This window comes from Mesoplodon bidens (assembly GCF_964165515.1).
Source record: "Mesoplodon bidens genome assembly, chromosome: 12".
Lineage (NCBI taxonomy): Eukaryota > Metazoa > Chordata > Mammalia > Artiodactyla > Ziphiidae > Mesoplodon > Mesoplodon bidens.
The window spans coordinates 85,022,769-85,304,636 of NC_138168.1; the positions used below are offsets into that span (position 1 = coordinate 85,022,769).

At 44.5% G+C, this 281,868-nt stretch overlaps 1 protein-coding gene across 3 annotated transcripts; it reads left to right on the forward strand.

Moving 5' to 3' along the window:
• Nucleotides 1-2,483: 2,483 nt before the first annotated feature.
• TULP4 (TUB like protein 4) lies at nucleotides 2,484-239,567 on the forward strand. 3 transcript variants are annotated; one of them, XM_081251478.1, is made up of 15 exons: nucleotides 2,484-2,795; nucleotides 75,038-77,266; nucleotides 164,186-164,314; nucleotides 172,507-172,668; nucleotides 198,407-198,587; nucleotides 200,919-201,053; nucleotides 204,485-204,651; nucleotides 214,046-214,270; nucleotides 215,400-215,634; nucleotides 222,439-222,583; nucleotides 225,228-225,372; nucleotides 227,406-227,499; nucleotides 230,518-230,661; nucleotides 233,120-235,629; nucleotides 237,319-239,567. In XM_081251478.1, exons 2-15 carry the CDS (start codon nucleotides 77,015-77,017, stop codon nucleotides 237,433-237,435), a joined length of 4,641 nt encoding a protein of 1,546 aa, XP_081107604.1. In that variant the 5' UTR covers nucleotides 2,484-2,795; nucleotides 75,038-77,014; the 3' UTR covers nucleotides 237,436-239,567. The 3 variants fall into 3 exon arrangements, with proteins under 3 accessions (XP_081107604.1, XP_081107605.1, XP_081107606.1); XM_081251479.1 differs by lacking the exon at nucleotides 2,484-2,795 and adding an exon at nucleotides 55,020-55,187; XM_081251480.1 differs by lacking the exons at nucleotides 2,484-2,795; nucleotides 75,038-77,266 and adding an exon at nucleotides 161,333-161,459.
• Nucleotides 239,568-281,868: the final 42,301 nt, after the last annotated feature.

Genomic DNA, 281,868 nt, shown 5'->3' on the forward strand with positions numbered 1-281,868 from the left:
TGCCCCTGGCCAGCCCCAGGTGAGGCCACGATTCCATCTTCTCTGCGCTCTTGGCACCTTCACCTCCGAGGCCTCCGGGCCGTGGCTGGCCTGTCATGGCCCTGACACGGAGCCTGGAAGAAGCTGGGGGTGGGGGTGGGGCGCTGCTCTCCACTCACTCCTCCTCCTTCAAGAGTGAGGCAGTTTTAGGACCTCGCCAAAAAAAAAAAAAAAAAAAAGTTTGCCCAAGACAACGATGTACTTTAAACACAACAAAATTAGAATTGTTGGACCAGGGGGGTTTCAAGGGCCAGTGGTAGGGTCCGCATTGCCAAATCTCCTTCTTAATGGCCCCCAGTTGCCTCAGATTTCTAAATTATAGGCAATTTTTATTTCATAATTTGAAAGGTTTTTTTTTAAGCTTAAAATGCTGATTCACAACTGATTCAATAGATTTCTGTAAATGAGCCTTCAAGTTAAAATGTCTGAAGGAAACCATTTTCATCCTGAAAAGGCAGAGAGAAGGGAATAGGGAAGGGGTTGGTGGAGGTACGGCAGGGGATGAAGGGCACCCACCCTGAGTAACAGGGAACAGAAAGAACAGTAAAAATAAGAACCAGCAAGGCACAGCATTTGGCTCGTGGCAAGCATTTAATACACCGGAGCTCTTATTTTTGGTTGAGTACCTGTTACGTATCAGGCACTATACTCAGTGCTTTACATAAATTATTTCATTTCATTCTTTCAGCAGCCCTGTGAGGTAGATATTGTTATTTGAATGTACTGTTAAAGAAGTGGTGTTAGGTATGTTGTTCTTGTTATCACTTGTTCCTAAGTGGTAGAAGCAGGACTTCAATGAAGATACTTGCTTCGGAGACCATTCACACCACCGCTCACGCTGTGGGAAACTGCAGAGGTGGAAGACAGGCCTGAGAGCCTTCGCAGTTTTGCTGAGAGTTGGCTGCATTTGTGCCAAACAGTGCTTGAATAAAAAAGAGTTTGCACGTGTGAGCCATAAGGAAAACTATGGTATTAGGAGAAGAGTGGTTTCAAGGTTAATATTTTTTCATTTTGCAGAAGAAAGAACACCCACGTTGTTCAGTCTTAATGGTATTTGTTAAATCATTTTTAGGCTGTTATATCCATTGCCTTTGTTAGGTCAAGAAAAGTTCTTCAACTGCATATTTTCATCTTTCATCAGTTTACTAACTCTTTAAGGTCTAACAGTCAGGTCAGATTTTTCAAAATTTGCTCCAGGTCCTGATTGCTGACCCCAGTTAATGCAGTTGAAGCAAAATACTCATTACATTGAAATGAGGGTTATCTTTTATGTTTAAAGTACTCTAAGACTTGAATGTAGTTTTACTTCTGAAAGGTGTCAAAATTAATTTTAGAGATGTTATAAAATGCGATTCAATAACGCTCATATTAATACTTCTCTTGAACACATTATACTTATGTGCATACGTTAATGAGGCAAATATTATCGTTTAAAAACTTTTTAAAAATTAAAACAATCTAGGCAGTACTTGCCAACATTTGTGAAATTGTAGGTATGTAATTTCAGGATTTAAAAGACTCTAGTCCATCTCTTTTATTTTCTTTCTGACAACCAGAAATTCACGGAAGCCAGAATTCTTAACTCTGAAGCCGAAGCTAGCTGATGTGAAAATTTTGGCAAATAGGCAAAACAAAAAAGTGCAGAACACCTGCAAAGATTAGCTGCTATACTTAAATATATAGGGCGTGTTATGCCTCAAATCAAGAAAGGGTGCTGCTCTTGTCTATTTAAAAAAAATACACATACGTAAACAGTCACACAATCAGCAGTGTCATTTCTGGGTACGTGATGGAAAATGAAGGACGGATGCATAAAGTTTCTGTTCCTAGAAGGACATCAATTTAATGGGGGGGGGAAGGCTGTGAATTCTTTTTCCTCTGTGTGAGTTAAAAAGACGCTATCCAGTCCTTTCCCCATAAGACCAACTGAAAAAGATACGATATATCTGAGATCAGATCATCACCATCAAAGACACTTCAGTGACTGTCTTCATGGAGACATACGGTGGTTCACACTACAAGCAACGTGCGCTTTCTAGAGACTTTCAAGTTCAGAGTGTGATATCCACTTCCGGCTCAAATTAAGTTCGGACCGCACACTAATCATTACTTTACCGGGTACGAAGGATTCCTCAAGGGAGCGGGGTTCAGACCGGACTAGTTACTGTTTTCACTGTTGTCCAGGCTGTGTAGTTGCCCCGAGGGACGAAGACTGCGGGGTGCGCGTGTGTGACACGTGAGTGTGTGTGACACGTGCGTGAGAACGGGTGGGCGCGCGAGTGGGTGTTCGGCGGTTGTGTGTGCGCGTTGAGGGAGTGCTCGCGAGTGTGCAGTGGCTGGAGGGTCTGTTGAGTTGGGGGTTTCGCGCGTGGCAGCAGGCAGGTGACGAGCGCGGCAGCAGCTCGGGCCGCGGCAGAGCGCGAGGCGAGGGTGGCGGGGGCCGCGACCCCAGTCCGGAGCCAGCGGGCGTCAACGGCCGGGGCGCGGGTCCCCGGGGGCGCGAGGGCGCGAGGCTGGCTGGGGAGGCGCCTGCCAGCCGCGCCGGGTCACGTGGCGCGGTCACGTGGCGCACAGCCGGGCCCAGCGGCAGCGGCGGCGGCGGCGGCGGCGGCGGTGGCGGCGGCCGAGGGAGGCGGAGACTCCGCGGAGACACTGGGGGAGGCGGCGGCGGCGGCGGCGGCGGCGGCGCGGGGCTGCTGGAGGCGGAGGCAGGGAGGCGCGGAGGAGCGCGGGGCCGCCGCCACCGGCGCCCGGAGGTGAGGCGGGAGCCGGGCTCTTGTCACCGCCGTCCCGGCCCCGGCGCTGCCGCCCTCCCGTGGAGGAGGTGGCGGGCCCGACCGCCGGCCGGAGCGCCCTCCGGAGCCGGGCCGGGCGCCTGTCCCCTCGGGGCGGGCGCTCGGGCCCCCAGCCCCGGCCAGGCCCCTCTGCCGGGCGCGGGCGGGGGTGCGTCGGGCGGCCCCCGGCCGGGGCTCGGGCGGGGGGCGGCGGGCGGGCCCCCTCGGGTGGGCTTTCCTGAGGGCGCGGTGAGGAGACGGTGGCCGACACCCGGCTCCAGGCGGCGCTTGCTGCCGTTTAGCGGTTTTAGTCTTTTGTTTCAGTGTCTAAGAAAATGGGGCGACAGAGGAGCTTGGTGTGCGCGCGCGCGCGTGAGTGTATGTGTGTCTGTGTGTAAATCAGGAGGCGTTTGGCTTGGAGCCATTTTTTCCCCTTAATTGTGGAGACAGAAAACCCCTTAATTGTGGAGACAGAAAAAAACGGTTTCCCGGGGGAAACTGTGCTCCTCCTCTTCCTCCCCGGCGTCTGGATGGAGTGGATTTCCCTCCCGGCCTCTGCCCACCTTCTTGTCCTCCAGGCTGTCCCCCTCCCGCCTGGCCTTCCTGCCGCCCCACCTCCGTGAAACCCCCGAGCGAGCGGGGTGTCTGCAAAGCGGCCCGGTCACCTGTCGTGGCAGCTGCATGGAAATGCTGGCGCTTCTGCTGTTTGGTCTGTGCTGTTTCCTCTGGCAAATCACGGGGATTCCGCTCAGAATGCCAACCCTTCCTCTTTTCTCTCTGCTTAAAAACAAAGTGCATGATGCTGCGTCTGAAGTTTGACCGGCTCGGGCAATTAGTAGGGAGAGGTGTCTACTTTTTCTTGTCACACCACTTGAAGGTTGGAAAGATGAGGTTCATCTAGCTTTGTGGGAGGAAATAAGGGTGACACAGTTCTGTCGGGGATGGATGTGACTTATCTGCTAAATTGCCATGGTGATCAGAAAGTCTTCTAACACTTCTCCCCTGGTGGACAGTCAGCTCCCCTTACAGGGAGCTCTGCCCTGGATTTCTCTATTTGGGGATTGTCCTCCTCTTTGTATTTTGCAGTAGTTTAGCAGCACCTTAAGGATACCCAGTAGGCAGGTTCTTAAAAAAGCACAGGGAAAATAATTTATTTCTAAAGTTTTGAAGAATGTAAAAACCCATTTGGGAGACCCTTTCTTTGTGCCTCTCTGTCTGTGTCTCAGGTTTGCATTTCTTGGAGTTTAGTTCTTGCAGGCAAGGCCACCGGGAATGGTGCTGTGGTCCTGGAGGATGCTCATCCCCAGGCCCTGCAGCACTGATTGCTGGGATTTGGGGTTGTGATGGATGGAAAGTGACAGGGCTCCTTGCACATAGCCACGCTGCAAACCAGAGGCAACTGCCTGGACTCCTGGTGATCTGGTGGGGCAGTTTGGAAGCTGATCTCAACATTGTACAATGATAGCCACACTCAGATTGGGACTCAGCCGTCCCTTTCTATTTCTTGGTAGTTTACTGTTGTGGAAATGAGTATATGAATAAATTGTGAATAGCTAAATCTAGCGTTTAAGCATAGTACTTAATTTGTGTGAGAGAGTTGCTAGAGGGTGTGAATTTCTTTGGAGAATTTTAAGTGCTCTATTTTAGTAAGGGCTGTGAAAGTAGCAGTGTCTTCCTGTGATGGGGGAGGTGTTGACCTCTAGAGTTGGAAGTATGTAGTACTGAGTTAGAGGGATCATATAGGGAAAATTTTTTTTTAACATAGTGAAGCTTTATGACATGGGAGAAGAATAGAAAGCCCGAGTTAACTTCCTGTGCCCGAGAAATAGTAATGTATTTACTACTCTTTATTTTAAAACCAACTTTTCATTTAGAAAAGATGTGTGTATCATATTGAACTTTCTAGTTTTCATATGGAGCTATATGAGTAGTAGTTTGATTATTTACATTTTCCCCACCAAAACCCTGCATGGAAAAAAACTTCTTTAAGCCATAAAAGGATATGTGGTTCATGAAACCTGTTTTATATTGAACCATCCGACACTGATGCTGAGATCCCCAGTGAAGAAAGAACAATAAAGAGACAGCGGCCTTCCTTCAGGCTGCAGGTCAGCCCTCTCACTGGGTAGTGTGGAGCACAGAATGCAAAGCCCAAGTTATCTTTTGGTTTCATTGCAGGTTCACTGAGTACCTGAATTTCCGGAATGTTTGTTGAGTGCTTTTCATGTGCAGGGCTAAGCTAGGACATTGTTCTTCATCTGTTCCACTGCATTTACAGTATCATTTATCTGTTTCCTGTTCTGTCCTGTGGATGGAGAAAGATTGAAGATAGATAGAGTGACCCAACTATGCATGTGATTCATCAAATGCATTAAAAAATTGAGTAAGGGCTTCCCTGGTGGCACAGTGGTTGAGAGTCCGCCTGCCGATGCAGGGGACGCCGGTTCGTGCCCCGGTCCGGGAAGATCCCACATGCCGCGGAGTGGCTGGGCCCGTGAGCCGTGGCCGCTGAGCCTGAGCGTCCGGAGCCTGTGCTCCGCAACGGGAGAGGCCACAACAGTGAGAGGCCCGCGTACCGAAAAAAAAAAAAAAAAGAGTAAAACTTCTGTTATGAAATGTCTTGATTTAGTTATTGCATTGGTTTCTATTGGTTCCTACCCTGTGAAGTATTTTCAGTATTACCAAAAGCTTTTCCCAAATTGTACATTTGTCCTTAGTGAGACTGCAGGGAATATGTAATTGAAATGTCGCATTTCTTTTAATTTGGTCGGGATAATGTTAATTTAGTCAACTAAATTTTAACATATTAAAATACTAAGTTTTTATGATAAAATATACATAACGTAAAATTTACCATGTTAACCATTTTTAAGTGTACAGTTCAGTGACGTTAAGTACATTCACATTGTTATGCAACCGTCACCACCATCCGTCACCGCCATCCGTCTCCAGAAGCGTTTCATGTTCCTGAATTGAAACTTTGTATCCATTAAACAATAACTTCCCATTCTGTCCTCCTCCCCCCCACACACACTCCTGACCACCACCTTTCTACTTCTATCTCCATGAATTTGACTACTTTAGGTTCCTCATATAAGTGGGATCATACAGTATTTGTCCTTTTGTGACTGGCTTATTTCACTTCGCATGTTTCCAAGGTTCATCCATGTTGTAGCATGTTTCAGAATTTGCTTCCTTTTTAAGGCTGAATAATATTCCATTGTATGTATATATTACATTTTGTTTATAAAGGTTCTAAATTTTAACATACTAAGTGTTAACAACTGAGGTAATCTCATGATGATCAAGAGCTCTCACTGGAAATTATTTAATTATGATTTGTTTAATTAAAACAGAAAATCAAATTAGTTATTTTTAATTTTTTTTTAATTTTATTTTTTAATGCACAGTACCTTTTAAAAAATTTTATTTATTTATTTTTTATACAGCAGGTTCTTATTAGTTATCTATTTTATACATATCAGTGTATATATGTCAACCCCAGTCTCCCAATTCATCCCTTGCCCCCCCCGCCCCAACTTTCCCCCCTTGGTGTCCATACATTTGTTCTCTACATCTCTGTCTCTATTTCTACCTTGCAAACTGGTTCATCTGTACCATTTTTCTAGGTTCCCATGTATGTCTTAATATACAATATTTGTTTTTCTCTTTCTGACTTACTTCACTCTGTATGACAGTCTCTAGGTCCATCCATGTTGCTACAAATGACCCAGTTTCGTTCCTTTTTATGGCTGAGTAATATTCCATTGTATATATGTACCACATCTTCTTTATGCATTCGTCTGTCAGTGGACACTTAGGTTTCTTCCATGACCTGGCTATTGTAAATAGTGCTGCAGTGAACATTGGGGTGCATGTGTCTTTCTGAATTAAGGTTTTTTCTGGGTATATGCCCGGTAGTGGGATTGCTGGGTCATATGGTAATTCTATTTTTAGTTTTTTAAGGAACCTCCATACTGTTCTCCATAGTGGCTGTATCAATTTACACTCCCACCAACAGAATGCACAGTACCTTTTAAAAATATGGGAACCATGGGGGATGAAACTAATATGTATGTTATATCCTTTCTGGGTCCTTTAACTTCCCTTCCACGTGGATAGTGACATATGGTACATCTTTCTGAAATTTGCAGCTGATGCAGACGATGTTTTTTTTTTCTCAGCTAATGTTATAATGGTGGTATATTTTGCTGTATGGAAGAGCATGAAGGACTCACCCTGAGGTATACATTGTATAGGAATGTTTGATTATGTCCCTTTATTTGCCACTCTCCAAAATCATGAGTTGGTTCCCTACCATCTTCCAATGGTAATGGAGCTAGGGTCTTTTCTTTCTTTTTTTTTTTTTTTTTCTTTTTGAGGATCTTTATGAACTCTTCTGTTTTAGCATATATGATGTGTTTCAGTCCATTTCAATTATTGTCCTTTTGATGCTCAAATTGGCATATCTTTGGGCAGATAGACTTATTTAGTTTGGCTCTGAGTCCTTATGACACAGCTCTAGTAGCCTATAGTAGCTTCCTTGCTTTCTGGTGTGACAAGATGTTCCAGGCTCATCCTATAGCCTTCCTGTTCCAGGTTTGGAATCAGAACAGACCATTTTTAAAAGAAAAATAAAAGGGAAAGTAAATGACCAATAAATATATTAAAATATTCAATTTTACTAGTAATTGAAGAAATGAACTTAAAAGCAAAAGTAAGATACCATTTGTTATGAACCAAATGTCTCTCCCCCAAATTCTTATGTTGAAGCCCTATCCCCCAATGTGATGGTATTTGGAGATGGGGCCTTACGGAGGTAATTAGGGGTAGGGTGGAGCCTTCATGATGGGATTAGTACCCTCATCAGAAGAGACAGACACCAGAGAGCTCACCGACCCCTTCCAAAACACTTCCCTCCCCGCCCCTCACCATGCACAAAGAAGGGGTCATGTGAGCACATAGCTAGATGGCAACCACTTACAAGCCAAGATGAGAGGTCACAAAAGAAATCTGCCTTGTTGGCATCTTAATCTTGGAGTTTTCAGCCTCCAGAATGGTGAGAAATAAATTTCTGTTGTTTAAGCCACCCCAGACTGTGGTATTTTTTAATGGCAGCCTGAGCCAACTAAGACACCATATTTCAATGATTATATTGGCAATGTAATTTAAACTCAATTTAGACCTTACTAGATGTGAAACAATTTGGTAAAGCTTGATATAAAGTATTATGTTATTATGATTACTTCGGGTATCCCTTCTCTTGGTAGTCTTAATATTTGGGCATTTCCCAGTTTGGAGTGGGAATAAGGATGATAGTAATTCCCAGTGCTGGTGAAGATGAAGGGACGTGTATACTCTTTGGTCTCAGTAGAGGTGTAAATTGATGCACTTATTCTAATTTTTTTTTTTTTTTTTTTGGCTGTGTTGGGTCTTCGTTGCTGCATGTGGGCTCTCTAGTTGCGGTGAGCAGGGACCACTCTTCGTTGAGCCGTGCGGGACTCTCATTATGGTGGCCCCTCTTGCTGTGGAGCACGGGCTCCAGGTGCACGGGTCTCAGTAGTTGTGGCACGCGGGCCCTAGAGCGTGCAGGCTTCAGTAGTTGTGGCTTGCGGGCTCTAGAGCACAGGCTTAGTAGTTGTGGCTCGCGGGCTTAGTTGCTCCATGGCATGTGGGATCTTCCCGGAGCAGGGATGGAACCCGTGTCCCCTGCATTGGCAGGCAGATTCCTAACCACTACGCCACCAGGGAAGTCCAATGCACTTATTCTAAATAGCTACTGTTATGTGTCAAAACGTAAGATTTGCATAGCCTTTAACCCAGCAAGCCCACATTTAGGAACTTATCCTAAAAAATAGTAGGAAAAGTTAGCAAAGATATATGTATACAGTAAAGAACTATTTACTATATACAGTTATTTAGTAAATAACCTTAAGTAAGGAATTGATTTAATAGATTAGGGTACCTTCTTTGCATACAGCCATTGAAAATAATGATATAAATCTATATTAACCAATCTGGAAAGATGTCCATTATATATTATTGAGTGAAAAAGAGAGGTTATAGAACTGTAGGCATAGCAATTACATATAATATAGGCATAGAGAATGCTGAACGACTAGGCTTTGGAGGCCAAGAATCAGACCTTCGAGGAGCGAGGCTTCAGGAACCGCCTAATGGACAGTCTGTTTCAGGTGCCATGTCTTGAAGACAGCACCCACTGATTTCATTCTTGTGTCGGAAGGTTTAGTTTTCCTGGGGAGAGACTATGATTGGCCTTGTTAGGTAATTTGCCCTTTGGGGGGGGTGGGGTGTGTGTGTGTGTGTGTGTGTGTGTGTGTGTGTGTGTGTGTGTGTGTGTGTAGGATTGCTCTCAGTTGACAGTCCCACAAAGATATAGAATGGAGGAATCACAAGGTGAGTTGGGGTGCTTTTAACTAAAGAAAGGGAAGACATTCCAGGAAGACAAGGCGATAGATGCCCGCTACACATTCAGTTAAAATTAAATACATTCTTTGCTCATAAACATTGAATTAATTACTGCATCTCCATAAATTACTACAGAATGATAAACTTGGGCTTTCTTTTCCTTTTAACTTCTGTTTTTGGCATGTTAGGACCTATACCAGTGGGTCAACTCTATTTGATTTCTGGCTTTCATAGAAAATGGGTCAAAATTAAAATTTTGGATTATTCTTGGATTGTAAAAATTATGCTATTTTCCCTTTAAATGTGGTTAATTCAGAATCAAATATATTTCTCTGATGTCAGTAAGTAGAAATAGAAGTCTTTGCACTTGTGTGGTGACAAGGATACCCACCTTTGAGAGAAAGAGTATTTTAAGAATGGAATGGAAAAGCAGTGTTTATGGAAAGCCTCCTAGTCATGGCGTAGTAGGCTGTAGAGTGTAGAAAATTATTCTGTAGGTGTGCAGAGGTGCTGTGCAGATAATACAGGCTCACTTGAACATCTTTCTCACTGGTATTATTTCTTTTTTTTTTTTTGCGGTACGTGGGCTTCTCACTGTCGTGGCCTCTCCCGTTGCGGAGCACAGGCTCCGGACGCGCCGGCTCAACAGCCATGGCTCATGGGCCCAGCCGCTCCGCGGCACGTGGGATCTTCCCAGACCGGGGCACGAACCCGTGTCCCCTGCATCGGCAGGCGGACTCTCAACCACTGCGCCACCAGGGAAGCCCCTCTCACTGGTATTATTTCTAATCAAAAGCACAGTTAGAGTCAAAATGGATGTGAAAGAGCTTTGAGAAAGATAACACACACTACAACTTAAGATTCACAGTTTCTCACTTTTTAAAAATTAAAGACTTAATTTAGACCTTAATGGATGTGAAAGGATTTGGAAATGCATAATATAAGTTATTATGTTGTTACAATTATTTCTGCTGTTTCTTTTTTCAGTAGTCTTAATACTTGGACATTTTCTCCCAGTTTGGAATGGACATAGTAGAGCCACTGGGTTATAGTTTTTCTTGTATCAGATCTGTTCATGTCTGGTTAAGGCTAAGAAGTTGGCCTTTTTCGTGAATAATTTTTATGACAGTCTCATCCTCTCATCTTAAGTCTCACCTGTTGATCCCAAGCTAGTTACTGTGTGGGACACTTGGTTCTTCAGGCTCTTTGGTATCTACTTTCTAAAACTGTTGCTCAGTGTTTTCAAATTCTCCTTTGATAGAGGCAAATATCACTGGGTTCAGAATTTTTTCATCCTAACTGAATGTTTCTTTGACCAGTTTCTTGCAATCAGCAACGGAAGATTAGTTTAAATTTCGGAGGCAGTTACACCTGGTGTGTGTGTGTGCACGTGTGTGTGTGTGTAATTTTCAGTCTCTGGCAAGAGAAATGAAGAGTCTTGTGTAGAACATACTTTGAGTACCATGTTGTTGGCCCCCACGAACCTTTCCTTCATCTTTGGCTTTTAAGAGTATATGATACCGTCCTGGGGAAACACATGGCATTGTGTCAGAGTGCCAGAGGTCCTCCATGAGGACAGGCTGGTTAGTACTGGGACAGTTTTAATATTCCAGAAAAGCTGATCACTAGTGACGTTACCATGTGCTGAGAATATGCAGGATTATCTTCACATGTAAATCAATTTCTTAAGCTTCGGACGGTCCCCTTAGCCACAAACCAGATGGACAAATTCAGCTCCAGTGGTTAGAATATCAAAACATGTGTGATAAGAAGTTAGCCTGATACTGTGGATGAAAACCCTGGACACCAGAGCTGACATTTCAGGTGGCCATAGTTACTGTGTTAAATCATCAGGAAGTGTATGTATTAACATCTGTCATATTACACAAGAATGCCTTCAAGAAGTCCTTCCTGGATTTAACTTACCTGAAAGAAAGAAGTTTAAGGAGGTTGGCTCATGGGGACAGCTAGGTGGATGAATGTGGCTAAACCCAGGTCACATTTTCCAGGGCCTCCAAATAGTTGGAACCCTTCTTGTTTTTGTGCTTGCCGTCTGTTCCCAGGAAATGAGAAGCCCAGTCTGTGTTTCCTTTGTAGGATGTTAACTTTTCAGAATTTTCTGATATCTGTATGATGAAATAAATTCTGTAATATTTGAAATGCTTGGAATAAAATACAGCAACTCTTAGTAAAAGAAAGCTCACAGTTTGCTTATCTTATTCCAGTAGTAGTAATTTTTAATACTGTGACAAAGTGAGAATGGAAGTGCCACACACGTTGTCTCCTCACCCAGCTTTGATTTTGAGGGACTTGGGGATACATTAAGTAGCGTGGGATCGGGGTCCCGCCCACAGTCCATCCGTCCTAGCTAACTGGAGCATCGCTTCCCAGCCTTTCTGGATTTATGGCGTCCTGTTTGTGTTTCCTCCTCACCATTCTCACAGCTCCGACAGCCAGGTCTCTGTTTTCAGTGGAGAGTGAAGTGCTGATACATGAAGTCCACAGGTTATCACCGTAATTCAGTTTTATCTAATTATGTCAACCTTTAATTTTAACTAATCAGCACCGAATCTTTTCTGGACCATTAATTAACAAGCTGCACAATTACATTGCTGTATGGAATAGATTTATGTAAGTTTTTGATCAACTAATTAACGTTGTTTTGAAAAATTTCGTGATACAGTGCAGTGAATAGGACTTGTACTTAGGTGTATTTATGTGCAAGAAATGGGATAGAGAAACATTAAGTACCATTGTAGGTCCCTCCTAGGCTACAAATGCTTTTCTTCACAGAGGTATTCATAGAAGCAATAATGTTTATGAGGTGCTTTGACATCAGTCTCCTATGAATTTAATGTAATAAGTTTATTGTAAATAAGTAGAGAAGTCTCAGGATTAACCCATGGTTCAGAAATGGTGTATCGTTTTTAATTCTGAGAGCCTTGGGATATCCCATTGTCTTCCCTTTCTTTGCTGTCTGTGATTTGCAAACAACGGTGATCTCTGCTGATTAATGGTCATAGAAATGGAATCTCCTGGGCCGTCCTTCACCCGTGTTCAGATGGTGAAGTTTTTCTCTTTCATGTGACATAGAAGGATGTGCGTGTACTTGGCCTTGCGGAATTGAGCTATTTCTCTGGTGTATGTAAGACAGCTGAAACTTGTGGGAGAGGGGTAAGCACTGTCACGTGAACTATACCAGTAATCACTGGGGGTCAATTTAAGCCAGTTACTTCAAACCTTTTACTAGATGGTTAATGACAAGCACAATTGGTTTGAGTTAAACCTCCTTTGGTGCTAATGAGCAGTAAGGTGGACCCAAGGTGAGATGTCTGAGGAAGGGAGCGTGCTGGGGAGTCTGGAGTTATTCACAAATTAGATCATGAATGAGCTTCAAGAAGTTAAGATTGGGTTTAATTCTATTCTTCGTTTTGTGTCTACTTGGCCTTAAGTACTGTCTTAAGTACTTAGAGTTATTTTAAAACATTAACTACTATCTTGTAGCATAGGAAACTCCAGGTAAGTAGGGCAACAGAAAGTCTGCCTAAGGTTAATGGAAGAATGTAATCAACTGGGATGCAAACTTTCAGCCCCTGAATTTTTATCTAGTGGTTTTAATCATGGTCACACTATTCTGCGTGAAAAATATTTTATCTTTTGACTTCTATATTGTTTTATGTATGGAACTTCAATGTTCTTTTTGCTTCGTAATTTTAATGATAATATGACTAATATTAATTCTTAGTATAATTCTAACTCTGACGTAATATAAACTCTACATATATGGGGACACCTTGAAAGAAGTATATTCTTTCTTCAGATTCTCTGGTCCCCTTCTAAATTTAAAAGCACAGAAATAACAACAACCAAAAAATTACTAAGATAGGTTGGTTCTAATATAAACTGCTGAGTTAGTTGTAACTATTTTATTTTAAGAAGGTGCTTTTTCTTTGAATAGGTGCGTCTCTCTAGAAATCCAGGTAAATGGCGCTCCAGGTGGGAGGCGACTGCCCACCTGTGGTGAGTGCTTTTCTGATTCCTTTTTTTCTGCTTGGCTGGTGCTGAAATTTGAATCTGGTTTTGACCTGCGAGGTGTTTGAACACCTTAGCGTTTTCTCAGGATTCCCACTTCTGGTTGTGGTTTGACCTGTTTTCACTATTGTGGGCACCAAGTAGGTAAGCTTGACATATTGTGCTCATAAAGAAGAAAAGAGTCCTAGGTTCTAGAAGGAGACTTTGGTTAGGAGTGTCCAACAAATTGAACAGGGTTAGCAGCTGTGGGGAAGACTGCACTGAAGCTCTGCTTTCTCTAGCAGAGCCCCCAGGTGTGGGGGGCTGTCAGAGGCAGTGGGTGGAATGGGAAGAAACGTGGTTTAAGGGGACTGAATTCGAGTTTGGACGTACAGATTTGAAATGTGTGAAAGCAGTTGTAGCAGATGGAGTACCTAGGCATGTGGCCTTTTTTTAAAAATTAAAAAATATATGAAGTTTGCTGTGTTATGTATATCAACCCCTTTTCTCGCATGTATATTATAAATATTTTCCCAGTTTCTTGGTTGGCTTTCAACTCCAACTCTGTTCATGGCATATTTTATGTATAAAAGTTTAAATTTTCTATGTAGTCAAGTCTTTCAATCTTTTTTCCGTAGTTTCTACTCTGATGGTTTGCTTAGAAAGTCTTTTCCCATGCAGTGTGTTTTTTTCCCCTTCTTTTTTTTTTTTTTTTTCCTTTTTTAAGCAGACAGGTGTTTTAAACTTTTTTTTTTTTTTTTTTTTTTTTTTTGCGGTACGCAGGCCTCTCACTGTTGTGGCCTCTCCTGTTGCGGAGCACAGGCTCCAGATGCGCAGGCTCAGCAGCCATGGCTCACGGGCCCAGCCGCTCCGCGGCATGCGGGATCTTCCCGGACTGGGGCACGAACCCACGTCCCCTGCCTTGGCAGGCAGACTCCCAACCACTGCGCCACCAGGGAAGCCCTAAACTTTTAAAAATAAGCTTCGTATCTGAGAATAGTTTTGGATTTACAGAAGGTACAAAGATATTCCGTACAGAGAGTTCCTCCAACCCTTCCCCCACTTTGATGTTATCCTACAAAACTATAGAACATTTGTCGAGACTAAGAAATTAACATTGATACGTTGTCATTAACTAAACTCTAGACTTCCTTCTGATTGCACCGGTTTCACTGATGTCCTTCCCCAGGGCACTACATTGCATTAAGTGGGGTGGGTTTTGAAGAGGCAGGACCACACATGGCAACGTGCTCTGTGGGGAAGCTGAGCTCGAGACACTGCAGTGGTGTGGGACATGGCAGCTTTATGGTTTACAGAATTCTTTCATACATACACATGATTTAGATGGAAAATATTCTTGATCATCGGTCTTATTAGACACACCTGCCCCTTGGAAGCGTGTCTTGGGAGTGGCACTGTTCTGCATGTGTGCGACCACAGGGAACTTGGGCAGAGAAGTACCTCTCAAACTGTCCAGACTGCCCGTTGCTGCCTCCGTTTTCCCTGCATTGTAACTCCCTAACATGTCTTTGCTCTCACACTGTTACCTGGTTCTTCTGCCTGGACCGGAGTGGAAAATCATATGTTGTTGATTTTTAAGTCTCGGAGAGAAAGGCACCCTCATTGTGAGGAAGCGTTTTAAGTTCCTAGACATCAAAGTAAGCCCAGAACATCACTGCTTTCATCCTCTAGAATCACGGTACTAGGCACGGCCAGTCTTCTAACTTTATTGCCCAAATGAAGGGTGATGTATCTAATGAGAAAAAATGTGGTTGGCGTAGATGAACGCATATCTTACTCTTTAGATGGGTTTGAGACTCTCTGTGGCTCGCTTGCCCATCTCTACCCCACGGTAAGTGGAGAAAGATGAATGAAGTAAGAGGTGGGGCGGGCAGCTGGGAAATTAGGTAGAACACAAGCCTTGTTGGGTGGCTCTGTGCCCACGCTGCCTGATAGAAATAGCATTAGCAGGGAGGCCTTAGACACCTCTGCACTTGTTATCTGTAGGCATCGCGACTCACACACGTTCACGTGAGTTGGGCTGAGCTGTCTCGTGGGTACCCACTGGCTTCTACTTGTGCGTTCAAATCAGTCTCCCCTCTCCTAACTGAAAACACTTAGGTTTTCTTAGCCTTTTCTGACTTGTAAAACACCACCACCCTGCCTTTCGATTTAGAAGGCAGTGAGAATATGATTGCTGTGCATGCCTGAGGAGGGGGGATCAATGAAAAAGCGAAGAGGACCCTGGGTTGGCTTTCTACAGACCCCTAAGACAGTTTCTATAGAGTTGTTCTGTTCCACCTCAACTCCGAGAGAATCGGTAGATCATATTGGAAAGCCTCAAACCAAGTCACAAGTAAATCAATAGAAATATAATTTTTAAAGCAGAGATCCATTAGTTGATTATACCTGCTTCAGTTTGGCCAGACAGAGACAACTTTTTTTTTTTTTTTGAGGAGTTTTTCTCGGTGGCTTGTGACTTTTTACATTACAAGTTTTAGCTATAATCACTGTTTTTATAAAGCCTTTTTCCACATCTGCCGTTTTATCTGGTCTTCACAGTAACCTTGCACATTATGTCAAGCCTGTATTTTTTTATTTTATGAGAAAGCTGAGGTCGGGGGTTTGCCCACGGTCACGTAACTGTTAAACAGACGTCTTGGGACTTGAGTCTGCACCTGCTGATCGAAAGTCCTGCATCTCTTCTCTTACCCCCTCGTTTGCCCTGTGGCCTCCCGTCCAAGCTGCTGCTGCTGGTTTTATAGGTGCATGTGGGTGAAGCTAGTGGGGTTTTCTCTTGGCAACAACCAGCACGTATCCCAGATTGATAACTAGCCGACCCTGTTGAGTGCATTTCTAACATCCTTTCTTCCCTTGGTCATGGAATTGGGGTTTTGTTTAGATACCCTCCCCGTCTGCATGTGCTGTGGGGAAGGCGATCCATCCCCAGCACAGGGGTAAGTCCTGATCTGTTTCAGCCAGTCACGCAGGTCCCACTCACCGTCGGTGACTGCCGTAAGGATAAGCAAGAGACCTAGTTCTGGTCTGCCAGGGGTTCTGGAACACTTCTCAGTCTTAAAATGACAACACTAGGAAAGAGAGTCCTTTTCCTCTGAGTACAGTCCTGTCTGGATGTGGTGCCTGGAGTCGCTACAGCCGCGTTGCTACAATCTGAACGTGAAGCTGGTGCAGGGGAGAGGACAGAGCTAAGAAAAGAGCGGCGAGAACTCCTCGGAGCCTTCCACGCACCTGCCTTTGGACGTACCGTGTGAAATAAATTTCCCTGTTGTTTAAGGCAACCGGAGTTGAGATTATCTGTGACGTGCACTGAAAGACATGCTAACCCTAGTTCATTCATTCATGCCACGAAGGAGAAATACAGGGTATAAAGGTGGGATTTGATCTGGTCAGAAGGTCAGAGAGGGCTTCCCTGAGGAAGTGCAGAGGCCTTGGTGCAAGAGGTGCCTTTTCGTGCTGGGCCTTGTGTCCCATGTTTAAGGAGTTTGGTCTCTATTGCAGGAGCAGAACCACTGAAGGGTTTCATGACTGCAGAGTGGCAGGAGAACGTTGAGCTGTAGTTAATTTAAGCTGCCTCTGCTACAGAAAACCTTGGCTTAACATTCCAAAGAGGCCCGTTGGATCTGCTGAGCAGGCAAGGATCAGTCAGTGGTGAAGGCCCTGGTGATTGTCAGCTACGTCCACAAAACATGAAAGAACATCTCTGCTTGGAATCTGGTGAAGTAAACAATCTACTTTTCCTTTTCTTCCTCCTTGCCAGTGTGTGTGTGTGTGTGTGTGTGTGTGTGTGTACACATATGTACATATCCATGCACAGAGGCAGCTTTCATGTTTTCTAATTCAGGTGTAATTTGTGAACAGTCTCGTTCTCTTAGTGTTTGATTATTTAAGTTAAAAAAATTGCAGCTAAGAGATCTGTGTTGGCGTTACAAAAACAGGATAGTTTCATTGTAAATAAAATTTTAAGGATATATTAATGTGGCTGAAATTGAACTTTTAGCATCTCCAGAGGTTTTCCTCCAGGTTTGATGTAATAAGATCTGCTCTGATTCTCATACATATGGATATATTAGAAAACTGGATTCCATCCCAGTGTAATCAGGCCGGGAACCAGCCTGAGCTGCAGAGTGGAACTGCAACGAAAGCTGCAGTCTCCTGTAATCATATTAGGATGCGATGTGGTCCCTCCCTATGTTTATTAATTAGTGGAGTTGTAATGAGACTCCCCCCCATGCTTTTAAGGATGCTGATCAGTGGGCATCTGGGCGGGATTTGAGTTGTGTTTGGGAGCCTTCTGTGTGCAGGTGGGAGGGATCCGTGTTTCAGGTGGCGGCAGGTGAGCCTCCCGCCAGGTCGGCATAATGGGAACAGGACTCTTCTGGGTCGCCATCTGTTTGTGGCGGATAGGAAACCAGCAGTGACTTCTGAGGAGTTCATGTTGAAATACTTAGGAATTAGTAATGCTGAGACTGTGCTGATCAGGTATTAGGAGGTAGGGGAGATAGACTGTGGAGTGGCTTTTCATCACTACTGGTTTCAGGACGTGGCTGCCTGGGTTCAGCAGCCCCCGCTCCCACCTCCCCCAAACCGCAGCTCTCTTGTACCCACCCAAACGGCCACTCACGTCACCCCAGTTCTGTACTGAGTTGCCCATGGCAAGGGGACACATTATTGACATGACTGTCTCAGGTAACACCGTGCATGGTGTTTGTCACAGGGTGGGGGGCTCAGTCTCTGTGACTCTTGATGTATCATGTTTTTTTGTTGTTTTAAATTGTGGGAAAATGTACATAACAAAATTTACCATTGTAGCTATTTATAACGTGTACAGTTCGGTAGCATTAAGTACATTTATGCTGTTGTGTGACTATCATGATGGGTCATGTTTTAACCAAGTAAAAATAGTGGATGCTTCTCTGTTTACCAAATATATGTATAAAAAAATCAGCAGCATGCTCTGTCTGATTGATGTCCCTTTGGTTTTTAAGCTGGGATTTGCTTCCTTTCCGCATGGGAGTTGACTTGGTGGGATAGACGGGCCGTGCCCCCGTTGCTCTGGGTTTGGTTTGCTGTTCTTGAACCTGGGAAGCTCTGCCCTCCAGGCACAATGCTTTTTTTGTGTGTGTGGTACGTGGGCCTCTCACTGTTGTGGCCTCTCCCGTTGTGGAGCACAGGCTCCGGACGCGCAGGCTCAGCGGCCATGGCTCACGGGCCCACCCGCTCCACGGCATGTGGGATCCTCCCGGACCGGGGCACGAACCCGCGTCCCCTGCACTGGCAGGCAGACTCTCAACCACTGTGCCACCAGGGAAGCCCCGCAATGCGTTTTGACGGTGCCCTGAAAGCTGCTCTGCCTCTCCTGCATTCTACTGTAAAGCAAGGCTGTGGAATAGAGAGTAGCTCACTTCCCTTTCAATCTAGCATTACTTGGTAGGTTAACTAGAGGAACTGCCCTCGGGTGGCCTGCTGAGCATGTGTGAGGTTGGAGTCACCCTGTTCAACCCCTGCCACTGCATCAGGTTCTGAGGTGCTGCCTGCCTTTCTGACGTGCAGACCCTGCCGGGTTCCATCTACCACCTGCAGGTTTCTAGCTTGCCTCCTTCAAAACAATCAACAGAAGGGACCACAGAGCCCTCTGTTAGTTAGGGGACTCCTGGTTATAAGTTAGAGAGACCTAACTGAATTCGTTTATACGCTAAAGGCAATTTATTGGAAGGATTCTGGGCTGTGTCCTAAAATCTCTGCAGGGACACAGCTGGGCTTCAGGCCAGGAGCCAGAGACTGGAACACTTTGTGGATGGGCCTGGGAAGCTCTTTCCTTCTCTCTGTCCCCATCTCTTAGCTTCCTTCAGTGCTTCGAGTTCTTTGTTCCAGACCAGCATTCTCTACTCCCTGGTCCGTGTGGCACAACGTGGCTGCCAACACCCATGTTCTTCATTGTTACGATCCAGGTGTCTAGAGACTATTTTCTCTGATTCGGAATTTCCTGGGAAGAACTGATGAGTGATCATAGAAGATGGAACCAGGCTGTGAAAGCACCTAATAAGCTTTGCATTAGAACTGAAACAGAACAATGAAACCCCAAACGAGATCAGAACAAAGTGCTGCCGTCTCCAGTACCAACAAAAAGTCCAATACACGAGAAGAGGAACCTGCCAAACAAATTCTGGAATTACCTTTTTAAAAATTAAATTTCTTTTTTAGTGAAATAAGTTATAGCCTATTTTTATGTCAGCATTGTTTGAACTCAGAGAAATTGTGGCCAAAGTTTAATTCAGCAGGGTAGCTTGATGTGGGAGATAAATTCCTGAAAACCTGAGTACAAATAAAATATTTTTAATTAAATTATATTTTAAATACACAAGGGGAGTCAGTGGTTAAGGCCCTGACTGCTTGCTATCAGAAGGAATCCTTTTGTCAATCTTGTTCTAAAATGCAGTAATTTTAACCTTATGAATTTGAATCTTCCTATATCACATGTACGTAGATCAAAGCGTACCAGTGGATTGTCCTTCCTTGCCGTCATTATCTTGTCGGGGTCACTGGCTTACTGGCAGATTGAACATTCCACCGACTTCTGACGTTATGAATGACAGCGGTTCCTCTTTTAGTTGTTTGGTTGCACCCGTAGATCCCCTGTATGAATTTGAGAATTCCTCTGTGAGTTGGAATTAAATTGGGATTGAACACTGTGTCTGAATTGTGAAGCTGTATGCAATAATCCAAGCAGATTTGAAAGTATCCCTTAGTGATTGCAAGAAGAAGAGCAGTCTGACAATTCTGGGAATTAGTGCCCTTTGAGAATTTGGGAATTGGTCACGTGGTCAGATGTGCAGGATCTGTTGTATTTGCACATCAGTCGTAAAGGTGGTTTATTACCTATTTGACTTATTAGTGTATTTAAAATTAAAAACTCAGTTTCCCTCCTCAGAAAATGTGGGTTGTGTGGAAGTATGAGTATCACCGGCCTTGAGGGGAAGGGCATGGTTAGCACCTGAGTAAATATTGACGTAGTGGAAGATGACACCCTCTGGAAGGCTGCTCTATCTGACATGCCCCTCACTGTACTAGATTTCCTACCCTCAGAAGGATAGGAAACATTTATTTCTGCTTTAAAGGATTTAGAAGCCACTGGCATTCTAAAATAGTGCTGAAAGAGCCCCGCTGTTGGATGGAACCTGGGAGTACTGCATGTAGGTTATGGGAAGCCCTTTGTTCCATATGACCTTTCTCTCCTTGTGCAGGCCTCTTTCTACATACCATGGGGGATGCCTCTGACATGTCTTGTTTTAAATAGAATGCCTTGAACCGTCCTTCTCTCGCAAAAATGCAGAGCTGGGGAGCTCTGAGGATTGGGGAGACTCGGTGCTCTCAGAACGACAGAAGTTAGAACTAATAATGGAAAAACAGAAAAGCACATATGAGGGGGCCAATTTCATGTGGTGCCTTATGACAACCCAGAAAAAATCAGACTAGTATTGTAAATCTGATAAGGCACCACCTTTTAGTTTATAAAGCACGTTACATTCCTCAGAGCATTTTTATAAGCGTTGTCACCTTTGATCTTTATAGTGTTGTCAGCAAAGGTGGTAGAGTGCAGCAAATCGACTCTCCGCTTACGGATGGGGAGCAGTCTGCGAGCAGCTGTACACCCCTGGCGTGTCCCCGCCACTACCCAGCACAGCTGACCGGAGCTCCTCCTCCAATTCCTGCTCAGATGCTTTTCCCCATTTCACTTTTTCTGACCCTCCTTTTTAAAAGAAATTGTATTTGATGATAACTTTATTTACTTACTTATTTAGAGCCCAACCTTCTCCCACAAAAGAGTTAAGGCGGCTTAAAAGCAATGACTAAGAAGGAAATTATGTTGATAGAAAATTTTGGCTCAAGTAAGGCCAGTTTTCTTCTTAAACTTTGAAAATGAGGATAAGAGGAAAACTGTTTGATTAAAATTAAATCATCTCTGTGTGCCGAGAGCTCCCCAGCAGTTGTTAGGTCATTGCACAGCCCCCAGATATTAAGCATATATAAACCTTTCTTGTGCCCCAAGTTTAGGATTGTGTGAATGGAGAAAGGAGTGGCACACGAGGGAGCTCTGTGGTTACGGACATCTGAGCTTCGCTCCTTTGGTGTTATACTTAGTGTCTTTACAAGTGCAGGCATAAAAAGCAGCAGTATATTACAGTACATTTACAAAATGTTGGAAAACCACCTGCGGTCTCCACCCTTATTATAAATCTTAAGCATAGCATTATTATTATTATTATTATTATTATTTTTTGCGGTACGCGGGCCTCTCACTGTTGTGGCCTCTCCCGTTGCAGAGCACAGGCTCTGGACACACAGGCTCAGCGGCCATGGCTCACGGGCCCAGCTGCTCCACGGCATGTGGGATCTTCCCGGACCGGGGCACGAACCCGTGTCCCCTGCATCGGCAGGCGGACTCTCAACCACTGTGCCACCAGGGAAGCCCGCATAGCATTATTTTGAATTCTCCTACAAACACCTTTGTATGCTTTTGAAAATTGAACATAGCACAAGCATTTTTCATGTTCCTATATAGTCTTCATAACTATACCTTTTTATTGCGACAAAATATATAACATACAATTTACTCTTTTATCCATTTTAAAGTGTGCAGGTCAGTGGCCTGAAGGACATTCACCTTATTGTGCAGCCATCTCCACCATCCGCCTCTAGAACTTTTTGTCTTCCCAGACCGAAACTCCGTACCCGTTAAACAGTCATTCCCCATTCCCCACTCCTGGCAGCCACCCTTTTACTTTCTGTCTGTATGAGTGTGACTACTCTAGTTACCTCATTATATTCACTTATAATGAAATCACATAGTGTTTGCTCTTTTGTGACTGGCTTATTTCATTTAGCATGATGTCTTCAAGTTTCATTCATGTCGTAGCGTGTGTCAGAAATTTCCTTCCTTTTTAAGACTGAACAATATCCCATTGTATGTATATGCCACATTTTCTTTATCCATTCATCTGTTGATGGACACATGGGTAATTACACATTTTTGAGGACTGTATAATATCCCACCAAGTAGATAAATCATATAATGATATTCTTCAGTGTTTGCTGTTTGGGTTGCTTCCATTTGTGGGCTGTTTTAAAGTAAAGATGTAGTAAATATCGTACTTTTTTTTAATCCTTCTGGGTTGTTTCTTTGCAGTGATTATACAAATACTTATGTTCTGTTTTGTTTGTGATTTACTGAGTTAGAATTTAGGCTAAACTTTTGGATGAAAATAATTTAGGTGTATGCTAAAAATAAAAAGCATTACTCTGCATTTTATTGAATATGCCTTAGTTTTAATGAGGAAGGGCCATCTAAAGAATTCTTATTACATCAGTCAGTAGAATGCCTCCTCAGTGAGAGGGCATGGTGCAGTGGTTTACAGATGTCAGAGATGATTGATGTTTCAGTAGTTGAAGAACTGATTGCAGGACAATATTCAAGAACAGTCTATGGGCTGATGAAAAGATTATCAGATCTTTGAGAATTAGTCCAGTGGTGAAACTATAATTTTTACAAGACCGAGTGGTCATGTTGGGGAAGAATTGGTATCTTTGTTCCTGTTTTTATTGTTATCAGTCTTTGGCATGTCTGTGAATACAGAGCTGGAGTGAAAGATGTGATTCTTGACCTCAGAGATCTTACACCCAGGTTGTCATACCACCATGTCAAACAGTTAGAAAACCAAAGCAGCTAAGTGGTTAGAGAAGCCGGCATTGGGTTCCTACAGAGGAAGCAAAAGCAGGCTTCCCTTGCTGTTTAGATAGCTGTTAGACTGAGAGGAGGGTAGGCCCTAAGAGCGTTCCAGAAGAGGGTCTTCAGTTTGATATCCTGCCCTCCCTCCTGCATCAGCTGCTGCTGCATTAGGCCTCTGCGTACAGTTTGCGGCCGTCTAACAGTAAGTCCTCCGATCACTGGGGAGCTTCACTTCTTTGCAAGGCTGATCTTCACCCTTTCCCAGGCAGCTCATTGCTGTGGCATCCACCGTGACCTGGAGTGTCGTTCCCCTGCCCATGGATGCAATAAGAAGGCCTGTGCGGTCTCACCGACCCAGTGTAGACAGCCATTCTTTGGCCAGACGTTGCCTAAAGCCCTTCGGTGGTGTGCTTGCCTTTGCCTGGCTGAATTAAGGCTCTTTGTTACTTTTCTATCAGTCTAAACCTATCTGCTCCATGTCTTTTAGAAATTCCTCAAGGGCCTGTCAGTAGTGCCTGTCTGTTTTCTGCAAAAAATTCTTGTGGTACTCTTACATTTGTTTGATCATTTTAAGGGAATTTGAGAGAGGGACTAGGTAAACACATAGGCTCATTCATCACTTTGAATTTATTCTTGTGTGTTTTGTTTTCCCATTTTACTGAACTCTCTTAATAGTACTAATTTCATTCAATTCTGTGTGTTTTGCAAATGGAAAATTATTTATAAATAAGGATTTTTTGCTCTTTCCATTTTTATATGACTTTTTTTTCCCCTGTCATAATACACTTTTGGAATTTTTAGAGTGATGTTGAATGACACTGTTGGTGAACATCTTTGGCTTAATCCTCACATTAGCCAAACGTTAGCACCGTTGGTTTTAATCACGGTCTGTGTATTGCCCAGTCGCCTTCTGGAAACGGGGGCCAGTACTGGAGTGCACCTGTCACCTGCAGCCTCACCAGTGTTGAGTGCCCAGGGTATTGCCAGAGCTCTTTCTGATCTGTCGTTCTGTCATTTTAACATTAAATTTGAGTTTGGTCATTGGTTATTTCCTCTAGACATTCTGGAGTCCATGCGAACAGTCAGAGTTGGCCTTTATTCATACATCATTTTGTTCTCACCAAATACTTATACAGAGCTTTCCCTCCCTATTCCAGAGCAGCTTGGGTGTGGAGTGGAAATTACTGGCAACACAGTTTGGTGGAGAAAGTACGGGCCTTGGAGTCAGATATCAAATCATAGCTCTGTGACTAATAGCCCGATGATTTTTGATAAGCTTAACTTAAACTCTTTGAGTCTTGGTTTAATCATTTGTGAAGTAGGGATTTTACTGTCTTAGACAGAGTGGCTTTGAATGTAGAGGAAGATGCAAAGAGGGCTCTTAGTAATGCAGAAATCATTCTTGCTCCTTGCCTCTTCTCTCCCCAGTGGGTTATGAACATACTAAGGCCATTCAGCAAGAATTGGCCACGATTTTGGTAGTCTTTACTTTTAATCAGAGATAAGTTTCACTCCCCCGCCATTCCGATTCTTTGTCCCTAATTTTCTAATTGAAATCAGGGTGAATGATGGTTGTTTTTACATATCTTGTTAATAATTTACTTTATTCCAGTTTTTTAATTGCTTAGTGGGTATAATATAAATAACATTACAACAGCAATGTCTAGCATTTTTTTGAGCAACTGTAACTATGTGACAGGCAGGTAATTAAAGTACTTTGTATATATTTATTTAATCGTCCCAGCAATCCTTCTTCATAGGAAACTGAGGCTCATACAGGTCACCAAGGTTGGGAGTGTGACCCAGGCTGCACATCCTGGCAGTCTGACTCTGGAGGTGTTCTTCTGCTGCCTCTGGACTGCCATCGTGGTATTGAAGGGTTTGTTCCCTTTATTCTGTATTCCTGAAGCCCATTCTAGTGTGAGTGTGTATACATGTGTATGTAGAAAAAAAATCTTAGTTTTTGAAAAGGCTAGTTATTATGAAGTTAGATAGCAAGTGCCAAATATAGAGCATTCATATCTATTGAATATGTTAATTCTAATCTGTAGCATTAAGGCTTTTTCCTTACCTAGGCAGTATAATTTGATGTATCCCCCCTTGAAATTGCCACTCAGATCTGAATCCCTCTACTATGTCTCTAGAACGCTGGTTTCGTTTTGTCCTAGATTATCATAAAGTCCTCGTTATTGGGATATTCTAAAAATTTTTTCTTGTAAAATATATCTAACATAGAATTTACCATCTTAATCATTTTTTTTGTTTTGTTTTGTTTTGTGGTACGCGGGCCTCTCACTGTTGTGGCCTCTCCCGTTGCGGAGCACAGGCTCCGGACGCGCAGGCTCAGCGGCCATGGCTCACGGGCCCAGCCGCTCCGCGGCACGTGGGCTCCTCCCAGACCGGGGCACGAACCTGTGTCCCCTGCATCGGCAGGCGGACTCTGAACCACTGCGCCACCAGGGAAGCCCCCATCTTAATCATTTTTAAGTTACAGTTCAGTGGTGGTTAAATACGTTTATAATGTTGTGCAGCTGTTACCACCGTCCATCTTTATAACTTTCCATTTTGTGAAACTGAAACTCTGTACCCATTAAACAGCATCCTCCCCCAAGCCCCTGTCAACCACCATTCCACCTTCTCTCTCTTTGACTGACCTAAATAGTTCATATAAGGAATCAGACAGTACTTGTCTTTTGGGGACTGGCTAATGTCACTTAGCACAGCGTCCTCAAGGCTCCTCCAAGTCATAGCATGTGTCAGACTTTCCTTTCTTTTTTAGGACTAACACCCCATCATATGTGTATACCCCATTTTGCTTATCCATTTATCTGTTGATGGACACTTGGTTTGCTTCCATGTCATTATCTGGACAGTCTGGTCAGTATATTCTCCTTGCTTTGGCCTATGGTTGAGCTCTTTTTGTTTTTTTGCTTTGCTATTACACCATCTTCTTAGGCCCCTACACTGGCTTTATGTTTCCAGGATTCGTCATTCAGTCACAGTGCTCTCAGCTTTGCCCCAGTGCACTTGCTGGCCCTTGGTTATAGCTTATATCTTGGAACGTTGGAGTTTACGTGTTTCGCCCATCTTCTCCGACCATGCGGGGAGCTCCTCAGGGCAGGGACTGGATTTCACTAAAGTTCTCAGTGCCGGCTCCCCCTGAGTGTCTGGGCCTGGGTGGTGGGTACCCAGTGACCACCACCTTGTTTCTTGTTTGGGTGTTCCTCGGCTGCTTTCCTCGTTTCATATCTCACTTTGGACTCTTGCAGCTAAGATTAACACACATCAGCTATTGATTTGATGCTTGCCCTTTTTAAAGTCTTCCTAAGCCTTCAAAATTTCTTCCTGAAACTCTGGATCCTTCACTGATGAACTGTCTCCTGAATTAGAGATAAGTTTTACCTCAGCCTCCATTGTGCCTAAACGTGGCGTCTTTCGCGGCTGCCTTCACTTTTGTCTCAGTTTATATGCCAGCCTATTGTAGACATAGGCTGTAATAGGTTTATTTAATGTAAGCAGTTTTGTAGTAGTCTCTGCTCTGTCCTATGTTATTTTGTTTTCAGTTGTTGCTTATCATGTGGTAATCACGAAAGCATTTGAACCCTTCTCAGGTGGGTAGCTGTTTTGGTCCAGCTTCCTCAGGGTTGTGTCCTGAGGCATTGGTGAGGAGGACGGGCAGAGAAATATCTCACCCACATACGCCTTGTCTCTTAGCTGAGAGAGACTTTTTTTTTTTTAATTGTATTGCCCTTTAGAAATTTTGAAAGGGAGCTTTGATTCAGGTATAACTATCCTCCCAAAGGAAAACAAAAAGTACTGAAAAGTTGGATTTTGAAGTTAGAAAGCACTGAGAATGAATCTGTGCCAGGGAGAGCTTATTGGAAGGCTACATTTGGGAATCTGTAGGATTGCGTTTAAGGTGAGGTAAAGGGCGTGTGTAAAGGGTTGGTGGTGGGGGGAGCTCCTTGAAAGGATTGATTAGGGCACCTGAGCAGTGGAGACCTTAAAAGTATTTGCAGAAATAATGTTAGAATCTTTAATTTTTAAATTAGAAATTTAGGAGTGGAATTTAGGAGTAAAGGGGTTGAATACCAAGAGATTAGCTCATAATTGCTATCTCTGAGTCAGATGTGGATGCTGCCCTTGGGGAGGTTACAGTCAGGGGGGAGCAAAGCTTTCCCCACTAGATTTTTTGAAAACATAAATTTATTTATTCATTTATTTATTTTTGGCTGCGTTGGGTCTTCGTTGCTGCACACAGGCTTTCTTTAGTTGTGGCGAGCGGGGGCTGCTCTTCGTTGTGGTGCATGGGCTTCTCATTGCGGTGGCTTCCCTTGTTGTGGAGCATGGGCTCTAGGTGCACGGGCTTCAGTAGGTGTGGCACGCAGGCTCAGTAGTTGCGGCTCACGGGCTCTAGAGCTCAGGCTCAGTAGTTGTGGCACACGGGCTTAGTTGCTCCACGGCATGGGGGATCTTCCCGGAGCAGGGCTCGAACCTGTGTCCCCTGCATTGGCAGGCGGATTCTTAACCACTGCACCACCAGGGGAGTCCCTCCCTACTAGATTTTAATTACAGTAAGATGCTGAGTTTCATGTGATAGGATGGCAGATGTATTTCAGGAACCCAGAATAAGAATGTTTGAGTTGGGAGTCACCAGTGGTCACCATCGTTTTCACCATTATATTCTTCTTTTCATTATTTTCCCTCTTTGTCCCCAAAAATGACTAATCTGATTAATAGCTAAGAACTTTTGCTCAGTCTAAGATAATGGTATTAATAGTTCTTACTCATTAGGTACTTAACAATGAGCCCTGTGGAACCCAAACATTCTAGGTCAGGCCAGGGTGGAGGAACCAGCAATGGAGACAGAGAAAGAGCAGTCAGGAGGGAAGAGGAAAGCCAACAGGGAGTTCCTGCCAAGATCTTACGGATGGGGAGGCTGAGACTTTTTTGTGTGTGTGTGTGCGGTTCGCAGGCCTCTTACCGCCGCGGCCTCTCCTGTTGCGGAGCACAGGCTCCGGACGCGCAGGCCCAGCCGTTCTACGGCACGTGGGATCCTCCGGACCGGGGCACGAACCCGCGTCCCCTGCATCGGCAGGCGGACTCTCAACCACTGCGCCACCAGGGAAGCCCCGAGGCTGAGACTTTTGAGTGGTTAAATGACACAGCTGTCTGCAGTCACGCCCTGAGGAGTAAGTGATGGAGTCCCCCTTCTTAAACACTGCTGCTTCCCAGGTTTACAGGTGTTTCCATACCCAGTTATAATTTTACTCCAAAACAAAGAAATGTGACAGTTTAGTTTGTATAACTTTATCTTAGGTAGATGCCTAGCTCTCAGTACGTGTTTTACATTTGTGGACTGAAAAAAAATGCACAACCTAAAAGTTGAGAATTTTGCTTTATTTGGCAGACAAAACTGAGGACTTAAGCCCGGAAGACAGCCTCTCAAAAAGCTTTGAGGGACTGCTCCAAAGGGTAAGAGAGGAATCAGGGTATATAGGGGTTTTTGCAACAAAAACCAGGTAGTTCAAACATCAAAGGATTGCTGTTAATTAAAGAAAACCAGACACCTCAAGTTAATGAATTTAGCACTTTGTATGGGAAGATTCCAGAGTCTGGGCTCACTGACATCATTCCTTTGGAATGCACCTTAACCATCTACGGCCAGTATCCTGCTTTTCTCCATCTGGAATCCCCTGCTTTTTTCCATTTGGGGGTGGCTGCAGTGGATGTGGTGGCCGCTGGCTTGATGCCGGCAACATCCTTTGTTTACTGATATGGCAGGCGGTGTTTTTTGTCCACACACTTTATCTTAGCCAGAAGGCTGGGAAGTGATCAGTACATGTTTTAAATATTGAAGAATAGCTAATGGATTTTGATTAGTGGGTTTTAGATGCTTAGGATACTCATGACCTGTGTTTGGGAATCTGGTCCAACCTTGCCATTTTACCTAAGGAGAGAACGGACACCCTTGTTTAGGGACTTACCCAAGACCTCACTGGAGTGGACTTCAGTCTTTTGACTGCAGGGTCAAGTTTTTTTCACTGTACATGGCCTTTGGAATGCATTTTCGTTTATAGATAGCGTTGTAAATGGAAGTTAGGTAGAGTTGAAGTGAACACATAAGATGTTAAAAATGCCATCGTCAGAATCACTGGTGTAACCTCCACAGGGCCACATCCAGTGTCTTCATCCACCCTGACGTCCCAGCTGACCTTCTTGCTATGTTGTTAAGACTCCACTCTTTGTTGGCTTTCCTCCTCCTCTTGACTCTTCTTTCTCAGTCTCCCCACTGGCTTCTCCACCTTGGTCTGACCTGGAGTGTTGGGGTTCCATAGGGTTTACCACTAGACCCTCTTTTCTCCTTCATCTTCATTCTCTCCCTCACTGACTGACCAGTTTTTGTAGTTAACTCATCTTGATGTGGATGATTCTTAAATTAATACTTCTAGTCCAGTCTTCTCCTCTGAGGTTCAGATTCATGTGTCCGGCTACTTACTTGACCTTGACATTTGGATGTTTCACAGACACTGCAAACTTAACACACCAAATGGAACCTCTTCCCTAGGTCCTCTGGACCTGTTCATAGCACCCCTCTCCCCCATCCTGCTCTTCAGTTATTGCCACCACCAACTGGGAATCATCCATGATGATAATAGTAAGAGCTGACATTTATTGAGAATTTATTATGTGCCAGGTACTTCCTCACAGGCATTGCATGAATTAACTCAATCTGTTTTGTTCTAACAGCAGTACCACGAGGTAGGCGATGGTAGTAGTAGTCGTAATGAGAATAGATGATTTAGCTCCTAGCATATACCAGGCGCTGTTGTAAGCGTGTTGTAAGTACTGACTCATGGAATTCTCACATCACTGAGGTAGATACTCTTACTATCCTTCGTTGACAGATAATGTCGGAAACTGAAACACAGAGAGATTCCGTTCTTCCTGCCACACTCCAGGTCCCCCAGCTAGTACGTGTGGAGCTGGAAATACAGTCTGGCAGAGACTGAGCACGCGCACTGTGCCGGTGCTGTTTCTTACTGTGACTGTCCCCATTTCACAGATGGGAGGCACTTCCTCCGTTTCCTCTCCCACATCCAGTGTGTTAGAATTTCTGTTGATCCTGCCCCTCCACACCTGTTTCCAGTCGTGCTCCTCTTGCTCTGTCTGGTGAGTGTTGTAGTTTAGCCACTGTGGGCTCGCCCTGGACGGCGGCCACAGCCCCTGCCTGTGCTTTCTGCTTTCTCTCTGTCCCCCGCAGGGCTCCTCCACACAGCAGCCGCTCTGGCCTGAGCCTGAAAACCAGGACATTTCCGCCCGCTGCAGAAAGCTCGGCAGGGGCTCCCACTGTGCTCAGAAGTAGACGTGCACTCCTTTCTGTGGCCCTCAGGGCCCCCTAGACCTTGCTTATGCCCTTGGTCTCCACTCCCCCTGCCCCCTGCCCCAGTCTTTTTCATGTCCTCGTGTCTGTCAGAGTCCTTGCTGCCTCTGGGCCCTGGCACGGCATCCGCTTGGCTGGGAAGCTCCCACCCGCCGCCGGCCTTGTCCAGCCTCCACTGCAGTCTCTCCCCAGGCCCGTCCTCCCTGCTGCTCCGGAGAGCTCCTCGGCTCCGCACGTATCACCCGTGGCCCTAACTTCCTTATCTCTGCCCTTTTGCTGCTGTTTCTCCATAAGGATGTAAGCTCCCTAAGGGCCTAGAGTGCAACAAGTGTTTGTTGAAAGAAAGAAACGCAGATTGAACTTTGGCTGCCTTAGGAAGCTGGCTTTTTCCGGGTGCAAGTGTGTCCTGAGCCCAGCAGAGCTGCCTCTCCCGGAGCCTGGGGCACAGCCCACCTCTCGCTTCAGCTGCTCGTGTGCTTCTGTCTCGGGGGGCGCAGGCGCCAGGGTCCCGACGTCCCACCAGCTTCCTCATGCACCACAGGGTCTGAACCTTGTGGCACCACTGCTGCCAAAGCCTCGGGCACTTTGTGGCCAGGGGAAGGGAGCCAGGTGGGGGCTCTCACCAGGTGAGCTGGGCCTGCCTGCGACAGACCCCCGTCCCCTCCCTGCAGCTCGGGTTCTCCCACAGCCATGACCTCTCTTTGCTCTGTCTGGGTGCCTGCTCTGTCCCTTGGCAGCTCCAGGTCACTGTCCCTGGGGATTCTTCTAGAATGACCTTAAATGTGCATGTCACTTTAGCGGCAAGTTCTGTGAGTTTCTTTAGTAACGCATTCTCCCAGGATGGGGTCCAAGGAAATGTGCCTTTTGAGAATTCCTGTAGTTAAGCAAAAAGATGGAATTTGGGCTAATATTAGTAAACAGGCAGTAACTGTTAGCAAATTAATTACAGTCTTGCTTGTAGTTCTGTTGTGGAGGACAGTAAGCGATCAGCTTGTCGAAGACCCTGTAACTTCCTAAGAACTGACAACCTGTGAGGGTACGGGATGCGGTGGGCCCCGTGGGAGGTGTAGGAGTGTGCCGGCGTCCGGACTCCCAGACCGGGGCACTCACCTCTTCCTGAGCAGCAGTAGTGGCTGCAATGACCTGGGGAGACCCTTCCTCTGAAGCAGCAAAAACATGTTCTTAGTTGACAGTGTAAGAGTAAACACGACCCTGATTAACGACTGCTTCAGCTGTTCTCTGGTCCTGAGCTCACAATTCACACAGGTAACAGCCTTCGGGTCCCCTTCCCACAGCACCCTTTTGTTTTTCATTTGGAATAACTGGGAAGTGATGGGTGTAAAGCAGCACTTTCTCTGCACACGCCCCAGGGTGTTTCTGTTGTGGCGATGGGGCCTGAGCTGTTAGAATCCGCAGCTGTTCTTTAGCCTGGCTCCCCTTGGTCCTGAATGCCGCCTGTAACCGCCCCGCAGCCAGGGAGGGTCAGGGAAGGGAGACGGCTTCGTGGACGGTCAAGCGTGCAGGGGCAGGTGCTGGTGTGTTAGCCCCAGTCCACTGTGGGGTGCGGGACATATGGACTTGCCTGCGTAGCAGTGATGATGTTGACTTCACTTCGTCAGGATCGTTTATTCAGAGTTCAGAACAATCCACTCACAAAGACCGTAACCGCGTAGAGTGTGGGCTAACGGGGAAGTTTGCAGCAGGGCCAACAGAAGAGGGGACCGGCCTGGGCCACACAGGCAGCATCAGCGCCTCCTCCCGGTCCTCTGCTGCCGCCGTCCTGGTCTGGGGGAGCTCAGGGTGGGCTGCGTAGGATCTTGTTTCTCCTGTCACACTAGGCTCTGTGGCTCTGACCTCTTGGTGGCCTGGAGGGTAACTTCTGGCTTTCGTGTGGAAGCTGTTGCTGTGCACGTCGAGCAGTAGATCTTACACAGGACACCTCGGATGAGTCTCAGCTGCGGAGCGTGTGCGTCAGTGATGCGCGTATCCTGAAGCCACTCGCTCCTTCCTACAGAAGTTCCCGGTGTGTGGGTGCCAGATACATCCCTCATTTTCTTTTTCTGACAGCAGTAATCTTTGTGGGCTCTGTGGGGCATCTCAAGCTTGGTTGAGGCAGCTCTGCTTTCTTCACTCAGAGATCATCCTTTCAGCCCCTGTCTCCTAATTCCTGTAAGTCCCTCCACTTCCTTGATACTGGGGCCTTCTCAGCAAGAGGCAGAGGCAGCTGTGGGCTCCCTCCCTCTCCTGCTAAATTCATCATCCCAGTTGTGGAGTGACAACTTCAAGGGATCTTAAATCTGCCGATTGTCAATCAAGTGGACTGCACTGTATTTGCTTTAGATGAAGTTCTGGGGGAAGGGCAGAGTCTGTTTTCACAGCTCCTTTCAGACTCTTCAAGGTGTCCAGTCTTGGTGGATGGTATAGCGAATTTTATTGACAATACAGCTTCATAAAGAAAGAGCCAAGTCCAGCCCCTGATCTCTCCCTTCAGTTGTTTTGATATAGTACATTTTGGAGTGTTTGGAGGGGGCAATGTAGAGTAAAGTACTGGGTTTTTTTTTTTGCCTCTTGTTTTGAATGTAAAATGATCCAGCATTTCCAAAATATGTTTTTATTATTAGAACTAAAAGATGGTGTTTATGCTCATGTTGATTGAATTGATTGAAATGCTTAATTTTATGGACATATGCTTAACTCTTTCCTAGGATGTTACTTTGATAATACTTTTTGGCTGAGAAAATTTTTACATCATGGGTTTAGAAGAACAGTTGCTCTGATAGGAGTGAAAATTTCTTTTGATCATTTTACCTATTTTATTTTTTAATAGATGCTAGTAAGTATTTATTTGATCATCATTTTTCCCCCCTTTAAACATCTAATTGAACAAATACTTCTGGAGGGTCTACTGTCTACAGGGCACTATGTTAGGTGATACAGACCCAAGTCACAGTCTCTGTATTAGGGAGTCGTGTAGCTGAGGTTTAGCCTTCCTTTACACAGACTCTGGGAGGGGATGTGGTCCAGAAGACTGGGCATAGTTTTTAATAATGTAGAACAATTAATACTTGTTCAGAGTTTAAGTCTTGTGTTTGTTTTCTACCATCTAGTTGAAACTTTAGAAAGATACTGTTAAATTTACACATAAACTGCATTAGTATATATCCAATGCTTTAGCTCAGGTATGATAGAAGATGTTCTTTCCCTTTCTCTGTTATAATCTAACCTTTTTTTAAGTTTATTTTTCTATTGTCTTCTTTTTAAAAATATTTATTTATTTATTTATTTATTTATTTATTTTATTTTTGGCTGCGTCAGGTCTTAGCTGCAGCACGTGGGATCTTCGTTGCGGCATGCAGGATCTTTTGTTGTGGCTCGTGGGCTCTTCGTTGCAGCGCGCGGGCTTCTCTCTAGTTGTGGCATGTGGGTTTTCTCTCTCTAGTGTGGCACGCGGGCTCCAGAGCGCGTGGGCTCTGTAGTTGTGGCACGCGGGCTTAGTTACCCCGCGCCACGTGGGATCTTAGTTCCCCAACCGAGGATCGAACCTGTGTCCCCTGCATTGGAAGGCAGGTTCTTTACCACTGGACCACCAGGGAAGTCCCTGTTATAATCTAATCTTAATGTCGTGGGAAGATAATAATACAGAGTTTGGTAGTAATGTGTTTAGAAAATGATTCCTAGCCTAAGTATATGATATTCTATATGCATCAGTGAGGAAAGTCTTCATTTAATATATGGCTCAAACTATGGAAAAACAAGTTTCAAATGACTTCATCAGTATTTAACTTCAGATAATTATGTTGAAAAAGGGAAGAAACGAAGAATCTCCCTCTCCCAGCCTAGTCATTTGACACTAGCATAACTGGGACAGTGTCCCTGGCCTGTCTCCTTCCCCTGCCCCTGGAATGGTATGGGCTACCCTGTGATCTTGCTGAGACATACAGCAAGTAGACCTCTTCTTTCTCTTCCAAAAAGTTCTCAGATGCAGCAGACAACTGTGAACATTGGATACTTGCTTGGCTTGGAATTACCATGTGAACCTCTCTACCTAGAAAGTCATTCTCTAGAACATAGGGCTGTTGCTTCAAAATGGTGTTTGAAATTAGGAGATGCCTCTTTATGAGCAGGCTGAATGTTGAGGCGTTAGTCGTGTGGATAGACAGGAGATGCATCATGGTAGATGTAAGGGTCTGGCTTTCTCAGTAACTGGGGAGTCAAAATGGATAATTCAGTAAGTGAGAAAATGGCATATTTAAAAAATATATTCTCTCTTCATTTCCTTTTATAGATCATCTTCAATGTTTGTTGTTGAGAGGTAGGCCTTGGTGTGAATTTTAATTAGAACTGTGGTACAACATTAATCTTGTGGTAGCAAGCCCAATGTGTTATGAATGCATTTAAAAAAAGGAATGGTTATACATTATAAAATGAATAATTGAAGCCATGCCAAGTGCACGGTACTATGCTTTTATGCCATTGTATCTTTTTTTTTTCTTGGTATTGCTTTTTTATTTTTAATACTTTCCACTGGTCATTTATTACCTTATCTTCCCTGGTTATTTAACATTTGTTCATTTTCCTTCACCAGGAACCCATTTTCTTAGCTTCTTGGAGTAAGTGGCTGCCTGAATGTAGATTTTATTTTTACAGTGAAGATTAGTTTCTTACAGAAATTCTTCAGTGAGATTAAAAACTGCTTCACACCAAAGGAGAAAACCATGGTCAGGAAGAGTCCCTGCACGATTTGATCTCCCCCTCAAATAGCTGCCTCAGTGCCTCTGTAGCCAGGAAAGCTCTTGGCACAGTGCCTGCTGGCTGCGGGCACAGAGCTGAGAGCCCAGCTGTCCCAGCTGCCCAGTGGCCCTAGTCGGGTGATTTTGTATTTGAGTCCCCGACCCATTATCGGGTTTGCAGGAGACAGTCTTACATTCTAATGCTATTTGAAAGGTGCATTCTTATCGTGCAGTACACATTTTAACCATTTAAATTGGGAGAGGGAAACACTGTCATTTGTCATCTAAATTAGAAAGTCAGGGATGTGTTTTATTGATAGTTTCTTCACTGCTTAGCACAGAGGCTGGGGTGTAAGGTGCTCACGTTGTCAACTGAAAAGAAATGCACAGCCTAGAAGTTGAGAATTATGTATTATTCGGCTGATTTTCTGAGGGCTGAAGCCAGAAGACAGCCTCTCAGATTGCTCTGAGGAGAACTGCTCCCAAGGGTATGGGAGGAGCCGGAATATATAGGGGTTTGTGCAACAAAAACTGAGTAGTGGGGGCTTCCCGGGTGGCGCGGTGGTTGAGAGTCCGCCTGCCAATGCAGGGGACACGGGTTCGTGCCCCGGTCCGGGAAGATCCCACATGCCGCGGAGCGGCTGGGCCCGTGAGCCATGGCCGCTGAGCCTGCGCGTCCGGAGCCTGTGCTCCGCAACGGGAGAGGCTGCAACAGTGAGAGGCCCGCGTACTGCAAAAAAAAAACCCCAAAAAAACCCCCAAGTAGTGGGAACATCAAAATACTAGTGTTAATTAAAGAAAACCAGACATCTCAAATTAATGAATTTAGCACTTTTCTATGTATGATAAGGTGCAGGAGTCTGGGCTCATTGAAAACATTCCTTTGATGTGCACCTTAGCTATCTGGGGCAAGTATCCATCCTGAGTTCCCTCAGGACTCACTGTGGGAAGGAGGGGAAAAGGGGGAGCCTGTAGTGGCTGATGGCTTGATGGCTGCCACATCCTTTGTTTGCTGATACGACAGGCGGCACTTAGTCTGCAGGTGTTTGTTCAGTGAACTAATAGAGGGACAGATGTATGGATAAATAAATTTAGTTGATTTTTATTCTTAAAATATTTTATTTAGGAAGAAATAGCAGATACCTTATGTTATATCTGAGAAAAAAGAGCCACTTTGAATCCTTCGTTCTCCCAAGTTTTTGGGTGAGTGGCTGGGAGGGATATGGATCATCACATAGGGCCTGGTAGAACTAGCTGCCTCAGCTTGGGAATGTTCTGGGAAGGATATTCAAAAAGGCAGGAGAAAGAAATGGAATTTCGTCACTAGTTTCCATGCATTTCACTGGTATCTGAGAGAGTTAATTGAGACTTTGGGCTCCCTGGGCTGAAGTCCTTGCTTTAATATCCTTATTTACAGAACCAGCCTAAATAGTGGGGTCTTTTTTTCCCATCCTGGCGTTTAATCCTTCCATCAGCGCACAGGGATGAGGCACTGAAGTGGCGGCACCTCACAGGTGACAGAGGGAAGCGGGGAGATGGAGTGTGAGCCTTAGGGCCCTTATCTTAATTTGTAACTAGTCTGATTAAGAGTCATGCTTTTGTTGATGGTTTCCTTTGCTGTGCAAAAGCTTTTAAGTTCCATTAGGTCCCATTTGTTTATTTTTGTTTTTATTTCCCTTTCTCTAGGAGGTGGGTCAAAAAGGACCTTGCTGTGATTGATGTCATAGAGTGTTCTGCCTATGTTTCCCTCTAAGAGTTTTATAGTGTCTGGCCTTAACACTTAGGTCTTTAATCCATTTGGAGTTTATTTTTGTGTATGGTGTTAGGGAGTGTTCTAATTACACGTAGCTGTCCTGTTTTCCCAGCACCACTTATTGAAGAGGCTGTCTTTTCTCCATTGTATATTCTTGCCTCCTTTATCAAAAATAAGGTGACCATATGTGCGTGGTACCCTCAGAATGGGAGAAAATATTTGCAAATGAAGCAACGGACAAAGGATTAATCTCCAAAATTTACAAGGAACTCACTCAGCTCAATATCAAAAAAACAAACAACCCAAACCAAAAATGGGCAGAAGACCTAAATAGACATTTCTCCAAAGAACATACACAGATTGCCAACAAACACATGAAAGGATGCTCAACATCACTAATCATTAGAGAAGTGCAAATCAAAACTACAGTGAGGTATCACCTCACACCAGTCAGAATGGCCATCATCAAAAAATCTACAAACAGAGCTTCCCTGGTGGCGCAGTGGTTGAGAGTCTGCCTGCCGATGCAGGGGACATGGGTTCGTGCCCCGGTCCGGGAAGATCCCACATGCCGTGGAGCGGCTAGGCCCGTGAGCCATGGCCGCTGAGCCTGTGCGTCCGGAGCCCGTGCTCCACGACGGGAGAGGCCACAACAGTGAGAGGCCCGTGTACCGCAAAAAAAAAAAAAAAAAAAAAATCTACAAACAATAAATGATGGAGAGGGTGTGAAGAAAAGGGAACCCTCCTGCACTGTTGGTGAGAATGTAAATTGATACAGCCACTATGGAGAACAGTATAGAGGTTCCTTAAAAAACTAAAAACAGAACTACCATACGACCCAGCAGTCCCACTACTGGACATATACCCTGAGAAAACCATAATTCAAAAAGAGTCATGTACCACAGTGTTCATTGCAGCTCTGTTTACAATAGCCAGGACATGGAAGCACTAAGTGCCCATCGACAGATGAATGGATAAAGAAGATGTGGCACATATATACAATGGAATATTACTCAGCCATAAAAAGAAATGAAATTGAGTTATTTGTAGTGAGGTGGTTGGACCTAGAGTCTGTCATACAGAGTGAAGTAAGTCAGAAAGAGAAAGACAAATACCGTATGCTAACACATATATATGGAATCTAAAAAAAAAAAAAAGGTTCTGATGAACCTAGGGGCAGGACAGGAATAAAGGCGCAGACGTAGAGAATGGACTTGAGGACACAGGGAGGGGGAAGGGTAAGCTGGGACAAAGTGAGAGAGTGGCATGGACATATATACACTACCAAATGTAAAATAGCTAGTGGGAAGCAGCCACATAGCACAGGGAGATCAACTCGGTGCTTTGTGACCACCTAGAGGGGTGGGATAAGGAGGGTGAGAGGGAGATGCAAGAGAAAGGAGATATGGGGATATATGTATATGTATAGCTGGTTCACTTTGTTATAAAGCAGAAACTAACAAACCATTGTAAAGCAATTATGCTCCAATAAAGATGTTTAAAAAAAAAAGTCATGCTTTTTAGACGTCCTTTTTAGGACAGACACATTCTCTGTTCACCTCATAGCACATTTCAGACCACAGTACCCTAGCCCACAAAAAGCTGCCGTTACCTATTAACGTTAAGTTTTTAATTCGTATTTCACTATAGAAAATAATTGTAAATCCTCTTCTACATTTGTGTGAGATTGTTACAGACATTATCTTTTCCATCATCTGATGGCCATTCTATAGTGCTTTGATACTGAAATTTTTTCAGAATACAGTAATAGGGAAAATGTTTCTTTCCTGGGTAATAGACAGTTTCCTCATTTCTGATAATAAGGTTTATGTAAGCCATCCTGAGTCTCCTTCTGCCCTGGTTGCAGGCATACTTAAGGCCAAGATTTTTGTGCTCAGTGTTGACATTTTTTCTGTCTCCTTTTTCTTAACTTTTTTCCTTTAAAACTGTTTTAAGGTGATAAATAATCTGATTTTATTTTGTATGCACTTTTTAATCAGGTGCTTTAAATTCTTTCTGGAGAGATTTGTGCTTTTAATATACTCATTAAAAGAACGGTGCATGTTCATTATTCATTAAGTACTTGCTTTGAGTTTATTACGCCTGTTGTACTACAACCTTCTTTTCCTGCTGACTCCAGTCGACTTTTCTTTCTTGTTTAGTCCTGGGCCAGGCTTAGTATTTCCATATTTAGGTATACTAATACTATTTTACTTAAGATCTTAAGGTTGTGGTATAAGAACTTGAAGGAAACAGAACTGATCTGTTTCTTCTGAAAGCTTAAGCTTTTGTTAAATGACTCTGAATCCCTTCTGAGAACCTGGGTGATATAAATCATTGCCCGAACCCAAGACTTATGTTCATTATCTCCAGCAGTGATTATTGCCCTTAATTGAAATGCGGTTTAAGGGAAGATTTGGATCATTATCCTTTTTCCTGCTTCCCAGTGTCTTCTCTTTTGTTTGAGGTAATGCTGTTTTCTGGGAAGAAGGGTTGCTCCAGTGATTAGAGAGCATGATAGTGGAGATTTAAATTCTGCACTTCATTTTCTCATGTTTTATTTGCACACTTACTCAGCCTATGAATTAACTGAATTTTCCCTGACACTTTTCATTCTTGTTAGTGTTACTGTAACAGCGCCTGTGGGAAGCAGGTATCTGGGTCCTATAGGGACACAGACGCTTTCCTTGATGAACCCCATTTCTTATCAGCTTTTTCTCAGTTTTGAATTCTTTCAGCTATTTCATATACAGAACGTTATATTATGTGAAAAGCTACAGAGTTGTGTGCCTGTAAGTGCTAAGATGTGGTGGTGTGACACTGGATCTTCATCCAGCTTCTTTGAGCTTCCTTTTGCTAATTATGATTATCTCCCATGTATGGTTATTACAAAAAAAGAAATAATAAACAAATCTTGAAGCATTATGCTTGACTACATTCAGTAATAATTGAATTAAAATAATAAGCATTTCCAAGCCCTTGGTGACGGTCCACTTACTCCCCAGTCTTTATAACCAAATTCCTTTGTAAAGCAGCACCTTAGTATGGAATGTGACAAGGTTTGGCTTGTGCTGTGAATCTTATGATTTCACAGCAGCATAACACAGCTGATAACTTGTTTCCAATAATGGAACATCCACTTCATTTATCTCATTTCCTGTACATGGGGTTTCCTATGCCATACCCTCTACTTGAATTGATTTAACTTTAGATCTGTGTGCTTGTCTTCAATTTTTTTGATGTTATATATACAAACGATAGAGTTATATTCCCAAATTGTCCTTTTCAACTGGTGGAAGTACCGGTAAAGATAAACATTGTTTTCTTTTTCTTCCGGTCATCCTTAGAACTAATTTCTGAAGTTCACATGGGTCTCCTTATCATTATGAAGTAAGCGCCTGCTTTTTGTCTTCTGCCCTCCAGGGCTTTTGCGCCCCGCCCTGGGTCCTGCTCTTCCCCAGCCAGCCCTAGCTACCTCTCACGCGGGCTTGCACGTTTCCTTTGCCTGCTCTGGGCATATCCTGCTTTGACTGCTCCCCTTGTTTCAGCTCTTGCTCACCTTAGGGATGATTTCTAAACCCACGTTGGAAGGTGGTAGGTGGTAGTGTGTGAACCTCTCCTGGAAATGGAAGCTGACCAGATGTTATGGAAACCTTCCTGCTAGAAACACTTCCATTAGAAATACTGGAGAAAATAAAACAAACACCCTTTTATTATCTTTATTATAAGAAAGTGAGAAACCCACAGGTGGGGAAAAAGATAAAGAGGAGTAAACGTTTCTAAGAGAGAGAGAGAGAGAGAGAGAGGCTAAAACCAGAGTGGGACATGACAGTGAGAGGACTTCTGCTGATTCTGGGGACCTGGATTTCAGGGAGACAGTTTCATCTGAACCTCTTTGAAGGGCTAGGCTGGGAGTATGCGTGGGGTGGGAACATCCATTAGCAAAGGGAGGAGGAGGTGTCTTCTTAGCTTTAAAAAAAGTCTCTTTTGAATCTTGTTGGATTTGGGATTTGAATTTATGCCACCTGCACGGTCTGGAAAAACCCAAGATGGGAAGCTCATCTCAGTGCATCTGGGTTGGAAGTGCCCAAGGGCTTGGCAGAAGTAAACACAAATCCCCTCTGGAAGAATGCCACCCTCAACCCACTGATTAAGAGCTCTGAAATACGGACAAACAAAAAAAACTAGATGTATAAGGCAATGAGCCACCAAAGGAGAGTCACCTTGGAGCCCATTGTGATGTGCCGTTGGTTCATCCATTCATTCCTCGAATTTTTATCTATCAGTCATTGTATAGTAGGTGCGCTTCTCAGTGCTGAGGTTATAACAGCAAAATATTCTGTGGGGAAGTGGGTGTTGCTGTTGACCCGAGGCGAGGCTTTGGTACCTTTGCCCCAGAGTCCTGCCCACTTCAGGTTTCTGAGTCACTTCCAGGAAACTCTGGTGCTTGTTCGTCCCCAGTTTGAAGACCTTTATTTTACAAGTGAAAAAACTGAGACCACTGTGGTTAAGTAACCTGCCCAAGGTATGAACCTCAGATTCCTTGTCTGTAGAATGGGGATAATACCTACCTCTTGGGTGCTATCATGATGAAAGGTTAACCTACACGTCACCTGCCACAAATACACCTATTCTTCCTTTCCTGTGCCACTGATAGTCACACATGGTACGGACTCAGTCCTCCTGACTTTCAGGCTAAATGCTTTTTTACTACTGGTTTGACTCCATGAGATCTTAGACTGTTCAAGCCTGTACAGAGTCCCACACTTTCACCCTTAATTGTTCTCTGATTATTTCATGTTTGTGAGTTTTGCTTCCATTAGTTAGACTGTGAACTGTTTAAGGTCAGGGACCAGATCTTGTATTTTTATATTAATTTTGTATTATCTAGTCTCAGGCTGGTTACTTGGTAGAGGTTTTATAATATTTGTTTATTGTTGCTTGATTAAGCATGTAATGCCATTGTTATGAGGAAATGAAAATATTTCTGTCCAAAAAAGTTATTATGGTCATAATGTGAGAGTTTTGGCAAAGTAAGAAAATACTTTAGCTGGCTGCTTATGATGTAGACATCTGTATTCTTCTCTCTATCCCTGACGGATAAGATGATTCCCACCTGGCTTCCTGCTGCAGTGTCCTTTTGAGTCCAAGACTACTCATTCATTCAGGGCCAGGCACGTGTGTTAAGTGCTGCTCACCAAGCTCGGACTCTCTGTGTATTGGAAGTTATTGTATACCCCACAGCCATTTCTGTGTAGTCCTGAGCACATGTTTAGGATTGGAAATGTGTCCACTTGTATGGGCACTGGGCCATCAGTCAGCTCTGGTCCCCTGCCTTCCTGCCCTGCCCTCTGCCCCAGGACACGGCCTCGATGGACAGTCGGGCGTGCTCTCTGTGTCTGCCCTGTCCATCTGTTGGCTGCGGGTCAGCATTCCTGCTCACCATTGGAACCAAGAAGGAATCACTTGGAAGTTATCCCTCCCATAGAACCCAACTGAGGCTGGACAATAGCCAGGACTCTGTTCTTGTTCAGCTGCTGGCTGCATTTCAGCGATCCATTTGAGCCCCTTTTTTATTTTATTTTATTTTTTATTTATTTTTTTATTATTTTTTTTTGTGGTACGTGGGCCTCTCACTGTTGTGGCCTCTCCCGTTGCGGAGCACAGGCTCTGGACGTGCAGGCTCAGCGGCCATGGCTCACGGGCCCAGCCACTCCGCGGCATGTGGGATCTTCCCTGACTGGGGCACGAACCCACGTCCCCTGCATCGGCAGGCGGACTCTCAACCACTGCGCCACCAGGGAAGCCCTGAGCCTCTTTTTTAAAAATTTATTTATTTATTTATTTTTGGCTGTGTTGGGTCTTCATTGCTGCACGTGGGCTTTCTCTAGTTGCGGCGAGCGGGGGCTACTCTTCGTTGCAGTGCACGGACTTCTCCTTGTGGTGGCTTCTCTTGTTGTGGAGCACGGGCTCTAGGTGCGCGGGCTTCAGTAGTTGTGGCTTGTGGGCTCTAGAGCGCAGGCTCAGTGGTTGTGGCACATGGGCTTAGTTGCTCCATGGCATGTGGGATCTTCCTGGACCAGGGGTCAAACCCATGTCCCCTGCGTTGGCAGGTGGATTGTTAACCACTGTGCCACCAGGTTGCCTTTAATTTTTATTCCTGTGCTCTCCATATCTGGTTTTGGTATCAAAGTATAATAGCCTCATAGAATTAGTTGTGGGTGTTACCACTTTTTCTCTTCTCTGGATGAGTTTGTGTAATACTGCAGTGGTGTCTTCCTTGAATGTTGGTGGAACTTATCTGGAAAATATCTGGACTTGATGTTTTCTTTGTGGGATGATTTTAAACTACTGAGTCATTTTCTTTAATGTTTATAGCACAGCTTAGACTTTTATCTTTCTTCTTGAATTAGTTTTATTAAATTATGTTTCCTAGGAATTTGTTCATTTCATGTTATCAAATATTTAAGCATTCAATTGTTGATGGTATTCTTTTATCTTTTTAATCTTCACTGTATCTATAGTTTTACCCCCCTTCTCATTCCCAGTATTGTTTATTTGTGCTTCCCTTTTCTTCATCTGTCTAGCCAGAGGTTTGTGTCTTTCATTACTTTTTTTGAAGGGTCAACATTTGACTTTGCTTAGCCTCTCTAATGTTATTTTTTCTCTTTTATGAATTTCTCTTCTTATCTTTATTATCTCCTTTACTGTCCTTTGGTTTATGCTGTACTTTTAAAATGAACATTTATCTTCTTAATTTGTAACATTTTTTCTTTTCTATTGTAAGCATTTAAGGAAATAAATTTCCCACAAAACACTGCTTTTTCTGTAGATGACAAGTTTTGGCATGTAGTATTTTAATTCACATTGAGTATTTTACATTTTCCATTATAATGTCTTCTTTGTTTTATAAGTTATTTAGAAATGTGTTTGTTTAAAATTTTCTAATATATAGTTTCATGATCATATGTGTAATTACTTCTAGGGTTTGTTTGTTTGTTTTTTTTTTGGCCGCATTGGGTCTTTGTTGCTGCGTGCGGGCTCTCTCTTAGTTGGGTCTTAGTTGTGGCGAGCGGGGGTTACTGTTAGTTGTGGTGCGCAGGCTTCTTATTGCGGTGGCCTCTCGCTGCAGAGCACGGGCCCTAGGTGCATGGGCTTCAGTAGTTGCGGCCCATGGGCTCAGTAGTTGTGGCACACAGGCTTAGTTGCTCCATGGCATGTGGAATCTTCCCAGACCAGGGCTTGAACCTATGTCCCCTACATTGGCAGGTGGATTTTTAAGCACTGCACCACCAGGGAAGCCCTGTGTAATTGCTTTTAACTTATTAGCTTTGTAGTCATATTTCTTTGACACTTATTCTTTTTTTTTTTTTTTTTTTTTGCGGTACACGGGCCTCTCTCGTTGCGGAGCACAGGCTCCGGACGCGCAGGCCCAGCGGCCATAGCTCACGGGCCCAGCCACTCCGCGGCATGTGGGATCCTCCCGGAGCGGGGCACGAACCCGTGTCCCCTGCATCGGCAGGTGGACTCTGAACCACTGCGCCACCAGGGAAGCCCCTTGACACTTATTCTTTAAAATATGTTGAGACTCAACTTTACATGGTAATTTTTTTTAATGTTCTTTTGTGCTTGAGAAGAATATGCATTCTCTGAATAGGATACAAGATTCTGTATTCATTCATTAAGGCCAAGTTTGTTAATTGTGCAATTAACATCTTCTAAATGTTTACTTTTTTTCCTCCAGCTTGATTTATACGTAATTGAGAGAGCTAATTGAACTCTTGTATTTTGATGGTGGATAACTAATTTCTCCCCATCACTTTTTGCTTTGTGTATTTCAGCGTTATTTCATTTTGAGTTTTATCAGGTTAGAGTTGTGATGTGCACCCGGTGAATGGAACTGTTGATCACTCTGTGGCTAGCTCTCTTCTTTGCTCCATGTTAACTACTTTTGCCTTAAAATGTATTTTGTTTGATGTTAATAGAGTAACCCTAGCTTTCTTTTCATTTCTATATACATAACATATCTTCTTTTTAAAATCCTTTTCCTTTTTTTAATTATTATTATTTTTTAACATCTTTATTGGAGTATAATTGCTTTACAATGGTGTGTTAGTTTCTGCTTTATAACAAAGTGAATCAGCTATACATATACATATGTCCCCATATCTCTTCCCTCTTGCATCTCCCTCCCTCCCACCCTCCCAATCCCACCCCTCTAGGTGGTCACAAAGAACCGAGCTCATCTCCCTGTGCTATGTGGCTGCTTCCCCCTAGCTATCTATTTTACGTTTGGTAATGTATGTATGTCTATGCCACTCTCTCACTTTATAATCGTTTTATTTTCATTCTTAACTTGATCTTAGGTTTTGGGTATGTCTCTTGTGAAAGCATTTAACTGTTTTTCTGGGTTTTTTTCCCTTTGGTGTAATCTGATACTCTTTGAACTGGCAAGACTAGGTCTTTTAATCATTGATGTGCTGTGATGACTAATATATTTGCATTTAACTTCTGTCTCTTGTTTTCATTTATTCTGCTTTTTGTTTCGTTTTCCCCTTTTCAGAGGACTGATTTGAATCGACTCCCACCTCCTCCATTTTTTCTGTCTTGTGACTGGGCTGTTGTATACTTTGTTTCTGGTCTTTCAGAGATTGCCCTTTACAATTCACCATGCTTACCTAAGCTAATCAAATGTAAAGTTAACTAGTGTTTTAACTTGCTGAACATTATAAGGGCCTTGGAGTATAGCTCTGATCAGTCTTCTTTTCACCAAATTTTCTTTTTTTTTCTTTTTTTAGTTTTCTATTTCTTCCTTCAAATAGACACAGGTCAGTGGTTAATCACAGGGGCTAGAAACCTACAGCCTGTTTGAACCCCAGCTCTGCCACTTACCAGATGAGTAAAGTTGGGCAAAGTGCTTAACTTCCCTGTGCCTCAGTTTCCTCATCTGTAAAGTATGGACAGTAAAAGGACTTTTTTCCTGAGACCAGGGGTTTTGAATGAGAAATGCAGTACCTATAGAGCATTGAGAACTGTATCTGGTGGTTAGCAGGTGCTGTGTAAGTGTCTGCTATTATTGTTCTTTTTTGAAAAGACAGTGTTTAATTTTACCTACGTGTTTAACAATTTCTTTTTTCATTGTTTCTTCTTCTTAGACTTTCCTTCTGAGTCATTCTCCTACCTGCAAAATATTCTTTAGAAGTTATTTTGTGAGTTCAGCTGGTTTTAAAATTTAGCTTTTGCCGTTTTTAGTCATCTTTGTTATTTAACTTTTAATTCTTAAAAGACAGTTTTTCTGGGTATATAATTCTGTGTTACATATCCAGAATAGAATTCTGTATTTTCTGTCAGTGCTTTGAAGATCTTAGTTCATTGATCTCTGCCATTGTTGCTGTTGAGATGTCTGTTCTCAGCCTGTCATTGCTCTGTAAGTCCCTGTCTCCTTGGCTCTGTGTTTTGCTAAAATGTACTCAGGTGTGGATTTGTTTTTTATTTATCTGCCTTGGTGTGTGTATATGTGTGTGTGTGTGTGTGTGTGTGTGTGTAGTGCTTCTTGTATCTGTGGATCTTTCATCAGTTCTGGCACATTCTGTCATTATGTCTTCAGATATTTCTTTTTCATTTTCTTTGTACTTTCTTTTGGAATTCCACTTAGATCTGTCCTCCTTTTCTCTTAATCTTTCCTTTATATTTATATCTCCTGGTGCCTCTGTACTACAGAAGCTTTCATGGGAGATTTCTTGAGCTGTTAGATCCAGTTCATTAATTCCTTTTTTGGCTGATGTCTCATATATTGCATTCTGTTTTAGTGATGAGGCTTTCCTTTTGTCTCTCTCTGGTCAATTTAGATAGTATCTTATTGCTTCCTTTTTTATTCCTTTAAACATTTAACGAATTATTTTATTTCTTCCTTCCTAATCTGGTGAGTTCAACTATGTTGTTATGGATTTTCTGCTTGTTGGATCTGTCCGTTTCTGGGAGGGGTGCTGAAGACTCCAGCTATGATAGTAGACTCATCTCTTTCTCCTTGCACTGCTGTCACTGTTTGCCTCAAGTAATTTGAGGCTCTCTTGTTAGGTACATACGCATTCAGGAGTACTACGTCTTCTTGGGGAATTGACTCCTTTATCATTATGTAAAGCCATTATTTATCCCTGATAATTATCCTTATTCTGAAGTCTGCTGTGTCTGAAATTAATATCGGTTCTCCCACTTTTTAAATTTGTGTTAGCCTGGTATATCTTTCTCAGTAGATGTAGCTTTTAACCTATATGTGTCTTATATATATATATATATATATATATATATATATATATATATATTTTATTTACCTGTCTTTTTTTTTAACATCTTTTTTTTTTTTTTTTTTCTTTTTGCGGTATGCGGGCCTCTCACTGTTGTGGCCTCTCCCGTTGCGGAGCACAGGCTCCGGATGCGCAGGCCCAGCGGCCATGGCTCACGGGCCCAGCCGCTCCGCGGCATATGCGATCCTCCCAGACCGGGGCACGAACCCATATCCCCTGCATCGGCAGGCGGACTCTCAACCACTGCGCCACCAGGGAGGCCCTAACATCTTTATTGGAGTATAATTGCTTTACAATGGTGTGTTAGTTTCTGCTTTATAACAGAGTGAACCAGTTATACATATACGTATGTCCCCATATCTCTTCCCTCTTGGGTCTCCATCCCTCCCACCCTCCCTATCCCACCCCTCTAGGTGGTCACAAACCACCGAGCTGATCTCCCTGTGCTGTGCGGCTGCTTCCCACTAGCTGTCTGTTTTACGTTTGGTAGTGTATGTATGTCCATGCCACTCTCTCACTTCGTCCCAGCTTACCCTTCCCCCTCCCCATATCCTCAAGTCCATTCTCTAGTAGGTCTGTGTCTTTATTCACATCTTACCCCTAGGTTCTTCATGACCATTTTTTTTCTTAGATTCCATATATATGTGTTAGCATATGGTATTTGTTTTCTCTTTCAGACTTACTTCACTCTGTGTGACAGACTCTAGGTACACCCACCTCACTACAAATAACTCAATTTCGTTTGCTTTTATGGCTGAGTAATATTCCATTGTATATATGTGCCACATCTTCTTTCTCCATCCATCTGTTAATGGTCACTTAAGTTGCTTCCATGTCCTGGCTATTGTAAATAGAGCTGCAATGAACATATTGGTACATGACTCTTTCTGAATTATGGTTTTCTCAGGGTATATGCCCAGTAGTGGGATTGCTGGGTCATATGGTAGTTCTATTTTTAGTTTTTTAAGGAACCTCTCCATACTGTTCTCCATAGTGGCTGCATCAATTTACATTCCCACCAACAGTGCAAGAGTGTTCCCTTTTCTCCACACCCTCTCCAGCATTTATTGTTTCTAGATTTTTTTTTACAACTTTATTGGAGTATAATTGCTTCACAATGGTGTATTACTTTCTGCTTTATAACAGAGTGCATCAGTTATACATATACATCTGTTCCCATATCCCTTCCCTCTTGCGTCTCCCTCCCTCCCACCCTCCCTATCCCACCCCTCCAGGCGGTCACAAAGCACTGAGCTGGTCTCCCTGTGCTATGCGGCTGCTTCCCACTAGCTATCTACCTTACATTTGGTACTGTATATATGTCCATGCCTCTCTCTCGCTTTATCACAGCTTACCCTTCACCCTCTCCATATCCTCAAGTCCATTCTCAAGTAGGTCTGTGTCTTTATTCCTGTTTTACCCCTAGGTTCTTCATGACATTTTTTTTTCTTAAATTCCATATACGTGTGTTAGCGTACAGTATTTGTCTTTCTCTTTCTGAGTTACTTCACTCTGTATGACAGACTCTAGGTCTATCCACCTCATTACAAATAGCTCAATTTCGTTTCTTTTTATGGCTGAGTAATATTCCATTGTATATATGTGCCACATCTTCTTTATCCATTCATCCAATGATGGACACTTAGGTTGTTTCCGTCTCCAAGCTATTGTAAATAGAGCTGCAGTGAACATTTTGGTACATGTCTCTTTTTGAATTATGGTTTTCTCAGTGTATATGCCCAGTAGTGGGATTGCTGGGTCATATGGTAGTTCTATTTGTAGTATTTGAAGGAACCTCTGTACTGTTCTCCATAGTGGCTGTACCAATTCACATTCCCACCAGCAGTGCAAGAGTGTTCCCTTTTCTCCACACCCTCTCCAGCATTTACTGTTTCTAGATTTTTTGATGATGGCCATTCTGACTGGTGTGAGATGATATCTCATTGTAGTTTTGATTTGCATTTCTCTGATGACTGATGATGTTGAGCATTCTTTCATGTGTTTGTTGGCAGTCTGTATATCTTCTGTGGAGAAATGTCTATTTAGGTCTTCTGCCCATTTTTGGATTGGGTTGTTTGTTTTTTTGCTATTGAGCTGCATGAGCTGCTTATAAATTTTGGAGATTAATCCTTTGTCAGTTGCTTCATTTGCAAATATTTTTTTCCCATTCTGAGGGTTGTCTTTTGGTCTTGTTTATGGTTTCCTTTGCTGTGCAAAAGCTTTGAAGTTTCATTAGGTCCCGTTTGTTTGTTTGTTTGTTTATTTACTTACGTACGTACGTACGTATATACGTACGTATGTACTTACTTACTTACTTACGGTACGTGGGCCTCTCACTGTTGTGGCCTCTCCCAGCTCTGGATGTGCAGGCTCAGCGGCCATGGCTTACGGGCCCAGCTGCTCTGTGGCATGTGGGATCTTCCCGGACCGGGGCATGAACCCGTGTCCCCTGCATTGGCAGGTGGACTCTCCACCACTGCACTACAAGGGAAGCCCCCATTTGTTTATTTTTGTTTTTATTTCCATTTCTCTAGGAGGTGGGTCAGAAAGGATCTTGCTGTGATTTATGTCATAGAGTGTTCTGCCTATGTTTTCCTCTTAGAGTTTGATAGTTTCTGGCCTTACATTTAGGTCTTTAATCCATTTTGAGCTTATTTTTTGTGTATGGTGTTAGGGAGTGTTCTAATCTCATACTTTTACATGTACCTGTCCAGTTTTCCCAGCACCACTTATTGAAGAGGCTGTCTTTTCTCCACTGTATATTCTTGCCTCTTTTATTAAAGATAAGGTGACCATATATGCGTGGGTTTATCTCTGGGCTTCCTATCCTGTTCCATTGATCTATATTTCTGTTTTTGTGCCAGTACCATACTGTCTTGATTACTGTAGCTTTGTAGTATAGTCTGAAGTCAGGGAGCCTGATTCCTCCAGCTCCACTTTTCATTCTCAAGATTGCTTTGGCTATTTGGGATCTTTTGTGTTTTCATACAAATTGTGAAATTTTTTGTTTTAGTTCTGTGAAAAATACCAGTGGTAGTTTGATAGGAATTGCATTGAATCTGTAGATTGCTTTGGGTAGTAGAGTCATTTTCACAATGTTGATTCTTCCAATCCAAGAACATGGTATATCTTTCCATCTATTTGTATCATCTTTAATTTCTTTCATCAGTGTCTTATAATTTTCTGCATACAGGTCTTTTGTCTCCTTAGGTAGGTTTATTCCTAGATATTTTATTCTTTTTGTTGCAATGGTAAATGGGAGTGTTTTCTTGATTTCATTTTCAGATTTTTCATCATTAGTGTATAGGAATGCCAGAGATTTCTGTGCATTAATTTTGTATCCTGCTACTTTACCTAATTCATTGATTAGCTCTAGTAGTTTTCTGGTAGCATCTTTAGGATTCTCTATGTAGAGTATCATGTCATCTGCAAACAGTGACAGCTTTACTTCTTCTTTTCCGATTTGTATTCCTTTTATTTCTTTTTCTTCTCTGATAGCTGTGGCTAAAACTTCCAAAACTGTGTTGAATAATAGTGGTGAGAGTGGGCAACCTTGTCTTGTTCCTGATCTTAGTGGAAATGGTTTCAGTTTTTCACCATTGAGGAAGATGTTGGCTGTGGGTTTGTCATACGTGGCCTTTATTATGTTGAGGAAAGTTCCCTCTGCCTACTTTCTGCAGGGTTTTTATCATAAATGGGTGTTGAATTTTATCGAAAGCTTTCTCTGCATCTATTGAGATGATCATATGGTTTTTCTCCTTCACTTTGTTAATATGGTGTATCATGTTGTTTGATTTGTGTATATTGAAGAATCCTTGCATTCTTCTAATAAACCCCACTTGATCATGTCGTATGATCCTTTTAATGTGCTGTTGGATTCTGTTTGCTAGTATTTTGTTGAGGATTTTTGCATCTATGTTCATCAGTGATACTGGCCTGTAGTTTTCTTTCTTTGTGACATCTTTGTCTGGTTTTGGTGTCAGGGTGATGGTGGCGTCATAGAATGAGTTTGGGAGTGTTCCTCCCTCTGCTATCTTTTGGAAGAGTTTGAGAAGGATAGGTGTTAGCTCTTCTCTAAATGTTTGATAGAATTCCCCTGTGAAGCTATCTGGTCCTGGGCTTTTGTTTGTTGGAAGATTTTTAATCACCGTTTCAATACCAGTGCTTGTGATTGGTCTGTTTATATTTTCTATTTCTTCCTGCTTCATTCTTGGCAGGTTGTGCATTTCTAAGAATTTGTCCATTTCTTCCACGTTGTCCATTTTACTGGCATAAAGTTGCTTGTAGTAATCTCTCATGATCCTTTGTATTTCTGCAGTGTCAGTTGTTACTTCTCCTTTTTCATTTCTAATTCTATTGATTTGAGTCTTCTCCCTTTTTTTCTTGATGAGTCTGGCTAAAGGTTTATCAATTTTGTTTATCTTCTCAAAGAACCAGCTTTTAGTTTTATTGATCTTTGCTATTGTTTCCTTCATTTCTTTTTCATTTATTTCTGATCTGATCTTTATGATTTCTTTCCTTCTGCTAGCTTAGGGTTTTTTTTGTTATTCTTTCTCTAACTGCTTTAGGTGCAAGGTTAGGTTGTTTATTTGAGATGTTTCCTGTTTCTTAAGGTAGGATTGTATTGCTATAAACTTATCTCTTAGAACTGCTTTTGTTGCATTCCATAGGTTTTGTGTAGTCGTGTCTCCATTGTCATTTGTTTCTAGGTATTTTTTTATTTCCTCTTTGATTTCTTCAGTGATCACTTCGTTATTAAGTAGTGTATTGTTTAGCCTCATGTGTTTGTATTTTTTACAGATCTTTTCCTGTAATTGATACCTAGTCTTAAAGCGTTGTGGTCGGAAAAGATACTTGATACGATTTCAGTTTTCTTAAATTTACCAGGGCTTTATTTGTGACCCAGGGTATGATCTATCCTGTAGAATGAGCACTTGAGAAAAATGTGTATGCTGTTGTTTTTGAATGGAATGTCATATAAATATCAGTTAAGTCCATCTTGTGTAATGTATCATTTAAAGCTTGTGTTTCCTTATTTATTTTCACTTTGGATGATCTGTCCATTGGTGAACATGGGGTGTTAAAGTCCCTTATTATGATTGTGTTACTGTCGATTTCCCCTTTTATGGCTGTTAACATTTGCCTTATGTATTGAGGTGCTCCTGTGTTGGGTGCATAAGTATTTACAAGTGTTGTATCTTCTTGGATCGATCCCTTGATCGTTATGTAGTGTCCTTCTTTGTCTCTTGTAATAGTGTTTATTTTAAAGTCTATTTTTTCTGATATGAGAATTGCTACTCCAGCTTTCTTTTGATTTCCATTTGTATGGAATATCTTTTTCCATTCCCTCACTTTCAGTGTGTATGTGTCCTTAGGTCTGAAGTGGGTCTCTTGTAGACAGCATATATATGGGTCTTGGTTTTGTATCCATTCAGCCAGTCTATGTCTTTTGGTTGGAGCATTTAATCCATTTACATTTAAGGTGTAATTATTGATATGTATGTTCCTATTCCCATTTTCTTAATTGTTTTGTGTTTTGTTATTGTAGGTCTTTTCCTTCTCTTGTGTTTCCTGCCTAGAGAAATTCCTTTAGCATTTGTTGTAAAGCTGGTTTGGTGGTGCTGAACTCTCTCAGCTTTTGCTTGTCTGTAAAGGTTTTAATTTCTCCATCAAATCTGAATGAGATCCTTGCTGGGTAGAGTAATCTTGGTTGTAGGTTTTTCTCCTGCATCGCTTTAAATGTGTCCCACCAGTCCCTTCTGGCTTGCAGAGTTTCTGCTGAAAGATCAGCTGTTAACCTTATGGGGATTCCCTTGTGTGTTATTTGTGTTTTTCCCTTGCTGCTTTTAATATGTTGTCTTTGTATTTAATTTTTGATAGTGTGATTAATATGTGTCTTGGCGTTTTTCTCCTTGGATTTATCCTGTATGGGACTCTCTGTGCTTCCTGGACTTGATTAACTATTTCCTTTCCCATATTAAGGAAGTTTTCAACTATAATCTCTTCAAATATTTTCTCAGTCCCTTTCTTTTTCTCTTCTTCTTCCAGGACCCCTATAATTAGAATGTTGGTGCGTTTAGTTTTGTCCCAGAGGTCTCTTAGACTGTCCTCAGTTCTTTTTATTCTTTTTTCTTTATTCTGCTCTGCAGTGGTTATTTCCACTGTTATCTTCCAGGTCACTTATCCGTTCTTCTGCCTCAGTTATTCTGCTATTGATCCCTTCTAGAGTATTTTTAATTTCATTTATTGTGTTGTTCATCGTTGCTTGTTTCCTCTTTAGTTCTTCTAGGTCCTTGTGAAATGTTTCTTGCATTTTCTGTATTCTATTTCCAAGATTTTGGATCATCTTTTCTATCATTACTCTGAATTCTTTTTCAGGTAGACTGCCTATTTCCTCTTCATTTGTTAGGTCTGGTGAGTTTTTACCTTGCTTCTTCATCTGCTGTGTGTTTTTCTGTCTTCTCATTTTGCTTATCTTACTGTGTTTGGGTTCTCCTTTTTGCAGGCTGCACGTTCGTAGTTCCCATTGTTTTTTTGGGTCTGTCCCCAGTGGCTGTAGTTGGTTCAGTGGGTTGTGTAGGCTTCCTGGTGGAGGGGACTAGTGCCTGTGTTCTGGTGGATGAGGCTGGATCTTGTCTTTCTGGTGGGCAGGTCCACGTCTGGTGGTGTGTTTTGGGGTGTCTGTGGCCTCATTATGATTTTAGGCAGCCTCTCTGCTAGTGGGTGGGGTTGTGTTCCTGTCTTGCTAGTTGTTTGGCATAGGGTGTCCAGCACTGTAGCTTGCTGGTCGTTGAGTGAAGCTGGGTGCTGGTGTTGAGATGGAGATCTCTGGGAGATTTTCGCCGTTTGATATTAAGTGGAGCTGGGAGGTCTCTTGTGGACCAGTGTCCTGAAGTTGCCTCTCCCACGTCAGAGACACAGCATTGACTCCTGGCTGCAGCACCAAGAGCCTTTCATCCACACGGCTCAGAATAAAAGGGAGAAAAAGTAGAAAGAAAGAAAGAGGATAAAATAAAATAAAGTAAGGTAAAATAAAATATAGTTATTAAAATTAAAAATAAAAAATAATTATTGAAAAAGTTATAAAAAGAAAAAAAATGGACGGACAGAACCCTAGGACAAATGGTGAAAGCAAAGCTATACAGATAAAATCTCACACAGAAGCATACACATACACACTCACAAAAAGAGGAAAAGGGGAAAAAATAATATATCTTGCTCTCAAAATCCACCTCCTCAATTTGGGATGATTCGTTGTCTATTCAGGTATTCCACAGATGCAGGGTACATCAAGGTGATTGTGGAGATTTAATCCGCTGCTCCTGAGGCTGCTGGGAGAAATTTTCCTTTCTCTTCTTTGTTCACACAGCTTCCGGGGTTCAGCTTTGGATTTGGCTCCGCCTCTGTGTGTAGGTCGCCTGCGTGCATCTGTTCTTCGCTCAGACAGGACGAGGTTAAAGGAGAAGCTGATTCGGGGGCTCTGGCTCACTCAGGCCGGGGGGAGGGAGGGGTACGGAGGCGGGGCGAGCCTGCAGCGTCAGAGACGGCGTGACGTTGCACCACCCTGAGGTGCGCTGTGCGCTCTCCCGGGGAAGTTGTCCGTGGATCACGGGACCCTGGCAGTGGCGGGCTTCACAGGCTCCCGGGAGGGGCGGTGCGGAGAGTGACCTGTGCTTGCACACAGGCTTCTTGGTGGCGGCAGCAGCCTTAGCGTCCCACGCCCGTCTCTGGGGTCTGCGCTGATAGCCGCGGTTCGCGCCCGTCTCTGGAGCTCTTTTAAGCAGCGCTCTTAATCCCCTCTCCTCACGCACCAGGAAACCCAGAGGCAAGAAAAAGTCTCTTGCCTCTTCGGCAGCTCCAGATTTTTTCCCGGACTCCCTCCCGGCTAGCCGTGGTGCACTAACGCCTTCAGACTGTTTTCACGCCGCCAGTCCTCTCCCTGCGCTCCGACAGAAGCCCGAGCCTCAGCTCCCAGCCCCGCCCTCCCCGGCGGGTGAGCAGACAAGCCTCTCGGGCTGGTGAGTGCCGGTGGGCACCTATCCTCTGTGCTGCGGGAATCTCTCCGCTTTGCCCTCCGCACCCCTGTTGCTGCGCTCTCCTCCGTGTCTCTGAGGCTTCCCCACTCCGCCACCCGCAGTCTCCACCCGCGAAGGGGCTTTCTAGTGTGTGGAAACCTTTCCTCCTTCACGGCTCACTCCCACTGGTGCAGGTCCCGTCCCTATCCTTTTGTCTCTGTTTATTCTTTTTTCTTTTACCCTACCCAGGTACGTGGGGAGTTTCTTGCCTTTTGGGAAGTCTGAGGTCTTCTGTCAGCGTTCAGTAGGTGTTCTGTAGGAGTTGTTCCACGTGTAGATGTATTTCTGATGTATCTGCGGGGAGGAAGGTGATCTCCGTGTCTTACTCTTCCGCCATCTTCCTCAACTCCCTACCTGTCCAGAACAAGAAGCAAACTGAATCCCGCCTGCCTCGAAAAAGAACTGTGGAATCTCGAGCAGGGGAGACATATGTAGAGCTCATTGGAGCCAATACTTTTCTTTGCACAGGAAGAAACTGAGGATGTCTCGTCCAAGGCCAAGGTGCTTAAGGACCGGGCGGAGACCCACACCCATCCCTCCATGTGTCTTTATATTTAAAGTGGGTTTCTTTTTCTTTTTTTTTGCGGTACGCGGGCCTCTCACTGTTGTGGCCTCTCCCGTTGCGGAGCACAGGCTCCGGACGCGCAGGCTCAGCAGCCATGGCTTACGGGCCTAGCCGCTCCGCGGCATGTGGGATCTTCCCGGACCGGGGCACAAACCCGTGTCACCTGCATCGGCAGGCGCACTCTCAACCACTGCGCCACCAGGGAAGCCCTAAAGTGGGTTTCTTGTAGGCAGCATATAGTTGGGTATTGTTTGATCCACTCTGACAATCCCTGTCTTTTATTTGGTGCTTTTAGACCATTGATAGTCACAATGATTATTGGTATAGTTGGGTTAATATTTAGCATGTTTATTACTGTTTTCTGTTTGTTGCCCTTGATCCTGTTTTGTTTGTTTGTTTGTTTGGTCTTTCACTCCTTTTCTGCTTTCTGTGGTTTTATTTATTTATTTATTTATTTATGTCTGTGTTGGGTCTTCGTTGCTGTGCGCGGGCTTTCTCTAGTTGTGGTGAGTGGGGGCTACTCTTCGTTGTGGTGCGCAGGCTTCTCATTGTCGTGGCTTCTCTTGTTGCAGAGCACAGGCTCTAGGCGCGTGGGCTTCAGTAGTTGTAGCATGTGGGCTCAGTAGTTGTGACATGTGGGCTCAGTAGTTGTGGCTTGTGGGCGCTAGAGCTCATGCTCAGTAATTGTGGCACATGGGCTTAGTTGCTCCGTGGCATGTGGGATCTTCCTGGGCCAGGGGTTGAACCCTTATCCCTTGCATAGGCAGGTGGATTCTTAACCACTGCGCCACCAGGGAAGCCCCTTTCTGTGTTTTTTTTTTTTTTTTTTTTTTTTTTTTGCTGTACGCGGGCCTCTCACTGTTGTGGCCTCTCCCGTTGCGGAGCGCAGGCTCAGCGGCCATGGCTCACGGGCCCAGCCACTCCACAGCATGTGGGATCTTCCCGGACTGGGGCACGAACCCGTGTCTGCTGCATCGGCAGGCGGACTCTCAACCACTGCGCCACCAGGGAAGCCCCCTTTCTGTGGTTTTAATCATGCATTTTATATGATTCCATTTTCTGTCCCCTCTTAGCATACTTTTTTTTCTCACTATTTTTAGTGGTTGCCCTGGAGTTTGCCATGTACATTTACAGCTAATCCAAGTCCACTTTAAAGTAACATACTGCTTTGCAGATATTTTAAGTACCTTATAATAACAAAATAATGCTAATTCTTCCCGCCTATCCCTTATATCATTGCTGTCATTCTTTTCACTTATAAATAAGCATACATAAGCATACAGGTAGCACACACATACATAATTGAATATGTCATTGGTATTACTATAATATTTGAATAAACTGTTTCTGTTAGATCAAGAATAAGAAAAATAAGTTTTTATTTTACTTTCACTATTCCTTCTTTGATGCTCTTCCTTTTTTAAATCTGGGTTTCTGACCTGTATCATTTTCTTCTCTCTAAGGAGCTTATTTTTAACATTACTTTTAAGGTATGTTTACTGTTGGCAACTGTCCTCAGTTTTTGTTTGTCTGAGAAAGTCTTTGTCTTTCATTTTTGAGGGGTAATTATACAGGGTATAGAATTCTAGGTTGGTGGTTTTTTCCTCAACACTTTAAACATTTAATTCCATTCTCTTCTTGTTTGCATGGTTTCTGACGAGAAGTCAGATGTAATTTTTATCTTTCCTCCTCTATATTTAAGGTGTTTTTTTCCCTCTGGCTTCTTTCAGGATTTTTTTTTTTTTATATTTGATATTCTGTAGTTTGAAAATGATGCCTATGTATGGAGTTTTTTTTTTTTTTTGCAATTTATCCTGCTTGGTGTTCTCTGAACTTCCTGCATGTGGGTTTTGTTGTCTGACAGTAATTTGGGGGAAAATCAGTCATTAATGTTTCAAACATTTCTTCTGTTCTTTCTGTCTTTCTTCTCTTTCTGCTATTCCTATTACATGTATGTTACAGTTTGGTAGTTGTCCCTTAGTTCTTGGATATTTTGTTTTTTCCAATATTTTTTTCTGTTTGCTTTTCAGTTTTGGAGGTTTCTACTGAGATATCCTCAAGGCCAGAGATTCTTACTTCAGCCATGTCCAGTCTACTAAGAAGTCTGTCAAAGGCATTCTTCATTTTTGTTAGTGTTTTTGATCTCTAGTACTTCTTTTTGGTTCTTTCTTAGAATTTCCATCTCTCTGCTTACATTGCCATATGTTCTTTCACTCTGTCTGCTTTATCCATTAGAGCCCTTAGCATATTAATCATAGTCCTTTTAAATTCCTGGTATGATAATTCCAACATCTCTGCCGTTTCTCTGTCTTGATATGATGCTTGCTCTGTCTGTTTAAACTGTGTTTTCTGCCTTTTTAGTATATCTTGTAAGTTTTTCTTTATACCTGGACATGATGTACTGGTTAAAAGGAACTGCTGTAAGTGGGCCTTTAGTAATGTGGTGGTTAAGGTGTGGGGTTGGGAGAGGCGTTCTATAGTCCTGTGATTATGTCTCAGCTGTGTGTGTGTGTGTGTGTGTGTGTGTGTGTGTGTGAGTGAACATAAGTTTTTTTTTTATTGTGAAAAATGTATAACATGAAACTTACCATCTTAACCATTTCTAGTGTACAGTTCCATAATGTTAAGTACATTCACACTGTTTTACGATCAATCTCCAGAACTTCATCTTGTAAAACCAAAACTCTGTACCTGTTAAACAATGACTCCCCATTCCTCCCGCCCCATAACTCCTGGCAGTGACTGTTCTCTGTTTCTACGGATTTGACTACTTCTAGATAGGTCATATAAATGGAGTACACAGTATTTGTCTTTTTGTGACTGGCTTATTTCACTTGGCATAACATTCTCAATGTTCATCCACGTTGTAGTGTGTGTCAGAATTTCTTTCCTTTTTAAGGCTAAATAATATGTTTTTGTATGTATGTACCACATTTTGTTTATTTATTCATCTGATGATGGGCACTTGCTTTGCTTCCACCTCTTGGCAGTTGTAAATAATGTTGCTGTGAACATCGGTGTGCAAACATCTCTTCAAGATCCTGCTTTCAGTTCTTCTGGGTGTATATCCAGAAGTGGAATTGCTAGATCATATGGTTGTATTTTTTTTTTTTGAGGAGACTCCATATTCCATAGCAGCTATACCATTTTGCAGTCCTGTCAGCAGTACATAAGGGTTCCAATTTCTCCACATCCTTGTCAATGTTTTTTTCTATACTAACCATCCTAATGAGTGTGAGGTGAGATCTCACTGTGGTTTTGTGTGTAAAGAGTTCTCATACTAGCACTCTTCTGAGTTTCTCCAGAGCACTGTATTCTCTTGGTCTTAGCCATGGTCTGAGCACATGCTCTCCATTTGCTTGGAATCCTCCCCTTACCTCCACTATCCCTGACATTGTGGATTTCACATCTACTCTTCCTTCAGGTTGCAGCTTTCAGAACACCGTGCACCAGTCCTTTGTAGCTTTTGTCAGAGCCATAATCATTTGATTAATATCTGATCTTCATCACTGAACTGTAGGCTCCTTGAAGGTAGGACCACATCTCTACTTGCTCACTCTTGTCTTTTTAGCACCCAGCTTAGAGCCTGGTACATAACAGTAGCAACATTAATAATAATCACTAACACTGTGTAGCATTTATTCTGTGCCAGCCACTGTTTTTCAAAATTAATATGTAATTTGCTTACAGTAAATTCACCCCTTGTAGTGTACAGTTCTGTGCATTTTGAGACGCGTTAACAGTTGTGTAACCACTACCATATCAACATATGGAGCAGTTTCATCACTTCCAAAAGGTTCCCTGTGCCCCTTCTCCCCCTTTTTTTCCCTGAGTTTCTTTATTTTTTCTTCCAACATTATTGAAGCATAATTGACATATAACATTGTGTAAGTTTAAGGTGTACAGCAATGACTTGATACACTTACATATTGCAAAATGATTACCATAGTAGGGTTACTTAACACCTCCATCACCTCTCATAATTAGCATTTCTTTTTTGTGGTGACATTTAAGATTTACCCTCTTAGCAACTGTCAGGTATATAATAGAGTGTCGTTAACCATAATCCCTATGCTGTATGTGACATCCCCAGAACTCCGGGTCTCAGTCTTGTGGTGCGCCTTTGCCTCTGGGCCATCCTCATGTATTTTTCTCAGTTTCCCCGCCCCCTCTTAGTTGGGACAGGTTGGCCGGAGTGGGCTGGAGTTGGGTGTGTCTCTGCTCCCAGCTCACTTCTGCTCTTATGAAATACTGATTTGTTAGGCCCTGCTTAAATTGTTTTTCTTGAGGGCAGACCCTGTTAAGAAGAGTGGAATGCTCTGCTGTATTTCGAAATGATTGCTTTTCCCCTGCCAGAAGCGAGGGTTACTGTGAGGACCTGCTGAGCTCCTGGAGGTAAAACTCACCAAAGTGGGTCCCCCTGAGGCTTTTATCTTTCAGACTTGCTCACTCTGGGCCTCCGACAGTTCATCATTTACAGTTCAGGTTTCCCTGGGTCCCAGTTGGGAATGTTTTCTGAAGACAAGGTGTGCACTTACTCCACCCCAGCACCGTTATGCTGGGAGTTTGGGGCAGCTTTAGTTTTCTCCGTGGGCCCTGCTGAACGTGCCATTCAGGTTCAGTCTATCCACTGTGAGGTTGGACCAGAGTTTGGATACCTGATAGCATGACCCACTGTCTGGTTTGCCCAGGACTGAGGAGTTTCCTGGGATGTGGGACCTTCAGTGCTAAAACTGACACAGTTCTGAGGAAACTGGGACAGTTCGGCACCCAATTCTGATTCCACTGCTTATATCAGCATTTGTCCAGCAGTTCTGAACAAATATGTATCTTATGTCTGCATTTGCTGGATAATTCCGGTTTTCTCCTTTGTGTGTGTGTGTGTGTGTGTGTGTGTGTGTGTGTGTGCGCGCCTTCCTCAAGATATTTCTCATACTTTCCTGCAACTCCAGCACAAACTACGTTTGTTGTAATTTACTCAAGATCTAGTTATATAGTAGTGGGCAGGCCCTTCAGAGCATCCTGGGAGCTTAACCTGTAATTTCACTTTTTTCTTTTGGTATTCAGAACATGTTACCGTGTCACTCCCAAGTAGCCTACAATATAATTGCTGGTGGTTGCATATTTTTTCTGCTTTATGTGTGTACCAGCATTTATTGAACCAGTATCCTGTTTGAACATAAAGGTTATTTAAGATTTTTCCTTTATAAAAATGCTGTGGTGGAAACCCTTATAGCTAAATCTTTGCACAATCCAAGATTATTTCCTTATGATAAACTTCCAGAAGTAGAATTGCTGAATCAAACTGTTTGTAACATTATAAGTCTTTTGAATTATATCACCACATTGGTCTCACATTTCTCTACACACTACGTGACACTAGGAATGATCATTTCTTTCAGTCCTTGTCACTTTGATAAATGAGATGCTCTCCTTTTCTAGTTAAGGCACATGACTTTTGAAACCAGTGAGTCCTGTATATAGCACGACAGTATTTTTTGTTTCATTTTGTTTTTTGATTTTTTTTCAATATCTTTATTGGAGTATAATTGCCTTGCAATGCTGAGTTAGCTTCTGCTGTATAACAAAGTGAGTCAGCCATACGTTTACACATATCCCCATATCCTCCCCTCCCTCTTGCGTCTCCCTCCCACCCTCCCTATCCCACCCCTCTAGGTGGACACAAAGCCCCAAGCTGATCTCCCTGTGCTATGTGGCTGCTTCCCACCAGCCATCCATTCTACATTTGGTAGTGTATATATGCCCATGCCACTCTCTCACCTTGTCCCAGCCCAGCCCTCCCGCTCCGTGTGTCCTCAAGTCCACTCTCCACATCTGCGTCTTTATTCCTGTCCTGCCCCTAGGTTCTTCACAATCATTTTTTCTTTTTTTTAGAGTCCATATATATGTGTTAGCATATGGTGTCTGTTTTTCTCTTTCTGACTGACTTCACTCTATATGACAGACTCTAGGTCCATCCACCTAACTACAAATAACTCAATTTCATTTCTTTTTATGGCTGAGTAATATTCCATTGTATATATGTGCCACATCTTCTTTATCCATTCATCTGTCGATGGGCACTTAGGTTGCTTCCATGTCCTGGCTAGTGTAAGTAGTGCTGCAGTGAACATTGTGGTACATGACTAATTTTGAATTACGGTTTTCTTAGGGTATATGCCCAGTAGTGGGCTTGCTGGGTCGTATGGTAGTTCTGTTTTTAGTTTTTTAAGGAACCTCTCCATACTGTTCTCCATAGTGGCTGTATCATTTTACATTCCCACCAACAGTGCAAGAGTGTTCCCTTTCCTCCACACTTTCTCCAGCATTTATTATTTGTAGATTTTTTGATGATGACCATTCTGACTGGTGTGAGGTGATACCTCATTGTAGTTTTGATTTGCATTTCTCTAATGATTAGTGATGTTGAGCATTCTTTCATGTGTTTGTTGGCTGGCAATCTGTATATCTTCTTTGGAGAAATGTCTCTTTAGGTCTTCTGCCCATTTTTGGATTGGGTTGTTTGTTTTTCTGATATTGAGCTGCATGAGCTGCTTCTGTATTTTGGAGATTAATCCTTTGTCAGTTGCTTCATTTGCAAATATTTTCTCCCATTTTGAGGGTTGTCTTTTGGTCTTGTTTCTGGTTTCCTTTGCTCTGCAAAAGCTTTTAAGTTTTATTAGGTCCCATTTGTTTATTTTTGTTTTTATTTCCCTTTCTCTAGGAGGTGGGTCAAAAAGGATCTTGTTGTGATTTATGTCATAGAGTGTTCTGCCTATGTTTTCCTCTAAGAGTTTTATAGTGTCTGGCCTTATATTTAGGTCTCTAATCCATTTTGAGTTTATTTTTGTGTATGGTGTTAGGGAGTGTTCTAATTTCATTCTTTTACTTGTAGCTGTCCAGTTTTCCCAGCACCACTTATTGAACAGACTGTCTTTTCTCCATTGTGTATTCTTGCCTCCTTTATCAAAGATAAGGTGACCATATGTGTGTGGGTTTATCTGGGCTTCCTATCCTGTTCCATTGATCTATCTTTCTGTTTTTGTGCCAGTACCATACTGTCTTTGTGATTACTGTAGCTTTGTAGTATAGTCTGAAGTCAGGGAGCCTGATTCCTCCAGCTCCGTTTTTCTTTCTCCAGATTGCTTTGGCTATTTGGGATCTTTTGTGTTTCCATACAAATTGTGAAATTTTCTGTTCTAGTTCTGTGAAAAATGCATTTGGTAGTTTGATAGGGATTGCATTGAATCTATAGATTGTTTTGGGTAGTATAATCATTTTCACAATGTTGATTCTTCCAATCCAAGAACATGGTATATCTCTCCATCTGTCTGTATCATCTTTAGTTTCTTTCATCAGTGTCTTATAGATTTCTTCATACAGGTCTTTTGTCTCCTTAGGTAGGTTTATTCCTAGGTATCTTATTTTTTTCGTTGCAGTGGTAAATGGGAGTGTTTCCTAAATTTCTCTTTCAGGTTTTTCATCACTAGTGTATAAGAATGCAAGAGATTTCTGTGCACTAATTTTGTATCCTGCTGCTTTACCAAATTCATTGATTAGCTCTAGTAGGATTCTCTATGGATAGTGTCATGTCATCTGCAAACAGTGACAGTTTTACTTCTTCTTTCCGATTTGGATTCCTTTGATTTCTCTTTCTTCTCTGATTGCTGTGGCTAAAACTTCCAAGACTATGTTTGAATGATAGTGGTGAGAGTGGGCAACCTTGTCTTGTTCCTGATCTCAGTGGAAATGGTTTCACTTTTTCACCATTGAGAACGATGTTGGCTGTGGATTTGTCACATATGGCCTTTATTATGTTGAGGTAAGTTCCCTCTATGCCTACTTTCTGGAGCGTTTTTATCATAAATAGGTGTTGAATTTTGTTGAAAGCTTTTTCTGCATTTATTGAGATGATCATATGGTTTTTCTTCTTCAGTTTGTGATTATGGTTTATCACATTGATCAATTTGCATATATTGAAGAATCCTTGCATTCGTGGGGTAAGCCCCACTTGTTCAGGGTGTATGATCCTTTTAATGTGCTGTTGGATTCTGTTTGCTAGTATTTGTTGAGGATTTTTGCATCTATGTTCATCAGTGATATTGGCCTGTAGTTTTCTTTTTTTGTGACATCTTTGTCTGGTTTTGGTATCAGGGTGATGGTGGCCTCGTAGAATGAGTCTAGGATTGTTCCTCCCTCAGCTATATTTTGGAGGAGTTTGAGAAGGATAGGTGTTAGCTCTTCTCTAAATGTTTGATAGAATTCGCCTGTGAAGCCACCTGGTCCTGGGCTTTTGTTTGTTGGAAGATTTTTAATCACCGTTTCAATACCAGTGCTTGTGATTGGTCTGTTTATATTTTCTATTTCTTCCTGGTTCAGTCTTGGAAGGGTGTGGTTTTCTAAGTATTTGTCCATTTCTTCCAGGTTGTCCATTTTATTGGCATAGAGTTGCTTGTAGTAATCTCTCATGATCCTTTGTATTTCTGCAGTGTCAGTTGTTACTTCCCCTTTTTCATTTCTAATTCTATTGACTTGAGTCTTCTCCCTTTTTTTCTTGATGAGTCTGGCTAAAGGTTTATCAATTTTGTTTATCTTCTCAAAGAACCAGCTTTTAGTTTTATTGATCTTTGCTATTGTTTCCTTCATTTCTTTTTCATTTATTTCTGATCTGATCTTTATGATTTCTTTCCTTCTGTTGACTTGGAGGGATTTTTTGTTCTTCTTTCTCTGATTGCTTTAGGTGTAAGGTTAGGTTGTTTATTTGAGATTTTTCTTGTTTCTTGAGGTAGGATTGTATTGCTATAAGCTTCCCTCTTAGAACTGCTTTTGCTGCATCCCATAGGTTTTGGGTCATTGTGTTTTCAATGTGATTTGTTTCTAGGTATTTTTTTATTTCCTCTTTGACTTCTTCAGTGATCTCTTGGTTATTTAATAGTGTATTGTTTAGCCTCAATATGTTTGTATTTTTTACAGTTTTTTTTCTGTAATTGATATCTAGTCTTATAGTGTTGTGGTCAGAAAAGATACTTGATATGATTTCAATTTTCTTAAGTTTACAAAGGCTTGATTTGTGACCCAAGGTATGATCTATCCTGGAGAATGTTCCATGGGCACTTGAGAAGAAGGTGTATTCTGTTGTTTTTGGATGGAGTGTCCTATAAATATCAATTAAGTCCATCTTGTTTAATGTGTCATTTAAAGCTTGTGTTTCCTTATTTATTTGCATTTCGGATGATCTGTCCATTGGTGAAAGTGGGGTGTTAAAGTCCCCTACTATGATTGTGTTACTGTCGATTTCCCCTTTTATGTCTGTTAACATTTGCCTTATGTATTGAGGTGCTCCTACATTGGGTGCATAAATATTTACAATTGTTATATCTTCTTCTTGGATCGATCCCTTGATCATTATGTAGTGTCCTTCTTTGTCTCTTATAATAGTGTTTATTTTAAAGTCTATTTTGTCTGATATGAGAATTGTTACTCCAGCTTTCTTTTGATTTCCATTTGCGTGGAATATCTTTTTCCATCCCCTCACTTTCAGTGTGTATGTGTCCTTAGGTCTGAAGTGGGTCTCTTGTAGACAGCATATATATGGGTCTTGGTTTTGTATCCATTCAGCCAGTCTATGTCTTTTGGTTGGAGCATTTAATCCATTTACATTTAAGGTGTAATTATTGATATGTATGTTCCTATTCCCGTTTTCTTAATTGTTTTGGGTTTGTTATTGTAGGTCTTTTCCTTCTCTTGTGTTTCCTGCCTAGAGAAGTTCCTTTAGCATTTGTTGTAAAGCTGGTTTGGTGGTGCTGAACTCTCTTAGCTTTTGCTTGTCTGTAAAGGTTTTAGTTTCTCTGTCGAATCTGAATGAGATCCTTGCTGGGTAGAGTAATCTTGGTTGTAGGTGTTCCCCTTTCATCACTTTAAATATGTCCTGCCAGTCCCTTCTGGCTTGCAGAGTTTCTGCTGAAAGATCAGCTGTTAACCTTATGGGGATTCCCTTGTATGTTTTTTGTTGCTTTTCCCTTGCTGCTTTTAATATATTTTTTTGTATTTAATTTTTGATAGTGTGATTAATATGTGTCTTGGCGTTTTTCTCCTTGGATTTATCCCGTATGGGACTCTCTGCGCTTCCTGGACTTGATTAACTATTTCCTTTCCCATATTAAGGAAGTTTTCAACTATAATCTCTTCAAATATTTTCTCAGTCCCTTTCTTTTCCTCTTCTTCTTCTGGGACCCCTATAATTCGAATGTTGGTGTGTTTAATCTTGTCCCTGAGGTCTCTGAGACTGTCCTCAATTATTTTCAATCTTTTTTCTTTATTGTGCTCTGCAGTAGTTACTTCCACTATTTTATCTTCCTATTTTATCTTCCAGGTCACTTATCTGTTCTTCTGCCTCAGTTATTCTGCTATTGATTCCTTCTAGATAATTTTTAATTCCATTTATTGTGTTGTTCATCGTTGTTTGTTTGCTCTTTAGTTCTTCTAGGTCCTTGTTAAATGTTTCTTATATTTTCTCCATTCTGTTTCCAAGATTTTGGATCATCTTTACTATCATTACTCTGAATTCTTTTTCTCGTAGACTGCCTATTTTCTCTTCATTTGTTTGGTCTGGTGAGTTTTTACCTTGCTCCTTCATCTGCTGTGTATTTCTCTGTCTTCATATTTTGCTTAACTTAGTGTGTTTGGGATCTCCTTTTCGCAGGCTGCAGGTTCATAGTCCTGTTGTTTTTGGTGTCTGCCCCCAGTGGATAAGGTTGGTTCAGTGGGTTGTTTAGGCTTCCTGGCAGGACCGTGTCCGGTGGTGTGTTTTGGGGTGTCTGTGAACTTATTATGATTTTAAGCAGCGTCTCTGCTAATGGGTGAGGTTGTGTTCCTGTCTTGCTAGTTGTTTGGCATGGCGTGTCTAGCACTGGAGCTTGCTGGCCGTTGAGTGGAGCTGGGTTTTAGCGTTGAGACGGAGCTCTCTGGGAGAGCTCTCGCAGATTGATATTACGTGGGGCCGGGAGGTCTCTGGTGGACCAAAGCCCTGAACTTGGCTCTCCCACCTCAGGCTCAGGCCTGACAACCGGTCGGAGCACCAAGACCCTGTCAGCCACATGGCTCGAGAAGATGGGCTATGAGTTGAGTGTCAGCCACTGCCCTGTTGTAGCTCAGTCTCAGCTGTCTCCAGAGGTCACCCAGATACACGAGGCTATTCCACTGTTCCTCAGAACCTGCACACGCCAGTCTGGGATCTGTAGACGTCCTCCTGATACTGTTCATTGAAATGTGTTGCATTCATGGTGGTGAGAGATATCCTAGTCGTGTTGGTTATCTTCACTTCAGCGACTGGGACAGTCTGAGCCTTCATGTGGCCAAGTCAGGAGCACCTGGCCAATGGTCCCAAAGTGATAACATGTCAGAATCGAAGAAGGCTTTCTGCAGCGCCTGAGCAGTAGTCCCAAGCGGCCGCTCCGCTCAGGTGCAGCACTCTGACCAGGGAACTCGGTGGGACCCTCAAACGAGGATTTCTGCCAGCCTTAGAGCCTGCCTTGCCCACCCAGGCAAGGAGCTGAGGAGAGCGTTTCCCGGCCCCGTCTCACCAGAGGAGCGGACACCTGGAAGCTCACCACAGTATTTTAACATCTAAGTTTCCAGTGTGGATTCATTCTCAGACGTATCTAGCTCCCACTCTTTTAAACTTGTAATCAATCTGTTCGTCTTGCAGCCTCCATGCTCTCCTGTCTCTGTACAGATAATTAGATGTTCATGTTCTTAGAGCTGGCTGTAGAAATCAGGCACAGAAAGTAAATAGGAGTAACCTTCCCTGAGAATGTATCTCTTTGCTGTTCTCTGAGCACAGCAGTGGACCGCAGCCCTCTCCCTAAATTGTTTCACTCTAATGGGCTGCAGTGCCTGGTGGCCTCAGGCTTTCAGAAGGCCCAGATCTGAATGGCTGGTGTCGGTGACCACTTGGCGGTTTGTGAAGAGAACCTCATTCAGTCAGCATTTAGTTTCCCTTTTTCGTAGACGACTGTTTGGGACTCTGAACCATACTTAACACAGTGTTGAAGACTTCATTAAATGCATTACTGGTGGGTACTGCAGGTGAGATAAAAAGTGGAGTTCGGGTGTTTGTGGTTTGGTAGGTACGGTGGATTATACTGAAAAATAGCTGTATTATGAGCAGAGAAGGCCCTTGCCATGTGAGTCTGGGCAGTGCTTCTGTGTGCTATGAGCATCTGAAGGAGCTCGTGCTGTTCGGAATAAGACAGCTTTTCTGTGGGAAGTGTCTCTAAGGTTTACAGTCAACAGGAAAGTGATGTGACACTCACACAATTGTAGTAAAATTGCATCTTTTGAATAAGCCTGGGTATAACCATGCATACGTGTCTTTAGTTATTATCTCACAAGCATGTTTGGAGAGTTAAGAGCTAGAGAATACCACGATAAAATATATTAAATCATTATTAAACTCCATTATCTTTGCAGTGGTGGTGTAGATGTTTCAGGTGTGTAGTTGTTTCCCTGCATATGTAGGTAGTAGCCAAGTGACATTTGATTGCTGGGAGTGTCCCGACCTTCTCGCCCTCTCTTGCTGCCCCCTAGGCTGTTTGACATTGATTTTTTAAAAAAATAAGTATGGTTGTTTTATAATATTATATTAGTTTCAGGTGTACAGCATAGTGATTCAGTATTTTTATAGACTATATTCCATATAAAGTTATAAAACAATGGCTGTATTTCCCTGAGCTGTACAATATATCCATATTGCTTATCTATTTTATACATAGTAGTTTGTACCTCATAGTCCCCTACCCTTCTTTTGTCCCTCCCCCTTACCTCTCCCCACTGGTAAATAGTTTGTTTTCTATATCTGTGAGTCTGTTTCTGTTTTGTTATACACATTCAATTGTTTTATTTTTTAGATTCTGCTTATAAGTGATAACATACACCGTATTTGTCTTTCTCTGTCTGACTTATTTCACTAAGCGTAATACTCTCTAGGTCCATCTGAGAGTATCCCTACCTTTAAAGGCAGTCTTGGAAGGTAGATTTGAACTAGCCTCCAGGCAGCTATTGAAACTAATTAGGAACCAGTTAGAACTCCCTTGATGTTTGTGGGTTGTGGAAAATTCCCCAGGGAAAGGAGTGACTGTAATTAGAGGCAGGTCAGTGTAGTTACTTTCCTCAAATATGTATGACTGATTCACTTTGTTATAAAGCAGAAACTAATAAAAAAAAAAAAAAGAAATGTGGAATTCAGGACCTGTTGTTGTCTGTGGAAAGGAGGCATCAGGGGAGCCCCAGTGCGGCGGCAGCTACCCTCCCTCCACCCTGCCGTGGAGCTGAGCCCAGGACAGCAGGCAGCTGTCCGGGAGCAGACCCTGGGGTGTGCTTAATTTACATCGCCAATCAGCAAAACTCATGTTTATTTCCTTTTCTTCTCTCAAACCCGCAAACAACTCTGTAGTCAAAAGCTTAGAGTGTTGGGAATATTTTATTCAAAAGTTTCTACTTTGTTTTTTTTTCCTGTTTTGCATTCATCTAACAACATCTATGTATTTTTTCCTAAAATCTACTTTCCGCTTCTCATCTCAGTCCTCTGCCTAACTACTGTATACATTTTTATCCTTTAGAAAGAAATAGAGCTTTATTCTGAAATTTTCTTATATCCATTTGTTACTCTTAATATGTTTTTTCTTTGTGGATACTTTCTTAGCTTGAGAACTAAAAAAGTATTTTTGATACTTTATTGGGATTTTCTAGATTGAGAGACTACTCATTAAGGTTGGATATAATAACTAAAAAAACTCTCTTAATAATTGATTTAAATTATCAAAAAACCCCAAAGAACTGATGCCTAATATAGTTCACAGTGCGTTAAACCTGCTTATTGTGAGATGTACCATCCATGTAGAAGAATATGTCAGACATAGAGGTGTAGTAAAGAATAATTATGGAGTGAACACCCCATAACTACCACCCAGATCAAGACATGGAGTATATGGAATATTGCTAGCGTCCCAGCAGTACCACCGTGTGCGCCCTCCCCAGGCATAATTTCCAACCCCCTCTCCCCTTTCAGGTGACAACTAAAACAAGTGACAAATGAATTTTTATTCCCCCCAATAGTAAATTTTATCCATGTTGGTGGAAAGTAGGAATCAGATAAAACAGAATAACCTGTAGTGAAATAACTTTAGTTAGAAAACAGAATATCTAACCGGGGGCAAGACGGGCAGCGAGTGCAGCACAGGGGCCTCCTGCATAATAGTTGTTCCGTTAACATTTGTTGGTTGATTCATCCAGGAGCGCCTGTGATTAGTACAGAATTTTCTTGATGATGTACAATTCTGTCCCTAAGTTGTAGTTTCCCAAATTCTCGGGCTCCTAATTTGCCGTTAGAACTGGATAGTATGGGAAGTTAGCGTGTGAGGCATCGTACACGTCTACTGTCCCCTAGATCGCTGTCCGGTTATTAATTCAATCAGGCACATGTATTATTTGCTTTAAGATTGTAATCTTCTAAAAGCAGATTACAATAGAATTGATAGATAGAATAGATTTTTCAGTGATTTACTATCGGAATAGCCTGAAAATAAGCTGCAATTAACAGAAGCAGGTTTGGGCCAGAATTCAGAGGATAGCATTGTTTATTCCTAATGAAAGCCTCCAAGGATGGCTCATGGGCCTGCATTACAGTTTTAGGGTAAAAAACATCATAATGCCAAACTGAGTATTTACCTTCAGTCTGTTATCAGAAAACTTTGTATGAATAGTTGCTTTTCTCACCTGATTTTAAAAGTTGAGGTGAGATATATGTAACAGAATTTACCATTTTTATCATTTGGAAGTGTACAATTCAACGGCCTTAATAGAAATACGTTCACATTATTATGCAGCCGTCACCACTGTCCATCTCCAAAATTTTTTCATCATCCCAAACTGCAACTCTGTACGCATTCAATAATGACTCCCCCGTCTCCCCGCCCCTCACAGCCACCATTTCCTCTGTCTCTATGAAGTTGGCTACTCTAGATACTTCATATAAGTGGAATCATACTTACATGTATTTGTCCTTCTGTGTCTGGCTTATTCCACTCAGCATAATGTCTTCAAGGTTCATCCATGTTGCAGCATGTGTCAGACAGAATTTCAGTTTTTTTAAGGCTGAATAATATTGTATGTTTTTCCACATTTTGTTTACTCATTCATCTGTCTGAGGACACTTGGGTTCCTTCCACCTTTTGGCTATTGTGAATAGTGCTGCTTTGAACATGGATGTGCAAATATCTGTTCCGAGTCCCTGCTTTCAGTTGAATAGTTGCTTTTTAATCTTTTTATACCAAACCCCTTTACTAGTGTTGATTTGACAGTCAGCTTCCCTCAGAAACTAGTTAATCAGTTAGAGCCTTATTTTCTCATCCTCATGAGAAAATAAGACAGAAGGGAAGTATCCAACATCACTTAGTTCTATTAACGGTAGCACTAAGATAGGCACCAGCCTTTCAGTAATTAGGAGACTGTGATAGGAGTTTTTTTGTTGTTAGATTTTTGTATCCATTATCCATTTGAGAAATAATAAAGGAGCATGTCATTTTTCCTTAAATGATCTGCCTTATTTTGTCTAGCATACATGGCACTCTGTAATTTTAAAAGTTTGATTAAAAACCATTAGCAGCATATATAAAATGAAACACTTTTGTCTGTGCTTTTACTATGGAAATTTATCCTACATACTTTATTTCAACAGTTATTTAAGGCTTATGTTCTGGAGAGTTAGCATTAGCATATGTCAGTGATTTTTAACCTTTCTGGTTTTAGGGCCCCTTTGTATTCTCAAAAATTATTGAAGTCCGAAAAGAGCTTTTGATTATGTGGGTGTTAGCTCTTGATATTTACCATATTAGAAATTAAAACTGAGAAATTAAAAAAAAATTACTAATTCATTTAAAAACAATAAACCTATAAATGTTATAAATAATATATTTTAAATGAAAAATGACTATTTTCTGACTAAAAAATTACTGAGAAGAGTAGCATTATTTTACATTTTGGTAAAATATCTTTAATGTCTGACTTATTGAAAAGATAGTTGAATTCCCATATATGCTTCTGCATTCAATGTTACAATATTTTGTTTTTGTTGAAATGTCTGAAGAAAATCTGACCTTACACAGATATGTAGCTGGAAAAGGGAAGAGTATTTTAATAGTCTTTTCAGCTAATCATGAATATTTTTCTTTGATACTGTACTAAAACTCAGCAAGTGGTAGTTTCTTAAAGGTTAGTAGCAATGTGGAGTTTTAAATATATCAGTGACTTTTTTGTACTTGGTTACATTAAAATCCATTTGTCTTTCTTGCACTTTGAATGGCTCTGTCAAGCATAATTGGTATCATCATTCACTGGTCATTTGAAGAATATTGCTTCAGCAAATTATGGGATCTTCCAAATATTGACACACTATGAAATATACTGTAAAAAATTCACATTTATTAATATCCCCTTCTGTTGCTTGCAGAGTGTCTTTAAATCTTGGGGAGCTATCAAGCTCATAGTGATAGATGCTGGTTTTCCCACAATTCTAATTTTAACTTGAAAGCTCTACTTTTATTATCAGCAACAAATACCATCAGTTGTTTTCTTTAAAGTGACAGCTCACTTTGTTCACATTGGAGAAAAATGTCTGCCAAAGACCCAAGCCTAAATGACCATAATTTGTCATTTATTCTTTCCAGTAAACATGGCATTTCATGAAAAAGCAGTTTGCTCCGCCCATAACTTAAACTATAGCACAAGTGCTTTTTCTCAGGATTACCACTGTAGTGCCATAGTCAGCAGAAGTGCTGTGTGTGTATTTACTGTTTGAAACACAGAATATTAAAAAACCATGTCCTCAAGAGGTGAGATTTAATAAATTAATAATTTTTACTGCTGCATTAAGAACTTTTTTTGTTTTTAATATTTATTTATTTATTTGGCTGTGCTGGGTCTTAGTTGCGGCGTGCGGGATCTTTAGTTGCGGCATGTAGGATCTAGTTCCCTGACCAGGGATCGAACCTGGGTCCCCCTGTTAAGACTCTGGGAGCGCAGAGTCTTAACTGCTGGACCACCAGCGAAGTCCCAAGAATATTCTTTTTTTTTTTTTTTTTTTTGTGGTACACGGGCCTCTCACTGTTGCAGCATCTCCCGTTGCGGAGCACAGGCTCCGGATGCGCAGGCTCAGCGGCCATGGCTCACGGGCCCAGCCGCTCCGCGGCATGTGGGATCTTCCCGGACCAGGGCATGAACCCATGTCCCCTGCATCGGCAGGCGGACTCTCAACCACTGCGCCACCAGGGAAGCCCAAGTGAAGCTGGCATTTAAAAAAATCTGAAGAGCACTGGTGCTGGCTGGTGCTGGGCCTTTTTTTGCGTCACAGAGCTGGCAGTTTGACCCACTGTTGCTTTCGCACCGTTGATGGAAATTGTCAATGCAGTGAAGAAGACAAATAATGTCTTAGTTTTATTTTGAAAATAATTTTGACGTTACAGACCCCTCTCCCTCCAGGCCGGTGTGAGGGAGCTGATGGTTTACACTGTCGTGTTTAGAGTGGGCGCTTCAGTAATCGTGGACTGTGCTCTTAAATCGTTTAAACCCTGTGTATATATTGCTGGGTCTTGAGAAGTTGCTTTTGCTTTTCTCCTCTGTGGTGCTGTCCCCAGGCCAGGGCAGGGGCTAAGGGAGTATTTTACAGTGACATTAGAATCTCAGGAGGAAGAACATGGCATAATTTGAACTTTATAGCATTTGTTTTCACTTTTTCCCCTCGGGTACAAGTGCCTCCTGAGAGAATTTGTTTTGATTTTAGACACATAGGAAGTATATGTCCTGTGACTCACCTGAATTAGGGTATCGCCAGGAAATTATCTGTAGCTGCTGCCTTGCCCCTGCCTGCATCCTCTTACAGACTTCTACTGAGTAACTTGTTTGTGCTAAGCTCCTTGCCAGGGACGAGGAGGGTAGGCGCCCAGCCTCTAGACGCAGCGAGAGGAAGACTGTTGCACGGGTTAGTATGGAGTCTCTGGGAAGCTTCACGGGAGAGGGCGTGTTCGGCGGGTGTTAGAGGCGGTGTGGGCTGGCTGAGCAAAGGAGCAGCAGGTGTGGAGACATGAAGGAGAGGAGGGACTCGGTACTTGGGGACATGGTTCACGGAGTGGCCAGAGGGCGACGGCTGCAGCACAGGCTGGACGTGGAGGCTGTGGCAGGAGAGGACAGGTTGAAATCACATCCTAAGGGGTCCTGCTGGGACTTGATCTCTTAGGCCAGTGGTTCTCAAAGCTGGTCCCGGACCAGCAGTGTTAGCGTCTCTCAGGAGCTTGTTGGAAATGCAGATGCTGAGGCCCAACCCTTGACCTTCAGTGTCAGGTATTTGGGGGGTGGGGCTGGGCTGTCCGTTTCAGCTAGCTCTCAGGGGTGGGGTGGGGGTGGGGGTGGGGGACTGCCTGGGCGGGGCGAGAACAGTCCAGGCTCTTGGGGCAGCCTTGAATTTTAGAAAGATCGCTCTGAGGGTCCTCTGGAAGGTGGGGTGGTGTGGGGATGTTAGGGATCAAGTTGTCCAGTGTCTTTGCAGATGTGTTGTGGGCCTGGACTGAAGGCAGCAGGAAGGAAGAGGGGATGGGTTTGCTGGAGGTAGATCCTCTAGGCCTGTATTGCTAGTAGATGATGTAAAAGCCGAGAAGACAGCTGTGCCTTTTGCTCTGTGACCTGCTGGCAGTTAAAGGCCTTTGCTGCCTTGTGTCTTCAGGGATTATTTTTTACTGAGAGTGAAAACATCATTTCAGATAACTTGCCTGAGTCTCTTCTGTCTCCTTTTTGAAGATGCCTGCTTAACTCAGGGTGATGACCTCTGGATGGTAAAGGTGCACCTTCAGGGCTCAGAGTCCTATGAAGGACAGTCTTAGGTGTTATTTCATTCACTATGCACAGCTGCTGGCAAATTTAGTAAATGGTACCTGGCGCTCAGCCTCCTCATGTTGCCTGTTGTCTGTAAGCTGGCAAGGAGCCCCCTTTTACTATTCAGATTTGACCAATCGGTTGCTCCATTTGATACATGTAAGTGTCCAGATGGGTCTCTGATTTCAGTTACAGTGATTATTATGTTCTTACATGATATTCATATGTTCATGCAAAATGGTGTATTAGAACCTTTATTGTTCAGTATTTTAAAGTTCTTTTTTTTATGTCCTATTTTGTTTTACAGATTTTTAAGACTCCAGGGCCTTCAAGCTGTGATTAATCCCATGGTTCCTGAAACGACTGGGAAAACAGACGTCTTGTGTGCCAGCTGAAGAGTGTATGTCTATGTATATTTAAAACCTTCTTTCTGTACATACACATTTACACGAGAAGGCAGGCTCATTCTTGTGTGCAATTGAAGAGTTTTACAACTGATGAAAATTAATTTAAGAATCAGATGGAGCAACTTGACACCACTGGGCTTGGGAGCCCGGGGAGAAAAATACATCACTAATGGCCAGTTTTCCATATGGTCTTCACGGGTAAAGAAGGTTTGCAAAAAGAAGAAAAAAAAAACTTGCACAGATCAAGCCTCAAAAATACCTCTCCAGTTTAAAGAAGGAACTAAGTGAGAAGGTGACTGAGGGAGAAGTGTGATTTCAAGCATTGCAGATGGGAGCATGCAGTGCTTTTTGCACTTTATTTTTCAGTGGGTCTGGTGATTTGGACAGAGGTGAAAATTCTGGACTGAAGAGTGGCTCTTACTGTGTGGTTATGACTGGAGGAAAGCCAGTTAGGGTATGATGGGACAAGTTTGAACAGTGAACTGATTCCTTTGCCTTTTTTCTGTTAACTGTATTCTAGAAATTTTAATTTATTACTTCCCTTTTCCTTTCCTATACCTATAGGATAATACCTTAAGGTAGCAGTTGAAACTGATAATTACAAAATAATTATCAAGGAGCATCCGAGTAAAGCTTCTTTCCTTGGACTGTACACGTGGCGTTTGGAGACGGTCTCTGGAGGTGATCAGGAAAGTGCCCGTCAGCCGAACGTGGTCACTCCATAGGGAGACAGTGGGGAAGAAGCTGACTCTCACCTGTGTTTCCGTTTTAAGGGATTCTCTTCCATGTCGAGTCCAGGAATCTTTGTATATAAGAGGAAGGCTACTTGATGGACTTAATTCTGAGATTAGTTTTTTTCCTTCAAGATGGAAAAGTATGTAATCTTTACGAGCGGAAAGGGGAGAAGTGACTAGGGTAGGAAGGGAGGAGACGCAGCCTGCAGCCCAGCTTGGCTCCCGTTTGCCTGCAGGAGTATTTAGGATTCGCCAGGGGCCCACACTCAGACTCCCTCCTGTGAGAGCTTTAGAGCCTTCTGGCTCTGCTGAGGGAAGGGGCTTTCTTGCCCGCCTCTATGGCACCGAGGGGTGCGTCAGCCTGCAGAGGGGCCCTCCCTGGGGACACAGCCACCTGCTGGGAAGCCAGGTTGGGCTCTGAAGTTGGAGGTTTCTGATTCTGAACAGTGGGGAAAGAGTCCTTTTTTCTCCTAAAATTTGGACTGCTGTCTGCACAAACTCTGGTCTGTTTTGCACGGTTTGTGTGCCTTTTTTTCCCTTTATGCAATCTTTTTCAGCTTTAGCAGCAGAGATTTGTCTAGTTGAGAAAACAAGCCAGAGGGTGGCTTCAGAAGGAAGATGATCCCCATGTATTCTGTCTCTGCATCGGAGCTTTTGAAGAGAAGATTCCAGCTCGAGGGATTCTTAAAGCCTTAAGTTACTTGAAATCTATGTATTTGCAGCCCTTTGTCTCTGGAATCACATTACACTAAACTGGAATCTCGGGCTGAATAAGAAGAACCAAGTTGAGTGAAAAGAAGAACACTCAGTTTCTTTATCACCACTTGTTAACAATGCTCTTTCTCCAAAGGGTCAGCCCCCTCTTTCTCTGAGGACTTGAAAATAAAAATGGACCCCACGTTGTTTTTAAGCATTACCTTTTCTTAGCTGACTGCCGTCATCTTTTATAGAGGAATTTTTTCACTATGCATTTGGTGGATCTTTATAAAATACTGACCTTCTAATTAGAACCGGGTCAGTCTTAAAAGGGGGTCAGGGAAAACAGCGCAAGCCAACCACAAAAATAACATCGGTCTGTCGGTGAAAGCAGTTTTTCAGCGTTCAGCATTACTTTTTAAGTAAAACGGTTCTTCAAAAAAAAGTATGTATGCAGCGGTGGAGCATGGGCCTGTCCTGTGCAGTGACTCCAACATCCTCTGCCTGTCCTGGAAGGGCCGTGTCCCCAAGAGTGAGAAGGAGAAGCCCGTGTGCAGGAGGCGCTACTACGAGGAGGGCTGGCTGGCCACGGGCAACGGGCGTGGCGTTGTTGGCGTGACCTTCACCTCCAGCCACTGCCGCCGGGACAGGAACACTCCGCAGAGAATCAACTTCAACCTTCGGGGCCACAATAGTGAGGTGAGCGGGCTTCTGTTTCACTTTTGGTCTGGGCACTAGCCGTGGATCTGAGCCCATCCTGCATGGATTCCAGTTTCTCAGACTTGCTGCTGAGGGAGACTTTTCAAACGTGAACCCTGTCTTGTGTGTGTGTCCCAGTCGGAGACACAGTTCCCGGCGGGCTGTGTCACCTCTCCAGCGTCCCTTGTCCTCCTCTCCCTGTGGTGGGTGGGCTGCCCCCTGGCAGGGGCACCAAGGCGGCTTTCTGACCAGGTGTGAGGTTGGATGAGACGATCCTAACCTGCCTGTCACGCTCTGAGCCTTTATGGTCGCCTGTATCCATGGCAAAGAGTCACTGCCCCAGTGTCAGACGGGCAGTGCAAGCCATGGAAGTGGTGCTGTCTTGGCCGTGCACAGTTCACATCTGCATGCTTTATGATGGTGTAACACCTAGCTTGTATTCTTGTACTGGGAGGTAAACAAAGGAATTAATTGGACAGAGGTGAAAGGAGTAATTGGACAAGAGTCATGGTTTTCAACATCTATGGGGTATATTCTGTTGAGGACATTATGCTATGTATACATGCATATAGATTCCTCTGGGTTTCTGAAACATAACCATGGTCATTATCTTTGAAATTCCTTCAACCAGCATTTAGTGAGCAGTGTGTTTACAAGAAGAGTTGTACTTGCGTAGCGTGTTAACCATATTCATGCTTCACTGTTGACTAGTTTCTTATGAGGAATCCACCTTAAATTGTCACTGGATGGTTTTTGGTTAGTCGTTGTAAAGGGGAAGAATATTTTTGAAGGGTAGCGTACAGTAAAGTGCATTAACTGTACGCATACGTCCGTCTCAGTGATTATTTACGTACGCAGTCACCCGTGTAACCTTCCCCCAGATCAGGGTGTAGAACATTTCCAGGACCTCTCACAGGTACCTGCTGCCCCTTCCCAGGCCCCACAGCCCACTGAGAGGTGACCCAGACTCTGGCTCTGTCATCACACGTCAGTTGTGCCTGTGCTTGAACTTCATGTCAGTGGAATCATTCATTTTATTCTCTTTGTGTCTGGCTTCTTTCACTCAACATGGTGTCTGTGAGATTCATCCCTGTCATGTGTGCTGTTAGTTTGTTCTTTTAACTGGTGTTAGTTTTCCACTGAAGGAGGACACCACAGTTTTTCCATTCCTCCATTCTTCAAATGGTGGGCATTTGGAATGCGTCCAGTTTCTCGCTGTTGTGGTGAAACCTGCTCTGAACTTTCGTGTGCGTGCCTTCTTGTGGGTCTGCGCACTCATGACAGGTTTCCAGGTTGCAGAGCGGGCGTGCATTTAACAGGAATTTAACAGGTTTAACAGGAATCGCCAGGAACAGTTTTCCAAAGTGATTGTGCCGTTTGATGCCCCTACCGTCAATGTATGAAAAGTTTCAGTTGTGTAAAAACTTCTTTTGGATTTGAACTTTTCATATTAAAAAAGGTAGTTTTATGCAAGGAATTTCGGTTTACAGATCCTTCTGTCCTTACTACGCACACACACACACACACACATACACACACACACACACCTGTAATTTTGAACTGGATGCTCTCTTAAAAGACATATTTTTCTTTTTCTTTTAAATAGATTTTTGTTGGAGTATACTTGCTTCACGATACTGTGTTAGTTTCTGTTGCACAACAAAGCAAATCAGCCAGATGCATACACGTGTCCCCATATCCCCTCCCTCTTGAGCTTCCCTCCCATCCTCCCTATCCCACCCCCCTAGGTCATTGCAAAGCACTGAGCTGATCTCCCTGTGCTATGCTGCTGTTTCCCACCAGCCAGCTGTTTTACATTTGGTCGTGTATATATGTCGATGCCACTCTCATTTCACCCCAGCTTCCCCTCCCACCCCATGTCATCAAGTCCATTTTCTATGTCTGCCTCTTTATTCCTGCCCTGCAACTAGGTTCATCAGTACCATTTTTTTTTTTAAGATTCCATATATATACGTTAGAATACGGTATTTGTTTTTCTCTTTCTGACTGACTTCACTTTGTATGACGGATTCTAGGTCCATCCACCTCACTACAAATAACTCAATTTCACTTCTTTTTATGCCTGAGTAATATTCCATTGTATATATGCGCCACATCTTCTTTATCCATTCATCTGTTGATGGACACTTAGGTTGCTTCCATGTCCTGACTATTGGAAATACTGCTGCAGTGAACATTGTGGTACATGACTCTTTTTGAATTATGGTTTTCTCAGGGTATATGCCCACTAGTGGAATTGCTGGGTTGTATGGTAGTTCTGTTTTTAGTTTTTTAAGGAACCTCCATACTGTTCTCCATAGTGGCTGTATCAATTTACATTCCCACCAACAATGCAAGAGGGTTTCCTTTTCTCCACACCCTCTCCAGCATTTATTGTTTCTAGCTTTTTTGATAATGGCCATTCTGACCAGTGTGAGGTGATACCTCATTGTAGTTTTGATTTGCATTTCTCTAATAATTAGTGACGTTGAGCATCTTTTCATGTGCCTCTTGGCCATCAGTATGTCTTCCTTGGAGAAATGTCTGTTTAGGTCTTCTGCCCATTTTTTTAACTGGATTGTTTGTTTTTTTGATATTGAGCTGTATGAGCCGTTTGTATATTTTGGAGATTAATCCTTTGTCTGTTGTTTCATTTGCAAATCTTTTCTCCCATTCTGAGGGTTGTCTTTTTGTCTTGTTTGTGGTTTCCTTTGCTTTGCAAAAGCTTTTAAGTTTAATTAAGTCCCATTTGTTTATTTTTGTTTTTATTTCCATTACTGTAGGAGATGGGTCAAAAAAGATCTTGCTGTGCTTTATGTCAAAGAGTGTTTTTCCTATGTTTTCCTCTAAGAGTTTTATAGTGTCTGGTCTTACATTTAAGTCTTTAATCCATTTGGAGTTTATTTTTGTGTATGGTGTTAGGGAGTGTTCTAATTTCATTCTTTTACATGTAGCTGTCCAGTTTTCCTAGCACCACTTATTGAAGAGGCTGTCCTTTCTGCATTGTCCCTTGTCGTAAACTAGGTGCCCATATGTGCATGGGTTTATCTCTGGGCATTCTATCCTGTGCCATTGATCTATATTTCTCTTTTTGTGCCAGTACCATACTGTCTTGATTACTGTAGCTTTGTGGTACAGTTTGAAGTTGGGGAGGCTGATTCCTCCAACTTCGTTTTTCTTTCTCAAGATTGCTTTGACTGTTCGGGGTCTTTTGTGTTTTCATCCGAATTGTAAAATTTTTTGTTCTAATTCTGTGAAGAATGCCATTGGTAGTTTAATAGGGACTGCATTCCATCTGTAGATTGCTTTGGGTAGTATAGTCATTTTCACAGTATTGATTCTTCCAATCCAAGAACATGGTACATTTCTCCATCTGTTTATGTCATCTTTGATTTCTTTCATCAGTGTTTTATAGTTTTCTGAGTACAAGTCTTTCACCCCCTTAGGCAGGTTTGTTCCTAGATATTTTATTCTTTTTGTTGAGATGGTAAATGGGAGTGTTTCCTTCATTTCTCTTTCTGATTTTTTGTTGTTGGTATATAGGAATGCCAGAGATTTCTGTGCATTAATTTTGTACCCTGCAACCTTACCAAATTCACTGATTAGTTCTAGTAGTTTTCTGGTGGCATCTGTAGGATTTTCTATGTGTAGTATCATGTCATCGGCAAATAGTGACAGTTTTACTTCTTCCTTTCCAGTTTGTATTCCTTTTATTTCTTTTTCTTCTCTGATTGCCATGGCTAGGACTTCCAAAACTGTGTTGAATAATAGTGGCAAGAGTGGACATCCTTGTCTTGTTCCTGATCTTAGTGGAAATGCTTTTAGTTTTTCACCATTGAGTATGATGCTTGTTGTGGGTTTGTCATATATGGCCTTTATTATGTTGAGGTAGGTTCCCGCTGTGCCCATTTTCTGGAGAGTTTTTACCGTAAATGAGTGTTGAATTTTGTCAGAAGCTTTTTCTGCATCTATTGAGATGATCATATGGTTTTTATTCCTCAGTTTGTTAGTGTGGTGTATCACATTGATTGATTTGCGAATATTGAAGAATCCTTGCATCCCTGGGATAAGAGATATTTTTCTAATGCTGTGTAACAAATCACCATGGACTTGGTGGCTCACAACACCCACTTCTTTTTTTTTTTTTTTTTGCGGTATGCGGGCCTCTCCGTTGCGGAGCACAGGCTCTGGATGCGCGCAGGTTCAGCGGCCACAGCTCACGGGCCCAGCCGTTACGCGGCATGTGGGATCTTCCTGGACCGGGGCACGAACCCGTGTCCCCTGCATCGGCAGGCGGACTCTCAACCACTGTGCCACTAGGGAAGTCCCAACACCCACTTCTTATCTCACAGTTCTGTAGGTTTGAAGCCCGGCCTGGGTCCTCTGCATGGGGTTTCATGGTGGCATCAGGGACTGTGAGCTCCTCTGAAGCTGGGGTACCCCTCAGATGCATTCAGTTTGTTGACAGAAATCAGTTCCTTGTGGTTGTAGGACTGAAGCCCTCAGCTCCTAGAGGCCGCCCACCACTCCTGCCACATGGCCCTCTCCACAACATGGCCATTTGCATCTTAAAGGCCAGCAGGAGAGCATCTACTGTAGCTTGGAGTCTGACTTTCCATCTCTGAAAAAGGGCACATCTGATTAGGTCAGACCCACCCACACTCCAGGTGAGGGAATCGTGTAGGGTGTGCACACCAGGGGCTGCTGTTTTAGAATTGTGCCTACCACAAAAGAGGTGATTATAATTCTTAGTGACATGGATATTTCACTACTGAAACTATTTCATGTGATTTTCCCATTTTGTATTTTTACTTTTAATTTCTGTTCTTTTTTTTTAATTGAAGTATAGTTGATTTACAATATTGTGTTAGTTCCTGATGTACAGCAAAGTGATTCAGTTATATATACATACATACTTTTTCATATTTTTTTCCATTATGGTTTATTACACGATACTGTAATTGTTTCCTGTGCTAATTTCTATTCTTAACATTAGAATAGTTCCTATTTATTGAGTGCCTGCCAAGTAGGGTGACCAGCCATCCTGGTTTCCCAGCATGTGTGACTGTCAGTGCTAAAACTGGAAAAGTCACAGGCAAACTGGGATGTTTAGTCATTCTACTGCTAAGGGCCAGACACATAGTACCAGGTGCCTTGCAACCTTACTACTTCATGTGGTTTTCACAGTAGACTTAGGGATAGATATCACTTTCCTATTTTACAGGTCAGAAAGCTAAGGTTTATGGATGCTAACTGGTTTGCCTAGGTTCATACAGCTCGTATGGAGGAGAGCTGGAATTGGATCCCAGAGCTCTGCCATTCTCCTTCAGTGTACCTTTATTTTCTTAAAACTTGTGTTAGGTGTAAGTTCTCAGTCCCTTATCCACAGTTGTGAAATCTAAGGGCTCTGAAAATGGAAAGTTTTCACATGACTCATTTAATGGCAAGACATGAACTGATGTGAGGCTATTTTTTGTCATCATCCTGCCATGTCAGCTGCAGAAATATTTATGTTTTATTATGGGTGCTGCCCAGACACTGCTGGGGGTGTTATATATTGATGGTGTCTCCTGTTTTCAGACCTAAAATTTCAAAAACTCTGAATTTCAAAACTTACCTAGCTGCAAGGATTTTGAGTACATGATTATGAGCCTGTATCTTCCTTTAAGGGAATCGTGAAAAGCAGCCTCTGAAGAGTTTTATGTTTTTTCATTTTCAGGAAGGCTGATGTTTAAGTCATCTCTGTCCATTGCTTAGTTACCTAATCTTCACTGCCCTTCCACTCGAGGAGCCAAGTCCCCCTGCCCTCACCCTGACATACCCTAAAAACTCTAGTCAAGAACTGTCACAGAATTTTACTGTCTTCTGGCCATGGGATGACCAAACTGCGCATGTCAGGTCTCGTGATCTGCTGTTTCACAGCTGAAAAACTTGGGAATGTTTTTCTTCTAGAAAACAGTTCATTATGGTTATTATTGATGACATGCAAGTTAGTCACTGATTCTTCATTTAATGAGATTTTCTTCACTTAAGTGCGGACAGGCATTCATGCGTGTTTGGTGGGATTTGTTTCATTACAGGGACACATCCGCTGTAGGAAGGGTGTCTCCTGGATTCTGGGATCTGGTTACTTCTTCTCTGAGAAGCTTTTTCTGACCCTCTGCTCGCCCCCCCGCACTCCTCACCCCAGGCTGTACACTGTACACCGAACAGACCTCTGTGCTTGCCCTGGTAATGCCTTATTACAGTTACCTGCTTGTGTAGATTGGTGAACTTAGTGAAGATTATCTGTTCTCGTGTCGTAATTTCCTCACCTCCTACTATTTAAAATGTCATTCGTTTATTTTAATTTCCTTTAACTTGTTAGCCCACTTCAGTGGGGCTTCTTTTCCCACCACTCCACTGAGATGGTCACATTCCCAATGACCGCACGTTGCTAAACCCGTAGGCCACTTTATGGCACTTGCTGTCTTGGAAGCATTCAGTGGAGTTGAAACGTTATTTTCTCTTGCTTTCCAGGACACCAGGCTCTCCTGATTTTCCTCTTACCTACCTGGCCTCTACTTTCCACCCTTGTTGCTGGCTCTGCCTATTTTCACCTCATTGTTAATAAATGTTGGAGGGCCCCAAGCATGCCTCTGTTTCTAGATAACCTCTCCAAGTCGGTGCTAAATCTACCTATATGCTGATGATTTCCGAATTTATATCTTCCACCTGCCATCACCTTCTAGTTCCAGATTCTGTTCTTTGGTTTGTTACATGAGATACAGAATTGGACATCAGTCACTAGGCTTCTCAAACTGTAGGCCCTCTAAGAGAGAACTCCTTTTCCCACTGCCCCTTTACCCTCCATCTGTCTCCTCCATCTCAGGAGATGGCCGCATGGCTGGCCAGTGAGTCACACTGTACTCTGTATGCGCAGCAACCTCCCTGCCCTTTCCTTTTTCCCAGATCCAGTTATCAGCAAGGCCTCCCACTGTATTCGACTTCCAAGTGATGTCTGAAACGTGCCTTCCTCTCTCCTTCACACCATGCTGTACAAGCCTACTCACAGATCTTTTGCCTTAAACTCTGTTCTTAACCCATTGTGGAGGGCTCTGCTTACCAGGGTATATTTAGTTTCTCAAGTGTTGTTAAAGTATTCTAATTTATATCTGATGTACTTTAGTTTTCTTTTCTCTCTCCTAAAAATACTGTATGACATAGGTCACAATTCTGAAAAGAATGAGAATTTCTGGATTATAAGAATGATCTCCCCTTGTAGTTGAATGTCAGGTTTCTGTTATGCTCCATGGTGTGTCTAGTTCACCCTCCTTTCTGGAAGCCCCAGGGCTCCGGGTGGATTGCCGAGCCTGGGCTTGTTTTTGCATCACTGTGCATGGTGATGGTCAGCTTTCTTAAACTTAAAAGAGATTTGAAAACTGCTTTTGATTTATAAACATCTGTACAGGATTCAGCATATTTAAGGGTCATACACTAATTCCAGAGAGAAAATTTGACAAATTTTGGATTAAAGCCAGTGAGAAGACACAGGGAATCTTTTATCTTCCTTCTGAATTCTTCACAAAAAGTGACTTTTGGTAGATTTGTGGTCACCCACTAGGGTATCACAGTGATAGATGGAAGGGAGGATGGTGATTTGCTTCCTGTGGTGATGGCCTATTCCGCTCCCCGCTCTGTTCCTGGTTTTCTATATCTCTATTCCAAGAAGTTCTGGCTCTACCACTTAACTAGCTGGTGTGTCCAAGCTGTTCATGTCCTTATTTTACTCATGGTTAAGTTGAAATAGTAATTTCTTTCTTTCAGAGTTGTCGTGAGAATCTATGAGAGTATATTTTTGAAAGGGCTACTGTTTTTTTTATGAAGAACATTTTATTAGCCTAATCACATAAATTTCTATTAATTTTGATTTCCATAATTAAACTCATGATTTTATATAGTTCTCCTGATCTGCAATCATACTGTAAGCTGTTGCAGCACACTGAGCAGTGGAACCCTGTGAAGCCAACTATATTCTTAGCAATTAAGAAGTTGAACATTCAGATACAGGAAAGTAAATATCCACAGAGTACTACTGCTAATATCTGTGTTAAGTCTGTTGTCTTTCATCCCTGCCTTTGAAAGGACTCTGAAAATAGTGAATGCAGTATATATAAATGGTGATGTTAAAGTATTTCATACTCTATTTACTTACTCATTTTTGGTTCTGTAAATACTTGAGGGGCCACACTAGGCTGGAAACTGCTGGACTTCGGCTCCACAGTGATGAAAGAAGAGCCATTCCTGCCCAGATGACCTGCGTGTCAGGAGAATGGATATGGTTTGCAAGGAAATAATGTTGCTACTGCTGATGACAGTTGCCACATATTATATGGCCACGATTTTTTATGTGCTTTATGTCCACTGTTTTGTTTAACCCTCAGAACAACTCTCTACAGCTTTGTTTTATTATCCCTGGTATACAGTTGAAGAATGTGAGGATCAGAGATGTTATGGAAGTTGTCTGAAGTATAGAGCTAGATGATGACAATGACAGATGTGGGATTTGAATTCATGCGTGTGTGTTTTTCCTTCTGTAAGACACTGCTTCAAGAAGAGGTGAACCATAATGAGCAGAGAAACAGAGTTATGAGTGAGACGGGAGTGTAGCCACTTACAAACTGAAGGTATTTGAGAAGCAGCTCTTTTAAATGTGTCTTACGAATTCTTATTTTGAGCAGAGAACTGTTCTATCAAAGAGGCAGAAATAGGCATGTTTTTGGATCTTTAGGTCAGAATTTCCTAAGCCAGAATTCGTAAATCATAAATTTTAAGACTTGTATGTCTGAAAATACCTCAATTTTGCCTTTACTCTTGATTCATAGTTTGACTAGGTATATATTTCTAGGTTGGTTCCTTCAGAATTTTGAAGGCATTTTTCCATAGTCTCCAAGGTGCAGAGTTATTACTGAGAAGCATAATAGTTAAGAGTTCAGGCCCTGAAGCTGGACTCAGTTTGAGCCCCAGCTTTATCGCTCAGTAGTGTTGTGACTTTAAGGGTATTGTTTAATTTCTTTGTACCATGATCTTCTCATTTGTGAAATGTGTTTGTTGTAAGGATTAAATGAGTTACTATATGTAAAGCATTTTCAACAGTGCCTAGTACATCATGAGGACTTGGTAAAATTGGCTATTATTATATTATTATTCTAAGTCAGTTATATGTGGCCTTTAAAAAAAACTGACATCTGCTCATTATCCCAGATATTCTGAAATTTCATGATGATGTTTAGAAGTAATGTATTAGAAAGCTTTTTGTCACCTCTGTGTGTATGTGTGTATGGGCGGTGGGGGGGGACACGGGTATTTCAGCTGATGGGCTTTATTGTGGAATAATCTGGGGGAGAATCAACTGTTTTGTTGCTGACTGCTAAAGGTCAGCAGCCAAGCATATTCACTGGGGTGGTTCAGTTTCTCTACATAAGGCCCTTCTGGTTGCATGCCTGTGAATTTACTCCTGCTGTCAGCATTCTGAGAGCCTGAGGAGGGGGTGTGTGTGCGCATGTGTGTGTGCGCGTGCATTTGTGTGCTGGGGGAGAGGTAGTGATAGTAGTAGAGGGGCAGGAGGAGGAGCTGACACTTGTTGAGTGCTTGCTGTGTACTGGCCCCACTGTTAGAGCTTTGCCTCGTTTAATCCTGGCATCGGCTCTAGGACTTTGAACCTATTTATTATCATCATCTTATAGATGAGGAAACTGAGGTGCCGAGATGCTGAGCAGCTTGCCTAAGGTGATGCACCTTTGCTAATTGATGGAGCTGAGACTGAGCCTGGAGCCCTGCAGATTCCACACACTTTTTTTTTTTTTATGATTCCATTTATTGGAGTTACCTCCAATGGTCAAATTCATAGAGACAGAATCTAGATTAGAAGCTCCTAGGGGTGGGGGAAGATAGATTCCACACTCTGAACCTCTCAGAAAATGCCCAGTTGTCAGGCCTCAGACCTGTGCCCAGTGTCCCCGAGACTGCTTTCTGTGGTTCACTCTGCCAGGGGATTAAGCCTTCAGGCTCTGATGCTGCGGTGAGAATTGCCTGGCGACCACGGCTCCAGGGTCGGGAGCGTCATCTGGCTGCGTGGGTGCCTGCGCTAACGTGCTCACCCCAGCCCTCTGGCTTCAGCCCCGCCTGCACCTCTCGCAGTCCCTGAGCCTCATTCCTGAGCCTTTCCGGGCTTCCTTCTCCCGGGCACCTCTCTGCAGGCACCCTGTTTGGCCTTCCTCTGTTTTGTGAAGCCAGTTGCCACGTTCCTTATCCATTTTCTGTCTTCACATGCTGTGGTCAGGGCACCTTGAAGATGGCTTTTGTGTGTGTTTTCATGCTCCTTGTTTTGAGGTGATTTCTAAGAGATGGAATAGGATCCTCTTTATTTTGCCATCTTAAATCTGAAATCTCCTGTTAAGATATTTTTTAAAGATTCTTAAAGGCATTAAATGCAGATTTATTTTCCCTAAACAAAACCCAGACTATAATAGAATTATATTTTATTAAGAAAATAGAATTTGTCAAAATAATGGCATTGTTCATTTTTTTCCTCTAGCAATTTGGTTTGTCTAATTTTTTTCTCTTAATAAAAATAAATGATCATATCTGAAAGTATTTTAGACTCATGGCAAGCTATCTTTTGGGTGTATTTTTGCTAGAGAGAGTGAGAGAGGGATGTGGGTACAGGACAATAATTTTTTTGGTAGTAGCCTCTTAGGGAAGCAGCTTCAAGCTTCATGATGTCAGAATGAGAGCAAATGAGAATGAGATTGTTACTGAAGTCCTGGGCAAAGAAATACTTCCTGAACTGTGGAATCTGTGTTCATGATTTATTAATAGCTGAACCTATGGATTCTTGAGCCAGACTGCTTGGGTTTGAGTTGACCCCCTTTCAGTGTGATTTGGGACAAGGACTTAACCGTCTGTGTGCTGTGGTTGCATTGTCTCTAAGGGAACATAACACCTGCCACCTAAAGTGGTTGTGGTGACTGAAAGATGTGACCCACAGACAATGCACATAGAAGAGCTCTTTAAGTCTTAGTTCTTATTAATTATTGTTAGACTCACTGTCATCCTTGGGTGTTTCACCCATCTGCATTTCCTTCTGAAGCTAGAACAGTGGAGCCATGGCCTCTTTTCTGAGACTGCAGGAGTTGGCCTCATGACGGCAAAACACGGGAATGGAGTGTGAGGTGGGAAGCAGGTGAGGGGTTAGGAGCAGGATGGGAGTGTCCCAGCTGTGAGGGAGGCTGGGCTTGTGCCGGTAGTTTTATTATAGGTTTGGGATCCTGGGACTACGGCGCCTCATCTGTGTTGGTTCCTTATCTGCAAGGCACTCTTGACTTCGTCTTAAGCAGAGCTCATTCATGCTGTCAGCTTCTGTCTGAGGCCACGGGGCCTGACTCGTGGCCTCAGGGGTACATGGCGCATCTGCTGGTCCTTCGGCAGGGAGGCTGTTAGACATAACGCAGAAATGGATCCGTGTGCGCTGGCAGCGGGTATCGTATTCTAGTAGGAGATTTTTGTCTAGAGTTGATCGAAGTCATCTTTCTGGGATATGGTCTGGGGTGGGTGGGGAGAGTGTGGGTCAGGAGAGAAAGCCCGGGATCCTGTGCTGTGAGTCAGTTTGGTGATTCTAATTGGTTCCGTCCACCTGCTTGACTCCAAACTTCCAAAACAAACACACCTATGCACGTTGCCCAAGACTATACTGCTGGGTGTTCTTATCGTACCTTCTGGCAGCCTACGTTTGGTTTCTCTCCCTCATTGTTGCTGTTGTATAGAATTCTTACTGACATTTGTTGTTTTCTCCACTTGGCCTAGTTAGATTTGGATAACTAAAATACAGAGGAAGTTGTCTCTGTCCCAGGGACCTTTCGTTATCCTGAAATAATCCTGTTTAAGCTCGTGCCCGACCTTCCTTTCTCCTCCCTGTGTATAATCCCTAAAGTAGTGTTTCAAACAAAAACCAGTTTTGTCTGTCTTAGCTCAGTTCTCCTCTTCATGTCCTTCTTAAACCTTTAGAGTTAAGGAAGAGTTTGTCAGTCAGAACCTTAAAACGGAAAAATAAGTAATGTTGTAAGTAACATTGTTGTCAGTCAAGTTTATTTCATAAACTCCTTGGTAGCAGAAGTAACTGTTTAAAGGCTTTGTTTATAAGATTCTATAAGTTAATGTTTAGGATTTGGGAACTTGATGTTATTCATACAGAGTTTGAAAACAGAAGTGTGAAAACCATCTATTGTCTTCCCATTTGCTCGGTATTTTCATGAGTTTAGATTTTATTTTTTCTCCTCTTCAGGAAATTTGCTACAGATGGGATTTGTGGCTAATCAGGCAATTACTTAAACAACATGACCAGAGAGCTCTTTCTTGTCTCCTAGGCCTTAAATTTTTCTTTTCCCTTAATTATGCCTTAAAAAAACCTAATTATCTACTTTATTTCCAAGATTGAAATCAGCTTAGGGGAGTCAGAATCTGTAATGTTCCTTGACATTTTTCTCTAGTAATGAAATACTTGTTTAAGAGATCAACAAACACCTCTTTTCAAAAAAAGGTATTATTATATTTTAGATCAGCATTGTAAGAGAAATACAATATGAGCTACATGTGTAATTTAAAATTTTCTAGTGGCTACATTATAAAGTATAAAGGTGAAATTTATATTAATAATATATTTTATGTAACCCAATATGTCTAAAATATCATTTCAATATGTAATCAGTATAAAAACTCTTAATGGGATAATTTATATTCTTTTTCATGTTAAGTCCTTGAAAGTTGGCACGTCTCAATTTGAATTAGCCACATCTCAAGTGCTCAGTTGCCACATGTGGCTCATGGCTACCGTATTGAACTGTGTCGTTTTGGACGATTCTGCTTCTTTTTGAGGATTATGGCAGAGCTGCATGCTTACCCCAGAGAGCTTATTAATGTATGACTTAAAAGGCCTTTTGTCCAAGGTCCTAAAACCTTTTTATTTGGAAATAATTTCAAACATACATAAAAGTTGCGAGAAAGTTAAACACTCAGTCTTTCCACAGATTGACCTGTTGTTAACTTGGACTTGCTTGTGTGTGTGTGTGTGTGTGTGTGTGTATTTCCCCTCCCAAACCATTTGAGAATATATTTCTTGATTTTTTTATCCTGATATACTTAAGTGTATAAATCCTAAGAATAAGGACATTCTCTCATATAACCACAATAGTACAGTTATCACCTTCAGAAGATTTATTGATAACATTGATTCAATGCTTTAATTTACTGTCTATATTCCTTTTTTCCCCACTAGATGTTCATATTTATTGCTAACTTGGGGCCTATTAACATTTAGAAAATACAGTTTCTAAGAGGCAGCTGCTAGAGATTGGCCAATTATAATTCACAAGTCAAAGAGAAAATCTTATTTGACTTTAAAATTCTGTACTTGTTTTCTCCTTTCATGAATTATCACACAGCCAAAGCACCGTGTGTGTGAGAGTAGGGATACAACAGACTTGCTTCCCAACTGTCTGCAAAAATGCATCACCTCAGATGACCTTGGTTCTTTCTACACTAAATAAGGAATTTCTTCTGATTTTACAACCGATTTAATTACAATAAAAACAATTGTGTGAATAAAATAGATTGTGATTATCTATCTCCGTTTTCGGTTTCTGTGAGGAATCTTGAAATGTCAGCAGTTCTGTAGGAGAGCGTTTGAGTCATTTATTACAGTATGCCTCCTGTATCGTGATACATCCAAAAGTCATATCAGACCGATGCTTGGTCTCCCAGACAGGTAGTTTTCAGAGCTGGGTTAAAATTCTGAGTATATAACTGTTCTTTTTTTTTCTATATTTATTTATTTATTTTTGGCTGCGTTGGGTCTTTGTTGCTGCGTGCGGGCTTTCTCTAGTTGCGGTGAGCAGGGCTACTCTTCCCAGCAGTGCGCGGGCTTCTCATTGCTGTGGCTTCTCTTGTTGTGGAGCACGGGCTCTAGGCGCGCCGGCTTCAGTAGTTGTGGCTTGCAGGCTCAGTAGTTGTGGCACACAGGCTTAGTTGCTCTGCAGTATATTCCAGTTTTTGTCAAAATTTTTTCTCCAGTACAGAATCTAATTTAGGCTCACAGATTGCATTTAGTTATTACGTATGTTTAGACCCTTTAATCAGGAACAGTTCTTCAGTCTTTTTTTTTTTCCCCATGTCATTGGCATTTTAGAAGAATACCCTTCCCCATCTCTAATAGAATGTTTCTGCATTTGGGGTTTAATTCAGGTTAATTGTCCCCAGCTGAACACCCTGTAAGTGATGCTGGATGTTGCCTTCTTCTCAGATACTATGTGGAGGCTCATAGTGTCTATTGGCCCCTCCTTGCTGATGTTAATTTTGATCACCTGGCCAAAGTGTTGTCCAGTTTCCCTGCTGTGTAGTTACCATGTTTTCCCCTTGCATTTGACAGACATTTTATGGGAGGACACTTGAAAACCACGCAGATAGCCTGTTCCTTATCAGGATGTTCTCCATAGGTTCATCATCCATTAATGATTCTTGCTTCAGCCAGTTTTTATTATGATGGCTGCGAACTGCTGATTTCTAGCTGCAGCACTCTGTCCACAGAGTGTTCCCAGTGGACGTTCTGTGTAAGCAGGAGCTCCCCATTCTCCCCATTCATCCGTTCATTTACATGTTACCAGTATGAACTTATGGATTTCAATTTTTTTCTCCAGTGCTCATTGTACTTAATTGCTGAGACCCAGTTTTGCTCAAATTGTTCCATGTTTGGCCAGTGGAAGCCCCTTCAAGCTGGTGTGTCCTTTTGATGCACTCCAGTCATTGGGGGGTGCCTCTACTTTCTGACACAACAGAAGAGAGCATATTATATTTGTTTTTTCTCCTGCTTTATTGAGATATAATTGGCAACACTGTATTAGTGTTAGGTGTATATATATGCTTTTTTGTACTTTTGCTTTTCTACTTAGCATCTGGAAGTGGCTCTATGTCAGCTCATGCAGAGTGTCCTCATCTTTTTTTTTTTATAGCCCATGGTGCTCCACTGTGTGAAGGTACCAGAGTTTATTTGGACAGTGTCCAAGTTTGAATATTTAGAGAATTTTCTGTAGTTTGTAATTATAACTAATGCTGCAGTGAATAACTTGTACATACATATTTTCATATATTTTTTAAAATATTTATTTATTTACTTGGATGTGCCGGCCCTTAGTTGCAGCATGTGGACTTATTAGTTGTGGCCTGCAGACTCTTAGTTGTGGCATGCATGGGGGATCTAGTTCCCTGACCAGGGATCAAACCCGGGCCCCCTCATTGGGAGCACCGAGTCTTACCCGCTGGACCACCAGGAAAGTCCTGTATTTTTGTATTGTTGGAGGTGTATCTTCAGGATAAGTTCTTAGAAGTGGGATTGCTGTGTTCAAGTGTGAAAACGTAAGTAGTTTTGTTGGATATTGCCAGACTCCTTTCCATGATGATTGACCCGCTTTGCATTTCCACCAGAAAAAGTATTTTCAAGCTTTAAAAATTTTGCCAATTTTCTAGGTGAGAAATGGTAACTCAGTATAGCTTTGATTTGGATATCCTTTATTATGAGTGAATTCGAACACCTTTTTAAATATTTAAGGGTCACTTTTGTGTCTTATGGGTTGTCTAGTCACATTGTCCATTTTTCCATAGGATTTTTGATTACTTTGCCACCTTTACATTTTAAAAGTTTTTGGTGTATTGGGGATATTAGTTTTTAATTTGTAATATATATTGCAGATGTTTTCTCCCAGTTTGTTACTGATCTTTTAACTTTTCTTATTATATTTTTTACCATACAAAAGTTTAAAAAAAATTATCTAGTCAAATTTATCAGTCTTTTATTGCATCTGGATTTTGAGTCATAGTTAGAAAGCCTTTTTATATACCTCTGTTATAGAGAAATTCACCCATATTTTCTATAGGTTCAGGAGAATAGTTGTAACAGAGTACTACTCAAAGAAATCAACACATTCTTTGTACTTGCTGTGGAATCTGTCATCTATGGCCTCCTTACAGCAGGACAAATGGTAATTATGAACTCTCGGACCTGCCAGGCAGTTGGGTTTTGAACTGCTTCTGCAAACAGATAAACTAAAGAACAGAGAGAACCATTCAGGTCAAGTTAGAATTTCAGTCAGTGACAGAATTGAGAATGTAACTCATTTTTAAAACTCTTTGTATTCTTCATCTATTTTGAGTTAGTCCCTAAGACCAATCCACTCATTTCTGAGATTCTTGTTTGTTAACTGGGTCCTTTCGTTTAAGGTTATTTCCTGATTTCCTAGAGCATCTTGCCAAGTCTTATCGACGTCTTAGAGCTGTGTTTGTCTTAGCATAGTGCCGAGGTCATCTGGAGAGCAGTTACAGGCCATGACATTTCTTAGCCATCCTTCGTGACCCCCACTGAGCAGAGGCTTAGGATGGTGATTACCTCTGGGTGGGCGGGTGCAGAAATCAGTCCTCACATCCCTTTCTCTGGAGAGATTTGTGTGAAAGGCCGCCTCAGCAAATGAGCTCCCAGCAGTCCAGAGGCTGGGAGAGGGCAGGTTCCCTCTGTTACTGAATAAGTGAAAATAATGTTGTAGTGATTCGTTTTCTTACAGTGAAGTATGAAAACGGGGGCCAGGAAGCAGCAATGAGTAGATGCTGAGCCCTGGTGTCTGAAACTGCCCGTGTGATCCATGATGGATGGAACCAGTGGGAGGGAGTCCTGGGTTCTGTTCTGCTGACAGTCACTGATGTATGACTGTCGGCTGGTACTTTCTTTTAATTTTCTTTATCTTAAAATCAGGTGGTCTTCAAGAACCTTCCCAGCTCCAAGGTTCTAAATTCTTCTAGTGTCTTTTATTTCCTGCTTATAATATAGTCCCCAAACTGCTAAGCACTTTTGAGTCTTCATCTTTTTTTTTTTTTAACCATTCACTTCTTTCTAAAATTTTCTTTTTGAACATTCTTGGTCTTAAGAGTATTGGTCAGATAAGTAGATTGGTACTTGACATTTTGTCATTTCTGTTTGAGTGTAAGCTCCATGGGAATGGGGACTTGGCGTTAGCACCTTAAACTAAAAGGTAAATAGTGTATTTCTTCTTGGTGTGGCTTAGTTTTAGAAGGGTAATCAATTCTAGGGGCTTAGTAACATTGAGGTAGGCCTTAATGTTTCAGGTTTATTACCATATAGACCAGTAAGCTATCTTTGTTTCATGGTCCTACGTTGTACCCTTTCATAATTATGGCCGGCGATCATGAAAGTTCATTGTTGGGTGCAGAAAGGTTGGGTGAAAGTGTTGCTTGATCCTTGCAGATCCATCCTAGTGCCTTGAAAAACAATGCAAAATATGGTAATGAATTTATACTGAAACCACATTCAGTATTAGTTCCCCCTGCCCCCCAGCTTATATTCTGCTGTTTCACTTGTAAAATGGGATTTCCTTCATGTCTGAAGAATGGAGAATTTAATTATAAAAAAGAAAATCCATTCCCAGTTGGAATGACATTTATTAAGAACATTTGGCCCTATTGTTGAGCAGCTATCTTATTTCTCTTATGTGGAAAAAAAAGCCAATTATATTTTCAAAGTTGTGACCCAGAGCCAGATGTTCACTTGAGGTAGCCCATGTTCCTTTTGTAATGATCAAAGGTACAAAACAATTCATGTTGCCATACAACAGTCAGTGGTTATCATAGAGTTAGCTTAATCAGGAAGGAAATGCCAAGAGTTTTGTGTAATATAAAATTCTTTTAAGTTCCATGGATTTATAGTAATTACTGTAACTGGAAGGCTTCTTTTCCAGTGTGGATTATGTCTGTAAAGTCAACTTTTCTTTTTTTTCTTTTCCTAGTGAAAGTGAATTGTGGCGGTTGTTTTACTGTTGACATTTTAAAAGGTAAAAATGCCCATGTAGGGAGTTCCCTGGTGGCATAGTGGTTAGGATTCCAGGCTTTCACTGCTGTGACCCGGCATCAGTCCCTGGTTGGGGAACTGAGATTCCGTAAGCTGTGCGGTGTGGCTAAAAAGAAAAAAGAGAGAGAGGAAAGAAAAAAATAATAAATTATATATATAAAAAATACCCATGTGAAATATTTTGACACTAGGTTTTTATTCAGCTCATTTGAAAAAATATTAAGCATCTTCTGTGTGCTAGCTGCCATACTAACTGCTGTGGTGATAGGGGTGAACAGGATGAACATAGGTTTTATTAATTATTATATGTTTGGTTGGAGGCACAGAAAACCTACTCGTATTGGCTTAAGCAATTAGTGAAAGGAATGTGCTGGCTCATGGAACTAAGAACATCCAAGAGATAATCAGGTGTGAATAGTGGCTTGAGCCATCGGGACCTGGTGACTCTCCATCTCTCTGCTTCTATGTGGGCTTCGCAGGCAGGCTCATTCGACATGGTTGCCCTTGGCAACCTAAGCTAATAATCTCCTAGTTCTCACTCTGATGAAAAAGAGAGACGGCTCTTCCCCAGTGAAACATTGGGTTTGACTCTTACTAATGTGGACTTACTCATGTGCCCAAACCTGAACCAGTTGCTGTGGCCAAAGTGAGGCAATGCTCTGATTGGCCAGGCCTGAGCCAGATGGAGAGAGTTGTCCCATCTCTAGCACGACGGCTGAGAGTAGGGAATAGTGGTCCCAGGGGGGAAATCCAGGCTCTGCCCTAGAAGCAGGGAGGGAATGGAGTCAGCAGTAACCACTGTCTACCTTACAGCCTAGTGGAGGGAGACGGAATTTCAACAGCAATGACTGTAAAGGGCGGTGGCGCTCTGAGAGAGGAAACACAGGCTGCCGTGGGTGCGCCCGGCAGGAACACGGCAGTGTAAATCTTACTTTAAAGTGTAACAAATAACAACAGTCAAAAACACACCCTTAAAATTACATGTTTTAAGGACGCATAATATGGTGAAGGAACATGGCAGTTAACCTTGTTTTGGACATTCTCGGGCAGCAAACCGGTTGAGTCAGTGCCTGTCGGCTCTTTCTCTTCAGCCAGGTCTCTGCTGGAAGAGGACTGGCTGAACCGTGAACTGCTCCCAGGCCGCCGGGGCAGTGACCTCTCATCCCGCGTTCCCTGCAACGGTGAACATCCTATGTTTCCATTGAATAAGGGCTGGTTCAGTATTGTGATAGTGGGTCAGCCACCTATGTTGCACCTTTAGTCAGAGAGAGGCAAGTGGGCTGCACCGTGAGGTCTGCACAGGGACCTGAATCACTGCCCCTGTGACGGCAGAGGGGACTTTGTGGGGTGGAGGGGTGATCACAGCACATTTCATGGACAGCATGGCTTTGAGATCGGCCGTGATTATGACCAAGGTTCCTACTGACTGGGGGAGCCCTGTCTCACCTCGTCTGCTGCCTGCCCTCTGTGGAGCCCCTGAGGATTGCTCTTCTCATGCAGGTGGGAGCATTCCTGGGTGGGCGAGCATTCCCCATGCTCATCTGGAGGACTTCCTGAGAGGGGACCCAGAGCTCAGCTGGGCGAGCATCCTTACACTCACCTGGAGGACTTCCTGAGAGGATTGCAGAGTTCAGGGAACGTCAGTCCAGTGGCCAGTTGAGTGCATTTGAGGTCCATCTGCTCCTGGGCACTGAGTGGGGCTCACCGTGAGGACAGAAGCAGGAGTGTGGTCTGACCTGGTGCCTGGGGGCAGCTGCTTGTTCTCTGGCGGTGTCCCCCACAAGACGCTGCTTCAGTGGCCACTAGCAGGCATGCTCAGAGATGTGTAATTTCATTTGGTGGTGTGTACTGTAACTTTGGTAATTTGGTGACTAGTGAAAATGTTATTTTTCCAGGAAGGGCGTTTATTAGAATTGCTTTGTATTTATTTAGCCATTATATTCAGCAAACCTCGAATAGTAGTGTTAGGGCTACTCATAACTAGTGAGTACAGATCATGTTTACTGAATTAAGGCCCCATTAATTCAGTTGTATTTTCTTAAGTTTGTCCCTGAGTTTCTGAGTGTCCTTCCCCACTCCTGTGTGTGTGCATGTGGGGCAAGTCGGGGCAGGTGAAGGCACGCACACAGCCTCAGGCGGGAAGGGAGGTAGCCTGGACTCATTCCCCAAACCATCCACCGCAATAGCACTGGGCCTGCGCTTCCTGTGGATGTGCTGTCCTGCTCCTGCCTCCGACCTTTCCTTGGGAGTTCCTCCTCAGGACCTGCCTTCTTTCTTTCATCACCAGGATACATGGTGTCCGTTCTCAGGACTCCTGTTCATCCTGCTTCTCCCTGAAGCGCCAGACCATTTGGACCGACGGTCCCTGAGGGCCTCCCACTTGAGCGCTTGGTGACTCTGTGGTCACCCATCGCTAATCGTGCCACTCGCTAGGCGTAGGACTCCTTGTCTTCTGTCGTGTCCAGGGGTGTGTGCGCGTCGGGCTCCTCTGGTTTGCATTGTCTAAGTTAGAGCCTTTGAGGGGTGGCTGAGCCTCTGGAGACGGCACACAGTCAGCCGGGAGAGTTAAGGAATTTTAAGGCTGCCTGTTTCGGTTTTTTTCTTTTTTTTTTTGCAGTACGAGGGCCTCTCACTGTTGTGGCCTCTCCTGTTGTGGAGCACAGGCTCCGGACGCGCAAGCTCAGCGGCCACAGCTCATGGGCCCAGCCGCTCCGCGGCATGTGGGATCTTCCCAGACCGGGGCACGAACCCTTGTCCCCTGCATCGGCAGGCGGGATCTCAACCACTGCGCCACCAGGGAAGCCCAAGGCTGCCTCTGTTTTGAAAGCATGTAGAGAGACTGCTGCACTTTGAAAACATTAATTTACATAATTTACATCACCATGAGTCACATCTTACCTTTGTGGTTCGTTTGTACACTTTAGATCTGAATCCTGAAAAACTAGTGTTTTGTTCATATAGCCTGGATTGTCAGTGGAGGAAAATAGCTCTGTACGGCTGATTCATTCAGGGAAGTAACTGCATAGCCAGCTTGGTATCTTAAGCTTGTAGGGTTTCTAGAATAATGAAATAACTACTTATATAATACATATTTTAGATTTTGTATTTGATACTCCTCAGTGAAAGTGCAAATCCCTGTGCTCAGTTGCCCATAATGCTGACCTTTTGAAGGGTTGGATGAATGACACTGTGGTATAAAGAACTTAGGATCTGGAGTCAGATGGACCTTGCAGCAACTCTTGGTTCTGTCCTGTACTAGCTGTGTAGTCTACCATGATTCCTTAGCTATGAAGCAGGGATTTTAAAAGCCTATTGGGCTATTGTGAGGATTAAATAGGACTGTGTATATTTATCTCATGTATAAAGTATCTGGTATAGTGTTTGACCCTGAGAAGATGCTCAATAAATGGTAACTGCTAGGCTTCCTGTAGTGAACAGTGGGATGAAAAATAAGCAGTATGTTTTGGGACCAAAACTTAAATTTGGGGATACTTCTTCACAATTGTCATCTGATAAAATCATCAATCTGGTGGTTTGCTGTGCACACGCATAAAACCATGTGTCTGCTGCCAGGCCCGCTTCCTCCAGACCAGCCCCAGGTGATGGGGGAAGATGGACCCACTGCAGCAGGGGAAGCAGCGGGACAGGGAGTTTCTCTGTGATGGCCTGAGGCCCACACACAGCTGACCTAGGAGGAGTGCATAGGTTGTGCTCATATAGCTGTGCTTACCTTGGAGCTGTTTGTGAGGGAGTTTGAGCTTTATGCTTTGTCTGTGAAGGCGGGAGGAGCTCTGACTCCAAAGGTGAGGTTTGCTGTGGTTCCTGTCAAGGGGCTGAGCTAGAATAGAAGTCAGATTCTGATGGAAACTGGGTCCGAAATGATGTTGTGATCTAGCTTCTCCAAACTTTACCTGGTTAAATCATTGTACATATGCTTTTTCTTTTTGTTGTGTTTCTAACCAAACAAAACACAAGTCAAGTTAATGCTGGGAGGGGGAGCATGATGAAGAAAAGACTAAAGGCTCTTCACTGGCTTCCTTTTTTCTTTTTCTTTCTTTTTTTAGTCTGTCAGGACAGGTAGTTTGACTTCAAATGAAAATAGTAATAAAATGAAGTACATAGAGAAAATCATGATAAAATTAAGTATGTGAATCATTCCTATCACTTTTGTTTAGCTTTCCGAATATAAAAAGCATGTGTAATTTCATACCTGGGCTTCTTTTAGTACTAAAAGGTCCAATATTTTGGGTTCTAAAGGTTCATTTAGGCAGTATTTTTATTTTATTTATTTATTTATTTATTTGGCTGCATTGGGTCTTTGTTGCTGTGCATGGGCTTTCTCTAGTTGCGGCGAGCGGGGGCTACTCTTCTTTGCAGTGCATGGGCTTCTCGTTGTAGTATCTTCTCTTGTTGCGGAGCACGGGCTCTAGGCGCACGGGCTTCAGTAGTTGTGGCTCGTGGGCTCTAGAGCTCAGGCTCAGTAGTTGTGGCGCACGGGCTTAGTTGCTCCACGGCATGTGAGATCTTCCCGGAGCAGGGCTCGAACCCGTGTCCCCTTCATTGGCAGGCGGATTCTTAACCACTGTGCCACCAGGGAAGTCCTAGGCAGAGTATTTAATGATTTAAGATTGGTCTAGAGTTTCAGCTTTTGCTAAAGCAAACCCCCTTCAGCCACTTCTTTCCTAAAATAGAAATCGGGCTTACATTTCTGCTCTTCCCTCATGACTGGAATCATTATAATTCATAATTCTCTGATCTTTGCTATGTGCTAACTTTGACATTGAACTTTAACCTTAATGTGTGCATATCAAAATTTGGATGTAAAATATGACCATAGCTGTAGCAGACGCGCAAGATAAAGTTTATTATGAAATTCCAGAATGTAAAAATGTCAGGTTGTTTTTTTTTTTCCTTGTGGCAAATAATTTTTTGTTTTACTTTTTTCTGAAATAAGCCATTACAATAAAATATAGTTTATATAGCTTTTAACAAATTGGAAATGCTATTCTCCTGCGCTGCAAGGGTAGTTGATATTGATCATATGATCCTAAGGCATTACAATATTCCAAAGTGTCTTTTGAATTATTAAAGAAATATTATCTTAAGTATAGTTTTTTAGTTCATTGCATTTTATTGCATTATAATTGAAAAATAGAGATCTGCCTATTTCATATATATGGGAACTTTCTTATTTAAAAAGTAATGCATGATCCATTAACATATACATAGCTATAAATATAGAAATATGAAATGTTGTGCATACATTCCTAATCCAGTCACTTCTTCTCGTTCTGCTGCTAACCCTTCCAGAACTGTGCTGACGTAGCTGCTCACCTGCTTCTCCTCCGGACGTCCCTTTAGTCCACACGCGGCCAGAATCACATTTCTGAGCATTAGGTGATCCCGTCACCCATCTGCCTGTTTAGCGCCTGCTTCCTCCTGCCTCCCTGAGGTGCAGTCCTGCCGCTGACCTCCCTCTACAGCCCTGGGGCCGAGCTGAGCCACGTCCGCCGCCTGCCTGCTTAGTGCTGTCTTGCACTTAGGTTCCACCTTGTTTAAGGTTGCTTCCTCAGAGAGGCCTGTCCTGACCACTGAGTCATGAGTTATCCCTTCTCTAGCTTTCTTGCCTATTACGATTAGATTTTTCTGACAGAACGTTTGTATTATATTACCTCCCTGATTAAGAATCTAGAAGTGTTCTCTAAATTGTTTATCTCATCAAATGCAAACTCATACTTGGGTGTTCTTGATTTGCTCTCATTTAAACGTTTATGTTTTATACAGTAAACTTAGGGCCCCTTTCCTTGCTGAGATGCTGTTTCTAACACTTGGTCATTTAAACAGCATAACCCTGAATATAAATGTCGCAAGTGTCATTTGGGAAGGCTGGCTATATGCATGACTTTATGTTGTGGTCTTTCACCGTGTCTGGGGCCTGTCACAGAACTCAGGGGTATGGACTCATTCTCTGGTACCGAGCCACACATGCTTGCACTTATTCAGGCTCCTGAGAGTGAGGTGAAGAACAGATGCTTGCTTAGGCCGGTTCTGTCACTGTCTTGGCCTGCTGCTCAGCCCCATGGACCCAGATGTGCTCACGCTGGCATTTGTACCTACTTCTTCAGCGCCGTGTCGGGTCTGTTCTTGGGGCCCAGGCTGAGCACGACTTAGTGAGTTTCAGCTTCTGCGTGGAGAAGCCTCAGCAGCCTGCTCGGGGGAACCAGTAGCAGTGAGAGTAAGGCCGCTGTTACAGCTGTCACAGTAAGGCTGCTAAAAACTGTGTTGTTTCATTTACAGCTTATGGTCACACGTGTCGTGTTCTTAGGAGATGAGGAAGTGTTGGTGGCGTTTCCTAGGAAGAACTCTTGGTAGATGTGCTCTCCTTTATGACTGTGACCTAGTGTGGTATTTATGGTCCCCCAGACTTAGCTACCCCGTGTAATTCAGGGATTGTTTGCGTTGGCCCAACTGAATTTTGTCATTTGTGATAGTTAAGTAACATCTTTTCATATGGCTGTACTGTGATTCGTTTAATCATTTCCTCGTTGGGTGCATTTAAAAAATATTTTCAAGTTTTCCTTAGAGTAAATAGTGTTAACACACTCTTTGTAGAAATTCCTTTGGGATTAGTTTCTGGAGATACAGTTTCAAAAGTGAGATTAATAAAATTAATGACTTGAGTAATTTAAAATTTTTGTTGTATATTCCAAGATTTTTTTCCAAAAGGATTGGCAAAATGATGAACACCAGATTCTTTTTTAAGACTTCTGGAGTCTAGAAGTTCTAGATCATATGGAGGCATAATTTTTTTTTTTTTTGGATAACTAAGGGGTAAAGTAGTATATTATGGTTTTTGGTTTTATATTTTCATTTATTAATTAGGTTGAAATTTAAAAATAATATCAACTTGCCATCTATATGGACTAATATTGATTCTTTAACTTTTCAGATATAGTGAATTTTTGTATGTTGTATTTTATTACTTTTCTCCACCCATTAAAATATTTTTATTTTAATTTAATTTTTCTTTATTTAAAATATTATTTATTTATTTATGGCTGCATTGGGTCTTCGCTGCTGCACGTGGGTTTCTCTAATTGCGTTGAGCGGGGGCTACTCTTTGTTGCAGTGCGCTGGCTTCTACTGCGGTGGCTTCTCTTGTTGTGGAGCATGGGCTCTAGGTGTGTGGGCTTTAGTAGTTGTGGCACGTGGGCTCAGTAGTTGTGGCACACGGGCTTCAGTAGTTGTGGCTTATGGGCTTCGGTAGTTGTGGCTTGCGGGCTCTAAGGCGCAGGCTCAGTAGTTGTGGCACATGGGCCCAGCTGCTCCGCGGCATGTGGGATCTTCCCGGACCAGGGCTCAAACCTGTGTTCCCTGCATTGGCAGGCGGATTCTTAACCACTGTGTCACCAAGGAGGTCCCTAAAATAGTTTTTAAATTAAAAAAAGATTTTATCTTTAATCACACCCTTCATATCTTTAACAATCACATTTAACTTTGTTTTACAGTTAAAATAGATACGTAAATCCCTTCTAAATATTTATCATGATTTAAATAACAAAGGAAAGGCAAATAAGATATTTTTCCTTTCAAAATGTTCTTTTGTATTTGTGCCAACTTAATTTTTCTGACAAATTTTAGTGTCATTTTAAAAAAATTCATGAGCGTCAGGGCTGCAGAGAGCAGGTTCTAGTTATGAAAAAAAATTGGGCCCCAAACCCAAGTAAGGATGAGCCAGCCAGAAATTGTTACATGGGATTGATGTTGATCTGTGGTGTGTGGTCTGTCTGCCTCCCAGACGGCTTGGCTCCAGTAATGCGTCTGCTTCTTTCATTCCCACCTCCTGTGTCTCTGCCAGTAGTTTTCATCGCGTTTGATAATGCTTTAAACCTGTGTATTAAATGGGGCCATGTCTCCATTGCTGTATTTAGAATTCCAGTTAGAATCCTCCAGTATCTCTCCATTTGTCTTTATCTCCCATTAGAGTTTTATAATTTTCTTTAAATAGATTGCTTATGTCCTACTTTAAGGTAATTCCCCCAAATTGCTCTTACTGCAAATTATAATTGCTTTACAATTTCATTTCGGTCCTATAGCTATGTATAATTTCTCAAAAATTTGGAGCCATAGAACAATAAACATATTCAGTATGTATATATATTTTAGTACATGCTCTTCATAAATTGAAAGCAGTCTGCGTAGTAAAATTCTCAACGTGTTCTTTTTTTTACTCTACCTGAAAATGCCTTTCCAACTTCCAGCTATAAGTTTACATCTTCTTTAATTAGTTCAGACATCTCTTTTATTGGGTGCTGTTTGTGGAGAGACAGGTAATGAGAGTGTTAAATTGCTGGATTGCTTGTTAGTTGATATCTTCAAATATAGTACTACTTGTATCTTCTGTCTTTAAATTTTAGATCTCTGAGAATAGATCATTCTTAAAGTCCCTACCATTTCTTTTTTTCCCTGGAGGTTGAAATACTATGAATTCTCTAACAATAAAAACCTCCCAAGTAAAGCCTTTGACTTTGAGATTCTCTCAAGTGTTTTTTGTTTGTTTTTTTTGTGTGTTTGTTAATGTGGGCACTTGTTAAGGATGTCAGAGAACAACATCCTCTCTGAAGTAGCTGCAGTGGTCGCTGTGGGAATAGGCTCCGGAATCTTCAGGGAGCATTTCCGTTGACCCAGAAGATGCTGTGTCCTTACCCTGAATGCCCATCAGGGTTCTCCACCACCACTCTTTGCTAAGGAGCACCTCTGGAATTTGGGGGGTAATTATACAACCACTGTATATTAGGGATTTTATTAGACGATTCTGTCTTCATTTCCCCCAGTATTTGCACTTCTCGGAAAAAGGGATTTAATAATTGTTAGTTGGCAGAAGGAACGAGTGAACTAGGGAGGCTGGCAGCTAAAGTGTGAGTAACTTTTATGTGTCTTAACGTGTTTTAGTTCATCTCTGAGGCATCTGGAGAACGTCCAACTGCATCACTGAGCGAGTGTGGCCACGGGTGCGCGCTCTGGTACCGACATTTTCTGTTACCGTGTTCGCTGACTGGTATCACTGTGAACAGGTACAAAACTCTGTCCTCTGACAGATCTGGAGTGTGTCTAACGGGCAGGCTTAGTAGAGTGTCAGTTTTTTCTTGTTTCACGGCTTATTAAAAAAAACCCAAAATAATTGTTGAGGCCACTTGTCGTCAAGTGTGAATGAAGGATAAAATATTTGTCCTCAAGATGCTCATTGTCACGTATAAGTAAAAATTCCCATACAGTGAAGTAGTTGGGTAGAGGTGTGTACAAGGTGTTGGAAGCTGTGAGGAGACGGTGAGGGAATTCTTCAGGGGACGGTTCAGACCAGATGAACTGTAAGCAGTTTCGAAGGGTAAACAGAGGTCTGTGAGGAGACTCATTTATTTGTCCAAGGGTCAGCATAGCATGAGAGGAAGCGGACGGGGTGGGACCTTGTGTACCGAGTGAGGGAATTATCTGACCTCAGAATAGCCATGGTGTTGGGCTTCCCTGGTGGCGCAGTGGTTGAGAGTCTGCCCAAGGTCCCGAGTGAGGGATCACGTCGTCCCGTTGATGGTGGGATGCAGCTGAAGGATGGAAGCATTTGCGTTTATGCAAGCTCTGCTTGTGCAGCGTAGGTTCTGAATTGCAGGGGGAGAGGCACTGGGAGCTGGGACTTTGGGCTGCTGCAGCGATCTAGGCATGAAGGCGTGCTCAGGCCAGGGCAGTGGGAATGAAGAGGGCACATTTGAAAGAATGGAGGAGATCAGATTACGGGGTTGCTGACAGGTTTGATGTGGATGGCAAGTAGGGTGGAACCCAGGATGACTTCCAAATTTATAAATGGATGTGATTGACTGAGATAAACAGTGTAGACTTCATTTTGGGACATGTTGCATTTGAGGATCAGGTAGGATATGTATTAAAAATTCAGGTTCAAATTTATACACACAACAGCATGGATGAATCTCAGGAACATTATACTGAGTGAAAGAAGCCAGACACAGATAACTGCATGTATAGTGCGTGATTCCATTACGTGAAAGTGTAGCAGAGACGGAGCCAATCTGTAGTGTCAGAAGGCAGGTCAGTGGTTGTCTGGGGGCTGAGTGAATGGGTGGGGTACATTAGGAGAGGGGAGGTTGGATGCAGATGCACCCGTTTCCTCTTGGGGAGCAGGGTGGAGAAGCTGGCTGAAGGGGCGTGGAGCAGCTTTGGAATAGCTGCCTAGGAAGTGGGAGTGGGACGTGGCCCCGGAGGAGCACAGGGCTGCTGAGAGGAATTAAGCCTGCAGATTAGAAACTGCCGGGGTTCGGACTGGACGGGCTGTCGTTTCTCCAGCCGTGCCCAGCCCTAAAGAAACACAGGTTTCTCTCGCTAAGACAAAAGGCGACTAGGTAGCCAGATTAACATTCCCTTTAATCTGGTTCCTAAGGGGCATTGCCTTATGTGCTGCAGAAGGTCATCTCCGTCTGCAGCCCCCGGCGCCGTCCAGGAGGACGTGTCCTGGGCCCTTTGCCCCTTCCCCATCTGTGACCACCACGCACTGGACGTGAGACTGGTAGGGGTCGTGTTTGTAATTGACTTTGTGCCTCTCCGAATAAAGGTGTTTTTTGTTTTGTTTTGTTTTGTTTTTTGCGGTACGCGGGCCTCTCACCGCTGTGGCCTCTCCCGTTGCGGAGCACAGGCTCCGGACGCGCAGGCTCAGCGGCCATGGCTCACGGGCCCAGCCACTCCGCGGCATGTGGGATCTTCCCGGACCGGGGCACGAACCCGCGTCCCCTGCATCGACAGGCAGACTCTCAACCACTGCGCCACCAGGGAAGCCCCGAATAAAGGTTTTGTTTGACTAGAAATGAGAGCCTTTTGCCTGAGGAGAGTATGTTCTCCCCCGACCCCCAGCTTTATTGAGATATAATTGACATGTATATTGAGTTTAAGGTATATAATGTACTGGTTTCATGTATATATTGTGAAATGATTATGACAATAAGATTAGCGAATACGTTCACCTCACTTAGTTACAGGGTTTTTTTTGGTGGTGAGAACTTCTAAGATCTGCTCACTTAACAACTTCCAAATGTACAACACAGTTTTTGTTTTTTAATACATCTTTATTGGAGTATAATTGCTTCACAATGGTGTATTAGTTTCTGTAGTACAACAAAGTGAATCAGCCATGTACATACATATATCCCCATATCCCCTCCCTCTTACGTCTCCCTCTCACCCTCCCTATCCCACCCCTCTAGGTGGTCACAAAGCACTGAGCTGATCTCCCTGTGCTGTGCTGCTTTTAACTATAGTTACCATACTGTGCATCAGATCTCCCAGAACTTACGTTCATTTTGACCACCTTCAACACTACCCCTCATGCCCCAAGGATATGCTTTCTTTAATGAAAATAGGCTGAAGGAGTAGCAGTTGGTGTTCCCTGGCAGAATTGGCAGAAGGCTTATGTCAGGCTTACATCTGAGCCATCAGGTGAGAGTCACTTGTGCTGTCTTCTAACAGACATTTGAAATGCAAACCTTAGCTTCTGGCTGGAGGACCACCCTGAGAACATTCTCTTTCCCAGGACCCATGTTGGTGTATAAAGCACCTCTGAGATCCTGTGTAGCAATGACCACAACAAGCTCACGGGACCCCAGATGCCAGCAATTCCATCAGCTTAGTGGAGAAAGTGCTGTGGTTTCTGCTGTTGTTTTTACTGGCAGGAGAGCTCCACCTTTCTCTGTGATCCTGTGCCCAGAAAAGGAAATGTTTTCTGGAACCAAAAATGTTTCTCTGGTTCGAGGCCTGGCCCTGCCCTGCTGTGAGCGCTGGATGGCCCAGTTTTACCAGGGACTCCCACATGCCTGGCCTTTTCCAGTTGCTGAGTTTGTTGGGTGAAGCAAGGAGGAGAGCTTTCACGTCCACCTTTGCTGCTTACTGGACTCTAACCTCTTGATTTCTTTGTAAAACTTAAGACCTCAGTTATGTGCTAAATTCAGAAAGCATGGGTTTCTAAAGATCCAATGTAAGTAAGGAGGTGAGGTTGGTCATATCACTTCACCTTCTGCATCTAGTGTCCGCCTCTGGGAGCTGGGTTGTGATTATGTCTGTCCCGCCCACCACATTGGAATGCCTTGGGCATTAAATAAGAGGGTTTAAGCAAAATGCTTTGAAAAATTTAAAGCGCCACGCAAATGTTAGTTTTTCATGTTGCTGTAAGTCCAGAGAAGACCTTGACTTTCAGCCTTTCAGCCTTTCCTATGCCACCCAAAGACCTGTTTCTCAGAGTCTCCTCCTCAGAACAGCATAGGGGGCGCAGGCGCAGGTAGGGGAGCGGAGAGCGATTGTGTCTGAGAAACTCCGACAATTTTTTAAACTAAAGACTCTGTTTAAATAAGATAATGATAGAGCTGTATGAAGTCTTCTTTGGGGCAAAAGTGATTCTTTGTGTAAATGTTAAGTGTGCTTTGTCATCACTGTGTCAGAATTGTGCTCAGAATGCTCTGCCGTTGCCTTATGAAGGTATTTTATTAATTTAAAAAATCCGAATCCATCAATCCTCGTGATGATGTCGCTTTATTTAATTGAGTTGGTCCATTTGGGAAAAACTTGCTGACTCACATGGACTTATGCCTTACTTATTAGGCAGTTAGCATCTGTTTTACAAAGAGAACTTGAGGGTGAAGCCTTTCTCAGTGTCATTCTAACAAGGAATAACAAATGAACTTACTGGTTCTTGCAGTAAAACAGGTGTCCTCTGTAAGGCTAGTCAACACGTCCTTAGCAAAGGGTATAAAAAGGCCTGTGTTTCTCTAATGATTAGTGATGTTGAGCGTTCTTTCATGTGTTTGTTGGCAATCTGTATATCTTCTTTGGAGAAATGTCTATTTAGGTCTTCTGCCCATTTTTGGATTGGGTTGTTTGTTTTTTTGGTATTGAGCTGCATGAGCTGCTTGTAAATTTTGGAGATTAATCCTGTGTCAGTTGCTTCATTTGCAAATATTTTCTCCCATTCTGAGGGTTGTCTTTTGGTCTTGTTTATGGTTTCCTTTGCTGTGCCAAAGCTTTTAAGTTTCATTAGGTCCCATTTGTTTATTTTTGTTTTTATTTCCATTTCTCTAGGAGGTGGGTCAAAAAGGATCTTGCTGTGATTTATGTCACAGACCTACTAGAGAATGCACTTGAGGATATGGGGAGGGGGAAGGGTAAGCTGTGACAAAGTGAGAGAGTGGCATGGACATATATACACTACCAAACGTAAAATAGCTAGCTAGTGGGAAGCAGCCGCATAGCACAGGGAGATCAGCTCTGTGCTTTGTGACCACCTAGAAGGGTGGGATAGGGAGGGTGGGAGGGAGGGAGACGCAAGAGGGAAGAGATATGGGGATATATGTATATGTATAACTGATTCACTTTGTTATAAAGCAGAAACTAACGCACCATTGTAAAGCAATTATACTCCAATAAAGATGTTTAAAAAAAAAAGGCCTGTATGAGAAATGGTTCTGTACTCACAGGGCTCTTACTTGACAGCAGAAGACATGCTTGTAGGCTAGTAATATACAAACCATGAAAAATTCTAGAGTAAGTGAAGGACTAAAGCACTGTGATAACTGAGGCATCATCTCTGACGACGTCAGAGAACACTTTCAAAAGCAGGACATTTGAGCTGGGTCTTGATAGGCAATGAAGGGGTTCCCTAATTGAAGAATGGAAAACAAGTGATGCCAGCCCATGGCCCTTGCAAGGAATGTGAGGAGACAGGCAGCTGGTGTTGGCGGGGGCCTGGGAGGGCCTGGCCGGGCTGGAAGCAGGCAGGGCTGGAAGCTGGTCTAAGCTGTTGGAGCTGGGTTCATACGTGCACGTTTCTCTTCAGTTCAGCTGCTCTGATGTTAAATTAGGGGTAAGATGTGGTGTGCTTGTGTTATAACATAGCTTTTCATAGGAAGATTCTGCCCCAGTCTATTGTTTTTATTTGTGTAGCTTTGTGCCATCCGCCCTCCCCTCCCTCATTTACCTAGAACTAAACTGAGAGAAAATGGGCGTCTCACTGTTTACAGAGGAGGTGCATGCCCATGGAACTGGGGGGCGATACTCCCTCTTCTTTTAAAAGAAACGACATCTTTCTTTGGTAATTATTGCTCTGTTCCTTCGTAGGTATATCAAAGGCAGATAAGACGATCTTTAACTGGTAAGTTAAAACGTTTTAAATGCCCAGAATGTGTCCTCTCTTCTTAGTTAAATAGACCTTGGCACAGAAGGTTTATACTTTTGCTTATTATGTGATGAACTTCTCTGTGGGCCTGACCCCGACAGATTACCTTTTGGTTTCTATTCAGTTCTTGTCCTTTGCTTCATTTCATCTGGCCCTGGGGACTCGCTGATTATTTGGCTCCACTGGACTAAGGGTTAAAGTTACCGTTGTGATTTTGGTAAACTAAAGCAATTGAAGCTTTTTTGTGCCCTGCCCCCTTTTCCTCAAAAAGTGTGAGGTTAGGGTAATCATACATAACAGGAATTACAGTCTTCATGCCGGTCGGGGTGCATCTCTGCGTTTTGCTCATGTGCACCCTTGTCATTCTTGGTGTCCATTTGTCCATCTTGGAGTGCTTGGCAGGGTCCGAGGGAAACAGAAACCTGCAAGAACTGACAGACCCTCAATTCACCTTCTTCTGGGTTTGCAGCCTCTAATGAGATTATTAGTGTCTGCCCAAGAGGATTCTTATTATATAGCATGTGCGTTAAGAATCATTCTTCCAAGTTGATGCTATTTTTCTGAGTGATGTAGAAGATTGATTTAAAAATATGGTTGGCCTGCAGTGGCAGCAACCAAGATGTGACATTTATGAAGAATTGGGTCCTATTACAAAATGAGTGAGTAGCAATAACCAGAACATTAGGTAGAGGGGGAAGAAAGAAATCCAGTAATGTTTATTGGACAGATATTTGCTGCTCATACATTTACTGAATGCTGGGAGATGGAAGATTATAAGATTACTCTCTCACAGGCTCTTAGCAGGTCAAATAGGCTCTGAGCAAGTGACTCCCTCCCCGATAAAGAAGTCTAGCAAAAGATGCAGCCCATGTTGTCATTTTCCCATCAGAAATTAGCCCGTGACTGCATTGATGTTGCAGAATTACATTTCATGTAATTATTGGTACAGTTGGACTTAGGGCTGCTATTTTGCTTTTTTTCTATTTGTCTTTACCTCCTTTTTTCCTTTTTTCCCTTTTCAATTCTTCTGATCCTCCTTTCCTGTCGCCTTTTGTGTTAACCAAATTTTTTTCCTATGTTCTTTTAACTTGTGGTTTTCGGTGGTTTCTTTGCTGTATATTTGGGGTTTTTTTAACGGTTGCTCTAAGGATTATAACGTTCATTTCTGGATTTGTCACGGTATACTTAAAGTTGATATGCAGTCGCTTCTGGCGGGTCCAGGCGCCCTGCAGCAGCGCCGTTCCAGTTTCCCTCTCCTCGTCCTTGGTACTGTCGCCGTAGGGTCTTGCCTTTCCCTCTCAGTGAGTTGGGGCTGTTGGAGTTGGGAGCAGAGGAGTGTCAGGAGGGGCTGTTGCTGCCAGGGGTGTGTCCACACCCACTGATGACTTGAACAGAGCGGTGTTTAATTGTAGTTTGTTTCATGACGTTTTTTTCTTTTAAAAACCTATGAGTAGAGTGTTTTTCACTGTTTAGAAATAGCTTATGTCGATCCTTAGCATTGAGAGAGATGCGTCCCTGAAAGAGAACCTTAAAAGCCTATTTGATCAATGTGCCAGACTGTTTGGCTTTTCCTTAGTTTTTCCTGAAATGGTGGATTCGTGTTATATTTCATTTAATTAGAAGTGAATCCCTGTCTTATAGCTTGTTCCTCAAATCTGTTAGCTTTTTAAGTGTTTTTGACTTTTAGAGGTGCAAGTGGCTTATTTTCTTTTTGAAATTAATACGTGTACATTCTCACTGTAAACACCTGGATGCTGTATAAATGTATGGAGTAAAGTGTGAGTTTTTCTCCCTGAAGGGAAGTCTCGTGGCACATGGAGAGCTGCTCTCTCTCACCACTTCCATTGCACCTTTTCTTTCTAACAAAGAGTGTGTACTCCTCCAAATACTACCAACTTCCTCCTAATTGTAGAGGTTAACTTACAGGTGAGCCTGTCTGTTCCATCTACATCTCCTTATGGCTTAGAGCATTTCCCAGTCATCAACATGAAAGGTTTAGGTGGCTTATTGGCTTTGCCTAGAGAATATTCAAGCTCTGCAGCTTTGAAAACTTCTCTGGTAGTTGAAAGATTGGTTTGAGATTAGTTTTATTGGATTCCACAGAGAAGGTCCCGTAGCATCATTGAAATAGTGCTGTTGCATAACTGTCCTGTGTCTAAAAATAGCGGTTGAGTAGCATCAGCTCTTGCCCAGGGATATGAACACACACTCTTCTGGTTATTTGTACTGACTCTGACCACAGACTGGCTTCCAGTGTGTCCTGCCAAGTGATCCTTTATAGGAAACACCGAGCTTGTTCCCGTGCGGTCTGATGCTGTTGTAGTCACTAATAGCACGGCAGACGGACAGCACTTGGTGTCTGCCCAGGCCTGACTTGCCAACATTGAGGGATTTTCATAATTGTTTTTATACTTCTCTGAGGTCTCGTTGCCTGGGGTTGAACATTGTCTATATCTGCACTGAGCCGGTACACAGAAAGTGTCTTGAAGTGAACCTTCAAGTCAGACTCAAAGTCACAGTCTCTGTATTAGGGTCAAGGTGTGTTTTCCAGCTCTACACTTTTGAAATTAATACTCCCTTTATTGCCTGTTTTATCACATGAAAAACTATTGACCCTCCTCTTGCTGACTGTCTGTACAAGGTTACGAATGATTTACAGAGCCTAAAAGAGGCCGACAGTCGCTCTGGGGTCCAGATGTGGAGATTGTGGGATGACTTGGTACATTCAGTACCAAGGATTGCGCACAGGAACCGATGTTTCTATGTGAACTGCTGTTAACGTCTTTGAGGGCATCTATTTTTTTATTCACCTAGAGTGCCAGCTAGATTTTTATCTATTGTTATTTCAACTCCTGTTTCGCTTTGAATTAAGGATATGATAGTCACACGTGTTTTGTTTTCATTAAGTCAGTACACAGTTGGTATTTGCAAAACCCACTTTAATAAATGCATATTAAAATAGCAAAATAATTAGGGTCATATTAAAAGGAACATGCAACATAGACAGAATTTCTCTTCATTTGCATACAAATCAAAGACAATTATGAACTATTTATCAAAACTTCACATTTTAAAATTAGGTGAAAAAAATCATGATTTTGTGTTAAATATAGAGGAAATGGAATGAATTGTTAAGGGCCAGGTAATTTGACCAAGGAAATGCAGAGTAAGTTAAATGACTAGTAAATAACTTCTTTTGGAATTCCTCCTCCTTATGATTATACTCCAGGGAAGTTTTTAAATTTAGAAAGGAGAAATAAGAATCTAAACGTTGTGAAAAGTATTTTGCTCATATTTAGGAGCTGTCAACTTGGGGTTTTTAGAACTGAAAAATTAAGAGGCAAAAAAAATTAGTTGAGAGGAAATAATACTAAACTGGCAGTCAACATACCAGGGTTCTTATTTGTCTCAGCCATTAATTAGTTATGAAACCTAAAATAAATCTTTTATTTTCTCTCTTAGCTTCTTGTATTACCTTTCAGTTTTTAAAATTATTTTTGTTGAATGTATATTCTTCATTAGTTTTTGTAGTAACTGTCTGTAGAAGGTAAACTGAGTCTTCATGTTTCAGAAAAAAAGTCTTTATTTCACTCTCACTCTTCCTCCTTATAGATTCTAGGTTAACAATGGTTTTCCCTCAAAACTGAAAATGCGAATTTATTGCTTTCTACATAGAATTTATTGTTGTTATTGAGAAGTCTGCTGCCAGTCTAATTATCACTCTTTTAACTCTTTATTTTTTTCCCCACTGTTTTTCAATCTGTTTTTCAAGATTCCTTTTTTTCCTTGATGTTTTTCAGCCTCACTACAATTCATCTAGGAGATTTATTTTTATCCAGTCTGCTTGGCACTCGCTGTGGGCTTTCAGTATCAAGATTCATGTCTTCAATTCTGGAAAATTTTTGGCATTATTTCTAACACTGCTTCCCACCATTCCTTCCAGCTTTATTTCTGGAAATACTGTTAGATGTGTTTCCCTGTCTCCCTATTGTGTTACTTAACTTCTCTGTATGTACTTTATCTCTTTTTCTCCACTCTGAGCAAACTTCAGTTTACTAGTTTTCTCTTTGTGCCTGGTGTTGAGTTTCACCCATCTACTGAGTTTTTAATCAAGACCTTTTTGTTTTTTTTTCATTTCCAGGATTTCCAATAGACTTTTGTTTTCAAATCTATCTCTAGATCCATTATCTGACTGATTTTGGTTCCAAAAATTTGGGGGGGTTATTTTTCTTTTGTATCTCTTTGAAGGTTTGAACACATTTATATTAGAGTCCTTTTCAGTTTGCCAAGTTTTCATTTTGTCAGGAGTATCTTTTTCTGATGGTTGAATATTTGTCAGTCTTTTTTTTTTTCTTTTTTAACTAGATCTTCATCGGAGTATAATTGCTTCACAATACTGTGTTAGTTTCTGTTGTACGACAAAGTGAATCAGGCATATGCATACACATGTCCCCATATCCCCTCCCTCTTGAGCCTCCCTCCCACCCTCCCAGATCATGGCAAAGCACCAAGCCAATCTCCCTGTACTATGCTGCTGCTTCCCACTAGCTGACTGTTTTACACTCGGTAGTGTGTATATGTCCATGCCACTCTCGTTTCGCCCCAGGTTCCCCCTCCCACCCCATGTCCTCAAGTCCATTCTCTATGTCTCCCTCTTTGTTCCTGCCCTGCAACTAGGTTCATCAGTACCATTTTTTTTGTTTGTTTTTTTTTAGATTCCATATATCTGCATTAGCATACGGTATTTGTTTTTCTCTTTCTGACTTACTTCACTCTGTATGACAGACTCTGGGTCCATCCCCCTCACTACAAATAACTCAACTTCATTCCTTTTTATGGCTGAGTAATATTCCATTGTATATATGTGCCACATCTTCTTTATCCATTCATCTGTTGATGGACACTTAGGTTGCTTCCATGACCTGGCTATTGTAAATAGTGCTGCAATGAACATTGTGGTACATATCTCTTTTTGAATTATGGTTTTCTCAGGGTGTATGCCCAGTAGTGGGATTGCTGGGTCATATGCTAGTTCTGTTTAGTTTTTTAAGGAACCTCCATACTATTTTCCATAGTGGCTGTATCAATTTACATTCCCACCAACAGTGCAAGAGGGTTCCCTTTTCACCACACCCTCTCCAGCATTAATTGTTTCTAGCTTTTTTGATAATGGCCATTCTGACTGGCGTGAGGTGATACCTCATTGTAGTTTTGATTTGCATTTCTCTAATAATTAGTGATGTTGAGCATCTTTTCATGTGCCTCTTGGCCATCGGTATGTCTTCCTTGGTGAAATGCCTGGTTAGGTCTTCTGCCCATTTTTTAACTGGATTGTTTGTTTTTTTGGTATTGAGCTGCATGAGCCGTTTGTATATTTTGGAGATTAATCCTTTGTCTGTTGCTGCATTTGCAAATTTTTTCTCCTATTCTGAGGGCTGTCTTTTTGTCTTGTTTATGGTTTCCTTTGCTTTGCAAAAGCTTTTAAGTTTAATTAAGTCCCATTTGTTTATTTTTGTTTTTATTTCCATTACTCTAGGAGGTGGGTCAAAAAAGATCTTGCTGTGCTTTATGTCAAAGAGTGTTTTTCCTGTCTTTTTCTCTGTTTTATAGTGTCCATTTAGGTCTTTAATCCATTTGGAGTTTTTTTTCTTTTTTTTTTTTTTTTTTTTTTTTTTGGTGGTACGCGGGCCTCTCGCTGTTGTGGCCTCTCCAGTTGGGGAGCACAGGCTCTGGACGCACAGGTTCAGCGGCCATGGCTGATGGGCCCAGCCGCTCCGCGGCATGTGGGATCTTCCCGGATCGGGGCACGAACCCGTGTCCCCTGCATCGGCAGGCAGACTCTCAACCACTGCGCCACCAGGGAAGCCCCTGGAGTTTATTTTTGTGTATGGTGTTAGGGAGTCTTCTAATTTCATTCTTTTACATGTAGCTGTCCGGTTTTTTCCCACACGACTTATTGAAGGGGCTGTCCTTTCTGCATTGTATGTTCTTGCCTCCCTTGTCATAAATTAGGTGCCCATATGTGTGTGGGTTTATCTCTGGGCATTCTGTCTTGTACCATTGATCTATATTTGTTTTTGTGCCAGTACCGTACTGTCTTGATTACTGTAGCTTTGTGGTGTAGTTTGAAGTCAGGGAGGCTGATTCCTCCAGCTCCATTTTTCTTTCTCAAGAGTGCTTTGGCTATTTGGGGTCTTTTGTGTTTCCATACGAATGGTAAGATTATTTGTTCTAATTCTGTGAAGAATGCCGTTGGTAGTTTGATAGGGGTTGCATTGAATCTGAAGGTTGCTTTGGGTAGTATAGTCATTTTCACAATATTGATTCTTCCAATCCAAGAACATGATATATTTCTCCATCTGTTTATGTCACCTTTGATTTCTTTCACCGGTGTTTTATAGTTTTCTGAGTACAAGTCTTTCACCCCCTTAAGCAGGTTTGTTCCTAGGTATTTTATTCTTTTTGTTGCAGTGGTAAATGGGAGTGTTTCCTTAATTTCTCTTTCAGATTTTTCATCATTAGTGTATAGGAATGCAAGAGATTTCTGTGCATTAATTTTGTATCCTGCTACTTTACCACATTCATTGATTAGCTCTAGTAGTTTTCTGGTAGCATGTTTAGGATTCTCTATGTATAGTATCATGTCATCTGCAAACAGTGACAGTCTTACTTCTTGTTTTCCGATTTAGATTCCTTTTATTTCTTTTTCTTCTCTGATTGCTGTGGCTAAAACTGTCAAAACTATGTTGAATAATAGCAGTGAGAGTGGGCAACCTTGTCTTCTTCCTGATCTTAGAGGAAATGGTTTCAGTTTTTCACCATTGAGAATGATGTTGGCTGTGAGTTTGTCATCTATGGCCTTTAGTATGTTGAGGTACGTTCCCTCTATGCCCATTTTCTGGAGAGTTTTTATCATAAATGGGTGTTGAATTTTGTCAAAAGCTTTTTCTGCATCTGTTGAGATGATCATATCGGGTTTTTTTAATTTTATCTTTATTTATTTATTTATACTGCAGGTTCTTATTAGTTATCTATTTTATACATATTGGTATATATATATGTCAATCCCAAACTCCCAATTCATCCCAACACCAACACCAACACCCCCGTCCACCACTTTCCGCCCTTGGTGTCCATACATTTGTTCTTTACATCTGTGTCTCTATTTCTGCCCTGCAAACCGGTTCATCTGTACCATTTTTCTAAGTCCCACATATATGCGTTAATATACGATATTTGTTTTTCTCTTCTGACTTACTTTACTCTGTATGACACTCTCTAGATCCATTCACGTCTCTACAAATGACCCAATTTCATTCCTTTTTATGGCTGAGTAATATTCCATTGTATATGTGTACCACATCTTCTTTATCCATTTGTCTGTGGATGGGCATTTAGGTTGCTTCCATGACCTGGCTGTTGTAAATAGTGTTGCAGTGAACATTGGGGTGCATGTGTCTTTTTGAATTATGGTTTTGTCTGGGTATATTCCCAGTAGTGGGATTGCTGGGTCATATGGTAATTCTATGATCATGCGGTTTTTATTCCTTAATTTGTTAATGTGGTGTATCACATTGATTGATTTGCATATATTGAAGAATCCTTGTATCCCTGGGATAAACCCCACTTGATCATGGTGTATGATCCTTTTAATGTGTTGTTGGATTCTGTTTGCTAGTATTTTATTTTTTAAATTTTTATTTATTTATTTATTTATTTTTTGGCTGTGTTGGGTCTTCGTTTCTGTGCGAGGGCTTTCTCTAGTTGCGGCGAGCGGGAGCCACTCTTCATTGCGGTGCGTGGGCCTCTCACTGTCGCGGCCTCTCTTGTTGTGGAGCACAGGCTCCAGACGTGCAAGCTCAGTAGCTGTGGCTCACGGGCTTTGTTGCTCTGCGGCATGTCGATCTTCCCAGACCAGGGCCCGAACCCGTGTCCCTGCATTGGCAGGCAGATTCTCAACCACTGCACCACCAGGGAAGCCCTGTTTGCTAGTATTTTGTTCAGGATTTTTGCATCCGTGTTCATCAGTGATATTGTTCTATGATTTTCTGTTTTTTTTGTGATATCTTGTTCTGGTTTTGGTATCAGGATGATGGTGGCTTCATAGAACGAAGTTGGGAGTGTTTCTCCCTCTGCAATTTTTTGGAAGAGTTTGGGAAGGATTGGTGTTAGCTCTTCTCTAAATGTTTGATAGAATTCGGCTGTGAAGCCATCTTGGTCCTGGACTTTTGTTTGTTGGAAGATTTTTAATTACAGTTTCAATTTCATTACTTGTGACAGGTCTGTTTATAGTTTCTAATTCTTCCTGGTTCAGTGTTGGAAAATTGTACCTTTCCAAGAATTTGTCCATTTCTTCGTGGGTGTCCAGTTTATTGGCATATAGTTGTTTGTAGTAGTCTCTTATAATCCTTTGTATTTCTGCAGTGTCAGTTGTGATTTCTCCTTTTTCATTTTTAATTTTATTGATTTGCATCCTCTCCCTTTTTTTCTTGATGAGTCTGGCTAAGGATTTATCAATTTTGTTTATCTTCTCAAGGAACCAGCTTTTAGTTCTATTGATCTTTGCTGTTGTTTTCTTTGTTTCTATTTCATTTATTTCTGCTCTGATCTTTATGATTTCTTTCCTTCTACTGACTTTGGGTTTTCTTTGTTCTTCTTTCTCTAGTTGTTTTAAGTGTAGGGTTAGTTTTTTGTTTTTTGTTTTTTTTTTGGGTTAGATTGTTTATTTGAGATTTTTTCTTGTTTCTTAAGGTGAGATTGAATTGCTGTAAACTTCCCTCTTAGAACTGCTTTTGCTGCGTCCCATAGGTTTTGGGTCCTTGTGTTTTCGTTGTCATTCGTTTCTATGTATTTTTTTATTTCTTCTTTGATTTCTTCAATGATCTCTTGGTTATTTAGTAGTGCACTGTTTAGCCTCTGTGTATTTGTGTTTTTTACAGGTTTTTTTTTCCTGTAACTGATTTCCAGTCTCATAGCGTTGTAGTCAGAAAAGATGATTGATACGGTTTCCATTTTCTTAAATTTTCCGAGGCTTGATTTGTGACCCAAGATGTGATCTGTCCTGGAGAATGTTCCGTGTGCGCTTGAGAAGAAAGTGTATTCTAGCAGTTTGGGGTGGAATGTTCTATAAATATCAATTAGATCTATCTGATCTATTGTGTCAGTTAAAGCTTGTGTTTCCTTATTTATTTTCTGTTTGGATAATCTATCCATTGGTGTAAGTGGGGTGTTAAAGTCCCCTACTATTATTGTGTTACTGTCGATTTCTCCTTTCATGGTTGTTAGCATTTGCCTTGTGTATTGAGGTGCTCCTCTGTTGGGTGCATAAACATTTATAATTGTTTTACCTTCTTCTTGGATTGGTCCTTTGATCATTATGTAGTGTCCTTCTTTGTCTCTTGTAATATATTGTCTTTATTTTAAAGTCTATTTTATCTGATACGAGTATTGCTACTCTAGCTTTCTTTTGATTTCCATTTGCATGGAATATCTTTTTCCATCCCTTCACTTTCAGTCTGTATGTGTCCCTAGGTCTGAAGTGGGTCTCTTGTAGACAGCATATATATCGGTCTTGTTTTTGTATCCATCCAGCCAGTCTGTGACTTTTGGTTGGGGCATTTAATCCATTTACATTTAAGGTAATTAAATGCAATTAATTACCTTTAATTAATTGGGGGTCATTGTCAGTCAGAAGGAGGCGGCATTTACTTTTGTACAAGCTTCTGAAGTCTTTCTCTTGATGGAGGATTGGTAGAGCTGTTTGTTTATGTTTTAAGAATAATGTTTAATGAAAAACTGCCAAAATTGCAGTTAACATTTTTCGAAAAATAAATAACTTAGCAAGGAAGCAACCATATGGTATTTGTTTAAAACTGGAGGTGTAGAATCTATTTTAAAAAATAGACCTACAAAAAGGCCAAACACAAACCAAAACCCCCCTCCACTTTAATAAAAAATAGTCTTTAACCATTTATGGTTAAATTTAAAAATTAGACCTAATAGTTTTAAACTTTTACAAATAGCATATTAAATTTGGCAGGCAGAAGTGCTGAGGAAATGTAAATTTGATCCCAGTCCAGTGGTTCTCAGTGATTCTTCTATTGCTAACCTTCTAAGCAGAAGAAAGAATTGCAGATGACTGCAGTTTTTAGGGAACCAGGTGCTACGAGAAGAATGGGGTGAGGGCCTGCCATTAATTAGGAAGAAAGGCAAGGAAGTAGTTAGAACAGAGGGGAGAAATGGGCTCCTGAGTGGAGCCCAGGAGGAGAGGGTGGTGCTGCTGTGACCTGATGCCCAGGCCGACTTCTCACATGGCCCCCACCTTTTTTGACACACACCAGTGCTACCTGAACATCGGGACCTCAAAACTGGCATCAGAAGTGACCTGTCAGATCTCAAGTGGAACTTTGAGCTATCCATGAATTTCCTTTGTTGGAAATTCTATTGCCTCTTGGTTAGTTTGTCTGTAAAGTAAAAACCTATCTATATAAAATGATTAGAATTTTTTGCGTGAGAAGTTATGATCATTAATGCTAAAATGGTTAATAACAGAGTGAGTTGTACTCTTGTTTTTTTTTTTTTTTTTGAGTTGTACTCTTTAGTTTAACTGCTAGATTCAGTGTAATGTTCTTAGCCCTTTTGAACAGTATCCTATATGCCTTTTGTCTTATGTTGAAAGCATATCAGAAACCCATCCCTAATAGTCTTTAATGGCATTTGTGAATTGGGCTAATAATTAGCCCATTTGGTTAAAACACTCTGTTGGAGAGAGCAGAGTATTGCTTCAGCCCCTGGGTTAGCCAGTTAATTTCTTTCAGGTTTCTGAGTACAGAGCCTTGGTCCCCAAAGAGGAATAGATCCTCACATCACCATTATAAAAACAACTTCAGGGTGCATGACTAGGGCATAGTGTGTATGTCAGTACCATTTTCATTAAAACGTATATGCACACAATCTCTTTTTTTAAGTATATAAAAATTATACAGTTGCCTCTTGTGGGACAAGCAAATAGTTAAAATTTTTTTTTTTTTTTTTTTTTTTGGCGGTACGCAGGCCTCTCACTGTTGTGGCCTCTCCCGTTGCGGAGCACAGGCTCTGGATGCGCAGGCTCAGCGGCCATGGCTCACGGGCCCAGCTGCTCCGCGGCATGTGGGATCCTCCTGGACCAGGGCACGAACCCATGTCCCCTGCATCAGCAGGCGGACTCTCAACCACTGCGCCACCAGGGAAGCCCGCAAAAAGTTAAATTTTAAATACGTTTTTATCTTTGCAGTATTTGTACAGTATTTAGCAGATTATTTATTCACTCAGTATGGTATAAAGAATCAATATCATACGCTTCTTGGCCTCTGTGTAATCATAATCTTGAACAAAACTGTGCTATGATGTAGTTTTATCTGTTTTGAAGGGACTTTTTAGAATTTTATAGTGCCAAAGAGCCACTGTAGGAGGTAATGGTGCCAGATTGCAAGAAATGTCTCCCTTTATATCTTATTAGAATCAATTTTAAGAATACAAATAGAGCTTCTTTGAAAGGCCATGATTTTATCCTCAAGATAACTCTTATTTTGTGCAGCTTTTATTTTGTGATAATGGCTTGTGATGAAATGTCATTTTACAAGGGAGGAGACAATATTAAGAGGCTCCGAGTTGGCCTCTGCCATAGGAGGCCAGGGCAGGAGTGGAGTGAGACCACCTGGGTGGATAACTGTGTTGCATCTTGTGTTGGGACAGCTTCACTTGAGACTTTCAAAGGTGGGAGCTGAGTATGTTTTTTAAAGCAAAGTACAGAGCAGATGTTGCTGTAGTTTGGTTTTGGAAAGTCATACATGTATACTTCTATATGCATAGACTATCTTCAGAAGATATTATGCAAGAAAATGGTAACCATGGTTGCCTCTGGTTGTGGTAATTTGTGCTTGGTAACAAGACTTGGTGGAGTCAGATAATAGCTCTTATCTTAGGGAATTAATTTATCTTCAAGGCTCAGTTTTCTCAGAAGAGGGGAAAGGAGAATATAGTAGACATCTGTTGTTTTTGACATCTAGTATCCATGCACCCTTTATGGCACCCCTACTGGGGTTCTTGCTAGGGTTCCAGTGCAGCTGCAGGTGGTTCCATGACCTGGAGCTAGGCTTTATGGTTCCCCCATCTACAGCGATTGGCTCAGGAATAGGGTCATGACCTTGACATAGTCAGTGAGAGGTAGAGAGACACTTGTTAGCACATCCAAGGATGAAATTCTTGTTCTTTCCCACTGGACTTGACTGAACAAAAGGTGTGAGGTTTGGAATAGCAGTCATCTACATTCTAGCCCTAAGAACCAAAGATAAAGCCGACAAGGAGGAAAGCATGGAGCCTGGCGCCACAGGTGGGATCAGGCGACCCCGGCAGCTCGTTCTGCCCCAGCTGATGACTAGGCTCTTCACGTACTCAGGCCAATAAATTCACATTCTGGCTTTAGTTAGTTTCTTGTCACATATGTGAGAAAACAAAATCCCAGCTGGTACAGGGGAATAGCATTTGAATTTTAGGATCACTGGTTGATTAAATGACACGTATCTATTAATACGAAGTGTGGTGCCTGGCACGTTGGTCATTTTGGAATATTTAGTCACATTTTACTACTAACTTGCTCTGAGGTGGAGTGGAGGCTGCACGAGAGACTCTAACAGGGACTTAGCTCGCAGGTCTGGCACAGGTACACTCTGCGTCTGCTCAAGGCCAAACACTGTGTCAAGATAAAACACAGGTCTCTTTGGGGTATCGCAGCCGGGAAACACTAGCTCTGCTCAGGTTTCAGAGTTGATTTGAATTCCCTGTTGTTCTCGAATTAAAAAAGATACAATTCCATTCTATCTGCTGCTCTTTAAAAAAAGAAAGAAAGCTATGTTGGGTGACTTAAAAAAAAATAAAAAACAGGAACTCAACAATAATGAATGTCAAAGGCTGATCAGGTCTCCGGAAGACAGCACCTCATGACGTCATGATGATTTTGACTACCAGGTCCTCCAAGGCAGAAAAATCAGAACAAGCGACTATAAGGATGGAAATGTGTTGTTTTAGGTTGTTAGCATTGAACCACAGAACTCATTGGATTACATAATAGCAGAGATATCATTGTTGGTTTTCTGACATCTCAGTCCTCTCCTAAAAGTGCAGTGTGGCATATTTTTAAAAGATTAAATTGAATTAAAATCAGTTTCTATTTTGAGAGTTTGAGTAGAGTGAGATAATTGCAAAGGCCCTGGAGTGCTTCAGTAATGATTGATCATTGTTCGTAATGATAGAAATGAACCCTGAAATGACAAGCATTTTATACCCTCCAGCTAACCTGATTTTTAAAATAAAAATGTTTCTAATGCATAGGGAGCTCATGGCCCCTATCTGCAATAATCTTGACCTTTTTTCTGCTTAGGGCTTTTATGTGATTATCTCATCCCCGACACCATATTTCTGAAGTGTCATCTTTTTGTTACCAGCAAATATAACATACACAGTATATGGTTTTGTTTTTGCTGCTTCACTGCTTTCACATTCTGAAAAAGTAGCACATAGCATATAGCAGATCAGTCAGAAAACATTAGGCATAAATATAAGGAACCAGGAAATCAAGCTGATATTTAGATTATTTTCACGCAGTAATAATGGAAACTGTTGCTAGCACTCCGCCAGCAGGCACCACTAATAGTGAGCAAGGTCTGGTCAGCTTGCCCGAGAGAAAGAACTGCTCAGAGAGAAAGAACCTGAAGATTAAAATAGGTAGTGAGTAGAGTAGGGTGGGAGCTTGACCGTAACTAAATGGTAAGTCAGGTTCTTAAAGATGGAGTTCTTTGAAGCAAGTGTAGAATCTGTCCACAGTGGTAAGAGGAATTACAACAGGAGTAATGGTTTATACGTACACAGCTCTCACTGTGTCCCAGGCACTGTGCTAAATGCTCTGCATATACTAGCCTACTGAGTCCTCTCAGCAGCCTCCGAGGCAGGTGCAGGGGAGCCAGGGCACGGGGTGGTGAGGTGACCTGCTCCAGGCACCCAGTTAGCAGGTGTGGGCACTGATGCTGTTCACCACCTCCTGTCTCGCCTCCCAAGTGGACGGTCCCTTTGATGAGCGACACGTTGAGAAAGCCAAGGGGAGCTCTGAAGAAGCCGTCCTTCGTCCTGAAGGCTTTGCCCTTGAGCCAGACTTAAACGCCGCGCCCGGCTGGATGGTATGGGGACTTCTTGAAAAACAGTTTGGTTGGTTCTACTTACAGTTATGGAGTTCATCTCCTCTTGGTAATACCGTCTTAATGAAATTCATGCTTTTCAAGGAAAGGACATTTGGAATAAACAGGTTATGGCATCCCCAGGTTCCTGAGTGGTTAATTCCTCCAAGAAGCTGCCTTTAACTTTCTCAGGCCACACAGATTTTTCTTTAGGATTTATTCCTGATAATTATTTACCAACTGCCAAGTACTGTGGCATGTGTTTTAAAGTTATTTTTCATGTTGATGCATTCATCAGATGTTTATTGAGCCCCTACTGTGTTCCAGTCCCTGGAGAGAGGGATTGAGGACCAAACTGGTCCTCAAAGACTAGGTAGGTTCCATGTGGGTGGAGAAACCAAGCGATCTTACTGGAGGAGAACAGCCTGTGCAGTTGTTCAGAGAGGACCCTGAGAAAGGCTTCTTTTCCTTTCTTCTGTGAGATACTTCACACCTGCAAACTGTGAATCTCTGGGCTGACACATCCTGCTGCTTGGGAATCTTGGTTGCACAGACTGTTTCTGGACTTGTTTTAATAGTGCCATTAGGATACTATTAATAACATAACAATGCAGAGGCCTGCTTAGATGCAAACGCTGATTAGAAGTAAAGAGTAGACATTTTCCAGGAGTGAACTTTTAGTGTGGATGTATTGCAAATATGAGTGGTATTTTGTGGTTTACATTGATTTTCCAAAAATGGAAAGAAATGGGAGAAGAATCACGAAATTCAGAGAAGATACTACCTTGTTAGTCTTTTAGGATCCGCTCTCCAATTTTGGATTCTATCGTGGGAGCTGTCACATGGACCAAGGAGGAGGTCAGGAGTCTGGCTTTCAGCCTGCTGCTGCCTTAGGTGACAGGGTTTATCCCTTAAGTTCTCCATATAACTCCAAATATTTACGGTTTCACTCAATTTCTTAGAAGTGGTTAAAGTTGTTTATAGGGCGCACTGCCCATTCCAACAATACTAATACGAACGTAGGAAACATCATACTGTCCCAGCCGTCATTATGAGTTCCAGGTTTCAGCTCTAAAGCAGTGAATTTATTCACGAGTGTTACCTCCTAGGACTCATTATATTTTTGTTTTAAAATAGGTCTGGGGCTTCCCTGGTGGTGCAGTGGTTGAGAGTCCGCCTGCCGATGCAGGGGACACGGGTTCGTGCCCTGGTCTGGGAAGATCCCACATGCCGCGGAGCGGCTGGGCCCGTGAGCCATGGCCGCTGAGCCTGCGCGTCCGGAGCCTGTGCTCCGCAACGGGAGAGGCCACAACAGTGAGAGGCCCACATACCGCAAAAAAAAAAAAATAGGTCTGAAATGTAACATTTTCCCAAAGTAGCTTATTAAGGATGCTTCTTGGTGTGTTTATAGAGTTATCAGGGTTTTATTTCTGTCCTTAGAGTAGTAGCCTTGCTATGCTTACCTAAACTAAGTGTTAAAAAAAAGTCAGGTTCTCAGTCATAATTTAAGCAATTAAATGGGAGGGCTGTTTTTTAAAATTTAAGCCCTTCCTTTTTTGTTAGTTGTTAGCAATTCAGTATGTGTTCCTTTTTCCTCCACCCATCAAATGTTTGTTGAATACCTGCCGTATGTCAGCATTTGGTGCTGGGAATAAAAAGCGGAATACAGTACGGTCATTCCCTTAGTAACGAAGTGGTTTGGTGAGGAGACAGGCCCACAGTTCCAAGATAACGGGACAACTGAAAGGAGCTGAGGAGTATGGAGAAGGGAGGGTGGGAGAAGAAAAGGACACACAGCCCTAAGCACTAAGCGGTGGAGAGACACTGGGCATAGCGTGAAACACAGGATGCTCAATTTCATTCAGCAAGAACTTATTAAACTTCTACTCCTTACCTGGTAAGGACTAAACGAATGTACGTAGTGCAGTTATATGTTGGCATCTCCATGAACCAGAACTCCTACTAGATCCAAGAAGCCAGTGTAATGGGGAAAAAGAATGTGACTGAATGTAATTAAAATTTTAAAACGTCTGTTATGGACAGAGAGATCACTGTGGAAGTGTGAGGCGGGGCCCTGTCCTGAGGATGTGAGGCCGTGTCTGCTTGTGCTGGCTGGGGCTGCAGCTCCAGGTGAGGCAAGAACAGAGGCACGGAGGCCAGAAGTAGCTGCGGGATCTGGGGAAGTGAGGGCCGCAGCTGAAGGACAGCGCCCTTTCCTAAGCCCCTTCTTTATTGCCTGCCCCCCACTGTTTTAGTTGTCTGCACTGATGCATAACAAATCACCCCAAAACTCAGGGGCTTAAAACAGTAGTAATCGTGTATAATCTCTCACAGTTTCTGTGAATCCAGCACTCAGGAGCAGCCCCGTCAGGCAGTTGTGAATCAGGGTCTGATGGGAGGCCTCAGTCCAGTGGTGAGGGGCTTGGGCTGTGGTCATCTGGAAAGCCCTCCTCAGCCCCCCACGTTGGGGGGGGTCTGTCTGCATGGTCTCTTCAGCCCGACTCTTCACACAGAGCCTCAGGGCCCCAGAGACATACGTCCAGGAAAAAGGGAAGTCCAGGTGGAGGCTGTATCACCGCCTCTGACTTAGCCTTGACAGTCACCGGCATCACCTGCGCTGTCACAGAACCCCACCCAGATTCAAGAGGAAGGAACTTGGATCCTGTGTCTCAAAGGGGGAGTTTCAGTGTCTGTTTAAGGAGAGCATGTGGAATGGGGTATATTAGTGTGGCCATCTTTGGGAAATGCAACCTGTCACACCCACAGAGTCTGTTCACTTTCTCGGCCTCTCTTGTGGGATGTCAGTGAGACATAAGGAGGAGTTGGCTGGAAGCCCTGGGAAAACCTTTGTTTTCCATGTAACAGAAGCAGACATGACTGTCACTGCCTCGTGTTTACCCTGCCGGATGTGGTTGTTATGCCAGGAGCTGTGGCAGCCATCTTGTGACCATGAGGGAAAGGCCAAGGGAATCAGAGTGGTTGGCTCTGGCACTGTCTGTCGTTTCGGGTGCTGTAACAAAGTACCATAGACTGGGTGGCTTATAAATAACAAGTTTATTTGTCACAGTTCTGAAGGCTGGAGGTATGAGATCTGTGTGCCAACATGGTTGGGTTCTGGTCACCCTCCTCTTCCAAATTGTAGACTACCAACTTCTTGTAACCTCACTTGGCAGAAAGTGGGTGAGGTTCTTTTTTTTTTTTTAATTTTATTTATTTGTATGGCTGCATTGGGTCTTCATTGCCACACATGGGCTTTCTCTAGTTGCAGCGAGCAGGGGCTATTCTTCATTGTGGTGCACAGGCTGCTCATTGCGGTGGCTTCTCTTTGTTGCGGGGCACGGGCCCTAGGCACGCGGGCTTCAGTAGTTGCGGCACGTGGGCTCAGTAGTTCTGGCTCGCGGGCTGTAGAGCGCAGGCTCAGTAGTTGTGGTGCACGGGCTTAGTGGCTCCGCAGCATGTGGGATCTTCCCGGACCAGGGCTCGAACCCATGTCCCCTGCACTGGCAGGTGGATTCTTAACCACTGAGCCACCAGGGAAGCCCCTAGGGGGGGTGAGGTTCTTTGGGGTGCGTTTTTGGGGGGTCCTTTTAATAAGGGCACAAATCCCATTCATGAAGTTCTACTTTCATGGCCTAGTCATCTCCCAAAGGCCCCACCTCCTAATACCATGTCTTTAGGGGTTAGGATTCCAGTATGTGATTTTGGGGGGGGCACACATTCAGTTCATTGTAGGAACTTTAGACAGCCCCGGACAAGTGACAACACCCGTTTGCCTCCAGGCTTCTGTTTCATGGAAGAGAAAAACTCCTGTTTGTCTGAGACACTGTTTCTGAGGTTTCTGTTGCTCACATCTGAATGCCTTTCTAATGAGAGAGTATGTGATATTATATAGTATGGGATGGAAGAGGTAGTAGGATTTTTTTTATTGCTGCTGCATGAGAGTAGTTGAAATTTTAATAGGCAGTGGGAAGCCATTTGAGCTTCTTGTGTAGAGTTTGAAATCAATCTGTTGCTGAAGTATTTATCAGTGTCTACTACATGCTCAGCTGTGTTATGCAGGATGGGAATAAAGAAAAGCACAAAGTAACATCACTGTTACTAAGTAACTTATAGTTCACTTGAAAAGAGAAAAAGCAAGTGAGTAGTATTAATACACATACATATGACTTTTCATGTGCCAGGTATTATGCTAAGGATATAACGTGAATTATTGAATTTAAACTCAGAATTCTTATGTGAGGAGGGTACTCTTATCTCCTCTTTTTTTTTTAATTGATGAGGAAACAGATGCTTAGAAAAGTTAAGTAGCTTGCCTACGTTTAATTGTAAGATTTTCTGTTGTTTTAAATGTGAAAGGAATTCACCCTGGAAGTGCACATTTTTCAGATCGTCACTTGACATTCATTTAGCCTATATTTTGAGCCTCTGCACTTGTGCTGCTGTACACCGTGTTGGGTGCTGAGAACACAGAGAGAAAACATCATGGGACCTGCGCCTTTGAAGAGCCAAATGGAGCGGGAGGCCAACCTCCATGTAACCACATTTGGGAATGCGACACACATCTATTGAGGGCCTTCTGTGAGCTAGGACGTTTTAATATGTTCCGTTTTAATGCATCAAATTAAGTTCTATAATGGTTATTTATTGTAGCATAACAAACCGTTTCAAAACAAAGTATTGAAAACAACGGCTGTTTATTTAGAACAAGCTTCTGTGCGTAAGCGGTTGGCTGGGCTGAGCGAGGCGGCTCTTCTGTGCTCGACCAGACTAGTCACACTAGTCACACTAGCCACACTAGTCACACTAGCCACACTAGCCACACTAGTCACACTAGCCACACTAGCCACACTAGCCACACTAGCCACACTAGCCATGCATCTGCGGCCAGCCACCAGTCAGCTAGCTAGCTCTGCTCTGAGGGTTGGTAGGCTGTCCTTTGGAATGACAGGGGCAACCAGGCCACACGTCCTTCTTCATCCAGCAGGCATCCAGGTTGGCCTGGGCTTTCTTTCGTGGCAACTGGGCAGGATTCCAAGAGAGAGAAAGCAGAACTGTGCAGGGTCTTCTGAGGCCTAGACCTGGGACTGGTACATCCTCTCTTCTGCGGCCTTCTGTTGGCCACAGTCACAGAGCAGGCCTGGTTCAAGGGATGGAGACTGGGTTCTGACTCCTGATGGGTGGGGTAGCTGCAGAGTCACAGTGCAAAGGGGAAGAGGATGAATTGTGACCGTTTTTATAGTCTGCCCCAAGTGTTATGACAGAAATACATTCCAGTGCATTGAGACCTGAGTAACTGTAGGGTTTCTACCTTAGGATATGGTGATGTCATATATAAACATTGAGTGATTGGGGTGGGGGACCCGGTCCTGGGGGGAAGGATAAGTTCAGTTTGGAAATGTTGAGTTAGAGGTGACAGTGGCTTATCCAAGCACAACCGAACTTGTATTTAACTGGAAATTTGGACCCGGAAAAATCAGGGGGCAAGAGAGAGCTTTATGGAATCATCTTCCCAGGGTGACGGGAGGAGCCATGAGAACGATTTTGCCCTAAAAGGGAGGAGGGCAGAAATCTGAGTGCTGTCTAGAGGCCATAGGAGGACTGGAGTGGAACAGGGAGATAGTGAGGGCTGCAGGAGTCTCCTAGGAGAGAGACAGGCTGGTGGCACATGTGATGATGGTGAGAGTGGATTCTGGTAGAGGTGACAGGATTTGCCAACGAATCACATTTGAGGCGTGAGATAGAGAGAGGACTCAAAGCTTTCTGGCCTGATCAGTTGGAAGGATAGAGTTGCCATTTACTGGGGTACTAAAGATTGAGTACCACATTTGGGGCAAGAATTCAGGACTTAATGCTTTGAGCTTCAGCTTGAGATGCCTTGGCTATCAATCCAAGCAGTGATGTCAGGTGGGCAGGTTCATAAAGGAATCTGGAATTCAGGGAGGAGATTCAGGCTGCAGATAAAAATTGGGGGTTAGTTCTGTATAACTGGTATTTAAAGCCACTTAAAAAAAAAAACCCACTAGATTGGATGAGATCACCTAGGGGTACTGTAATAGATGATTAGGGACTGGGTTAGGGTGGTGGCAGTAGGAGTGGAGAGCAGGAGATTCGAGAGTTATTTAAAAGAAAAGTGAACAGGACTTGGTGATAGTTATGATTTAAAACCTTAAAGATAGGGAGGATTTACACATACCTCCTTGATCTTAAGAGGAGTGTGAAGATTAAAAAGGACAAGCTTCCTGGTTTTGTTTACCTTAAGGTCTTGTCAGCAGACAGTTTTTTATTTTTATTTTATTTTATTTATTTATTTTTTGCAGTACGCGGGCCTCTCACTGTTGTGGCCTCTCCCGTCGCGGAGCACAGGCTCCGGATGCGCAGGCTCAGCGGCCATGGCTCACGGGCCCAGCCGCTCTGCGGCATGTGGGATCTTCCCGGACCGGGGCACGAACCTGTGTCCCCTGCATCGGCAGGCGGACTCTCAACCACTGCGCCACCTGGGAAGCCCTTTTATTTTTTAATTAATTGTTTTTATTTTTGGCCATGCCCTGTGGCATGGGGTATCTTAGTTCCCAGACCAGGGATCGAACCTGCACCCCTTGCATTGGGAGTTCGCAGTCTTAACCACTGGACTGCCAGGGAAGTCCCAGCTGATAGTTTTTAATTTTACTCTATCTTATATATGAAAACTGTGATCTGGTGAGAATGGAGCACACTTACGAGACCCTCATAGAGGGTACAGGCTCTGCACAGCTCCTCACCACCTTCCGGACCACACATCCCCTTGCTTTGGCAATAACGTAGAGTTAGGAAACAGTTGTGCTGAACAGATGTTTCTCAGCCCCCAAACGGCCTTTTCTGTGTTCAGCAGCCAGGCCTTAAATAGCTCAGTTTTGGTTCTATCTCACAACTTTCAAGCAAAGCAGAGTGCCAGGAGGAACACGGCGGCCCAGGTGTTGCTCAGCATTGCTGAGGGCAGGGCAGCTCGGTAAGGGTGGTTTGTATCTAGAGTTGGGGTGACTCAGGGGCTACACAGATGAATTTCTGTTGGGTAAGAGCCCAGGCACTCTGCTGGGCCCCAGACAGAAAGACGACAACGACAGCTGTGCTCTTGTCTGGTGAGGAAGATGGATGCGGCCCAGGCAGTGGCCCACTGGGTGTGCCAGGTGGAGGGCCTTTCAGAGCCCTGTAACGGCGGGGCGGGGTGGGGTTGGGGGTGGGGGCGGAGCCGGAGAGGGTTTCCTGACCAGAGTGTGGCACACTGTGACTCGTTTGTAAGTTTTGCTCTGATTCTTAGTGATTTGGGGGAATGTCTACAGGCAGGAAGATAGGTACTTTTTACTTGCCGGTGAAAAGTAGTGTTTCTTTGATTTCTTACTTCCTCTATGCTTCCGAAAGCAAATACAGCACCATAATTTTATCTGAGACTCTGTTCTTGAATTCTGAGTATTTTGAATTTTAGAAGGTATCGGACGCACATACCATAGAGTGTGAAAGATTCCTCGCAGGGCTGGGTAACACTGTAACCAAACATAGTATTTCAGCACAGCTCCCTAAATGGATGAATAAAGGCCTAACTGAGCCATGTGCCAGTTCAGAACATGATTTGTGGCCAAGTAATAAGTCAGCTTAGGTTTTATCATCAAATGAGTTAGTGAAAAACATCGGATTTTCAGAGATTTCTAGAGCTCAGAATTGTGGATAATTGATTGTTGACCCGTATTCCAAATGTAGGGCGCTGCTTCCTACTTTCTTCTTCTGCTACGGACTCGATGTTCATTAGAGCCGCGGGGCATATTGTACAACGCGGGGGTAACGTGACTGAATTTGTGACTTGCTGTGTGGGACGAACCCTGCATTCTGAGCTGAAGATGTAAACTGCTACCAAGACCAATTCAGGCGTACTTATTCTTTAATAATGACAATAGTGGAGTTTCATTTATCTTTCTAAAAGCTCAAATTATGAATATTTAACTTTTCTTCATGAAACTCCAAGTAGAATGAATTCTCTCTTAATATCAATAATCTGTGTTTACTTGGGTTTGTCATTTCATTACGTGCAACGCGATTATTTTGTCTTCCTCCCTAGACAGGAAACCCTTTTCAGGTAGGCGCTTGTCTTTTTTATCTCTGGTGTCGGCATAGTGGACACTTAGGGCCACACGTGCCAGCTGGAAGAGCAGCGGCAGGAGGCAGCGGTGGCGGTGGGTGCGTCGCTCTGGCCTGATACCTGGGTGCCGTCTCCCGTGTTCTTCAGAAGCCTCCGGAGGCATCAGCGTACTCTTTGGTACTGAACTGATGGTCAGGAGCAAAAGTTTCAGAAACAGATTTCTGAGGCTGCATCTGGCTGGCTGGCTGCTCTGCGGCTTGGGCATTTTCTCTCTATCTGTTTAGTCTGGGACTCTGTCCGTGGCCTCCTGTGCCCGCTGAACCTTGAGAAGTGGAGGTTTCAGTGCCCTGTGAAGCTCTGGGGCCTTCCCCTGTCCCTTCAGCACGGTAGACCCTCCCTGCACGAGGATGACAGGATCCCTCTTTTTTCCCCTCTCCGTTTGCCATATTCCTCCAGGCGGTAGAATGGGTGAGAAAGAGCTTTGGAGCCCAGCAGACTGGGAGTTGAATCCTTGGTCTGCCATTCCTTACTAGTTTCTTTTTGGTGGAATTACAATGAATCTCTGAGCTAGGTTTTTTTTTTTTTTTTTTTTTTTTTTTGCGGTGTGTGGGCCTCTCACTGTTGTGGCCTCTCCCGCTGCAGAGCACAGGCTCCGGACGCGCAGGCTCAGCAGCCGTGGCTCACGGGCCCAGCCGGCATGTGGGATCCTCCCGGACCGGGGCACGAACCCACGTCCCCTGCGTCGGCAGGCGGACTCCCAACCACTGCGCCACCAGGGAAGCCCTGAGCTAGGTTCTTACCTCCGAAATGTTGATGAACAGATAAGCTCTACCTCAGAGGCCCGCAGTGAGGATGAGATGAGCCATTTCTGTACTGTGGTGCAGGACATGCCACCAGGGAGGCCTGGATGAATGGAAGTTCCATCATTGACTGCGCCCCTGTGTGTGCCTTGAGACTTTGGAGAGGAACTCTGGCATTTGTGTGAGAAGTTGAGGTGTCATTACAGCAAAGATTGACACATTAATTAGAGCAATGTCCTTTTCACATAAGTGAGTCAAATACCGTAATAAATACCATTAATCTTGGGAAATCAAAAAGGAGGTCCTCAGAGGCAGAGGGGGCGGTGCTGAAAGTGGAATGAGAAGAATCAAGGTCACACGGCTGATTGAGCCCCCAGTGCGTCGTGAGAAGTATTTGCTGGAGCAGTTTGGCACAGTTTGTTGGGTCTGGGACTAAATAGAACCCATCTTGCCCTGGACCATTCTGCTCAGCACCTGCCTCAAAGTCCCGTGGCCTTTAAGGTGTAGAAGCTAGATTCAGACCCAGTCCTGTGACTTCAGACCTGGGCGCCCCCCCACCCCCACCCCAGCCTTACTCCTGTTCAGAGTAACACCACCTCCCGGGGTGCATTCAGCAGGTGCCAGTGATGATGAGAACACGGCTTGGTGAAGTCTGTGAAATCTTGTATCCCGTTCCCTGCCTGTAACACGGGAATGATTATATTGACTTCTGCGTACTCTTGTGAGTATTGTAATGGAACGATTCAAGTAAACGTGGCACACACAGCAATTTTATACATATTTCGGCTATTTTTACCAAGGTGTGGATTTACATCGTTTGGGTTGGGGTACTGCCTGTTTTCAAGGCTGTGGCAACTAGTCTGGAGATGCACCTTATAAAGGTGAAAAGAAATGGACCATTAGCATTATAGGATGGACAGATAACTGAGTAACCCACACCAGCCAGGAGTGTGCGCTGAGCTGGACTTGGAAGGCCCGAGGGACCCAGGAGAGCACAGCCTGGCCATCCTGAGTGCGCAGGTGGAGCTTGAGTGAAAACCTGGGAACGTGGCCCATGGATGTACTGGGACGGGGTGAGGGTGGGGTCAGGGTGGGAACTGTGGACCATCAAAGGGGCTTTGTTCTGATCTGCAGGGCTGACTAGATGAGCACACTCGGTGAACCCCCTTCTAAAGAGTTCCAAAGCGGGTGACTGTCTCGTAGGAGTTGGATGTGGCTTGGATAAGGCTTTGGAAGAAAATGAGAGCAAAGAAATATCTGGATTTGGCAGGGAGTAAATGGATGAGGATCCATACTGCGGCACCAAACGTTATCTATCACAAGACTTGTGGACAGAGGAGGTGGGTCTAGCAGTGACGGCTGAGTCTGGTTGGTAGGGTTGGTGGGGAGACTTTGGTGAAGTTCGTGAGCTCTGTCCTAACCTTCTGTATGACTGTAGTATTCTTTCTTTAAAATAAATTACCTCAAATATTCTGAACACTAGCATGTAAAGCCAATTCTTTCATTCCCTGAATGTAGTAGACATTATGACGAAGTAATTTAATTTTGAAAATGTGACTTTTAGTATAAGAACTATATGCTTGTTTAGCTCTTACCTTTCTATCTTCTTCTTAGTTGGCAGTGGTTGATCCTTTCTTCAGGCCATGCATTTTAATTGTTTGACAGGCCATTAGCTGGCTGACTAAGATGGGGTAAAGTGACATTGTCACCCCAACTAGGATGAGCAGTTGACTCCGTAGCCATCTGGCATCGGACCTGAATGTGCCCTTGTTGGTTGTCGCTGAAGGACTCTAGGAGCAAGACATCCCGGGCCTTATTGCTTTGGAACGTAGTCAAGGGCTCACCTTATAAATGTTTGGAGAGTGTTTAACATGAAGAGACTGCAATATCAAACGATCTGCTTGGAAAACTTCCCAGCAGTAGCTTTAGGAATTCTGAAATTAATTCCAGATTATATCTCCCAGTACCCAGCCCCAAAGTTAGGCTTTTAATTGGGTTAAGAGCCCGTTGACGACAATAAACAAATGGATGCTTTCATCTGGAAAGCAGATGCCCTCACCTGCCTCAGGAGGTGCTGTTGTGAATGTAGGCTGTATTTCAGTAGGTCACTCAGTAATTACCAAGAAAAATAGAAAATGTGCATGAGTACCTACTGGCCTTCCACTTCCATCGCCCACTAAAATGGTGATCTTGGTAAAATTATCAGGGGCTTATGATTTTATGATGACAGTTCATTATAGGCAAACATTCCAAGGCCGTTCTTGCTGACTTTCTGTTGCCTCTGGCTGCTATTATCTCTCACCTGTGCAGTTAGGGCTTCCAGTTCACCTTTAATTAGGTTGTACTATACATGATAGCCCACAAGGGATGGTTTTGGTCAAAACAAGCAATGCCATCAAAACAAGCAATGCCATGTGGCAGAAAGAGCATGGGATCTGGGATCAGCAGACTCTGGCTTCAAATCCTGCCTTTCAGTTTAGTAAATGTGTCACCTGAGTAAGCTTTTAACCTCAGATTGTTCTGTGAAGTGGTGATACCTCCGCCTCAAGGAGTTGTGAGGATTAAGCTAATATGCACATATATCATATATACATATATTGTATCTACATATGTACACCCATATAATTATATATACACTATGTAAATATACATTATAATTTATACATTATATGTATCATTTACTATAGTGCTTGGTACGTAAAGTTCCTTATTCAGTGTTAATTTTGATTCTCCCTTCTTCCCCATAATCGTCTTGCCGACAAATATGGTGCCATGTAGTTCAGTTTACATTGGTGAAGGAAAACTCACAGATACTCTGTATAATATGTTGATTATAAAGATTGCAGTTGGCTAGCTGAAATATTCACCCCAGACATTATTTTATGTAATCTTAGCCACAATTGTCAGATCACTGCCCCTATTAATTGTAAGTTTTATTTCTGAATTACAATAATAAGTTTGGAATATCAGTGCTCAGACCTTAATAAAGCAGTGAATTTTCAAAATTTAACAAAGTAAAACATTAATTAGATATAATTTGGAGAACATCCAATCTTTCATGGTGACGCAGTGAAATTTACTAAGAGATTTGTACTCTAGCCCTCTTTCAAGAGAACAACACCTGCATAAGGTGTTCATAGGTGCTAAGAGACACAGTGGAGTAAACCCATCTTTTTACTAATTTAATGCATATAAAGTTCTTTTTTAAAACAAAATAACATATTACAGACGTAACTTATTTCATGCATAAGAAGGAGCCCTTAATTCCTTGACTACAGGTTAATATAGCTACAAAGTTCAGATAGGACAGTCCCTATTCAGAAAGGTGGTATCTAAGCACACAGACATAAGCCAGACTGCCTGGAGTAGAAATCTGACGTAACCATTTATTAGCTGAATGACCCTGGGCAAATTCCTAAACGTCTCTGTTTTCTATATCTTTATTTGCAAAATGGGGACAGTTATCATTCCTGTCTCACAGGGTTGTCAAGGGGACTAAATGAGTTAAAGCTTGGAAAGTACTTAGAATTGGATCCAGCACACAGTGTTACCTGTTTTTTAAAACTTTGAAAATTGAGGAAGAATTAGTTTATTTTCTGTTTGTTTCTCTCATCTCAAAGTGATTACAGAAATAAACAGGTTAGGGAAAATTTGGAGAAGGTAATCAAAATAGGAAAATGTTGTAAAAGCAGAGGATAAAATCAGGCAGAAACTGTACAGTACAGTTGGGAGAGCAGGTAGGGGCTAAAGCAGAGAGGGAATCATGCTGCCGCATAATAAATGTGGAGCTGTTTGTATAGTTGTCAATTAAAGCTTTTAATGAAAGTTCATTGTATTATACCAAAGTGAAAATTGAAATTTGAAGATCACTTCTCATGTAGGACATCAAAATTGCTATATGCCTTATATATTAAATGAGCACCCGCCAGTTACACATGTATCTTAAAGCTTCAAGATGTTCTCCAACGTAGCATGCCTTGGTAGATGTCCTAATTTGAAGGGATTGAGACTGGCAGGTGGTTGGTTAATCCAAAAGAGAAGAAAGAGAGAGAGAGAAGAGTTGGGTAAGATAAGGAGTCGATTAAAAAATGATGCATTTTACTTTAAACGTTTTACTTTAACTTAAAGCATAATTCCTGAGCAGCAAATTAACCAGTAAATAGTTTTTCCATGTGTTCGCTACATGGATTCCATGATGGTTTTTCCACTGTCCAAGGCATGTGCTACTTGCCATGAAATACCACACTGCCAGTGTTTTACTCAAGAAAGATACTGATGGGATTTCAGGTTATCTTTCTTACCCCCCTCCCCATTTACCCTGAGACAGACAGACAGACACACACACACACACACATGCACACACACACAGGCTTCTTTCTTTTTAATTCGCATACCATACAATTCACCTGTTTAAAGTTTGAATGTTTGGTGTAATGTTTACAGCCGTTTGTTGTGAGCAGAACGCAAGCCACTTGGAAGGCTCACAGTGGGCGCTCTCTCTAGATTATTGTCTCTGATTTTTGACAGTCGCATCACCCTCAGCTCAACTGCAATCTTTCTAAGTGACCTGCCTTCATTGAATCTTTGCAAATTCAACTTAGTTTTCATAGTTAAATCATATTCATGAATGTGCATGTGAGCAACTCTTAACTCATTCCTCCCACAAGTGAATTTTAAAAAATTTATTTATTTATTTATTTGTTTATTTATTTTTGGCTGCATTGGGTCTTAGTTGCTGTGCATGGGCTTTCTCTAGTTGTGGCGAGCAGGGGCTACTCTTCGTTGTGGTGCGTGGGCTTCTCACTGTGGTAGCATCTCGTTGCGGCGCATGGGCTCTAGGCGCATGGCCTTCAGTAGTTGTGGCTCGCAGGCTGTAGGGTGCAGGCTCAGTAGTTGTGGCACGCAGGCTCAGTAGTTGTGGCACGTGGGCTCAGTAGTTGTGGCTCGCTGGCTCTAGAGCGCAGGCTCAGTAGTTGTGGCGCACGGGCTTAGTTGCTCCGTGGCATGTGGGATCTTCCCGGAGCAGGGCTCGACCCCGTGTCCCCTGCATTGGCAAGCGGATTCTTAACCACTGCGCCACCAGGGAAGCCCCCCAAACTGAATTCTGTAATCAGTTCTGCTGTCTTATTTTAGTGCATATAACATAGTTGCTTAGAGAAAATTGCTGCTTTAAGAGATTCAGGTATCTCAAATGGTTTAGCTAGAGTAAATATAAATAATCACATATTTTCTGTTTTCTATCTGTTCTAGCAGATTGCCCAATTCCATCCAATTCATATGGCATAGGACTTAGTAATTCCTCTGCTTAACTAGCAAATAATAAACCTTGAAATTTTGTTCATATAGAAGACTGGTAATAAAATTTGGTCTCATCTATCATGTAAGATTCTTAGAGAAAAATAATATACTCCTTTTCTAATGAATCAAAGAAAGCCCCCATCAAAGGTACAGTTTTTCTGGCTTCCCTGGTGGTGCAGTGGTTGAGAGTCCGCCTGCCGATGCAGGGGACGCGGGTTCGTGCCCCGGTCCGGGAAGATCCCACATGCCTGAAGTGGCTGGGCCCGTGAGCCATGACCGCTGAGCCTGCACGTCCGGAGCCTGTGCTCCGCAACGGGAGAGGCCACAACGGTGAGAGGCCCGTGTACTGCCAAAAAAAAAAAAAAAAAAAAGGTACAGTTTTTCTGCCCCAAAAATTTTTTTTAGTTTAAATTAAAAAATATCTTCCTGAAGTAATCAAAGTGAACTCTGTAAATTATGGTCAAAAGTAAATTAACTCTGTAAATTATGGTTAGTGTCACAACTGAAATCTTACTAAGAACTATAAAGCACAGACTAGAGTAGACTGGATCACAGTTGTTCTGAGTTCTGTGGTGATAGCAAAGGTGACACTTCCCACCTCGGGCCGTTTCCACGGTGGCTGTCAGTATTTACCGAGAAGAGCACAGGTCTGTTGTCACTCTGTTCAGGTTCAGGATCTCTGATCCTTATCTGAGGTTTGAGGAGGAATGTCCCAACTCAGGATGATGTGTGTTTGCTGATTCATGTTTCAAGGAGATACATGAGACCAAAGTAAACAGTGTCATAGTTTTGCCAGCTATGGTAGGTTTTGCTGAAAGTATCTTAATAGGCAAAGGATTTAATTTTCTCACTAAAACCTACAACTGAAATCAGTAAAAGGCAACTTTTCGCTGAGGGTAGAAGTGAGACAGCATGTTTTCCCCTGTACTTCTTACCATATACATAAAAATACATGTTTTGAATGGAGAGCAATAGAGGTGGATTTGGGGATTGTATTGTACAAATTATTTCTTAGGTTTTAATTAATATAATTAATCGCAAAATGCTATAAAGGGCCATATGAATCGTGTGTTGTGCCTCTTTCCTTGGAGTTGGCAAACAATGCTTTTGATGAAATTTCTATTATTAATAAGTATGGATTTGGCCAGAAGATGGCCAGAGCCCAGTGGTACCCCTCACACCTCAAGTATGGGAAGAGCCTTTGGTTTAAGGTTAGGGTATCTGTTGGAGAGTATAGCCCAGTTCAGGTTGTTGAACAAAAATTGATGTGCACGTGACTAAGCAACCAGGCTAGGTAGTTTTATTTGGTTTGAATAGTGTTAAAACATGTTTAGAACATAAGTCACTCATTTGCATAGTGAGAAATAAAGAAATACATGAAGTGAAATACCCTCTCCAGTATCTGGGGAAGCAGCTATTGATAGCAGTTTGGTATTCTTCATGAATTTTTGTGTGCATTCAAGAATAGGCAGAAAGACACGTAACATGTACATAAATGTCCATGGGTTTTTGTAAAACAGAGTTGAATCACGGTACACCTGATCAGCAACTTGCTTTTTTCTCTGTGTAACTATATGTGAACTTCTTTTCTTATCAGTACACTTTTTAAAAAAAAAAGAAAGGAAAAAAAAAGAGAAAAAGATTGTTATTCAAATGAATGGATTGGCCATTATTTATTTAACTATTCAGCCACGTATTGGTGGATGTTTAGGTTGTTTTCTCCTTATTGATTTGTTAACATCTTCAAGTTAAAAAAAATAACAATCTGATTCCAATTTGTCAGTTACTGCAGTAAGGACTCCTAGCTGCAACTGTCTACAAACATTATTGTACTGTTGACTTCTTTCTCCAGTTAACTTTACCCCGCAAAGTGTTCAACCTCATTTGAATAGAAGGTTGACCCCTTCTGTTTGGCCTATCAATCTTTATACTTCATTTCATCAGATACATTTTGTAACTGGAAGTGTCTTTAGAGAACATCTATAGGGTGTTTATGTGACAGTTTCCTAGATACGGAGAAGTTGTTACTATGCGCAACAGATGGGAAAATCAAATCACAGCAGGAAAGGGAGCAAACAGAAGATCTAAGAAGATCGCAGCCTGTGTACCAAGTAACTGAAAAGTCAGATGATAGAGAGAAGCACACTGTTTATGGAATGGTTTTGTGGAAATTAAAAACTCGAGTGAAGAATTTCCATCAACTAGCACATTTATTTTATTATGTATGGGTACTATGTTTATTTTAAAATAGGAATAAAATGGAAATACTTGAAATAATAAATAGCAGCGTGGAGACAACTTTAGTATTGTAAGGGTTTCTTTCTTTAGATAGTATAGTGTTTGTGGATGTATTTATGTCTGGGGGGCAGGTAGGGGATGAGAGTTGGTATTTATTTCCTTTTGTAAAATTTAAAATAAAAACCATAAGGAAGTGTTTTATTATGAAATGGAATAATATGGATATATCTTGGAAAATTGAATAACAAATACAGCCCTTGTATACAGCAAGGTCTTTAGCTTTTCTTTTCTGTTTCCTTATAATAATTGCATTTTTAAAGTTCATCATGCCCACAGGAGAGGATCACAGGGAGCTGTGATAGAAGCCAAATAATCATTAGCAACAGTTTAGAATCGGCTATACTTTATGAGGGTTTGTTGAGGAAATTTAAACATAAAGAAGCAAATTTGGTGAGTATTTAAAAAAATATTCTTTTAGCAACTACATGTTTCCCCTAAGATAAAATTTAAAATAGACCAGAAATACTGAATGGCAGGGGCTTCCAAATGTATTTCCATACGTGGTGTGAAAAACATGGAATTCTTGGGTTAAGGAGAACGAGCTAGGAGTGATAGTGGGCTACTTTGATGCATGTGGTCTGCTTGCTTTCCAGTGTGAACCAGGCTGTCTTGGAGTCCGATTGTAGTTTTATTGTGACTTTACCAGCCTTGGATGTTGTAGTTCACAGTGACCTTCTGTGGTTGTTGTTAGTTTTGCTTAAGAATAGATGCCTAATGCTGTCTGTAGTGCTTAGATGTGCTTTCCTCTGGGCTGTAAGGAAGCTCCACAAGGCCAGGCCCTTTCTGCTTTGCTCACTCTGTATTCCTAGAGCCTAGGATAGTGCCTGGAATGTGGTGGGCACTCAGTAATATGTTGAATGAAGTAACAACATATGCCTGACTGTAGCTTATAGAAATAGGATTTTGAATCACATAATAGAAAGCCCAGAGGCAAGTGGCTGCTGCTGGTTTTTTTTAAAAGCCTGAAGCAGCATCTCTGCCATTCTCTTGGCCTTTTCCTCATGGCCATAAGATGACTGCTGCAGTTTGCTCCACCGCATTAGAGTATAAGGCAAGAGAAAGCAGGGTAGGGTGGCTTCGGCTGCTTTCCGCTCACATCTCATTGGCCAGAGCTATGATATATGACCAGTCCTGACTACAGGGGAGGTCGGGGGGAGCCTTGGAAATCAGCAGAGGCAGATAAGGAAGGGGGTGTGTCGGGATTGGATGACAAAGGGTAGGTCATCCACCGTCCCACACTACCACTGTATCTATTTGTTTACATTTGCATTTCTTTGCTCACTAGGGAAACTGAGCATTTCCTGTTATTTATTTATTTAGCATTTTCTGTTCTTAATCCTTTATTGTATTTGATAGACACATTTTTCCTAGTTTGTTTTAACCTTTTAAATTTACTAATTTAGCAATCTCAGTTAGCATTAGTTATATCTTTTTTGGTTGCCAGTTGCCTAAGTCTGACTTTAACTAGCCCCAAACACAGAATTTATTGCCTCTTATGACTGAAATGCCCTGGGTTGGTCTGGCTTGGATGTATATCGGTCCACACATCAGGTGGTGTCTTCAGCTCTGCTTTCTCCATGTGTTGATTGTATTCACTCATCAGCTTCTTCCACAGGAGGTGGTTTCTGATAGCCCCCAGCTTCCATGACCTCAGTGGCTCATAGCACCTGGTGAAAAGTAGACCCTCTACCCCTGGAGCTGTGACGTCAGCAGCCGCCTGGAAGGCCTGGTTGGCGGCCTGAGTCCTGGTCGTCCCAGCCAACTGGCAGGAAGACACAATGATGGGCAGTCCTGGCACCAGCACACGGGGTGGATGAGGAGTTGCTGGACACACAGAAATGGGGTGTCCACTCAGACCTGACAGGAGCATGTGGGTGTTTCTATAGTTGAGTCTCCTGTTTTTCTTTGATTTTTCTTCTGTTGCTTCAAAGCTTAGAAAATTGTCAGTTTTCAAAGATGTTACACATGTACAATTCTGTTTTACGCTGGATGTGCTGTTGTTTGATATTTCCATTCTCTGCTCAGTCCTCCTGGAGTTGATCTGAAGTGTGACGCGGGTGAGGTATACAGAGCTGGCTCTTGACTCAGATCCCCGACTTCACAGCATGGCCTGGCCTGCAGCAGCTGAGACCTTGAGCAAAGTAGGTCTTCCTGCGCCTCCGTTTTCTCATCACAGAAAGTCTGGATAAAAGTAGTTCTCACTAGTGAAGTAGTGCTCAGAGTTCAGTGAGAAAATGCATGTAATGCTGTTAGCAGAGAGCCGAGCGGGGTGTTGGCCCTGGTGAACGTAGCTGCTGTTGTTACTGCTGTTCGCGTTACTGCCTCTCCCTCCAGCCCGTCCCGTCACAGCTGTCGTGTCAAGAGCAGAGCTCTGCTTCTTTCCTCCCTTTTGTCTTGCCCTCATGCTGACTTCATCACTTGCATGTTCTTGGCAAAAATTATCCTTAATTTTAGGCAATTCGGTCAGACTATGAAGAAACCTTTACAGAAAGCTTAACTCTGCATATGCCTTCTTTGAGACAGAGGTCCAGTTTTACAAGTCAAGTAAGTACTGTGGTAGTCAACGTTGCTTTCTTTACATCAGGTGCAATACTTTAAAAAGGCAGAGTCAGGGCTTCCCTGGTGGCGCAGTGGTTGAGAGTCCGCCTGCCGATGCAGGGGATACGGGTTCGTGCCCTGGTCCGGGAGGATCCCATGTGCCGTGGAACGGCTGGGCCCGTGAGCCATGGACGCTGAGCCTGCGCGTCCGGAGCCTGTTGCTCCGCAACGCGAGAGGCCACAACAGTGAGAGGCCCGCATACCTCAAAAAAAAAAAAAAAAAAAAAAAAAGGCAGCGTCAGAGGGGTAATGTATACAAAAGGAATTCATTGTTATGAAATGGATCCTTTGAAAATATACTAAAGGGTCCAAATTTAATACAGCTTTTCTAATTTTTATGTAATCTTTTATATATAAATTTATATAAATAATATATTTATTTTGTAAAAAATGTACAGCAGGAAGCATATAAAAATCTTTTATAGGGCTTCCCTGGTGGCTCAGTGGTTGAGAGTCCGCCTGCCAATGCAGGGGACACGGGTTCGTGCCCCGGTCTGGGAAGATCCCACATCCCACGGAGCAGCTAGGCCCGTGAGCCATGGCCACTGAGCCTGCGCGTCCGGAGCCTGTGCTCCGCAACGGGAGAGGCCACAACAGTGAGAGGCCGGCGTACCGCAAAAAAAAAAAAAAAAACTTTTATCATCCCATCTCCTAGATGGCTTTTCTTTATACACATACACATACGTTGTGATATAACTTAAGATGTTTCACTTAAGTAGTCATAAGTGGGAGAGGTTTTTTTTTTAACTTACTTGTTTTAACTTCCCAACAAGAAATGTACATGCCTTTTTCTTAAGCCGAGGCAACCAGAACCCTGGAGAAACTGGCCGAGCCTGCTTTCTGTCTAATCTGTGGGAGGGCAGCTGGAGGTGTGGTAAGGCTTCAGCTTCACAGGACATTAACCAGGGATTGAGGAAAATGGACCATGATGGGATTAACTGATGTGGCTTGGATGCGTTTGCTCTGCAAGAGGGATTTTCAACAATAAGATGAACTTCAGGTGTTAGCAGCTGACAACCACGTGGAGAGCAGCTGGAGGGACGTTCAGGAAGCGGTCCTAGGAGAACCTGGGAGCAAGGATGCTGTTGTTTGACAGCCTTTATGGAAACGTTTGCCTTGACGGTGGGCGCTTGAGTCTCAGAGTAACCAGGTCAGAGTCAGAAGTGCCTCTTGGAACCTGGCTGTGGTCCCCACGCTGGTGCCCTGACTTCTCCAGGGACGTGAAGGATTGCACTTCTCCTTCCCTTCAAGTTAGGTGTTTTCAGTTCATTCACCTTGGCCAATGAAATACGTGCAGAACCTTGAAAAGGCCTGCTTGATTCTCCACGCCCCCTTTCCCTGCACTGCCGGTGACGATGGAACAGGCACTAGAGGCTCCATCAGCCCAGGTCCCCCGGTGAAGACAGTGTGGAGCAGATCTCGGACTCACCCTCACGGGTATGAAGCATAATCAAGAAAGAAACCTGTGCGATTTTAAGCCTGTGAGATTCGGGGCATTATTTGTTATTGCAGCAAGACGTGGCCCCCTCTTGATTGATTTGTGGCCTTGGCCCTTGTCCTCACCTGCAGAACCAGTTCACCTGTCCCTGGGCCCAGGTGGAACTGTAATACTGCTTCTATTAGGTTGGCAGTCCTATCCTCCTAGCTTATTGAGAACAGGTTCATTTTGGTGTATGAAGTATACTGATGACCTCCTATTTTTTCATATGTCGTGAAACTTTGAAAGTCGAAATAGAGTTAGAAAGATAGAAAACAGATGTTCTGCAGGGTGGCGAGGGCAGATCCAGTCCCAGAAAACCACCCAGCGTTAGGTTCGCGCCGGGCCTTCCTGCCTCGGGCTCCAGCAGTCTCGTGGGTCGAGGGGGCGTATAAATCTCTCTACCCGTCTTACCTTCTCAGCTGGGCCTCTGAACTAAAAGACAGATGAGCGAGAGCAAAGCGTACGCATTTATTTAATATAAGTATTACATGGCACGAGAGCCTTCCTGAGGAAATGAGCCGTGAAGGAGTGGTTAAGCCTGAGGGTTTCGTGCTGGGTTTGACGCGGACTGGGAAGCAGTGGGAACGTGAAAGCACAGAAGGGCTGTGGCTCAGTGCAGGGAACTGGGGGAGCTTAGCGAGGCTTGTCCGTCCAGTCCTCTCACGTCCCTCCATCTTCGGAGACGATGGTGCTGCTTCCCTCGGGGCACAGGGAGGCCACCTCTCACGTGAGGGTCAGTGACCTGCTTCAGGGGAGAAGGATGAGGGCAAGGTCCGAGCCCTTCCCGCTCCTGCCATTTCTCAGATTCCTTCCGTGTAAAATATCCAGCGTGCCAGCGTGTGCATGTGTTGGGGAAGTGTGTCCTGAACCCCATCAGGGTGATGACCTAACAGGTAGCTAGTGCCCGGACGCACAGCCAAAGGCTTCCCACCTTCCTCACCAGGTCCTAGGGCGGCTGGCCCTGTGGAGCCTGACGTCCTTAGTCCATCTGATCTGGGAAGTCAACCAGTTACCCCTGGTAAACACCACATGTGGGGAAGGTTTCACCGCTTCTCCAAACCAGGCTCACGGCAGGCAGGCTCCTCTCCTGGATGGCAGCTCGCGACCCAGTGTGACCACAGGGGCCCGGCGCCGGCGTCCCCAGCTCCAGTGGTGGTCGGCCCAGTGCCTGGCCCCCGAGGCTCTTGAGGGCTGCCTCTTCACCACGAGGCCAGACGGTGCTTCCTGCAGCGCTGACTCACATTGCTGCAAGTGACGCGGCCCCCGTCCTGCGTAGGAAGAGTGCCTTTCGCTGAGGGGCAGCTGTAGCCACAGTTTAATATGCTGCCCACACCCCAAGCAAAACACTTTTCACTCGTGAAACCACCTGTGTAGAGTCTGCAAAACCATTTTCCATTAGTATACAGCTGATGTTGAGTTTTCTTTAATTGGAGTATAGTTGATTTACAGTTTTTGTTAGTTTCAGGTATACAGCAAAGTGATTCAGTTCTCTCTATATATTATTTTTCAGATTCTTTTCCATTATGAGTTTTCTTACTTTTTTTTTTTTTTTTTTTGGCGGTACGCGGGCCTCTCACTGCTGTGGCCTCTCCCGTTGCGGAGCACAGGCTCCGGACGCACAGGCTCAGCAGCCATGGCTGATGGGCCCAGCTGCTCCGTGGCATGTGGGATCTTCCCAGACAGGGACACGAACCCGTGTCCCCTGTATCAGCAGGCAGACTCTCAACCACTGCGCCACCAGGGAAGCCCGAGTTTTCTTACTTTTAAATGCCTTAACAAAATTACAAAGCCATCGTGACCTCTCAGTGACTGGTATGTTCTGTTTTGGTAACACAGGTCGTTGCTGTGGCTGCATCTGAGTGGTGGCCGTGTGTTCATCTGAGTCCGGCAGTTTCTACCATCCACCTGTCAGTCGGGGTTTCTAAGTAGAGAACACCCTCGATGTGCATGTGCAGGTGTGTGTGTAGGTGTGCACAGGTGTGGGTGTGAGCCTTTGCTGGCACCTTTCTCTCACGGGCACCAGTGTTCACTTTTGAAAAAGATGTCTTCCTCTGCCTCAGTTTGGGAGCTGTTCAGAGTAATCCTTAGTTTGCTGGGAATCTGAAAGGCTGGCAGTTTGTCCTTGGACTGCTGAAGTAACAGGAGAAAGGAGAAAAGACAGGAAGGGTTGATGCTTGGCAAGGAATGACCTTGTGGGCTTAAATGTGCTCCCTTACTAGCAGCTTTCACCTGGGTGGTTTTTCCGGATGCTGAGTGGGTGTCCCAGCATCTTATGTGACCACACAGCTGGCCATGTGGACGTTTAGTCCTGTAGGGCGCTGCCTCGCAGACTTAAACACGCATGTGAGATGCCTGTTGACATGCAGATGCTAATTCCCTGGGCCTGGGATCGCTGATGTTCTGACACTTGGGGTAATTCTGACCGGGCTTTCAGATTCCAGTACTCAGAAGAGAAGGTGCTAGCGTTTTATAGCCATTGCTTAACAGTCTGTTAGCCTCAGAACTGTATGCTACAAATCACACTTAACAAGATAAAATGTTTAGTGATAAACATGAAATTTAACGATGTTATCATTTTACAGAGTTACCATTTTGATAAAGTTTATCAAATTAAAGAATTTTATCTATAAACCTTTTTAAAATTTACTGACGTGAAATAATGTAAAGGTATTTTTTATACCTTAGCATGAGCTACAAACTTTCCTTGAACAAGCACCTCCAATCCCCATCAGTTTAAAAAAAACAAAAAAGCACGTACTCCAGTAGATGGCATATTTATTTACATATTATCTGCTACTATACCAATAAAAAGTGTGTACCTTATAACATAAACACAAAAGAGAAATTGTGAATGCATGCGATGTCAGTGAAATAAGTAGTAATTTTAAATGTCTTGCCAATCTGATAGATTCATTCCGTCGTTAATGTCTGAAGGTACAGTGCCTAGAAGGTCCTCTGGTGATTCACAGTTGTCCTTGTAAATCAATATCTACAACGGTCATCTCGGTAATTTCTTTCTTGATAATTTGAAATATATGTATGTTTATACATATATACATATTTAACATTTATATAGGTTTAATACACACATGCAGGCCATGTCTTGTCAGATCTGTCTGGATCAGCCTTGTACTTTTGTCACTGGTGAAGAACCCATTCTGACAGTAGGAAAGATGTCAGTCCTACCATTTTCTTGTTTTCCCTTGTGCTTGCGTAATTCGTTTTATCTTCACCTTCGTTTTCTTGGCAATGTCTTTTTAAAACTGGTCGTCCTCTTTGTGAGGTTGGCTTAGGTAAGCTGGGTGCACACTCAGAAACGCAGCCCTGGGTGTACGTCCGTGCGCGTACCTAGGGCGGCAACAGCGCCGCACAGCTTCCCCTCCTCCTCTGGGGCCTGGCCTGTCGTACCTGACCTGGGTAACCTTTCCGGGTTTGGGACTAGAGGGCCCCACTATAGTTCATATGTTAAATATTGATAACATTTTTGTTTACTTTAACTTCAAATAGTTACAAGGAAAAGTATTTTCTCCCCGCCTCCCGGTGGATTGCCTTGTGTACACCTTGGGGCACCTGTGCTAAGCTGCCAGGTCAGTTGGAGGAGGTTTCGGGGTCTGCCTGTTGGAGCTCTGATCCGGTCCTCAGACGTGGAGGCTTCCTCGGGTGGCAGTGGCACTCAGTGATTGCCGTGTCCTAGTCAAGACCACAGCTCTCTTTACCTTGTAATGGCAGTGTACTATTCTTCACTACAGCCTTTGGTCGATGATGGTTTCTGTCCTCTTGAAAAAGGACCTCATGTTCAAAATGGTCGGGTGTCCGTGATGTGACTCTGCAGTCTCCCTAGGACAGTCAGTCAGGGTTCCACAGGACAACAGTAAGTTTCAGCCTCACAAATGTAAAGACTCAGATTTCTCTTGACTTTATATAAAGTTTAACTCTACAAATGGCCTCCCTTTTCCAAGTCAATCCCTTGCTGTTACCAAAAATTTTACACAGTGAATCTTGCCTTTCTGGCTTCTGCTGAAGAAATAATTATGTACCGAATATGTACAAAGGACCTGTCTCCCTGTTGCCTTCCGTGTGTGTGTGTGTGTGTGTGTGTGTATGTGTGTGTGTGTATCTTCCTGCTGCTCTCGGGAGCACCCTCCCTGGGGCATCTGGTAGGAGCTGGGTTTGCTTTTTCAGCACCTGGAGCTGAAGCATCTTCCACTAAACGGGTACCGCTGCTGCCCTGCCTTCGCGGCGCACGTAAGCTCCCAAACTGGTTTCATCGGAATCTCCTGGAGGGCTTGCCAAAACACAGATGGTGGGCCCCACCCCAGAATCTCTGATTCACTTGGTCTGTGGCAGCCTAAGAATTTGCATTTCTCACAAGTTCCCAGGTTGTTCTGTGTTGGTGAACCTGGGACTAGACTTTGAGAACCACTGGCCGTGGTAACACCAAGTTTCTCATCGGTCTCATTTTTCCAGACTTAACAGAGCGTCTTTGGTGAGCTGGGTGCCCTTGAAACAGAGCCTGAGATGGGGATTCTTGTTTGAACAGTTTACTGAAAAGGCTCTCAGGAGAGAGAGAGTAGGTGGCGTGGGGCAAGCCGGGCCAGACTCAGCACGGGGTCCAGCTTCACCCCTGCAGCAGCAGAGAAATGGGGCAGAGGGCGCAGATCAGCTTCCGGGGCTGCGTGTTTTCTCCCTGAGGAATGTTGGGTGGGATTGCAGAGCAGATGGGAGGGAACGAGCGAGTGCAGGTGATGTGATCCAGGCTGGGGCACATGTGGACTTGGGGACTTGAAAGGAAGGGAACCACTTGGGTTGGTCTGATCACGAGAACACAGGGTGGGATATGGTGCCCAGGCCGCTCTCCTGGCTGAGGATTTCTCACCAATGTTAAAAAACAATGTGCTACTTAATAGCAGCCACTAATGTGGATGCTGTTTATGGGGCTTGTTCTGTCTGGGCACTGGCCCCCGGGTTGTACTTGCATCGTCTCTAACAGGAAGGAGGGAAGTTTAGAGGTTAAGACAGGCTTTGGGGTCTGACTGACCAGGGTCATCCCTGGCTCTCTTCCCAGTTGCTGCGAGATTTGGGACAAACTGCTGAGCACCTCTAAACCGCAGTTTCCTCATCTTTGCGGTGGGGATGGTCCTCCATACCCAATAGTGCTTTGGCATGAGGATTAAATGAGGTGCTGTGTGTGAAGGACCAAGCAGCTGGTGAGTCCAGAATGAATGGTAATGATTCTGCTCTCCAGATGACTCTTGCAGCAGTCCTGTCAGTTAGGTGCTGATGTCTCTGTTTATAGATGTGCAGACTGAGGCTCAGGGAGATTGTGTGACTCACCCAGAGGCTGGCAAGGCGTGTGTCCCATTTTTGGTGAACAGTACTCACGATGGAGTAGAATTGACTCTTGTTTTTACAGGTTAGTAAAATAGTGGCTGAATTCTTTGGCCACCGTTGCCTTTGATGATTCCCTTCACAAAGAACGTTTGCTCCAGAAATGTGTAGAGCAGTGGATCTTTCAGCAAGATGGAAAAAAGTTGAGCTTTAATAAATAGGAACATAGAGCTAAATGCAAATTATGAGTTGCTAAAGCGGAATTTAGGTTTAAAAAGGATTGAAAGTACATTTCAGGTATTTCAGGCTATTGACTGAGATCCAATGAATGGGAGGTTATACTGCAGAAGCACATTTGCACAGAAAATTAACACTGAGAAATATTTTGAAGGGGAAATCTTAAATGCTAAATATATTAGGGAATATATAATTATAATTTTTTGTTTGTAGCTGTCAAAAAGCCCACCCCGGTTTTCATTCTGAAAGGGAGTACTGGGCAGAAGGGAAGTCTCTTGCTTGTTGAAGGAATTCTAGATAATTAGTGTTTTAGCAGGGAATACTAACCGCCCCTGGCCCTGGGGGTTTGGAGACACCTGAGAATGTCTTTCCTGCAGGGATCTGTGGCTAAGGAAGCCTCCCCACGCGTTCTCTCTGCACAGTGTTTCTGGCACCTTGCTGAGCCCATGGTTGTACAGTTACTTACCTGCCTGTCTCCCTGTCCTGAGAGCCTCTCGGGCCTGTGAGCCAAGTGCCAGCCTCGGCTGTCTCTCAGGCTCCAGCATGGTGTCTGGCATGGGGCAAATGCCCGCTAAGTGTAAGAAGTGCCTCAGGGTCCTTTACTATGTCTTGTACATTTTAATTGGGGTGTAAGCCCACTGTCATTTGCCTATTAATTCTATAGGCTAGACACCCCAGTACTTTTTGTTAATAATTGCATGGTTGGAAATGACGTAAATCATCCTGGTAATAGTTTTGGTAACACAGAATTTCATTTCTAGCCTTTCAAAGTGTGAAAGAGTCATAAAACAATTTGCTAAGAAACTCAGCTGGGTTTTTCCCTCCTATAAGTTGTGTTTATTTTGTGTATTTCTGTGTATCATATAACTTAAGAGAATAATGACATTTCATTTCTTAACATGGAGTCTTCGATGGGACAACATGGTGTTCTCAGCTGTGTATTGAAATAAGTAAGCAGAAAATAAGGTCTCAGTAAGGCCTTTCAATTGAGAAGAGAAAACCGGCAGGTAGGTGTAGTTCAGGCTGACCAGTTGTTCGCATAGAATGCAGTGAATGTTTGCCTATGCTGCTTACTTTCATCTGTTGTACATGTTCTGGGTTGTAAGTGTAAAGTGTCCCACAACCCAATAAGTAAACAGAAGAGGGACTTCCCTGGTGGCACAGTGGTTAAGAATCCGCCTGCCAATGCAGGGGACACAGGTTCGAGCCCTGGTCTGGGAAGATCCCACATGCTGTGGAGCAGCTAAGCCCGTGTGCCACAACTACTGATCCTGTGCTTTAGAGCCCGCGAGCCACAACTATTGAGCCCGTGTGCCACAACTACTGAAACCCGTGCGCCTAGAGCCCGTGCTCTGCAACAAGAGAAGCCACCGCAGTGAGAAGCCCATGCACCACAACAAAGAGTAGCCCCTGCTTGCCGCAACTAGAGAAAGCCCACATGCAGCAACAGACCCAAAGCAGCCAATTAATTAATTAATTTAAAAATACTTAAAAAAAGAAGTAAACAGAATATGTCAGACAGTGGTGAGTGCCAGAGATGGAGCTGTGCTGGGCCCTTTCATTTGGAGGCACTGAAGGGACCCGTGTGGGGTGGAGCCTTGGTCAGAGGGTCTGGGCGGGGCCTTCCAAGCAGTCAGCAGATAGTCAGCTCTCCGCAACTTAGAGACTCATCACCCGGTCTGTAGCTTACCTGAGCCTGACTTTCTCACTTGTCTCACGTAGAGTGCTGTCTTCTAACTTTTACTGTTCTCTGGAATCACCCTAGTAGGTGGAGACTACACCTCCTTTCTCTGTTGTTTTGTTTGTTTCTTTTTTCTTTCTTAGATGGATATGACTTCTTCATAATTCTCAATGACCATCTGGTTTTTGTAAAAGTGGTTCAATCTATACCTCAATGTGGTTGAAATTAATCACTCAAAAGCAGTGTGGTATTCTGGACTGATTTTTAAGAGCCTGAATCTTCGTGCTGGCTTATAGATAAGTCATGGAAAGGTCTTAGATAAAACTCTGATATATGTTGTCTTATGTGAAAATGCTCCCCGACTTCTGAGAAAGTTGTGAAGTTTCCCAGGGATGTTATGAGGACAAGTTAATTAGAATTCTTTGGTGCTGCTTTGAGCTTCAAAAGCACAAACATCGCCTAAAACTAGTTCTGAGTTGACCTCCCATAGATGATTCATACCTTCCATATGGTATTGTCTTCCTAATAACCATGCTTTAAAAAATTGAAATGCAACCAAGTGTACAGTGCAGTGCAACCAAGGATTCTCCAACAATAATTTTTAAATTACTGGTCTCCCTCCCTTTAACTGAGAAGTAAGAGAAAGTTCAGCTAATTTTAATATGACTATGGTTTTCTGTACAGAACTGCACCATCTTCGTTTCTGTTTTCTCACAGACATCCATTCTTTACTCAATTTTTGTGATACAAATATTAAATTTTGAAAGAATAACCATGGTCAATGCTAACTGCCAACTGATTAAAAGGAAAAAATGGGGGGAGGGATAAATTAGGAATTTGGGATTAACATATACACACTCCTATATATAAAATGGATAACCAACAAGGACCTACACTATAGCACAGGGAACTATACTCAGTATTTTGTAATAACCTATAAGGGAGAAGAATATAACTGAATCACTTTGCTGTATACCTGAAACTAGCACAACATTGTAAATCAAGTATATTTCAACTATATTTCAATAACAAAACAAAACACCAATCTGTGATTCCATCTGTGAGCTCTCTGCTTTTTCACTTCAATTCAGTCCACACAACAATCAGGCACTACGCTCGGGGTTGGGACGGTGCCTGGCACTGAGATACCGAGGGTTACGGCCCAGTGTGGTACACGCCGCACTGGGGATTTGGCAACGTGTGGAGTAACTGAGAACGGGGGTGGGGGGCGCGGCAAAGCAGGGGCACCGGGTACTCGGGCAGGAAGAGCTCCCCACGGGCGGTCAGCTCAGCTGTGGCTCGCATGTGGTGAAGCCAGTCCTCACGTGCGCTCTGGTCCCTCTGTGCCCCCAGGCTGAGCCATCAGCAGGGCTGCCTCGTGCCCTCACACTGCTGCCAGTTGAGAACGTTGGGAAGCTCTTCCCTGTGGCCGTCTCTCATCTAACTGAAAACTGTGTCAGTTCCAGGAGCCCCGAGGAGCTCTCTGGTGGGACAGTCCTTTAGGAGGACCATCCAAGGACTGTGGTGAAGATCAGTCAGTGGTGTCATCGAGGGGTGGCTCCTCACTTTCCTGCAGGAAGTCCTGGCTGGTTAACACGGGCTGTCTTAAGGAGCTGCTCTTCCCGGGCCCCAGGGTCTTGTGATGTGGGAACAAGAGGGGGACGCTGGGTGTTCCCTCTGCCCATGATTTTGTGGTTCAGTTTAAATACAGAGTTCAGAAGTGAGAAATTGCTCGAAAACAAGATACTAGTGTGTGCAGAGATGATGACAGGAAATGGAATTGTTGTGAGGCGATGTGAGGAACTTAGCTGTTAGAAAGAGGAGGACAGGCCCACAGTGACTTGGATTAAGGAGTCGTGCAGGTCTGGTCACCAGCGAAGGGAAAGTGTGAATCTGAAGGAATGTGCACCCAGTAGTTAAGACAGTGGTTTCAGAAGTACAGCACAGCGTCTCAAGGAATGTTCCTTTTCTACTTACACACTTCTGTAATGTCTGAATTTTACTTAGCGTATATTTACACGACTAGAAGGAAGATTAACAGGGAAAATCGTACATGAATATTTGAGAAAAATTGTAAGATATTTTAACTTAATGCTTTAATGTTGCACCAAATGCGGAGCAATCAGAAATTTAAAACAAAAAATCTTTGCAATTCTAACGTCAGGCAGTGTGTTGATTGGGGTTCTCCCGAGAAACGGAAACAGTAGGACATACTCCTCCCTGCCTCCAGCGTGGAGTGGGGGTCAGGGCAGTCACCCCGGCCCGCGCAGGAGCTCCCTGCTTTGCCTGTCGACTCCGAGGCATGAGGAGCTCACGGTAGCCGGGTGGTGGTGTTAATTCCAGTGCAGTGTCTCCAGGTGGAAGCATTCCTCCCTGTGGAACTCAGACCTCTAAGCCAGCAGAGCGTCGGGCTGTGGGAACAGCAAGCAGAAATTTTGCTAGTGGGTCGCCTGGGGTAATAGTGGTGCCGTGCCCATTTCCACCCCTGGATTCCTGGACCTGTGTATACCGGCTATGGGAGAATTGGCTCCATGTAATTGGACGCCAAATCCATACTCAGAGTGTCTGTTGCAGTCAGGACAGGACACTGCCCCTTCCACGATGGAAGTGGTCCAGTGTGATCAGCCTGCCGCCAGGTCGCTGGCTGATGGCCGCGGGGAAGGGTGTGATGCCGGGCTCAGTGCTGATCTCTGCTGCTGGCAGGTTGGGCACTCGGCGGTGGCCGTAGCCAGGTCGGCCTTGGTGAGTGACGTCCACGTTGCCCAGCCCATGTGTCACCTCCATCCCTGCTGCCGTGGCCCCTTTGTTCACGAGCCCACTGGGCGATGACGGGTGGATACCGATCCATAGAATGGATTATTCTCTCCACGTGTTGATTTGGATCCTCTTCTGCTGAGGTCACCCTTTGGTGAGGTCACCCTTTGGCGAGCATTCACATGGGACACAAACATCTTCACCTTTTTTGCCCATTCATAGAGGTCTAGCCACATACTTCTTCCCCAGATTTCTTTGTCACCAGTTTTCCAATCACATTCCTTCCAGGTAACACCCAGGTCCTGATGGGCAGTTCAGGTCGCATGGTGACTTTTTGGTCCGTGGTTAAGCATTCAGTCTGTGTCAGGCCAAGAGCTGTTTCTCAAAAGGAGAGTGGTTGTCTGTGGAGGACGGCAGGGCTTTGCTCCGAAACCCTCAGGGCGTGCGCTGAGATTCATCCACCAGAGGCTCCAAACAGCCTCCCTTTCTGCCGCTGGTGCTTCAGGCACCACTGGACCTGCCGGATCACGTGACCCGAGCGGAGAACAGCTCCCATGGTGACCTGACCCGTGAGGAGCCTCCTCTTGTTCTGGGCCCCACTCAAAATCGGCAGCTTTTCGGGTCACTAGGTAGATAGGCCAGAGTGTCACATCCAGATTAGGAGCACGTTGCCTCCGAAATCCAAAAGGGGCCCAATCAATTTGACACATAAAATTAACTATCACTATACATAGAACTCAATCTGTATGTAACTCTTGAACTAATTACCTAAAAAGTAACATCTCTCAGGTTTTTAAAATTATGAGTGCTTAGGAGGAAATTTTATTTAGCTCCTAACTCTGAATTGAATTATTGTAACACATTCACTCAACTCCCATCAGCTACCCACCCTCCTACCAGGTGTTATGTCATGATCCACGTGCTCGATTTTTTTTCTTGGGTGGTAAATGTGTTTAAGTTTTGCAGGATATTGCACTTAGGAGTGACTAGGCTGTATTTGCTTAGTACTTGACCAAATAGAATCCAATGTGTCAAAATATTAGAGCTGGAAGTATCTTTAGAAATGGTCTAGGCCAATTTACTTTTTCAGACAAAATGAAGATGCAGGGTGTGAGAGACCAGAGTGGAACTTGGGTTTTCTGTTGTCAGTGAGAAGGGCTTCTCGGTTCCGGCTCCGCCCTGCTCCCTTGGAGCTGAGCGGCGTGCTTTAGGCTGGGCTGAGAGTCAGCTTGTTGGGAGATGAGCTGAGGTTCTGTCTTCAGTTGGTAGCCTGGCAGACTTGGCTACCGATCAGAGGTGGTGCCTGAGAGGTAGCGGTTTTAAAGAGCAGGATGTTGAGAATCCTGCTGTCTTAACTGCTCTGAGAATTGAAGAGGAGCATCTGGAAAATTAATCTGCTAGATTAAATGTAAACGACTAAAGTACACACCTGGTTGACAAGATTACTATAATATTTAATATATAAATTTTTAATTCAAATAGCCATAGCATCACTGATACTAAGGCCGCATTTAATTTTGATTTTGTCATCTTGGAGTTGGATGGATGGTGATGTGGAGGTCCTCTAGTTCTAATCCAGAAGCACCCCCAGACACACACAACTGGTTAGATGAGTTGCTTCCAGGTACCCTTGGCAGTTGGCTGTCCGGCCTCTTTTTGAAACCCTTTCCAGTGTTCCAGGTGCCTTTTGAAGACAGCCCCTTCCAGTGATTGGCCGTGCTCCTTGTTAGAAAGTTCTCTTTCACAGTAAACATTGGGCTTATAATTTGCGCTTGTGTCTCCTGGTTCTGCCCCAAGATTTTTTTCTAGTTTTCTCAATATTTTTCATAGCTCATTTTGGATAGTCAAAAATTCTAGACTAGAGATTACAGCTTTCTAATTAAAAAACAAATGGAGCCTCCTTCACAAATACAGTAGTTTTCCCAGGGTGAATAGGTGTTTTTCTCCCCGCCCCCCCCCCATAGGATCATGACATGATTCTGCCTTACTTCACTTTGTATCGATAGGTAGGAAAACACACTGGACTAGGAATGGAGGTGCCTGGTTCCCGGCCCCTGAGCTCCGCCTCTTGCCCGTTGGGTACTTGGGGCAAGTGAACCTCCCTGAACCTCAGTTTCCTTTTCTATGAAGTGAAGATGATAATGCCTGCTCCAGGTGTCGGGCCCTTTTGAGAATCAGATGTGTTTTGTAGTCTATCCATTTCCTTACAGATATAGGAGGTTAACTCCCTGGTTTTAGAATGGAACATTTTGAATTATAAATTTGATTTAGCAGGGGCTGCGATAACAAGTTATGATGACTAAAAAAGGATCGATGATGCTTTCTCGGAAGTCTAAACCCCGTGAACGTGGTGGGTTGACAGTTCAGTTTACGCTTTTCTGTTTTTATTTTAGAGACTGGGAAGAGATTTTAAGAAATTCAAGAAGAAATAAAATGTATGAGTTATATCGTGGACGCTAACGTATTTGTTGGCTTCAATTACCACTGCACACCTCTGGTGCGGTCCACGTGAAGATCTTGGTTTTAGCTGGGATCCCTGCTACCGCCACATTACAATCAGATCTAAATCCAAGGGGGACAAAGTATCATTTGCTAATAGACAGTAATGACTTTAAGAAATTAGTGACCTTTGCTGATTAATGCTTTTTATTCAGAATATTTTAATTTCTAATTTGTGCCAGCCTGATTCTACTCTTTTGGTGCTTCAGGTAATCTGCTTTATTTACAGCTGTTGGCACCTGAGTTCTCTTTGTTTGCTTCCAGTCAGGCTCACCAGACTGGAAGGCTGAACAACACAAAGATGTGCTCTTCCTACTGTGAAAATAGTGGACGTGCGGCCTTTGTCTTTCTTTTCCTTTCCCTTTCCTTTTTTAAATTTTTTAATTTTTAATTTTATTTTATTTTATTTTTGCAGAATGAGGACAATACTTCAGGTGAATTTTTCTTTAAACTGTTATATCTGCCATAAATATTGTGAAAACTCTTTTTTAAGTTTTAAAAAAAAGGCTATGGAAATATTTGTACCTTCTCTCAGCTCCACTTTTTAAATCTGTGAAATGGGAGGTTAGAATAACGGTAATACCTCCTCCTAAGATATCTGTGAAGATTAAATAAGCTAATGTATGTGAAAATGACTTTCAGGCTCTTGATTATTATTATTATTGTGAAAAGAAAGTGTTCAAATTCCTTGCTACAGAAATAGGTGAAGCTGGAAATACATTCATTGTGGGAAAATCAGAAAACATAGAAAAATTCTGATGAAAATCCCTTTACTTCACCACCGCTAACGTTTTAGTTTATTTCTCTTTAGTATATGATTTTTGTTTTCTTCTGTCAGAATTAGAGTTTGTCGGTACAGCTGTTTTTCAGAATATTTCTGAATCACAGAAGTCTGACAGCAGGAGTAAGAAAGAAGACGTGAGGCGGCTTCTCCAAGCTCCCCCAGGCGCTCCTTGAGGGCAGGGCATCTGCTCTATCTGTGTGTGTCCCGTGAGCAGCACCTTGGTGGCACTGAGGGATTGATGGCCCCGGGCCGGTTTGGTTGCGGACCAAGTGCCCTGGACTGGAGCGAGGAGACTGGGGCTCTGGCCTGGAGCGGACCTACCTCGAGCGTTCTGCGTGACCTCACGCTGGCTGCCCCCATCCTCATCTGTGAGACTGCGTGGTCGTGTCAGCTCTCAGTTGGCTAAAGCCAGTAACCGTTGTCTATACCAAGGGTATTTGTGCGAGAATAAGTGGGAGGTGACGATGGAGAACACATGCTTTGCCCTGGTAAGGTGGTCTGTAACCTCGGGGAACAGTGTTTGTGACTGAACATACTTTCCAGTAAAATTCTGCTTGGGAGATGGCAGCGGAGATGGGACAGAGGAGGATGCAAGTGGGAGTCACAGGGAGTGTTCAGTGCACTGGTTTTGAGATACGCACACATCAGAAGATGGCCAGGAGATGCAGGTACTGACTGTTGGGTTTCCTACAGACTGTACTTCTGGATGAAGCCATTCAGTGCATTTTATATATTGCTTTAGTGGAAGACTCTCGCTGCCACCTAGTAGATGAGAAGGCTAGGCACGGTAATCTTGCATTTGTATCAGGAGACTTGATAGAGTTCTTTTTTCCCTAACTCAGTCCTGCCTGATAATATAAACTCTCCCCGGAAAAAAGATGTATTATTTTCCAACAAGAAGGTTTGGGAAACATCAGGAAGGAGTGTGTAGCTGTGAGTTTCCTGAGAAGCGTCTTGGGGAGCCAGGACTGCGGAAATCACCCCCAGACAAATTCAGATTCAGGTTTAGAGCCACGTAGCAGCACCCTGGTCCCTGGCCTAGGGCTTAGAAAACCATAGTCCCATGTTTTCTGAATTCCTTTATTGTCCCTGAACCATTTCCTTCATGGAGTTCTTATCAGCATATTGAATTGAATGAATGAATGAAGACTGGATCTGTGAACATGTAAATGAGAGAAATATATTAGATTATGTGGAAATAAAAGCTAAAGTTTCCCTCAAACAGAGTGTTTCAAAAGGCTTAGGAAGAGAAACTCTTGCAACTCACTAATAAAAAAGGCAACCCAATTAAAAAGGGGCACAGGATCTGAATAGACATTTCTTCAAAAAAGGTAAACAAATGCCCAGTAAGCACTTGCAAAGATGCTCAAAACCATTAGCCATCAGGGAAATGCAAATCAAAACCACTTCACACCCACTAGGATGGCTATAATCAAAAAGACATAATAGCAAGTGTTGGAGAGAATGTGAAGAAACTGGAACCTCATACATTGTTGCTGGGAATGTACATTGGAGCAGCCACTTTGTGATAGGTTTTTTTTTTTTTTTTTTTTTTTTTGCTGTACGCGGGCCTCTCACTGTTGCGGCCTCTCCCGTTGCGGAGCACAGGTTCCGGACGCGCAGGCTCAGCGGCCATGGCTCACGGGCCCAGCCGCTCCGCGGCATATGGGATCCTCCCAGACCGGGGCACGAACCCGTATCCCCTGCATCGGCAGGCGGACTCTCAACCACCGTGCCACCAGGGAGGCCCTGGAGCAGCCACTTTGGAAGACAATCTGGCAGTTCCTCAAAAAGTTAAATGTAGAATTATCATTTGACTCAGCAACTCCACTCCTAGGCATATACCCAAGAAAATAAAAACTCATACACAAATGTTCATAGCAGTATTATTCATAATAGCCAAAAGGTGGAAACAACCCAGGTATTTATCAACTGAATGGATAAACAAAATGTGGTATATCCATACAGTGGAATATTATTTGACCATATAAAGGAAGTAAGTTCTGGCACATGCTCCAACATGGATAAACCTTGAAAACATTATGCCGAGTGAAAGAAGCCAGGCACAAAAGGCCACACATTGTATGATTGCCTTTATATGCAGTGTCCAGAATAGGCAAATATGAACCAACAGAAGATCAGTGATTGTCTAGGGCTGAAGGGAGTATTGGAGGCTGATGAAGATGTTCTAAAATTTACTGTGATGATTGCACAGCTCTATAAATGATACAAAAACCACTGAGTTTTACTTTTTAGATGGGTTGTATGGTATGTCAGTTTTGTCTCAGTACAACTGTTGACGCCCCCCCCGCCCTGCCCCAAATCTCACTTGGACTAGTTTTACACATCTTAGTGTTGAAAGAGAACAGTGTAAAATTCTAAAGAAATATGGTTAATCGTCCTTCAGGAATATTTTAAGTTAGAAAGATTTGTGGAGTGCTACTGTGTGCCTGGCGTTGTACTGGGCTTCAGGAATACGGATGCAAAGAAATCGTCAGGCTGGTGAGAACCAGAGATGGTGTGCAGGGCATGAATGTGTGCACCAGAATTGGGTAGGGGGACATTGCTGTGTGCCTGGTGCTGCTCTAAGGTCCTTTCTCATCATAGTTTTCACAATAGCTCTAGAAGGATTGCTGCTGTTACCCCCGTTGCAGATGAGGAAAAGGGACCCAAGCGGGTCAACAGGGTGCCCAAAGCCATGCAGCTGGTGAGTGGTGCAGCCGGGGCTGAGCTCTGGACCTCACGGGACCGTCATGCTGGTGGGCATGAAGCCGTTGTCCACATTGAATTTCTTCCAGCCTCTGTTTCAGGGTGCTTTTGGTTCTTTGTTACAAAAGAACTGAATGTATCTAAAATTCAGTTGGCACTCATTTTGTTTTTCTTGTACAAGTGAAGTTAGTGCTGTTTCGCTTAATAAATTACAGAATAAGAAGAACTCAGTGGTAATAATCACTTACAGGGATTTATAACTGTTTGTATTTAGCATGTATCCAAATTACATTCTTTTAGGGTTGAGGGAAATATTTCTGAACATTGGTGATACTGCTTGTTCACTGCGGCGGTTTCCTGTATATATCTATAAAATAGAAATTATATCTAACAACACCATTTGAAGGGTTCCTGCCTCAAACGATGAACATTCTTGGATGAACTGGTGCCTTGGATTAACTGGCACTAGAGTTTTGTTCTGCCTAAAAATAGTTCTAGAAGTAGGAGGTGAAGTGACTTATTGAGGGCATTAGAGTACAGCCCAAATAGGCCTTCAGCAGACCTGCACTGTATTTTTAGTGTAGATTTCTCTACCGTTAATTGTACTTAATAAGTATTTATTGATAAGAATAGCTATAAAATGATAGAAACCTTACATTGGAGAGGGTGACAGGCTGGCATTTTGGGGGAATAATCAAAGACCTGGGTCAAAACTTGGCTTAGCCTCTGCCTGTAGAGGAACACATACTTCAGCTAACATGTTAAATGCTGAAGTTCTTTTGTGCCCAAAGCAAACAGGAGCCCCATTTTCCTTTAAAAGGGAAGGAAAGCTCTGCCTTAGAATGCCTGGGCAGCTGCTGAGCACCCTGCCACGTCATCTGGGCAACTGAGAACCCAGCTGGCCCCTGCTTGGTAATTCCTCAGCACTCTGGTATGTCCTGACATTGCCAGGCAGACTGGAGGGATTCGCAGAACAGGAAATAAGCGGCCGGGAGATAAGACGGCAGCTCCGAATCGCAGACAAGAGCGGAAATGAGAAAACTAAGCCAGGGAAACAACATCGCAGTTTAACTTTATTTTTAAACCAAGGATCACTGGAAAGATTTCTCTCTCTAATTTAGGGGAGCAACCCACCTATATTCAGTTATACCGGTTATACTCACAGCCAAGAAGTGTGTGTATGGGGACTGCACTTCTGTTTACTGCTGCATCTCAACGGATCAAGAATTACGAAAAGATGACACTGAGTCTGTGAACTCTTCGTTTCTCCAACAACTACTCCTGTGTTGTCCTAAGACCAAGACATTTTTAACGTTAGAAATAACTTTAAAATATTTTTTTGCCTCTGCTCTTTTGTGTTTGTGTCATGCTGCGACTTGCAGGCTGTCTTCATGAAGAAGAGAGGTTTTGTTACTGATAATAACTAAATATGCGATCATGTGTGGCGATGGTTGTTAAAGGAAAAAGACAAAAGTATAGAAAATGTGACAAACCTCTGTTCTCTGAAATGTGACGCCTTGTCATCAAATATTATTTTATAAGGAAGGTCATAGTAGATGAATGTTCACTGTATTTAACTTAGGAAATAAATGTTCTCTTTTGTCATATTCCGCCCTCTTGTAGCCATCCTGAAGTGCATTAGTGATTCTGGGCTTAGGCGATGCAGGTGTCTTTAGGGACCAAATTGCAGCACATCGTGGGCGGCACTGCTCAGGCCGATTGTTGTTGGGTCCGAAAGAAGTTTATGAAATTGGCTTTTATTGGCTACTTGGAAATTCTAAATTTTATGACACATTCAGTGCGGTGCATTTAAAGACTTTTATTGTGTTGGTTTTACTATTTTTTAAAATTAGATCAGTAATTTAAATACAGAATTTTTAAAGCTAGACTTTAAAAAAATGAATCTGGATTTGTTGCCCTCCCGTCCGCCTGTTTTGAGGCCCCCTCCTGTGTATGTTCACAACTCTGTACTTGCATATAGAGCAGGATATTATGTCTGTTTAGTGAACTGAACTCCACAGGGACAAAGATTTCCTAACTTTCTATCCTCACAACATAACGGTTTGTAATAGGCAGTCTTTCAGTATTAGCTCTTGTTAAAATGCCTTTGGGAGTCGAAAGTAACCTACTTGAAGTAGTTTTCAAAGCATAACTGAATGAGAACCGTAACTTACGTGTGGCTGTTTGGTATGATATGCTCAGCATTCCTGTGTGTCATTGTTCAGGGGTGAACATGCCTCTGCCCTTTTCCTCCGGTGGCCCAGCTCAGGGGGAGGAGGGTGCACGTAAACCTGTGGTTATAGCAGGTGGTGTGAGCGTGGCACCTGCAGAGCAGTGACCAGAGAGGGACAGGCAGTCCCAGTGGACGGACAAAAGCTAGGTGGGGCTGCCGGCAGCTGGCGTGTCCACATCCGTGGAACTTGCATCCGTTTTGCAGGCGGGCCATTGACTAGCTTAGATTTGGCCAACAACTGCCAGGTCTCAAAAGATTTCAGCCTTTCAGCTCTTGATGCCCAGTTTTAAAAAGAGCTACAGTATCCTTACATTTTAAGTGGGTAGTAATTTCCTCTTGGACAATTTGAGGATTTTAGTATGCATCTTGCAGCAAATGCTGATACCACCAAGTGTGGTGGATCAAGGCTGGGGGCCTCTCCTGGCTCTCTGGTGCCCATGGTACAACTTTGAGAAGGGGCAGGGCTTCTGTGTCGGTCTGTGGTTTGGACGCAGGTGGACGTGAGGAGGAAGCTGTGCTTTTGGAGGCCCGTGACGGTCTGTCCTTGGCCTCAGCCGCATGGAGTCAGTGGTTTAGAACATAAGTGGAACTTGGGGACCATATGCACCAGTGCCCCGTATTCACGAGGGCTGTTAGCTTATGAGGCACGAAATCCTGGGAGGGGACGGGGTTCGCATCGTATGAGCAGCAGGGGTGCTCTTGCTGGTTACTAACGGCCCTCACTTGACTGACATACATCCGTACGTGTCCACATATCCATGGCTGTTCTGGCTCCCAGCTGGACTTCGCGCTTGCCGAGGGCAGGCCCCGTCTTCTCCACCTCTGCGTTGGTCATGCGGCAGCACGCAGCGTGGATCTGATGAGTACGAGCTGAATGAAGGAAACGATCACGGTCACCAGCGTGGGCGGGCCAGGTGACCTTCAGAAGCATTCCCCATGGGGAGCCCAGCACTGGTTTTGTGCCTCCTGGGACCACGTCATAGCCCTGTGCCCTTGCAGGTTTTACTGGGCTCTGTGAGGGCTCATCCCACAGACCACCTACCAGCGGCCACCTTTTACGTGAACGAGTGGTAGTTGAGAAAGTTGAAAATGATGGTCCATGTTCAGGATTTTTCAAATTTAAAAATTAAGTTCTCATACTCATCCATTTCGAAGCTTATTATTTCTTCATATTTCCTCTGTGATAAATCCTGAACAGCTTAGATATTTCAACTGTGTATTTTTTTCCAAATTGGCATGCTTAGATGCTGAACTACTTGGAAATAATGTAGCCTGGCAAAGGTACAGAAAATTTCACTTTGGGAGAAAATGAGATTAAGTAGGCCGCACCCTTTCTTCCATCTGTACCAAGCAAATAGTGCCCTGACTCAGGTACACACAGGTTTCGAGGAAATCGTTTCCCCGCCGCCCAGGGCCCTCAGGCGAGCGAGCCTGGCACTGTGGAGGCAGGGCCGGGTACGGGTGGGCTCTGGGCCCGCTCTGTGGTCACGGCGACGGGCGCTGCAGCACTGTGGTTCGTGGTTTGCCCAGGTGGCTGCTGTTTGTCAGGAGGCCATGTCACGTGGGCCTGGTCCCCTGAGGCGCTGCCGTGTGTCCTCTCTGCTGGACTCCCCACCCCGATCCTCCCTGAGTCCTTGCCTTTGTCCATGCGTTCTAGTTAGTTCTGGGTCTGATAACTTCGTAGACGTGATCGCGGCCCACGGGCTCCTTCTCTGCAGTAAATGTCTTCTTGCTCGTTTCCTAGGTCGTGTTGGTGAGGTGGAACGAGCCGTACCAGAAGCTGGCCACGTGCGACGCGGACGGCGGGATATTCGTGTGGATCCAGTACGAAGGGCGGTGGTCTGTGGAGCTGGTCAACGACCGAGGGGCCCAGGTGAGCAGGCAGGACACTCCTCCAGGGAAGGGCAGAGGGCAAGTGAATGAGACCAGCATCCTGCTTCTCGTGCTGCCCGTTGAGTACATCACTAGAGCGAGGGAAGGATCATCCTTCCTTCTCTTCCACTCTGCGGCGGCTGTTGTGAGAACGCTCCAGGTCTTAAGCTTTAATTAAACCTGTGAAGTCGTTTTTCACCACTCAGTGTTGTGATTACCTGTTAAATTCCGATTTAATGAAGCGCTCCTGGCGTAGCGCTTCTTTGCTGCCCTGTGGAAGGTATTTTCCCATGTTGTCATCTTCCTAGTTCTCTCACGGGGAGCTCCACATGACCGTTCTCACAGCCTACTCCCCAAGCCGAGTTTTGAACACTCCCTTTGGTCAGGTTTCAATTAGCGGGGCCACCTGTTGTCATCGCTCAGCTCTCCCTTTCTGGTACCAATTTGTCGCTGCTCTGAGGAAAACAGTTGCTCCAGGGACACCCTGCCGAGCTGTGCTATTTTAAAAACCACTTCGTGGGTTCCTGTGGCTGATGGTATGGCCCTGGCTCTCCCTCCCCGCGAGGACGGCTGCGTGGAGCTCCTGTCTCATGTGTTTAAGGACACGGGTCCCGTGCCAAGGATTTGACAGGCCCGAGTGCTGGGGGAACCTTTATTGACAAGGGGTTTCTTAGTCTGTTTGCCTCTCCGGGGTGGTTCCCCTGTGACTGCCTTTCTATACATTCCTAAGGAAATGAATTCTCACCCTCTCTCCTCCCATCTGTTGCTTAAATAAGCTACGAGCTCTCCAACTTCGAAAGATGCAGACCGGTGAGGGGACATAAAATTGCAGGGAATGAAGCTCTTACTAGCAGTTACTGTTAGGCTGAGGAACTTTGTAAGATGTCATCACAGAAGGCAAACCTACCTCTGGGTGCAAACAGAACATACTTTTTTGTGTGAGTTTATTTATTTGGTAGGGTCGGTGTAATAATTTTGACTGGCTCTGGTAAGGCCTTACCCGTTTCCTATATTCCGCCGTGAGTGGAAAAAGGAAGAGGTGCCGCCTACACCGTGACTAGTAACTAACCTTGAAATTGAGCCACAGATGTGGAAACCTCCATGCCCATAAGAAGTTCACGTCACCTAAAAGGTGGACACTGTGGTCAAGAGCGTGAGCTCTGGAGTCAGCATCTCGGTCCAAGACGCTTCAGTAAGACATACTTTACTTCTGTGCCTCAGTTTCCTCACCTGTACACAGGGAGTTTAATGGTGCCTGCCTCCACGGATCACTTGGGAGAATTACAGAAGATTACACATGGAAGGGAGTTCCCTGGTATCCCAGTGGTTAGGATTCCAGGCTTTCGCTACCATGGCTCGGGTTCAGTCCCCGGTCAGGGAACTGAGATCCTGCAAGCTGCGTGGTACGGCCCCCCCCCAAAAAAAAAACAGATTAAATGTGGAAAATGCTGTGACACTGTCTGCACGTGATGGTTGTCCCCACAAGTTGTGATGGTGCCTGAAGCACTTATGAGGTGCCAACACCCATAGCCGCCAACCACAGGGCGTACCTGCCCTTACGTCGTCGCCACAATGTCATCACCAAAGAGCAGCTTCAGGCCTTGAGGCAGCAGCTGTTGACAGCTTCCCGTGCAGCGGAGACGCTTCTGAGCTTGCCCATGAGGGTCTTTACAGTGCCCTTGTCCCCCACCACCAGAGTGAAGCCTTGCCCTAGCAAGGCCCAGTGATCACGTGAGACGTGCCTCCAGACCTTGGCCGGCAAGAGGTCTCACAGAGTGTTCCTCTTACAGGATGGCACTCAGTGCTGGCCTTTTCCAGGTGTCGTCCCTCACCTGCACAGGAGCCCTGTTGGGAAGCTGTTGTTACTCTCAGTTAATGGAAGAAAAACCCCAGCTCAGGGAGGTGCAGTAACTCACCCAGGGAAGTCGGTTTGTGGTTTGTAAAGCCAGAAGTTGAACCCAGGCTTGAGTCGGGAACTCTGTCTCGTTCCCAGGCAATACGCTGTTTTCTCGTTAGCAGAAATGCATGTGCTCATGGTCCGTCCAGAGAGCGCAGGCTTCGCTGCCATGGGCGAGTCCGGCCCCCCAGTCTGGTGGTGCTGCCCCACCGTCTCCTGCTGACGGCAGCTCCTCTGAGGAGGGAGACATCTGTCACCTCCACGTCAGAGCCGTGTGGCCTCCGCCACCGCCATATACCCTCAGCCTTTCTTTCCATTGAGAGTTTGGCGCAAAAAAAAAGCGTGTTAGAAACAAGAACGGATGAATTCAGACCTGGAAGTGAATGAGCTTACATGGACCATAGAACATCTGGAAGCACCTAGAATCTCCCAAAAGCCTGTTCCTTTCAGGTTCGACCAGAGTAATCACTGTATCTTGTGATCTGATCCAGATCTTCATATAGCTTTGCTGTTTGCCACTCTGATTCTACAGACCTCAGAATCCATTGAGCAATTGTTATCGTTAAGCACTTGCATTTGGGGGAGATATGGCTGCTTTTAATTGTGTTGGAGTCGTGTCTTGTATGAGAAGCGTCACGCGCCGGTGAGGATGGCTCACTGGTGGAGGGGGCGGAGGGTCCGTGCGCCGGGAGCCGTGTCTGGGGGCAGGAGGGACAGTTCTGTGCCTGGAGGAGGAGCATCCTTGAAGTGATACTCTGTGGGAGAGGTGACAGGTGATCTTTGTTATATAGCATGTCTTTCATTGTCATGAAGTAATCAGACATTTGGCAGAAGCCAAGTGAATCTTTAACACTCTTTTTTTCAGGAAATGATTATGAGTCCCTTATTTCAAAACTGAGTCTGGAACAGTGCCTGCATTATTTCATAGCATTGGTCACAGACCGGCTGTGCCAGGCACAGGCCTCGGACCATCAGAGGAAAGGCTGTCTTGGGCGGCGGGCCGTCCAGGCTGCTCCTCAGCTTTGGTCAGTCATGTCGAGAGAGCCCTGAATGTGGGGCAGGAGTGCCACGGCCCCTCGCATCGGACAGACCACAGCAGAGGGCTTTCTGCTTATTTCCTTAACAGCACTAGGGACTCAGTTCCCCGGGTTTTGTTTTTCCAGTTTTGGTGTAGTCTTATCACTCTATGCCAACCTAATTTAATAAACGCAATTAGATCCTGTAAACATCCTCTTATCATTTTTTGTGACTGTAAGATGGGTGGTGCCTTGGAGAAGCATCTTGTCACTGGCTATACATTTTCGCGCTCTAGTAAGATGTTCTTCCTTTAGCACAAAGATAAATAAGTTAAAACCCATGTAAATAAGTAGCATTATCTTTGCAAAGTGAAAGGACTTTTACAGTTTATTGCAGAATTAATGTATTGTCTGTAAAAAAAAAAAAATCTTTTCAGTTCTTAAGAAAAACTAGGTAACGTAACTGGTTGAAACATAAGGTCAGAGAATCCAAGATTCCGAGTTGAAAAACAAACAGCTTTTTCCACTACCTTCAGAACAGCTGTCCAGGAGCTGTCTCACACACCCATGCCATTGTCATGAGGGGGACGTGCTGACCACTGATAACTTATAACCCCTGCTGGGAAAACAGCAAGAAGTTCATGTCCTTTTGGTGTTTGTTCATTTGTTTTATTACTACCTGAAGTGTGAAAAGTCCAGTAACGTTACAAATTCAATGAAGGTGAACGTTTCCAAGTATAAGCAACAGTGAAGATGATAGATAATCCATTTTTTTAAGTTAGAAAAGATTTAAAAGGCAGTACAAACTGAAAAAAGTAAATTAAGGTGATAGAAACAGGACCAAATATGACAATAATTAGAATAAATGTAAATGGACTGACTTCACCGATCAAGATGATGCTTGACAGATTACGTTTTTAAAAACATAGCTATATGCTATTAGGAGCCACACCTAAAACTTAAGGATATATACAAGTTTAAAGTAAAAAGGTGAAAAAGATATATTGAGCAAACATCCAGGAAAAAAGAAAGCTGAAGTAGCAACTGTTACTTTCAGATAAAATAGAGTTAAAGATAGAAAGTAATGTTTCATTTATAGAGTGCTACCACATAGTGATAAAAGCTGTAGTTTACCAAGATGATATTTTAAATATGTATGCACTTATTAATAATAGCATCAAAATATATGAAGGAAATTGCCAGAACTGAAAGTAAAAACTGATAAATTCATTGATATACCGAGAAGTTTCAACAACAAAAAAAATCAGCAAAGATATAGAAGATCTGAGCAACACAGTTAACAAGCGTGGCCTAATGGACACTTGTAGTTACTGAATCCACCAAGTAGAGAACATACATTTTTCTCAGACACACACAGAATGTTTACAAAAATTGATCATGTTCTGAGGTTTCACAGACTTTTTCTGTGAAGGGGCAAGATAGTACATATTTTAGGCTTTGTGGACTAGGAGTGAAAATTGAGGATATTACATAAATACTAACAAGAAAGAAAAGAAAACCAGAAAATTTTATGTTGATAAAGTTAAAAAGTTTATTTATGGATGCTAAAATTTGAATTTTATATAATTTCACATACAACAAAGTATCATTCTTCTTGAAATTTTTTCCTAACCATTTAAAACCATAGTTTGTGGACTGTACAAAAATAGGTGGCAAATAGGTTTGGCCCACTGGCCATAGTTTGCCAGCCTGTGTTTTAGGGCATTCATAAAACCTAAACAGATTTCCATTGGTAACTCTCATGATTATGGACCATGATTTCTGAATGGGTTAGAAGTTAATAACAAATCATAAATTTAAGAAATTGGTGGGAATTCCCTGGCGGTCCAGTGGTTAGGACTCAGCCCTTTCACTGCCGGGGCCCAGGTTCAGTCCCTGGTCAGGGTACTAAGATCCCAGAAGCCATGCAGCATGGCCAGAAAAAAAAGAAAAGAAAAAAATTGCTGACCAAATATTTGGATATTTGGTCATTTTTAAATGCATTTTTAAATAGTTCATGGGTTAAAGAACAAATTTAATGGACATTTATAAAATCTTAGATCTGAATGATAACGGACTGTCTACATATCAAAACTTGTGAGACAGGATTATAAAGTGGTGATATAAGAAAATATATATCCTAGGGTCTTCCCTAGTGGCACAGTGGTTAAGAATCCGCCTGGCAGTGCAGGGGACATGGGGTCGAGCCCTGCTCCGGGAAGATCCCACATGCCGCAGAGCAACTAAGCCCGTGCACCACAACTGCTGAGCCTGAGCTCTAGAGCCCGCGAGCCACAACTACTGAAGCCCACGCGCCTAGAGCCCATGCTCCACAACAAGAGAAGCCACCGCAGTGAGAAGCCCACGCACCGCAACGAAGAGGAGCCCCCGCTCGCCGCAACTAGAGAAAGCCCGCATGCAGCAATGAAGACCCCATGCAGCCGAAGATAAATAAATAAATAAGTAAACTAATTTTTTTAAAAAAGAGAATATATATCCTTAATTTATGTATATTAGAAAGGAATAAACTCTGATCAAATGAACAGAATAAATCCAGTAAAAGGAGAAAGAAAATATAATTTAAATAAAAGTAGAAATTAATGCAATAGCGAAAAAATTATACAATAGAGGAGATCAACATATTCAAAAATTTGTTCTTTGGCATAAAATTAATGAAGTAGACAAACTGCTGGCAAGCCTTGAGTAAGAGAAGAAAGATGAAACCTAAAATAATTTTATGAATGAAAAGTTGAGCATAACAGTAGATAAGGTAGAGATTACAAGGTAGTCAAAGGTAAATAAAAGATACCTAGGTAATTCAGTGGGGGAAGAATCATTTTTTTTTAATTGAGGTATAATTGACATATAACATACTGGTTTCAGGTGTACAACAAAAAAAATTTGTATCTACTGGGAAATGATCACCATGATAAGTCTATTTGACATCCAAAGAATAGTCTTTTTGACAAATGGTGCAGAAGCAATTGAATATCTGCATTTAAAATTTAAAAAGTAGAACCTTGATTCTTACCATACACCCTGTGCAAAAATTAAATGAATCATAGACATAAATGTAAAAAGCTGTACACTTCTTCTGGCAAGTTTGGGTTTGCCATCTTGGGTTAGGTAAAGATTTCTTGGACTGGATACAAAAAGCATGAAACGTAAGAGAAAGAACTTGATATTGGACTTGATCAAAATTTAAAACTTACTTTTTGAAAGATATCCTTAAGCAAATGAAAAGGCAAGTTACAGAATGGGAGAAATCATTTGCAGCACATATTCTGATAAAGGATAGTATCTAGAATTTTTACAACACAATAAGAAGGTCGGAAACTTCTATATATCTGTATACATATGTGTATGTGTGTGTGTATTTACGTATATAATGAATAGGTGAACGTGAACGGATATACAAATAGATATATATGGCAAGGGATGTGAATAGAAAGGTTCCAAAAGATGATGTGCAGATGATCAGTAAACACATGAAATGATGCTCAGCGTATTAGTCATTGGGGAAACGCAAATTAAAAGCACAGTGTCCTGTGTGCTACCACTACACACCTACTAGAATAGCTAGAATAAAAAAGACTGGCAACACTGAGTGCTGGTGAGGTGTGGACCTACTCACATATGTTGTTGATGGGAATGTGAAATGGTTTAGCCACTTTGGAAAAGCTTGGTAATTTCTTATGCATTTAAACATACACTTACCATATGACCCAGCAGTTAATTCCATTCCTAGGTATTTACTCAAGAAAAATGAAAGCATGTGCCAACAAAAAGTCTTGCTATGAATACTCATAGCAATTTTGTAATAAGCAAATACTGGAAACAGCCCAAATGCCCAACCCTTTGGGGAGATGAATAAATTATGGTGTATTTATGCCACGGAATATTACTCATCTATAAAAAGGAGTGAACTACTGATGCACACAAGAAATCAGAATACTCTCAAAATTATTATACTGAGTAGAAGCGATCATAAAGAAAAGTGAACATACTGGGTGGTTCTATTCATGCGAAATTCCTAGAATAAGCATCTAGTTACAGAAGTTGGGTCACTGGTTGCCTCAGACCCAGGGTGAGGACAGGGGAATTGACTGCCAAGGGGAATTTTATTTATTGCGTGTAAATTATAGCTCACTAAAGGTGATATTTAAAAGGATAATAAGTAGTATTAACAACTACTTGCCAACAGTTTTGAGAACTTACATGAACTGGACAAATTCCTAAAAAAATATTTTAATAGAACTGACTCAAGAAGAAGTAAAAAGAGAAGCTTGCCTGCTGCTAACACTATTAAATAAATTGAAGCAATGACTAAAAATCATCCCACAAAAAAGTGCAAAGCCAGATGGTTTCACAGGCATGTTCCACCAAACTTTGAAGCAACAGTTCGGCCCAGTTTATACAAATTCTTCCTGGCCGTGGAAGAAAAGGGACTACCCTCTAACTCATTCTGAGAGGTCAGCATTAACCCTGATAAATTCAAACAAAAACGTTATAAAAAATGAAATCACAAGTTTGCCTCACTCGTGAATACAGATGTGAAAATCCCAAACACATAATCAACTTCAACTGTATGTGTAAAGGACAATACTTGACCTCGAAGTTGGGCTTCTTCTAGGTATGTAAGGATGGCACAAAACTGGGAAATCCATGGAAGTAATTTGCTGCAGTAATAGATTAAGAGAGGAAAAACATGTGGTCCTTGGAATAAATGCAATAAGTGCATTTGATAGAACTCAACACCCAAGTATAAGTAATGTGTTCCGGTTAGAGATTATTTCTCATTTTGATTGTGGGAATGTTGTTAGCAAGACTGAGAAACGTATATAATCAGAAACTGAGAGCTTTACTATCTTGATAAGTGACCACGAGACACTGATGGAGAATTAGTACTGTAAGGGGCAGGCCGTAGAACAGTGTCTAAAAGCAAGGATGCTGGCGCCGCACAACCCTTGATCATTCTTTGTTCTGCCCCTCGCCAGCTCTGTGAGACCAAGAAGTTACTTCTCCCCACTGTGGGAGGTAGTACCATGGGCTTAATGAATTACCATGTGTGAAGCACTTAGCACCTCCACGCTGGCATATGCTTTTCAAGTAATGTGTTTCATGTGTTATTGTTAAAATACATGCAACAACATATTATATTGTCTCTTTAAGGCCATCTCGATCTTCGCCAAAGGCTAAGGTAAGGACTACGTCTAGTCTTTGATAAAAGTCCTTTCCCCTTCAGATTACAAATTGACTCCTTTTATCTGTGTCCCAAAGGTGAGTGATTTCACGTGGAGCCACGATGGGACTCAAGCACTTATTTCGTATCGAGATGGGTTTGTCCTGGTTGGTTCTGTCAGTGGACAAAGACACTGGTCATCTGAGATCAACTTGGAAAGTCAAATCACATGTGGCATATGGACGCCCGATGACCAACAGGTAACGAAAGCCTCTTGAACGTGATGTGTCATGTTAAAACTACGTGAGCTGTGGGGGAAAAGCGTTAAGTACTAACGCAGTGGGGCGGGGGGTGGGGGATGAGAGCTGGCTCAAAGGCTGGTAAAGAATGACAAAGGGAAAGAACACTGAGCTTGTCCAGGTAAAAATTAACACCAAAATTTCATGTGTTAATAGATTGGGGAAATAACATTCCCCACCGATACTGTGAATACTGAGTTAACGGTTTAATTATAGAAAATACTCATACAAATTTACTTTAAAATCTACATCAATAGCCAATTGATAAATGGATAATGGACATAAATCATTCACAAAAGAAGCTCAATTAGTCAGTAATCATGGTGGGAAAGTATGTACTCTCAGGGAAAAAATGCGAAATAGCATAGTGAGAGGGTATATTTTCACTTATTAACAAAGAAAATGATACCGATGATTCTATTGATCATTTGTAACGGTTTAATCAAATAAGTATTTTCATTCATTGCTGGTAATAATATGCATTCGATCTTCGGGGTGGCAAAGATTTGATACAATTTTTAAGCAAGTCTAAAAAATTATCATCTGCTTTGACCTGGTAATATGCTTTAGGAATTTATCTAAAAGAGACAACATGGGAAGAAAATAAAAGTTGTGGTCGTTAAAGCATTATTTATGATAGTAAAATTTTGGCAACAGCCTACTAGTACGAAAATAGAAGACTGGTTCAGTAAACTGTGGTGTATAACCACTTAAAGGATCATATAGTAGTTCAGTAAATTAGAGATCGTGGTTATAAAGATGATGTAATAATCTGAAAGAGCTCTTATGATACAATGTTAAGGAGAAAAACCAGGATATGAAATGGTGTATGTGGTGTGATTACCACATCATAAAACAACTGAAGGAAACTACCCACATTGTCAAACTAACTGGAAGGAAATTAATCAAAATGCTGCATGTAGGTGGTTATTTTATGGTGAGCCTCTGGGTCATTTTTAAAACCTAATTTCAAGTTTTTCTTTAAGGCGCCTATTTTACGTTCATGATAAAATGATGTATAATAACCTAATAAAATTATATATTGATAATTCATTTTTTAATATAAGGGTTGACTAGTTAGTTAAAACCTTTATAAATGTAAAACTTGTGTTTTCCAAGTACAGGAGAATCCATAAAATGCCAGAACATTTTATACTCGAGATTTCAGTTTAATTTTGGTAAAATGGAATGGTATAATATGAAACCATAACTTTTTGGGGGAACCTTTTTTCTTTTTCTTTTTCTTAATGAATTGTTTACTTCTTGTCACTATATATTTCATGTTTCCTTTTTTTTTCAAGTAAAAATGCTCCGTACTTTTTTCTCTTCTCAAAATTAGTATTCTGAGAATTACAGAGGTAGTAGTCTCAGCTCTTGAGTCTCTTCCCTCCCCATCCCCCAAAGGCATCTTAGTATCCAGTAGCACATGTGTATTTCTGTGTGAAGCACTTGGATTTATTTATTACAGCATTTTATTTTTGTAGGATTTTACTGCCCCTGCAGTCTGCTCAGAGATGCGTGCCGTGGCCCAGTGAGTGACCTTGCACACACACTTAACCTCTCCCTGCTTCAGTTTCCTCCTCTGTGACAAGGGGTGTGAATTATTTCCTGCCTAATTCCCAGGGCTTTTGTAATGGTCAGATGAGGGAACAGATGCGAACGCAGTTAAGAATGTGTCAGAGGAAGTCTCGGCTTCACATTCTTCCCTCACCTGGAGTGATGGAACTGTGAGGCTCATGTCACAGTCCCCCCTGAGTTGTGCTGGCCAGTGTCCCCAGCAGACTGCACACCTGGAGTGTGACAGGCATGGGACCCAGAGAGGCTGGGGACACAGTGTGTGAGATGCAGCACCTGCCTTTGAGGGCCTTGGGCCACTGGAGGAGGCAGGCCCACAAGCACCTTGTGCTGCGTCCAACATGGTTGCCCAGGTGGCAGACAGCATGGTGTCGAGCGGGGGACGGAAGCGAGGTGGGCTGCAGCTTCGACTGGGTTCCCTAGGCCTGTCGGCAGGACCCCAGAGCAGCTGTGCAGATGGTTGGGCTCCTGGCCCACACCTCTGTCTGGATGGCTGTTTTTATGGTTCTGTATTGAGGGCCAGCAGGTGGGATTTCATTTGAGGAAAGTGCTCCATTGCCTTTAAAAAAAAGATTGCAGACCTTGGAGGAATTTAACACAGGGAAGAGGTGTGTGGGACGCTCTGTGGGTCGTGTTTGAACTGAGACATTCCTCCCTCCGTCTCTCTGTCATTCTTTCGTATCTTTTGCGTAGTTTGAAAAGTATTGATGAGAAAAGAGTGTGAAGACAGTATAACGTTTGTAATGTAATTAATGCCCTGAGCTCTGACATTGGGACAGTCTCAGGTGTGGGCTGCAAGAAACCGGCTACATCTCTTCTCTTCTCCTGGAGAACCTTCTGCCCTTGATGTAGAGTAAAACAGCCTCCAGGACACCTCCTCACATCTTGAGAGAGTTCTGATCGTAATGGGATTTTAGGCTGCTTCCTGTTAACTCTTCAAAATGTAAGCAGTCCAGTTTTACAAGCAGTGAGTTTGAAATCTAGCCACTTTCCTGTTTGTCACATATTTTCCTCATTTTTTCTGGGGGGTCTGGGTGAACACTGTGCCTCTTCAGACATGAACATTTACAGGTATGCATCCAGCTTGCTGTGAGTCTTAGCTGAGTATCAGTTCACTGTCACAGCCTTTCAGCTGGCTGTGGAGAACTTGAGATGTGTTTCCGTTAAGAAAGGTAGAGGTGCTGGCACGTGAGTCAGCCTGTGCCTAGGAGTTGGCACTGCTGTCCCAGGAGGACGGTGAGCAGCTGGTGGATCCGTGTCCGCAAGAGCGGGACAGAGGAAAAAGCCTCAGACTTATATCTGACGAATTCAGGTTAGATGGAGAAGGCTTTTGTGGTTCAAGTTCTGAGCGCAAGAAGAAAGCTCTCCCTCCTTTCCCTTCCGCCCTTCCTGGGAGAACTCCAAGAAGGCGGCTCCCAGAAGCATCCCTCTGCGGTGGGGACCAGGGGCTCTGCAGAGGACTTCTCCGGCTGCTGGCCTTGTCCCATTCTTGTCCCAGGCGGCTCCCAGAAGCATCCCTCTGCGGTGGGGACCAGGGTCTCTGCAGAGGACTTCTCCGGCTGCTGGCCTTGTCCCATTCTTGTCCCAGTTGCCGCTTCTCTGTCACAGCTCCCACAAGAGGCACGTGCAGGGTCTGGGTGCGCCAGCCGTGTTTGAATTCGTTTTATGGGATCTCGGGCGTCAAAGCCATGTGCACGTGAGGCACGTTAGCGACTCCTGTTTGCACACAGTCAGTGCAGCCCCTGATCAAACAGGACTCATTCAGGCCCGGCGTTTGCAGCCTCCCTCCCCGAGCCAGTGGTCCTTCCCACTAAACCCAATCCTGGCCTGCTGGCCTTTCTTGCCACTTCCCCACACTTTCTACTCAGGTTGCCTGCCCCCTGGGCCCCCGGAGTCTTGGAGCATCTTCTCTCTGGGCTCCTGCCTCGGGTGAAGGCTGTCCTCCAAGCAGCCCGCGGCTTCCCTTGGCTGCTGCCCCACTGCTCGGCCCCTTCGGCCCCAGGCCACACGTCCAGCCTTCGTGCTCTCTGGTCGCTGCTGGCCAGATCCAGCCCCTGTCCCAGCCTCGTCTTCCCCTTCCCAGTGCCGCCCCTCGCCCGCTCCTGGAAACCTTCCCCAGCTGCCCTGTGCTGGCGCTGCCACCTCAGGCTCCCGTCCTCCTTCCACGCTTTCTGGGCTTCCAACCTTGGCCTTCCCCCTTTTTTCCTGTCCTCGGGGCGATTTCTTCCACTGCCACGTGTGCACCTCAGGCTCCCCAGCTCTGTGCTATGCTCATGTCTCCCTCTGGTCCTTCACCCTGAGCCCCGGCTGCCCTCAGACCCCGCTGGAATCCCGTGGGCTCCGCACTCTCTGGTCTGTCCTCATCCCTGCCCCGCTCCTCTAACTGCTGATCACTTACACCCCCGACTGGGAGCTGTGCTTGACTTTCCCTCTTCCTTAGCTGCGCCCTCTACTTAGTCACTAAACCCTATTGACTCCACTTCCTAAATACTTTAGGGCCGGGAATTGATTTGTTTGTATTTAAAAGTGGCAGCTGACTGTGCTCAGGCTAACGTCAGTGAAGGTAGGTACGGCTCCGCGTACCTAGAATTCTGGAGTAGGGCTAGGTGACCTGGGAGCTCCGAGGTTCTTCCCACCGCTCCTCTTCTGCAGCTTCGGCCCTTGGCTGCTTCCTTCTGTCGTGTCTGGTGGCTGCTTCTGCCAACTGGGCCACCTTTTTCCTGGTTCATGTCCAGTGAGGGAGTGAGTGGCTCTTCAGCTCGTCGAAGTTACCCGAAGGTTCCCCTTGGCTCCCGCAGTGGCTTGCACACGGCGCGCATTCCTCACGGAGCTGTGTGCATCTGCCTTCCTGGGGCTGGGGGTGGCCTCGGCCCGGGGAGGAGGGGGCGGAGAGCAGCCAGCAGAGCCCGGGGCAGCCCCACTTCCGTTAGTTTTAGGTGGGATGTTGGGATGGGAATCTGCTCCCTCTCTGCACAGTCTGCTTCCTCTCTAACTTCCTTTCCTATTTATTTTTACTAATTTTTATTAAAGAGCTGTAGTTTTTACAAGTCAAATAGTACTACTGGGTTTATAATGAATGTTTTTTAAAAACCACAAAACACAAGCACCTTTCAGCTCCGTGCGCCGCCCCTCCCGCTCCCAGATCCCTGCTCCCTGTGGCCAGCACTTTGCTTGTGTTTCCCTCCGCATTTCTGAGTTACAGGCTTATGTGCCAGATCTTGATCATGTTTTGGACTCAGGTATTCTCTGCTGACTTTGCACGTGGGAGATGAGGACTTGGCTCTCTCCGAAGGCCCCTTCCACGGCTGCCTGCCCCCCACCTCCCATCCTCCCAGTGTGCTCTGTCTTCTCGCTGAAGGCACGACTCGTACACAGAAGAACCAGGATAGCACTGCCTTCCTCATGCAGTCTTTTGCTTTTTCCAGAATTAGTAAAGTTGCTTTATTTATTTCCTTAGTTTTCTGTGTACCAATCACAAACTAATCCCTCTGCTCTCCAAAAAAATGGAAAATCTCCTCTGAAATGTTCCCCCACCCCAAGTGGTGCATCCGACTCACGTGTTCCCTGGCGCTGCCCCTCCCTGGGCCCTCAGCCGCCTGCTCCGGCCTGGACCGGTTGCCCTTGGCCTGCAGCACACCTGGCATCCTGAGCGCCCGTTCCCTCATCCCTCTTGTTTCTGGGACGAGCACCTTTAGTTTTGTGGTTTGTCCCCTCATGTTGGTGGAACGTGTCTTCAGGGTGTTGTATGTTTCAAGATGCTGTGCTTTGTCTCTCTCACCTGTTTGGCTGGGACATGGTGGTCATTTTCCAACTTCTCCTTCGCCTCCAAGGACTTGTCTTAGTTCTGTGATATTTCCTTTTCTCTTTCTGGAAATCTTATTATTCAGATGACGTTCTTTTAGGTTGATGATTTGATTTTAATATCTTTTCTCTCCCTGTTTCTTTTCTTTGCCTAATCTTGTTCTCTGGGTGATGTCCTGAGCTATATCCTCCAAGTTTTCTTTGACTTTTAAAAAATTAACGCTATCACATTTTTAATGATTAGGAGCTCTTTTTGTTTTTTTTTCTGATTGTTCTTTTAAAAAAATCATTTTATTCTTATCTCATGGAGAACAAAACAACGTGAGGATATTGATTTGAAGTGTTTTTTTTTTTTTTTTTTGCGGTACGCTCACTGCTGTGGCCTCTCCCATTGCGGAGCACAGGCTCTGGACGCGTAGACTCAGCGGCCATGGCTCATGGGCCCAGCCGCTCCGCAGCATGTGGGATCCTCCTGGACCGGGGCACGAATCCGTGTCCCCTGCATCGGCAGGCGGACTCTCAACCACTGCGCCACCAGGGAAGCCCTGATTTGAAGTTTTGAAATATTCTTTTGTATTCTTCATTGTCTTTCTCCTCCAGGTTCTTTCTGGTTTTGTTTTGGCTTCTCTTTTTCATATTAGATGCTTTTCTCAAATGTCTGGTGATCCTTGGTTGTCTGCTCATATTTAAGAGGTACTAAAAAGTACCTGGAAGCCTGTGGAATGGGGTAATTAGTGGACCTGTCCTTCTACTTGGAAGACCCATCTGGATATCAGAGTCTGTCTTTGAGCAATCTTCTTCCTGACCGTGTCAGTGTTGGAGGCTGGCTGCCTGTGGGCCTTACCCGGTGGCTGAAGTGGGCTCGCTTTTAGCATTTAGTTGCTGGGTTTTTCACTCTAGGCCCCTGAGCTGTGTCTGGCCTTCTGTTCAGCCCCTTCACAGAGAGTAAGATGCATACCCGCCTGCCTGGGTAGGAGAGGAGATGCGGGGGGCTAACCATTCCTTTTCAAGACTTCCAACCAGTCCACTCCGGGGAGGTGACCCTAGTCAGCTTACTCTTGTGTTTCCTGATGTAGCTTTGGGCTTCAGCTCGCTCTGGTCTACTCTGTCACTTACCACGTGCCCATGTGCTGTCAGCTTCTAAGTGTTGACTTCTCTGTCTGCTGACCTCTTCTCTCCACTGACCTCTTCTCTCCAGTTCTCTGTTAGAGTTTCACGCTCATTACCCTCAATTGAGTGGGGTTCGGGAAGGTGTTCAGTCCATCAGGCAACCCCTCGTACCTTTCTAGGCTTCTCTCTGCCCCCGCTCTCCCATTCACACTCGCCCTAGTGGACTGGTTTGATTTCATAAGCTCACATTGCTTTCCTACTTTTTCTTTTCTTTTCTTTTCTTTTTTTTTTTTTTTTTGTTGTTGTTGTACGCGGGCCTCTCACTGTTGTGGCCTCTCCCACTGCGGAACACAGGCTCCGGACGCGCAGGCTCAGCGGCTATGGCTCACGGGCCCAGCCGCTCCGTGGCATGTGGGATCCTCCCGGACCGGGGCACTAACCCGCGTCCCCTGCACTGGCAGGCGGACTCTCAACCACTGCGCCACCAGGGAAGCCCCTGCTTTCCTACTTTTGAGCGTGCTGTTCCTTCTGCCCTTGCCCCTTGTCTGTCCAGTCAATTTCCAGTCATCCTTGAAGGGTCGACTCAAACATCACCTCCTCTGTACAGTCTGCTCCCTGCCACCTTCCTCCACTCCAGCCCAGGCAGAGCTAATTAGACTCTCTGGAGTGTTCCAGGAGCACCTCCTGTATACCAAGAGCACATTTTGTAACATTTTCCACATTGTGTTGTAACTGTTGGTTGCATATTTTCTTTCTGACCAGATGTGAAGGCAGGGGCCACGCCTCATTGTTCCCTGTGCAGCAGTAGTGCAGGCATATGCAGTGAGTGCGGGAAGAATGCTTTCTCTCGGAGCGCCGGCCTCCCCCTCCTCTCCGCCTGGTGATGATTAAGTCCTTATCCTTGCCTAAGGAATTGCCACATTTCCTCCCGTCCTCAGGTGCCACACAGTCATGAGAGGAATTCTTGGTTTACCCCACGTAGGCTGTCCGGGGAGGGCCCAGCATTCGTTTTTCATTCATAACTGTTTCATACAGAAAAGTCTAATTTTTTGGTTTTTCACATCTCCTGGCACTTGTGTGGAATCTTTCATTAGTTAAGGCTGGTTGGATTGAGGGGTGGGGTGGAGCGTTGTTGGTTTTTTTCTTAATTTTTTAGGCTGTGTGGTTATCCCTCCTTTAGAAAGCAGTTTGAGTGAGGATCCGAATAACTGGATTCTTCTTCCTACTCAAATCCAAAAACAGTTTCTGAATATGAATTGTCAGCTTCATCTTGATTCACGGTATAGAAAATTCAACTCAGTGACAATTATTAGCTATTAGGATATAGTACCAAGAAAATCCGCGTGGTTTCCTTGGATGAAGGCCTTTGCAAGATTACATGTTTCCATTTCCTGGCATGGTGTCCCTGCAGTGCTGCCTGAGGACGGCGGGTTAGGATTGATGACGTCTTCGCAGACCACCCCGCCCTAAGATTTTTTTCCTTTTTTCTTCCTGTGTCATATCTGACCCCTCTTTTTCCCTCTCTTCCATCTCTTCTTTACAGTAATGAGAATTTTTTTATCCTGAGCCAACAGACTTTTCAGTGTCAATATTCTGAAATTCTCCTCTTTCCCCAGTGTGCCTATGACATATATTCATTTTTTTAACTTTAGTTGTAAGTGAATTATGCACCACTGTTACCATATTGCAGACCTTGGTCTCCATGGTACAGGGGGGTACTTAGCCTCACTAGGATTCTCTCAGGGGTATGGTGAATAGTTATTAGTTATTCTTCTGGTGCAGGGGAGCAAAGTCAGGAACGACAATTTCACCAGCTTGGTGACATCATTCCCGATAAAAATTCATGAAGAACATCCTGGAATTACATTCAGGAAGTCTGTAGCCATAGGAGGGACACTTTAAGGCTCTTTTCCTTTAATGAGGACACAGGTCAGTATTTTTAAAAATCATAAAGGCAAATACTTCTTCTTCATAAAATTTGGAAGTACTGATAATTACTTTGTAGAGTTTATCCAGGCAACGACAGATACAAACTATGATTAAATTATACAGCAGAGGTTATTGTGTGATGATGATGAACTTCAAAAACAGGAGAACGGTCCTGTACAATAGAAGAGAGAGAAGTAGACTATGAAAACAAATTTTCTGCTCCAAAGGATTTACAGACACAGTCTTACAAGTGAAACCGATTATTTCAGTAGATACATATTATGCTTAACCTTCAATTATAATGAATAACCAGTGGTTTCTCCTTTGGAATGTTCTGTTAGGAAACAAACATTTGTCACATAGCTGGAATATTTAAGTGTTTGCTACTGATGTTAATAGTCCTAAAGAAATACAGGTATTCTTCACTTTATATACTAGATTTTAAAATGTAGGTGAACTGAGTTTTTGTAATCATAATTATACTTAAAGTATCCATGTAAGGAAATCTTTCCTATTTAAAAGAATATTCTGTAGAAATTGCCCTTGTTTAGAAGGCAGTTTGGTGTGAAATGGGAATTCACCTAATACATCTTTTTGCTAAATGTCCAGACTTTAGTTTTCCACGAGTAGAGATAATGTTTGTTTATATACTAAAGCTTAAAACCTGGTACTACATACTAAAACCTTTTTCAAAGGAAGCCTTAAATACTTAAATAGACTTAATATTTTCTTAGACACTTCAAGCCATGATTTCAAATAAACTAGAAGGGGTCTGGGGTTGGTACGTCTTAAACAGCCCCAAGAGAAGGCTTTCCAGTTTTCAAGTCTTAGCACACGCAAATGTGAGTGGGGTGAAATCTTCTCCTCTGGCCTCCATCCTGGTGTGTTGTTTTGTTGTTTTTGTTGTTTTTAACCGAGGAAGAGAGGTTTATTCTTTTTGCTTTTGGATACAAATGGTAGATTCCAAGCCTCCTCTCATCGAGTGAAAGTAAGTTTTTCACAAAATGTGGTCCCTCCTGATGCAGTATCTGGTGTCTGCTGATGTGATCAGTGATCCACCAGCGTTTTTACAACTTTAAATGCAGTCGGTGCCGTGATGTGGACGACAACAACAAGAAAAATCACTAAAAGTACCCTTTGTGCCTCTGTGACATCTATGAAATGAAAGCTGTTTTTATGTACACGCTTCGTAAGAAACATGACCTTTATTTCTCATTTGGAGTAGACTGGAGTCAGGACTTGAGTGGTGTAGCAGGATCGTTAAAGGGGATATTTCAGTGCAGGATTAATTCATTTAGTTCAAATAATTTAAAAAATAAAAAAATTTAAATCATTACTATACAGCATCTTTCCAGAGATATGAATTGGTGAAAAAGGAACTGTTATGGTACTAATATACGCTTAAAGCTTTAACACATAGGTCGGTTGAAAAGAGTAATTATTCATTTAATTCTGAAATATAAGGTTATGAAGTACCAACATAGAGCTCAAGTAGATTTGCTGACTCCCTCCAAGTATTTTAAGTAATAAATGATTCTGTAGGGTTTTTTAATTTTATAAATTCTAAAACTTTGATTATAAAAAATTCAGTAACATCAAAAATAAATAAAGGGACTTCCCTGGTGGCACAGTGGTTAAGACTCCGAGCTCCCAATGCGGGGAGCCTGGGTTCAATCCCTGGTCAGGGAACTAGATCCCACATGCATGCTGCAACTAAGACTTCATGTGACAACTAAGGAGGCCGCCTGCTGCAAATAAGACCTGGCACAACCAAATAAATAAATAAATATTTAAAAATAAATAAATAAATAAAAAAATAAATAAATAAAGAACCCAGATATTTTACCACATTTGCTATTTTATCCTTTTATTCTTTTTTTTCTGTGCTATATTTAAGACAAATCCCAGATAGCATGTCCTTTCACCCATACTTATTTCAATATAAATCTCTTCAAAATGTGGGATTTCCTTCCATAACCATAGTGCTGTTATCTGTCATACCGTTTCTTATCTTTACTTTGAAGAAGGTCTTGTCAGATTAAAGTAAATGATTTGTCTGGGGCTTGGATTAGCCATGGCTAATGGAGGAGGGCATCTGTTACATCAAGAAGATGGGTGTTCATTCTGAAGTTTTTCTTTGTCTTGCACTGTAAGATAGGAAATGGTTTATAAAGGAAACTTTAAAAAGCAATGTAAATCTTTACTTTCTCAGCTAAAAATGTGATGTTGCCACCATAGTTTTATAAATGAAAAGTAATTTACTGATATTTGACATACAGGAAATGACTTTCTCATAGATGAGGCCCGATCATTGATAGAAAAAAAATCAGACTTAACAAAACCAAAATGAAAAGAGTCACAGTTTGTTATTTGCAAGGAGTTTTTTTCTTCACCATAAGAAAATATTCTGCTCTGCTGCCTGTGTAAGTGCTGGTTTTTGGAGTGACTCAGCCGACTGCCCCCCCACAGTGCTGCTCCCACCTCCTCCAGTGTGCCTGCATCTAGTCCTTTTAGGTAGTAATTACAGGAACTGTATAGGTCTTAGCTTCCCTGGAAAGACTTGAAAGCCATTGTGCTAACACAGTGAGAGAAGAACATGGAAATCTCTTACACAAGCTCTTGTACTCAAATTATTTATTACTATTATTATTTTTAATCCAAAAACTCACTAGAGTAGCAACTCAGTGAACCATTCTTATTCTGAAGACCCTCAGTCTCAAGGGAACTGTAAGTAGGTTAAAGGACCTGTGGAGTAGGGCTCCTGCGTAGTGGCTTGTGGAAACATAGCTTTGAAATCAGATTTAATCTAAACCAGTGGAAAAAGTGATTCTCTTCCCTCTCTTCCCATTAGATTTTCCCATGACTTTTTAGTGGTGCATGTACTAAAAAAGTACTGTACAAGGGAAGCTCATCTTTATTTAAAGCCTTGAACTGAACATATATAGGAATGCTTCTTGCCAAAATAGGCAAGGAGGATGTGAGTAACAATTAAGGAAAATAATGGAAACATACTCAGGAAAGGAAATCAGGAGATGGCCTCCCACCCATTATGGCTATCTTTATACTACTATGAATACCGTTTAAATTTTTTTGGATTTTGTTTGTACGTGTGTGTTCTGGATATTCTGTTAAGCTCTTCATAGGAGAAAATAGATTTCTTTAGCAAAAACAGGTGAAACTACTGTTTGTACTGTTTTGTGCTGTTTTGGTTGAGTGACATTGGCAATTAAGTCATTTAAAAATTAAATTGCTCTTTGTTATCTCCAGACTCAGATCACTGTTGGATCACTATATAGAACACTCAGTCTAGGTAAATTATAAAATATGCTAAATAGAAAATCTTTCTTGAAATTTACGTTTGGCAATTTAGGTTAAGAATGAAAGATGGGAGGCACTTATTTGTGTACAATGGCTGTTATTAAATACACCCTTTAAAGACTATGTTGGGCAGCCGTGATGTTAGCAGAATGGCACAATAGCAAGCTCTGGACCCTCCTTTCTTCAACAGTCACACCAAATCAATAATACACAGACCAGTTCCCTTTGTGAGAAATCCAGAAACCAGTTGAGAGGCTTCTGCACCCCAAGTGTGTGTGAAACCAGCCACATCAGAATTGGTAGGAAAATTTGAGATACCCTCTTGCCATAATCACTACCCCTGGCAAAGTGCCATATGATTGGGAGAAAACTCCCAGCTTCTCCCTGGGAAGAGAAGGAAGGAACTGGGTCGTACATCTGATATTCTGGTTTTTTTTTCCTGGGTGTAGCCTAAGCCACTGGCTTCTGTCTCACCTGTCTCAAAGGGCTGATTGAACACCGGGGCCACTGAGAACGGAGGTGGCAGTTTGAACTATCACTCAACACAGCCCCTCCTCCTGGCCCAACACAGAGTGAGCTGGTGAAAAAAAAACCCAGATTCCAGCTTCTACTTTGGGTGGGGGGTTGGGGGGTGGGGAGAGTTGGACCATGTATCCAATATTCAGATTTCCTGAGGGCTGCTCAAGGGACTGGCTTCTGAATTAGAGCACTGACCCAGCATACTCTATACACCTTGGGGCCACTAAGAACAAAGACAGTGGTTTGGACTAGCAAGATAAATCTCCAGAAACTGACCCCAAGGAAATGGAGATATATAATTTATCTGACAGAGAATTCTAAACAGCAGTCATAAAGATGCTCAGTGAGTTCAAGAGAACAAAGCATGAACCAAGCGAGGCTTTCAGATGTTTTTTAAAAATTAGAAATTAAGTAGCTGAGGTGTACAACAACTGAAATGAAGAATACACTGGAGGGTTTCAGCAGCAGATTAGATGAAGCAGTGGAAATAATCAGGAAACTTGAAGATGGGTCATTGGAAATTATCAAGTCAGAGGAGGAAAAAAGAGTGAGAGCATGAAGAAAGCTTGAGGGACTTGTGGGATACCATCACATGGACCAATATATGTATTATGGCAGTCTCAGAAGAAAAGAGAGAGACAGGGGCAGACTGTTTATTCAAAGAAATAATGGCTGAAAACTTCCCAAATCTGGGGAATGAAATGGACATCCAGATTCAGGGCTCCTCATGGATCCCCAGTAAGATGAACTCAGAAATCCACACTGAGATACATTATAATCTAATTGTCAAAAGTCCAAAGGCAAAGAGAATTTTGAAATCAGCCAGAAAAAAAGCAACTTGTCTCATGTAAGGAAACCACCATAACACTTTCAGTCCAGGAGGGGGTGTGACTATATATTCAAAGTGCTGAATGAAAAAAAACCTGCCGATTAAGAATGCTATACCTTGCAAAACTGTACTTGACAAGTGATGGAGAGATAAAGGCTTTCCCAGACCCACAAAAGTTGAGGTAGTTCATCACCACTAGGCCTACCTTACAAGAAATGCTAAAGGGAGTTCTTTAACTTGACATGAAAGGATGATAAACAACAGTATGAAAGTACAAAACTCACTAATAAAGGTATAGACAAATACAGACTATTTTGTTACTGTAATGGTGATGGATATATCACTTTTAAGTATAATAAAAGTTAAAAGACAACTATTAAAAAATAACTATAATTATAAAACTATGCCAGTGGATGCACAATATAAAAAATATATAAATTGTGACAACAGTAACATAAAATGCAGTGGGAGGGGAGAATTAAAGGTAGAGTAACTATCATTTCTTTTATGTAAGCCCCATAGTAACCAAAGAAAATACCTATAGAAGATACGCAAAAGAAAAAGAGAAAGGAATCAAAGCATATGAATACAAAAAAATCAATGAAACACAAAGGAAGACAACAAGAGAGGAAACGAGGGGCCGAAGAACTAAAAGACTGACAGAAAACAGTTAACAAACTGGCAGTAATAAGTCCTTCCCTATCAATAATTACTCTAAATGTAAATAGATTAAGCTCCCTAATAAAAAGACACAAAGTAGTTGAATGGATGAAAACAAACAAGATACAACTATATGCTGCCTATAGGAGGCTCACTTTAGATTTAAGATCGTATCTAGGATGAAACTGAAGGGATGGCAAAAGATATTCCATGCAAACGATAACCAAAGAGAACAAGGGTGACTATAATTATATCAGACAAAATAGACGTTGAGTCAAGATCTGTCACAAGAGATAAGGAAAAACATAAAGGCAAAAGGGTCAATTAACCAGTGAGAAATAACAATTATAAATATATATGCGTACAACATTAGAGCACCTAAATATATAAAACACTAAATTATTATGTAAAACAAACATTGACAGAACTGAAAGGAGAAATGGACAGCAATACAGTAATGGTAGGAGACTTCACTACTCCACTCTCAATACTGGATAGAACAACCAGACAGAAAATCCGTAGAGAAACAGTGAGCTTTAACAACACTATAAACCAAGTGGACCTAACAGACGTGTTTACTTTTTTCATTTTAAATACCATATCAGTTTTATTTGAATAATAATTGTATACATAGTATAGCGTGTCACATACTGTTTGCTATTTTTATGTGAGGAAAGAAACAAAAATGGGTAAAAAGAATTTTTTTTTTTACTTTAATGAACTTAATTTTTTTCTTAATTTTTTTTTAACATAGCAGTGTCTACATGTCAATCCCAAACTCACAATCTTTCCCTCCCCCCACCCACCACCACCCTTCGGTGCTGGTAACCATAAGTTCATTATCTAAGTCTGTGAGTCTGTTTCTATTTTGTAAATAAGTTCATTTGTATCTTTTTTTTTTTCAGTCTTGGCTATTGCAGAGGGGTGCTGCAATGAACATTGAGGTGCATGTATCCTTTCAGACCATGTTTTTCTCCAGAGAACATGCCCAAGAGTGGGATTGCTGGATCATATGGTAGCTCTATTTTTAGTTTTTTAAGGAACCTCCATACTGTTCTCCATAGGGGCTGTACCGATTTACATTCCCACCAACAGTGTAGGGGGGGTTCCCTTTCTCCATACCCTCTCCAGCATTTATTGTTTGTAGATTTTTTGATGATAGCCATTCTGACTGGTGTGAGGTGATACCTCATTGTAGTTCTGATTTGCATTTCTCTAATAATTAGCGATGCTGAGCATCTTTTCATGTGCCTCTTGACCATCTGTATGTTTTCTTTGAAGAAATGTCTATTTAGGTCTTCTGCCCATTTTTTGACTGGGTTGTTTGTTTTTTGGATATTGAGCTGCATGCGCTGTTTGTAAATTTTGGAGACTAATCCCTTGTTGGTAGCATCATTTGTGAATATTTTCTCCCATTCTGTGGGTTGTCTTTTTGTTTCGTTTGTGGTTTCCTTTACTGCGCAAAAGCTTTTGAGTTTATTTTTTATTTTATTTGTTTATTTTTGTTTTTATTCTATCACTCTGGGAGATGAATCGAAAAAGATATTTCTGTGATTATTCTCCTTATGTCAAGGAGGGTTCTGCCTATGTGTTCCTCTAAGAGTTTTATAGTATCTGGCCACCATTACCCTGGTACCAAAGCCGGACAAAGACACTATATAAGAAAAGAAAATTACAGACCAATATCCCTGATGAACATAGCCGCAAAAATCCCCCACAAAATAATAGCAAACTGAATTAAACAGCACATTAAAAGGATCTTACACAACAGTCAAGTGGGATTTATCCCTGGGATGCAAGGATGTTCAACATATAAGTCAATTAATGTGATACACCACATTAACAGAATATAGGATAAGAACCATGTTCTCAGTAGATGCAGAAAAAGAGCATTTGACAAAATCCAACACCATTTCAGGACAAGAAAACTCTAAACGAGGAATAGAAGGAAATTAATTCCACATAATGAAGACCATACATGAAAATTCCACAGCTAATATCATACTCAGTGGTGAAAAACTGAAAACTTTTGCTCTGCAATCAGGAACAAGATGATACCTGCTCTCTTTACTTTTATTTGACAAAATACTAGAAGTCTTAGGGAAGTTAGGCAAGAAAAACAAAGAAAAGGCATTCAAATAGAAGTCATGACATAGTTTTATATGTAGAAAACCCTAAAGACTACACATACACAAAAAACCTGTTAGAATAAATGAATTCAGTAAAACTGCAGGATCCAAAAATCAGTGTACAGAAATCAGTTGCATTTTTATATACTAGCAATGAACTATCTGAAAAGGAAATGAAGAAAACAATCCATTTACAATTGCATCCAATGGAATCAAATACTTAGGAATAAACTAGATCAAGGAGGTGAAAGACTTGTACACTGAAAACTATCAAACATTGAGGAAAGAAATTAAAGATGACACCAATAAATGGAAAGACATCCCGTGTTCATGGACGGGAAGACTTATTATGGTTAAGGTGTCCATACTGCTCAAATCTATTTACAGATTCAGTGCAATCCTTATCAAAATCCCAATGGCGTTTTATACAGAGATAGGGAGAAAATTCTAAAATTCAGATGAAGCCACAAAGGTCCTGGACTAACCAAAACAATGTTGTGAAAAAGAACAAAGCTGAAGGAATCACACTTTCTGATTTCAAAATACATTACAATGCTATACCAAATATAACACTGTGGTACTGGCATAAACACGAATGGCATAGAGACCAGTGGAACAGAAATTTAACCCATATGTAGTCAACTGATCTTCAGCAAGGGTGCCAGGAATATACAATGAAGAAAGGGTAGTCTCTTCAATACATGGTTCTAGGAAACTGGATATCCACATGCAAAAGGATAAAATTGGACCCTTATACCATATACAGAAATCAACTAAAAAATGGATTAAAGATTTAAACACAAGATCTGACACTGTAAAACTCCTAGAAGAAGACATAAGGGACACTTCATGACATTGGTCTTGGCAATGATTTCTTGGATATGATCCCAAAAGCATAGGCTGCAAAAGCAAAATTAGCGAAGTAGGGCTATACCAAACTAAGAAGTTTCTGCACAGCATAGAAAACAATTAACAGAGTGAAAAGGCGACCTGTGGAATGGGAGAAAATATTTGCAAACCATATATGTGATAAGTAGTTAGTATCCAAAATATATAAAGAACTCCTTCCACTCAATAGCAAAAAAAATTTAAAATAATGAAAAATTAATAAAGTATAAAAAACCAAAGAGAAAAGCCAGAATAAAAAATGGGCAGAGGACTTGAATAGACGTCTCTCCAAAGAATGCTTACCTTGACCGACAAGTATAGGAAAGATGCTCAACATGACTAATCGTCAGGAAATACAAATCGAAACCACTGTCCGATATCACCTTATACCTGTTAGGATGGCTATTATTTAAAAAAAGAAAAAAATGTGTTGGCAAGGATGTGGAGGAACTGGAACCCTTGTACACTGTAGTGAGAATGTAAAACGTTGCAGATACGGAAGTTCCTCAAAAAATTAAAAATAGAACTACCATATGACCCAGCAATCCCGCTTGTGGCTGTATATTCAAAAGAATTGAAAACAGGGTCTCAAAGAGGTATTTGCACAGCCATGTTCATTGCAGCATTGTTCACCATAGCCAAGATGTGGAAACAACCTAAATGTCCATCAGTGAATGAAAAGATAAAGAAAATGTCATATATTCTTACAATGAAATATACACATACAATGAAATACTGTCTTAAAAAGGAAGGCTAAATAATATATGAAAAAACCTTGAGGACATTATGAGAAGTGAAATGATCCAGTCACTAAAGTCCAAATACTTCATGATCTCATGTATATGAGGTATCTAAAATGATCAAACGCATAGAAGCAGAGAGTAAAATTGTGGTTGCCCAGGGCTGGAGGGAGGGGAGAACAGGGAATTGCAGTTCAGTTGCTATAAAGTTTCAGTTATGCGAGATTAACAAGTTCGAGAGACCTTTCGCACAGCGTTTTGCCTATAGTGAATGAGATTGTACACTTAAAACTGAATTGTACACTTAAAAATTTATGAGTGTAGATCTCGTATTAAGTATTCTTACCACAGTTTTTTAAAAAAGATATGTATCTTTTTTAATTGGTAGTCTAAATTATTTTAAAGTCCATTTCTTGTCAGCTTAGTGCTATATTTTCTTCATATGCTTTTATTAATACCACGGCATGGCAGTGGCCTTGGTTCTGACGCAGAGCCCTTGCAAGAATGGCGATCTTTGTCCGGACGGCTGCACTAGAGGACTGAGCTGCCCAGGGTTCCCTCCGGCATTCCTAAACCTCGGATGCCTTGCTGCTTTGACAGCCCTGCCATGGGCACTGAAGACATCCTGGTGTCATTGTAGAGGGAGGCGGTGGGTGTCACTGAGAGTGACAGACACACTCCTGACTAAATTCTAGGCAGGCCCCACTGAAGCCTCTTCTCGACTGGGCCTCAACCGTGGCCTGTCCAACTAGATTGGCATCACAAGTGTTTCGTTCTCTCTCTCTCTCTGTCTTGCACAAACACTAGCATAGTTTCTGTCCACGCAAGGCCGTGTAGCTAAAGATGACAACTCCAGCCTCCCGATGTTCTCACCTGGGAAAGCCCGAGGCTGCCAAAAGAATTACAGCACCTGAAAGTAGGGCCCCTGTCTCCCAGTCTCTGGACCTTAACTAGCAGAACCCAGATGGCCTAATGACATTGACAGTCCCCACCTCCCACTTCTGGTAAAATTTCCTCTTCCCTGGCTCTGCTGTAGCCCCCGCCTCCCTCGCCGCGCTCTCCTTCTCCCTTTAAGATGCCCAGTCACATCTGCACTAGTGGAAGCTGAGTTCAGCTCCTTACTGCAGGAGTCGTTACTGGGTAAACATCTGTCCTTACCTCCTTGACTAGTGTCCGGCTTCACTGATCTTTGACACCAGTCACAGGTGCTGTTGGGTCTGCCCTCATCACCGTGTACCCTGACAGCTACCATTGAGTCAGAAGACTGTCACTCTCCTCAGACCAGGAAATCTGAGCCCTTTCCTCTGAGCCCTTTTGTTGAAGAAGTTTATTAGTAGCCACAGGAGGAGATTACTATTTCCGTATAATGAGAAATATATTTAGACATGTTTCAAAGATACGGAGCATTTTGAAACAGGAGAGGATTTGAGAGCTCATCTAATATACCTTTTTTAGATGACAGAGGAGAACAAATACTCAGGAAGGTAAATGATCAATTCGAAGTTACATAAGTATTTAGGAGTCAAAATAGAGCCAGACCCCTAGCCAGCCAACTCCCAGTTCTGAGTTCTTTGCAAAGGAAAGGATGTTGTCCCCAGAAGATTTAAGACTGTCTTCACCAAACAGGTTAAGCAGACTTCAGTGTCACCTAGCACCTCCTTCCCAATCCAAGGACCACGTGGTGAGTGGCCTGGGTGTTTTCATCCCGCTCCAGAGATCTGATATGGAGCTGTGTTCCTGAAACTTTTCTCTCTACCTCATTCCCTGTGTAGTAGATATATTTTAATAGTATATTCACATGGTATATAATTCTAAATGTTCAAAAGGATATATGATGAAAAGTTCCATTTTCCCCACTATCCTCAAGCCACCCACTTCTGTTCCCCAGAGGTAATTGGTGTTTCCAGTTACCTGTGTATCCTTCTGAAGGTATCCTGTTTTTAAATTAGTCCTCTAGTCATTCTATTCCCCCCACACACCCCCAGAAATCACGTGTAGGTGTCTTAAAAGGGTGAATAAACTTTAAAATGGAGCCTGAAAGATTTGGGGGAGAATGTTCTAGCAATGGGAATTATCTAACATTAAATTCAGTACCTGAGGCAGATAGAATATCTCCTTCTCTGAAAATCTTTGAACTTAGCATAGTCTCTCATATTTATGGGTTAGTTTATAAGCTGTTATTCTGCAGTGAGGAGATGAAATGACTTCAAAATTACATGTTTAGACCAAAGATACAAATTTTTATTATAGATATTTTGGGTGAGATTTCTTTCCCATATTTATCAGAATAAGTCTTAAAGTGTCCATTTTAGAAATGCATGTTATAGTCAATTGTGAAATTATATTTTATCTTTTTTTTTGAACCAGGAAATACTCTGTTAATCAGCTGAGCAGTTCTGTCCTTTACAACTGTCTGATTTCAGTGACTATTTCCTTAGTTGCAAAATACTCAAATCTGGCCTTGAAGCACATTTACAAGCTAGTGTTCTGAAACCCAACAGGGAGGTCTTTTCAAAACAAAAGTTTTACTTTGGTGGCATCTCAGGACAGAAGGTTCCTTCTAAAGAGCAAAGGGACATCACAGCCTGTCCCGTCCCTCCTCCCTCCACAGTAGTGCATTTAGACGTTTGCCACCAACGGAGCTGAAGTTACTGCAGGCGTATCTCAGGGATGTTGTGGGCTTGGTTCCAGACCACTGCAATAAAGTGAGTCACACAAATTTTTAGGTTTCCCAGTGCATATAAAACTTACGTCTACACTATACCGTGGGCTGTTAAGTGTGCAATAGCATTATGTCTAAAAGAACAATGTACATACCCTAATTTTAAAAAACTTTTTTTAAAAATTAATTAATTAATTAATTTTTATTTTTGGCTGTGTTGGGTCTTCATTTCTGTGCAAGGGCTTTCTCTAGTTGTGGCGAGCAGGGGCCACTCTTCATTGTGGTGCGTGGGCCTCTCTCACTGTCGTGGCCTCTCGTTGCAGAGCACAAGCTGCAGATGCACAGGCTCTGTAGTTGTGGCTCACGGGCCCAGTTGCTCCGCGGCATGTGGGATCTTCCCAGACCAGGGCTCGAACCCGTGTCCCCTGCATTGGCAGGCAGATTCTCAACCACTGAGCCACCAGGGAAGCCCTAAAAAGACTTCATTGCTAAAAAATGCTAACGATCACCTGCGTGAGTCGTAACCTTTTGGCTGGTGGAGGGCCTTGTCTCCGTGTTGGTGGCTGCTGGCTGGTCAGGTGGTGGCTGCTAAGGCTGGGGTGGCCGTGGCAGTTCTTACAGTGGGACAGCAGTGACGTCTGCCCCATCAGTTGACTCTTCCTTCATGAACCATGTCTCTGTAGCCCGCAGTGCTGTTTGGTAGCATTCTACGCACAGTGGAACTTCTGTCAAAGTCAGAGTCAGTTCTCTCAAACCCTGCTTTATCAACTAAGGTTACGTCATATTCTAGATCCTTTGTTGCCATTTAAATAATCAGTTACGTTCGCCATCTTATTGGACATGGTTTGTGATGCCCCAAAATAATTACAATAGTAACCTCAAAGGTCACTGATCACAGATCACTCTAAAAAATATAATAATGAAAAAGTTTGAAATATTGTGAGAATTACCAAAATATGACACAGATACACAAAGTGAGCAAATCCTATTGGGAAACTGGCACTTGCTTGGCACAGGGTGGCCACAGACCTTTAATTTATAAAAAACACAGTATCTGCAAAGTATAATAAAATAAGGCCTACCTGTAGTAGGAATTTGTAATCACTTTGTTATCCTCTCCCCCAGCTTTAAATCACAAAAGAAAATAAATGGGGCAAAGTCAATTCCTTTTGTAGCTAGTTCCAATGCTACTGGTTAAATTCTACTACAAAAAAAGGTGAACAGTTGTAGAATACATATTTTTATAGTTGAAATCTCCTAATATGGTCTTTATTTGAGAATTTAGATGCGTACCAGTCTCCAAAGGTAAAATCACTGGTGATATATGTCATCACTGGTTTCAAAACATAAATCTTTTGAATGATTTGCTGTCTTCTTCCTACCTCCTTTGGTCTGTGGCTTGGTTCGTTTTTAATTGCTGGTGATAATTGTGTTACATTTTAAAATAATTACATCTAAAAATAGTTTAGAATGGAGTACATTTAAATGGAGAGATTATATGTGGATACCACAATTTTTTAAACATTGCATTGATACTAAACACTGCCCTGCAATAGTATCCCCTATCCCTGAGGGACCGCCGTTGAACTGGTGTGGCCTGAGAACTAGCAGGTTTCTACCACCTTCTTTGGTTCTTAGTGTACCCATTACAGAGGGAGCATTGTCCCTGCCCCTCTGTGAAGCCTGCAGTCCAGTAGAGAAAACAGCAGGAAAAATATGAGACAGAAATTTATATCATCCATAACTGAAAGTGTTTTGGAGGCCAATTTTATGGGAGGATTTAAGCACTGGTTTAGTTTAAAGAAGAAAGGAAAGAAGTTGTTGCTTCATTTGTAGGAAAATTTGGGCAAGGGCCAAAGCTTTGGGCAGAAATTTGTTTGCTAATAGTCACTGAGCATCCGCTTGTGACAGGCAGCATGGGAGAACCTGGGGGTGCAGACCTGCCCTCAAGAACCTCATGGTTTAATGGGAAAGACAGACATGCAAAAACAGTGTTGTGGGAGCCATGGTTAGAGTGAGGTTAATTCTGCGTAGCGGGTCCCAAAAGCCTCGTCTGAGCACCTGTAACGTATCAGACACCGTACTGGACACTGGAGATAAAGCCACAGTCTTTGCTGGCAGAGGACCTGCTGTGTGTGTGGATCAGGGGATGGGTGAGGTTATGAATCTCACCTGGGACATGTTGATTCCGAAGGGCCTGGCCTTTGACACATCCAGGGGTAGGCGGCGGGCAGGCAGTTGGACCTGTGAGTCTGGAGCTTAGGGGAATGGCCTGGGCAGGAAGCCAGCCCTGAATGGGGTCCTTGAGGCTGTGGATGTGACTCTGGCCTCCTAGAAAGGGGAGGAGGTCTGGGGCCAAGCCTAAAAGAGGAGACAGAGCCTGGGAAAGAGGAGCCGGCACCGTTCCGTCCAGAGCACCAGAATCAGGGGGTGGAAGCTGCAGAGACGGATGCGTTTGCCAGTGTGTGTATTTATTAGTATTAGACTTTTCCGTCTTGTTCCCTTGAAGTCCTTGGCTCATAGAAGCTTTATCTTACTGGAAATGAATAAGCATGAAAAGAACTTGTAACAGAGGAGATTTTTGAAAATCTGATTTTATGTCATATCAGTGTTCTTCAGTTATCTGACACACTTGTCCAAAACAGAGTAACTTCCTCCATCACTGCTTGACAACCCGACTGTTAGGGTTGCCTTTTTCCTTCTCTCTGCTCTTAACAGTGCATTATCTCTCAAGAGAGATGTAGTCGGAGTCGATTAATGATGGGGGATTTGGAGGCTGGTTTTCTTTGTCCTCTTTTGCTTTACTGTGATGTTGAACACTGAAAACTCATTAAGCCACCAGGCCTTTATTCAGGAATTAGATGGTGTCTGTTCTTCTCCAAAATGGAAAAATGTGAGTGTTACTCAAAAGATGCTTCATTTCCTCCTTGCCTTCACAAACCCTGCCATGTGTCATCTGATATGACAGGCCCTGAGGAGGTTGCAGCGATCAGAGCAGACATAGTCCATGTCCTCAAAAGCTTACAGTCTAGCATGGGAGTCAGACCAATCAAATAATCACACGGTAAGATATGAGGATAGTGGTGATGGTGCCAGTGGAGACTGTGGGAGCCATAACAGGAGGGGTCTGGGAACTTGTGTCGGGTTGATACGTTGTAATCCTGGCACTTGAGAAGAATAATTGTTTGCTCTTGCCTGCTAACGAGCTACGTCTAGGAGAACCAGAGTCACAGGTGATGAAATAACCCCTTCACGTACACCGTGGTACAGGGCTGCACTTCAGACGTGCTTGAACGAACGGGTGAGGATGCGGAAAGGGGAGAGGAAAGCCTGCGTCCTGGGATGTTGCCTTACAGTGGGGTTCCCACACGTCTTCTTCTTCTGAAATATGTAAATTGTACATTTCAGTTGAAGTTACAGGAGGTCACGTTCCATATTTATCTTCACTGCAGACTGCTCAGGAAGCATATTCAGCGTCTGCCTCTGCCAGGGCTTCAGTGGCTCTGACCCACCGCTCCAGTGTCTGCCTCTCTCAGCCCGTGTCGCATGAGGTCTTTGTGGACATGCTGGTGGATACTGTTTATTTTCTCTGTTGGCAGCCAAGAATTCAGCTTTTTCTAAAATGATTTTTACTGTGTTCCTATTACGTCTTATCTGTTTTTTCCTTTAAGCAGCGTTCGATGATGATTCATCACTGGCCTTGGGGGAAAACTGTTTTAGCTTCTTTTTTATTTAAGTTTACAATCATTAAAAATGTAGATCGTGTTTAAAGGATTTTTTTTTTTTTTTTTTTTTTTTTTTTTTGCGGTACACAGGCCTCTCACCGTTGTGGCCTCTCCCGTTGAGGAGCACAGGCTCCAGACGCGCAGGCTCAGCGGCCATGGCTCACAGGCCTAGCCGCTCCGTGGCATGTAGGATCTTCCCAGACCGGGGCACGAACCCGTGTCCCCTGCATTGGCAGGCGGACTCTCAACCACTGCGCCACCAGGGGAGCCCCAAAGGAATATTTGATGGACAATTGGTTTATCTAAAACAGCTCTAAATTCTGTGAGCATATTAGTGCTGAAATGAAATACATCTTCCCTTGCAATTAATCTCTCGTAATCATCAGGATAATTGCCTTTTTTTTTTTTTTTTTTTTTTTTTTTCGGTACGCGGGCCTCTCACTGCTGTGGCCTCTCCCCTTGCGGACGGAGCACAGGCTCAGCGGCCATGGCTCACGGGCCCAGCCGCTCCGCGGCACGTGGGATCCTCCCGGACCGGGGCACGAACCCGTGTCCCCTGCATCGGCAGACGGACTCTCAACCACCGCGCCACCAGGGAAGCCCAGGATAATTGCCTTTTGATTGTCACTGACTTTAATTCACTCATGTAACCATAAATACTTATTGAGTGCCCACTGTACCTAAAGCTCTGTTAGGTGCCAGGGGTACAGCTGTGGACGGTCTTGGCCCTCAAGGAGCTCAGTGTCAAAATCTAAAAAGCAAAAAGAAGTATGGACCTGGAAGTCTTAAATAACTTTCCCTTTGTGTAGATCCTGGTATGGTTCTCCCAATGAGTTGTTGGTGGATAGACAGATGTCATTAGACAAAAAAAATACAAAGATTTCAATGCCGGCAGACACAGAAACTGCAGAGCCTAGCACACAGAGCAGGAGATAACAGGTGTACTCCTCAGGGAGGTCCTGCTTCCCAGGCCCCAAGGGTCCCCTCGGGGTCATCCAGTGGGATGACACCCATCGGGGGGGCTTTTGAGCAGCCACGAGCAGCTCCTCTGCCGCTCTGATGGAGGGCGTCCACCACCGTCCAGTCTCCCTCTGCCTGCTTGTGCTTTAGCCCTGGCCGTGTGTCTGCCTGCAGGCCGGGTGACTGGGGGGGGCCCTAGGAGCGGCCCTCAGCACACAAGGCGTCAGGCCTGTCTCAGCTCCATGCCAGCAGTGCTGGCACTTACCTCCCAGGATTGTTTTGACAGTTAATGAGGTAAACTGGTTAGAATAGTGCTTAGCCCAAAGTAAGCACTTAATGAATGTATTAATACCACGAATTCATTATAACATTATTACTTAAATACATCAACACCATTATTAGTCTCAGTGAAATAGAACCTGAGACAAACATGCTTACATACACTTAAAGTTTTTCTTTAAGAGATTTTTAACAATGGAACTCTGCTGCTGCTTTTTTTTTAAGAAAAATAAGAGAATATTATTCTCTTCTTAGCCCTCCTCCTTCAACCAAAAAAACAAAACAAAGAAAAACAACCCACAAAAGGTGAAACAGTGCTTTTGCTGGTGTTTGAAAACATCCACATAACATAATGAATATATTTATTATAGCATTAGTCACATTTCACTAATAGAGGACTAAAATTCTTCCAGTAATAGCCAGCTAAGTTTCTGCCACTTCCTGCTTTGTGTATTTCCTCGGTTGCTTACCTGGTCTCTTTCTTTAGTCCTGGTGGACAAGTCAAGGTGGTGAGGTTTGCCAGAAACCACAGACCTTTCTCCCCATCCATCACGAGTCCTGGTCCTTGGTTGCAGGTGCTGTTTGGCACGGCTGACGGGCAGGTGATCGTCATGGACTGCCATGGCAGGATGCTGGCCCACGTCCTCCTGCACGAGTCAGACGGCATCCTCAGCATGTCTTGGAACTACCCCGCCTTCCTAGTGGAGGACAGCAGTGAGAGTGACACCGACTCCGATGACTACTCCCCGCCCCAAGGTAGCTCGCGGGCTCTGTGGGGACAAGAGTGTGGAAGGAGAATGAACCCATCCGCAGGGGAAGGAACAGGCCCGCCGTGCGCACGGCTCCCTAACCTACTGGGCAGGGTTCTCAACGGAAGTGCAAGGCAGAACTGGCCTAATCTCTGTTCTTGGTTGGACCGTCTTCTCTCTGCCATCCCTTTTTGCAGAATCACTGGTCAGGTTGATGAAGCTCCATTGGCTTAGGTTTTTCTGGATATAAAACAAGACTTATGGCTGTTTCCCTGTCCCTGGGGTGTCGTGGGACTTAGCTGCTTAGTGAGAGAGAGCTGAAGATGAAAAATGCTGTGCTGTTCTTATACCCTAATCTGTGGTGTTTCAAATCCCTAACGTTATTAAAGCCCCTAGCTTTAGTTGTGTGGGGAAAGGATTAGCTCTGCCCGTAGTGAAGGCCAGCACACTGGGCTGGTATCCATGCCCCTGTCTTTTTTATTTCAGGCAGAAGGTCTGCGCTTCCTCAGTTCAGGTGAACCTGCCGTGCTCACCCCCCGCCCCCAAGCCTCACAGTGACGTTAGATTAGAGTAGATGACGTCGGAGTTTTTTAACATTTGGACCAGTAATGAAAGATTGTTTCAGACCCTTGGTGGGGATAATTCCAGGTTCCAGCTTCCTTCACCCCTTGCAGTGTGTCTTAGCCCCCAAAGCAGAAGCCTTTGGTGTCGACGCTGGCCATCACCGATGTCAGCCCTCAGCACTGGCCCACTCAGGGCTCTGGCTCTTCCCCAGTGTCCCATCCCCTGCTCCAAACTCTTTTTTTAAAAGGAGAATATGTTATGAATAGTGGAAGGAAAAGACTCCCGTGGTCACCTGCCGCGGGACTTCCCGGGCAGCTGTGCTCACACTGCTGGCTGAGTGCCCTTAATGGGCTAAAGGCACCCGCTCGACAGTTTCTACCCTTCCCTGTGACTGTGGGCATGTTCAGCCTGTGAAGGGCTGGTCCAGGGAGAGTATTTTTAACTTTCTCCCCCATCAGCATCTGCCCTCACTGGTACTCGGAGTCTTCTCCCTCTTGTCCCAGACGTGATAAAGTGTCATGCTTCCCAGAGACGTACACATATACATAGCCATTCATGCAGTTAGGGAGAAGGCAGTGTTCAGACCGGTAATGAAAGATTGTTTCAGACCCTGTGAAAAAAGTGTAGATTGGCGGTAGTGTTTCAGGATTGGTGGGTCTCGGGCGGGAGAGCGTTCTTCACTCCTGGAAATCCATCACCTCGTGGGGCCCCAGCCTTGAGCGAAGTGCTCATCCTTCCTCCACCTCGTGGTGATGAAGCCAGTGTCTTTCAGCATTGGACTCAGCATCCTTTTAAAACAGAACTTTGCTAGATTGAATGCATATTTGCTTATCCACATTTATTAGGGGAAGAAACAAGATCCAGAGACCAAGTTGATAAAGCAAGTCCAGAGTAAGTCTAAGAGCAGAACGCAGTTCCTGGCTACTACTCTAACCTGTCACCCTCTTCAGAAGCAGAGGGCCCGTTTGGAGGATGACTGGGATTTGCCTTTCAGATAGAGCAGGGTGTTTCTTGGTGGCCTAGGGAATTTGAGCACAGAGGTGGGTACCTGCAGCATCTTAAAAGTGAAGCAAAGGAGAGTCATAACTGGGGATCCTCCACAGGCAGGGCTGAGCACGGTGAGCGAGCAGACGTCAGGCTGGCCCACCCTGGGTGGGAGAAAACAGAGCATCATCCCTCACGGCTCCTTCCTTAATGCACAGTCTCCTCGCACGCACAAAGCAGAGTTCCTTTCTGCTGGCTGTGCACTGGGTGTGAGCCACATCCGACCTTGGGTCTCTTCCGGTAAAAGCAGAGAGCTCATGGTGGCTGCTCACTTCCTATAATGTTCAGTGAAAGTGTGTTCAGTGTTGAAAGGCAGCTTTTCTCTGTACCTTGGACCAGGATTAAGAAATGTTTTCATCCCTCTTCCCACCATCCTTATACGTTACGTGACATTAAAATAATTTATGTTTGCACATCATCAGAAACATGTAAAGCCGTAACCACAGAGGTTAATAAACTCTGCACGCACGCTCTCAGCACGGCATGCAGAGCCCAGGGAGCCCTGCTCGGTGCCCTCGGGGCTGCGGTCCCCAGCGCCTCTCATTCCAGGGGGCTCCGTGTAGTTCCTGAGTGCTGTGCAGAGTTGCCTCACTTGGTAATGTCCCAGCCCAGAGTCTGATCTGCACTGTGGGGTAGTTTCGAGGCCCCCCCGCAGGATTGCAGCACGCGGGCCTGGATTCTGGTCACGTGCTCGTTGCCTCGTTTTCACTCGGCGCTTCTGTCCCCGCAGATGGTCCGGCGGCGTATCCCACCCCAGTACAGAACATCAAGCCGCTGCTCACCGTCAGCTTCACCTCAGGAGACATCAGCTTGATGAACAGCTATGACGACTTGTCTCCTACTGTCATCCAGTCGGGGCTGAAAGGTACGGATCAGCCCGAGCGGCCAGCCTTCCGAGCTGGGCGTCACAGCCAGGCCTGTTGACCCCCGGCCTCTGCAGTGGCCTCTTCCGGGCTTAATGGAGTCTGTTCACTCCTCTGCTTAGCTGACAAGTCGATTCCTTTCTAGTCTCACCTTGAGGAGGGATTCCTGACAGTCCCCTTCATCCTCACCTGCGCTTCTCGCCCCACGGCAGGAGTGATCCTCTCGGGTGTGGGCCGCTTGCCTCCAGCCAGCACTGCGGGTGTTGGGCGGCAGCAGCTGCCGTGCCGGCGGCAGCAGGTGACACAAGACAGCCGAGGCCTCGGTGTGAAGGTCAGCGGTCAGTGGCTGATGCCTTCCCGAGGGACGTTAAGGAATTGCTGTCTCAGGGGAAGATAGGCGTCCGTAAGCATTCGCAGGGCTCTGAGTTTTGTGCCTCTGATGAGTTCTTTGGAAAAAACAGTTCTGTCTCTTCAGGGTTGAATGGTGCAGTTTAGAAATTCCAGGGCTACTTCTGGTCCTCGAGGTTAAGGGACCTGCTATAATCTGAATGGGAGCCATTGCGGGGCCCGGCGGTGGGGAGGCAAACCGGAACCTTCAGTTCAGCTTGATGCTGTCCTTCAAAACTGGCCATCAGACCAGAGCCCTGGCCATGTTGCTTCTTGTCTGAATTGTTCAGGAATGCCTGGGATACGTAGAATCAAGTCCACATACTTAACTGTTCATTGGCGGGAATGCATCGTACCTGCCTGCACACCCCACAAGCACTTAATTCTGTTTCAGAACTATTGGATATTCTTGGAAACAAGTTAAACTCCCTCTTTTAAGTGTCCCATTTGCTGTTTCAAAACTATAATTGTAAGGAATTATTTAGCCTATAAATTCCGGAGGGACATGTAGACGTCCTCCTTTATTGTCACAAATGGACCCGTTAGGAGCTGAGTAATTTTCTTTTTACGATGATGATGAACTTAAATTCCTTGGACTTTTCTGTAAATTCTTTTCTGAATTTTCTGTCTTTCATGGAGCTAAAACAAAAAGGTAGTCATCATAAATTCTCTCATATATTTAGTGATCCAGGCTCTACTTTTGTTCTTCTAAAATTCTGTTTTTAAACCTTTTAACCATGTTTATTAGTTGCATCAGTACCTGCCTCTAGTTCTGCCGTCCTGAACTTCGTTCTCTACCAAGTGTCTGATCGGGACTGAAAATATCATAATTACCACTCAGTTCCTTTGTATTCTTTGTAGGGTGAGTTTTTCAAATTTTTCACCATCTTGGAAACTGCCTATGGAAACTTTATTTTTTATTCCTTGGATGTATTCTTTTGTTCTCTATCAAACTAAATTATATTGGAGCAACCCTTCTAACACATTCCCACAATGGGCATGAGAGGATTGGGAACATGAAGGTGAGGTGACTTGGGGAGGTGACCCAAAGTACCCCTCCCAAATGTGAAAGCTCTTGACTTGAGTTTTATCCTCAAAATACAGGCAAATTTAGCATTCTTGTGATGACCTAACTAGAAATCTCAGTCCAATCTCAAAATGTTTTCAATCATTTATGCCCTCATGACGTGAGATGCTTTTGCACTGTCTTCCCAATTTCAGAAAGTTAGGTGACGTTTCAGTAAATTGGTGTCATCCAGTAGGTGCTGCATGTAGGCAATTTCTCTCTTCTGTCTTGGTTTCAGAATATTTCAGTCTTACGTGTGGTATGGACAGCAGTCGTTTTTTGAAAATTTATTTATTTTTGTCCACCACTTTATGGGATATGTTAGTAAATATTGGGAAGAGGTCGCCAGGTGCTATCAAAGATGGCTCGCTGCAGCTTATTCCATCTACGGTAACCTGTCCCATCACGGACAGGTCGGTCCTTTGACTCGCAAGGTGCAGACGGTCCCTGACTTACTGTGGTTCAACCTGGGGTTTTTCAACTTTATGATGGTGCAAAAGCGATATGCGTTTGGTAGAAACCGTATTTTGAATTTTGAATTTGGATCTTTTCCCAGGCTAGTGATATGCAATCCCATCCTCTCTCATGATGCTGGGCAGCGGCAGCGAGCGCAGCTCCCAGGCAGCCCCGCGATCACGAGGGTCAAAAACCGATACACTTAAAACCACTCTGTACCTGGACACATTGTTTTTCACTTTCGGTACAGTATTCAGTGAATAATGTGAGATATTCAACACTTATTATAAAATAGGCTTTGTGTTAGATGGTTTTGCCCAACTGTAGGCTAATGTAGGCATTCTGAGCACGTTTAAAGTGGGTGAGGCTAAGCTATGATGTCCGGAAGGTTAGGTGTATTAAATGCATTTCCAACTTACAATGGGTTTATCCAGACGTAACCCTGTTGTAAGCCAAGGAAGATCTGTAGACCAAAAGGGTCTAGTATTTCCTTTTTACTGTCTTGAAGAAACATCATCAGAGAACTTTTCCAGTGAAGAAAGGTGACTCCTGGTATTCCCCAGCTTGTCACCAACACTGTAATCTGTGTCATGTGCACAAGAACTTACAGTGCTGGGCCCCTCGTGGTCTCCATGGCCAGCCCTCTTTCCCACCCCTGTCAACTCCATTTTCATTGCAGATTCGTGGGGTTGGGGGGATTTTGCCTTGCTGATGTTTGCTGAGGAAGTTCTGCCTTGAAGAAAAATCTGCTGAGTATCCCAACTTCGGGGAATTCTGTTTTTCACACAGTGAACTGTAAATTGGTTCACCTCATTTGGGGTTTTTACCCTTTATTGTGACTTTCCTCTTTCTTGAGGATGTAGCGGGGAGGGGGGGAAAAGACTATTTCCCCTCTACCCATCTTAGGCTCTCAGACCAGGCCCTGTAAGTTAGACTGACAAAAAACTGATTGACCAGAGAAAAACACACAGAAGTTTAACAACATGTGCACTGTGTTTACCTGTGGAAGCACAGAGATGAGTAGCTCAAAGGGTTTAGATAGCATGTTAACAAAAGAACAGTACATTTTTTGGAGAAGTGACAAGACAAGGAGAAGACCTGAAGTTTCTAGGACAGCAAATTGTGGGAAGGTAAATATATGGGGGAGTTAATGGAAGATAAAGGCCAGTTAGTAAAGTCTGTTATGCAGATTCCCCTGGTGTTGATAATGGTCTAGAGTTGTCACCAGTGGTTCATTTCTGTCCTTCCTGGTGGGGGACGGGTAGACACCTTCACAGATTTATGTCCTGCTTTTAGGCAAGTAGGGGGAAGGGAGAGAGCTTTTCTTCTATCTGCTTCTTCTCCATTGCCTTCAGCTCTACGTAATTCTCATGCCAATGTGACATATCTTGGGGTGCACACTCTGTTATCTTTCAAGGAAAAATAGTTCAGTCATGAATTCAGACTCTGACCAAGCCAGAGCATCTTTGCAGGAAAGCAAGGGTCCCACCCTCGTGCTGACCGTTTTCCTCTTTCTGATTTCAGAGGTGGTGGCCCAGTGGTGCACGCAGGGAGACCTCCTGGCAGTCGCTGGCATGGAGCGCCCGACCCAGCTCAGCGACCTTCCCAATGGCCCTCTTCTGAAGGGTGCCATGGTCAAGTTCTACAATGTTCACGGGGAGCACATCTTTACACTGGACACGCCTGTGCAGGTGAGGATGTGTGCCAGACAGCTGGCTGTGCCTCTGGTGTGTTAGTTTGCACTCAGCCTCCGTTAAATGCTCGTGAGCTGATTCTACTCACTGTGGTTACCTTTGACAGATTTTAATCTTTTGTTGACCTGAATTAAATTATGGGGTATAGACCAGAAGAAGTAAGGGAAAAAGAAGTTTTTGCCTGTTAACCAAAATACACCCATTTCCATTCCCGAACGAGTGCACAGTGAGTGAGCAGAGTGACCTGGTGTTTATCATCGTTCTGAAGTAAAAATCAGAAACTTGCAGAGAAGTAAATGCTGAATTTACATTTATTTACTCTGATTTTGTTTGTTATGCCAGTAATGTACTTCTACAGTTAAACTAAATTATTGTTAAACAGAAAGTAAAAAAGCTTAAAGGTGTTTAAGAAAGTGTGCACATGTGGGCCCCTTTCTACTTGTTTTTATTTCCCAGAAAGTTTTAGACCGCCTCATTTCTGGTCTGGATCAGTTATGGTGGAGGCAGAATTCCACTACAGTGGAGTGGAGTGGAGTGTAGTCTGAGAGTGAGTTGACGGTTGATGGGGGTGATAATAAACTAGGGACTTATGTCCTAACCTTACCCAGCTCATCAGAGAGACAGGTATACCAGATTTGGGGAAATTTGTAATTAGGTGCAGGCATTAATTATTTAAATGTATCTTTTTTTTTTTTGCGGTACGCGGGCCTCTCACTGTTGTGGCCTCTCCCGTTGCGGAGCACAGGCTCCGGACGCGCAGGCTCAGCGGCCATGGCTCACGGGCCCAGCCGCTCCGCGGCATGTGGGATCCTCCCGGACCGGGGCACGAACCCGCGTCCCCTGCATCGGCAGGCGGACTCTCAACCACTGCGCCACCAGGGAAGCCCCAATGTATGTTTTTTTAATTGTAGTAAAATACACATAACGTAAAATTTACTGTCTTCACCATTTTTAAGTGCATTACGTTATTTTGTAACCAATCTCCAGAATGTTTTCATCTTGCAAAACCGAACCTGTCTATACCTTCTTGTTTCTGTGAATGTGACTGTTCTACGTACCTCAGATAAGTGGAACCATGCAGTGTTTGCCTCTTTGTGTCTGGCTGACTTCCCTTAGCATAATGTCCTCGAGGTCCACCCACATCGTAGCCTGTGTCAGAATTTCATTCCTTTTTACGGGTGAATAATATGCCATTGTCGGTGTACACTACACCTTGTTTATCCATTCACCCACCCATGGACGTTCGGATCCCTTCCAGCCCTTGGCTGTTGTGAGTAACGCTGCTGCGAACAGGGACACACAAGGATCTCCCTGAGTTGCTGCTTTCGGTTCTCTCGGGTAAATGCCCAGAAGTCGAATGGCTCGGTTATATGGTAATGCTGTGTCTGACTGTTTGAAGAGCTGCCATACTGTCTCATGGTGGCTGCACCATCCTACGTTCGCACCAGCAGTGCCCAAAGATTCCAGCTTCTCCACGTCCTCGCCAGCACTTATTTTCTGGTTTTTTGATGATAGCCGTCCAAATGGGTATGAGGTGTTATCTCATTGTGGTTTTGATTTGTATATCCCTGAAGATTACTGATGTTGAGCATCTTTTCCTGTACCTGTTGGCCATGCGTATATCTTCCTTGGAAAAAGGTCCATGCAAGACCCTTGCCCATTTTCTAATTGGATGGCTAGGTTTTCTTGTTGCTGAGTTCTTAATAGGATTTAAATGTATCTTTTGACAGTGTAATATCTTCTGTGGGCAGATAAGCGTATTGGTTTGTTCATTTGTTCAAGCACCCAGCAAACATATTTTGAGGGGCTCCTATGCAGCTGGCCCTGAGCTCAAAGCTCTGAGTGCTAGTCCATAGACCGTGATGCGGGAGCCCTTCAAGGTAACAAGCTGAAATCAAGCCCTGGCCAGAGCAGGACAGTGCGGTTTTAAAGTGAGAGTCAACGTTGCCCAGGCCACCTCTGCAACCCCGAGAGGCAGAAGTGGTACAGGCTGCCTGAAATGAGGAATTGGAGAGATTCGTGTAGCAGAGAGACCAAAACTGGGAGGAATTCAGGGAACTGCGAAGGATGGTAGAGAAATGGGCAGCCAGGGAACCTTGGTGGGTCGCATCTGCTCTGTGACCTGAGACTGGCAGGTAATATAAAGTCGTAGTAAGGCATGTTCAGGAAGGAGTGATAAACACAGGATGGGAAGCTCTGCTGGGATAGGAAGTGCAGATTCCTGTTTTAGAAGTGAAGTAGTTCTAGGTGATGAGGCGAACCCAGGAAGAGCTAAAGTGGAGCAGGGTTGGGGCCATTAGCATGAGGCCACGGTGTGTGGCAGAATGAACGCAGATACTGGAGTCCCTATGGATTTGGGATTGAAGGAGAGATTACCTTGTTTTCACGGTAATTGTTACCCTACTGCCAGGGCATTGCTTAATACCTCTGGCATGTATTACACTTTTCTATTTATTTGCCTTATTTTCTTAAAGTCAAAGACCACGGTTTGTTCATTTTTCTGACCTTCACTGTGCTTAGAATGTAGTAGAAGCTCGACGGCCTTAACCATTGCAAAAGTTCTCATCAGCTATCCCATGAAATTAACATAGGTCCTGAATTTAAACCATTTGAGGCTCAGGGATAAGAGAGGGGCTTGGCTCACCTTCCTTTGGAGAAAGATATTCACACAGTGTCTCAGCATTTTAATAAATTGTTGACTCTTTTTTCACTTGAGGGTCTGTTTTAACCATTGGAAAAATCGCCTCAATAATATAAAGTTAAATAATGATGCTATTAAAAACAAGTACAATACTGATTATATGTAGCACCAACTTAACTGTTGTCTGTGATGATTCTAGAATCACATGTTGTCTGTACTATGCTATTCAAGTTGTCCAAAGGCAGGAACATTTTTATAGCAGGAAGGAAGTTAGGCAATTTATTGGGCTGTTTATAAAAAGAACTAAATGCAGTTTAGATTGGATAATTTATTTCCAGGTTAATGAGATTGTAGGTTATCGCATACAAAGCCGTTGCCCAGCACGAACTTGCGGCAGCCTCACTTTAAAACTGATTCTCCTGAGTTACTCATAACAGCAATGCCTGTGGCCGAAGCTCCTAGAAGGAAATACACTGTAATTTATTTTCTTTTCCTTCCTGTCGTAATTTAAAAGTCTAGAGTCGATCACACTAGGTACTATCTGTAACCATCTACATGTAATTGCATATCTGATCCTCTGACCACAGATTTTGAGGGTTAGCACCACTGACTGAAGTTCACAGGCTTCAGTAATTCAGGTCTTTGTGTTTTTTATTTGGTTGGAGGGTTGGGTTTTTTGGGTGGGTTGGTTGGTTTGTGTGTGTGTTTTAGCTTTATGAACTTTTTTTGCATTAAAGGCAAGTTGGTGGAGTTGCCTTATATTCTGTAAGGTTCGGTGTTGATGTAAGATATTTGGGTAAAAAATTAAAAGAGGAAGATGGTAGGTGTGGGAACCGAAAAATCAAGTGAGAGAGCGCATTTACGGTCATAGACTTCCGTGCTCTTGAAGGAGAATTCGTTAGCAAAACTATATTTGCCTTTTTTTTGTTGAGAATTAATTGTACCTGTTCTCTCAAAGCTGCATAGGTGTGCTTTTCCCATTGTTTGCTGTAAGGAGCTGAGAAAGTCCCTTCTGGGCTGTTTGCTTATAAAATACAAGAACGGCATGTTCTTCCAAACCGGAGATTTGGGCGACTGAATCCTGAGCTAGCTTTTATTACTGCAGCTTAGTTGGTGGCCAGATCATTGTAACTTAATATTCAAAATTGTCCACGGCTCCAGCCAACACAGTTTTACGGTGAACAGTCACCACCTTGGTCTGTTTAAAAGTGAACTCTGCTGGAAGGCTTTCCTCCTGTGTACTCGCCTGTACAAACATTAAACACCCCCTTCTACCAGGGGCTGTGAAACATTTGAAGTGCATTTCCTCTAAGACAGAGATCCCCACCTTCTTCCTAGGGGAGCTCAGAAAGAAGGGAAAGCTATTGGGAGACAGGAGACCCCTCTGACATTCCCGGGGTCTCACTCCTCATCCCGGGGCTCCATCAGCCAGCAGCTGCGTACCCGGATGGCCTCTTTTTCTCTCTCTTGGGCCAGTGTGGCTGGTTTGACCCTTTTGTTGTCTCTTGACTCTAATCCTGCTTGAATAGCTTATCTTTAACATGGAAAGGACACCCTGCTTTTTATTCCCTTTTAAATTTTTCGAGGACTTCACGCAGCGCACTGCTGCACACAGAAACGGTGGTGTGGTGAGGAAGCTTTCAGGTCCGGCCACAAGCGTCACCAACTCGCTCATCTCAGGCCTCTGCTGAAACTTCCTGCACGGAAGCTTTCTCTGCTCCCCTGTCTGACACGATCCAGTTGTTCTGTCTCTAGCCCCCCGTATCCTACTGTTGTTACCTCGTAGCATCCTTCACTAGCTGACACCATCAGCTAGTCCGTCCCTGTCACAGAGCCTGAGGCACTTCTCTCTCCCCCTCCCTCCTCGGAGCATCAGCTCTGTGAAGGCAGGGAGCTTCTTTTATTCCGTGTCAATCCCCAAACGGCCAGCATGTGTGTGGCCCACTACACACATTTGACAGGGATTTACTGACTGACCGATTGACAGCTCAGAAGGCGAGTACGTGATCGGACGGATGCACGGCACGGATCGTGTAGCAGCAGGAGATGAGGTCGCGAGGTATTCAGCGTCTCTTCGCGTGCCGTAAGGGGATGAAACAGGCCGTTAACCTTCCATGATGCTGTGGCAGCGGAAGTAGGGTGAGCAGACTGACCTGCTTTCCTCATAAGTGGCTGGCGTCTGACACAGAGAGAGGGACAGCCTGACTGTCCATTGGCCGCTCCTCCCGTACCTCTCCGGCCCAGGGACACCTGGCATCGGGCCATCAAACTCACCAAAGCACCAGGTTCCCGCCACACAGATACTCCCCGAAATGCAGCTTGTTGTCTTGCCCTTTTGCCTTAGATTTACGTGCCGAATACCTACACAAATTAAGTTCTAGCCATCGGTTCTAAAAATAGTCATTTTGTGCAATTTGAGAAAGCGATGGAGTCCACACATTTACAACTGAGTTTCTCCCCAGCAGATGGCAGCTGTTCAAAAACAAAAACATTCATCTGCGGAGGTCGCGTCTGTGTGCACCCTCGCGTGTTCCCAGGTTCGCTGGAAGAGAATGTTGGACACAGTTCTCTTCCGCTGCAGCTCATCCTGGTGGGTGGGACGTGCCTGGGGAAGATGCGCTTGGACGCGCTCTGCCAGGGGCAGTGAGCAGGGGATTCCTGTTCTACCTGCAGCGGCGGGTCCCAGGGGCCGGGGCCGCTGAATCGGGACGCCCCTACCCTGTGTCTGCGGGCACGTGTGTTTACCACCGCCTTGATTCCTGTCCTTTCTGAGAAAACAGCATGCTTGTACTGAGGGCTTTGCAGGCTGGATCGCCAGTAAACAGAACAGGAAGATGAGCACCAGCACGAAGTGAGACTTGTAAAAAGTAAGATGACGTGTAAAAAACTATAAAAGTATAAACAAGGTATAAAAGGATTTTGTTGTGTGTGTTAATTTTCTTATTTATTTATTTCCAGTTTTATTAAGATATATTTGATATGGACACTTTGTAAGTTTGAGGTCTACAGCGTCTGGATTTGCTATACGTATATGTGACGGTGTGATTACTGCCGTGAAGTCGGCTCTCAGCTCCCTCATGTCACCTAATTACCATTTCTTTTCTGTGGTGAGAACATATAAGATCTTCTCTCTTAGTAACTTCTAAGTATCTGTACAGTATTGTTAACTGTAATCACCATGCTGTGCATTGGATCCCAGGTAGTAGGACTTCCTACGGGCTTACGGGACTTACAGGGATCCTGAGAGGTCATGGCCCTACTTACTGGCTTCAGACTCAGTGGTAACTATGACAGTCAATTTCCCCATGTCAGTGATACCTCAGAATCTTCAGACAAGAGCATCAGCTTTCACTAGTTGTAAATTTTTCCTTACTTTTCTAATACAGCTTTAAGATTTATTATGGAAAAGGCACCAGTATTTATTTTGCTCCTTTATTATCTTACGTGGGGCATATGCTGTAAAAATAAATTAAATGAGTGTGATTTCCCCCTTTGCTGAAATAAATAAATCATCACTGACTTGGGCAAGTAAGTGAATGCTGTACCATACTAGACTGTACTATAAATTCCTGGTGGTAGTGCTCTTGTCCTGCTCTTAGAAAAGGGGGTTTCCTGGTCACCTTGCTCCAGATAACAGGTCCTTTGAGACCCTGCGGGCATCCCTTCTCCAGGCCAATCATTCCAGGTCTTTGTTCCCGCTCCTAGTTTTCAGTCCCTTCACTCCTCCTTGCTGAGAATTCTCAGTTTTCCTCATGTCGCGATGCCGGGTGTGGAGGGCACAGCCCTTCCTCCGCCTCCTGCTGCTTCACGCTCACCCGGCAGCACTGCAGGCCCACGTGACCTGGGGGCTCTTTTCTGCCATAATGAGTTATTCCGGTCATTGTCCACTTGTGGTTTATGCAGCTCGTTTCTCCTCTTGTCTGTTTGCCTTTTCTACACATCCGTTGTTGGGTCTGTTTCTGAGTAAAATAGCCTTGACCAAGCGGATTAAGGGGAGAACTGTGGGGAGAATCTGGGTTCATGACTGTATTTGTGATTGACAGAGAGGCAGCGCGTTGTAGTAAGATGAGCATAAGCAGTGGGGGTGGGGGATGGGTGAGAATGTGCTCTCCTGTTGATCAGCTGTGAGTTACGTAGCTCTCTTAGTCTCAGTTTCCACATATGTTCACTGGGAATAATGATGCCTGTGTGGCAGAGTTGAGAGGATTAAATGAGATAGTATGGGTGCTTATTAAGATACCTTAATGTGCTACTGGAATGTAGTAAGTTTTTAAGACCTGATTGTTAATTTTTGTTAAGATGGATAGTGATTATACCAGTAATTATAACAGATAGGATTTTTATCTGTTTATAGACTTGAAAGTCTATAAAATGGTTTAATTCCTTTTTACAAAGCTATGAGATAACATACTTATCATAATGATAATCTTATAGAAGACCCTCCCAAAACATGTAATCAGCTGTTAACACAGAGGTAATTACTATGAAAAGCAAACCAGGAGGAGGGAGGGGAAGAGAGGATGAATGTATGTGTTCTTGCATTGTGACCAGTGGGACATCAGGTAGATGGATTCAAAACTCATGGAAAATTGGAAGAAAGAAGTGTCTGGTATTTTTGCAGCCAGTTCCAACCAAGTCAGATTGTGCTAATTGGAAACGGTTCTTCATTATTTGAGCTGTAGGTTGTAAATATTATCTTCGGAGACTTGGGGGTTGGCAGGGCGGTTTACAGCTTTAAGATCAAGCATGATTATGCTACCAATAGAGCTTTGTCCTAAACTGCACTTATGGGGGTTGGTCATACTGTAGAAGCTCTCTTCGTGTATATATATATATTGTGTGTGTGTGGTACGCGGGCCTCTCACTGTTGTGGCCTCTCCCGTTGCGGAGCACAGGCTCTGGATGCACAGGCTCAGCGGCCATGGCTCATGGGCCCAGCCGCTCCATGGCATGCGGGATCTTCCCGGACCGGGGCACGAACCCGCGTCCCCTGCATCGGCAGGCGGACTCTCAGCCACTGTGGCACCAGGGAAGCCCTCTTCGTATATTTTTTATGTGTCGTCTGCCGTGTCTTCGGCAGTGATGATGTCTTGCTCTAACCTAACAGTTTCCTCTGTGGGGGTCTACCCCCTGTGAGGGATCCTTTTATAAAGAGGCCCTTCTTGGAAGTACTCCGAAGCCCCCAGACTGAGCTCCAGGCCCTATGATCCTCCTCCAGGGGACTGCGGCTGTGATCCTACCCATCGGCTGCCCGGCCTCGCCATGATGGAAATGAAAGATGAGTTATCTTCAGCCTTGCATTTTTGTTTTGAATTCGAAGCCAGAATTAGCTGACCCTGGAGGCTATTTCAAGCAAGTGTCTTCATGTGTTTCTTTTATCTTAATGCTTGTCACTAAAGTGTTGTGAAAGTTCTCTTCCTGTTTTGTATAAAAGATCTGGTATCCCCACTTCTGATCTTCGAAACCCCTCAAGGCTTCATTAAATGAGAACTCCATCTGTCTGGATCAGAATGAACAAATTCTCTGCTGCTTCTCCATCACAACCCTCCACCTCTTTCTTTCTTCCTTGGCTGATCCTTCCTAGATGGCACCCCTGAGCTTTGGATTTTTTTTTCCAGTGCAACCAGTTTCTAACTTGCATATTTGGATTCCAGCCTGCCTCTTCAAAGCAAATAATGGCCACAAACCCCTAGAGCAGCTGCCACAGGAACTGTGTCCCTCTCTCTCCCCTTTCCTGCCCCGTCAGCTCAAGGATGGCTGAGAATAACAGTGATAGAATATCTGTGGGTTATCGCCTGTGATGAGTCCCAGAAGCACTCTGATTTCTTTCATCTCCTTTAATCCTCACAGCCTCCTTTTTACTCATGAGAAAGTACGAGACTTGTATTATTCCCTGGGTCATGAGCTTGTGACTCAAATCCAATGTTGATCTGACTCTGAAACATTCCTTATAGGGACAAAAGGGAAGGGCCATCTGGTCTACCTCCTCCCTACCTCTGCAAGCCTTGGAAACTACCCCTGTTACATGAGGATCCAGGTAGCCAGAGCCTCAGTAAGGAATACGGGTTACTGTGTACCCCAGGCTGTTTGCATCTCCTGGCAGAGATGTCATTATATGGAGCTAAGTTAGGTTTTATGTCACCAAATTAAATGAGATAATACATGTAAAAGAACTTGGTAACACTATTCCGGTGCTTTGTGCTCCGGCCTGGGGATCTAACTACTTTTCAATGAAAATACTGACTTTTTTTTTCCTTAATTAATTAATTTTATTTTTGGCTGCGTTGGATCTTTGTTGCTGCGCACGGGCTTTCTCTAGTTGCGGCAAGCGGGGGCTGCTCTTCGTTGCAGTGCGCGGGCTTCTCATTGCGGTGGCTTCTCTTGTTGCGGAGCACGGGCTCGGGGCGTACGGGCTCAGTAGTTGTGGCTCGCGGGTTCTAGAGCGCAGGCTCAGTAGTTGTGGCGCACGGGCTTAGTTGCTCCACGGCATGTGGGATCTTCCCAGATCAGGGCTCGAACCTGTGTGCCCTGCATTGGCAGGTGGATTCTTAACCACTGCACCACCAGGGAAAGCCTGAAAATACCGACTTTTTATAATGCAGGATTTAATATCCTCGATTGTGCTTTTTAAAACCAACATTCTAAAAATCTGTTAGATCATTTTATTTTGCTTGACACAGAGAGCGTGATCTTTCTTTGCTTTTCACAAGAGCAAAAGTTTACACATAGTCTCCCTTTCCTTCCCGGCAGCGCCCTATCATCTCCATCTGCTGGGGACACCGGGACTCTCGGCTGCTGATGGCGTCAGGACCGGCCCTGTACGTGGTACGTGTGGAGCACCGGGTGTCCAGCCTGCAGCTGCTGTGCCAGCAGGCCATTGCCAGCGCCCTGCGAGAGGACAAGGACGTCAGCAAGCTGACCCTGCCCCCCCGCCTTTGCTCCTACCTCTCCACTGCCTTCATCCCCACCATCAAGGTAAAGCCTTCCGCCTCCTCCTTCTTCACCCTGCTGCCTGCCTGCCTGCCCCGGAAGGACCGCCGGGAGGAGGGCGGAGGCAGGGAGACGGGCGAGAGGCCCAGAGCAGGACCACAGAAGTCGTGCGGCTCCCCAGAGTTCTGCCGTGGTCCTCCCTGTGTGTTGTCTGTCCCTAGCGTTAGTGTCCATGGGGGACTCGCCTTGCGTGATGGATGTGAGCTTTCTTGTGGTAAAGGCAGTGTTCCGAGCCTGACTGCTGTGGCCTCCCGACGGTCAGTCCGTCCGTTCAGTCCTGACTTGCGGGCGGATGCCGCCATTGTTCCCACGTGAGACAGTGGGAAACGTGTTCCTAGCAGTCAGGTAACTTGGTCCATCGATAGTTAGGAGAATGATCAGGATTGAGCCCAGTTCAGTCCTCCGGCCTGCTTTCTCACCACTGTGCTGAGGAAGCTGACCCTGCCAGCACTCGCTGTCAGCTGTCCTTTATACGGGTTGTAACCCAGAAACTAGTCTGTTCTTGGTGGGAGTGTGTGGAACATAGCTGCCAGTTGCCGTTCAAGGGTGGGTTTCCCCCTTAGCCTCTGGACCTCTGCACCTTAGGCTCTTTTCTGTATTCTCTTTTTTTGTTTTTTATCTTTGCTTCTAAGTATCAGATTGGCTTGTTGGTTACTTTTTTTCTAAAACATCAGAGTTTTAGAACCTGTTATGATGCTTTTTTTTCTAGTTGGTTTACAATCTTGGTTTTGCAATAGTGATTCTCAACCCTGGCTGCACATTGAAATCACTTGGGGGAGTTTTTAGAAAATGCACATGCCCAGGCTTATCCCCTGGAGATTCCAGTTTCATTGTCTGAGGTGGGATCCTGGCTTAGGTATTTTTTAAAAGCCCCCAGGAGATTCTTTTTTTTTCTTTGGTCATACCATGCGGCTTGTGGGATCTCAGTTCCCTGACCAGGGATTGAACCTGGGCCCCAGCAGTGAAAGCGCCGAGTCCTAACCGCTGGCATTCTGACACACACCCAGCGCTGCGAGTCCCTGTTTCACGGCACATAGTTAACCCTTCCTGAGCTGCAGCCAGTGCAGAGTACCAGTGGTGCCCACACTGTCTTCCTTCTGTGTCCTGCCTCCAGCCCCCAATTCCAGACCCCAGCAACATGCGAGACTTCGTCAGCTACCCGTCGACCGGCAGCGAGCGTCTGCACTGCACCATGAAGCGCACAGAGGACGACCCCGAGGTCGGCGGCCCCTGCTACACGCTCTACCTGGAGCACCTGGGCGGGCTTGTGCCCATCCTCAAGGGACGGCGCATCAGCAAGTTGCGGCCCGAGTTCGTCATCATGGACCCGCGGACAGATGGCAGATCAGGTGGGGCCCCCTCCCCCAGAGGCACTGAAGCCCTGTCGGGTGTGGTTGTGGAATAGCCTTCCTGGCGAGCTGTGTGGAGGGGGAGCCTGTGGATGAAACGTGAGCCTGTCTGGGCTGGCCAGGAGCATCCCTGAAGCTGCTCCATTTCCAAAATCCCGTTAAAGTTAATGACTCTCTTAATGTGCTTTCTGATGGGTTTTTAACAGCATTTTGTACGGCTTCCGTGTGGCCGGGGCTGTAGAGGCAGCGCGGGCTCCAGTCGGGGGAAGCTGGCATAGGCCTTCTGGGAATGGCGACTTCCTCTGTCGCTTACTCATCAGGTGTTCACACGAAGGGTGTGCTGTGGAGGCCGTCGGAAAGTAGTAGTGAGGTGATGTCTCCGCCCCCCAGAGGGAACGATAGAGCTGGAGTTGTCGGACCTTCAGCTGCCCCCTAGCCTCCCGCCAGCACCTGGCTTCTGCTTCTCTCTAATCCACCGTTAACTGCCTTTTAGCCGACCTCCGAGGAAAGCTGCTTGTTCACCCGTAGAGATTTTGGCACGGTGAACCACCCCTGCCTTCCAGAAACCCTCCTAGACTGGTCTTCATGACTCGGTGGTGTGTCCAGGTGCTCTCTGCGTACTTCTCTCTGGGAGCCTCGAGGGAAGGAACCGTGTTCTTTTTGTTGGTGCCGTGTGTGCTAGCCCGGGGCCCCCACCTGGTGCCTGGCATGGCCTGCGTGTCCCCACCAGCAGGACCTGCCAGCCCGAAGGTGCTGCCGCCTCCCTGTGGAGTCTTGCCCGTCGCCATGTCCCTCAGGGCCCGCGGTGGTTGTCACGCCAGGGCTCCGTCTGGCCCCCGAATCCTGGGGGCCTGCAGGGAGGGAACTGAGTCATCGTGGTACCCCCGGGACCTGGCACGCACCTGACCTTGAAACGACACGAGCTGAATTGGCTTTGTTTCCGTTAGTTCATCTTTATTCTCTCCACTTCCCGTCTCCCACTCACGCTCCTGCCTATTAGACTGGGCTCTGCCCCTCATTATGTCCCCAGAGCCACAGGTCGTGGGACGACTAGAGTCATCCTAGTGTCACAGTGCAGTGGGCTTTCTCAGCCTCCTTGCCCCTGTAGTGTTTTATATCGTCAATCCACCTCTGTCTGCTTTTCTTTATTCACTCAGCATCTGTGGCAACATTCTGCTACCAATGTTACTGTATAACATTGAAAGCAGTACAGCCGTACTTACCTTAGTCAGTTTCTTTGTCTTCAGGAGCAGGGGGAGCAAGTAGAAGGAGTCGAGGCTGGTGAGGAGGTCATGGAGGCAGGAGGCAAAGTGAGGAAAACAGGCGAGCAGTGGACGTGAACTTGGAAGGAAGATGTGTTTCAGGGGACGGGAAAAAAGAGGGCTGTTGACGATGAGCGTGGCTGACGAGGGGACGTGTGAAGCAGGGTTGCGCGGCACACACGTCCCGGCTTCTCACGGGCGCTCTTGCCTCCTGGGGTCCTCCCGGGCACGTGACTTCATAGAGCCTATGCTCAGGTGACATCTTGAGGGGAACTTGAGTGCAGAGCTTGCTTCTGTTCCCCGGGTGCATGAATTCCCTGCTGAAGAACAGGACAGAAGCCGGGGGGTGGCGAGGGGAGATGTTTTATTTTTGTAGTTAAAAGAAGTTAAAAGTTGTAAAGCAAAGTGATTCAATAAGGTGTGTTTGGTGCCTACTTTGTACACGGTCCTTGAATCTCCTGCAGCTGTGAAGCAATGCCAGGGCGTCTCTGCTTTCAAGGAGTTTATAATCCCTTTTGGACGGCAAGACAACACTCGAAAAGTTCATTTAAAAAGTCAAGATTTAAATACCTTGAGACAAAAATAGAAGATGTGTCACAGGCAGAATATGACTAATTGCCAGCTGAATGGTGAATGTAAACGGGTGCAGAGGAGGAAAAGCTCCCTGACAAGGAGAAGCCAGGAGTTTCTCATCGTGAGAAGCGGATTAACTCTTTCAAACCTCCACATCATTGTTTCTCACGTGTGGTCCATGGGCCGCCTCCCTGTAGGTCACCTGGAATACTTACTTAAATAGAGATTCCTGGGTTTGCCCCTTAGATTAACTCAGCGGGTCTGGAGGGAAGCCTAGAAATCTGCAAATTAATGGGTGTGCAGGTGATTGTTACGTTCTAAAGTTTGTGATCCACTGTTGTAGATGTTCTCCAAGCAACTTAACAGAGATGTTCCTCAAAATTACCGCGGTATGTTTTTATAATAGATAACATGAATCCCAATAATTTTTTTAGCAAAAATCCACCAGTTCTCAAAAGGAATCCTTAGAGCTTGTGATGGACTGAACTGTGTGCCCCCCAAATTCACATGTTCAAGCCCTAACCCAGTGTTACTGTATTTTGGAGACAGGGCTTCTAGGAGGTAGTTAACGCTGTCATAACGGTGGGCTCCTAATCCGATAGGATTGATAGCTTTCTAAGAGGATGAGGAGGGAGAGCTCTCTCGCTCTCGCTCTCTCTCTCTCTCTCTCTCTCTCTCTCTCTCTCTCTCTCTCTCTCTCGTGCGCACGCTCCCCCCCACCCCCGGCATGTGCACACACCAAGGAGAGGCCATGGGAGCACATAGTGAGAAGCTGTGGGTCTGCAAGCCAAGGACATGGCCGTGCTGGCCCCCTGACCTTGGGACTTCTCAGCCAACGTTACCGCACAAGCCACGTCCCCTCCTCTCGCTCCCTTTTCCTGTACGTGTGTGGAGAACCCTGACTAATACAGACTGTAGTACTGAGGAGTGGGGTGCTGCTGGAACAGATACCCGAAGATGTGGAAGCAGCTTTGGCGCTGGGTCCTGGGTGGAGGCTGGAGGAGTTCTGAGGGACACCTTGGAAATACGGAAGTGAGGGCAAGCTCTGGTAAAGGCTGGGCAGAGTGGGGAGCCTGTTACTGGAAACCGGAGGAAAGTGACTCATTACAAAGCGTCAGGGAGCGTGGCTGAAATGTGTGCTGGTGTTGTGTGGAAGACAGAACTTGCCAGCCGGTGAAACTGGATATTTACCCCAGGAGATTTCTAAGTGGTTTGGAAGGAGTGGCTTGGCTCGTCCAGACTGCTTAGAATAAAACGAGAAAGGGGAAGACGAATTGAAGAAGGAATTGTTAAGTACAAAGGAACCAGAACTTGAAGATCTGGAAAATTCTCAGCCTTTCCACCCAGGACGAGATGAAGGCAGGCTGTTGGACATCTTGGATTTGCCAGGATGGGATGAGAGAGCTGTTTGTAGGAACGTACTCTGTTCTTCAAGAGGGAAAATGACCCCAGCGGCGATTCAGAGGTCAGCAGGGCCACTGCCTCGGTTTCAGCAGGCAAGACGGCCTCAGCCCAGAGCCTTGAACCCCAGCCCAGCGTACCACGGAGGTGACACAGAGTATTGAATCAAAGGGGATTTTTCTTGAGCCTTACGATCTAATGGAATTCCCCTTACTAGGTTTTGGACTCGCTTAGGACCCATCACTCTTTCTTTCTTTCCTTTTTCTCCTCCCTTTTGGAATAGGAATCCCTCTCCTGTGCCTGTCCCACAACTGTATTTTGGATGCACATAACTTGTCTGCTTTCACTGGTTCACAGCCGGAAAGGGATTTTGCCTCAGTGTGAATTGTACCTTGAGTTTCACCCACATCTGATTTAGATGATATTTACATGAGACCTTGGGCTTTAGATAAGAGTGTTGATGCTGGTATGAGGTAATAAGACTTTGGGGGCTGTTTGGATGGGATGAGTGTATTTTGCATGGGAGCTTGCCATGAATCTGAGCGGGGCAGCAGGGGTGGGATGCTGTGGACTCTGGAGTTTGGGCTCTTAGGGGTAATTAAGGTTGAACGAGGCTGTTGTAAGTGTGGGCCCCTGATCCAGTGAGACTGGTGGCCTTGTAAGACGAAGGGAAAGAAGAGATATCTCTCTCTTTCTCTCCCCCCCGCCACTACATGCACGCACTGAGGAAAGTCCTTGTGAGGACACAGTACAGAGGGGACCATCGGCAAGAAAGGAAGAGAGCTGTCACCAGAACCTGACCTTGCAGGCACCTTTATCTTGGACTTCCAGCCTCCCAAACTGAGAAAATAAATTTCTGTTGTTTAAGCCCATGCCCGGCGTTTTTGCCACAAACCTCTTGCCATAGACACCTTTGCTGTGAAAAATAAAATAACTGATTGACACTTTGGTTTGACAGTTTGGTTTCGGCTGGTTGAAATGCACTAGCATTTCTCCCAGTTAGCGACGTTACTGATGGCTTTATTGGGCTGACAGATGATGATGATTTGCCCTGAGAGTTGGTTTCTTGTTTTGAAACACACTACGTTGGAGGAGAAGGAAGCCGAGGGCCTCAAAGGTGCAGAGCTGAACCCATGTTTCTCGTAGAACTTTGGAACATCTATCAGCAGACATGGGACCGTATGCCGAGAACACGAACAACAGTGTAGGGGCTTTCCCAGCGCAACACAAAGCTCAGCCACAAATACGCAGCCTAGTATTTGGAAACCGGTTTCTCTCTCTTTTTTTTTTTTTTTGGCTGCACCATGCCGCATGCGGGATCTTAGTTCCCCTACCAAGTATTGAACCTGTGCCCTCTGCAGTGGAAGGGTGGATTCTTAACCACTGGACCACCAGGGAAGTCCCAACGTATCTCTGTTAATGAAGGAAGACATTTGGCAAGAAAAAAAAAAGTGCAGTGTCAAATGAGACAAATAAGCAAGCAAAAAAAAAAAAAAAACTTATGAACAAAAGACCTGGAAGACAAGTGCTTAGGTACAACGTACAAAATAAAATCAGTTATTTGCACAGTGTTGCCATGAATCAATACACATCTTAAATGCATTCACATATTTTGTATTTCACAATAAAGTCTTTATAATTTTGTTACTCACTTCTCATGTTTTATTATGTCCTTTCTAATGTTCCCCTTTCATTTTTCATTATTTTTTATGGCGAAATTACACACGAGGGAGACAGCTAATAAAGTAGTTACGAATGTTTGTGCCCCCATCCAAAAAAGGATTCAGGTGTTGAAATTCTGACACCCAGTGAGATGGTATTAGGAGATGGGGCCTTTGGGAGGTGATTAGGTCATGAGGGCAGAGCCTTTATAATCATGAGATTAGTGCCTTATAAAAGAGCCTGCAGGAGGATCCCTGGCCCCTTCTGCCACGTGAGGACACGGTGAGAAGTCAGCAATGTACAGTCCCGAAGAGGGCATGACCAGAACCCAGCCATGTTGGTACCCTGACCTTGGACTTCCAGCCTCTAAAACTGCAAGACAGTAATTTCTGTTGTTTATAAGGCACACAGTATGTGGTATTCTATTACAGCAGCCCAAACAGACTAAGACTTCAGTGAAGGAAACGAGCAAATGGTATGGTATATAGCAGTGGTTAACAAGTGTAGGGCAGTGTTGAGTTGTGTTACTGAACTTGCTCAGGTCTGTGGACTGGCTCTGTGCTCGTGAACACGTGAAAGTGTTCTGTGAGCTCACATGCCTGTTTGAATCATGGCCACACTTCCTTTGATCCAGGAATAATTTGCGATTAATTATAAAGGAAGTAATAGAAAGCACTGCTCGGGGCGTGGTGGAACTCAGATGCACAGCACTGTGGCTTGCTGGGTGCCGGAGCTGTGCCTCCTGATTCAGGCAGCAGTTTAAGGGGGTGAGGTAGTGACGGGCTGGGCGTCAGCAGCCTCCCTGCCGAGTTGTTCTGCTTTGCCTCCTGTGGCCTCAGAGAGGCCCCTGTTCACAGATGTCATCTCCACATGCTCAGAAACTTAGCGCCGAGTTTGGATTAACAGACTCTTCCTTTCCAGTATAAACAGCCCTTTTGAACGATCTGATCACTCACGTTCTATAAATTAGTTCATGTGCCTTTTTCTATTACCTGGCAAGGCTCTTGGAGCCTGGAGGGATGAGGCTTTGTCAGCAAAGTCATTCTGAAGAACGGGGTATTTCCAGTGAGGGCAGAGCTGGGTTTTGGGGGGTGAGGGGCGTGAGGGGGTGAGGAAGGCAGCAAAGGAGAAGGGATTTGGGGAGGATGTTAAACGTGACTTCATCTACTCTGCGGTTTCGTGACAGCCTGGTCTGTGCACATCATCTTCTGCCTGATGGCCAACTGGCCCCCATACAGGCACCTCAGCGGAGCCCACAGCTACTGCCGAATGTTCTACTGCATGGGTCTCCTTCCAGCCATTGCTCGAAGCAAGCCAGCAGCTCGGGCAGGTGGAAAAGCCAAGGCCCACCGGCAACCTTGTGGCACTTCCAAGACCACCTGGCATCCAGACGTAAACTTCTGGGAGTCCCTGAAACAGACCCGACGTGGGTCTTAGCCCAGAGCAGGCCTGGAACCAACAGGGGTCTTCCTAGGTCCCAGGTCAGCAGCAGGCCCTCAGGGGAGTCACTGAGTCAGCAAACCCCTTGCTTGGCGTGGGTCCCGGGGCAGCCGCAAGACTGTGTGGCCCCAGGTGGCTGCCTGGTGTGTCATGAGGTGCAACAGCACAGCCGTTTTGGCTCCAGCCTTCCGCACAGTAAACAGGGCCAGACTGTTTTGTACGATCCAGAGGCATTAAAATTCATGCCCGTTTTGACAGCAGTAGAAGTAAGTGCGTACTCTTGCTTAGGAGATGTAAGAGCATAAAAAGGTAGATGGAAGACAATGTCCTGCTCCTTTCTGTTTCAACCTCTAGACTTAAACTGATGGCTGTTAGAGTCAGTCTGTCCTCTGGTTTCTAGTAATGACCATTGTTAGGGTCTAAGTGACATTACTCCCCTAAATTTTGCTGGTTGGTGTCTTACCAGATGAAATCTATGGAAACAGCTTGATTTCCACGATGATTGACAGCTGCAACTGCTCAGACTCCAGTGACATTGAACTGAGTGATGACTGGGCTGCCAAGAAGTCTCCCAAAATCTCCCGAGCTAGCAAATCACCCAAACTCCCAAGGTAATTTCGGTCTTTAGGGGTGCGCTCCCTTTTGTGTGTCTCCGAAGGTCCCACTGAAACCGGCAGCTGAAGAGCACAGCCAGAGGGCGTCGTCGCCTTTCATCTGGAAGATCTGCCTGTGCAGTAACCACAGCTTCCTTCATCCTTGCCTTTGGGATAGAAAAAGACATCCAGGAGGAAGTCTGCTAAACCCGCAGGACTTCCCGCGGTGGTTAGCACCAGTGGTGGGTGGCATGGGGTGGCCACGGCCAGGGAGCTTGTTTTACCTTCCGGCTTGAGAAAGGTAAGAAAAATGTTTTTACAGTGTATGTAATGTGTTAAAGAAAGTGCAGAATTACATGCCTATAATTCTGTAATAGGGAAGAAATAGTGAACTAAGAAAGATCCTAAAGTTTGTCCTAAGGAGGGGCAGAAAGCTGAGAGGAGGTGGAAGGGCCTATGGTGTTGTAGATAAGAACCCCACGTGCCCCATCCTGGCTCCCTGACGTGGACACCACCTTCCTTATCTATGGAAGTTAAAGGGTGGACCAGATCTTCACTAAGATCCCTGTGTGATGCTGTGCAAAACCAAGGTATAATTCACATAGATAGATTCCCGCCCGATCTTAAACACATAAGCACGGTGTAGTTGATAAACCAATGTATCCACCACCCAGTTGAAGATGAGGTTTCCCTCACCCTGGAGAGTTCCCTGGGCCCTTCCTGTTCGAGACCTGGTCCCTAGAGTAATCGCCGTTCTGAATTCTGTTGCCGTAGGTTGGTTTTGCTTGTTCTTGAACTTCCTATAGATGACGTCAAGCAATACATGCTCTTTTTTTTTTTTTTGGCTTTTTTGCTCAACATAATGATTTTGATTCATGCATGTCGATGCATATATCAACAGTTTCTCTTTTTTGCTCTGTGAAGTTCCCTTGTTACGAATATACTATAATGTATTCCATTTACCAATTGATGGATATTTGGTAGTTTCCAGTTTGGAGCTATTATGAATAAAAACCACTGTAGACGTTCTTATACAAGACTTTCTGGGGACATATGCACTTGTTTACCCCAGGTATATACTTAGGAGGGGAGTTGCAGGGCCATGGGGTAGACATATGTTTAACTTCATGGGAAACTGCCAAACAGTATTCCTAGGTGCCTGTACCATTTTAAATTCGCACCAGCAGTGTATGAGAGTTCTCACTGCTTCCATTCTTACCTGCAGTTGAAGGTCACTTAAAAAATTGTATGCATTCTGGTGGGTGGGAAGTGATATTTTGTTGTATTGGGTTGGCCAAAAAATTCATTTGGGTTTTTCCATATGATCTTATGGGAAACCCGAACAAACTTTTTGGCCAACCCAATAGTTTAATCCTAGTTATCTCCAGTGATTAATGATGCTGAGCAAGTTTTCATATGTTTGTTGGCCATTTGGGTATCTTCTTTTGTGTTTTCTAACTATGAGTCCTTTGGCAGATATATGGATTATCATATAATCTAATATCTGAATTTCTTCTTTTATGATTAGTGCTTTTTTTTTTTTTGTCCTGTTTAGGAAATCTTTGTCTCCCCTAAGGTCATGAAGACATTCTTCTGTTCTCTTTGGGATGCTTTGTAAAGTTTTAGCTTTCACATTTCGCTCTCAGATTAATTTTATACCGCAGATTGATTTTTGTGTATATATGAGTTAGGGGTAAATGTTTGGGTTTTTTTCCCACGTAGATATCCATTTGCTCTAGCAACCTGATTGATTTCTTTTTTCATCTTTATTCTAAGCTTGTTAATTTGCAAATTAGATTATGAACGTTCCTACACTTCTGCAGTGTTTCTGCTTTTCCCATTGCTTAAGCAGAGAGGCCATTTAACACATAAGTAGTCAAATCCCTCACGTGTAAATGTCCATTTGAAGTTCCTGGGTGTGGCCGTCTCCAGAGCTGGTCCTCCTTCCTTCCGTCCTTCCCAGCGTTGAGTCCCCTACGCACAGCAGCCAGGCTGGTTGTCCTCGCACGGAGATGTAACCAGATCTGTCCCCCTCAGCCCTAGATATCTTGTCAAGCTCTCAAGCAGTATATGTGAGGCTTAATGGTTTTCCTTCATAGAACGCCATCAACCTTACCATGTTCATTTTTATAATACTCTCTTCAGGGTAGATTGGCATTAAACACGTATGTTCCCCATGTCATAAGCATAGGAACTGAAGACAAACTTTAGATCTACGGATCTAATTTAAATATTGCAGGTGGTGAAATGCTAGATAAGTCTGTTGAATCCCAAACGTTATGTATTAGGAGCTGTGAAATCATTGTGGTCTTAAGGTGAGAAATAACTCTTCCCACCCACCATTTTCCCCAGGACTAATTTTGTAAACCCCCGGCAGAAGGCATTTCTAAACATACTCTTCGTCAATAGGAAGTGAACGTTAATTCTCAGGGGTTCCTTACAAATGAATCGCTTCATCTAAGCGCAGTGTACTTTAAACACGTGCTGTTTGATATACGACTCGGCCTTCTTTCCTCATGTCCGCAGGGCAAAAGCAGGTGGGAGGGGCTTGATTAAATTAAGGGCCCAGCCTCTGAGAGAGTGACACCACGGCGGGCTGCTAGAAAGTGAGGAGGGGCCGGGAGCGCCGGTGGGCGCCTGACCCGTGGCCTCGTCTCTGCAGGATCAACCTTGAGGCCCGGAAGTCCCCCAAGCTGTCGCGTGCGGCTCAGGAGATATCCCGGTCCCCTCGCCTGCCCATGCGCAAGCCGTCCATCGGCTCGCCCAGCCTGACGCGGAGGGAGTTTCCCTTTGAAGACATCGCTCAGGTAGTGTCTTGAGCCCCGCCACGCGCCCCTCCTCGTGCGTGCATGACGGCGGCTGAGCCCTCGGGACCGTCTCCGTGCCTGGGACGGCAGTGCCCGACCCGGGCGCCCTGGAGAAGAGCCCTGGTTGCCCCCTCGGTGCCCCTGCCACCCCTTCATCCCGCTGGGCCTCCCTCCCACCTCGGGCATCCCTGCTGCTGCCACGAGAACCTTCTCCCAGGCAGCTCTGCTCGAGACAGATCCTCACGTCCACCTCTGCTCCCTCAAACCGCTCCTGACCCCTCGGTGACTCCCAGTGTCTGCGGGAGCCCAGCCCCGGCTGCGGCCCCTCAGTCTGGCCTGCCTGTCTCCCTCCTGGCCCCCCTCACCCCGGGGGCCGCAGCCCCATATTGTTGACTGGCCGCTTCCCACCTTTGTGCCTTTGTTCTGCCTGCGTCTCCATCTCCGGGTCGACGGGCCCATCCTCTCATCTCCTCCCCCTTGTTTCTGCCTTGACGCTTCCAGACATAAGTTCACCTCCATGCCGAAGCCTTCCTTCCGGGACTCAGCCAGAGTAACCCCAAAGCATGTTGTTTACAGCTCCCTTATAACATTGCTCAGTGACTCTCTGTCTGCAAATAATTACAAGCCTGATCTCCTCCATTAGCTTATGAGCTCTCTTGAGTGCGTGTGTGTATGTGTGTGGGGGGGCGGGGGGAGGTTTAAGTGTAATTGACCTACAACACTATGTTAGTTCCAGGTGTACAATGTAGTGATTTGATACTTTTATACATTTCAAAATGGTCACTATGATAAATCTAGTTACTGTCTCTCACCATACAAAGTTATTACAATATTATTGACTGTAGTCTCCATGCTGTACATTGCATCCCTGTGATTTATTTATTTTGTAACTGGAATTGTAGCTCTTAATCTCCCTCACCTGTTTCACTCATCCCCCCCACCCTCCCCTCTGGCAACCACCTGTTTGTTCTCCATGAGTCTGTTTCTGTTTTGTTGTATTTGTTCATTTGGTTTGTTTTTTGGAGTCCACATATAAGTGAAATCATACAGTATTTGCCTTTCTCTGTCTTATTTCACTTAGCGTATACCCTCTAGGTCTATCCATGTTGTTACAAATGGCAAGATTTCATTCTGTGTTATGGCTGAGTCATATTCCAGTGTGTGTGTGTGTGCGTGTGTATGTGTGTATACCACAGCTTCTTTATCCATTCATCTATTGATGGGTAATTAGGTTGCTTCCACGTCTTGATTATTTTAAATAATACTGCTATGAACTTTGGGGTGCACATATCTTTTCAAATTAGTGTCTTGGGAGTTTCATTTTCAGAACAATACCCAGAAATAGAATTGCTGAATCATATGGTAGTTCTATTTTTAGTTTTTTGAGCAACCTCCATACTGTTTCCCACAGTGGCTGCACCAGTTTGCATTTCTACCAACAGTGTTGGAGGGTTCCCTTTTCTTGAGGAGCTAGATTTTACTCGTCTTTATTATTGCCCTTGCACATGCGTACACACACACCCTACACATATGTGTGGTTTGAGCACAGTGATAACTTTTTAAGTTTTTTGAAATTTAATTGAATGAAAAAACAATTGGGTGGTCTCAGGACAGTGGTATCAATGCAACTGATATTTCTGGGAGAAATATCAAGGCTAAGAATGGAGTCAGAGCTTGGTACCTTGTGTAATAGATCAGTGACCGAGGCAAAAGGAGAGGTGAAGAAAAATGTGCCCACGTCACTTCTGTGACCTTTCTAAGCTACCCGCACACGGGCACACTGGGACACCATCCGCCCCTCACTCCCAGACCCGAGAATCACAGCCCGTGAGCCACCACTTAAAAACAGGGCCTGGCATGCTGTAGTCGGCGTCTGGTATTGAAAACGGTGGAATGATACAGAGAATGAATATCTCTGTCAGTGCCCACCAGTGACTTTTTAAGCAAAAAGTGTTGGCATTCTTACTTCTTAAGTGATTGATAGAAAATGTGGAAAGAGATTGTGGTTTTTCTTCTTTTTTTCCTCCCCACAGCACAACTATCTTGCTCAGGTCACGTCTAATATCTGGGGAACCAAATTTAAGATCGTGGGCTTGGCTGCTTTCCTGCCAACCAACCTCGGTGCAGGTAAGTACTGCATGCATCCCAGTCGGAACTCAGGCTGAGAAATCAATTTCGACCTCCAGTGGCCTAAAGTAAAACACGAGCTCTTATGACACCAAAAGATCAGCATGTACTTTACCTCCAAAGTTTAACCTCCAAGTTAGCCACCATGATTTTGTAAAAATTAGAATTATTGCTCTAATTGGGTTTTTTGTGTGTGTGCCAGGGGTGCTTTCATTTTTTTCTATAAGCCCTGACTGATAAAAATGACAGACATAACCAAAAGCTCTGATAGGTTTCTGGTTATTTTGATTTCTGGCCTTTTACCGTGGGCAGATTTTGGTACCAGTGTCTTTAGGTTCTTGAGGCAAAAGAAACTTCTGAAGAAAGTCGAGAAGAGAGCATTGGAGGCTATTAGAACACGTTGGCTGACTGTTAGTACAGTTCTTAGTGGTAAATCTTTGTAGATTTCATTTCTAAGTACCAGATAAATATCCTGTCTGTTGGAAGCTTGAGACCTCGGGGAAAATGGAACCAGCGGAGGACAGGGCTGGGCAAGAACCCAGAGTGCGCGTCCCCCTCGGTGCCCGACTTGAGTGAGTAGCACTAACGTGCCACTTACTCTGGGACAGTGAGGGAGGGAAATGACAGAGGTCCTTTTCCAAGTGGCTTCCTCCTGATGGCACAGCCCTGTATGGGCTGAGCGGCTGTGTTGTCCCCCACCTTGTGGGGTGGCCTGATCATTTGACATGCACACACCTCTCCAGAAGGCCGCCTTGGCCAGCCTATGGCTGGTGGCCCCATCTTGAATGTGCTCTGTGTAGCCTACTAAAAAAAATTTTTTTTAAATTCTGAATCTGCCTATTAGAGCTGTCTCAAACACAGATCCTTTAAAATAAATGATTCTTGCAAAGCAGACGTTAAAAGATATGTTGCTGTGTATGTATCTTCAGAGGCTTACTAGGTAGTGCTGCAGGTGGATTTTTCTTTTTGAAGTTACTCAGCTTAAAGAAGAGGAGGAATAAAGGTAAAATATAAAACTGACTTAGGAAATAAGAGTAGACTATCCCTGTACATAATGCAAAGAAATCTCTTAGGGTATCTTCCACAACCTGGACACCCTCTGAAGACCACAAAAGCCTGTTCTTCAGTAATTCAGCAGTGCGCTGCTGGTGTACACGGGGGTTCTCATACCACTGTGTGAGGGTTGTGATCATCCCCATGTCAGTAAGCTGAGAACTTAGCCATCTGCTGACTATAAACATTGAAAAAAGAATGAAAGTGAGAATTTACTTACTGGATCTTTTCATTCTGCCTGCCCTTATTTCTTGGACGTTGAGTGGGTCCACGAGCAGATCAACGAGACCTTAAGATGGGAGGGCCCGTGAGTGCTTCTGAGGCCCGTGCCGCTGCAGTGTGAGGAGTCTGAGTGCCCGGGACCAAAGCCTTCTGTATGACAGCGGTGAAATCACTGTCCTAGTCACTGACCTTTTAAAAAAGAGGGTTTTAGCTAGTACCATACGTCAAGCGAAGAGAATTTTCCATTTGATTCTACTAGAGAGAAGGAATTAACTCTTGGATTTTAGAAAGTATATTACATATGGGCGCCCTATTAAATACTCTGGTAAGCTTACCAGGGTGGATGGAAAGCAAGACGTCTGTATGGCCTGGCCTGTGGTTATTAAAAGAAAAAAAAAGTGAGTGCTGTTGGTTACTTTATATTGGATAATTGGATAATAATTTGTTTCTATTAGAATGATCTGGCCTGTGAAATTTTCTATTTTTAATTTTTTACATTTCTTAATTTTAAAAATATGGAATAAATTCAAAAGATTTAAAGGAGTATAGTTAAGCTGTCTCGTCCTCACCCCCAGCCACCTAGTTTTTTTTTTCCTCCCCTCTGGAGACAACTGATGTTATTTCTTAATCCCTCCTGAGATTTTTATTTCTCTTTGTCAATCTGAATGACAAAGAATAGCACTTTAATGCATTAATTCTTAAGCTATATGGCCATCCAGAGTTTTTAAGCCGAAATTCATATTCTCTTCTGTGGGCAAGGGAGATGAAAAAGACCTGTAAGGACTGCTGGGTTGGAAAAATCATCTTAGCCCACGCCAGTCCAAGTACGCACTTTACAGAGGTGCTTCAAAAAAGAAAGTCTACTGCGCCCTGGGGCTGCTGGCCAGTCAGCCACCAGGCTGTTGGAGGAGACAGCTGTGGAGATAGGGTTTGGCTTATCTTAACACAAAACTTAAAATAGTAACAATTAAAGCACCTCTGCATATGTCACAGGAAAGAGTATAAACAGAAAGTTGACGGGGCAATTGCATCCTGATTCTAATCTACCATGAAACTTAAGTTCAGATTCATTATTTTTTTCAGCTTATTTTGTCTCTAAATATTTTAGTTGCTGTCTAGGCCTTCTCTTAAATGTCCCCATTAATCAAAGTAAACCTTAGTATTTAAAGAAAGCATGTGGCAGTTCCCCGTGTCTATCCTGGTCATGAAATTGAAATAGGAAGTCAGTAAGATAAGAATTCAGTCCTGAATAAAAGCAGCATTTTATTCCTACCTGAGACACGTCATCCCTTCTGTCATAGTTGCCTTCAAACAGCTCCTTGATTGCCCGAGATACCCCTGAGCTCGGCACTCTGGTTATCACAACTATTTTCACTAAATTATCCTTCTGATTGCAAATGAGATTTTTTAAAAATATATTTATCATACCCAGCTCATTCCAAAAAAAGAGTGTAAGTTTTTAACATTTGAAATGTGTGGTTCTGTAGACAAACCACTGGCAGAGTGGCCGGGCTAGACCGAGAATCTGTTGACACCGAATCTGCACTGTGTCCGGGGTGGCGGGTCGAGCGCCGGGGGGAGACGCGCAGCTGCCCTCAGGCTCTCAGCCCGCCCGCACAGATCTGTCTTCTGAGCGCAGGGACACCGCAGCCCCATCTCTCTCCCCGTGAGGGACGCTGCTGGCGCCCTGGCTGTCCTCTGCCGTGTCTCTGTTGACTGTGCTTTCCTCCTCCTCCCCACCAGTAATCTATAAAACCAGCCTCCTGCATCTCCAGCCGCGGCAGATGACCATCTATCTCCCGGAGGTTCGGAAGATTTCCATGGACTTTGTTAATTTACCTGTCTTCAACGCAAATGTTTTCAGTGAAGATGAAGATGATTTACCAGGTGTGTTCACGCACGTCAGCTGGTTTGTCACGAGCCCACACCCTCTCTTGGTGGGTCGTGTTGGGGGCAGAGCGGCAGTAGCTGGGGATGACCGCGCGTCAGCCCGTGCCTGCTGCCCCGGTAAGGGTGGAAGGCACGTGAGGTGTCACGGCAGAAAGGCCACATACTGTCACTAGTCTGGGGAGGAGAGGAGCTGCCAGAGCAAAAAGGACGCTTGAGGCGGAGGTGGCTGTGAGCGCTGCCACCGCCTCGTCTCACCCTCGCGGTGAGCCTCCCAGTCCCGTGCCTGGATAAAGAGAAGTTAACGGGACCAGTCAGAAATCAGAAGCGAAACCCTGTCTCACGGACCCTAGGCCGGCCCTCGTCCTCTCAGTCCCTGCTTAGAGAATGACGTCACGCAGATGACCCTGTGCCCACGAAGCCCGGTTTCTCAAACCTGCCCCGTCTCCCGGGCAGGAAACCTGTGCATTTCAACATCTCTCTCTTAAGTGCAGTGCAGGTCTCCATGCATAGAATAGAAGCCCGGTGTGAGTTAAAAGTAAAATCTGGTACAAGGTTTTAAAATCCCAGCTGACAGAGTTGGAAGTATCTATAGCATCTGAGGTTAATTCAAGTGCTTTCTAGTCAGGGGGTCCTATTTTGATTAACAGCCTAGAATGAATTCTAATTAGTCTCCCAATTATTGTCTGTGACTATTCTCAAAAAATGTCCACCTGCAACAATTCTATAAACACAGAGATTCCTCTACTTAAAACCAAGCACGGTTCTGAAAGTCTCTGGTTTCTGAGCCAGAGGAACCCTACATGTGCCGCTGACTTTTCAAACAGAGGGGCTCTAGTCTTGCCATGGGATGGGCTGGGCTGGACACTGATCCCAGCTCAGGCTCTGAACGTGAGGGAGTTGTCTGCTTTCTCTCAGCCCAGGTTTTTACCTGTAAAATGACTGTGCTTTCTGACAGTAGCCGCCTTTGGTCCTCTGACGGTTTACCTCTCCTCACGGGTGGAGCAGGTGTTCTGGACTCACGCAGTCCTGATGGGCACGGTCTTGTGACCGTGTTAGCCTGCGGTTTGGTGAGGCTGAACACCCTTCAGCGTGTAGCCTGTGCCCTGCTAGTTCACAGCCTTGGATCTGGGAGTATCTTTTACACTTTCTCCTTATCACCTTCCGTTCTCCCAGAACGTGACTGATAGAGCTCTCTCTAACGCTCAGCTGTTGTTATCGTCTGTGGTTCCCTGTGGAGGAGGGAACGTTTGGTCTCAGAGTTTAAACTCAGTGCTTCCTGACGCGACAGAGACTCTCGTCTCGTTCAGCGGGGAAGACACCTGCCGTCAGTGTTCCATACCGAGGAGAGAACATCTGGAAGAGGAAGCTGAACAGGAATAGTAGAAAACTTGGGACAGGGCCCAGATTCGTGCAGGCAGGAGATAGTTACCTCTCACGAGAGGACCCCCGGGAAGGGGAGAGTCTGTTGCAGGCGCTGAGGGCGGGCTTAGCTTTTCATGAACCAGCTGGTTTCATTCTGAAGTTCTGGTGAAAGGTCAGCCAGCCTCTGCAGTTAGCCTGTTAAATTCTATTTCCTGCTCGGATACTAGTTGCCACACAGCACTTAGAGGCCCACATGAGTCAGCTTGCCATGCTCGGTGAGCACTTCAGACAGGGCAGTTCAGACAGTGGCTCTGAGCATGTGCACGTGGTCTGCAGATCATCGCTCAAATATACACTTTATTAAATCCCTACGGTGTACAGATAGGGTATATTTACAGGGTTTATTCAATGGGGCTCACCTTATATACCATTTGAAATGCTAAAAAGCAGCAAAATTAGGAAATGACCCTTCCCCTCATATGCAGATTTGCTAGAAGAGTCTTTTCATTGGTTTCTCTACTGCATTTCACATGGTTCTATTTACAGAAACTTAATTGCTGTACAACTCTCCAGACACACACCTGCTGCATGACACTTCCCACACTAACCAGTCCGTGACCCTGGATGAATCCACTCAAAAGAAGCCTAGGCACTGAGTCCTCAGTGGAGTTTCATACTGTACCAGGGCCCTCTTCTTGCACAAAAGAGTGGGCTTTTTATGAATATCACAAGTTAAAAGCATCTTTTAAACACTTAATCGTTTGCCATGGTGCCATTCAGGTACATGGTACCAAATTCAGAAGGTTCAGAGGTATTTATTGGAAAGCTCTGGCAGTGCCCTTAGCTTACAGACGACTGCAGGCTGCCCTGAAGAACCCGTCGGGATTGCCTGTGTGTCCTTCTAGAAACATTTAGGGAAGTGTTTTGTAACTTGTGTGAACTGTCCAGCTTTCCCTAAGCAAACACTTTCCTCTGTAGCGACTGCATTCTGTATGCAGAAGGACTGGATGAGTAGAGATGTGTTGCTTCTTCTGACCCAGTTTCATGGCAGTGTTTTGTTTGTAAGCAGTTCATCTTTCTAATTTCCTTTCAGTGACAGGAGCATCTGGTGTGCCCGAGAACAACCCACCTTGCACCGTGAACATCCCCATCGCCCCCATCCACAGCTCGGCTCAAGCGATGTCCCCCACGCAGAGCATCGGGCTGGTGCAGTCCCTGCTGGCCAACCAGAATGTGCAGCTGGACGTCCTGACCAATCAGACCACAGCCGTGGGCGCAGCCGAGCACGCAAGCGACAGCGCCGCCCAGTACCCCGTGGCCAGCCGCTACTCCAGCCCTGGCCAGGTGATCTTCGGGGGCGTGGAGATAAGCCGCGTCATCCCCAACCCGCCTCAGCTGTCCCTGCCACCGCCAGCACAGGGGGCCATCCAGCTGTCTGTGCTGGACCACGGGGACCGAGACCACGAGCACCTGCAGAAGCCAGCCAAGGCCCTGCGGCCGGTGCCACAGTTGGCCACCGAGGGGGACGCGGTGGTGTTCAGCGCCCCCCAGGAGGTCCAGGTGGCCAAGATGAACCCCCCACCCCCCTACCCGGGAACCATCCCCGCGGCCCCCACCACCGCGGCGCCGCCGCCCCCGCCGCCGCCCCCGCCGCCCCCGCTGGACACTTGCTTGAAGAAGGGCGACTTCTCGCCCTACCCCACGGCGGCGCACTACCAGCCGCCCCTGGGCTACGAGAGGATCACCACCTTCGACAGCAGCGGCAACGTGGAGGAGGTGTGCCGGCCCCGGACGCGCATGCTCTGCTCCCAGAACACCTACGCGCTCCCGGGCCCGGGCAGCTCTGCCACGCTGAGGCTCACCGCCACCGAGAAGAAGGTCCCGCAGCCCTGCACCAGCGCCACCCTGAACCGCCTGACGGTCCCGCGCTACTCCATCCCCCCGGGGGACCCGCCCCCCTACCCGGACCTCGCCTGCCCGCTGGGCGCCCCCGGCCGCGGCGCGGGGCAGAGACCCGACGGCGGCCTCATCCACGCCACGCTACGCAGGAACAACCGCGAGGCGGCGCTCAGGGCGGCGCCGCTGGCCGAGCCCCCGCGGCCGCCGCCGCACCCGCCCAGGCCCAAGGGCGCGGCGCAGTTCCCGGCACGGCCCCCGCCCGCCCTGTACACCTGCAGCCAGTGCAGCGGCGCGGGCGTGGCGGGGAGGCCGGAGCCGGGCGCGGGGGCGCAGCCGGGCGCCGGCCTGGCGCACGCGGCCAGCACCTCCCCGCTGACCTCCCAGTCGTCCTACAGCCTCCTGAGCGCGGGCGAGGGCGCCCGCGAGCGCGCCGACTACGTCAACTCGGCCTTCACCGAGGACGAGGCGCTGGCCCAGCACTGTCAGGCCGAGAAGCCGCTGAGGCACCCCGCGCTGAGCGAAGCCGCCGTGGCCGTGAAGCGGCCACCCCCCTACCAGTGGGACCCCGTGCTGGGGGAGGATGTTTGGGTTCCTCAGGAGAGGACAGCACAGACCGCGGTGCCCACCCCCCTGAAGCTGCCCCCTCTGATGGTAGGTCAGAGCCAGCACCTGGATGTGTCCCGAGTGCCCTTCGTCTCCCCCAAGCCTCCCGCCAGCCCTACAGCCACTTTCCAGACGGGCTATGGCACGGGAGTGCCCTATCCGGGAGGCTATAACACCTCCCCTTTGACGGGGGTGCAGGCTCCCTGCTCCCCGAAAGACGCTCTGGCCCCAGCACAGTTTGCACAACAGGAGTCCGCGGTGGTTCTTCAAACGGCCTACCCGCCCAGCCTCCCCTACTGCCCCCTGCCCCCCATGTACCCGGGAAGCAGCGCCTGCTCGAGTTTCCAACTGCCACCCATCGCCTTGCACCCCTGGAATTCCTACAGCGCGTGCCCGCCCGTGCAGAGCCCCCAGGGCGCTCTCCCCCCCAAGGCGCACTTGGTGGTGGAGAAGCCCCTCGTGTCCCCGCCGCCCACGGACCTCCAAACCCACCTGGGTACAGAGGTGATGGTAGAGACCGCAGACAACTTCCAGGAAGTCCTCTCCCTGACGGAGAGCCCAGTCCCCCAGCGGACGGAGAAGTTCGGAAAGAAGAACCGGAAGCGGCTGGACAGCCGGGCCGAGGAGGGAAACGTTCAGGCCATCACTGAAGGCAAAGTGAAGAAGGAGGCTCGGACTTTGAGTGATTTTAATTCCCTGATCTCCAGCCCCCGCCTGGGGAGAGAGAAGAAGAAAGTGAAGAGTCAGAAAGACCAGGTGAAGTCGAAGAAGTTGAATAAGACAAATGAGTTCCAGGACAGTTCAGAGAGCGAGCCGGAGCTGTTCATCAGCGGGGACGAGCTGATGAACCAGAGCCAGGGCAGCAAGAAGGGCTGGAAGAGCAAGAGGAGCCTGAGGGCGGCCAGCGAGCTGGAGGAGTTCAAGTGCCGGAAAGCCAGCGAGAAAGAGGACGGGCGGCTGGGCAGCCAGGGCTTCGTGTACGTCATGGCCAACAAGCAGCCTCTCTGGAACGAGGCCACCCAGGTGTACCAGCTGGACTTCGGGGGGCGGGTGACCCAGGAGTCGGCAAAGAACTTCCAGATCGAGCTGGAGGGGCGGCAGGTAAGAAGCCATGTGCTGGGGTGTGGCCAGAGTGCCGCTTTCTGGTCCTGACAGGTCTCTGGACTTTGGCCTTGGGGAGCGTTTTTCAGAAGGCCAGATGGGAAATGTGGGAAACGGCTGATGACTCTTAGCTGGGGCCGGTTGGGCTTGTAATTTTCAGCATGCCTGTTGCTCTCTTTTCTTTATTTCTCCCCAAAGTAACGCATGTCCTGATTTTTTGAAGTCAGATGGCTCTGTGAGACCCATGAGGGAAATAGGCACCTGCCCACTGCCCACAGCTGCTCCAGAGGGCAGCTCTAACAGCTGACTGTGTGTGCTGCTTCTGGTGTTTGCCACCGTACTTGTGAAGAACACATTCCTACTTCTATCTCTTGAGTTTTCAGTTTGGGGCGTCATGTACTGACTTCTTCCTGAGCACCATGAGGGTTCATTTTCTTCACCCCAACGCCCCCCGACATATGAACTTTCCCTTCCCCCCTTTTCGCAGGTAAATCAGTAGTCGTTGGTCCCCTCGTCGTGCCACTGAAGGTGGTTCATTTCTGAGCCATGTGTTAGGGTTTAATTACAGTTTCTTTTTTATCGTGTAGGCTTTTTACCCGAGACGTAAAAATTACCCAGTTTTCATTTGCTTGTCTTTCTGCGTTTCTGTTATTAAGCCCTTCCCCAGTCCTCTGGCAGAACATCCATCTCCTCTTGGTGCACTTGAGCACTTTGCGTAGTTTGTCAGTTCTTCCTGCGCCAACCTGGAATTGTTGCTGTGGTCCCACTGCATAGCTGTCGTTCTGGGGCTACCCTTCTCCACCATCCCGGGAATTCCCTTCACCGCTCATATTTAACGTCATTAATTCGCTCAAGAAATGATTATTGAGCACTTGCTCTATGCCTGGCAGTCCTCTTGGCCAGGAGTTGGGAAATCACGGCCTACAGGCCCATCCAGCCTGCAGCCTTGTTATATAAATAAAGTTTTATTGGAACACAGCCTTGCCCATTATTTCAGTACTGTCTGCGCTGCTTTTGCCCTGCAACAGAGGTTCAGTAGCTGTGGCAAAGTCCATGTGACCTACAAAGTCTAAAATGTTTTATCATCAGCCCTTTACAGAGAGTTTGGGAACCCCAGTTCTGAGTGCTGAAATTCAGAGCACTGAGGAAAACAGAGGGAGATCTCTGTCCTCCTGGAGTTTACAAAAATGGAAGAAAGACCATGAACAATTAAATATGTGTAACATCATATAATAACATGATACAGTGTGGTCACAGTAAGCACTGGGGTGACAGGAAAGCAGGTGCAGGAGGTGGAGTGCAAGGGGGACCACGTGTGCTCTGCTTGGTCCCTCTCTGAGCAGTGTGACATCTGACAGATCACAGGTGGTGGTTCTCTTAAGCCTCTTTTAGCCTGTAGATTTTTTTCTCTACTTTTTCTTTCTCCTTCTGTTTCTTGGTGGAGAAACCACTTCCTTTGACCCGAGGAGCCTTCCACGCTCTGAATTTTGCCTGTGGCCTCCCCAGTGCACGATTTAACACGTTCCTCCATCTGTTTATTTCTGACAAACTCATAGTTAGATTGGTAAGCTTTTCAGAGTCGCTTTTGTTGGCAGAAATATCTCACAGGCCGCGCTGTCTGCTTCTGTCAGGAGCCGCAAGGAGGTTTTCCTCTAACGTCTTTGCTTCGCCGCCCCACCCTCGCCCCAGGTGATGCAGTTTGGACGGATTGACGGCAACGCATACATCCTGGACTTCCAGAACCCCTTCTCCGCTGTGCAGGCCTTTGCGGTCGCCCTGGCCAACGTGACCCAGCGCCTCAAGTGAAGAGACTGGTGTGGGGAGGAGAAAGCGGTCTGATCGCAGACGCTGGAGGAGCCTGCACGGCCTGGTGCCTGGGGGACCAGAAGACGAGGGCAAAACTGGAAACGTCTGTCAGGCCCAGGGGAGGGCACTGACCTTTCGTTGTTGTTTGTTTGGGTTTTTATTATCCTTTATTTTTTTTTCTTCTCATTTTTTTAAACAAAAGTAAAATACAGGAGAGCGGTGTTTGCAAGCAAAGGGTGCAAGGCACCTACCTGGTGGTGTTTAGGTCGCTGTGGGAATGTCTTACTGGGTTTGCTTATGTTGGCGACGGGACAAGGGGCCCTTCAGAAGGAAGGTTAGACTGCCTTCTCGCCTGCTGTTCTTCTAGACTAGGAGTGTGCATTGTTTTCATTCTCCACAACATCTAGCTTTTATTATTCCTCCAACATCACTACTAGTGTAAATATAAAAAACTTGTTAAGAAAAACACAACCAAAAAATCCTGAAGGTACAGGTTCTCTTGCGGGGGGACATTTAGTTCACATATTATGTTATTCCCCCAGAGGTGACTTGATTAATGAGGGGTATTTTGGCAAATGCACTGTGTTTGACTAATAAAAGTAAGCTTTTTACGGGGGTGCTGTTACCAGGTATAAATACGATTTGCTCATGAGCTCGTAGGGAAAGGATGACGGACGAGGAAGGATCTCCTGCAGGTGTTCACGTGGGTGGCTCATGTCGTGTGACTTGAAGCAGTACAAGGGCCACGCTCCTCTTCAGAGGAGGTTTACACTGAAGCCTCCACTGGTTTCCTAATGTGTCAAAATTCCGTTGGTTCAGTGATCATTCAGTCTGCTTGACTTCGGGAGAAAGATCCCTGAGTAGTGTGGTGTGGGGCAGCAATTTTCTGGGCTGCGGTGGTGGCTCGTTAAGAGACCTGCTGCTGAGAAGTGGGCTTCACTCCCTCTCCCCTCTCCTTTTTGAACCTGGGAACCGTGCCAGAGGCGGTGTCTTCCCCATCAGGTAACACGGTTCTGTACTTGCTCTTTCTAAAAATGCTGACAACACTGGTGTGAAAACAGTCCTTTCCTCTTTGGGGCTATGTTAAAACTCAGGCGGCTAGAGATGTGTTCCAACAGGTTAGAAATGTAGCGAAAGAGATGTTAGGCATTTGCCAGGGTATGAAAAGTAAGAGTTATAATCAACTCTTTTGACAAGAGCCCCACAAGCTTTTCTAGAAAAAAAAAAGTTTATTAACTGTACAGACTGCTTACTGAGGAGATAAACCACTGGGAGAACGTGGTTAAAGTTGCAAGTACTTAATGTAGTTGGTTGGCTATTCTTTGTTAATTTCAACAACAACAACAAAAAATCCAGAGATTATCTTTTCCCACCTCCCGCTCCACAGAGGGCAGTATTCAGCCCTGATAATAAGACCCAGTTCATAGTTTTCAGTTACTGATCTGTGATGTTGTTTAGGGCAGGAACACAAGAACTGTCTACCAGTGTAGGGTCCTAAATTTGGATTTTGTTTGAAAACAAACAGGTGGAAGATACTGCAGAAACGTATTTTTAAAAAAAAAATTTTTTTTTTGTTTTTAATCTTCTGTTTTAGTTTAAAAATTAGAAAAGAAACAGGCCCAATGCAAGATGACATCACTTACCATTTTCTTCAGACCCAGAAGAAACACAGGTGAGGTTTCAAATATGGTGAAGGACATCTCCCAGCTAATACAAGAGCTTCCCATTTTATATTTTAAAATATTGAACCGGATTCTTTGGTGGGTAAATTTTTCCAGAAAGAATTTAGCAATGTATTCAGAATTATAAAATTCTTTTATATGAGTTTCTGTAGCTTAACATGATGTTTCAGTGCTTATTATCAGCTGTGCAATAATGGTTATAGCCTATTTCTAAATAATTTAAATGCAGTTCCCCTGTTTTATTGTCCAAAAGTTAATTATTTATCTTGCTTTCATAGTGTTCGTAGGAATTATTTTGTTACTGTGTTCTGGTGAGTTATGCCCACTTTATTATTTATTTAGAAAAATAGTATGTTTGTAATGACTTATTTGGTGGCAGTATATTTTGCTGCAAGAAATAAAAAGGATATGATAGAAGGTTTTTTTTTTTTTTTTTTTGCTGTCCGCGGGCCTCTCACTGTTGCGGCCTCTCCCGTTGCGGAGCACAGGCTCCGGAAGTGCAGGCTCAGCGGCCATGGCTCACGGGCCCAGCCGCTCTGCGGCATGTGGGATCCTCCCAGACCGGGGCACGAACCCGTGTGTCCCCTGCATCGGCAGGCGGACTCTCAACCACTGCGCCACCAGGGAAGCCCGATAGAAGGTTTTTTTACTGGACAATTTGTAACTTTTTCTAATTGGGAAAAATTCCTATTAATCCTTTAAAAGCAATTCTTTTTTTTTTTTTCATTTTGTGGTATCAATTATATAAAAGGAGATTTCTTTGAGATAACGTATCCTAAAATATTATTTCCCCTTCTGTTGAAAACTTTCTTTTTAATGAAACTAAAAGGTGAAATGAAATGAGACTTAAGAGAATGAGAGTAGCACAAAAAAGGAATTATAGTGGTAAGTTTCAGTTCTTCAAGTTCTGACTGGTTTTTGAGATGTAAAGACCACATTTTAGAACTTTTCTTAATAAGAGCAAAATACAGAGGGAAATCCTTGGAATGAAGACTACAGATGCATGTGTGAAGAGAATTAACTAAACTTACTAAATTCTTAGCTCACTCCCCAAAGGACCTTTTCCCCACCTGGGAACAAAGGCCTCCATCTTGGATCCGCCTCTGGATGAGCGGCGGTCGCCCAGCTCTGCGGCCCCGGCCTGAAGGAAGACGTAGTCCCCAGTCCAGTCAGACAGGCATCTGCAGCCGTGGCGACGCGTGTCTTTTCACTTAATGGTGACGTTTTCACTTACTTTAAAAATTGCTTCCATTCGGTCAGTCTCAATTTATTAAATGCTACCAAAGTCAGTACTTTAAGCAGCAGAATTCTACATATTTAGTGTTCATTAATAGCAACTTATGAATATTAAGATACCTCAGTGAATCTCTAAAGTTAAAAACATTAGCCCAGCAAATAGCCAACCACATACAGAATCCATGCCTTTTTGAGGGAAGTGGTATGTTAAACATGAGAACCAGTTTTAAGTTTGGTTTTACCTCATCAAACCAAAGGCACAGCTTTGAGTATAGCATACCCATTGAATGTATGTATATCCTAAGAAAAACCGGTATCAAGAAGGCAGGAAAAGAGCTCTCGTGGCAGGATAGGTCAGAGGGTTTGCAGTGTTTTCATCCACGGCTGTTGCTTCCTCATCGAGTGCCCCACGAGGGCGTGGGAAGACGTGTAATCATAGACGAAAGTCAGGAGACCCCGGGATCAAGCCGGCTCTGCCACAAAGCTGGAGGGTGACCGTGGGCCTCCATTTGTCTGTCTGTAAAAGAAAGGACGGCCTGGACAATTTTCTAAACTCCTGTCGACCAGCTCGAATGGCTTGAGGGCCCGAAATGTAACGGTTTCATCAATTCCATTTTACAAACTTGGAAGGACGGTTTCAAAACATTGCCCTTTGTAGACAAATATTTTTTTCCCTGTATTAATGAGCTACCTACTGAATGTAAACCAGTGCATTTAAAATAATATCTTTGGAAGGTTCACCTCTAGAAACGAATGCATTTGGAATCATGTTTTTCTTGTAAAATTATACAAAAACACCGATTCCAGGTAAGACAGAGAAGCCTCCCCATGAGTGTGCCCTGCTTGGTGGACACCCCAGAGAACAGCCCTAAAGTAAGTCACCACTTTGCCCTGAAGAGTGAGTTGAAAAAAGAACAAAGGAGTATATGCCTAGGCTGGCTTGAGTTCTTGAGTGTGCTGTGCAGTGTTGCACGAGCTTTGTGTTCAGAAGGTTTTCTCGAGAAGGAACCCGTTGTGTCCCCATGTGGGCCATCTATCGTTTGGCCAAGTCAGTGGTTGTGAGCAAATTGAGCTGAAACAAAATGTGTCCAAATGTTGTTTGAGTTCCTGGAATTTTGTTATAGCACACAACTCAAAACTCTTCACCTTATGTGTATTTCCTTGTCTCTGGCTGATGAAGCTCTGAAAGGTTGTGGTTTTCATTTCTTTGGCTTTGTGCAATTTTCTTGTAACTTTACTTGTACCTATATTTTCTGTTTATATGTTCTTTTAAAGGGGAGGGGGGCGGTTCTAGGATCTCGTTTATTGTAGATAAAATTTTTTTCGTGTTGTAGAAAAGCATGGGTTATGCGTTTGACTGAAAAAGGCACTGTATTATTTACCAAAGGGGTATTGTTTTTGCATTTGTTTATAAATGCATTATTTTGGTACTGTAAATTTGATATAATTTCTGAGTTTATTACTACTGGCATTTTCTTTTTCCTTTCCCCCCCCCCCAACTGTAAGTGTGCGTTGCAGGTGCACAGGTCCCAGACCAAACCAGACCACCAGCATGTTCTTGTCCCTGCCTCGGGAGTGGCGCGCTGCTGTGTGTGCCTGATCCCTCTCATGTTGGTTTGTTTTTAAACTCAGCATCCTGCTTTGTTTTACTTTCCAAGCAAGATCTGTTGAGATTTCTGATTTGCATTCTAATGAGCTCACCCTTATTTCCTCTCTTCTTATGTATTTTGTGTATTAGATTGTGCAGGAGGTATTCTAGAAGGCATTAATGGTTTGCATTCAAAATGGCGTGGTATGTCCGAAGTATTTTCTGTCTTTATTACTGAGATGGATTAATCTCCTTAATTTTTTCCTGATGATTTGAAGTTGTAAGAGTTGTCATCTATTGCTTAATAAAATTTTACAGATCAAAAAAAAATCAGTTACTTGTGTGCAGAATTCAGATGCGGTCTTGAGTCCTTTGAGAAGAAATCACCGCTCTCCATTGGCGTGACCCACCCTCTAGCTGCTTCTCCGATCCCTGGGTTACTGCCAGGGGTTGCTTTGACACCTGAGATCTTTATCATCATTGCTCTTTCTGAGAGGTCAGAGGTTGTGCTGTTTTCCTGATGAGTTGGTTTGAGTTTGTGTTTGTTTTTATTTTACTTTTCCTTGCTTTTTCAAAGAGGACCCATCTGTGTCTCTATTTCTGCTAAGATCATCTATGCCATTTTTTTAGATTCCACATATGTGCGTTAATATACGGTATTTGTTTTTCTCTTTCTGACTTACTTCACTCTGTATGACAGTCTCTAGGTCCAGCCACGTCTCTCCAAATGACCCAATTTCGTTCCTTTTTATGGCTGAGTGATATTCCATTATATATATGTACCACATCTTTTTCTGTTGTTGTTGTTCCCTGCCTCTTGCATCTCCCTCCCTCCCTCCCTCCCTATCCCACCCCTCTAGGTGGTCACAAAGCACCCAGCTGATCTCCCTGTGTGTACCACATCTTCTTTATCCATTCATCTGGCGATGGACATTTAGTTTGCTTCCACGTCCTGGCGATTGTAAATAGTGCTGCAGTGAACACTGTCATGGTAGAAACATTGAACTTTGGTCCATATCATTCAGTGTATTCTGATTACATAAATGTTCATGATCCATCCAAAAAAAAGAGCATCCGATTCACGGTGCTTCTGTCATAGCACCTACAAGATCTGAGGTGCTAGACCCATCGACACCTTTTTTAATTTGTAGCAAACTTAATAAAACCGGGTTTTGAGCAATTCCACTACAAGTGCTAATATAGCTGTTAATTGTTGTTATTACTAATGGGTCTTAGTGCACCTCCTTGCTCCAGCCTAGAATTCCCTCTGACCATGGGAGGGAGGCAGGGACTGGGGGTCATGGGAGGCGCATCTGTAAACACCGTAGTTCCCATGTGCATTTACAGAACCCCCGCTTGTTTTTTTCAGAGATAAAAAATAGACATGAAGTCACTCAGGCTTTGGGAGAAAGAGAACCAAAAACTACCGCCGTCTCTAAGAAATTCTTATCATTAATTAAGTTTTAAAATAATCATAGGACTATAAATCTGTGCTTTAAATAGTAATAACCATACGAAGCTAACCCGAATTTTGTATGAGAATCTAAATATATCTCGTTTTATTGTGAAAGTCTGTGAACTTCAAGTTAACATTCCTTGTATCTTCATCACTTAAATCAGGTAGCAGGGAAACCAGCTCAGGAACAAGCCCCCTCCTCCCCTCCCCCCAAAATCAAGGGACCAAGACCCTAACAGCCAGGCTGTGTTGGTTGGTGCTAAGGACCATGTATAGGAGTGGGGTTACCTTCTCCACCAGCCCAGCCCCAAGGTCAGCTTTGGGGCTGTTCAGTGTGAGTTGGTGTCTCCAGAAGTGATTTATTTTTTAAGTAAGAAAACTTGGCAAATCCCTTTCCTTCTACAGACTTATTTTGAAAAGGATGCATTCTATTTTTATTCTGCTGTTCAGTATTCTTTTCCCGGTAGTGTTAAGAGGGAATCAATTTAGCTCTCACATCCTGGTCCCCAAAACTCATTGTAGAAGAGAAATGACTGCCTCATGGAGACTGCAATGCAGTTTTTCAAGAATGCACAGGTAAATCTCCAAACTCTACTATAAAGTGGTTACCTTTTGCCTTCCTTTCCTTTCAGAAGAAAATTGAAGCATTGAGAGGTTGAAATGATTCCTGGATTCCATAGACAAAAAAATGATCCTGAAATAGAATTGAAGATTTCTAGGTCACATTAATGAATAGGCCTAGTTTATTCCCAGCTTCTCACTCTGGTGTTTCGTAATGATTTGCCTGTAATGAGCTCTGAGCCACTTACACTTAGTCATCTCCCTTGAAAAGAGGCAACGTAGGTGGGCCACCCTCGCCCATCAGCAGGTGAGCTCACCCTGTCGACAGCTCTTTCTTGAGTTGTCGGAAGATAGAACAGTTAACTCACCCAGGCATCCCGAAGGAGCAGGTCTGTGTGGATTTGTTTCTTTGTGTATCTTAGAAAGAGTTGCTCAATCCACTAAAGAAGGTGAAACCATCCACGTGAAGAATGGGCTCATTTCTTAAATCTGCTTGAAGTTCCTGTTAGAACGATAGCTTCAAGTGATAACAGGTACACCAGCACAGAAGCAGGACCCCAGCAGGAAACTGAGTCAGGTGTGAAAATAGTTATACCTCATCCCTTCTGCTTTCCCTTTTCTTAGTTTCCTGCTTTCCACATCGCTTCCCTCTATAGGGAGTGCGTTCTCTGTGCTTTAGGTGACCTTAAAGCCACTCTCTTGAAGCTTCCCTTGCACAGGGATGGGAGCTTTCAGTGCAGTTTCAAGCCTTGTTCCTTGAAACCTTGCTGTTGAGGCAAAGTGAAAGCTCTGTGGGAAATTATAAAACTATAGCAGAGAACTTAATTGAGTTTATCTTAAGGATAAATAAGCCTGAGGAATTTCTTAAACCTCAGCCACCTTCAGGACAGCGTGCACACACTTTGCGTACCATTTTTGTCTTTGCCATGTGAAATATCTGTGCCTTTGGTTGATTAATCCGAAATTCCGGTAGCCCATGTGCCACTTAGCTCTTGCTCTGTTGCAGGCACTTTCTAAGTCCCATGATGATGCAGCATTTTCACTGCATGTGCTCCTTCCCTCCTCTGCCCCCCCCACCAAAAAAAATGGGGGGAGTTTGGATATTAAAGGCTGGCCGCATAGCAGTATCTCAAACTGCTGATCAAGTTGCCTTCTCTTAGTCAAGCCGGTTACCTTAGTCATTTACCCCGTCTTCAGCCGTCAGGGTGCAGAGAGAAGCTCACGAGTTCTCTTCCACTCTTCTTCAAAGTAGGAAGAAGTGGCCAGTCCTGACACCATTCCCTTGTGTGTGCGGGGAACCAGGGGTCGCTGCGTGTTTTTTTAGTTGGGCCTCCAGCTTGTTCAGACGGTCTTGTGGTTTCTCCTTTCACGTGGATTAATTCGGTGTTGCCTGCCTCCCTCCCTAGGTGTCACCTTGAGGGCCCGCCATGAACCGCCTGTCACAGTGTTGCATCGACCCAGTAGTGGTGCAGTCCCTGTTGCAAGAGGAGAAATCCTTGCATCCTTGAATCCTGTTCTTTTCACGTCTGGTATCACGGAAACCTGGGCTTTACCAGTGTTACTTTTTCTTTCTCTCCTGGTAAGGTGAGTGACCCAGACACCACAGTGCTTGAGACACAAGCGTGTGATGGATTCCCGCTGTAAGCAGGATTGTCCTCGAGTGACTCATTTCTTTCTGTGCTGGAGCCCCCCGGGGTCCTGTGAGTCCCGGTCACACATCCCTCAAGAGCCTGTACTGACCACAGGAGGCTCTTAAGTCCCGGGATTATGGTTTCTTGCCAGTCCTGATGCTTGACTCCTTGGTTTTAAATCATAAGAGAAAACATTTCTCTGACAGGAAGAGATTGTCTCCACTCATTCCGTTAGAATAACCAGCCCCAGCCGAGGATTGGTGTCCAGCAGCGTGGGAGAAGGTCCCGTCAACGCCAAAGGGTTCATTTGTTGACCCGGATCCCAAGCCAACGGAGGAGGCTAGTTGCTCTAAAAACTGCAGAACGTTGGATTTGCTGAACCCTCAGGATTTCTGCCCCGGCTTAGCCACGTGGCATTGGCCTCCTCTCCGCTAGCCCTTCTGTTTCCTTCTGTTCCCATGAGCTCCACCCCAGTGGGTCTCACCCTTGCTTCAGGGCTCCCCTCCTATGGGATGAGTTCATAAGCATCCTCTTTTCCAACACCCATACCTCCTGGCAGGTACTGAACTCCTGGGAGGCGGAGAGAGTGAGTGCAACAGACTTTGAGGGGATCGGCCAGGTTTCTCCGCCAGTGTCCCCAGAAAGCCCTCAGACTAGATCACACCCACCTCTTGAGAGCGTCACATTCCCCAAACCTGCTTGGTTCCTGGCGTGTAACTCACTGGGTGGATTCTGCCCGCCAGCGGCTAGAAGCAGTGACGGTGACACTCCTCCTTCTGATGGGGTCCCTGCAGCGACCTGCCCTTCACGGGGATTGCAGCACGGGGCACGCCAGCCTGTCGCTTAATGTTGTGTTTTCATGATGTTGGTCTCTCAAGTTCGTGCTTGAAAAATGTGATCTGTGTGGAAAGAAGAACTGGTAAACCTGTACTTGAAAGCATAATAATTTTTTAAAACTAGCCAGATACAAGTGCATCCGTACCAAGAGACTTTTATTTGGAGCCTGGTACTTTTTTTTTTAATTCTCAGTGCACTGTAGAGACTCAGCTAACTTTAGGTAGCTAAAGGTCTCCTGTCTAACTGGTGCAACCCAAGGCTGTCTGGCTGTATATTAGTACCCAAAACCAAAGCAAAGGTAAAAAGGACACCAACAACGCAACCCCATAAAAACAGCAAGTTTTGCAAACCACAGTGGGAAAGTACGCCCTCGTGGCATCATAAATCCCTCTTCACAGCCCTTTGTGGGAAGGTTTGGTCCCAGTTTAGAGATGGGGAAATCAGGTAGAAATTCCTAAGTGACTTGGCTCCAAGCCAGGCAGGGTTGAGAGAAAGCCAGGAGCAAATCTCAGAGCAGCCAAATCACCACTCCTCTTTGAAAAGGGCTCCTGTGAAGCTTCATAAATGACAGAGAACAACAGCACTGACAGCTCCCCGCCTCCAAGCCCCGGCGGTGGAAAGCCGCCCTCCCGGGGGAAGTGATGCCCAGACCCAGAGCCCAGGGCGAGGCTGAGAGCTGTCCTCAACATTTGCCCTTCACTTACTTTCTCCTTGATGGTCAGCTTCCCAAGAGGGACGTGATGCTCCAAAGACCCAGGTTCATCTTGTCCAGACCCCTGACCAGGACGTCTCAGAAGTGACAAGAAACTCAGTGAGTTAAAATTCAGAGAAGAGAAGCCACTGTGCAGGACAGCTGACTTTTCATCAGAGAGCCTGAGCTGCTAGTGGAAAGGCCTGCTTGGGTGTGGGGGAAAGGGGCTCTGCCCAAAGAGAAGAACCGGAAAGGACAGGACGCCCAGAAGTTTCCACACCAGCCACCCTCCTAAGGGGAGAAAAGAGTTGATCTTCAAACCTCTCACGTGGGCCAGACAAAGAGCTGCATGAGGTAGAAGAGGCAGGGGCCTGACCCAAACCTTCCTACACAGAGGTCTCCTTTAGGCTGCTTTGTGCTATGAAGTGTTCCGGGCTTTGTTCCCTCTTGTCACAGAAGCAGTGAAGTGCTCTCCCAGGGGCCTGGGCTCCTAAACGCTTCAGCCCTGCCCAGACCTGGTGCCTGGCCGGCTCCACTGGGAGAGGCTCCATGCCGTGCAACTTTGGAGCTCCAAGGTTACAGGGAAGGGATGGGGCCAATCAGCAGGATTCCAGCATTAAAACCCAGGCATTTTTCTTGGAAACAGTTCAGATTTCATTTACAACTTACAAAATATTCACGTCCTTAACGAATGCCTATGTGCACCCTTGGATGGCAGAGTTATAACTGAGACCAGACTTGAATGGAAAGTCCTTGGTAAAGGCTGGGTCACAGCACTCTTTCAATGAGTAGTGACAAGACTGTATTATCTGTGAACGGGTTCTAGATCAGTGAGAATACCTGGTTGGGTGTGTCACTGTCCCGGGCCTTGTGGAGAGGCAGCGTGGCGTAGGGTGAGGGGCCCTGCTCTGCAAGCTGGGGGATGAAGGAGCTTATCCTGGGTCTGTCACCAGATTGCATAACCTAACTAATAGACGAGGAGACGGGACTAAGTCAGTATTCCCCAGGCGTGGGCCATACTTCCCCAGTAATTGTGCACACTGATGAAAGGAAAACATGTTCCTTTACTGTAGGATTTTCTAGAAACATCAGTATGCTAATGTGTTGTGCATGGTGGGCCACCAAGAGGAGGAAATACCGAACTCTTCTGCCCTCAGAATCCTATTTTAAGGGAGCGTCTTGTAGGACCAATGGCCCAAGGAGTAGGTAGGATTAGGGAAATTGGAGTGGACGCTCTCCGAATTCTTCCCGAGTTCAGAATTCTGTGCTTTTGTGAATTTTACTGAAAACTTAAGGCAGGTTTCTTTTCTCCCTCTTCTGCTAGAATAAAAGATCTACTTGGCTTCTGCTCAAGTAGGCAAGAGACCCTTGTTCAAGTGTGAAGTGTGTTTGCTGAGCTGCAAAGGTGCAGAGTGTTGTTTTGTTTCTGCAGAGCTGTTGGAAACAGAAATGAGCCCTTGCCCATTACAGCCCACCAAGATGCAAATATTTAGCTTGTTGAGTTTGCAGTTCTAACTCAGACAAATACAGTCTTTCCTAGGGTAGCTGAGATTGAGGACGTCAGACTCATTCTGACCTACCTCATCTTCTGTCCCTAATTGGTATTTCCAGATTTCTGTTCTCTAGTTTCACCGGGGGCCCTAGACATCATCTTTCACTCAGTTTAGAGAAGAGAACCACTTAGGGTCAACCAAGCATTCATCTGGGTTGAAGCCAGTACATTACACCCTAAGGTCTGTGCTCTCCAGGGGTTGGGAGTTCATATCCAGAAATGCGGTCATAAATAGAACTTCAGCTGGCTGTGTAGGTGATTTACAACAGTAAATGTCTCTTCTGAACTCTTACAAAAAGACTTCTTGTCACTTCAATTGCCAAAAACAAGCCAAGGGCTGAGAATATTCATCTGATCTGAAAGTCAGAGCAAATCATGTCCCCTAGGGGCCCCTGAAGGCTGGCATCCACCTGGGCCCTACCTAAATGGGAGGGGGACAGCTGGTGGCCACCTGGGGATGGCCTAAGTGGGAGGGGGTCTGGGCCTCACTGTGTGTTCCTGGGAGAGTCCCAAGCCCCTGGTGAGGACCTCCCTAGGGGAGGCCTGGTGCTGAGGGCCCCGAAAGGGCCACTAGGGAGATACTGAATTGTGCCCCTTGATTCCAGGGAGACAGCCCAGGAGTCAGGGTTGCCTCAAGATGATCTGGAAGTTCCTTGTTGTCTTACTTTTATGGAAGTAAAGACCAACCAAATGGTGACAAGCAAAGCCTACTTATTCAGAGCTTGCTGGAGCAAGGGAGTCAGCCACCATCGCTGAGATTGGCAGGGACTCAAAGGCATGCAGAGGAGTGGGAAAGCTTCTTAGTGAAGAAAGGGACAGCTTCAGGTGTGTCCTGATGAAGGCTGCGGGGAAGCTGGAGGCGGCTGACTAGAAGCCTGGGATCCGTGATTGGTTAGGGGTGCATATTGGCTTTCTCTGGCTGGTCCTAAGTTAGAAGCAGGGACAAAAATTAGGGGAACTGTCAGTTATTAGTCAAGTTCTGACTGTTTGGGGCCAGTTGTCACAGGGGTGATGGTTGGGGTTTCGGGATTGTAGCTGGAGAGGGCAGTGTGACTTCCTGTAAGTCTGACTTCGGGCAGACAGGCTTCTGGGGTGCTTACTGCAGGTTGCAGGCAGGTCAGAGTGTTTGTATGTGGTCTGGCCGCTGTTGATTTATCTATTCGGTCTCTCAGTTTAAGAAAGCATATTTCCAGTTTTCCTGAATTTTATCATGAGAATGAAATCAACCTACCCCCAATGAACAGTAAACTAACTTACATGAATAAAAATACCTTACAATTGCACAATTATATTTTTAAGTACGTAAGAAATGCTGTCCAGAAAACATGCAGGATGCATCTTGCGCAGTTTCTAATTTGATCACGCAAGCATGAAAATGGCATGCTGGCCTATAGGCACATTCGGAAATCATCATAAGGGGATAAACGTCTTGGGAGCCACTGGAAGTTACGTGAGGAAGGTAATTAGGAAATACCCTGCAGATCATAGCCTAGTGACAGTCACATTTTATTACAAACCTCAGTTTTATTTTATTGCCTTGATTCACCCCCAAGGAACACAAAAACAGTCCCTGCAGTGCTCACAGTGAGTTCTTGAAAGCTTCGTGTTTTCTGTGGCAGGGTTGGGGCAGCGATTCTCTTCACTGACAGAGGTTAGCTCAGGGAAGCTGTGCTCTCCCGAAGCAGGGCTGTGCTGCTCATCACCAGGCCACCTGCTTCTGAAATGTTTGACTAAGAATTCTCCCGCCTTTAAATAGTAATACCACCCTGGGGAGGAAGATGGATTCTGAATCCCACAGGGGTGGCAGGTGGAGAGGGGGGAGGCGTAGCAACTTCGAGAGCGCTCAGCAGCGCGTGAATATTAAAGCCAGCGTGTCCTCAGAAATTCATGGAGAATTTCACTACTGATTGACTCACCATCCCTGCAAGCCTCTCAGTAGAAGGGGTGGTACGTATAAACTGTCAGTATCAACAGCTTTATCAGAACTCCGACCTTTCCATATACTCCTTTTTAAATCATCCAGCCTGCCCGTGTCCTGCTGCTGGACCAGCAGGGTTACCTCCCCCTCTACCCCTGCAGGTCCTCTGGCGCTTGGGCCTTGTCTCCTTCGAGTTACCCTCTCTCAGAGAAGAGCACCTTCAGCTCAGGGTTGAGTGCAGTGACCTGCTGGCAAATGTTGAACAGCCGAGTCTCCAGACACGAACAAAATCCTGAATGCATAAATATACCTACATAAGCATTGTAAATTGCCACGATATAAAGAATGCATAGCACACAATTACAAATAATAAAATGTACAACGCTCTATTATAATTCCGTATAGCCATTTGCGTCTCATGGAATGCTTCTGTGGATTTTTGCCAAACACTTGTATCCATAGCCAACCTATGGTTACAGCTGACAAACGAGTGTAGCTCTGGCATGAATGTTGGTCGATGCCTTCATTTACATTTATGAGCAAGACAAACGTGAAACAACAAAGGTGCGTGTTCAGTGCATCGCCAGAACTTTACCTGGACATTAATGACATGAGCAATTTCTGTGATAAATCGGATCATAATTTCTGAATACTGGAAGAAAATTTCCTCAATTTTTTGGTGCTATTCACAGTGTAATGGCTACTGACATGATAAATTTTTCAAGTTAAACTGCATTATCAACATTGTCTCTATGACTTTCTTAAGTCTAGAGCTTACCCTTGAAGCAATAAACAAAACCAAGTTAATTCCCGATTTATGGCTTTTTGCTGATTTTCATGGTGTAAATATTCCCACCAGAGCCAATTTCAAGCAACCAACGTGTCATCGAATGTGGGAGTTAGAAAGAAATGCGCAGTAAGTAGCAACTTAATGTTTAATAAATGACTGGGTTTAACAATAAGGTCTCCAGATTCCTGAAAATAGAACCATCACGAGCCAGTACGAGCCGACTCCAGCACGTCACTTGTGTGCGTTGTTTTTCAGAGTACAGAGCAAGCCCGGCCTCAGATCGCATGGCAGTGTAGGGGTTGTTGAACCTAAGGAGGCTAAGTGCTTCACCAGAAGTTATTCAGCTGGTGGGTTCAAGACATAGATTTTTTTTTTCCTCCATTAATTCAGCAAATATTAATGAAGTGCCTACTACGTGCCAGTCACCATGATTCCTGTTGAGACAGGAAATCCCAGGGTGAATAAGATAAGCCCAGTCCTGCCTCACAGAGTGCGCGGTCCCAGCGAGACCCTGCTGAATCCCTCCTCTCCCAGGTCAGCTCATCCCCTCCACCCAAGGCCTTACTGTTCTGGAACCAGTAGAAGGGCTCCCAGCTGTGCAGCCAGCCTGGTGCACTCCTCTCTTCCTCCTCCCACGGTGATACACCACCGGGTCCCATCCACCTCTCCTCCCAGGGCTCTGGAGCCCTCCCACTACTCCACCTCTGCAGCCTCGACCCTGCTGAAGCCCTCGTGACCTTCCACCTAGACTTCTGGAGCCTCCTAACTGGTCTTCTGGCTTCTTCTTCCCCTGGACCACTCTGAACTCAGTAACCAGGGTGATTTTTTTTTAATCCCTGTTTTTATATCATTTCTCAGCTTAAAATCCCCTAACGGTGGTCAGGCGTGGTGGTGAGAGGCATCAGCTCTAGATCCAGCCTGCTTGGGTGTGTTGCCCACTAGCTGGGTAACAGGGCAAGATTACACAGCAGCTCTGGATCTGTTTCCCCACCTGCAGAAAGAAGATAATATAGTGCCCACTGGATAGGGTAGTTTTGAGGATTAAATGAGTGAGCAATGTGAAGTGCTCGGAATGTTGCATCACCATCCTTATCATTAGGATAAACACCAAACCCCTTACCTGCTCTGACTACTCTTCCAGCCTCAGCTCTGTGTTCTGGAGCCCAGTGCCTCTCCGCAGGCTTCTCACCACGCCCTTGCCCAAGCTCATCTCACTGCCTGCCACGGCTTCCCTTACCCACCCAGCTTCCCCTTTAACTCAGCTCACCCTTCAGAGCTCTTTCAAGACCAGGTTTGCAGTGAAGCCTTCCCTTGCTCCATTCTAGATCAAGTATTTTGTTAAGTTCCTTCAGAGCACATGTCCCATTGTACTCACATGTGGGTTAGGATGAATATATAACAGTTCATGTCCTGTCTACACTGCGGACCCCATGAGAGTGCCCAGTGCCTTGTAAAATACCTGGAACAGGGTGGGTGTTCAGTATACGTAAAATCTCTGTAATAAACAGGACATATCTAAGACCCATCTGTGAGACCACTCATCCTAAGCAAAATTCTCATCCAGCAAAATTCCAGTGTAAATTGAAAAGTTTGGCTGCAAGCCTGATTTGCCTAAAGGTAGCATTTGAAAGAGTCAGCACTTTTACCCTAATACTCCCGTTTCCCAAAACTGCCAAGAGCCCCGCTTAGCCTCTACCAAGTGCTCAGCATGACAGGAAAAGGACAAGGATAACATCAAGACTTTGGGGCCTTTCCAAAGTATGTTACCCTTGAGGATTGCTAGCTGTTGAGCAAGCCACACTTCCCAAGACCATTCCTAAAGATCTCAGTGGGTAAGTAGTTGCCACAAACACTGAGCACCCACTGAATACAGGACATCACTGCAGCTGCCGCACCTTGACTCTGTTTACGAGGAAAGACTGAACTAGAGAAGGGGTCAGCTTCTCAAACGAAAACCTGAAAACCACGTAGGTTCAGCTCGCTAGGGTCAAGCAATTCTTTCCTCGTAGGTGCAACACACTTTGTTTATATGCTGTAAGTCCTTATGAGAGAAAAACACTGAAGTAAAAACGTTGTATCAGGGATTTGCTTTAATATATCCCAACAGCAAAAATGGTAGGGAGATCAGATGAAACAAGAATGGCACTGGTAACTCAGGCTGGGCGAGAGACGATGGATACGTGGATGGGGAGTGAGTAAGGGAATTCATTAAACTAGACTCCTTTTGAGTATGTGTGAAAATTTCCATAATGAAAGTTTTTAAATAGCCTCAAGATATATATAAAGCAAAAATGGATGGAACTACAGGGATTCATTGACAGCTTCACCACTGTGGTGGGAGCTTACAACACAGTTCTTTTCATTGTAGATGGATCTAACACTCAAAGCCTAAGCTCACGGACATAAGTAAAACTTGGCACCCAACAACTAGATCGTACAAAGTCTTTTGAAACAAAAGTGGAACATTTATAAAAATTGTTCACATAGGATACCATAAAGCAAGTATCGACAAAATTCAAAGAATCAGCACCATATAGACTATGTTTCTGGAACACAATGCACTTAAGGTATAAATCAATATAAAGAGACAAAATTGTCCAGATATTTGAAATTTTGAAATGCATTGTAAGTAATCCAGAGACTAGAGAAGAACTGTATGAAAATGAATCGTAAATGAAATGCCATGAAAACGGTACTTGGAGTTACATTTGTAGCCTTCAATGCTTATTTTTACATAAGAACATAAACGGAAAATTAGCAAAATATACATCTTCGGACATTGGAAAAATAACAAATTTAAAAAAAGAAAAGAATACAAAGATAAGAACAGATTTTAATTAACATAAAAACCAAAAACATTCAAGAAATGGAAAAATAGCTGTCCCTGTGACCTCTCGGTGCTGTCCTGGCTCAGCTACCGACCTTCCCTCTGAGCCAAAGCTGGTCCTGGGGCTGGATTGTATTCTTGTGAGTCATATTCAGTCTCTACCATCAAGCGTTCACTGACCTTGGAGGAAAAGTCTATAAGCAGCGTGTGCTAGTGATTCTCTTTGCTCTCCTCCCCAGATCCTGTGCTTCCTCTGTCTAGTTCTGAGTCCCAGGAGACTGACACCGATGGACTGCATCACTCAGCAACCTTGATCCCTGGCTTCCTATCAGGTTGGTTTGGCCAGTGGGAGGCACTGGCATGAGATCGGCAGAGGAATATGTATGCATGATGATTACTATCACAACTGTAACAGGACTCTAAACAGTTTAGCCTCACTTGTCCTTACATATAGGGTGTATCTTCAATGGGTTGTGTGATGATGTTATATGAAATCAGGGAAACAGAGCTGTTTCTTAATGGAACTGCAGTAGCTCATTCTCCAAATACAACTGGTCTTCAGTGGGGTGCCTCAGTAGAGGCTGTACCACGTATTGAGTAAAAGTGAAATCTCTGCAGTCAGACACATCTGGGATCAAATACAGCTCCTATTACTTGCTGTGGAATTATGAGCAGATACTCAATCCCTCTAAGCTTCGGTTACTTCAAAATGTCAATAATAAAAGTAGCCACCTATGACAGTTAATTTTATGTGTCAGGTCGACTGGCCATCGGGTGCCCATATCAAACATTATTTCTGAGTGTGTCTATGAGAATGTTTCTGGATGAGATTAGCCCTTGAATTGGTGGACTCGGTAAAGTAAATTGCCCCCTTCCCAACGTAGGTGGGTATCATTCAACCCACTGAGGGCCTGAATAGGACAAAAGTCAGAGGAAGAAGGAATTTACCCCCTTTTTATCTGCCTCACTGTTTGAGCTGGGGCCTCTCATCTTCTGTGGTCCTCAGACTGGGACTTAAACCATAGGCTTTCCTGGTTCTTAGGCCTTTGGACTTGGACTGGAATTACACCAGCAGCTTTCCCAGGTCTCCAGCTTGCAGAAGGCAGTTGTGGGAGTTCTCAGCCTCCATAATCACATGAGCCAATTCCTCATAATAAATATATATATTCTGTGGGTTCCTGTTGTTTCTATTTCTTTGGAGAACCTCATGCACCACCTCATAAAACTGTTGAGATAACTGAGTGAGACAGTGCCGTCACATGCTTACCACAAGTGTCTAGCACACACTAGGAAATGGGTCTATTATGATAGTTGTCGGTAAGAAAACTACCACTGGGGCTTCCCTGGTGGCACATGGTTAAGAATCCGCCTGCCAGTGCAGGGGACGCGGGTTTGAGCCCTGGTCCAGGAAGATCCCACATGCCGCGGAGCAACTAGGCCCATGCGCCACAACTACTGAGCCTGCGCTCTAGAGCCCGCGAGCCACAACTACTGAAGCCCGCGCGCCTAGAGCCTGTGCTCTGCATCAAGAGAAGCCACCACTAGCCACAACTAGAGAAAGCCCGCGTGCAGCAGCGAAGACCCAACGCAGCCAAAAATAAATAAATGAATAAATTAAAAAAAAATACTACCATTAACAGTGTATCCAGGGAATATCTCAACTAAGAGCCAGAAAAACAAGAAACTTACTGTGTGGTTTCTTAGAGGAGCAGAGAAAGAATTGCGTGTTGCTGTTTGTGCTTGTGCAATAATAAATTATACCGACCATATTTATAGTCCTCCTCATCTCATCTTCTAGTTGGATTTTCTTATGGCTTTCCTTTATTGTATTTCACTCAGAGGATGAAAATGATCTGAAGAGTTTTTTGTTTTTGGGTTTTTTTTTTTTTGCGGTCCACGGGCCTCTCACTGTTGTGGCCTCTCCTGCTGCAGAGCACAGGCTCCGGACGCGCAGGCTCAGCGGCCATGGCTCACGGGCCCAGCTGCTCCGTGGCATGTGGGATCTTCCCGGACCGGGACACGAACCCGTGTCCCCTGCATCAGCAGGCGGACTCTCAACCACTGCGCCACCAGGGAAGCCCTGAAGGGTATTTTTGATTTGATGATTCTTTGCAGAGTCTCTTGTGTTCTCAGAAGAAACAATGCCCTTTAAAATCTAATCCACAAATAAACAAACCAGTAACCATAAGGAACCCTGTATGAAAGACAGTTCACTCTGAGGTCTCATGGTTTCATATTTCAAAAGACAGGGATGCAAAGGGTTAACTTTAAGGGGTATTTCTCCTCTTTTGCTACCAACACCTTTTAAAGAGGCATCAAAAACAAAGATTTACAAACTGTATATTCAGTCAAATTTCGTGTAAATGAACAATGTATTTCACTTAGAAAAGGTATAAAAAGTTGCTGGCTTCAGATCTTTTCAAAATCTCATTAACATCTTGATCTTTAAAAATTGAACATTGGGGGAATTCCCTGGTGGTCCAATGGTGAGGGCTCTGCACTTTCACTGAGGGCCCAGGTCCAGGAACCAAGATCCCGCAAGCCGCATGGCTTGGCCAAAAAAAAAAAAAAAAATGAATATTGGGGCAATCACTAAAGGGACTTGGGCAGTAATTTAATGTATTACACGTATTGTAAGAGAAGTATTTCAAAATGTTTACAGTGATTGTCAGTGGTGAATACATGGATGATTTTCATTTTCTTAGCTAAGCTTCTGTTTGTTACATAAGTTTCTATAATGAGAAAGAATGGATATCAGTACTCCTGGGGGGAGGAAATATGTAACTGCTCCAGGGGCGTTAACCCATTGATGAGAATTTACGGTGGACCAGGCGTGTATTACGTGCTCTACATAATCTTTCCCACAAACTCATGAGGCAGCCTGCATTATCCTCCTTTTTGTACACATGAAAGGGACCAAAACTTAGAGATATTAAGTATTCAGCCCAAACTCACATTGCTAAAAAAGTGGTAGAATCACTCATCTTTCTGATTAGAACCTGTGCTCTTAGCCGCAATTGAATGAACATTCTTGCTTTCTTGCAGTTGCATAAGAGCATCACAATAAGATAATGGTCCTTTTAACAAGTGAAAGTGTAGAAGGGATAATTTGAGGGCATTCAACAAACATGTATTAAGTACCTATCTGAGCTGAGCACCAGCATAACACTGTTAATAAGACGTGGTCCAGAAAATGAAGGTGGAGGATTGAACATACATTACTTTTGCTAAAACCCCACAAACCCCTGAAACTCCACTAAAACAACAGTAAAGGGATTTTTTAAAAAATTAATACACCCTCAAGGACAGGAAGAATGGGGGAGAAGATAATAACAACAAAATTTTGCAAATCATAAAGCCAATGAGCAGATATGGAAAGCCTTATATACTTAGCCTGCAATGAGGAAAGCCAGAAAACAACCCAATCTGCATCGTAGATTCCTCAAGCATTTTGGGAACCAGCGGCAGAATCACCTTCTTTAGAAGTGAGAGTGAAGGGGCTTCCCTGGTGGCACAGTGGTTAGGAATCCGCCTGCCAATGCAGGGGACATGGGTTTGAGCCCTGGTCCAGGAAGATCCCACATGCCGCGGAGCAACTAAGCCCGTGCGTCACAACTACTGAGCCTGTGCTCTAGAGCCCATGAGCCACAACTGCTGAGCCCGAGAGCCTAGAGCCTGTGCTCCACAACAAGAGAAGCCACCGCAATAAGAAGCCCACGCACTACAACGAAGAGTAGCCCCCACTCGCGGCAACTAGAGAAAGCCCGCGTGCAGCAACGAAGACCCAACGCGGCCAACAAAAAAAAAAAAGTGAGAGTGAAGATGGGGCAAAAATCATGATGGATCACTACAGACCACTAGAATGGCTGCAAGTAAAAACCTCGAAATCGAGAGTAGTAAGGACGTGGTGCAACTGGAACTCCTGCACATTGTTGGTGGGAATGTAAAATGTCACAATCACTTTGGAAAACAGTTTGACTGTATCTACTAAAGCCAAATATATGTGTCATCTATAATCCAGTGATTTCACTAGGTATAAACCCAAGTAAAATGAGTGCTTATGCCCCTCCCCCCAAAATACAAGAAAGTTCATAATCAGAATAACCAAAAATGGATAAATTACACTGTACCTATACGCTGGCATGCTGTATAGCAAAAACAAAGAAACCAAAACCACAAAACACTGCATGAAAAAACATTTAAAAATACAACATAATATTCAGCTAACAAAAGTCAAACAGAAGAATGCATACTGTATGATTCTATATAATATTCAAAAATAGGCAAAATATATTTATAATGATAAAAGCCAGAATAGTGGTTACCACTGGGAGAGGAAGTGGCAGGGAAAAGACAAGACAGAGCCTTCTGGGGGGTTGGAAATGTCCTGTATCTTGATGTTCTTAGTGGTTACATGGATGAATATATATGTAAAAGTTGGATAATGTATTCACTTAAAATTGCATAATGTTATGTATGTTATACCTCAATTAAAAAAAAACAGGAAGATAGATTGAACGTCTGATAAGCAGTTAAATTCCCAAATCTATCTCCACTCTGTGCCAGTAGGCAACTTCCACTCCCCAACATTGGTGGGAAACTAGAGGTTGATTCCCTAGAGACTATGAAATTGAGAGTATCTGGACTGGGACATACTGGGCAAAATCACAGGCAGGGAAACTGTGCTGAAAACAGGGGTATAGAAGCTAACCTTCAAAGATAGCCCCAAACAGTTCCCCTCCTCCCTATATGGGCTTGAAGCAGCTCCCATCAAGAGGTTGAGTCCTGTTAATTCCATTAATCTGGGCTGGGTCTCTACTGCTTCGACCTGTAGGATACAAAGAAAGTGCTGTCCTGGGACTTCCAAGCACTGGCATTAAGAAGCCCTGTCTGCCTACACTATCTCCTTCTGAGAACCTACTGCCATACTGTGAGGAAGCCCAAGCAGCTTCATGGAGAGGCCTACATGGAAGAGAGTCAGGCCCTTTGCCAGCAGCTCAGCTGAGCTCCCAGCATCAGATGACCAGCCATGTGAGTGAGCCATCATGGAACTGGATCCTCCAGCTGGAGGAGCCACCTTGGCTGATATCATATGGAACAAGCACAGACTGTCTTTGCTAAGCTTTGCTCAGACTGCAATATTGTGAGTAAATACATGACTGTTATTTTAAGCCACTAGTTTTGCAGCACAGCAATTGATTGCCAAAACAAGGGGGATGAAGTAAATATGAACATTAAATGCATAAGGACCTTTCCCATCCTTCCTCCTCCATTCTGCCCCCAGAATACTGGCAACCAGACCTTCACCTTCCAGTAAGAAATGAAAGAATCCTTCTCTACAAAACAGGATTGATTGTGTTAGTTTTCTGTTGTGGCAAAATGAAGTATCTCAAAACATCAGCGTATCATGATTTTGTCATGATTCTGTCTGGGCTCAGGTGGGCATTTCTTCTGTTCCATATGTTGGTCATTGGTGTTACTCATGTGGCTGCCTTGAGTTGAGAGCTGGGCTGGGGCTGGAACGTTCAAGATGGCCTTGCTCACACGTCTGGCAGCTGGTGCTGGCTGTTAGCAGGAGCATCTCAGTTCTTCTCTCTGTAGTTCACATCTTCTAGGTCTCTCTCCACAGGTTCTCTCCAGCAGGAAAGCTCAGACTGGCATACACAGACCGGCTTTCAAGAGGCTGAAAACAGAAGGTACAGCACTTCTTGAGCCTACAGCCAGAAGACATTCAGTGTAATTCGCAACTCATTTTACTTGTCCAAGCAAATTACAGAACCAGCCCAGATTCAAGGTAAGAGGAAATGGATTCTCTTCCTTGGTGGGAGAAGTTTGTGCAGTCACAGTCCAAAAGGGTGCCCTTCGGATTCCAATCTCAGAGGAAAGACCTAACCATAATGACAGCAGGAGTTCGTCAAGGAAATAGCTCAGCCATATTATGTACAGCAAAGCCCCCTCCCTCCATAAATACACACACACACACACACACAGCTTCCAAACATGTTAGTGTTCCACTCTTAAATGGGAGCCTTAAACCAAATCACTGGACATCTGAAGAAAACTTCTAATATGAAAGATAGAGACACAACCAAGGATTAAAGAGCAACTTGGAGAAAGTGGATTATAAAAGGGGAAGGACATATTTTTAACCTGTCATTAATACTGAGAGAGAAGGAGGGAGAGAGAGAGAAAGATAAGAAGGAGAAGGAGAAGGCAAAGAAAGAAGAAGAAGGGGAGGAGGAGGAGGAGGGAGGAGAGTAAAGGGAAGGAGGGAAAACATTGCATCCATGAAACAAGAATAGGATGTTCTTTAAGAAGTAATAGTCAGTGAACTAATCAAAGCTCTTAGAAATTAAAAGGATCATAGTATTGATAGAAACAAAAATCTTAACAGAAAGATCGGAATACAATGTTGAATAAAAGCAGAATAAATAGAAAAAGAAATGAAAACTGGTAAAGAAATTAGAGGAACAGTTCGGCATGACCACTTCCAACTAATAGGAGTTCAGAAAGAAAGAATAAAGAAAACAGAGGGAAGAACATTATCAAGGAAACAATCAAGAAAATTTCCCCAAACTGAAGTACTTGGATTGCTAGCGGGAAAAATCGCTCTAAAAGTCCAGTCCAATGGATAAGAACAGCCCCACATAATCTTGAAATGTCATCATACTATGGACAAAATGAAGCTTCTGTATGCTTTCAGCGAGAAAAAAATGATATAAAAAGGATCAGGATTTCTCATGGCTTCAGACTTCTCAGTAGAAACATTGGAATCTGAGAGACAATGGAGAAATGCCTTCAAAATTTAGAGGGAAAATTATTTCCAACCTAGAGTTCTGTCCCTAGCTACACTATCAAGAAAGTGTAAGGGTAAACGAATGACATTTTTCTACATTTAAGACCTCAAAAAATTGCATTCCATGGCTCCTTTCTCAGATGTCTTCTAGAAGATATGTTCCTCCAATAAAGAGAGAGACATTGGATCCAAAGAACAGAGGGGAGAGAATTCCCAGGTTGATGGTAAAGAGATGGCTTAGATGACAGCTATGCACCAGGCACAGGACAACCAGTTCACGGCTGGTCAGAAGGCCAAGATGAGATTTTGCAAAGATGAAACTGATAGAATGCATCTTGTGCCTGAATAGCTTAAGAGGGGAATTAATTAGACAACTGTTTGGGGACCTGAGGTTGAAATAAAAATCAGTACATAGAAAACTAAGCAGTAAAATATAATTATTAATTCTAGAGGACATGTACAGAAGAGGAAAAAAAATTACAGTATACTACCTGGCTCAAGTGTGTGTAACATTTTACGCAGTTGTTACATATGTACATGCACCTGCGTATGTGTGCTATTTTATCTAGCATTTCCAGCTCTTTGTGGTAAAAGAAGTAACGAGGTAGATGAGTACCCCACGGTGCTAGAGCCAGAAGACTTGCATTGTCCTCTAGGGGCTACAGTAGTTCAAAGTCGGGGCGGGGGTCGAAGCTTAGGCTGGAGAAGCTAGAGGAGGATTCCTGGAGAATTTTTAAGTGCTCTGGGATATCTCTGAGGTTAGTTAATATTTCCCCTAGTGATAAGCTCTCTGTAGCCAGTCATAAAATAATTGAAATATGGCATATGCTGGTCTCATAATCTCTACCACATTACAGAAAACAAATCTGCATGTGTGTGTCCTGAAAGATCTTATCTTAGCTCCATTCTTTGTCCTCCTGAGATGGTTAAATACAATGCTCACATTATTGAATTAGGACTAAAACCTAACTGTGCACAGTGCAGGATGATCAGAAGTTACAGGAATATTTGCAAGACCTGAGTGGACAGCTTGGCCAGCCGACAAAAAAGTTGCTCCAAAATGCACGGGGAGGGAGGAAATAAAACAAAGAGCAAGGAAGAGTGGGTGAAATTAGAACATAGGTAAAAGTAGCAGGACATACAGGAATCATGAGACTATCTAAACGTGAGTGATCATTAGACTCACCTGAGGAGCTTTGAAAAATACAGATTCCTGGGAACCATATTCTATAATTTAGATTCAACAGGGTAAGTTGGACCCCCAAAACATATACTTGTAAAGGCTCCTCTACTGCATACACAACCAACCTCGCATGGAAACCCTGAATTCATGTGGAAGCACACTGACATCATCTGGAACAACCGTTTCTCCACCTGTTATTGGGGAAATTCACAAGAGGAGGTGACACCATCTTTGGATAAGTAGTCCCATGGAGGAGGTGTTGATTTGTGAGTTTCATCTGACACACTAGTGCTGAGCTTTGTTTGTAGAGAGGATGAATGAAACTCCTTTGCCCAGACTTTATTTTTTATTTTCGGTGGCTATAGAATGTATGGGAAAAGGCATCTCATTTGGACACATTCCTTTATCATTAAAAGATATTCATTAAGATATAACCGTAATGGGTGTCGTTTAAAATGTTTTTACATCAGGTCAAGGGGAACCCAGGAAGAAGGAAAAGCATTCCGGGAGCTGTCCGTGGTGCTGAACGCGAGACCCCGCGCCAGCCTTTGACCTTCCCAGCGAGAGAGGGCTCTCGGTCCGTCCCCAAGCCCCATTTTCCTTTCTGTTCCCCTGTCCGGTTTCTTCCCTTTCCCAACAGGAGCAGTAGCAAGGGCGGCCCTTCGCATTTTTGTCCTGGGCTGCAGACAACCTTGTGCTGGGCTCCGCCACCCCCAGCCCGCCCTCTCCTCCCCCCTCGCTGGGCGGCGGCTGATGGGCGCGGCGCCCTCCCCTCCTCAGGCCCCCCTCGGCGGGGCGGGGACCTCCATCCCCACCCTCCCTGGGGCCGCCTCCCAGCGTCGTAGCGCTGGCGCCCTGAGCGCGCCGGGCGCCCCCTTCCTCCGCGCCCCCTCCCACCTCCCCCTCGGTCCCGCCCCGCCGGCAGCCCCGATCCCCGCAGCTGGCAAGAGAGAGGGTGCGAAGGAAGCCGTACAAAGGGCGGAGCGGCGGGAGAAGGGGACGCCGGGGCTCGCGAGGACGGCGGCGTCCGGCTCCGGCGGGCGCGGCGCGGGCATGGATGCCGAGTACCCTGCCTTCGAGCCCCCGCTCTGCAGCGAGCTCAAGCACCTGTGCAAGCGGCTCCAGGAGGCGTACCGGGAGCTGAAGGAGGACCTCACACCTTTCAGAGATGACCGCTACTACAGGTAGGGGCGGGCCGGACTGCGGGGCGGGCGGCAGCAGAGCCCGGCTTTGGAAAGCAGCCCCGCCCACGCCGCGCTTGGCCCGGCCCGGCCCGGCCCGGCCTGCGCTCCCGGCCTGCCTGCGCTCCCGGGCCGGGCGGGGTCCTGCCCTCGGCCGCCCTCTCCTCCAGGCGGGCGCGGAGCCCCGGGGAGGGGCGGGGAGGGGGCGGCAGGCCGGCGGGGCTTGGCTGCTGCGCTCTGGCTCGAAAGCCAAGGGTCAAGGACAGATCCAGGGAGCCGAGGCGAAGAGCTGTTTTCCATTCCCTGGAAAGCTGAGCCGAGGTTCTCAAATCCTGAGACAGGGACCCGCGGGGCTTCAGTCCGTGCTTTGCTCCTCCCTCTCTCTCCCTTCCCTTCCTGTCACCCCCTCCACCCTCACCCCCCCATGCCTACCGCGCCGCGCTCTTCGCTCAGGCCTTGCTGAGACCTGGTTTGGGCAGACACCACTCGCCCTCGAGCGTGGGCAGCGAGGGCCTTGGCCTCTCCCCTGAGGTACTCAGGCCCCTGGGCTTCCGAGGGAATCTCTGAGGCTGGGCTGCTGCTGAGGATTGGGGGCAGATGGCCTCAGGGCTGAGCGGCACCAAGGGGAAGATGCTGGGGGAAGCCGTGTGTCAGCACCCCAAGGAGCTGTTGGTTTGGGCTTGTCTTCGTTCCTCTCTGTCTCCCTCTCCTGCAGCCAGAGGGAGAGCTGCGAGGACCTGCGGTCCCTTGCCTGCGGGCAGGGCACCCGCAGCATCCCCGCTGCGTTTTGCTGTTCTGATGGGAAAGTGTATCCTTTGCCAATGGCTGGACTTATCTGCTGTGTTGCGGTGTGAGGAAAGGGCCCTGCAGGAGTCTGGAGACTGGAGCCTAGATTGACTTTGTTACTACCTAGCTCTGTGACCCTGAGAAACTTAATTGCTAACTCTGCACGTCAAGCTTCCTCATCAGTAAAATGGGAAGCTTGAACCAGCAGGTTTGTTTAAGGTGAGGGTTCTAGGGACGATTCACTCACCCCGTGCTTGAGGATGGCAGGTGTGTTGCACAGCTCTCTTTGAAGTGGCAGTATTCATTTTTGTACAATCCACCCTGGACTCAAAAGCCTTTGTGTGTACGTACTCACAAGAACATGTATCACGCTTATCATCAGATTGTTTTCAAGAGCCTAATGGCTTCCCAGGGGCTAATCAGCAACATATTGCTGACCAATATATTTGTCATAAAATTACTGAGCGGGAGAGCCCATCTTAAAACATGTGATCTCAAGATCATATGGAGTAGCATTTAGATGAGCCTCACAATCTATCTAATTCAGCCCCCTAGGAGACCTGACAATACGGGTCCCTGATGTCATGGGGCTTACAGGTAATTAACAAGTGAGCACGTACTGCAATGAGTGCTATAAACCAGGTGACATGATAGAGTGATGGGGTGCTACTTCAGAGAAGGTGGTCAAGGAAGGCCTTTTGAGAAGGTCACATCTGAGAGGGGAAGAATGAGTTGCCCACTAGACAATGATCTGGGGAGGAAAGTTCCAGAAGAGGAAGAGGAAGTGCAAAGCCCCTTGAGGCCATAAAAACACGGTCTGTTCAAGGAACAGGCAGAAGACCAGCATGTTTGGAGCACAATGGTCAGAGAGAGGCAGGGCCAAGTCACGTAGCACCTTGAAGACTAAGGAATATACGGGTTTCATTAGAATTCCAAAGTGAAGCCATCAGAGGGTTTAAGTGGGGAAGTGACACGAGCAGTTTGGTTGCCCGTCCTACTCAAGCATTTGAATCTTTGCTCCAGGAGCAACTTCATTCATTGAGTTGGATCTTGAAGACCATGAATTCACTATGGATGGAAGGGAACAGTGTTGATTTCTGCCCCCTCCCCCTGGCCTGAGAATAAGTTAACTGCAGAGTGCTTTACAATCTTGTGTGTCAGTCGGCAGAGCGGTTAGGCTGAATCACAAAGACTGTTTTATAGTGAGGAGGTGTTTCAGGTCACTGAACTATCCTCCACTGCTCCCTTGAATTTCTATATCAGTGGAGTGTACCTTTACAAACCTAGGTGAAATACTCTTGGGTTTCTAAGTTGGGAAGCTGGTAGTCACAGCCCCTGCGTGTGTCTAGCTGGAGGATGAACTTGCTACTATAACTTTTGCTCCTGCTCTTCTCACCATCTTCATTTCCTCATTAGTGATTTATGACGAAAAGTCGCCAGTCCATTCTTCCCTGGAAGACCAAGGATTCACTTCATGTAGCTGACAGTTTCCTCATAACAGGGCATAGAAAGGAGACAGCTGCTAATGCTCTGTTTTCAAAAGATGGCTGGCCCCTCCATTAGGTGGTCTGTCTGTCTGCATCTTAGCTACATAACTTGGTATCACTGAAAAATGGCAGCCGTGTCGTCAAAGGACTCACAGTCATTTTCACAAAATGGAAGACGACAGTTGTATTGCCTGCTAGGAAAGGGGGCAATGCACGGTGTGGGTGATAAAACAGGAAGCTGGGCATCTGAAATCCCAACACTACTGAATTTCACTGAGGATTGGTTCATCAGAAAAATGAAGCAAGGATGTTGTGAGACTCAAGCGCTTTTTGAAGGTAACACTACACTACAGATGCTTTCCAGTACAGACAATGGAAAAACCAAAGCAACAGGCCTAAACAATAAGCAAGAGGATTGAGTTGTTGATCCAGCAGCTTAATGATGTCACCAAGTCCTCTCTTTTTTTACTTGGTAGCAATTGGCTGCGCTTGGCCCCTAGTAATCCTTTGGGCTATTTCTTCTCATTCATATTCATGGGGAGAACTGGCTGGCTTTCTACAGCTCTCTAAAAGAGGAGGATCGACTTGAAGCCCACAGCAAAACTCCTAGAACCTCTTCTGTATCCCCACCAAATGGTACCAATGAAGACAGACATGTGTTAACAAGGACATGGAACTTTCCCGCACTGCAGACAGGGGGCAAATTAGTACAATCACCGTGGAAAATAGTTTGCAGTATCTACTAACATTGAGCATACACATGTCTTTTGGCCCAGCAACTCCTCTTAGGTATGTACTCTACAGACATGCGTACACATGTCTATCAATGGACATGCACTAAAATGTTCATAGCAGTGCAATTTGTAATACTCCTGAACTGGAAGGCGGCCAAATACTCATCAACAGTAGAATGGATAAATTTGGCTTGTTCCATAATGGAGTAGGATACAACAATAAAAGTAAACAACTAGCAACTACACACAAGAGTGAATCTCACACACACCTAATGCAAGCAAAAGAGGCCAGAAACAAAGAATACACACTGTTTGATTCCATTTATATAAAGAAGTATGAAACGGGTAAAATGACTCTACACTGTTGGAAATCAGGATAGTGGTTATCCTTGAGGGGACAGTGACTGGAAGGGGGTAGAAGAGGGTTTTCTGGTGGTGGTTCCACAGGGATACTCAGTCTGTGAACAGTTATCAAGCTGTACACATGACGTGTACTTTGCTGTGTGTGTGTTATGCTTCATTAGAAAGCTTTAAACAACACCAGCTCCTGTGTCTCACTGACTAGATCGGGCCACTTGTCCTTTCTTGAACACAGGCTGGCGTAGAGGATGGCATTAGACTTAAGAAAAGCAGAGTGCCCCAGGAGCTGAGGGGGAGCCAGCTCGCCTAAGGCATAGGTCTTCAAGGGAGGAGGGGTAAATAGCCAGACCCAACTGGGGTTCTGTTCGGAGGAAGATGTGGGGAATGGATGCTGGGTAGGCGACCAACTATGTCCGTGACATACAGGATAAAGGGCTAAAGAAACATGAAGGATAATGGATGTGATCCTTTAGAGCTCGGTGCTCAGAGAATTTGTGTTTGGCCATTTTGAGGATCCATCCTTTGTTTCCTGGGTTATTACTTTATCTGTGTAAAATATAGGAGCGAGGGCTTCCCTGGTGGCGCAGCGGTTGGGAGTCTGCCTGCCGATGCAGGGGACACGGGTTCGTGCCCCGGTCCGGGAGGATCCCACGTGCCGCGGAGAGGCTAGGCCCGTGAGCCATGGCCACTGAGCCTGCGCGTCCGGAGCCTGTGCTCCACAACGGGAGAGGCCACAGCAGTGAGAGGCCCGCGTACCGGAAAAAAAAAAAAAAAAAAAAAAAAAAAAAAAAATATATATATATATATATATATATATATATATATATAGGAGCGAGCAAGTTGGACTTGAGTTTTCTTGACCAGTGAGGTGATGCCCCAGGGTGTCCTCACCCACGAGGCTTCTGGAAGCAACATTTCATCATGTCAGTGGATTCATCAGGGCTCTGGGGCTGACCCTCAGTCCTGCTGGCTTAATTTCGCCAGCACATTGAGAGAAAACCAGCTTTCAGTGAAGCCTTCACATTAACCAAGCTCTGGATTAATGTGCAGAATCAGAATGCCAGTTTAACTGGCCGATGCAGACCCATGAGAACACAGGCAATGGTGGGCATGGAGTCAGAGCCAGGGGAACTAGTCAGATCAGGGCTTCTCAATGATGGCCGCACATTGTAATCATCTGGGGGAGCTTTTAAAGATACAGAGGCCCAGGCCCCACCATCAAGGACTCTGACTTAATTGGCCTGGGCTGATTCTCAGCCGGGATGGAGAACCCATGTGCGTGAGGGGAAGGTTTATGAGCATCAGGCTGAGAGAGCCTGGCGTACCCGTCTCCTCAGTGGGACGGACTTGCCATCGGACAGGAGTATTGGGAGTTGTTAGTCAAGGCTCCCTCTCCCCTACACAAACTCAGTGGCCGCTATCAACCATTACGTTGGCTGATTCTCCCTTTACCATGCTCCTAGGCTGACCAACCTTCCTTGTTGAATTAATACATCTGGGCAGGTTGCAGTCAGGTTTAAAGGCCTGAGAACCATTTTTCTTTCTATTTAAGGCAAACTTGCGTGTCTCCACCCTGTCCCATTGGTACTGATGTGAATGTAAATGTTTCAGCAGGCTGACTTTCTCCTTGTTTTCAGCTTCCTGGAGCAACTCTGTGACTATTGAGTATTGATGTCTCTCTCTGTTTTTGTTTCTTTTTTGATGGGAGGAAATAATAAGTGTCCCTGATGACACTGTGTTATTAGAACCAGCTTCTCTGGGGAACTCCCCAGTGGTCCAGTGGTTAAGACTTTGTGTTTTCATGGCCAAGGGCATGGGTTCAGTCCCTGGTTGGGGAGCTGAGATCCCACAAGCCACACAGTGCATTGGCAAAAAAAAAAAAAAAAAAAAAAAGCTTCTCTGTCTCCATCATTTCAAAGATAGAAAAATCATTTCATTAAGCCTACACGCTTGAGAACTTAGAATTGGGTACAAATCTGGCTCAGTGGCGAGGCTGGCACTGTTGTCTTCTATCTGGGACAAGATGCAGGCCCCAGGTGGGCCACGGGCCACAGACCGGAGCAAACACATGTGTGAGGGGCCGGTGGCGGACGCCAGGGCAGGTCAGCTACCCCCGGGCACCCCCCGCGTGTCTCCGTGCAGCCCCCCGACCAGCACTCCGTCCCCACGACCGCTGCTCTTCCCCAGGCTCCCCTCTCCCTGCTCGAGGGTCTTCCCCCGTCAGTTATCCCCCGTCGTGCTCAGGCCTGCCTCCGTTCCACTCCGAGTCCTTCCCATCTGCTTAAACAAGCAGACTCCCCTCAGCCCGGCCTCCTTTGGAAGCAACCACGTCTTCTCCTCCAGCATATGTTGGCCTGGCTTCTGCCCCCACCCACCGTGTTTTTCTATAAATGGATTAAAGATGGTCCCAGCACGTTGGCTCCCATGTTGTTTCCTTTTTCACTTATTTCATAGAAGATGCCTAACTCCCTCCCACTGGCACCCAAATCAAATTCTCACAATTATTTTAAATATAGCCCAAAGAAGCATATTTTTAGCCATTCAGAGTCCCTGCTTTGCACACCTGTGAAACTGCACCAACATCTGCTAGCCATAGATATAGCCATTGGTATGACAAACCCTGTGGCTATAAAAAGACCCTGAGGGCTTCCCTGGTGGCACAGTGGTTGAGAGTCCGCCTGCCGATGCAGGGGACACGGGTTCGTGCCCCGGTCCGGGAAGATCCCACATGCCGCGGAGCGGCTGGGCCCGTGAGCCATGGCCGCTGAGCCTGCGCGTCCGGAGCCTGTGCTCCGCAACAGGAGAGGCCACAACAGTGAGAGGCCCGCGTACCACACACACAAAAAAGACCCTGAATCATGGTTTCCCTTAGGAGTCGTCTGACCCCCGTCTCCCCACCCTGCTGCTGAGCGACGCCACCCGAACACACAAGCCCCCTCTCTGATCCCCTCTCCTCTGGGGGTTCCCTGCCCTCTCCTCCTCTGAGTAGTGGCCCTGACCGCTGTCTGGGGGAGGAGGGTCCTCCTGCTGAGAGGGACCTCCCTGCGTTCAACCTGTCCAAGTGTCACCCGACAAAGCTTGTTGTGCAGCACTGCCACCTTGTGGTCCTGTCTCTTTCTTGATCTGCCTGGAAACCCTGGAACGCGCCACACCCGTCCTGGCGCTGCTCTTGCCCAGGTCCCTGGTGACCTCGAAGCTTCAAATCCAGTGGCCCCTTTCAGGCCCTCACTGTGTGATCCTGAAGGATTTGCCGCCTGGAGGTGGGACTGTCTTTTAGAGCTCTTTTGTCCCTCCAGGGGCTCCAGACATGCCCTTCTCTCATGTTCGCCTCTTGCACCTTGTCCTCTACATGGTCTCAAAGCTTTTTTCTTAATTTTATTTTTTATAAATTTATTTATTTATCTTTGGCTGCATTGGGTCTTCGTTGCTGCCCGTGGGCTTTCTCTAGTTGCGGCGAGCGGGGCTAACCTTTGTTGCGGTGTGCGGGCTTCTCATCGCGGTGGCTTCTCTTGTTGCGGAGCACAGGCTCTAGGCGTGTGGGCTTCAGTAGTTGTGGCTCACTGGCTCTAGAGTGCAGGCTCAGTAGTTGTGGTGCACGGGCTTAGTTGCTCTGTGGCATGTGGGATCTTCCCGAACCAGGGCTCAAACCCATATCCCCTGTGTTGGCAGGTGGACTCCCAACTACTGCGCCACCAGAGAAACCCCTCAAAGCTTCTTAGGCAGAGTCTCTGTTTACTGTTTGAGCTCAGAATGGACCCTACTTTTCCCCAAGACCATGGCACTATGATTAGCAGCACTAAACGGGGCTTCCCTGGTGGCGCAGTGGTTAAGAATCCACCTGCCAATGCAGGGGACACAGGTTCAAGCCCTAGTGTGGGAAGATCCCACATGCCGTGGAGCAACTAAACCCGTGCACCACAACTACTGAGCCTGAATGCCACAACTACTGAAGCCCGTGCGCCTAGAGCCCGTGGTCCACAACAAAAGAAGCCACCACAATGAGAAGCCCGCTCATTGCAATGAAGAGTAGCCCCCCTCACCACAGCTAGAGAAAGCCCGCGTGCAGCAGCGAAGACCCAGTGCAGCCAAAAATTAATTAATTAATTAATTAGTTTTTTAAAAAAGGAGATGATGTTACCATAAGAAAGGGAATGTGGACTGGGAGGGGGAAGTAATGTCCTGGGTTGTCACAGCCCCACTTAATGCATGGCATCCAGAACCCATCCCTCTGAGCGATGGTCTGCCCTGCACAGAAATAGGAGTATCACGCCTCCCTTGATCCAGACATGGGGTTTCTATTCACATGGCCCAAGACTGCATTCACCGTTTTTTCCCCCCTTCAGCCTTTGGGCACCATTTCTAATCTTGAGTCTGTCATCGTCTCATTAGCTATTCCTCTAATCCCACAACCAGAGGATGATGTATTTTGAGGCTGTATTGTTGGGTACGTATATGTTTATAATGGACATCTCTTCTTGCCCTGTTGTCCCTTTTGCTAGTCTACAATGCCCTTCTTTGTCCCTTGAACTATATATTGTCAGATATTAAAATTGCTACCCTGCTATTGCAGACTCACTATGAATCAAGCCCTGGGCTAAGAGGTTATATGTATCATCTTATATAATTTTCCCAACAACCCCGTTAGGTCTAGAAGACCAAGTAACTTGTCCAAGGTTACTTTTTATGGCCAGAATTCAAACTCAAGTCTGTATGCCCTCACAGTCCTCGTCTCTAACCACTGCGATAGACGATTTCAGATTTAAAATTACTCAGAAAAAAAGATCTATACAGCCCCCAACAGAGCACTGATTCTTAGGATGGAACATTCAGTTGTGGTCAGCTTGGGTATGCTGGGGGAGTAGGGGGGACTGGGGTGTGGAATTAGAACTGCTGGGTGCTGATAGAAAGTCCAATCCAGTGGTCAGAGGGCAGGTTCTATGGAGCATGGGAGAGACCACAGGCTGACGACCAGGAAAAGGTTGGGTTTGGAGGCCCCGTGGTGTGTCTGGCAGCAGGAAAGGCATGAGGCCTGCGTCCCTGATGGTTCCCACCCTCCTGGGCTGAGTCTCAAAGAAAGGACTCCAGTCTTCATAGAAGAGAGGGCTGACATGAACAAAGCCTGTATTATCTTCTTTCATTCTTCCAACTAGGACGTACCCAGGGGCCTGGTTCAGTACAGATTCTGATTCAGACCCTGGGCTGAGATTCTGCATTTCCAACAAGCTCTCAGGTGATGCCAATGCTGCCTGTCTGTGGACCACATTTTGAGTTGCAAAGCTTTTGACATTTCTACCTCCATTTACAAAGGCCTGGGGCTACTAGAAGGTTTCCAAGTCAGGGTCTCAAGCAAAGAGAATAAAACAAAATTCCAGTTACTAGAGCTGGATCCAAAGGTGGGAAAGAAAAAGGAATAAATTGGAAGCCCCATTTTGAGAACTTGGTCTGAAAAAAAAATGTATGAGGAGGCTTATTAGGGCAACCCAGGGTCAGTATAACAGCAAAGGCAGCATGAAGCTGAATTCTAAGGTGCTGGGTTAGGTCAGGGGCTCTCAAACTTTAATGTGTATAAGAGCTACCATGGAACTTGTTTAATAAATGAGGAGTCCTAGGTCCTACCCCCCAGGGATTCTGAATTAGTAAAGACGTGTCCTAGGAATCTGCATTTTAACAGATGCCCCGATGTCTGGTGGTACTGAGTCACAGGCTTTCCAAAACCCTCCCATTTAAACTGGGAGCAGGCTCGTGTTCTACCTTAGCTCTTTCTTCTCACTCTGCCCTTCTTCTCCTACGGTTGGATCACTTCTACTTATCCCTTAAGGCCGAACTCAGGTGCGATCTCCTTCCTAAAGCCTCTCATTATGACTCTTACGCTGCAGGCTGACACGGTCTCAAGTCCATCTTGGTTGTATAAGCTGGGTTTCACCTGGCCCCTTGGCTGGTGTCTTTGAGCAGTAGACAACCTGCACCTCCTTTCATTGTGGCCCTAGTCTCTCCCTACCCCATTGCCCGGTCCAGTCTGGGCAGTTCCCACTTCTTATGCTCTTCCAGCATTCTGTAACAGCTCATACCCACCATATTGGGATCACCTCTCATCATCTACCTCTCCCAGGGCCTTGCAAACGCCATGAAGGCAGGACCACATCTTACCCATCTCTATGTTATGAGCACCTGATACAAAGTCCATCTCATAATAGGTGCTCAACTGATAACTGCTGCATGAAAAACATGAATGAGCAAACAGAAGAGGTTCCACTAATTACAAGCAGCCATATTTTTCCCTAGTTTTTTTTTTTGTGTGTGTGTGGTATGTGGGCCTCTCACTGTTGTGGCCTCTCCCGTTGCGGAGCACAGGCTCCAGACGTGCAGGCTCAACGGCCATGGCTCATGGGCCCAGCCGCTCCGTGGCATGTGGGATCTTCCCGGACCGGGGCATGAACCCATGTCCACTGCATCGGCAGGCGGACTCTCAACCACTGCGCCACCAGGGAAGCCCTGCCCTAGTTTTTAAAGGTAGAAATGATTAACTGAAGAGTCCCATGTGAGCTCCCAGTAAAACTGAGAAGAACCTGCTGGGCATTGGTTGCCCTAGAGCAACCACTCAATATAACATAGGAAATTAACTAAAAATATATAGTGGAAAATTATTAAACTACATTAGAAAATATTTAGTTAATGCAGTCAAGGAGCCTGATTCCTCCAGCTCCGTTTTTCTTTCTCAAGATTGCTTTGGCTATTCGGGGTCTTTTGTGTCTCCATGCAAATTTTAAGAATTTTTGTTCTAGTTCTGTGAAAAATGCCACTGGTAATTTGATAGGGGTTGCATTGAATCTGTAGATTGCCTTGGGTAATATAGTCATTTTGACAATATTGATTCTTCCAATCCAAGAGCATGGTATATCTCTCCATCTGTTTGTGTCATCTTCGATTTCTTTCATCAATGTCTTATCGTTTTCAGAGTACAGGCCTTTTGCCTTCTTAGAATGGTTTATTCCTAGTTATTTTATTCTTTTTTTTTTTTTTTTTTTGTGGTATGTGGGCCCCTCACTGTTGTGGCCTCTCCCATTGCAGAGCACAGGCTCCGGACGCGCAGGCTCGATGGCCATGGCTCATGGGCCCAGCCGCTCTGCGGCATGTGGTATCTTCCTGGACCGGGGCACGAACCTGTGTCCCCTGCATTGGCAGGCGGACTCTCAACCACTGCGCCACCAGGGAAGCCCTATTTGATTAGTTTTTGATTCAATAATAAATGGGATTTTTAAAAAATTTCTCTTTCTCAAAGTCTATTCTTTATATGGAGCCACTATTTACTTAGTTTGTTAGTTATTTATTAAAATATTTATTTATTTATTTGGCTACGCCAGGTCTTAGCTGTGGCATGTGGGATCTCTAGTTGCAGTGTGCGGATCTTTAGTTGCAGCATGCGGGCTCTTTTAGTTGCGGCATGTGGGCTCTTAGTTGCAGCATGAGGGATCTAGTTCCCTGACCAGGGATCGAACCCAGGCCCCCTGCATCAGGATCATGGAGTCTTAAGCACTGGCCACCAGGGAAGTCCCTGGAACTTCTATTTAGAATATATGAAGAAATCCTACACCATCACCACCACCACGACATGGCAGAATATCCAAAAATGGGCAAAACATCAGAACAGAGAGTGTACGGATTGGGAAACCCAAAAGGCATGTGAAGAAATGCTCCAACTCTGGAAACAGGGAAATGCCAATTAAAACATTAAAACTAAGAGATGGGTCGGGAAGTTCGTCTGGTAAACACTGCACTGATGCTCTGCTTTTAAGCATCTCCAGGATCCTGGCTGACACCTGATGCATGAGGCCCTGGGGCTGTGTCCCAGCGAGGGGATCCTGACACAGCTGCACCAACCCGTCTCTCCCTGGCCAGCCCTGGGCAACGTCTCCCACTGTCATACCACTGCCGTTTTGTCCCTCACCCTTAGGCTCTGCACCTTGGTTATGGCTTTCCAAACTCATAAGGGTACCTTCTTAGCTGCAGGGCTAAGCACCCTTTTCTTTAATACTGGAAAAATGATTCCTTTCTACAGAGTACAGGTTTCCATCCGGTGCTTTGAGTACAACCCCAGGAGGCCTGAGAGAGGGGCAGCTTGCTGGGTGGTGTGCAGCCTTATCCCTGTGCTGTGTATGCACCCCGTTCCTTACTTCTCACCTTCTTAGCTGGCACTTTTCTGCTGAACATTTGTCTACTGTGTCCCCATCACTGAGGCATGCTGAGGTATAATTAGGCCCAGGCTTGAAACACACTCCCCAGGGGAGTGGTCGCCTCCTTGGACCCACAGTACCCACCAGTCCCATTTCATGGTGCTTTGTTCATTCATCACCTGGTGTGTCCAGGTGGCACAACTCTGTGCTTAAGGGAAGTCCAAAATGCCTTGAACGGGCTGCTTGTATTTGTACTGCATCTAGAATTCAACAACGGAGGTGCTGTGTGCTTATCAGAGCTCTTCCTGGTGGTTCACCCCAGCTTCATTATTTGTATGTGTATCTTAACGTGAGCTGGGCTATGGCCCACGCAACAGGGTTGTTCTGTGCTTTTTTCTTTAATGCTACATCTTGCTCTGAACCACGAAGAAAAGAGAAAGATACTCATTTCCTAGGAAGCACAGCAGGTGTGAGCAGCCCAGCCGTTCTCTGGGGCCCCAGCCTTTCTTTGGCTGCAGTGATGACTCAGCTCTTACAGCAGAAAGAGCTTCATTTGCCAGATGAGAACAGGCCTCCAAGCTGGGCAGGACATCCAAAGCGTGAAGCATGCCTTGTGCCTGAAAGATGAAAGCTGGGGCTCTGGATTAGTTTCCAGGGCCACCATGACAAAATACCACAAACTAGGGGGCTTAAACAACAGACATTTATGGTCTCACAGTTCTGGAGGCCAGAATTCTGATATCAAGATGCCGGCAGGTTTGTTTCTTCTGAGGGCTGGGAGGGAGGACCCGTTCCAGGCCTTACTCCTAGATTCTGGTGGCCCTGCATGTCCCTTGGCTCATAGATGGCTGTCTGTCTTCACATCGTCTTCCTTCTCTTCATGTCTGTCTCGCATCCAAATTTCCCTTCATTATAAGGACACTAGCCATGTTGGACCAGGACCCACTCTGACCTCATCTTACCTTGATCATCTGCAAAGACCCCATTTCCAGAAAAGGCCACCTTCACAGGCACTGGGGGTTAGGACTTCTGAGTCTTTTGTGAGGGGCACGATTGACAGAGGGCTGTGGATTTAGGTTCCTCTCTGCAAATACTTTCTAAACTAGCAGCGGAATGTTTGATGAACAACTGTCAGGAGGACTGAATCCTGACTTGGATCCATTGCTGCCATCTTGGCATCAGGTCTGTGCATCTTGTGGAATCATCTCAGATTCCTCCCAGCTCTAAAACCAAGACAGCTGTGGGTCTGAAGGGGGTGGCCCAGTGACAGTCTCCCCAGCAGAGGTGTCTACAGTCTTCTCTGTGTCACCTGAACTGCCTGAGGTTTATCAGTTTCAGGCTGGGAAAGGGGTGTGTGTGTGTGTGTGTGTGTGTGTGTATGTGTGTGTGGTATGTGTACGTGTGTGCGCTGGGGCAGAGGAGGGTGTGGGATGTGGGCAGAGGACACAGCTCTGGCCCAGGCCTCTAGTATGGGAGGAACCCAGCCTGCCCAGGAGCTGTTGGGTTAGAGGTAGGGAGACCAAACTGTCCTGGCTTTAGCCCTGAAAGTCCAATATCCTAGGAAACCCCTCAGTCCCAGGAAAATCGAGCCAGCTCGTCACCCTAGAAGTGAGAGTCGGCCTGCAAGTGACCAGTCTGCCAGGAGAGACTCCAGGTCGAGCCAGAGAAGGCAGGGCCCCAGGCTCTGTAGATGCGCTGTCCACTGGGAGTCCCGTGTGCGTGAGCTGGGCTGTCACGGCCGGGGTCGGCAGCAGAGGTGACTGGGGCGCACACACGCTTGCGCCTCCCCACTCTGGAATGCTCCTCCCTCCTTCTTCCAGTGCGCTCATTCTCTTTCCCTAGTCCTGTCCCTGCTCTGCATTCAATAAGGACAGTCCCGTGGCCTTTGGGCCGTGGTTCTCAAGGGAGAATCCCCACAAGGCAAAACCCCTCAAGGCCCTTTCTTTAATAGCAACTAGTTTGTAGCACTTCCTTCCCTATCCTGAAATGAAATCTCTTGTTAATACCTTACCTGCTCCCATAACTTAAGAAAAAATAACTAATTGGAATCTAAACAGCAATGAAAGAAATGTGTGAACGGTCTGCCTTTCACCTGAGGATGCTCTTCTCTCTGGCACGTCTCTTAAGGGAAACGCACCAGGAGGCGGGATTTTCGGAAGCCACAGCTTTCGGCTCGGGGTTCCCTGGGCGGGACTGCAGGGCACTGCCACGCCCACTTGGACTTTTCCATACCAGCGTTCCTTCTACATCCCTCTCCCTCAACTACTCCATATCGACTTGAGCTGTGTGGCTTAGGCCGCACCTAGGAAGTCAGGATAAATCCCCTTGTTCTGTATATTCAAAGGCAAAGCAGAGGATTTCTGTAGGCCAGTGACCCCCGACCTGCATCTGGATGGCCCCATGCATGCCTGGGACTGCTCACTCAGCATTTACCCTACCTTGCAATCGTGGCCCTTCTTTGAGCAGCTTGGTTTGGTGTGTAGGACGTGGCTTGGGTGGTGGGTGGTTCCCTGCTGGAAGCCTGGCTTTCTGGGGGTGAGCCAGGCCCCCCAAGTGTGCTGTGCCCAGAATGGGGGGAACGTGGGCGAGTGAGGCATTGCCCGCCCCCTCTGTCTCCTAGGGAATGACGGGACCAAAGCAAACCTGGAAACAATGCTGCTGCAACCCGGGACCGCTGTGCACTTTCAGTTCTTAATTCACCCACGTGGCTGGGAGGGCGCCCATTAACTGTATGTGTTGGTGGGGCAGTGCAGCTAACAAAGTCATGTTGAAATCTAACCATCAAGTCCCTGAGGACCTGAAAATGGGATTATGTTTCTACGTGAAGATGATTACAGCCTCCCCTGGTTGATCTGTCCAGCGTGATGATGGCAGTGTTTCTGAGGTGTAACCCCATGCTCTTGAGTGAAGAGAGCCCTCGAGTTCAGATTCAGGCCAACAACGATTACTTAAAAGTCAATTTGGAAAGGACAAGCATGCCTATGGCCCAGGGGTGAATGATCCAGGAGCTCCAGACCGGGCATTCTCCCAACAGTGGGCCATCTTCAGCTTGTTCAGGGTGACATGCAAACTCAACTACCGTTCCTTTTGCTGAAATAAGAATGATAACCTGGCTGCAGTTCTCCTTGTTGAGAGCAATGTCAGGGACACTGAGAGGCATGAATTGTCACTTTATAGAGATATGGTACTGTAGCGTTTAATATTATTGGTTACAAGTATTAATTTCAGCCAAAAGGAAGGAATTTATTACAAAGATACAGAGAGAATTTACAAAACCAAAGAGCAAAAATGAAACTGGATCTCAAGAAGGAGCTGAAACTGATTCAGCGTAGATCCATCTTTTTAATCTGTCTTCCCAATGCCCCAAGCCCCTGGTTATCAAATTTGCTGTACATTGGAATCCTTTAGAGAGCCTTAAAAATGACTGATGCCTGGGCACTAGGACTTTTTAAAGCTCCCCCAAGTGATTTTGACTTCAGCAAATTTTGAGGCCCATTGTCCTAAACTACTTTGCTTCTCTGTCCTTTTGTCTCAGCTGCCTGGGAGCCCCCAGTCTTTGGTCAATACCCACCAGTCGTCTCACGAATCCAGTGGGGTCATTTGTTCAGTACATGTGTCGGTTTTCTTTCTGTACCAGGCTGGGTGCCAGGCCCTGGAAAGCTGAGGACAAATAAAGGTCAGCAGAGGGAAGTCACAGGAGATGGTGGTGGGATGGCACTGCTCAGAGGTCGAGAATAAAAGACACGTTTCACTTTAACAAATTGGGACTGATACTTAAAACTCTCAAACTACCAAAGGCAGAGAAGGGTGTGGTGTTCGGACACTAATTCCTGGTGAATAGGAGCACCTGGGGGCGCTGAGTAAGGGTTGTGCTGAGCTGTGTGTGAGAGCAGGGCTGGGCACCCGCAGACTCACGAGTCTTCAGTATCGCAAGTACCAACAGGTGCCGCGGCGAAAGAGCGTGTTTGTTTGAATGGTTGCTTAGAGGATAGAATGAGGTAATATAAATGTAAACTCTTTAGCACAGTCGGAAACTGAAAAGTGACTCCAAAAGTTCTGTGCATAGTTATCTTACCTTTGGAGATGAAGAAAAGAGATGAAGCAAACATGTTCGTTTGTGGACTTCAAGACTGTGGTAGCGAGTCTCCAAAGCTGGTACCCCAAAGAGCCCCTCCTCCCAGGATTCATGCTCTTTTGTTGTCCTTTGCTCTTGGATCCGGGCTGGCTCTGGCTCTCTTTTTACCAATAGAATGCGGTGGTAGAGATGCTGAATGACGCCGGAGGGTAGATCATTGCAGCCCTGCAGCTTCTGCTTACGTGTCTTAGAGCATCTGTCCCAGGAGAAACCAGCTACCGTGTGTGAAGTCCGACTTGCCTGAGATTGTGAGGAAGCCCAAATGAGCCGTGTGGAGAAGCCACATGGAGGGAAGACTGTCTGGCCAGCCCCCAGCTTTCCAGCCATCCCAGCTGAAGCACCAGACATGCCTCCGCCAGAGTGGAGACGCCATTCTGAATGTCCCACACAGTTGAGCCTTCACGTGACCACAGCCCCAGATGTCATCTGACTGCATTCTCGAGAGAGACCCCCAGCAAGAACTGCCCAGCCGAGCTCAGTCAACACACAGACCATGAGAGATAACCAACTGCTGTTTCAAGCCGTCTACAATGGCTCCCACTGACCCCCACGTCCTGGTATTCACACCCTTGCATGATCCCCACCCCTTGAGTGTGGGGCGGACCTGTGATCTGCTTCCAAAGGAGAGGATGGAGCAAAAGGGAGGGGATCTGGCTTGTGAGGTTAGGTGACAAAGGACTGACTTCCATGGAGCTCTCACTCTCTCTGGTCCTCCTCACACGCTCACTCAGAGGAAGCAAAGCTACCGTGTTGGACACTGCCTCACGTGGCAAGGAACTGTGTGGGACCTCCAGGTGCTGCCAGCAACCATAACGTGAGCCTGGAGGCAGATCCTTCCCCAGCTGAGCCTCGAGGAAACTTCAGCCCTGGCTGACACCTTGACTGCAGCCTGTGAGTGAGCCTGAGCCAAAGGACCCAGTTAAGCTGCACCCAGATTCCCGACCCCCAGAAACTGAGAGATAATACGTGCTGTTTCAAGCCACAAAGTCCTGGGGTAATCTGTTATGTGGCAATAGATAACTACAACAGTTACTACATGTCCGGGCAGTTTGTCATGCAACAATAAATAATGGGAACACATACAATGATAAGAAAGCAAAAGCAATAGCTTATATTGTCAGTAAGTGCTGGGCAGAACGTCTGTGATCCTGGCGTTACTGAACTGATGAGCAAGGGAAAGCAGTTGAGCCAATAAGAGTTAGACCCTTGCTTCTTTTTTTTCTTTGCCATTTATTTATGTTTTGAATTTTATTTTATTTATTCTTTTATACAGCAGGTTCTCATTAGTTATCCATTTTATACATATTAGTGTATATATGTAAATCCCAATCTCCCAATTCATCCCACCACCACCCCCCACCACGGCCCCGCCGCTTTCCCCCCTTGGTGTCCATACATTTGTTCTCCACATCTGTGTCTCAATGTCTGCCCTGCAAACCGGTTCATCTGTACCATTTTTCTAGGTTCCACATATATGTGTTAATATACAATATTTGTTTTTCTCTTTCTGACTTACTTCACTCGGAATGACAGTCTCTAGATTCATCCACGGCTCTACAAATGACCCAGTTTCGTTCCTTTTTAGGGCTGAGTAATATTCCATTGTATATAGGTACCACATCTTCTTTATCCATTTGTCAGTCGATGGGCATGTAGGTTGCTTCCATGATGTGGCTATTGTAAATAGTGCTGCAGTGAACGTTGGGGTGCATGACTCTTTGTGAATTATGGTTTTCTCTGGGTATATGCCCGGTAAGTGGGATTGCTGTAGACCCTTGCTTCTAATGATCAGTTCTCGGGAGCAGATAAGACAGTGAGAAGTAAGTTCCCACGTGTGATGCAACAAGTGGGCTGGGAAGGCGCGAGCCCTCCTTCAAATGATGGGGGTGTGGTGGTCCTGGGAAGGCAGCGTGGGGAGAGAACTGAGCCGCTCACGGAAGTACCTCTGCTTATCGCAGGGAAGAGGAGTCAGCAGCACATGACTGTCCAGGAGCTGTCAAAACCACAGGCCAAGAGATGTTGCCAACGTCAACTGTCATCAACTGTCATCATGCTTAAGGGAAAGTCAAGACTGAGATTTTCCTGCCTTGGAAGAAAGAGTAGGCAGTTAGAGTTGTTGACACTGAATTCTTCCATATTCACTGTACTATGTACGTCAGTTTTTCTTTTCAAGAAGTCTTCCACTTAGGAGGGTTACGGAACAAATGTTTGTATCCCCTCAAAGTCCGTATGTTGAAGTTGTAACCCCCAGCGTGGCTGTATTAGGAGCAAGGAAGTAATTACGGTTCAATGAGATTGTAAGTGTGGGCCCTAATCTGATAGCGTTATGCCCTTGTGAGAAGAGACAGGAGAGAGCTCGTGCTCTTTCTCTTCCCTCCAGCACACACCAGGGCAAGGCCAGGTGAGGACGCAGCAGGAGGGTGGCTGTCTGCAAGCCAGGAAGAGAGCCCTCACCAGAAACTAAATTGGCCAGAACCTGGATCTTGGACTTTTAGCCTCTAGAACTGTGAGGAAATGGACTTCTATCGCGTAAGCCACTCGCTCTGCATTTTGTTGTGGCAGCCCCAGGTAAGACAGTAGGCTGGGGGAACTGGGATAAGCTGTTTCTGTTTCTTAACTCAGTGCTCAGCTGGAGCATGAGTCCTCAGTGTTAGCCATTACTGATTATTATTAATAAGATAGGCAAGGAAATCACGAGAGTGTATCTACAGAATGCTAGACGAATGTCAGTTGCTGAATTGGGAAGTGAGTTCACGTCTCTTGGAACAGACAGCTGATTTCCTGGGGTATCACAGCATTTGCAGATGGGCCTCTTGAGTTGTTGTGGTCAA

Bases quoted from the DNA above. Each gene is read 5' to 3' on its own strand.
- TULP4 (XM_081251478.1), top strand. From the start codon at position 77,015: ATGTATGCAGCGGTGGAGCATGGGCCTGTCCTGTGCAGTGACTCCAAC. The intron at 77,267-164,185 runs GTGAGCGGGCTT...CTCGTTTCCTAG, and splicing joins TTCGGGGCCACAATAGTGAG to GTCGTGTTGGTGAGGTGGAA. The intron at 225,373-227,405 runs GTAGTGTCTTGA...TCCTCCCCACAG, and splicing joins CCTTTGAAGACATCGCTCAG to CACAACTATCTTGCTCAGGT.